Raw genomic sequence first — 288,358 nt, 5'->3', positions numbered from 1 at the left:
TAATTTTCACACCGTAGGGTACTGTCGGGCACAATCGGGACAGCCTATATATATCCAAGTCACTATGGACAGCCTATATATATCCAAGTCACTATGGACAGCCTATATATATCCAAGGCACTATGGACATCCTATATATATATATATCCAAGTCACTATGGACAGCCTATATATATCCAAGTCACTATGGACAGCCTATATATATCCAAGTCACTATGGACATCCTATATATATATATATATCCAAGTCACTATGTGACAGCCGGGGCCCTTCTGTAGGATAGCATGAAGGACGGGGTGTGTAGCCGGCTCGGTATCGGTCATGTGCCAGGTTCGGCAGCAGTCAGCCTCCAGCCGTCCATACAGAAGAAACTGTCCTCTAGGAAGGTCGGTGTCGACTGTCAGCTCTGCAAATGAAAGCAGGTGTCCACTTGCTAACAGTAAACCCGCCTCCGTGAGTGATTGTTCTGTCCATGTTTGCAGGGTTTGCGTTGTGTAGTGATCGCAACCTCTGGGAAGGCCCACTAGCGGCAGAGGGGGGAATAGACTGACCGTGACATCCATTGTATGTGTTTCATGCAGGTTAGCGCCACTGTCACTTGTAACGGACACGTTGACGTGGGTTTGCCCCCTGGTAGCAGCATGCATCGAATCACAGAGGCAGATATTTGCCCAGTGCCTGTGTGGGTCTCCCCTACCGCGCGTCCCGCCGTCCACTGTGACATCCACTGTAATTGAGCTGCTAGGAAGTATGCTTCAAAATAGGGAGCTCACCGTCTGCCCTGGTTCACTGGCTGCTGCAGTTTGGCCAGGGCTACCCGTCTACGACCCTACCCCCATATTAGAGTGCTGAGAAGAGTATCTAGTTACCGGAAGAGGGAGCGGGGAGTGACAACTGGGAGATTAGCAAAGTAGAATAGCAGTCGCGGGACGAGGATCACTTTGGCCACTGCTACTTTCCTGATGGGTGCTAAGGGGAGGGTTTTCGAGAAATTGACCGAGGAACGAATGGCTGTCAGTACTTTCCAGTGGTTATGCTCGTAGATATCATGTGGGGAGTGATACAGGTGCACGGCCAAAGTATCACGTCGCTCGCGTACTCCACACAAAGTCGATTCCTCCAGAATGCACCCGTTCTGAAGGGAGGTCGGCCAACAATGGGTAGATTTAACCAAGCTGACCTTTAGACCAGCTGCAGTCTCAAAGTCTGTCAGGGTGGCAAAGATCGGAGTGAGGTCTGATGTAATATCCTGGACATAGAGGAGCAGATAATCCGCATACAGTGATATACTATGTATGGTTCCTGCCAATGGGATACACCATTGCTTGCCCTCTTTTCGAAGACGGATCTCCAACGGTTCCATTGCCAGGGTGAAAAGCAGCGGGGAGAGCGGGCAGCCCTGCCTTGTGCCTCTCAACACCAAAAATGAGGGTCATACATGCTGCCCGAGCCTAATCCTGGATGTTGGGCTAGTGTATATGAGTTTAATGTATGCTTGTAAACAGGGCCCCACTCCTATCCAACGGAGCACTTCAAATAGGTATGGCCATGATAGTGTATCGAAGGTCTTTTCCAGGTCCAAGACCAGGCACGCAGCGTGAGGGAAACCGCCCCAAACCTGATCCTGCACATGGAACAGCCGCCGGATGTTGTGGAGGTATTTCTTCCCGGAACAAATCCACATTGGTCTGGGTGTATTAGTGTTGGGAGAATTGAGGTGTACTGCTCTGCTAGTATTTTACTGTAGATTTTGTAGTCTTCGGACAGCAGGGCAATGGGCCGGTATGAGCCCAGGTGGTTGGGATCCCGGTCAGGTTTTAGAAAGGAGACAATTAATAATTCCTGCTTGGATTGTAGGAGTGCACCCTGCTCTAGTGCAGCTTTATACAATTCTAGCAGTCGAGGGACAAACAGGGTAGAGAAGGTGCAGAAGAATTCTACTTCTAAGCCATCCAGACCTGGGGCTTTGTGTGTGGCCAGGGTTTGTATAGCTTGTGTCTCTTCTGTTGGGGTAACGTGTTCATCTAGGGTGTTTGATCAGTTGCCCCTATACAGGGTAGTGGGTGTGTATCTAAGAATCTATCCAGTCTATTGTATATAAAATCCACATTTGTTCAGGAGAGTGAAGGAAGCCCCCAGAAGGGCTGGGGCAGAGTCAGGCTTCCGGCAGGGATGGATCCCCTGGTCTGGAGCTGCATTAAATTTTCCGGTAATTACAGACACAGCTTTCTTTGAAAGAGCCATCAGTGACAGCCCCCCACTCCTCCCCCCCACACAGGTTGGATGCTCTCCTTGGAGCCTCCAAGTTACAACGAGCCTCTCTCTCTCCCCTCGATCGTGGGATCAGCAAAGAGCACCCCTGGAGGGTCCCACAGAACGGCCCCTCCCCAGGCTTCCCACGGAGCGGAGGCTGCCACTGCCTCCAGAGGCCTGAGATTGACCAGATGGCTCTTTCCACCCCCCGCCCCCACCCCTCTTCAGACCAGCCCTGCCCCCTTGAAAGGGGTCTGGATGTCTAGATTTCGCTGGCACTTTTGTAAAAATCCTGCCATTTTTAGAAAACTGCAGATTTCGCGGGCACTTTTGTAAAAATCGCGGCATTTTTACAAAAGTGACAATTTCGTTTATTCACACTTTCAAATAAATATAAAGCTTGTTTATCCTGTCCAAGCTAAGGTGTTACCAAATGTATATGACGTACATATTTATTTATAAACAATAAATTCAAACAAGCTTGTCAGGCAAAGAAGCAAATGATTAAGGGAATAGACAACGCTTCATTTAAAGAAAGAATAACCACGTTTTTAACGATCACTTACATAGTATTAACTTCCAAACAAATATGCACACTCCCACAGAACGAATACAAGCCAAGAAATTGTTCAATAGAATGTGTGTTGGGACGGGAAGTCTCCTGCATGTCTCTGGAGAGAGTGCTTCCCCTGCCTTATGCTAATCTCCAGGCAAGTCACTCAAAAGCTACTGTATAGTTTCTAGATCCCTACCTCAGTGAGCATGACAATCATACATGTCCACTGAGGGTCTCCCTGTTTACATGGATTGAGACCCTGGAGCTTGGCTCTGAGGTCGAGGGGGCATGCCTAGTGCACCCCTATTTTTCAGAGAGTGGCTACTGCCCTCTCTATTAAGGCTGTGGTAGACTGACAGTGGTGGCAGCAATAAATCTATAGTCAGGAGGGGTGAGTCCCTAGGCACCCTCCTGACCAAGTCTGTGCAGTTTGCCATGCCTGTGGGCCTGTTGCCTTTGTCTGACTGATGTGTGTTTGAGAGCCCGTGGGTGTACAGGGGAAGAATGGTGATTTGAGCCAGTGTGAGGAATGTGAGCTGTTCTGCTGGACATCCCAGCTCCCCCCGTGCCCCTCCCTATTTCCTTAGAAAGGCCTGGTGGGCTGGGGTAGACACTCTGCTCTTATCTGGGTTTAGCTGCACTAACTTTGTGGAGAGAATCCTCCCCCACAGGTCAGGGCCTCCTGGGCTGGAGTTAATTAAAATTCCTCTCTAGAGGGTTGCACAGCCTGATACCAGAACAGGACCTGCTACATGCTTGACCCATGCATTGAACACGCGGTGAATGGTATGTGATTGGAGGTGTATTCAGAATGCAGAAAGTAGCAGACCCTCTGATTGGATGAGCCTATCAATCAGAGGTGATAAAAGTCTGGCCTGAGTGGTCAGCTGTTGTTCAAGACTGGTCTATGACTGAGGAGGGGGCCACATGAGAGCCCTCTGACGGTAACCAGCTGCGACTCCGTGGTGTGAAGGCAGAAGATAAGACTCTGTTCACTGCGGTCTGGAAGGAAGGACAAGCTGTTTTTGTGAGGTTTGGAGGAGCATTCGCTTTGGACCAAGGAAATTACAGACAGCTGCCCAAGGAAGCTTGCGGCACATCACCCAAGGTGTGGAAAGGAAGCTTACAGCACATCACAGAGGCTGGTGGAAAGAAGCTTGCAGCACAGGACGAGAGCCAGAGAGAGGAGGATGCTTGATTCTAGTCTTTGAAGGTGAGATCAAATCCCCTCTAGGCTCCTCCCTTGCGCTGTGGGAGCCTGTACAAGCAGTAACTGGGAAGAGAGGCCAGTGAAGCAGGCCCCCACCTTTCTTTTTGTGAACTCCGAGGGTATCAGGGTGAACTGGCACTCTGCCCAGCCACTACCCTTCTTCAGCTAGCCAGTGGCTACTGGACTAGTGGGACTCCAGTAAACTGTGCCAAGACATCCGGCACCTTTGATCAGATCCCTGACACCACTAGAGCGGTGTCCTCACTCAGAATGGGAGGGCACTTCTGTTGCTTTGGGTGGGGGGTTATGGGGCTGATCATGAACATTTGACTTCACATCATATGCTGACACTATATCCTTTCAATACAAAGTTTGGTATCAAGGCTCTAGTGAATGAGAACAGCCCTGTGTAACATGATCTGTAATGTGCAATGCTTACTGTGTGTTTTCATGTTAACTGTGTTTTTATAGTGCTTGGCGTCTAGGCGCTATAATACTGTTTGGGGTCAGAGCTCTGCCCCAGAGGGTTGTAGAGGCTTCTGGTTTTCACTGTTTATCCTAGTTTTATGTGTAGTATAATTATCTTATGTGTTTTAAAGTACTTTTCTTTTATAAAAAGTAAAGCACTGACTGGACATTGAGTTTATCAGCTCGTGGTACGGTTTACACTGTATTCTGAATGTCTAACCCCACCTCACCTCCTTGAGTAAGCCTTGGACTGCTCTGTCTCGCTACCCTGAGAGAGTCAAGTGCTGGAGAGGAGTACTTGGTTATCCAGTTTTGGGTCCCTTAGTACTGAGGCCCCAGGACATCAGTGAGGGAACACTCCAGTTGATGCGATTGGAGCGCAGTTACCCCTGAGTGCCCTGGTGCCCAGGAAGCCGGGTCTAACATTGGTGGCAAGCGGTGGGATCACTAGACTTCAGGCTCAGTGGACACTGTGGCCAGTTGATAATTCCAGCAGATATCCATAAGCTTTTTGTAAAATGGCAGATAACATTGGAGACGAATTGGAATTGCAGAACATGACTGTGGAGCAATTAAAGCAAATGTGTGCTGAAAGGGGGTGGAAGGTCCCAAGGTCTAAGGACAGGGAGCACTTGATTAGCCACATGAGAACATGCTTTGAGCAAGAGGTCACTGTTGTGCAAGAGTTGGAGAGCACTGTTACCACAAGCCTGCCAAGTCAGTCAGTGCAGGCTTCTCCTGTACCAGCCCCAAGGCATTCCCCAAGGCTTTCCCCTATGCTTTCCCCTAGGTATTCCCCTAGACCCGCCCCTAGACTTTCACCTCCCCCTATCTCCAGGGCTACCTTTTCCCCTGTCCCAGGAGTCGCCTCCTTAGGAGGGACTGAGCTAGCAGAGACCCTTAAACTTCAGCTGAAACTCCAGGAAGCTAAGGATTTAGCAGAGGAGAAAGCAAGGGAGTTTGAAAGGGAGAAGCTAAGGATGGCCCGCCAGGCAGAGGAGGAGCAGCGAAGGGTCCAACAGGAAGAGTGGGCTTGGAAGGAGAAGGAGAGGGAAAGGGAGATGCGGCAGAAAGAAAGGGAGAGACAGGAAAAAGAGAAGGATAGGGAATTGGAGAAAGAGTTGATAGCCCTAGAGAAAGAGAAGCTCAAGTTAGCAGCTGATAGAGGGCTTAGCTCTGTGGATGGTGCATCCACTTCAAAGTCCCCGGGAAAGGAAAATTCCACCGAGGTACCAAAAGAATTGATACACATGTATGTCCCTGGCACTGATATTCTCAGTTGGATGCGTGCCTTTCATTTAGCATGTAAGGATCAAGGTCTTAATGGTCAGTCCAAAGCAGCGACTTTACTGAGTCGCCTCCCTCGGGAAGAGACTGAAGTGATTGAAAGGATGCCTGAGAAAGACAGTCTGACATATGAGTGCATGAAGGATGCTTTGATTAGGCGGTTTGGGTTGAAACCAGCCCAGTACTTGCAGAGGTTCCGTGAGAACAAGAAGGCAGAGGGGGTCCCTTTTGAGAATTGGGTCCATGACATAGTGAGAGACTGGAATGAGTGGGTGAGAGGGATGGAAGCAAATGATTACCAGTCCCTAAATCAGGTGATGATTGCAGAACGTCTCCGGGAGGAGTGCTCTGTCCCACTCAGACAGTATTTGTCTGACCTTCCTGAGAGGGATCCTGAGAAACTTGCAGTGATGGCAGATACGTGGTTTGCCAACAGAGTGAACAGGGGGCAGGGGCAACCCCTTTCCAAGCCCAAGGGGGAGAAGAACTCCCAGCAGGCTGGCCCTAAACCAGAGGGGAAGGGCCAGAACGGTTCCCAAGGCTCTCAGTCAGGACAAGAGTCTAAGGGGAACGGGGCCTCTAGTCAGCACCAGAAGGGGAAAGGAGGAAAGGGTCCTTTCACTCCGAAGGGGATTAAATGCTATAAGTGCCACCGAGAGGGACACTTAAAGCCCGACTGCCCAGTGAAGGATGTGGTGCCAGTGGCACCCGTGATAGCAAGTGTGCTTTCAGTGCGGGCAGACATGAAGGGAGGCCCAAGTGAGTTTAATTTAGTCACCACGGACATCTGGGAACTTGACTCAGAAGCCCTTAAGCATATTCACCCTAACTCAACAGGGTATATGAGTGTGGCAAGTATCAATGGAAGGAAGGTTCCTGCCATGAGGGATACTGGTGCCCACAGGACTATGGTTGAACGCAAATATCTCAAACCCAAAGAGATCATTCCTGGTTCCAAGGGGTATGGACTTGTAGCTAGTGGTGATGACATGGAGTACCCTCTTGCTAGAGTGAAGGTAGAGGGGAATGGCAGGAAGGCCATGGTCAATGTCGGGGTGCGAGAGAAGCAGGGCGCTGGGTGCTTTCTGGGGAATGATCTTGTTGAACCCGGGATAGTACCAGGCCCTGAGGCCTATATGGCCTGGATTTCATCAGCTGTGCTCACTAGGGCACAGAAGGTAAAACGACTTCCTAGTGAAGTGGGGACAACTCTAGCGGAAGAGATACTAGAGGGGAACAAGCCAGAACAAGAACTAAGGGCAGATTCTGAGAAGGCACCTGTCCTGGTGTCTGCACCGCCTGCTCCAGTTGGAGAGGAGGGTGAGCATCCAGAGGCGGATAAGGTGTTGGAGTCTGGGTCCCTGCCAGAGCTGCATGAGCTGCTTGTGGCAGGAGGACCGTCCCGTGAGGAGTTTTGTAAGGCACATGTTGAGTGTCCTACACTTGTTGGCCTGCGGACGACTGCTCAGGAGCAGGTCTCCACTGGAGTAGTCGGAAAGCACAAGGTGGCTTGGGAAGATGGACTCCTTTACAGTGAGCCTCCTGACCCAGAGCCAGGAACCAGCAAAAGGTTGGTGGTTCCTCAGGTGCACAGGAATTTCCTGCTGCATCTAGCCCATGAAGTACCCCTAGCTGGTCACTTGGGCATCAAAAAGACAAAGGGCAGGTTAGCACCTCTGTTTTACTGGCCAGGAGTAGGTCAGGATGTGGAGAAGTTTTTCCATACCGGTCTGGTCTGTCAGGCCAGCAGCATGTCTGGTGGCCCGATGAAGGCACCCTTGGTTCCCCTACCAGTCGTGGAGGTACACTTAGAGAGGGTGGTGTGTCTTCCCAGGAATGACACGGTTTCTTTACTTGCAATGGCTGAAGAGCCGGAAGAGGAGAGTGAGTCCCTCCCTGACTTATTGCAAGGTGATGAGAAGGATGTTTTACTTGAAGGAGTTAAGCTTGCCTCTGAACTGACACCTGAACAGCAGGTGGAGTGTAAAGAGCTGCTGGGGAGATTGTCCCGTCTCTTTTCACTTACCCCTGGGCTGACGCCTGTCTGTGCGCTTGACACAGACACAGGGGACACCCTGCCTCTAAGAAGCAGCCCAGGAAGGTGATCTGGACTGAAGAGTGTCAGAAGGCATTTGATTAATTGAAGACTGCACTATGCAATGCACCTGTGTTGAAGGCCCCTGATTACAGTCAGACCTTCATTGTGCAGACAGATGCTTCAGACAAGGGAGTTGGGGCAGTTCTTGCCCAGCTCAATGAAAAGGGAAGGGAGCATCCGGTGGCCTTTATCAGCCGCCGACTACTCCCCAGGGAGCAGAACTGGTCTGCAGTTGAAAAAGAATGCTTTGCCATAGTGTGGGCCCTTCGAAGATTCAGGCCTTACTTGTTTGGTGCAAAGTTTGTGGTTCAAACAGATCACAAGCCCCTCAAGTGGCTTATGGCAATGAAAGGTGAGAACCCAAAGTTGCTCAGGTGGTCCATATCTCTGCAGGGACTAGATTTTACAGTGGAACATAAAGCAGGCTTACAGCACGGTAATGCAGATGGACTTTCCCGCCGGTTTATCCAATCAGATGATCGGTCTTCTCCCACTGGGAAGTAAGTACCGGCCATTCTGATCTGGGGCGGGCATATGTTGGGACGGGAAGTCTCCTGCATGTCTCTGGAGAGAGTGCTTCCCCTGCCTTATGCTAATCTCCAGGCAAGTCACTCAAAAGCTACTGTATAGTTTCTAGATCCCTACCTCAGTGAGCATGACAATCATACATGTCCACTGAGGGTCTCCCTGTTTACATGGATTGAGACCCTGGAGCTTGGCTCTGAGGTCGAGGGGGCATGCCTAGTGCACCCCTATTTTTCAGAGAGTGGCTACTGCCCTCTCTATTAAGGCTGTGGTAGACTGACAGTGGTGGCAACAATACATCTATAGTCAGGAGGGGTGAGTCCCTAGGCACCCTCCTGACCAAGTCTGTGCAGTTTGCCATGCCTGTGGGCCTGTTGCCTTTGTCTGACTGATGTGTGTTTGAGAGCCCGTGGGTGTACAGGGGAAGAATGGGGATTTGAGCCAGTGTGAGGAATGCGAGCTGTTCTGCTGGACATCCCAGCTCCCCCGCGCCCCTCCCTATTTCCTTGGAAAGGCCTGGTGGGCTGGGGGAGACACTCAGCTCTTATCTGGGTTTAGCTGCACTAACTTTGTGGAGAGAATCCTCCCCCACAGGTCAGGGCCTCCTGGGCTGGAGTTAATTAAAATTCCTCTCTAGAGGGTTGCACAGCCTGATACCAGAACAGGACCTGCTACATGCTTGACCCATGCATTGAACACGCAGTGAATGGTCTGTGATTGGAGGTGTATTCGGAATGCAGAAAGTAGCAGACCCTCTGATTGGATGAGCCTATCAATCAGAGGTGATAAAAGTCTGGCCTGAGTGGTCAGCTGTTGTTCAAGACTGGTCTATGACTGAGGAGGGGGCCACATGAGAGCCCTCTGACGGTAACCAGCTGTGACCCCGTGGTGTGAAGGCAGAAGATAAGACTCTGTTCACTGCGGTCTGGAAGGAAGGACAAGCTGTTTTTGTGAGGTTTGGAGGAGCATTCGCTTTGGACCAAGGAAATTACAGACAGCTGCCCAAGGAAGCTTGCGGCACATCACCCAAGGTGTGGAAAGGAAGCTTACAGCACATCACAGAGACTGGTGGAAAGAAGCTTGCAGCACAGGACGAGAGCCAGAGAGAGGAGGATGCTTGATTCTAGTCTTTGAAGGTGAGATCAAATCCCCTCTAGGCTCCTCCCTTGCGCTGTGGGAGCCTGTACAAGCAGTAACTGGGAAGAGAGGCCAGTGAAGCAGGCCCCCACCTTTCTTTTTGTGAACTCCGAGGGTATCAGGGTGAACTGGCACTCTGCCCAGCCACTACCCATCTTCAGCTAGCCAGTGGCTACTGGACTAGTGGGACTCCAGTAAACTGTGCCAAGACATCCGGCACCTTTGATCAGATCCCTGACACCACTAGAGCGGTGTCCTCACTCACAATGGGAGGGCACTTCTGTTGCTTTGGGTGGGGGGTTATGGGGCTGATCATGAACATTTGACTTCACATCATATGCTGAAACTATATCCTTTCAATACAAAGTTGGTATCAAGGCTCTAGTGAATGAGAACAGCCCTGTGTAACATGATCTGTAATATGCAATGCTTACTGTGTGTTTTCATGTTAACTGTGTTTTTATAGTGCTTGGCGTCTAGGCGCTATAATACTGTTTGGGGTCAGAGCTCTGCCCCAGAGGGTTGTAGAGGCTTCTGGTTTTCACTGTTTATCCTAGTTTTATGTGTAGTATAATTATCTTATGTGTTTTAAAGTACTTTTCTTTTATAAAAAGTAAAGCACTGACTGGACATTGAGTTTATCAGCTCGTGGTACGGTTTACACTGTATTCTGAATGTCTAACCCCACCTCACCTCCTTGAGTAAGCCTTGGACTGCTCTGTCTCGCTACCCTGAGAGAGTCAAGTGCTGGAGAGGAGTACTTGGTTATCCAGTTTTGGGTCCCTTAGTACTGAGGCCCCAGGACATCAGTGAGGGAACACTCCAGTTGATGCGATTGGAGCGCAGTTACCCCTGAGTGCCCTGGTGCCCAGGAAGCTGGGTCTAACAATGTGATTGTAATGTTCAACAAAGGCAGCCAAAAACAATTTGTGAAGCATAAAAAAACATGATTGTCATCACATTACATTTTGATTAGGACTTTGAAGTGACCTCCTGATCGTAGAAGGACAATACAAAAACAAAAAATAAAATGTGAAAGTGAACATTTAGGTTTCATCTACCTATCACATATCGGATGTTTCTTTTCCAACTCTATTAAGCTAACAGAGCGTAAAATAGCTCAAAGTCACAACATTAAAAAATAAACTGGTGGCAAACATGTTTGGTACATTTCAAACGCACTTTTTATAAATGCTGAAGATGATGCTGAGGTTATTGTATTAGATTAAACATCGCCACACATCACGGCAACATGCATGTCTTACTAGCATCTCTGAAACATGCTATTTCACATCTTGTAATGTTCTTTAAAAAACAGGCGTTCGGGGAGCTTATCTGAACTGTGTCAAACCACTGTGGCACGCAATCGAATGATTGCTGCAAGACACTCAAATGATCACATTAGAACCTGTGCTACAGTTCTACATTGTTGTACAAACAGTGCTCTGCGTGGGGTGTCTCCACAGAGCGGCCCCTCCCCAGGCTTCCCACAGAGCGAGGCAGCCACTGCCTCCAGAGGCCTGAGATTGACCAGATGGCTCTTTCCACATACCCCCCCCGGCCCCCACCCCTCCGCAGACTGGCCCCGCCCCCTTGAAAGGGGTCTGGATGTCTAGATTTTGCGGGTACTTTTGTAAAAATCCCGCCATTTTTACAAAAGTGCTAATTTCGCAGGCACTTTTGTAAAAATTGCGGCATTTTCATAAAAAGGCCGATTTCGCGGCAAACTGCGAAATCCTGGAGGGTCCGATTTGTAAAGTGCACAATCACCCGTAAGGGTCTCTAGGTGCTGGGGGCCGTCGGGAAGATTAAGCAAGCTATTGCCCAGAGTCACATGGTGCTGGGCTAATCTGCCGCCGAGAGTCACATGGTGATGGGCTAATCCACCGCCGGTGCCGGGGATCGAACCGTGATCCCCAGATTCCGGAGTCAGTCACCCTTGCCGCCGCGCAACACCTCTTCCACTGTATATAAGGCTGTATAGTACTTGCGGAATGCATGCATTATGTCTGCCTGGGAGCGGACTGGTATGCTGGCAATGGTGTGTACTTCAGTTATTGAATGCGAGGTCGTGCCTTTTTTACCAGCTATGCTAGCAGTGTGCCAGCTCTGTCCCATTCCCGGTGTGCTCTATCTGCGTGAGCTCTAAACTATATCTCCAGAGGTCTGCAAGTACCTCCGTATATGCAGTTTTGACGTCTGGTACCTGTGCAAGCTTTGTTTTATTTTTATGTGTTGCCTGAGTCAGTGTTGCTAGTTTCGCCACTGTAGGGTTTTGTAGGGTTTTACGCACTCCGGGGATGTGTTGGATATACATCCCTCTAATCACCGCCTTTAATGTGTCCGGCTCTACTGCCCCGGTTGATGTTGTGTTGGTGTTTTCGTGGAAATAGTGCTGGATGTGGGTTTTTTGCTCTTGATTAAACACTTGATCCCCCAGACATTCAAGTGACAGGCACCAGGTGCGGACCAGCGGTATGGGGGATTGCAAGCCAAAGTTGGCATGTGTGCGTCATGATCCAATAGGACCCGACCAAGGTATTCAGTCTCCTGGACCATAGAAATGATGGGAAGAGAGCAAAGGAAATGGTCAAGTCGGACCCTGAGGTCGTGTGGTATAGAGTTGAATGAATATAGTCCGTAATTGGGATCTTTAGCGCACCATGCATCTACCAGTGTCCAGTGCTCCATCCATGCGTACAAGCATTTTGTTTGTGTTACTGCCGGGGAGGCTGGGTGTGGTGGGTGAGATCTGTCTAGGGAGATGTTTTACGTGCAGTCATAGTCTATTCCCAGTATCCAGGGGGTCGCGATATATTGGGCCAGCGTATGGGAAAGGGAGTCCCAGTATTTCCGCTGCTCTGTGTTTGGTGTATAAATACTGCCCAGCAGAATTGGTTGACCATCTAGGAGCCCCTCCAGTGGGGTGTAGCGTACCTCCGCATCCATCAATGTTGACAGTTCCTGGAACGGAACCCCTGGTCGCAGCCAAATGAGCGTTCCTCACACAAACGCAGAGTATGTCGTTGTGCAGAATGTACCTTGCCATAATTTGTGCAATTTATTGAGTTCCCCTGCCACTAAGTGCGCTTCCTGCAGCATTGCAATCTGCACTTCTGTCGTTTTATGTAAGCAAACACTGCATGTTAGAAACGGAGTAGCGTGGTGCGGAGCGGGTAGGCTAAGCTCCGGAGGATTGTGTAAAGCACCTGCGCAGCACACTCTCACCGACGACACACTAGGCACACTATAAAAAAGAGACTCCACACCAGGTTATGAGAAAACAGCATATGTATTATGCAAAACACATTAGAATACCATCACAGGACCCGGGACTTCAGTGGCAGGCTCGCAAGGCTCCGACTCGGCAGGCCCCGCCCACAGGGAGGCGCAGGTGCCTGTCTTCCGTCTTCTCTGCTGCGGTGCTCTCCCTCCGGCTACGAAGTGCGGGGTGGGCTCCTGCTTCAGGTTGGATCAGCCACAGAGCGGCGGCGGCCTCACGCAGGGGGCACAGATCGGCGGGGTGGGTTCACGCTCCGGTTTCTACTTATGGTGTGCACTCACGCGGGGTGGGCACCCGCTCTTCCAATGAATGTAAATGCAGCATAAAGCGGGGTAGGCACCCGCTCTTCTGGGCAACCCGCGGGGTGGGCTCTAGCTCGGGTTTCTTATTAAGCAGTGCAATTATGCAGGGTTGGCACCCACGAAGGGCTGCAACATGCGGGGTAGGCTCCCGCTATATTTTTACAATATGCAGTTTTCCCTGGCAGCACCGCGCTGCAAGATCCAGCTCCTCTCTCTTCGGGGCAGGTGCTGGAGGCAGCGCTCACGAGGCGCTAGATGGCTCACAGTTCCAGGGTCCCACCCGAGAAGCCAGGGTGGGGAAGCAAAAAGTTCTGGGATGACCCTTCTGGCAGGGCCAAGTCCAACACTACCCCCTCACAGCCAAAAGCTGGGGTAGACCAATCAATGCCTTGATGAACTTCCCTGCTTGGGGCGAGAGAACGTGGACGCGGGTCCGCAACAGCAGGGGCACCCGCAGGTTCTCCGCCATTCTGGACCCCGGTGGTTCATTCCGTCAGAGCTCTCAGTACCCCCCGAGCTACCCCACTGGTACTCTCTAGTGGGTTGCAGCCCGGACCGGCACTAGGCCATCCAGATGTCTCTGGTCCTTGCCGTTTCACCGAGTGGGGGGGGAGAAGCCCCAGGCGCATCGTACCCCTTGGCCACTTTACCTCTCCTCCGTGCAGTTCCAAACTGCCACTGGTCCTCCCACCTGGGGTCCGCACCCTCAGGCTGACCAGAAGTCAGGGGAAAGGCTCTCCTCCCCCTGGCTTTCCTTCTGGGGTTCCGCACTCTCCTCCCAGGCAGGACACCCTCAGAACGCCACTCTCCCACCAGTCCCGGACCTTGACCCGGTAACTGACTCACCACCCCAGGGTCCAACCCCTTAGGTAGCACCGGTGCCAGAGGCGAGTCATCCCTCCCTCAGCACCCCCTCCCAGAGTTATGCGCCCTCCCACTTGGAGAAGTACCCCTGGAAGACAAACCAGGGGGGAACACTGATAACAGACGTCCCTCCCTTCAGATCAGGCAGTACCTGAACCTGGCCTCCCATCCCAGGATCTAGACCCTGTGGCTGAGTCGGTGCCCGAGACGAGTCCTCCCTCCCTCTGCACCCCCTCCCAGAGTTCCGCACCCTTCCACCTGGAGTAGTATCCCTGGAAGCCAAACCGGTAGGGACCCTGATTGCAGTTTTCTACTGCACTCGAACTTCAACCTGGACCCCTCTTCCCGGGAACTAGGTACCATCTTCCGGGCTCCCTACACTGGATTCACTCTCGCTGCCACCACTGGATCCCACCCTCACTGGTGAATCCATACCACAGAAACCACACTCGGGGGACAACCTACCCCCCTGAGCTAGTCTCTCCATGTTGAAAGCCCTTTCAGCCTCAGCCATCCTTTCCTGTGCAAGGACATTTTCGGTACCCAGCTTTTTCTCTTGCACCCTCAGCTGTGCTATCTCCTTGGTGTGCTCTGACCTGAGCCTCCCCAAAGACAGCTTGTGCTCTCTTTCTTCCCTCCTATCTACCCACTTTTCTGGGGACAGGGAAAGGGATGGGGCAGGGCCCCCGGGGCTGGACCCAGCACGGGACTCCCTGTCTATGGTGTCCTCATTAGCTACTGACGTCTCCGCCCTGTCATCTCCTTCCTCCTCAGTGTTGCCACCCTCCAGGGTTATGGACTGGGAACCCTCACTCTCAGAGTCCTCCTCACACTTGAGGTCCTCCTCTGGGTCTCCACCAAATCCACTCCTTAAATATGCAGAGGGGTAATCTGAAAGGTCCCCACAGAGCTCTAAGGGTTCTCCCCTTTTAAAAACTTCAAAGAGGAACAATTTTCTGCGGAAGTCACCTTCTATTGGTATCCCCCTTTCTCTGCAGAAATCCATCACTCCTCCTCAGTGTACTCCCAAAGTTCATCCTCATCGTAGAGTAACCCCATCTTGGCGAGATACACAGCCCCCAGTAAACAGGGGAACACAATTCCAAAGTGACACTTTTAGGAGGAAAGGTAATCAAACAAAATAATCCCCAAATCTGTGACTATTCTACGTGCAGAGCTTGTAGTTAAGTTATGTTATGTTAATTGTTTTTATACCGCGCACAGATGCCCCAGCAAAGGGGCGTCCTGGCACAAGTAGTGCAACCAGTTGTCGCTGTGGTACTGCGCAAACACAAGTCCGATCCCACCGTTGAAGACCAGTGTTAGAAACGGGGTAGCGTGGTGCGGAGCGGGTAGACTGAACTCCGAAGGATTGTGTAAAGCACCTGCGTAGCACGCTCTCACCGACGACACACTAGGCACACTACAAAAAAGAGACTTCACATCAGGTTATGTGAAAACAGCGTATGTATAATGCAAAACACATTAGAATACCATCACCGATGTGAACGCCATGCCAACTGGCACCAAATAGCAATATACAGAGGATTATGTACAAGGCAGGGCCAATCGGGCTGCTGCCAGAACCATCGCAAGGCACAAAGGATAAATGAAAGTCCATTAGCAATGACTGTGTAACGGCCAGTACTTACTGGCAAGATCATGGACGTAGCATCAGCATTTTAGCCTGGGGTATAAACACCATAGATTAGGCATAGAATGAACGCATCATAGCATGACATTAGATCAGGCCCATTATGCATACATCATGGCATCACTTAGGGTTGCATCTTCTGCACAAAATCATCAGTGTAAATGCCCCCCCCCCCCCCGATAGGCATAAATCATAATCATTAGGCATAACCATCATTAACATAAATCACGCGAGCAGTAGTATAACCCAAAATTATCATGTCAGAATAGAAACACATTATGCACTATATCAGCATAAGCCACAGTGGGCATAAACACATGAATCATAAAGGCAATATCATTCGGCATAAGTCATGATGCATCTCTCTAGGTGCAAAACGTAATCTGGCATGAACTTAGCACATCACAGCATGATATTAGCATAGGTCACATTAGGCCCAGTCATATGCATTAGGCATCACGAGGCAGATTTGCATTAACCATAGATCATATTAGCAGTAGGCCTAGAATGAAATCATTAGGCATCAAACCTGTGGCATAAAGTATACAGCATAACAGTAGGCCTGCTCATATTCGCATTGACATAGGTCATACACACATGAGGCATAAATCACATTTGCTTAAATCAGAGTCGGCCTAAACATATGCATGTAAATGTAAATGTATTGCGATTTATATGTAAATGTATTGCGATTTATATAGCGCACGTATCACCCGAAGGCATCAAGGCACTTGCCTTGGGAACCTGTCCTGGTATTCCCCTGTGCGATAACCCCAGCAGGGTATCCACAAGGTGAAAGCCAGGCATCCCGCCGCGAGGGGCCGTAGTGGAGATTAAGCAAGCTATTGCCCAGAGTCGCAGAGTGTGAACCCGTGAGTCGAGTTCGCACTGGAACGAGAATTATCGAGTCCGTGGAATTTTTTAGCCCAAGACCCGCCGAGGCGGGGAATTGAACCCTGGTCCAGGCCCGATCTCAGCTTCCGGGTCTGCCGCCTCTAACCCCTGAGCCACACTTCTCCTCCATGTGACATAGCACCTTATGCTGGACACCAACCATGTAGGCATTAGGGGAAAAGAAACCATTAGCATTAGGCATGGACCTGTGAGCATAGTGGCATCATCACTAGACATAAATCACCTTAGGTTAGGCATAGGTAGCACACAACCATAGTATGCAATAAATCACCTGAGGCACTGGGCCTCACAAACATAAACACAGTGCGCCCCAAACTGGGGCACAACACACTGAAACTGCCCACCGGCCTACTGGCCTCTCTCAGGGGCTCGAATGCCCTAAGTGCAGCAAAGTCATGGCTGGCTGCAAGGGCAGCGAAAGCAAGAGGGTGCAAAGTGCTAGGGCAGGGCAGGAGTGTCTCTCACACCTCTTTCTCTTCTCCTGAGGAGTATTATGTCCCCAATATGTTGCAGCAGCCCGCAACTGCGACACCGCTGGGTGTCCCCAACCGAGTACTGGCACCGCTGTGCAGTTGGGAGCCCAACTCCGGGAATCTTGTCATTAACAGCGCCCCTCGCCGTTGCAGCTGCCCGCTGTCAGACGGGACAGCTGTGAAATCAGAGCGGACACCACGGGGCCCTCCGAGCGTTCACAGGAGGGGACGGGCACCGACAATGTGCCCCGACAACTCCCCCTCAACAGCAGGGTCACCACTGAGCCCCACTCACCGGCAGTCCAAGTTGCAGTCACCCAAGGCCTGCGAGGCTCTGGACACCTCCGACTTCTCCTCCGGCGCAGGTCCCAGGCACCAACAGTGTGCCTCGGTGGGACCCGCTCCTCTGTTCTTCCGGGTCGGCTCAGTACGCTGTGCTCCCCTCAGCACCTGGGGATCTCGCCTCAGCAGCACTTCTTCTGGCTTCACCCGTTCCCCTGCTGGGACCCGGGACTTCAGTGGCAGGCTTGCGAGGCTCCAACTCGGCAGGCCCCGCCCACAGAGAGGTGCGGGTGCCTGTCTTCCGTCTTCTCTGCTGCGGCGCTCTCCCTCCGGCTACGAAGTGCGGGGTGGGCTCCTGCTTCAGGTTGGGTCAGCCACAGAGTGGCGGCGGCCTCACGCAGGGGGCACAGACCGGCGGGGTGGGCTCCCGCTCCGGTTTCTACTTACGGTGTGCACTCACGCGGGGTGGGCACCCGCTCTGCCAATGAACGTAAATGCGGCATAAAGCGGGGTAGGCACCCGCTCTTCTGTACAACCCGCGGGGTGGACTCTAGCTCGGGTTTCTTATTAAGCAGTGCAATTATGCGGGGTTGGCACCCGCGAAGGGCTGCAACATGCGGGGTAGGCTCCCGCTATATTTTTACAATATGCAGTTTTCCCTGGTAGCACCGCGCTGCAGGATCCAGCTCCTCTCTCTTCGGGGCAGGTGCTGGAGGCAGTGCTCACGAGGCGCTAGATGGCTCACAGTTCCAGGGTCCCACCCGGGAAGGTAGCGCCCATGCTCCTCACCTCCTTGGAGTGCAGGCAACCAAATGATAGCGCTCACGAGGAGTATGGGCAGGAGAGCAGGCAGGCAATGCTGGCCAAGATCAGCAGGCAGTGGGCACTCATCAAGACAGGACAGCAGTTCCTAGGAACAGTCAACCCCCGTAGTGTGACACTCCTCCTGGTATGGCAGTCTTCACTCCGGCAAAGGGCTCTCCCTGGCCCTGTGGACAGCAGAGGGGTACAGATGGGCAGAGGGGCCAGCACACAGGCCCTTGCGGCGATACCTCCTGGCAGAGTGTCCCCTCTCAATCAAAGTCCCCACATGGAGTCTCAGCTCCTCTATATATGCACCCCTCGCCCCACCTACCAGAAGGGCCAGAACCTTCTAGAAGGCTCTTTGGGGAAACCGGTCCCAACTGTTTTTTGGGGGAGGTGTAGAGCATCCTGTCTGCCAGGCTTCCCTCCAAGAGTTGGGGTTGTGGGAGACAGACACACCCCAGGGGGCGGGGCCAGCCTTGGTCACTTCGTGCACTAGACCGGCAACCCCCTTCAGGCAGGCAAGCACAAGGCACACAGAAATGGTGACTGTTTTAAAAGGAACATTTACACAATGGTACAAATGAATCTGCACCCACCATTGCACAGCATTTATTATTTTCTGTTCAGGCACACCACACATGGCCTATACAGTTTCTACCATGGGGGTTCCTAAAGTGAGCCTGTGTAAGGCAGACAACACACGACCTGTGCACTGCTAACCAGCACTAAAGTGTCCAGAATCCTGACACCACCAACTCCACAACAGCAAAAAGGCTAGGGGGGGAAGCCAAAAGTTCCGGGATGACCCTGCTGGCAGGGCCAAGTCCAACTCTGCATATCTCTTGTGGGCCGTGCGCATGCCTCGCACGTTAAGTGTGAGGATAGTTACATTGCCTTTTCGCACCATGGGGTTTTGTGGTGTTTTGGCTCGGTCGCCTCGAGATGGTGTAGGCCAGGGTTGTTGTATATGCACCTCTTTGAGTTTGGTCTTGATGTCGCCCACTGGGTTATTTCTCTCATCTTTCTTCAAACATACCTTCAGTGTCTTAGTGGGTAATGAAATGGAGGATGTCAACTGGGATGGGAGGTATTCCCAACACTGGGGACCTCCTAACTAGTGCAGTACATCCAAACTCAGCATGTTATGAAACTAATATGTTGTGGGGTCTGGTTGGCCGCGCTTCTACGCCGGCTCTGTGGTTGGCTTTTGTAGGATTATTGTGTACGGAGGAGCCTATCGCTGGCCCAGCTTGCAGCACGCATGGCTTTGGGTCATGTATGGTGTTATAGCACTATTAACTGATGTACAATTGAGATACATGGTCAGCAGTAGCTACAATTCACATCAATGTATTAGCTGTTTGTTGTGTCACCAGTGGTGGGAGCATCGAGCCAGTTTGGGATATAGTCTCTTCATTGCCTTCTTCTGATGTGAAGAGATGGGGACGTCTGTCGACATCTTTGTTGGTGAGGCTGGTCCTATTTCCGCTGCTGCCTGTAGGGCTTTCCTTCGTTCTACAAGCATTTGTTCTAGGTCCGGGGACCCTGTGAGTTGGGTGCAGACCTTAGCTTTGGAATGTTTGCTTTGTCTTTTTTGGGTGACGTTGATTACTCTTCAGTGTTGGAGACGTTTAGTGTTTTTAAAGTTCGAGCTTGGACGATTTTGACAGTTTTGATCCACCCAGTTGTGGGAAGTCTCGGGAACCATGAAGAATGTAGTGGACACATCATGCATGATTTTGAGTCTTGCTGGGAACAGCAGTGAATATTGGATTCCTTCTTGGCAAAGACGTTGTTTCACTTCCAGAAATGAGAATCGCTGGAGCTGACCTGCTCGTGAATAGTCCAGGAAGAGCATTATGCACGGGTTGGAAGGGTAAGGAGATCACAAAGCCTTACTAACCAGTTTAATGAGCTCTCAATCTGTTTATGCTTCCCCCCTCAGCAGGGGGACACCCCTCACCCCCTTGTTTGAGTAGAGAATAGAAGAGTTGTGCTGGGGCATGAAGATTTAAATGTTACTTCTTTAGAGTAATTCCAATCAATCGCGTTAGTTTGTGCAAAGCGTATTTATTGGCACATCAAGTGAACAGCCAACACGTGTTTCACCCCTAAATGGCCAACAGGCCTGGGGCTTCTTCAGGGCAATAGTAATACGATTTTTTGGTCCTGGTTCTTAGTGTAGGATGGGTTAAAGGTTCGATCTATTCGTAATGCCTGGTCTATCCAGCTCCGGTTCAGGTAACTTGCCGAAGAGCACTAGGTTTGTTCTCAATTTGAATGAGATCATGTTGTCTGGCGGCCCGGAGTACAGCACCCCTGTCTCTATAGTAAATTAATTTTGCGAGAAGTGGGCGAGGCGGGGAGCCCGGTGGTGGCCTACGAGCTGGTACCCTATGTGCTCTTTCTAGTGAGAAGAAAGCAGTGAGGTCTGCATACGGTATGAATGAGCAGGTCCAGGTTTCCATATATTCATGGGGATTTGTGCCCTCAATGCCTTCTGGAAGTCCTGGAAAGCGAATATTGAATCTCCTTGACCTTCTTTCAAGGCCGCCTGCGCGTTCCTCCAGGGTAGTCACCCGGCCCAGCAGAGTCTGCAATGTTTCTTGTTGTGTTTTTGACTGATAGTTGCGATTGTCTTCTCTCCGTCTGTCACTCTGTCCGCAAGCTTGTAGTGATCGTCGCGGAGTTGGTTGAGATCCTATTCCAGAGTGCCAAATCTTTCTTCCATCGAGACTCTGAAGTGTTCAATAGCTTCCAAAACCGTAACCAGTTTTTCTGACATGGTCAGTGCAGGGGGCAGGGTCGGTGCCTCCATGTCCTCTTGTACTTTGGTACCTGCAGAGTCGCTTTGTGTTGCGACGGGCAATAGGGAACTGCTGTGGGAGCGAAGCTTCCCCATTCTGTGTGAAGTTAGATCTGTTTCACAGTGGGTCCACCAACTCACTTGCCTATAACTGAACTCTGGCTACCCTTCGTACTTTGGTTGGGCCTTGACGGCAAAGGGATGAGAGGAATTTCCCCCTCTGTGTTAACTTCCCAATTTTGGCCCGCGCTTCCCAGTATTTGTCCGCATATGCGTAGTTTTGAGTGCTGAGTGAGTATCCTTCTCAATGTCACTTCTTTTCACGCTGCATCTGTAGGTTGGGGGGGAGGAGTCTGTGTGTCTATCACTTTTGGTAGATTTTCCTGGATGCTTGCTGTGCTCGCCTGGCGACGATACTCAGCATACTGTGCAGTAATATATTTTTCCGTGGATCAGCGCGTGCCATGTTGCAACCAAGTCTTTTGGGTAATCACTAGTCACTGTGTGACACTGATCCGGCTTTATTTAGCTTTACTCCCGAGATTTATGATTATTTCACACACCACTGTATTCCGCTTTATTTTGGCATGGCATCAGTTTTCTTTTAACACTTGGTGAAGTTTGTGTCCCGTGTTTTGGGGCGGGACACGACTGTTGATGACTGTCTTCTTTACTGCCAATGTTCTTTGCATACTCTGTAGGTCTGTTGCAGTCCCTCTTTGGTCGTTCATACATGTTTTATTGACACAAGGGGTGCTCCTACGGACTTTGTAACCTGGGCGGGTAGGACCTCTCAATTAGTCCAGTGTGTGTGTCTCTGCTCTGTTTTGCGAATCACTTCGGTTGGTGGTGGCGTTACTGCATTTAGTGCTCATTTGTCTCTGCACTCACATAGTAGTAATTATGCTCCTCCTGGGAGCAACGCAGGACTCAGCGGAGTCAGTGGGGGAGGGGGGCTTTCACCTCCCAAGTCTAGTGTCTCTGGGCTATCTGCTTTGGCAGCAACTGATTGTGCGTTGGGTGCCCCCAGTCACTTACCCGATGTCCTTTGCTGCGGCAGCCACTTCGAGCGGTGCAGTCATCTTGTGTTCTCGTGTCCCATGCCACTGCCACTCAGCTCTGGCAGGGCGCACATATAGCTCTGCTGCTCTTGGAGGGGAAGGGTGGGGTTGGGCCATCCTACACCTTGCTTCTACGGCTGCTCTTTCGCCCCCAGGTCACTGCAAACTCTAGTTTGGATATGCTTCAGCCCCCGCTGGTTCAGGGCTGAGGGCGCAGTGAAGCACGTGCGCCAGAGTTTCTCCCCTTACAGCTACTGGGCTCATCTCTGCTCCACGGCGCCGCCATGTTGAAACCGAGCCTCTGCTGGGGAGGGCTCCACAACTCGCAACCCTGTGACCTTGGGGCGACTGCTGCATGCTCAGATATCTCCGCTGGCGTTACCGATCTAGGTGAGCCAGATTGAGGCTCCCCCAGTGCCGGATAACTGGTGAGATTCATGCCGGCTCATGGAGCCTCAGCCAGACATGTGCACCATCCTGGCTAGCTTGGCCATGCCCCCAACACAAGCTGAAGCTCTTGAATGAAGTACGCAACAAATTCTCAAAGAAAGGTGCTGGTCCGAACCTGCTGGAAAAATAGACTGGAGAAGATAGAAGGGTCCGTGAATCCGCCCCTAATCAAGATGACTGAGGACAAGGAGGAGAAGCAGATGACAGCACACTGCGTGCCTTTACATTACTGAGACTTACAGAAAGTGCCCTGGAACAGAGTATCTAAGGGACACTGTAGCAATTTGCATTGCATAGTGCAATGATATTTGTTAGACACTTAATTATGTGTATGCTGCCTGTACCACGAACCACTGGGTGATATCATAGTGCAACAGGAAGCACTGTGTAATGCCATCCAAAGATATGTAACTGTTTATATTTTATTTCTACACTAGTGTGGGATATAAATATCCTGAAGGGGCCATTGATGGATATCCATCGACAAACTTCAACTCTCTCTCTTCTCCCGGTTACATCCTGGGAGCGGCTCAGGCTTCAAATCTGGCCTTGCCTGGACAAGTTTCAACTGCTGTTCAGAACCAACTTAGAGGTCACTTTCCTTGTCCTGACGTCCATGTCAGTTTGCTCATCAGGTTGTTCACTTCTGCTTACGCTATTTGTCTGTATTATAATTGGCACAGTGCCACTCTTGCATTTCTCTGTTGCCCGTATTTGGCACCTTGTCTTTTTACAGTTCTGCTGAAGTTGCATTACTAATTGCACACATGGCCAAGAAACCAGACATGCAGAGAAGAAGCAGACAGGGCACCATTGTGTGCAATGACTTCTTCCTTGCTGGCCAGCAAGCATGAATGGGCACCAACAAATACATTTCATTTTGTTCCCGCACAAACTGCTGTATTGTGTGTTTCTTTCATTGCTCCTGGGAGGATGCTACAGTATTAACCTAACAACTTTGGTTATTCACACTAGCATTGATTCACACCCCACAGATCTGAAAGGCGACTTTGACTTATGCTTTGTCCGTTCTTTGCCGGTCTGTAAACAGAATAACCCCGAAACCCTTAATCAAGGATTGCCCTAATCCACCCATCTAGTCGCACACTACATATCTGGATTTAACCTGTATAGAATCAGCTCATGTGCTCGTCCAAGTGTTTAACACTTCAATGGAGACATAAATATGGTGCTTTTATCCTAGTAGGCAGGTCCAGCACACCCTTCATCATGTACACCTTCAAGTGAAGAAATCACACAAACAGTTTTCTCTAGAAGGAACATGTTTACCTGTAAACATCTGTTGGTTGCCTGTAGTGCTGTAGATTCACATGCTCTATATACTACTGTCATCTAGTGTTGGGCTCGGACTGCTGTAACTTATGTTTTTGTACGAACATTCTTTTGGGTCATGGGGTACCATGTGACTCCTGCCTTAACTAGTAACTCACATGGATACGGACTCCATTCGAATGCTTTCAGTACAGCGGGTGAAAGTTAGTATGGAGTACGGAATAGAACACTATGGTGACCATGTGTGTCGTGTAAATCAGAAACAGAATATTAAGGGTGATGGTATCTGTAGCAAGCACTGGTTCCATGGAAGGTGGGCGGGCAATATGCATCTAGAGTACTATTGCAACAAACAGATACTTACAGGGTAACATATTCTATTTGTAGCATGTCTGGGTGTACATACACATGCTCTGTATTGACTGTAAGCAGTGCTCCCCTGAGCGGTGGTTAGCCAGTGGATGGTGCAGATGTCTGAAACAAAGTCCTTAGGACAGTTTTTCCAACTCTAGCTGGTTGCCTAGCAAGGATGTCCAGGCAATGTTTTGTGAAAGTGTGTGGAGTTGACCATGTGGCAGCTTTACAAATGTCAGCTAGGGCAACATTGGAAAGGAAAGCCATAGTGACGCTCTGTGTATGAGTGTGGCTCAGGAGGAGGCAGGAAGGGCACTCAGGGCTTTGAGGGAGCAGGTTTGGATGCACTGGACGATCCACCCGGCGAGACCTGTTTTCGATAAAGGGCGACCTTAATGAGATTCAGTAAAGGCAACAAACATTTGTGTTTTCCACAAGGGCTTAGTCCTGTTGATGTAGTACATTAGTGCATGCTTGACATCAAGAGTGTGTAGTGTCCTCTCAGCTACTGAGCAAGGCCGGAGGAAGAAGACGACGAGCTCTAGTGTTTGGTTGAGAAGAGAAGATGACAACCTTGGGTAAGAACTTAGGGTTAGTTCTAAAGACGTGGAAGAGAGGCCTCTGCAATGTAAGAGCCTGCACACCTCTTTTATGCCTGAGAGATGGAACAGCTGCTAGAAATGCAGCCTTCCATGAGAGGAACTGTAGAGGTCAAGGATGTAGTGGCTTAACCCCTTGGCTGCGGCATGAATTCCGCCGCGGCGCTGGGGAAGTGGGGGGCGAGTGCAGCTGTTCCACGCTCATGACGGACACCACGCCGCCATGAGCCACGGGCGGCGTGTGCTCATGACGGCGTGGTTCCGTCACGGCCCCGCCCGCTCATTAATTCACCTGCACTGGCGGGGAATCAGTGCCGCGTGGGCGGAGCAGCCTGCTCATGACGGAACGAAGCCGTCATGAGCACATGGCACCCGTGGCTCCTGGTGGCGTGGTTCCGTCATGAGCAGGCAAGGGGTTAAAAGGAGGGCCCATGAGCTTGATAAGGACATTATTACGGTTCAACGCTGGGGCTGGTGGCAAATGCGGTGGGATAACTGGTTGCCAGGAAAGCTTTGATGAGAGGGATTTTAAATTTCAAGCAGTGTTCCCTGTTCTGCATATATGCAGCGATGACCTCTAGATGTAGCCGTATCGCGCTATATGCTAGCCCTGCGTTTTGTAAATATAGAAGGTAGCCAACAGTTTCTTGGACTGCTGGTTTAAGGGGCTCTGTGTAGTTGCAAATGGAGTAGGGAACAATCCTGTTGCACTTAGCAGCCTAACAGGGCTGTGTGTTGGGTCAATGGGCTTCGTTAAGATGTCCATGCATTCTTGAGGTAGATTAAGGTAACCGAACTCTAGGACCTGAGGACCAAGATTGCTAGTTTGAGCTGCCTGCGGTCTGGGTGAGGGAGTCGGCCATGGTTCTCCATGAGAAGGCCCGGCATGTTTTGGAGCTTCGCTGAGGGAGCGATGGACATTTCTAAAAACGGTCAGAACAATGGTTGCCTGGCCCAAGCTGGAGCCACCAAGGTAATGGTGAGGTATGTTTGCCTAGTTTCCTCACTTTGTACAGGAGGAAAAAATCATAGGCAAAGATCCTTGACCAGTTAATCCACAGAGAACTGCCCACAAACTAGAGGTGTAGCGATTTGAAGGTAAAATGTGGCCATTTTGCATTTTCACAAGTGGCGAAGAGATCCATCTCTGGGACACCCTACCAGTAGAAGTACAGGAGAAGGACTTGTGGATGAAGTTCCTACTGACGTACTTGTAGGTGGGACCCACTGAGCAGATCTGCAAATGTATTGTCAACTCCTGGGAGGTATTCAGCTAGGATGTGTATCCAGTGGCAACTGCGCCAGAGCGGACAGCTGTGGCGAATGTGCGCCACCCTGTTTGTAGAGCCAGTACATGGCAGTGATGTTGTGTTTTTACCAGGGCAACTTTGCCTAGAATGTTTTGGAGAAACAGTTTGAGGCCTAGTTGGATGGCAAAATGTTCCAGATGGTGGAAGAAATGAGGTGGCCACAGACCCTATACTGCCATATTTAGGAGGTGCGCCAACCAATCGGAGAGTGATGCGTCTGACGTGATGGCCAGCTGCAGAATGAGATCCATGAAGGGCCTGCCACGCATGTTTACTGCTGTACCACTGCAGCGGGTGATGGGTGCTAGCCCTTATTAACACTCAATCTTCTTGCTCTGCTTGTGACACTCCTGCAGTGGACACATTTGGAGCCTGGCATGGGAGAATTGTTGCGTGCTTATCTAGGTTCCTGATCGATACTGTGACCTTATGCCCCTATTCGGCTATAAATCCATTTATTCCCTATACTGGCATAACCGTTCAAGTGCGATTTTCTGAAAAGTCATCTCTGGCCTCACACGAACAGAGCCACATTCCAGCATGACTCTCTGCTACTTCCTTTGCGACCAATTAGTGCAATGACAGAGCAGCAGTCACTATCTGATATTCCTAGATAACACTCCGAGTTCTTCAACAAGATAAAAACTTAGCAAACCTGGAAATCCCCGCTTGCTATGTTTTGATTAGTAATGGAACTCTAATGAGCAACTGATAACTGTCACTTCCTAGTGACATCTTTAATTGACGTCTTATGTCCAGCAAACTTGCGTCAAACCCGGCACCTGTCAGGTATAAATATTACCAACGTTGCCTTAAGCAATGTGAGTTCGTTGCCTGTTGCTGATGCCAGCTGCCTGCATGACCCTGTGTTGGTAAAAACTAGCACTCTGTCGCTGCAGCCTGCTATCCTGTGGTGGTGAAGCTGCTGATTACCATTATCGCCGCTACAGCGCGAACTATGGTGCAGTACGCTTAAGGAGCTGAACAGCCGTCCTCTGCGAAGACATCCAGCAGATTCCAGCTGCCCGCGGACGCTGTCACCCCTCCTTCCTCGACGCGCTGAAGAGAAGCCGCTGCCTTTCTCGTGCAGAGAAATCCAGTCCCGGCGCTTCCAGTTTACCCTCGCAGGTGACTGGGATATCGAGAGAGACCCCTGAAGGAGATACCAATCCTCCATCATTCTATTCAGAGGTATGGTGTTGACTAAACCCTTAGACGAGAATTCTTGAAACAAACCTTGGCAAAACCAACTTAACTTAAAGCTACTTACTTACTCCCCTTCTCACGTGTTAGGCTTAGGTCAGGCACACTGGGGTAGGCTTAGTTAGAAGCACCAGTTGAGTACGTTAGCCAAATGTATATATGACTGTATATATGTTTTATTACTTTTAAACCATTGTATGGCTAAGAAACCATATCAATGCTTTTACAGTTCTATTTCGCAATACTTATCTTACTGTACGTACTTTTTATAATAACAATTATTGCAATTGTGGCAATACATTTCTCTTGTACGAGAAGAAAGACTGTTCAATAAATGTTAACCCTTTATTGACTAACGCCCGTCTCTCTATTCTCTACATCTTGTGAAAGTAAACTGCACTAGACTGACTGAGTGAAATACATGTCTATTGTTTCACACGACCCTAGAGATTGACTCTTGATCTGAGGAGCAAAGTTGTCATGTTGCACGGTTGTTGGAAAACTGAATCCCTTCTTGTCTGTGCCAAGGAAGCTGATCACTTCCTATGCAGAGAAGAAAGTTTCCAGTGACCTCTGAGCTAGTTGGTAACACAACCCAATTAAGTTTAGCATAGTCAGTGGAGTCCTGGAATATAAGCAGTTCCACGTCGATACTACTGTTTATGTTATTCCAATGCGCAGGGCCTAGTGGGAAACTAGGAACTACACTACATGGCGCCCAAACGTTTGGTAAGGCGATAAACTAACGCAAGACTTATAGAGTAACTCAGTCGTGCATATTTCACACCCCTTTCTCCCGTAAATACTCCAATAGACGTCTGGAGTGGGTGAAAGGTTAAAATCCGCCCGACCTTAGTAGGAAGAGATTCCTATGTAAAGCTCTGGTTTATTCAACGTTGAAGGATACAGTGTTCCAAAATATTGTGCACCTAATCTTTGTCTCCTTGGAGACCTACTCTGCAAAGCCTGCATTTTTTAAATGTCAGACAATGAAGAAGAAAGGGAAGCAGCTAGGCTGGCTTCCATACTAATAGAGGAGGACTCGAGTCTCCTACAGGCAGACCCGGATGCTATTATCATCCCGGTCCACTTAAGAAGATCTATAACCTTAAAACTTATAGAAAACGGACTGACACCTCTAGGTGGTACAGTAATCTTCGTGATAGAGGCTCACGAGTATCGGCAGACAGAGGTATTCTATTCATGGATAAACTTTCCAGCGGTAAACGCAATAACAAAAGAGTTTCACTATTACAAAATAGAGGAACCTCCGGGAGAGTACGCTCCTTTCGAGGAGATTGAAATCCCACTTAAATTTCAAGAGCACCTGCTCTGGTTTAATGGCGCCCTAAAACATAATGATCACATTACTAGGCTCGGTCCACTAGGTAGACCAGGAGCCACGTGGCCGGTTCTAGCCAGCTACACACCACATCCTGACATTGCAAGAATGTCTAGAGAAGAGCTGTTAGCACAGCTAAACACATTAATAAAAATACATAGGCAATTAGTCCAATATGTAATGCGGACTGCAACAGTCCAGCCAGCTGTTAATTCACACCAGCTGACCCCTCACCAGGGGAACACAAATAAAATTACACCACAGAACATACAGTCATGTCTTGGTAAAACACCCGTAAAACGGGAACAAATTCCTTTCTGGTTAGCACAGAAAATCACTCAAATAGAGGCAGTATTTCCTGATACTACCCCTATTGAGAAACACAGAATCTTAACCATCTGCCTTCCTATGGGAATCGCACCACACGTGGAGGACTGCGACACTTGGGGTACAGTCTTTGCTTCCATTTACACAAAAACACACGGTGTTCCGTCTATGGCGGTAATACCAGAAGTGCTAAAACAGATTCAAAATGAATTCGGTCCAGAGCCCGCTTTAAATCTAGGTATGAAATTACTGAAAGACTTCAAGCAGGTCACGGCTATATTATTAGCCAACATAAAGGGAGAAGCAGCATCTGTGGCGATCCGCCAGAAGTTGAGGGAAACAGATATAAAAGATCCTGTTGAGCTTGCAAAAATCATAGAAAAGTGCTATGAAGAATTAGGTAGAGACAGCTTGGGTGGGAAACCAGTTAAGCCCCAACTGCTCGGAAATCCTGAAAAATTATTTATTAAAAATAATTTAAACACTCCTAAAAAGAGCTGGGATGGAAATAAACAATCCACTCCCAAGGAAAAAGTTTTCCAGTCCAGAGGAAGGTCTCCTCGACGGAGGGAGAGAACTCCGACTCGAGAACGCCAGTCTCCCCAACGGGAGCCCTCTGAGAAAAGATATAACCTTAGAAATAGGGATAATATAAAAAAACCTGATAGATATCAAAGTATTGATACACGTCCCTCTCGATCTTCTCCACAGAATTCGGAAAGAAGAGGACGGTCAGACCCAGGAGAGCACACCAAGTCCAAAGACAAGGAACCTGCTCAAAATAAGAAATCTCAATTTCAGAAAAAGAAGGTAGCCAGTATTAGAGTAATCAACCATGCAGAGAATACTGAGGACACAGTTGAAAAACGGGGAGTGGGCATTGAAAATGTTGGACAGTGCAGCAGAAATCAGTATAGCGCGCAAGATCTTGATGAGTCATCTGGAGACAGTGGACACGAATGAATACATTCAAGTTGAAACTGCCGACGCCAGACTTAGCGAGCCCCATAAAATATACGAAATAACATTGCGTATAGAGGGTGATAAGACTAGGAAAATTAAGGGTCTATTTTGGGATAAGCTCTCAAAAGGCTATGATATTCTGTTAGCTGAAAAAGATTGGCCCCCAGAGTTTGTCAGGGAGTGCCCTCGTGGCGAAGAAGTGATTATGCCTGCCTTCTCGAATCACATTCCGATTCACAAAAAATATACATATGCAAGGAAATGGGCAGTGGCCCAGGCACCTGCATTGTATAAAAATCATGTAGGATGGGATGAGGATTCACCGCCTCACAAAATCCAATTGAAAAGTGAACCAACTGCCCAACGGCAGTATCCCATAAAGCAAGAAGCTAAAAAACAAGTCAGGGAGATCTTAGATCAACTTGAGTACCAGGGGGTGATTGAAACATGCACCTCTCAAATGAACAATCCTTTGTTTCCTGTCTCCAAACCAGACAATTCATATCGTCTAGTTTTGGACTACAGACATCTAAATACATGTTGCAAAACTTTTGCAGTACAAAACTCGCATAGTGCAGCCCTAATGAATAACATAGTTAGGAAAAAATACAAAACAACATTAGACATTTCTAATGGTTTCTTTTGTCAAAACATTGCACCAGAAAGCAGATATTTGACCGCTTTCTCTGCATTTGGGTCGCAGAAAAAATTCTGTCGACTCCCACAGGGGTTCAAGAACAGCCCAGGACTATTCTCAGCTAGGGTAACAGAGTTACTACAAATCTATGATGATGAAGCATTGTCTTACGTAGATGATATTTATCTCACAGACGACGACTTGGATACTCACTTGAAAAGAGTGAACACCATTATACTTGGGTTCGCAGCAGAGGGTTACAAATTCAACTTTAAAAAGTCCCGAATTGCCCATCTGACAGTACTGTTCTTAGGGTACGAATTATCAAGTGAAGGGAAAAGCCTAGCGGACAACTTCTTAGAGAAGTGCGCTGTACTCCAAGCTCCAAAAACGCTGAAGTATTTACAATCAATACTAGGTTTTCTGAATTTCGGAAGAACTTACATACTAAATTACGCAGAGAGGGTCAAACCTCTCTACGAACTAATAAAACCTGATTTAAAACAAATCAATTGGACTCAAAAACACACAGAAATTTTGAGATCACTGCAAACAGACATGTTAGCAAAAACAAAATTAGATACACGTAACAACACACGTGATCTTGTAATCCGAGTCATCCCAGGAAGATGCGGATTCACGTACCTAACCTCTAATGAGGGAGAAAAGGTACCAATTTCAATTAAATCTCACTTGTATACACAAGCAGAAAAAGCATTCAGCCACACAGAAAGAACTGTGAAAGCAGTGCAAATCGCATTAGCAAATGAACGAGAACTAGCACACGGCAAACGGATTAATATCCTTACAGCGGAATCCGCCTTCGAGGCGCTATTCAGCCCAGTAAACTTGCCTACAGTGTCACTGGATCCGAAATGGATACAGTGCATAGATTCTCTAGGAGCGGAAGACGTGAAATACTATTTCGCCCCGCAATTTGAAGAACTGAATGATTTAGAATATGAAGAAGAATATCCTCTGCCAATCGAAATTCTGCCTCTCCCACAATATGCCTGTATAATCTATACAGATAGCTTTGTACAGCATTTCAACGTAGAGAGAAAATCCTACGATGCAGCATGTGCGATCATTAAAGGTCGTTGGCTGTGCGGTAAATTCAGACCGAAAGTAACAAAAACCGAATCAGTAAAGTACTGTTCGGCTCAAAGAACTGAAATCAGATCTTTAAAGATGGCGCTCGAAAATGCAGAACGCGAATTCCCCACACTTATAGTGTGCGATTCTCATTTTTGCGTCAACTCTTACAATAACAAACTGCAGAGTTGGATCGAAAACGACTACAAAGATGACACAGGTGCCACAATAAAGCATAAATTGCTCTGGAACGAGGTAGCTCTTTTACACAAAGAACTACAAAAGACTCACGTGATTCACGCACAGAGTCTTCGACGTGATGGCGTTCACGTTGCAGGGAATTCATTGGCTAATACAGCCAAAGCGGAAGCAACTAACCCGGCTTCCGTAGCCACAAAAAAGCGTACAGATAAATACATAGACGGGGAAACCATGCTGGCAGTAAAAACGACCGTAAAAGGCGACTGTGCAGCACTACCCGTAAACTATCCACTCAATTATGCATACATAATCGATGCAAACTCCGTTCCTTTTGCTCGAATCCCTGGAGTGGGGGACAGAGTAATTCCAAACAGGAGCAGGAGGGGCTTCCTCTTACTGGAAGCACACATGGGGTTGGGTCTGAGACACCAAACAATCAAAGCCTCTCTGAAAGAATTACAATCAGAGTACTGGTGGCCAGGAATGAGTATAGATATTCAATGTTTTGCTCAAAAATGTGAAAACTGCAACCGAGATCGCAGAAATGAACAGGCCAGTGTAGTTTCAGGATCCCTTCTAGACAGCATAAGGCGGTCTATCTGCGCAATCAAAGAAGAGAAGCGCGTCCCAGTGTACACAGTTAAGGCGAAAAGCACTTAAAAAATGAGGTCCCCAGCGCTCGGCTGACGCTAGAACGGTTATAAAAGATTTGCGAGTCTTTATCAGCACATACGCAATTACCACGTTCCATTCTGACCAGGGTCCTGCTTTCAGCTCTCGAGCCTATAAGGAGGCCATGGCCAGCATGGGAATTGGGTTGCGGTATTCTTGTCCGTCGCACCCCGAAGGGAATAGTGTGGTAGAAAGAAAAAACCGTGACATAAAGCAATCTATAACAGCGAAGGTATTAGGTTCAGGCGCTGGGTGGGTCAAACATTTAATAAGTGTCCAGACTAGTCTTAACAACATGCCAAGAAATTCTCTAAAAGGTTTCAGCCCATACGAACTATTGTTCGGAATTAGAATGAGCGTTCAGGACCTCGATAGTCAGATGTCAGTGGTACAAGAAAAAACAACAGACTCTGATGTAAAAGACCGTTTGGCTGTTTTACAGGAACTGAATGAAACAAGAAAATCATTAAGCAACATAAAGTTAAAGCAACAGCCAAGTACCACTGACGAGGCACCACCCGCAACAGCCCCAGCAAGGCCTGTCTGGATTCCAAAGATTGGGGATCTAGTCAGAGAAAAGATCGCGGTTAAGAAGGAATTTGGGCCTTCTTACAGAAAAGCAGTACCTGTCTTAGCAGTCACCGGAACAAGATCAGTTGTGCTACCGCCCCTTGCTGGTAAAAAGGAGAACAGAGTCGTGTCTATCGATCTGGTAAAACCACAAGCATGTGGCCTATAATCAACAGTAGGCCCAGTGGACTCCCAAGAAACAACAGAATACCCAAACTTGCAACAATCCAAGAGGTTCAAACTGAAAGACTCATCACATTCGATCAGCCTGCAGTGCACAATGAAGGACTATGCAATAATGCCATGGAACTCGTGCCTCTTGAAACACAGATTGAAACAGTTCGTCAAGAAACAACACCAGTCTACACTAATGTGGCATCAGAAAGTGCTACCGAGAGACAGATTGAAAAAACAATCCCATCAATTGACAGAACTGCCTCTGGTTATTTCATCAACTTCGACAACTTCTCTGAAGATTTTAACGACCCCGAAGTGATGCCAGAAACAAAAAAGTCTTTTAAAGAAAAAGCAACGGAACTCTTTCATCAACTGAAGGAAATCTACTTAATTTCCCCTTGGCTAGAGTTCTGGTTTGGTCTAGGTGTATTTTTCCTCCTGCTTTGGCTCATCATGGTACTGTGTTTGGGAAAATTCATTGAAGGAAAATATATTACAATGGACACAGCAAGTCAGAACATCAACCTAGTCCTGAAACCACATAGATCATCCCACGTGAAGAAAAGAGAACTGTCAACAGTAAATGTCACAGCAATTCCAATACCTGGTGGGGTAGTATGGGAGAAAACAGACTATGAGATCTATGGTCCGGTCGAAATCCTGAAGTATCCTCATCAACTAAAGGTTTCCTTAAGTGACTTTGTGACACCTAGTACATTCTCTGATGATTGGGACTTTAACAGTATTAATGACATGATGTCTGATTTAGTAATGTCAGCTAGATTCACAGATCATGATTATTTACAAGGTTCATCTAGTTATGAACAGTTATTCTGTTACACCCACTATGGGGATCATTACTTGCATAAATCTGCACAGCCTAGAAATGTTTTTATGTATAATCAATGGGAACATTGTGCTACACCACCTAAAAACAGTTCTAAAGCATTTTTTGAGAAATTCAAATACTTCTCAGGGTTTAACACCAGTGATGCAGAAACGTTTTATTATAAACTGTTAGATAAAACAGGAACGAAAACAATGCTGACAAATTCTAAATTGATATATTCAGAAGCATTTTATGACAAAATGATGACATTTGGTTTTGATTATTGGAAAAATAATATTGAAACGAAAACAATTTGGGGTACAAAAGATTGGCAGGTGCAAGGCATAGAAGCACTATTTAGAACCTGCATGATACCAGAACAAATGTTATTTTTAAATGACACTGTACACCAAACATCCTGTCTTGGCCTAGCTAAGATCAAAGACCTTAAAACACCGTCTATTCCAAAGCCAATACCTGAGAATACAACAGCTGATATTGAGTTAGACGTGTCACAAATTTTACATTTCAACAGAACAAATCCTGATTGGAAAAAGTGGTTAATCTGGCCTACAGACACAAATAATTGTCAAGATAGATTCCTGAATAAAACACAGGGGTTAAAAATGACCAGATTAGACCCTAGATATTCCCAGAGACAACATCCAGGGATTATAACAACATACAGTGTAGGGAAACTCTGCCTTGAATGGCTAACTTCATCCACACTGGCTGAAATTAAGCAACACTTGTCTTTACTAAAAGATGGTGCTGATTTGCGCGATTTCATTCTTGGACCACGCAAACAGCGTCAAAAGCGTTTCATAGCGACCAGTATCTATGCTGCTTACAACGAGGCTTGGAAAGTAAAGCAAATTGAAACTGCTGAAAAAATACGAGAAATTGATCGTATTCATTTGGAGAAATCACTTTCTGTGGTAGACAATGGGTTAATGACTCTGTCTTCCAGAATATATTCTTTGGACAATATTGTATCCTCTGCCTTTGATGTGATAGACAGAGATTTGCTAATGTTACAACATGGCCAATCTCAATTACGCTCTATTATAGAATTAGGCTGGACGCTGCAAAATCTTCGTTCAGGCTATGTGCCTTGGCGTTTAATTAACACAACGTCATTATTTTCCAGTTTTAACCTTACTGATAAACAGATCAGTTTGGCACAGAAAGGAGCAGACTATACAATCCTGAGCATCGAAAAACTTGAGAGATTATCATTGACAATGTCAGAGAGTCCTGTCATTGAATGGATAATACACGGAATTATCACAATTCCGATAACAACTTTCCGATTTAAAAAGTGCCTTGAGTACATACCTGCTGGCCAATATGAACAATTGGGTAAGGGATATGTAAAATCCGAATGGAAATTACCATACACTCATTCTTGCTATAGTGACAGTGACAAAAATGTATTTCTTAGTGGTGACAACTGTAAACACTCACTAAGCGGTATACTTTTGTGTCAGGATATTAATTTACACGGAGCATGTGATGGAAATTCAAACAACCTTTCATGCCACCAGCTAGTCACACCTGCAACTCAGATAGAGCCCTTCTTTATGCAACTCGCAAACGGGAGTTACATTCTTAGAACGGATCACAGATGTTGTGGCCTGACGCCAGGGAAAAGTTATCTAATACAAGTAACGTCCATGGTCAAAGGTTGTATGCAAGCATTGTTTCCGAGCGGGCCTCCAGACATAGTGACTCCCCTCTGGCCTCGTCTGAATCTCTATTCTATACGAATTGATACATTAAGCAAAATGAAATCTGTACTTTTACAGACAACAGTGCCTATAACGTCATCTAAAGAGACGTATGATCTTCTAGTCGCAAGGACGGCTACTGAGGTTCATGACCTTTTATCAACAAATTGCCCCGTGCATTTCGTAGAAATGTTCAGCCAACTCCTTAACATGTCTAGTGCAACAAGCATCCCAGGCATATTTAAGACAGTCTTTACGGGACTGCTAACACCCTTCCAGGCAATTTTGGGAATCTTTCCTAATTTTGTGCACTCCATTTTTGGCGGCATACCATTATTTTTGGGACTCGTCGCAGGGATTCTATTTTTGACCCTCCTGCTACGTTATGGCAAGCCTCGGCTCAGACATAGCTCCCATGGGAATGGAAGAGACAATCCTAGCAATGCGCTACAGGGACAGGATAACTAACGTCCTTGGATTGGCCAGGCTGAGAGATCTAAACATGACCTGGTTCCTTTCATTCAGACCGATATGGCAAAATTGCATTTTACCTGTGCTACGGTGTATGCTTTGCGGCGATGAATGCGTGTTGGACATCTGCCTTTCACTTCCATCAGCAGTACCAATGGACGTCGATACTTTGCTCAGTCCAATAACGGCTCACGCATTGTGTTGTCCCCAGCGGCTACCAATCCTGATGACGGCATTTGTGGAGACTCCTGTACTACAGCCAAGTGGTATCAGTGGAGCGAGTGACAAAAGCAACATCATCCAGGTACAACGTTTTGTGAGCATTGCTGGTCCTGCCTTCGATGACAGCAATCATTCTCACACCTGCCAAGTTACAGCGCTATCTAATTTGGTTGAACTATCACCTGAATTTGTAGACCAATTCTTTGAGAGCCTGTCTGATACGATGTTCTCACCCACAGAGAAACAATAACTTTTGAGAAGCTTTCCGACACACAGCGTTCCCATGAACTCTGAATTCGGCCTTCAGTTTTGATCAACAAAAAACTGCCAGGAGCTTTGGAAATCTATTTTCTTTGAATTGGACAATTTTTTTAATATTGACCCTTTTTGGCACGAACAATTCTTTGCTTAACGTAAAAACTATTCTTAGAGAACAGAAGCTTCACACTTCTATTTCTAAACACATCTAGAGACATAACAACATAACACCAGCCTCTAGCACACATGTTATTACAATGCATTTTTATGTGATGATTTATCTCGCCTTTCTTCTGTCAGAGATACTTCATGTGTAATTCCTTTTGCATAATCGTTCATTGACTTCATATGCAATAATTTTTTGAATGATTAATATGCTTTAAAAAACGTACAGTACCTAAATTCCATGTATTACAAGTACGCCTATTTCGAATGCATTTATGTATTTTGGGGTGGGCAATGTTACACATACATCTTATTACTTAGTTTTAGTAATTTTGATGGACATGAAAACGTGGAGTGGGTGTTGCGTGCTTATCTAGGTTCCTGATCGATACTGTGACCTTATGCCCCTATTCGGCTATAAATCCATTTATTCCCTATATTGGCATAACCGTTCAAGTGCGATTTTCTGAAAAGTCATCTCTGGCCTCACACGAACAGAGCCACATTCCAGCATGACTCTCTGCTACTTCCTTTGCGACCAATTAGTGCAATGACAGAGCAGCAGTCACTATCTGATATTCCTAGATAACACTCCGAGTTCTTCAACAAGATAAAAACTTAGCAAACCTGGAAATCCCCGCTTGCTATGTTTTGATTAGTAATGGAACTCTAATGAGCAACTGATAACTGTCACTTCCTAGTGACATCTTTAATTGACGTCTTATGTCCAGCAAACTTGCGTCAAACCCGGCACCTGTCAGGTATAAATATTACCAACGTTGCCTTAAGCAATGTGAGTTCGTTGCCTGTTGCTGATGCCAGCTGCCTGCATGACCCTGTGTTGGTAAAAACTAGCACTCTGTCGCTGCAGCCTGCTATCCTGTGGTGGTGAAGCTGCTGATTACCATTATCGCCGCTACAGCGCGAACTATGGTGCAGTACGCTTAAGGAGCTGAACAGCCGTCCTCTGCGAAGACATCCAGCAGATTCCAGCTGCCCGCGGACGCTGTCACCCCTCCTTCCTCGACGCGCTGGAGAGAAGCCGCTGCCTTTCTCGTGCAGAGAAATCCAGTCCCGGCGCTTCCAGTTTACCCTCGCAGGTGACTGGGATATCGAGAGAGACCCCTGAAGGAGATACCAATCCTCCATCATTCTATTCAGAGGTATGGTGTTGACTAAACCCTTAGACGAGAATTCTTGAAACAAACCTTGGCAAAACCAACTTAACTTAAAGCTACTTACTTACTCCCCTTCTCACGTGTTAGGCTTAGGTCAGGCACACTGGGGTAGGCTTAGTTAGAAGCACCAGTTGAGTACGTTAGCCAAATGTATATATGACTGTATATATGTTTTATTACTTTTAAACCATTGTATGGCTAAGAAACCATATCAATGCTTTTACAGTTCTATTTCGCAATACTTATCTTACTGTACGTACTTTTTATAATAACAATTATTGCAATTGTGGCAATACATTTCTCTTGTACGAGAAGAAAGACTGTTCAATAAATGTTAACCCTTTATTGACTAACGCCCGTCTCTCTATTCTCTACATCTTGTGAAAGTAAACTGCACTAGACTGACTGAGTGAAATACATGTCTATTGTTTCACACGACCCTAGAGATTGACTCTTGATCTGAGGAGCAAAGTTGTCATGTTGCACGGTTGTTGGAAAACTGAATCCCTTCTTGTCTGTGCCAAGGAAGCTGATCACTTCCTATGCAGAGAAGAAAGTTTCCAGTGACCTCTGAGCTAGTTGGTAACACAACCCAATTAAGTTTAGCATAGTCAGTGGAGGCCTGGAATATAAGCAGTTCCACGTCAATACTACTGTTTATGTTATTCCAATGCGCAGGGCCTAGTGGGAAACTAGGAACTACACTACAAATATGGCCAAGAAGTGGAAATAATCACTAGGAGGCACATTACCGTTCTGACTATGGGAGCGCGATGTGGCTGAAAAAGAGGCAATAGCTGGTGAAATGAGCCACCCTTTGGTCGCTTGGATATGCCTCGAAGCTGACTGCATTTAGTAAAGATGCAAAAGAGCCTGAAGGTGGAACCTAAAAGGGTTGGAGGAACTTGGTGGCATTGACTGTAAACACCAGGTTGTGGAGGAGGGAGAGGATAGACTGGGTATAAGATAGGCACTCCTGCCCGCTCATACTCCTGATCAATCGTCTAGACAAGGGACCACGTGAGTACCTCCATCAGAGACTGGCATCGGACTAGGGACCGAGTGAGTACCTCCATCAGAGACGGGCGGCAGACTAGGGAATGTGTGAGTACCTCCATCAGAGACGGGCAGCAGACTAGAGAACGTGTGAGTACCTCCATCAGAGACGGGCGGCAGACTAGGGAACGCGTGAGTACCTCCATCAGAGACAGGCAGCAGACTAGAGAACGCGTGAGTACCTCCATCAGAGACGGGTGGCAGACTAGAGAACGCGTGAGTACCTCCATCAGAGACGGGTGGCAGACTAGGGAACGCGTGAGTACCTCCATCAGAGACGGGCAGCAGACTAGAGAGCGCGTGAGTACCTCCATCAGAGACGGGTGGCAGACTAGGGAACGCGTGAGTACCTCCATCAGAGACGGGCAGCAGACTAGGGAACACGTGAGTACCTCTCTCAGAGACGGGCAGCAGACTAGGGAACGCGTGAGTACCTCCATCAGAGACGGGCGGCAGACTAGGGAACAAGTGAGTACCTCCATCCGAGGCGGGCGGCAGCTGCTGCCAGGCATTTGGTGAAGGTCCTTGGAGTATGGTGACTCTGAAGGGAAGCACTTTGAATTGGTAGTGCTGTCCACTTACCATGAAGCAGAGGTACTGCCGCTGAGCCAGATGAACGGGGATGTGAAAATAGTCGTCCTTCAGATGAAACGTGGTGCTGATGTTGCCTTGCTGCAGCAGGGGAATGACATCCTACAGGGTGGTCATATGGAAATGTTCTGAGAGGATGCATCTGTTGAGAGTGCAATGGTCAAAGATTGGCCTGAGGCAGTCGCCCTTCTTGGAGATTAGGAAGTACAAGGAGTAGACCCTTCTGCTCTAGTGTTCTAGGGGTCTGGCTCTATAGCTCCAATGAGAAGAAACACTTGAACCTACTCCTGCAGTGGGCAGGTTCTGGGCTGAAAGTGTGGGGGTAGGGTGGGATGCTTAGTGGGTTAAAAGGAGTACCAAGCAATACCAGAGCTAAATGAACTGAGGTGAAGGCCTCCCAATGAGGGAGGAGATCCTGAAGCCGCTCTGCTGTCAGTTGTGATTGAGATAATGTAGGAAAAGTCTGGGCCTGGAAGTAGAAGTGCTCTTACCGGGCATGCCTTTGCCTTTATTGCACTGCCACCCTGAAGATGCCCCGCATGTGCCCTTTATCCTCTTGCTGGTAGTAGGCTTGCTGCGGCCTGAGGTATAAGTGGGTCTGGTCAGGAGAGATGGCCTTGAATCCTCCCCTCTACTGTGGCTTCCGAAAGGAGCCCCTAGCAGCTGAGGTCCGGAGAGCACCCATAGCCTTGGTCGTCTGTGTGTCCTTTTTAATTTTATCCAGCATCTCACCAAACCGCAGACTGTTGAACATTAGATTGATGACTGGCTGTGGACTTCTGTCTTGAAGCTGAGCATACAGAGCCAGAAGTGCCATCTGAGTGTAATGGAAGCATTTACTCCCCTGGCTGAGGTGTGAGCTGGGTCAAGGGCAAACTCTATGGTGGCATTAGGGATCTTTATGCACTTTGAGACTATCTCTCCTCCCCTTTCTGAATTGGTTAGGGAGGTGCTGTTGAAATTCCTCCTTCCCCTCCCACTAGGCTCTGTCGTAGCGCCACAGGAGACCGACTGATTTGACGATGCGCCATTAGGTATTGGCCAAAACAACAGTTGATGGACAGAATGCAGAACAATGTCATACATTCGCACCTGTACAGAGATCTGGGCCTAAATCCATCGTTTTTTTGCTCACTATGCCATTTCAGTTTGGACCCAGCCATATGCAAATCAGCCTTGACCTGTCCCCTAATGGTCCCACCCCCTCATCATGGAAAATGGGCAGAAATGGTTGAGGGACGCCAGAAAAATCCAAAAGGAAAGTAAAATGGAAACTTTGTATTTCTGATGTAGAAACAGAGGACAAAATACAATCTTTCCCAGGGAGCATCAGGTGGAAGACTCTACAATCGGAACTGCAGAATTCGGAGAGGTTCCCCCTTGCCTTCCTTCACACCAGTGAACAATAAGGGAAATAACTTCTCAGAGAAAGATCCGCTGAAGGTGTGAAGTGCGCCATCTTGTCTGGGTCGTAGAAGGACACCTGCCCCTTCTCGTAGTCAAAGTAGATGCCCACTCGCTGCGGCTTCTGGTCCAACATGAGTGGTGTTGGTGGGGTGTGAAAGCCCGGTCATCCTCACCATTGCGCACCACCGCCCAGAAGCCATTGTCCGGACACAACATGATCTCTCCCTTGCGGGCCACTGACTCCTTTCTCACACCCAGCCCCCACTCTGACTTCTGGCTGACCATCACCTCCCAGTAGTGTCGGCCTTGGTCGAAGCCAGTAGCGCCCAGCACGCACACGGCAGGGTCGAAGCGCTCAGGCCCTTCCGGCACTGGCCGTGTTTGGTCTCCACAGCGCACATTCACACTGCCCGTGATCACCAGGAATGGGCTGGCCGTGTTCTGTCCAGCTTCATGACTTCTGGAGCTGGCAAGTAAAACATGAGCAAAGACATCTTAGGGAAAACAGACGGATCATCCCTGAAACCAGCCAATGCCTCATAAATGTCCACCTGGAAAGCGATTTGGGGGTGGAGACTATTGCTTCTGAAAGCACGTCTGTAAAAGGAAATGTCTCCTGCTGCTTCCACAATCCTCCCTGCCCAATGCATCCCACTTTACTAGTCGCATCCCGACTACAAGACGGAGTCCACCCCTGGCCCTGCTCATTTCAGAGAAGTTCTGCTCCTCAGGGATTGGGTTTTGCTCTTTTCCAACTTCTCACCAACATCAAGAATTTTCAGCATCTTCTTCCACACCCAGAGCTGCAGGGGGCCAGGGTAGGTCTCCTCCTTAAGCTCCACTGGGGTGCTGTCATCATCCACTGATGGGAGAATGGTTCTGCAGAGGAGGCACAACAAGCCTCTTGTCAGCCACAGTCTGTATGTACAGAATAACTTGCCACCTGCCCCGCATCCTCCTTCACCCCCCCCCCCCCCCAAATAAAATGAAGGTGTGCCTTTTTGGTCCCCCGCATATACTGGCAAACAGAGAAGAGCAGCTCCCTCTCCCACATGCAGGACAAACACACAAACAAAACAGGAGCAAAACAAGAGATGCAATAATATTAGTTGTAGAAGGACCAATTACAAGCACAAGCAGGAGAGGACCACAGACCACCCCCAGCTCACACAGGAAAAGGAGACTTCGAAACAGACAAAAGTCACTTTTTTCTCATTTTAGAATACTCCTTTATAGGCATGAGTGGGACATCATGCTCAGGATTGTCCAGTCGCGTCCTTCTTCCTCATCCCGCTGACGCTCCTCGCAGCTCCTGACCCGTGACACTCTTACCCACAGGTTTCTTGTCCTGTCTCCGAGCACACCTGAATGCCGTAATTCACGTGCTTCCTGCACCCTCAGGTATGCCTTTCTCCACCTCCCTTTTTCTCTTCACCAGCCTCGCGCCCTGCGTCTCCCTACCCATTCCCACCCTGATTTCTCCCTTTCCTTCCCTACACAGCACCTCTACTTGGCAACCCAGTCCTAAGATGATCCTGACTCAATAGGATCGAAACGCAGTCGATCAAACTTTCAGCGCAATTCGCAGGGCATATATTCCTTTATGGTTCACAGAAACTTTTTGAACATGACCAATTAATACAAATAACTTTTTATGTCGAACCATATAACTCTGTATATATTTCTCTTCACATTGTCACCTTGCGCCTTATGCTGTTCTTTTCCACTTGTCACTTGCGCCGTCACTTTTTATGTCACAAGCACTACGTGCACCAAGTTCCTTTGGGTTGCCTTCGCAATTCATGCTCACAGTGCTGATATACCTGTATTGTATGAACTGCTATACCAAATACATGAAGCCATGAGCACTTTTGAACAAAATAACACGAATCTCCCTCTTTCCTTCGTGTAATGTCGTGTACGTACATGTATATTTGCCTTTCCTATTGATACCAGTTGAGACATTGTTGCTAATTTTCGCTAGCTGCAGTGTCAGCGGCATCTAAAGCACACTTAAATGACGAATTAGAGATGAGCTGCCCCTCTTGTATCGCGTCTTGAGCTTTGGATTTATGCTCATTTGGCAGAAATTGGAGCAACTGCTCCATTTAGTCCCAATGCGCTCTATCGTACCTGGCTAAAAGGGCCTGGGTTTTAGCAATACACCAGAAGTTTGCATCTTGGGAGGCTAGTCTTTTGCCGGAAGCGTCTATGAGTTTTGACTCTTTGTCTGGAGGTGGAGCATCCTCTGGCGTTTGTGAATTGGCCCGTTTACGGGCATTAGAAACCACTAGAGAGTCTAAAGGTAACTGGCCTTTAATGTAAACTGGATCTGATGGTGCAGTTTTATATTTTTTATCTATTCTGGAGATGAGAATGCGTGCACGAACAGGGTCTCTAAATATGTCGTCCACATGTCTTAACGTGCCTTTGAGCATAGGAAGTGTGTGAGTTGATCTTTGTGAGTTACTAAGGGTTGCAAAGAGAAAATCCTCCTCTGGATTCCTTATGTAATTGTACCCCATGGTATTCAGCAGCTCTAGTTAACAGCTCTATATAACCTACATTGTCAGCTGGTGGTGAAGGCTTAGTAGGGTAAAGGTCAGGATCAATATCCGTGGGGGAGTCAGTATCATAATCCTCCCAAGGGTCTGTAGGTAACGAATCATTGTCCCCATCCCCATCATCCTGATCATCAGGTGTTTGTGGAAAATTAGCAGGTGAAATTAGTAAAGGCTGAGGTTGTGGGGAAGTAGGTGATGGAGGAGGGGGAGAAGGGTTAGTTCCAACATGCTTCCTTTTCAAAGGAATAAAATAAGTGTCCTCTGACTCAGATTTCTGTGGAATTTTGGTTGAGATATGTCTAGTTTTAGGGTTAATATAGTGTCGTTTTGGGTCTGGTTTTGAACGTGGGACGTCGAAACGGGGCTCCTGTGGTGGTAGCGGAGGATCTTTGTTTTGGTGCCGAGTTTTTCGGTGCTGGTATTTTTGGTGCTGGAGATTTCGGATCTGAAGATTGTTTCGGTATTGACGGAGTTGGATCTGAGACTGGTTTCGGTTTCGAACCCGAAGGTTTGGCACGGTGCCCGAGTGTGACCAACTCGATCCCGAGCCAGTAGGCTTTATTGTGTGTTCGAAGTACCAAGTCGGAAGGTGGGGCATTGGAAACATTTTCTGGGTGCCGACCATGGCCCGAAGGCAGAGGTGGGACCGGAGCCTTTTTCTTGGGCTGAATAGGACTAGGACTTTGGGGAAAGAGAAGATTGGTACTCACAATATGCTGACCTTGCGGAATCTCTTTGTCCAAATTGGAGCCAGAATCTGAGAAGGATATAGGATCTTCCTTGGCCCCTAATGCATCACCGGTCTCTTGCTCTGAATCTTCTCCGAAGAGGTCGGGAATGGATCCGATGTTTTGGCTCTGCATGTCGCGACTTCGAGCCCGACTGTCGGAGAGTGTTTTCTTCGAGCGGAAAGATTTACATGCATCGCAGTCTTGTTCGTTGTGCTCCAGAGAGAAGCACAAGTTGCACACTTTGTGTGAGTCTGTGCACGGAAACTCCGTGTGGCACTGAGGGCAAAATTTAAATGGAGTCCGTTCCATCGAGTGTGAGGTGGACCGAAACGGGTAGGCCCGACGGCCTTTCATAAATTTCCCGATTGAAATAGAGGTTTTTAATGTATCCGACACAATATGCGAAATGGGATATGAGATTGAAAACAATACGATCGAGAGTAAGTGGATTCCACACCGAAGGTAACCTGAGAACGGCTCAGGCTGGAGCACAGCAATTCACGTCCGAACCCAATGGCGAAAAAAAACAATCTTATAATGGAATCGATGCCCACGCGCACTATCACCGAAAGGAGAAGTCACCTACCTCGTGACCGGAAAGACTTCTTCGAAGACAAACAACTTGCAAACATCCGGACCCAACACTAGCTGGCAGGAGTATGCAAAGCATGTGATCTACAGCTCACATGCCTCGAACATGTAACTTACCCTGTAAGCATCTGCTCATAGCATGTATTGCTGCATATTCAAATATGCCCACCCTCCTCCCCAGGAGCCAGTGGCTGCTACAGATTTAGCCTTATTTATACATTTTCACCATGGTCATCAAAATGTCCTACACACTGCTCCATCAATATGCTCACCAGCTAGAAGAAAACAATCTAACAATAGGAACTCATGCACATGCACATTGCAAACAAAATCACCATAACACGTAACTTGAAAGACTTAAAAAACAAGCATTTACAATGCAATGGTCTCGGCATTATTAAAGGTAGAGCTATTGGCATTGCTCATGACATTTTTTTTTTTTAAACATAAATAAATGGTATTGTCATTTACAATGGCAATAGGTGAGCATTAGAGAGTATTCGCGGACACAGAGCGGCGCACACACACAGACAGAGCCACGCACACACACACACAGAGCCACGCACACACACAGACAGATCCACGCACACACACAGACAGATCCACGCACACACACAGACAGATCCACGCACACACAGACAGAGCCACGCACACACACAGACAGAGCCACGCACACACACAGACAGAGCCACGCACACACACAGAGAGAGCCACGCACACACACAGACAGAGCCACGCACACAGACAGAGCCACGCACACACAGACAGAGCCACGCACACATAGACAGCCACGCACACACAGACAGCCAGCCACGCACACACAGACAGACAGCCACGCACACGCAGACAGACAGAGCCCCGCACACAGAGCCCCCCACACACACAGAGACACACACACAGAGCCACACACACACAGCCACACACACAGAGCCACCCCCCACACACAGACACACATACACACAGAGCACCTGCTTCCCATGCCCATAAAACAAGCAGGTGTTGCACACCGCACCTTTTGTTTTTATTAAAATAAAAATCTGTTATTTGTGTAGCGCTTTCACAAAAGTGCTTTTACGTCGAAAGCGGAAAGGAGCATGAGTGGTGCCAATGCACTAGCAACCATGGAACATATGCAACAGGGAGGCTAAGTCTAAGGGGGCGTAAAATGCAAGTTTGTGAGCAGCGTGATCTGCGTTACATAAATTACTCTCTTACAAGGGGCTAGATAAACCCACAAGATAATCCTCTCCACGTGCTTAGTGAATTTTCTTTGAAAACACGGACATTTGAAGCCTATAATTACATAAAACATCCAAGGTTAAAAACCCGGACTGCCCCGGCTAATCGCCTGGCCACCCTGCAGTGATAAAATTAACACAGCCCACAAGACTTGTAAAGCAGATTTGGGAAACCTTTTGTCTGCAGGACGACGCACACATCGACGCAGAGAGCATGGCACTGCCAGCCAGCCGGGTGCAGCCAGGGTAACCTCCATGCCAGCACATGAGTCGCCGATGCCAGGAGGTGGGCGGTGCCCTATGCTAGGAGAGTAGAAGGGGACTAGCATAGGAAGGAGGGCGTCAGAGAGGGTGGGCAGTGCCCAGCTGGCACAGTGGGATCAGAGTTAAGGAGATTTGCAGAAGCACGGTGGCACAGGGCGAGTGGCAGAGACTACCAGCGGTGGCACAGAGGGTGAAAAGAGGCAGACTGCTGCGTGGGGGGACATGGCCTGTGGGTCTGGATGAAACGGCGTGATGAAATGGCAGGAGAAAATTGTCAGGAGCAGGGTGTGCTTGGTGGCACGGGGGAATCAGGGCAGGGAGGAGCATGGTGACAAAGTGGACAGGTGGCATGTGGCAGGCAGCGAGACTGGGCAGTGTTGCAAAGGGACAGCAGGCAGAAAGCGCTGTGTCAAGGTGGCACAGAGGAAACATTGATCAAATAAGGTGTAGTCAAGGCCTATGAAGAAGCAAGAGAGTGCAGGGCCATGGTGGCATAGAGGGTATAGGAGGCATAGAGGATGGGCAGTGCCATGGTGACACAGTTAATTTGGGACATAGGTGGGTGTACTGTAGCATGGTGGCAGAGGCGCCAGGGAGAAGCATGTAGCACAGGGCACACCAGCCAGGGGCAAACATATGCAGGGGCACAGATCAGAATGGACTGATAGGTGCACTGCTTCACCAGTGTAAGTAGGCATGGGCAGGAAAGTACCGTGGCAAGTAAGAAGAAAGGTCATTCTTCTATGCCCTGACTAGGGATACTGGGAAATGGAACACCACCGGCGCCGAGCATAAGGTTATTTGAAATAGTCCACCATCTGAACTGAGGGGATAAAAACAAAAATCAAACGCGCTCCTTTTCTCCCCCCTCCTCGTTTCCCGTCGCACTTGAAAAGAATACAGCTCAGCTGTCTTCCAGTTATCACGGCGACTTTTTCCCCTCATTAGTACCAATTTAACACTGAAGTACAGCATTTGCCTACTGAAAAGTGACTTTTCCTCCTTCTCAAAGAACAATTTGCACTTTACACAAGCAAATGTTGCTGCATTTTTAACATCTTTTAATCCAATTGAGCTAGAAACATTTTTTTTTTAAACGGCTCATCATGTTGCAGATGATTTCATGGGCGTCAATTCACCTAAATTCCAATGGCAGCGGAAGTTATATCACATGCAGCTTGCTTGTCCTCTTTTTACATAACTGCCAAGAAAAATTCAGGCTTAGAACACATCGATTTAAGGTCACAAGATGCCACGGGATCAAAGGGGTTATTAGTCAACATTGTAAAAACATATTTAAAAGCAAATAGAATGGGCGCGCCTTAAGGTTCAGAAACAAGAGAAGGACCTTCTCTGTGAAAAATGAGGAGGGGTTTAGCTTTGATTAATTAAACACAGGGGACCCCTGAAGAAACTGATGCTAGGCAGAAAGGCAGGGGAATCAAAGACACAACCAACGAACAGGACTACTGCCTATATATGATAAATATATAGGCTCATAGAGTCCCAAACTTATGCAATCAGTCAAAAGCTCACTAGAAAAACCAATATCATAACATCAAAAGGACCACGATTAGAAAAAAAGTTTCATTTACTTTTTTACATTATCAATTCAAACATCAGGTTGGGAAATTCTTACATCTACCTAATAAATAATCAGCTCATTCAACCCACGTCTCACACATCCCTTCAGTCAAACCTACTAAAACACACATACGTCAACAAAATTCATTCATCCTTCTCACAACACAGTCAGATTGCCAACTGATGTAGATGACTCAGGTCCCACGGGGTCTCATACACAGTTGAGACCAGATGAAACAGTTATGGGACAATCTTCAAGCGCCAACGCGCGTTTCGGTGTTTGGCCTGGACTTGGGCCACACCTTCATCAGGGCACAATAGGGAAGGGAGGGGGGCAGCAGCACAACTCTGAAACAATTAATAAGAAAAAAAATGTACATAATCAGTTTCATAAATTCGTAATCTCACTTGAACAATTCATATGCAATTCACATGTTATAGAGTTTCCTAATTGGATTAACATGCTCATCTGTTAGTGGGCTTCAGACTTATTAATAACAATAATCCATGAAAATATCAGAAAGTACAAGACAGCAAGGAACCATAGAAACTTGACGCTTTAAGGGGAAAGAAAACAAATAAATAAGAAGCAGCGTGTCAAAGGTGTACGTAACAACAAACAACAAAGGACCACCTCCAAAGATATCGCAATCTATCAGGACCAGATAACCCAGAGACCTACAGGGCCATATAATACATTACCCACTTATTCAGCTGAGCATGTACACAGGATTGGACTACCCGATATGTTACCTACCTAAAATTCCAAACTGAGAGTTTTTTGGTGGAGGATTAAGGGGATCTATCACAATGTTCCTGATACTTTGGCGCAGAATTCGAATAGAAAGCTTTGTGTAGGAGGAGATGCTTGCAGTTAGTGCAATCGAGAATTGCACATCAACGTATTTCGTACAGCACACCTATAAAATAATGGATGAACTCAGATCCTGCATATCTACTTATGAGGCCCCTTCCATTCGACTAACAAAAGGGCCAACGATCGCTGGCAGAAAGCACTTACCTGGGCTTAATAGTTGTTACATTGCAGGGTTGCGAAACCGCAGCCCTAAAGTATGGGTATAACCCAGCGGAGTAGTAGTATATACAGGTTGCCTGTGATGGATCCCAGAAACGTTAGTGTTCTACTCTGTAAAGCAAAAGAGCACATGAGACTGCCATCTGAAATTCAGGTGTGCCTAGAAACATGAGGCTTCTTATACAAACGGGGGGCAGATGGTCCACAGAAATTCTTATTATTTTCGGCGGCAAAAAGTCGTATTTATACCCTTAGCCTCAACACGCGGTCCATAGGAGCTGCCGGGGGCGGAGGATTATGTCATAGGTCCGTCTCCCAAACTCCCCGAAACACGGTTTTTCGTCCACCCTAGCTAGCAGAGATTTAGGGGAAAGCTAGGGGCCCTACACGTCAGAATAGTAATAGGAGGCAGCGCACATCTCTACACCTTTTTTTTGGTTTCTGGGCCCAGGTGGTCCCCGGTCTCCCTTATCAAAGACTTCAAGGAGAGGCCACAATTGCGATTACCTTTAACGCGTCAATTAAAATATCCTGCTGCCAGGACCGACACTGAATAGGGCACACGCTCGAGGCTGTAAACAACAAAAGAAGAGCACTACATCATACTGATGTGCAGAGGTGTATAGGAGAATAACAAGCCCTAATTATACCAGCGTGCGGTACGATATAAATGAAATGAGTCGGTATCGAAAACCATATAAATGCACCCGCGTACGCTCATGTGGATAGATTAAATACACTAATTTTCAACGCGTGCGGTCGAATATAGACAATGTAAACTGGTATAAATAACAGACATCTTTTCATTAACAAGCTCGTCTGGAGAGACGCGCTCACTTGGGCAGTCAAGTAAAAAAAGATATTTTAATCCTGACCCGCATACCTGATGAGTGTCGGCTCAGATGCGTTGGGGGGCAGCTTCCCGACGTCAGGCAGGATAGAGCCAAGGGGTTGCCAAGTTCCATGATGCTGGTCAGCACAGGCCGAGCGGCCACTCCATGCTCCCCTCTCACTGCCTGCAGCCCACGCACAGACCCCGGCAGGGAAGCCGCACACTTGGGCTGGGACAGAGGCAAGGGGCGTGCGGGAGGCTCCAGCCGGGACAGAGCTGGCAAAGAGGAGGCGGCGCGAGCGTTCCACAGGTTCCAGACTGGAGTCCACCGGAGTGAGAAGAGCGCTCTCCGAGGCGGCTCCCCGTTCTCCTCAGTGAACTCCTCCTGCGCGCCGCAGCCCTCGGGGCCAAGAGCACTGTCGGAACCGGGCGGGACACGGACAGCGGGAGGGGGCGGGAAGGTAGATACCAGCTGCGACGCTGAGATCCTGTGCGGGCGGGACACGGACAGCGGGAGGGGGCGGGAAAAGAGACGCCGGGAACCGGGCGGGACATGGACAGCGGGAGGGGGCGGGAAGGTAGATACCAGCTGAGATCCCATGCGGGCGGGACACGGACAGAGGGAGGGGGCGGGAAAAAAGACGGCGGGAACGAGGAAAGCGAGAGAGAGCAGCCTACCTCAACCTTACCAGCAGCAAAATGGCGGCATCAAGCTTCCGGAATTAATCGGATTGGGGGCGGGTTCGGTGTTCTCAGAATGGGCGTGGCCTAAAAGTGGAAAGAAGAACACCGAACACACCTCCAAATCCGAAAAGGACGGAGCCTATTCGGAGCGATAGCTCTCTCCTCCAATGGATGGCCTCCGTTTAGAAAGCCAGCCAATGGGAGAGAGGCAAAAACAGAGGCGGGACAAATAGTCCACACTAAGAAACATTAAATCTCGGTACTTCCGGTTCTGCCTTCGGCAGACCGGATATTACCTCGACCTAAAAACGAAGAGGACAACACAAGCCAAACCCCGCAGCCCAGCAAAGAGGCGGCCAGAGAGGGAACCAGGCACGTAGCCCACCACTCATACCCACACACACGGAGGCCACAATGGAGACGAGCCAGGAACAGAGACCGTCAGGCAACCAGGTCCTCAAGATGCAGCCTCCCAGCCCACAAGCCCAGGGATGCGGAGGTGGACCCCCCCACAAACCCAGTAAAAACAACAGCCAGAGATCCAGAAACCATGTGCAAAGGCCACTAAGGAAAAATAAAACAGACAGCAGAGGAAGTGGCAGCCGGAAAAAAAACGAAGCTCAAGCACAGCAACAGGCGGCCGTGCAGGAAATACAGGGCACACAGCCCTCCAGACTGACACCCATAAACATGGAGGCTGAAAGCGGCCACATCAGAGCCCAACATGCAACCGCCCAGACAGCGAGGAAAAGCGAGAAGCGTAAGCAACTGTGACCAATGCCTCCAACCTCCGATAAAGCAGCCATGTGCAAAGTGGACCGCTGAAAAAGTGAAGTATACACCGGTCGGAGTGAAAGCACTGCAGACTGGCATAAAGCTATGCCCTCCCCAGCGGAGGGAAGCACAGCATACCACCAGCTGGGCATTAATTAAACAACTGATAAATGTGAAAAGGGCAGAACTGTGGGGTCAAAGGCAAAGAACAAACAGTACCCATCAAACAGACGGACACCCCATAGACACAGGTAGAACGGCTGCCCCAGAAAGCAACCAGAGGGTGAAGAAGGACCCCGTGAAGCAAGATGGACGAAGGGGTAACATGAGTGACACACAAACACATGAATCATTACTGGTTGCTGTAAAGTCACGGCGGGCCGTCAGTGATAACAGGCGAAGATCCCGTAATGTCATCACTGTACAGTATGTACACCGCAATCTCATCAGTGGCCAATTGCACACTTGTAACTGCATCATACAATGCGCACATGGAATTACTACAGACACCATGATGCACGCACGTAATGTCATCATAGGGCATGCACGTAATTTCATCACTGCCCATAAGGCACGCTTGCAATTTCATAATGCACATTAGTAATGTCATTACACGGCAACATGGGGCAGGCATCAAAACCCTCCACTGCGTCCACCCAGGTGCACAGTAACCCGTGGGATGCAAAACCTACCTCCGCAGACTGCCCCACTGCAAACAGGCGGGCCGGACTACAGGGAAAATGGCGCCAGAGGAAAGCAGCATGACGACCCGTGGCAGAACGCCACAGAACCCCAGACACCCTTAGACGTGGTAGGCATACAGCAGGAAACACTGACCCAACACAGCCGCACTGCAGAGGCCACAGGAAGCCAGAACGCCGGAAGAGACCCTCACAGCCTCCCCACCCTACAGACACGCCCGTTTACAACCTAAGGCAGCAGCCGAAGACACACACCATTCCTGCCCACCAGGACACGCCCCTAAGCCAGCTGGGGGCAAGCACGGCCACAAGAACACCGGAGCAACAAAAAAATACAAGGACCTGCCGCACTGCAGGCAGAGGAGGCCTCCCCCACTCACCTGTACACCGGCCCCGGAACACCAAAGGCAGCAAGGCATAAAGATCGGGATGGCATTGAACACACCAGCGCCAGGAACACCCAGGAGAGAAGGAAGGGCCAAGATAAACCTCTCTGTGCGACCTCCCTAACTCCACCGGCACCGCACGGCAGGGAAGAGAGCCGCTGGAGCAAACGCACCATGCCAGCCCATAGGAGTGCTTCGAGCACAAACAAGCCGTGAGCGTGCACGCTCCCGAACTTCCAGTTTCGGGATGTACACGCTCACGGCTGTCGTGGGGCGGGACTTCCGTCTTTGCGAGAAGCCCGCGTCCATGTAGTGGATGGCCAAGAGGACCGGTGGCAGCAGAAGTGAGGAGTGGCGGCTCAGGCCGCTGATGCGGTAAGTGGGGCTTGGCACGTGTGTGTGTCTGCGCGTGAGTGTGTGTGTCTGCGTGTGTGTGTGTTTCTGTGTGTGTGTCTGCGCGTGTGTGTATGCGTTTGTCTTCGGCCGGCCTGGAAAGCGCGTCCACAGAGCCTGGTCCGCTCGTGCACCGCTCTATCTCCCTTGAGGAGCAACTCGGCGGCAATAGGTCTCGATGCCGAGACCTAAAAAAGTAGCAAACGTCTGAGCCCAACTCTAGATGGCAGGAGTATGCACAGCACACATATCTAACATTACCACGACCCCTGGTCCACCTGGGTATCGTTACTCTGCGGCATTGTGCCGCTGTATTGCTCTGCTACTTAGAAGAAATTCTGGTGCCTGCACTGCTCGCATTGCTTCCCCAGCTGCTTCTGCCATTATAGCGCTCAATACTCAACTGTTTTTTTTCAGTGTGCTGCTCGCTTTGTTTGACCTTAATTAAATCGCATTGCCTCCGTATTGATTTCCTAGGGCTGTAGAGATTGCCCGCTTTGCATGCAAAGTGTGTAGCCTGATTGTGCCAGTGCCCCTGCCGACAGCGTAACCCTGTCTGTGCCCCGGCCTGTTCCGGTTTCGTTTTGCCAGCCATTTTGTTGTTGTTGTGCATCGGAGCCCGTCCCCTCCACCACGATCCTGCCTCCCAGCTGCCCCTCCCTCGCCCCGCCCCCTCCACTATCCATATATGACAGATGCTATAGCGAGCAGCGTTCACGCGCAGCGGTCGCGCCCCTTGCGCGCCGACCACGCCTGGACCGCGCCCAGCCCCAGACCCCCTGGTCCTCGCATTACCCACTCCACTCGCTTTACGTATGACGCCACTACTCTCCTTGCCCTTAACCCCGGACGGACCCCTCAATGCTGCGTAGCTTCCCCAGGACACACCCACGGATCATTCGCCTGCCACTCCTGCAAGTTCGCCTGCATCAGGACCCATGCCAAACCCTCCCCCTCCAAACACAACTCAGACTCTAACCACCTAAAATGTATCCTGCTGAACACCCGATCCATCCACAAACATGCCACTGAACTCTGGGACCTACTCAACAGTACATCACCTGACGTCGCCTTCCTTACAGAAACCTGGATGAACACCTCATCAGCACCCGACATCGCCATAGCCATCCCGGACACCTACAAGATCATCCGAAAAGACCGCACCAACCAAACAGGAGGAGGCATCGCCATCGTCCATAAGAACACCATCCGGATCACGACCAGCTCCGACGATAACCTCGCGACCGCCGAACACCTTCACTTCCAAATCCACACCGACCCCAGGACCACACTCAGAGGAACCCTCATCTGCAGACCACCAGGAACCCGCACACAATTCAATGAAGACATCACTGACTTCATCAGCCCACATGCCCTCATCTCCGAGAACTACATTCTACTGGGAGACCTCAACTTCCACATGGAAAAAAATAACGACAGCAACACCACCACCCTTCTGGACAACCTGGCAAATCTCGGACTCAAACAACTTGTTGACACCCCCACCCACCTTGCCGGACACACGCTCGACCCCATCTTCACCACCAGCAAACACATCTCCTTCGATCACACCACAGCTCTCCATTGGACGGACCACAGCTGTGTTCACTTCAGCTACAAAAAGACCACAACTCACATCCCACCACAACCTATTCCTCGAAGAAACTGGAACAAAATCACCACCGATCAACTCTTCACATCGCTTAACCAAAACCCCCCTGCCATAGCATCGGACCCACACCAAGCTGCCACCAAACTCACACAATGGATCACCCACTGCGCTGGCGAATTAGCACCCTTGAAAAACCACCAGATCAAACCAGGTAGCAAAAAGGCCCCCTGGTTCAACGATGACCTTAAGAAATCCAAGAAGCTATGTCGTACCCTCGAGAAAACCTGGAGAAAAAACCCAACCACCAACAACCTGACCACCTTCAAGGACGCCACCCGCAAACACCACCAACTGATCCGATCTACCAAGAAATCAGCAATCAAGGATCGACTCGACAACAACGCCCAAAACAGCAAAGAACTATTCAACATCGTCAAAGAATTTACCAACCCCACCGCCGGCACCAACGACATCACTCCCTCCCAAGACCTCTGCGACTCTCTATCATCTTTCTTCCACAACAAAATCGCTGACATTCACAACAGCTTTGATATCCTGTCCGATGAACAACCCACTCCACCCACCTCCGAACTAAAACAGCATTCTCACAACATTTGCGCCTGGAACCCAATCACTACTGAAGACACCATCCGTCTGATGAACTCCATCCACTCCAACTGACCCATGCCCCCACCACATCTTCAACAAAGCAGACTCCATCATCGCACCCCACCTCCGCGATGTCATCAACTGCTCCCTCAACTCCGCTACCTTCCCAGAAAGCAGGAAACATGCCGAACTCAGCGCCCTTCTGAAGAAACCCACAGCGGACGCCTCTGAACTTAAGAGCTACCGCCCCATCTCACTCCTCCCCTTCCCGGCCAAAGTCATCGAGAAAGCCGTCAATAGCCAGCTCGCCGCCTTCCTTGAATCCAACAATTCACACGACCCATCACAGTCCAGCTTTCAAGCCAAACACAGCGCCGCTACGGATGACATCCGAAAGCTACTGGACAACGGAGAATCAGTTGCCCTTATCCTACTTGACCTCCCTGCCGCCTTCGATACAGTCTGTCACAACACCCTCATACAACGCCTCAGCAACGTCGGAATACAAGGAAAAGCATTGGACTGGATCACCTCATTCCTCGCCGGAAGAACACAGAGAGTTCGCCTCCCCCCATTCAAATCAGAGGCCACCGAAGTCATCTGCGGCGTACCACAAGGATCATCACTCAGTCCCACCCTCTTCAACGTGTACATGAGTCCCCTCGCAACCATCGCGCGACAACACGACCTCAACATCATCTCCTACGCTGACGACACCCAGCTGATCCGCTCCCTCACCAAAGACCCAAACACAGCCAAAACCAATCTACACGAAGGAATGAAAGAAGTAGCCGAATGGATGAAGAACAGCCGTTTAAAACTAAACTCGGACAAAACGGAAGTCCTCATCTTAGGATCGTCCCCCTCCGCATGGGACGACTCATGGTGGCCACCGGCTCTGGGCACAGCACCCTACCTACAGATCACGCACGGAACCTGGGCTTCATCCTCGACTCCTCCCTCTCAATGACCAGACAAGTCAACGCCGTTTCATCATCATGCTTCAACATCCTACGCATGCTCAAAAAAATCTTCCGTTGGATCCCCACCGATTCAAGAAAAACAGTCACCCACGCACTAGTCACTAGCCGACTAGATTATGGAAATACCCTTTACGCCGGAACCACAGCCAAAATGCAGAAAAAACTCCAATGCATCCAAAACGCCTCAGCCAGACTCATACTGGACATCCCCCGTCAAGCCCACATTTCCGGTCACCTGAAAAATCTCCACTGGCTTCCCGTCAACAAGAGAGTAACGTTCCGTCTCCTCACCCACGCACACAAAGCCCTCTACGAGCTAGGACCCGAATGCCTCAACAAACAACTGTCCTTCTACACACCCACCCGCCAACTACGGTCATCCAATCAAGCCCTCGCCGCAATCCCGCGCATCAATAAATCCACCATGGGAGAAAGACCTTTCTCCTACTTAGCGGCCAAAAACCTGGAATTCTCTCCCCACTCAACTCCGCCTTACACAGAACCACCTCTCTTTTAGAAAGCAACTAAAAACCTGGCTATTCGATAAGTAATGCACCCACCCTCCCCCAAGCGCCTTGAGACCCTCTGGGTGTGTAGTGCGCTATATAAATTACTGAACTTGAACTTGAACTTGAACTTGATGTTTTTTGCAGTGAGGGTACATTTTACTGAAGGGCTTTTTCCACAATATTACTGTGAAAGATGAAGTAACACATGTGATGCATAATCTCAATATGATCAATGCATGAATAACTAATTGTCGGAAAAACTAAGCATAATAGAACAGGTTGAGTCTGCCCAATGGGCGAGTCCCATTGTCCTGGTCAAGAAACCGGATGGACGATCCCAGAGTGCATTGACCTAAGGAATCTATTAATACAGCAATTTGGGTGGCACAGCAACTGAACATCTGGGAAATGTTATCCACCATTGGAGAAGGAAGTGTGTTTACGACATTGGATTTTCCAGTAGTTTTCCATCAGATTAATTTTCATTCCTCACAGGCACGGCTTGGTACACTCTCAGAGCATGGCCAAGGAATGCAAGGGAAAAGATCTGGCATACCTCGACATGCAATGACAAGTGCCAACCAAAGGCAAGTGATGCCAGGCACCAGCAAGTGGTGACAACCACCGGCAAGGCACAACAAGCAGCAACACGCAGTAAAGAGCGACTACAAGAGCGACTACAAGAGAGAGCAAGTAGGGACGGGTACGTCTCTTTTTCATGTTTACTCTCTGAAGCACATTTTAGCACACGTATGCGCATGCGTGGTGTCTTCCAGGTTCCTGCTTTCCACGGAGCTTGGTTCTCTCCTACACACGGTTACCCGACGCTGATCTTCCTTTTTCCCACTACACTGGTAAGACACTCTTGCTACTATCGCTTCGGATATCTTATGCCTCTTTGGCATTACTTTTGGGTACTATCGGCACGTGGAAATTTAGCACATTTTTCCTTTACCTTTTTACCACTTCTTTAACACTTGGTTTTTCTCTTGTATCTCCGGTGACTTTCATGGATTACTTTCGGTTTACTTACGTTTATGCATCTTGCGTTAATTCGAAACCTCTGACAGATGTCAATTCCCTTTGGTTTTCCTTATTTCTCACTATTTACTTTAGATGTGCACGTGGGGCACCCTCTCGTATCTACTTTTAACACGCCAACCCTCAGCTAGATTATTATTCACCTCTTTAATAGGTTCGTGCACACATGTATTGCCTTGCTCCTGGACATCTGCTAGTGTACCTATTTGTTTCATTTCTATTTACTTATACACCCCCTGAGGAAGCGCACTTTTGTGCGAAATGCATTGGGGATTCTAAATAATGTGGACCATTAACACACTGTTTATGGAGAACTAATTATGGAATACACGTTGTGATCATCCAGTCATATGAATATAATATGATGATTAACAAATAAATTGTTAAAACAATTGCAAACTTTATGGAGTAAAATCTACATTTCATTTTGGATTAAGTGCGTTTAACAACATACAGCATCATTATGCTCAAGAGTACTCCAGGTTATTCTTACTCGCTGTAAGATTTTCTGTACTATTTGTCTATAGCACCTCGGGATCCAGGAGGTGAACACCTGAAGTACCTACAAGATTTGATAATTGGTTTAACCCCTAGTACTATATATACATTTGGAGTGCAGCGGTATTCATTCCTTTGTTACATTTCCCTCTGGCTCACACCATAGGTCTCCATAGGTCTCTTCCCGAAATTATAGCCAAACGACTTATGACCTCCGCTAACTACACGGTCTTAGGGGACCTTAATTTCCATTTTAATTCCCCCTCAGACCATATCGCCAAGGAACTAATCGATGATCTAGGAGCCCTTCAATTTTCCCAGTTGGTTACAGCCCCTACTCATGAGAAGGGCAATCTACTTGATCCAATCTTTAGTAATTGTACCGATTTGACAGTGGAAAAACCCACCCCCCTCCCCTGGTCGGCCCATTTTTTAATCTCTCTCACCTGGCGCACATACAAAACCCCCCTGCCGACTCCCCAAGTCACAACAAGGAGGAATTGGGCTAAACTCCCCATGGAATCCTGGATAAGCAACCTAGACTCCACTCGTCCATCTCCCTGCACAGACCCCAATGTGGCAAACAAAAACTATGAAGGTTGGATCACGAACTCTCTGGACACGGTTCTCCCTTTTCGTAGGTCCACCTCAAAGAGACTGCATAAATCAGCACCCTGGTTCTCAGATTCTCAAAGAGATAAAAAACGCCTCTGTAGGCAACGAGAGAGAGCGTGGCGTCTAGACTTCCTACCGGAAAAAAGGCACAATACAAAAAGGCAATCAAGGCCTACAGAGAAGGGGTCAGGGCGGCCCAGGCCACCTACTTTTCGGACAGAATTATGGAAGCCAAATCCAAGCCCAAGGAAATCTTTCACAAAGTAAAACAATGTACTAAAGTGAACACAGCTCCCCCTTTGACTAAAACTCAGGAACAATGTAATGAGCTTGTGGAATTCTTCCACAATAAAGTCTCTAAAATTTACTCCACCTTCCCAATAGCAGCCACAATTCCTGATGTAACGGATCTACCTTTGTCGAGTCACCCCCCTCCCTCAGACCAGCCAAGCCTTGAGCACTTTCCCCTATTAGACCTTGACACCCTTGGCAAAGTGGCACGCCAAGTCAAATCGGGCTCCCCGCGGGATCCAGCCCCACCGGAAATTCTGATACAAGCAAGCCAAGCTATCTTGCCTGTAATCTTGGAGCTACTAAATTCCTCCATCTCCTCCTGTACAGTACCCACCGCTTGGAAGCAAGCCATGGTGCGGGCGTTACTAAAAAAACCCAACCTGGACCCAGACGATCATTCCAGTTACCGCCCCATCTCACTTCTCCCCTGGGCAAGCAAGGTACTGGAGAAGTACATAAACGCCCAGCTAGTCCAGTTCCTCGAGAACAACTCACTACTGGATACATCCCAGACAGGCTTCAGACCGAAGCACGGTACTGAAACCGCCCTGTTAGCGGTTACCGAAGAGTCACGAAGGATACTAGATCAGGGAGGATCAGTGGCAGTGATCCTCCTTGATCTAAGTGCAGCCTTCGATACGGTCAGCTATGCCACCTTGCTGAACCGTCTATATAACATCGGCGTATCAGGCGAGGCACTGAGGTGGTTCGACTCCTTCCTGACAAATAGATCTTTTCAGATCTTTGACGGGGAAATAGTGTCAGCCAGCAAACCACTAAGTTGTGGAGTGCCGCAGGGCTCCTCCTTGAGCCCTGCGTTGTTCAACGTATACATGAAACCACTGGCTGGGGTCGTCGAACCTTACGGTATCAAAATCATATCGTATGCCGACGATACCCAGCTAGTGGTTTCGCTGGCACAAGAGAGCAACAGGCAAACTCCGGAAGGCCTGCTGAGATGTTTAGAGGATGTCAAGGAGTGGATGACTACCTCCTCCCTTAAACTAAACGGAGATAAAACTGAGCTCATGCTCCTGGGACCAATCTCACCAATGCCTTTCACTTCCTTATGGCCCCCATGTCTGGGTCCCCCTCCCACCCCTAAGGAAAGTGTAAAGAGCCTAGGAGTTTGGCTGGACAAAAGTCTCTCTTTCTCCACCCAGGCCACCAAGTTGTCCGCCACATGTTTTGGCTTACTCAGAACACTGAGGAAAGTCCTCCCGCTTTTACCATTAGAAGCCAAACAAGTGGCAGTCCAAGGCCTGATCCAATCCCGTCTAGATTCGAACAACGCCTTATATGTGGGGGCCCCTGAGATTACTCTTCGGAAGTTGCAGGTGGTACAGAACTGTGCAGCCCATACCCTGCTCCAGATCCCACGTACCCAGTCAGCTAGACCCGGACTAAAAAGTTTACATTGGTTACCAGTTAGGCAGAGAGTGGCATTTAAGGCGCTATGTATCGCCCATAGGGCCTTCTGGCTGACAGGTCCAGCAATCAATGACAAGCTAGTCATTCCGTATCACCCAAACAGAGACCTTCGCTCCACGGAGGCTTTCCTGGCGGTGTTACCCAGAGTAAGGAGAGCTAGGGCCGGAGGCAGGATGTTCTCCCTGAACACCTCGAAGTTGTGGAATGCACTTCCGCTACAACTCCGGTCCAACTCGAACCTGCTCTTATTCCGCAAACAGTTGAAAACCCTACTGTTTGCAAAACCCACCGAGTTCTAATCTCTTCTCATCGTCCATCTCTGTCTATCTACTCAGCGCTTGGACGCCCCTGGGCAGCAACCGAGCTTAACAAATCTATATACAATACAATACAATACAATACAATACAATACACCGCTTTAGCACCCAGAACCATGGCCTATGCTGACATCGCAAGCTTAACCAGCAACAAGGCTGATACCTTCGAATTCAACACCAATGACACCAATAGGATTTATTCATTGATCCAGGAGCCGGAATACATTGCATCAAGTACAGGATCAATACAAGCTAATGTGCGCCAACTACTATTCACAGCTAAACGAGAGATCAACCAACGGCTTCATGCCTCGACACTCATCAGATACCACCGTGTTCAACGCATTCCCAGAGGTTTGCGAATCCCTCTTAAGTCAATATTGTGCAAAAACAACCCCCGTTTTACGGAGAAATGGTATGGTATACTAAACAAATGTTCACTCGACCTGATTCTTCTGATTGTTGAAGAACTTTCCAAGCTTTTAGAGGAACTCGAAAATGAGGTTAAACAACTTAAACAGGAACTTAGCCAAAAAATTACACCAGAGGAGTTCACCACTATCTTAGAGGACATCAACAGCAAATTAGACACATATATAAAAGAAATTAACGAAAGAAAACTGAGAAAGTTTAAACGTGATACGGTTGACTATAAGTTAGGGGAGGTGTACAATTGGGCCGAGATATATGCGGCCAGAAGACAAAACCGTAATCAACCCAACAGATCTACAGACGGTGAGACATCATCTTCAGAGGATTCCACACGTAGGATGCCTCCACGAGGCAGACCACGACAACAACCTTCAACTGAGAATATAAGATCTGAACAACCAACCACCTCTAAAACTGCCACAGAATCAACTACTACTGCTACTGCGGATTCTTTTTTAGATGTTGGTCCCGAACCAATCGACGATCGAGGAGGTCCAAACACCAGAGACAATTTACTTCCACCAGCGAAATCGACCAGAAGTCACAGAATTTAGTAGTTAACATCTCACAAAGTCCTCTAAACCAAGCACAAGAACAAGTTTTACAAAAAGGCATGAACTTCGTTCTCACATATCAAACCAACGAATTGGATATCTCCATTTCATTCTACAAGTTTATGAGAACACTACGGTTAAGACATTTTTTTGATAACATTTGTGTACCTTCCAACACTCAAGACAAAGATACTCTCATGGGTTTACGTCCTCCCAGTAATTTTATGGCTCCCACCAGTCATAAGGTTCTGGATGTATTTGAAAAAGCGGTGCAACAGGATTTGCACTCACTGTTTGACATTCAAAAAAACAACCGAAGTAACCTCATGATCCAAGAGAGACAAGCCATCAAACAACTTGCTAATAACCAGACATTGACCATATGCAAAGCCGACAAGGGTGGTGCCATTGTTGTTCTGGATTCTACTTATTACCAACAAGGTCTTTATGAACATCTTCACAATCCAGACCTATACATGCTGTTGAGTTCAGACCCCACCTTTGCTTTCAAAGAGACCCTCACAAAGATTATCAACAAAGCTGTATCTTCCAATACCATTACTGACAGAGACAAAAGATACCTTATCAAAGATTACCCTCAGGTACCATATATCTACTTAGTACCCAAAATCCACAAGAACTTGAGACAACCACCATTCAGACCAATTGTAAGCACCACCAACTCAATACACGCCCCCACGGGAGCTTACATTGATAAACATTTACAAGCAAGTGTCAAAGGCATGACTACATTCATTCAGGATACCACAGATTTTTTAAACAAATTGCAACAAATTGTGATCCCTAATGACCAACCTATCGTCTTATGTACGATCGATGTCAACGCCTTGTACACCTCAATCCCGCACAACCTGGGGTTGGAAGCATTGGAGACTGCTTTAGTACAAACTGACAAGCCACTGGAACTCCAGGCGTTTATAATGGAATTGATGCAATTCATCTTACACCACAGCTACTTTAAAACTCCTGACAATCAATACTATTTGCAATTGTCCGGAGTAGCAATGGGCAACTGTGCTGCTCCAGCATACGCCAATCTCTTTATGAATGCATTTGAACAACACATACTCCACAATGCACTTTGGCAACCTTTCATGTGTGCATACTATAGATACATTGACGACATCTTTCTTGTTTGGCAAGGTACGGAGACCCAATTTCTCGTTGCAATCAATCACCTCAACACTGTTAACGAACGGATTCAATTCACTCACACCCTAAACAAGTCTGAAATTCCCTTCCTGGATGTACTTGTCAAATTGTGTGATAACCAATTCATAACTTCCATTTACACTAAAGTCACAGATCGCAACAATTATTTACATCACAAAAGTTTCCACCAACCTAGTCTCAAGCAGCACCTACCATACTCTCAGCTATTGAGAGCCAAACGTATTGCTTCCACAGAGGATTTATACAGAACCAACAGCTCAAAAATTGTAAAAAAATTCCACCAACGTGGATACCCCAAAAACATTACAGCCATCGCTGAAAACAGAGTTAATCTCAAGAATCGAGATGAACTACTTAAACCCAAACTGAAAGTTCAACAACAAGACACTCGACCTGTATTTGTATCTAAATACTCCATTCAATCACGTCAAATTAAAGAGGTAATTCGCAAACACTGGCCATTACTACAATCAGAAACTGATTTCAACCAAATTTTTGAAAAGCCCCCCATATTTGCGTACAAACGCACTAAGACCATACAACAGCTGATCAAACAACCAACAATTACCAGTCATACCATTTTCAAAGGAACCATTCCGTGCCACAACTGCAGTCATTGCAACAGTATAATTCTTGGATCTACTATGACTCACCCTACTCAAGGTACTACCATCAACCTTCTTGTCAATGCTACATGCGATACCAACAATGTGGTATACATGATAAAATGCCCATGTGGTCTCCCATATGTGGGTAAAACTGAACGCAAAATCAAAATCAGGCTAAACGAACATCGGAGTAACATCCGCACTAAAAACCTAAAATCCAATATTGCTGCACACTATATCAAACATTCGCACAACCCCAGTCAGATACGATTCCTAATCTTGGAAACAGTTGATAAACAACAGCAATTCTAGAGGATGGAGTTTTTCAAGACGGAGAGACCTGCTAAATCGATGAACTTTGAAACGAGAATGTGCGCAGTGATGGCAAGAATACGATTTGTGATAATATGCATTTTTATGTTGTGTAGTATAATGACGTTTTTTATAGGCTATGCTTTATTCACTTTCCGAGTGTCATTTGCACACACTGCGCAGCCCACACCTCCTTCTCTTGTTTCCCCGCATTCCTTTCACCCTCTGCCTGAACACGAATCTGCCAGAAGATTGGAGTTTGTAAATAATTCATTCGTTCAGCTCCTACACCAACACCAGTTGATAATGAACACAACAAATTGTTGGGTGTGCGGTCTTATGCCACATACAACAGATAAAGGTATCCCATATTTTGAGCTCCAGTCGGACCGCCTTATGACCCTTCAGAACAGGGTCGCGTTAGACGTCATACTTGCAGACAGAGGTGGGGTATGTAAAGTGATCCAATCAAGGTGCTGCATTTTCATCCCAGATAACGCTCCGACAGTATACCAGGCCATCTCCAAACTGCACAAAATCTCTGAATCAATTCATGTGGATAAAGGAGACTAGTCACTGATGGGGTGGTTCTGGGAACTGATATCGGCCTGGGGATGGAAACTCCTGATAGTCATTGGGGTGACCTTAGCCATTCTTTTCCTGCTCTGCCTATGTGTACAGTGCGCTCCTGCAATATGTGGCCACTGTGCCACATCATGTGTAAGGAAACCTGTATCAAGAAACGAGCTAAGTAATAGGATGATGCTACAGCAACATCTCAATGACTTTGTGAACATAGACCTAGACTCAGATTAGCATGAGTATTGGTTGTTTTGCCTATGTAAGGGCAAAAGGAGGGTCTGTGGTACTGAAATCCTGGACCCGTGTCATAAACCTCATCGTATCAGCAGACCCGAAATGACGAGTATACTATGCACAAGCATTTTCGTCACGATCGAGTGACGGAATCACCCTGAAATCAGCATTTCCGTTCCGAACCCTCGGGTTCCATTTTGTGAACGGCATCCATTTTGTGATTGCCCTCACATAGCCAAATGACTAGAAGCCAAAACCCAGTCCAAAGGACACGTACACCTTAGCTGACTCCTCTGTGACCTGGGCAAGCTGACTCCACCGCCCGAAGCCAAACCTGTTCGGCCAGGTCTTTCCCCAGTGGCCGAGCTAGATTCGTATCGAGTCACAACATATCATAAACCTTTCATCGCACGCAAACCACGCCTAATCTTACACACACCTGTCCCTGTTTCTTGCTTTATGACTTACTTTACGAGGAGGAGGTTCCCTGTTTTATTGGGGGTCCGCCGATATCTGATGGAAGTACTGGACCTCGCCGGGTAATTGATCATGGGTTGGAATTACTAGAATGTGGGCTTGTCATCAAGATTCTGTTCTTTCTTTGTAGTAAAATATGTGAATAACCGATTGTAAAATAGGGAATTTGTGCCTAAAGCATAATATTTCGTATAAATAAGAAGACTGGCTTTGTATCTTCGAGCAGTCTCCTGAGAACCTACATGCTGTTGTACTTCTAGGATACCTGTTACTGGTTGCAGCCAATAAATACAATCGTTGACTTCACCTAGAAGACTCGTGTTTCTGTGGTCCGAAACAGGAAGAACTCGGACTTTTCAGGTGTGTCCCCTGGCACCGCCGGGTCCATAAAAACCCGGTACTCCAGTTGGCCCTGATTTTGTATTAAAAACAGAGCTTTGGACGATACCATTTCCCGCTGAAAGGCAATATTTCTCTCCAAGTGTTCTCATACCTGGCGTGTCACGAAGTTTGGTGCTTACTTTCCCTCCATGTTAAAGAACAGTAGATGTTTCAGCACCCAGGCTAATCTGCTGCATAGCTAAATACATATAAGGTCCCAAAGGCGAGACCGATTGCATTGCAAATGCTTGTACGGTCTTGCGACCTGCGTTGCACTGCGCAGCAGTGCACGCGCAGTCGCAAGACCTCTAGTAGGTGAAAAACGGGGTTTTCAAGCTGACCTGGAATCGCACACGCTTGTGCGTGTGTGTTTCCTTTTCAGCTACAAAGGAATGAATACCGCTGCACTCCAAATGTATATATAGTACTAGGGGTTAAACCAATTATCAAATCTTGTAGGTACTTCAGGTGTTCACCTCCTGGATCCCGAGGTGCTATAGACAAATAGTACAGAAAATCTTACAGCGAGTAAGAATAACCTGGAGTACTCTTGAGCATAATGATGCTGTATGTTGTTAAACGCAGTTAATCCAAAATGAAATGTAGATTTTACTCCATAAAGTTTGCAATTGTTTCAACAATTTATTTGTTAATCATCATATTGTATTCATATGACTGGATGATCACAACGTGTATTCCATAATTAGTTCTCCATAAACAGTGTGTTAATGGTCCACATTATTTAGAATCCCCAATGCATTTCGCACAAAAGTGCGCTTCCTCAGGGGGTCTGTAAGTAAATAGAAATGAAACAAATAGGTAAGCTAGCAGATGTCCAGGAGCAAGGCAATACATGTGTGCACGAACCTATTAAAGAGGTGAATAATAATCTAGCTGAGGGTTGGTGTGTTAAAAGTAGATATGAGAGGGTGCCCCACGTGCACATCTAAAGTAAATAGTGAGAAATAAGGAAAACCAAAGGGAATTGGCATCTGTCAGAGGTTTCGAATTAACGCAAGATGCATAAATGTAAGTAAACCGAAAGTAATCCATGAAAGTCACCGGAGATACAAGAGAAAAACCAAGTGTTAAAGTATCAGCGTCGGGTAACCGTGTGTAGGCGAGAACCAGGCTCCGTGGAAAGCAGGAACCCGGAAGACGCCACACATGCGCATACGTGTGCTAAAATGTGCTTCAGAGAGTAAACATGAAAAAGAGACGTACCCGGCGCCCGTGATTTTAAATATAGAACCATAAAGTCAAGACACAGATCTCCTACATCAACAAAGAGTGGAAATGGAAAGTAAACAGAGTATAAAAGAGAGTACTAAATTAAGGAGATGATAAACAATAATAAAAGACCATCACGCAATAAGAGATGAATAATGTAAAGTGATGACAAAAACGGGGTAAAATGAAAACAGAATGTGGAAAAATAAACAGTAGGCAACATTTTCTAAGCCCTCATTTAGAACAAATATGTTATTAAGGATAGTCATAAATCACAACAAGATCACAGCTAAATTGAGAGATATATATGTACAATAAAAATTGTGTCAGATGTCAAAAAATACGTAAATGAATCATAGATAGCAACTAAATTCAAGACGTTCATTAAATCCTTTAGGCTGAACCGCATGTAGTCGATATATCCAGTACAACTCCCGTTGTAGTAAATGTTTGTTGTTGTCCTTGTGTGGTTGTTTATCAACTGTTTCCAAGATTAGGAATCGTATCTGACTGGGGTTGTGCGAATGTTTGATATAGTGTGCAGCAATATTGGATTTTAGGTTTTTAGTGCGGATGTTACTCCGATGTTCGTTTAGCCTGATTTTGATTTTGCGTTCAGTTTTACCCACATATGGGAGACCACATGGGCATTTTATCATGTATACCACATTGTTGGTATCGCATGTAGCATTGACAAGAAGGTTGATGGTAGTACCTTGAGTAGGGTGAGTCATAGTAGATCCAAGAATTATACTGTTGCAATGACTGCAGTTGTGGCACGGAATGGTTCCTTTGAAAATGGTATGACTGGTAATTGTTGGTTGTTTGATCAGCTGTTGTATGGTCTTAGTGCGTTTGTACGCAAATATGGGGGGCTTTTCAAAAATTTGGTTGAAATCAGTTTCTGATTGTAGTAATGGCCAGTGTTTGCGAATTACCTCTTTAATTTGACGTGATTGAATGGAGTATTTAGATACAAATACAGGTCGAGTGTCTTGTTGTTGAACTTTCAGTTTGGGTTTAAGTAGTTCATCTCGATTCTTGAGATTAACTCTGTTTTCAGCGATGGCTGTAATGTTTTTGGGGTATCCACGTTGGTGGAATTTTTTTACAATTTTTGAGCTGTTGGTTCTGTATAAATCCTCTGTGGAAGCAATACGTTTGGCTCTCAATAGCTGAGAGTATGGTAGGTGCTGCTTGAGACTAGGTTGGTGGAAACTTTTGTGATGTAAATAATTGTTGCGATCTGTGACTTTAGTGTAAATGGAAGTTATGAATTGGTTATCACACAATTTGACAAGTACATCCAGGAAGGGAATTTCAGACTTGTTTAGGGTGTGAGTGAATTGAATCCGTTCGTTAACAGTGTTGAGGTGATTGATTGCAACGAGAAATTGGGTCTCCGTACCTTGCCAAACAAGAAAGATGTCGTCAATGTATCTATAGTATGCACACATGAAAGGTTGCCAAAGTGCATTGTGGAGTATGTGTTGTTCAAATGCATTCATAAAGAGATTGGCGTATGCTGGAGCAGCACAGTTGCCCATTGCTACTCCGGACAATTGCAAATAGTATTGATTGTCAGGAGTTTTAAAGTAGCTGTGGTGTAAGATGAATTGCATCAATTCCATTATAAACGCCTGGAGTTCCAGTGGCTTGTCAGTTTGTACTAAAGCAGTCTCCAATGCTTCCAACCCCAGGTTGTGCGGGATTGAGGTGTACAAGGCGTTGACATCGATCGTACATAAGACGATAGGTTGGTCATTAGGGATCACAATTTGTTGCAATTTGTTTAAAAAATCTGTGGTATCCTGAATGAATGTAGTCATGCCTTTGACACTTGCTTGTAAATGTTTAAACAACCACACAAGGACAACAACAAACATTTACTACAACGGGAGTTGTACCGGTGACCGACGGCAATGCACGGCGTAAGCGAGCGGAATAAAGAATCGTGTGGAGCGCACGGTCGCCCATGAGCAACCGTTCCAGGGCATAAGCCGGATCTCCTCTATCACCGTACCACCATTCATTGAGGACCAGCAGGTGGGAAGCCTGGTAGTAAGAGAGGAGGTCCGAGGTGGCCAGGCCACCACTGTACGCGGACAGAAAGCACGTCTTCAACGCCACTCTGGCCACACCACCACCCCACAGGAAGCGGCCCAGCACTGAGTTCACCTGACGGAACCACTCCAGGCCAATGGGGTATGGGAAGTTCTGGATTTGGTACAGGAGCCGTGGAAGCGCCACCATCTTGAAGATGGCCGATCTCCCAAAGATAGTAAGCGGCATTCTAGCCCATGTCTTAACATCAGCCTGAACCCGCTCCCACACCGGCAAGACTCCACGCGCCCAGGCCACGGCCCGCGACTCCGAGAGAAAAACTCCCAGATACTTTAGGCCATCCGAGGCCACTCGCAACTCAGCAGCCCAGGGGTCAGCAACCACGCCACCGCCCAGCACCCACAGGGTCGATTTATTCAGGTTAAGGTGAAGGCCCGAGACCCCGCCAAACTCCCGCATGATTTCCAGAACTCGGGGACCTGATCGCCGTAGATCCGTAAGGAAGAGGAGGACGTCATCCGCATACAGTGCAATCCTATCCACCAGATCCTCACTCCAAATGAAACCGCGTAACCGGTCATCCGCCCGTATCCGCGACGCCAGAGGTTCCATGGCGAGGGCAAACAGGTACGGGGACAGCGGGCAACCCTGCCGAGTACCACGACCCACCGGGAAGCGCCCAGAGGTAGCACCGGCCACGCGGACCGAGGCCGTAACGTTGGTGTAGAGGAGACGAATGTACGACAGGAAGACCGGCCCCAGGTTGAGGCGGGCCAACAGTGTGAACAGATATGCCCAGCTCACCGAATCAAAGGCCCGGTCCATGTCCGCCAGGAGGAGTGCCGCCTGTTCATCTCTAGCACCCATAGCATCCACCGCTGCCTGCGCCCGCCGAATATTATGTCGAGTGGCCCTGCGAGGCATGAATCCAGCCTGATCGGGGTGGACTAGGTCAGCAACGTGGGGCAGGAGGCGGTTCGCCAAGGCCTTAGCCAGAACCTTGGCCTCAATGTTGAGGAGGGAAATCGGCCTGTACGAGTCATGCCGGTCCGGTGCCCTGCCCGGCTTAAAAAAAACCACGATTTCCGCATGTCGCCAATCTGGTGGCAGCTCTCCCCGAGCCCGTGCCTCTTCTAGAGCACTGCGATAGTGGGGCCCCAGCTGGACGTGAAACTTCTTGTAGAATTCACTTGGGTAGCCACTCGGGCCGGGCGCCTTACCCGTATTCAGTTGACCAAGGGCCTCTCCGAGCTCCTCGGCCGTAAGCGGGGCGTCCAGTGCGGTTCTGGTCTCATCGGGAACGGCTTGCGGTAGTAGGTCGTCAAGATACGCGGAAATCTCGCTCGCCTCCAAATGATCCCGGGGAGCGTATTGCGCCTCGTAATAACGGGCAAAGCTAGCCGCCAGCAAGTCCGGGTCGGTCATGACCGAACCGTCGTCCACAGTAAGGCCCGGCAACACTAGGGGCTGGAAGGTCGCCTGGCACAATCTATGCAGCATAGTACAGGACTTGTCGCCCCACTGATATACCCTGCTGCGCGTGGCAAGCCACGCCTGCCGGGCTTCCTCATAAAGAACAGAGGCGTACGCTTGCTGGGCCTGCAAGAGCTGTCTCACAATGCCCTCGTCGCTCCCAAGCCGGCCACGCTGCTCCAGCTCCTCCACGCGGGCCGCGGCGGTCACAATGGCCTCCCGATGTTTTCGTCGAGCAGCCACGCACCAAGCTATATCCACGCCCCGAAGCGTGGGTTTCAGCGCCTCCCACACCACTACCGCACTCACATCTCCAACCAAGTTCTCGCGCCAGAAATGATCAATCGCCTCACGCAGGTGATGCACATACTCAGGCCGCTGCAACTGCCAAGAGGACATCCGCCATCGAAACGGCTGTCTCGTGGAGGGGAGGGTCATGGTAGCCAGGACGGGGGAGTGATCAGACAGGCCTCTGGGGAGTATCATAGCATCCTTGACCCGACTCAGACAGGCACCCGGCACAAACAGATAGTCCAGTCTCGAGAAGGATCCATGCACCGCCGACACATATGTGAATTCACGCACAGCAGGATGAAAGTGCCGCCATACATCAACCCAGCCTAGGCCACTCGCAGTCGCACGCAATTTGGTGGGAGCAATAGTGGGGGGGGGATCCGACACCACAGGCACCCGCCTCAGACGATCCAGGCCTACATCCATAACCTCGTTCCAGTCGCCCCCTACCATGGTTAGGACCTCCGGAATCTCATCCCACAGCGCGAATAGCCGCTCAGACAAAGCCCACTGCAGAGGGGGGGGGGCATATACGCTACCAAAAACCACGTGTTCAGTACCCAACCGGCCTTTGATGAAGATATAGCGGCCCTGAGGATCAATCCACTGCTTGTCATGCACATAAGCCAACCTGCGGTGTACTAAGACAGCCACCCCCCTAGAACCCCTCGTAAAACCTGCATGGTACACCTGCTGAAACCCGAACCTCTGGAGGCTAAGGGCCTTAGAGCCTAGCATGTGAGTCTCTTGAAGCAGCAGCACATCTACCATCTCTCTTTTCCCCCAACGCAGTACAGCCCCACGCTTGATTTTGTCCAGAACACCCCTCACATTCCACGTCACAACACGCAGGGTCTTTTGAGGAGGTACAGTCGCAGTATCAGCCATAATCAAGACAGTGTCCAGCATCCGGCCCCCCGCCCCACCCTGGCGCACCCCACAAAGCAACAAAATCAAAAGCCAAAGACACGTGTGGACCCACCCTCCCAACCCAAACACCCAGTACCCCAAAACCCACCTGGCCACCCCCGGCCCGACCTCCCCAACTCCCAACAATAAGACAACCCCCCCCTGCACCCCACACCCCCCACCCCAATACCTCAGAGAACAGTGAAGTATCTGTCGCGGCATGGAGAGACCTGGGTCCAGAACAGAGAACCCAAGGCCCACCATACCAATGGATCCCAACACCCCCATCAACACTCACTCACCACCCCCCCAACAACACCCACTACTCGTGAGGGTCTAAGGCCCATAGAAGCCGCCACCCGAGCCCCGCAGTGGCTCTACCCAGAGCCTCAGAGAGTTTTAGGAGCATACAGAGAAGCTCAGGCAAAGTCACATGGAACAGTCTCACCAGTCGGTCCATTTCGGGTAACACCAACAGCCAGGCACCACCAGGGTTCAACTGCCAGCATCAGAGTGTTCAGAGTCAATCATGCCGTTCGTCTGCGTCGCACTGGCGGAAGCTGACCGTTTCTTGGATCTGGACCTTCGATGCCGTCCTTTCCGGTTGGTGCGGGCCGTCCGCTCCGGTGATGATCTCTGGGACCCGCCAGGATCCAGCCCCGGCTGGGCATGGGGTCGAAGTCGTACCGTCTCATCGGTCCAACGAAAAACCTCCTCGGGTGTATCGAAGAAGTGTGTCCGGGACTGGTGTACAACCCGCAGGCGGGCCGGGTACAGGAGAGAGTATTGAAGCTTCAGGCCCCGCAACTTAGCCTTGGCGGCCACAAAGGATTGTCGCTGCTGCTGAACCATTTTTGTGTAGTCCGGGAAGATCATTATGGCCTGATTCTCATATGTAAGCGAGCCCTTGGTCCTCGCCTCCCGCAGTATGGCATCGCGGTCATGATAGTTCAGCAGCCGAGCAATGACCGGCCGAGGACGTTCCCCCTCAGGTGGCCGCTGAGTCAGGGCCCTGTGCGCCCGTTCAATCACAAAACACGCCGACAGTGTCCCCTCGGGGACCCAGCTCTCCAACCAGTGAGTCAGGAAACGCTCCATGCCATCCTTCTCGCACCGCTCCGGAAAGCCAATGACGCGGAGGTTATTTCTCCGTGCGCGCCCTTCGGCATCCTCCACGCGGGCCGCAAGCGTCTTCTGGACACACTCCACCTCCGCCATTCGTTTCTTTAGGGCGCCAATGTCTGTTTCGGTCACCGATACCCGAGATTCAGTCTCAGTGATCCTCGCCACTGCGTTTCGGAGGTCCTGGCGAAGCAGTGTAACGTCCGCTCCCACCGCCCCTATTTTGGCGTCCAGCATGTCCCGGGATTGGGTAATGGCCGCCAGGATTGCAGCGTTGTCTGGCCCTGATCCGCCACCTCCGCCAGACGCCCCGGCGCCACCACTGGGCCCGGCAAACTTGTCCATGGGGCCCTGCTTGGGCGGGCCCCCTCCGCCACCCCTGGTCATGGTCGCTCACGGACACAGCGGATCAGCACACTGGACTGGACAGGTAGGTTCAGCAGGCCCGGGGAGTGAGTCCACAACAAGAAGCACGGGGCCACGTTCGGACGGCGGGTCCGATGCCCGCGCAGGAGGGGCGGCGGGTCAATACGACTCCAGTGGCACGACGCACAAGGCTCCAGACCAGACAGGACCTCACGATGCCCACCGGTACCTCCAGGATCCAGAGGGGGCAGGGCACCTTCAGCCGTATCCTCATGCAGTGGTGTCCCCAGGCTGCAGCAGCGCCCTCATGCAACAGTGGCCCAAGAACTCAGCAGTGTCCCCACGCAACGGTGACCCAGGAATGCAGCAGTGTCCCCACTCACCAGTGGTCACCGGGTGAAGTATTCGGCCAAAGTCTGCACTGCTGACGCCACTCGCAGCGGCGCGCCCACTGCCACCTCTCGGCTGTCTCAAAATCGAGGACCCCGGCCCACAGCCAGCTACCAGGCCGCCGACCGCCCTCAGCGCCACAGGGTCCCAGAGGGAATGGAGCCGCTAGAACCCAGCACCGGAGGAATCAGGGTCCACTCACGGACCAACGGCGCCCGCCCGGCACCAACCACGGGCTCAGGGTCCAAGCGCTGCAGGGACGTCCGGGATCCGCACCTCAGATGGCACCCTCTGCCGAGCTCCGACAGCCGCCACACAGCGTCACCAAACTCGAGGTCCCCGGCTCGCGGCCAGCCACCAGGCCACACTCCGCCGTCGGCGCCTCAGGGTCCCGTCGGGGACAGAATCGCGGGATCCCGTCACCGGAGAGAGCAGGACACACTCCGGAGTCAGCACGACTCGCCAGGGATCTTCTGCGGGCTCGGGGGCCAGGATAAGTGTCTAAGGTAAGGTCGGGCCGGCGGGAGCTCTACTAAGCTGCGACCGCCATCATCGCCCGTCAAGCCACGCCCCCCTTCTGTGGCTTCATTTTGAATTGATTTCACACTTTCAATCGTACCTTCACACATTCCTCTATCCGGAACCCATCTCGCCGGTCCCGCAACATACATTCGACTCATCACATCCCTTGCAGTTTCTTTCCCGACTTCATCCGCAAACGCATTTCCACGACCAACATCATCTGTAATCTTTTTGTGTGCACTGCACTTCACGATTGCCACTCGTAACGGCAAGGTCAGTGACTCAAGAAGCTCATTCACCAATTGACCATGCTGAATCTTAGCACCATGTGAAGTCAGAAAACCACGTTCACGCCACAATCGTCCAAAAAATATGAGCAACACCAAAGGCATACTGACTGTCAGTGTACACATTCACTAGTTTTCCTTTCGCCAACACACATGCTCTCGTGAGTGCAATCAACTCTGCTGCTTGCGCAGAATTATGTGGGATACGTTCGGCAATACGTTTCGACAATAGTATACAAAGTCGTAACAGCATATGCCGCAGTCGTATCACCATTCGGCAACTTGAAACACGAACCATCAACCCACAAAGTACCATCACATTCTGTAAGAGGAGTGTCCCTAAGGTCTACTGTTATGTTATGTTATGTTAACACGTTCTTCTATAGCGCATCAGCTACTCCAAAAGGAGTGTCCCGGCGCTTTGGCGAAGAAGTCCTTCGGGGGAAGCAACATAACTGAACAGTAAGGAAAGGCGGGGGCCCTAACTGGTGAAAAGCCAAGTTTTTAAAGCCTTTCTGAAGGACATAAGGCTAGGGAACTGTCTAAGAGAAAGGGGAAGCTCGTTCCAGGCACGAGGAGCCAAGTGGTGGAAAGAGCGGCCGCCCTGTCTGACGCGTTTAATGGTCGGAACTACCATTTTAGACAGAGAGGCGGACCGTAGAGCTCTATTAGGCTTATAAAAAACAAGACGTTTCCTGATATAACTAGGGCCAATGTCATGAAGAGCTTTGAAGGTCAACGTCAGACTTTTAAAAAGGACTCTCTTGGCTATAGGAAGCCAGTGCAGTTCTTTTAACAAGTCAGAGGCACTAGCGCGTCTGGGGAGCCCGTAGATGGCACGGGCAGCTGAATTTTGGACTACTTGAAGTCGCCTCACAAGGTATTTAGGGAGTCCTAGGTAAAGAGCGTTTACGTAGTCTAATCTAGACCCAACAAGTGATTGAACAATGACCCTTCTATGGTTAATTGAAATCAAGGGGAGAAATTTTCTAAGCATCCGAAGGATGCCGAAACATTTCCCCGAGAGGCAAGATATTTGGGGCCCAAAAGCTAAATCATTATCAATGATGATTCCTAAATTTTTAGCTTTAATACTTGCATTTGCAGGTGGAAACAAGTCTTGCGGCCACCAGCTTTTCCAGTTTGGTTCGGTAGTGCAGCCAAAGAAAAGCAGCTCCGACTTGTCGGAGTTGCATTTTAAACTGTGCCTTCTGAACCAACCAAAGACTGCCTCTAAGCAGCTTCTGATGAGAGTCCCATCAAACACCTCATTCTTGTCATATGTAAACAAGAGTTGGGTGTCGTCAGCGTAGGACACGATCTGAGCGCCGAAAGACTCCGCCACCTCTGCAAGGGGGGCCAAAAAGATGTTAAAGAGCAGGGGGCTAAGAATAGACCCCTGAGGGACCCCTACTTCCAGAGGTGCCATAGCGGCGGAGTGTGGGGGCGCCCAGATCGTTTGTCGACGGTCGGCTAGAAAGGATTTAAGCCAGTTCCACACCGTCCCCCGAAGGCCACATTCCCAGAGTTGTGTTAGGAGGGTATCATGGGGAACGGTGTCGAACGCCGCCGACAAGTCCAACATGACCAACATGGCCTTTCCTCCAGCATCCAACACCTCTCTAATAGCGACAGTGACTTCTAGTAACGCGGTCTCCGTGCTGTAATTAGCACGAAAACCAGATTGAGTATTGTGCAACAGATGGTTCTCCTCGATAAAATTAGAGATTGATCTGTGCACATGTCTTTCTGCCACTTTTGCCAGAGCGGGGAGGAGGGAGATTGGCCTGTAGTTGGCATGGACAGTAGGATCTAGGGCAGGTTTTTTTAGAAGTGGAAGAATGAGAACACACTTCCAAGCCCGAGGGACTACACCGGAAGACAGTGAGGAGTTGAGGATGGAGTTGATGAGACCATTTAGGGCTGGGGCTATTTTGTTGAGACATGAAACTGGGCAAGGATCAAGAGGTGAGCCCGACTTCAGCCCAGTCAGATGGTCTAACGAGGAATCAAGGCTCAACTGGGGGAATTCCCAGAGGGTGGGGGCCAATACAGGATTTGAGGAGGAGAGGGCATCTGGTAGATCAACCTTAGTTTGGTTAGAGTAGACAGCAAGGGAGGTTTGGATGGACGTTATCTTATTGACAAAGTAATGCGCCAATTCAGTCAGCCAAGGTTTTGAATGGGACTGGACCGGGGTGCCTAAGGACGGTGAAGTAAAGTCTTTGACAATTTTAAAGATTTCCTTACAAGTGTTTCCCGAATCATCGATGCGGCGTTCAAGATAGGATTTTTTCTCATTCCACAGCAACTTGTGGTAGGATCTAGTCAGATTTTTAAGTTTTACTTTCTCCAAGGGATTGTAATCCTTCCTCCAGACCCTTTCAGCTCTTTTACAATTTTGGCGAGCTTCCCTGAGCTGAGAGGTGAACCAAGGGGCAGAGGGCCGTTTGTTCCCAGATTTAGCTATTTTCTCGGGGACAAGAATCGCCAGTCTTGCCGTAAGCCATTCGGCAAAGTAGGCTAGGTCGTCTTCCACGTTGCCTGACAAAGTACAGGGTACACATTCCATAGCCTGCAGTAGCATCTCATTAGAGAGAAGGTGGAAAGGTCTGGAAGTTCGCTTGGGAGGAATGGTAGGTTTCATTCTAGAAGATGGAGCACAAGAAAGGGAGAAAGTAATTAAATAATGATCCGACCATAGCACCGGCTGCGGAGCTTGAAAGTCAATAGGGATGGTAGAGTAGAATTGGTCCAGGGTGTGACCCTTGTTATGCGTAGGTTCGTGAATGAGCGGTAGCAGTCCTAATGTAGTAGTTATATCCATAAGTTTCATAGTATCTGGATTAGTGGCATCATCCATATGTATATTTAGGTCGCCGAGGAGTAAGCAGTGCTCCGATTTAAGACAAGGGACTGAAAGTGCTACCTGTAATTCGTCCAAGAAAGGGCCTAAAGGGCCGGGGGCTCTGTATAAGAGAATGCCGGTACATGCCTGAGAGGAGGAAAGATGGAGTGTGAAGCCAAGGGCCTCAGTCTCTTGGATGTTATCAACCGGAAAAGTGGTGCAGTGCAGCTGTTTATTAACTATAATGGCCACACCGGCCCCTCGCCCAGATGATCTATCCCTCCTAATGATGGAATAGTTGGGAGGGATGGCATTAACTAAGTCAGGGGCCGAGGAGTCATTAAGCCAGGTTTCTGTCAAAAAAAGACAGGATACGTTAGAGTTGTAAAGCAGGTTCCAAATGTCCAGCGCGTGACAGCCCAAGGAACGTGTGTTAAGAAGTAGGCAGACGACTGGAGCCGGTTGGTTAATCGATATGGGTTTCTCATATTTAGGAAGACGCCAACCGCAGTCTGTACAGCCTTTCCTTAGGGCACGACTAACGGGAAAAACATAATGACAGCAACCTACAGGCGGACGAAGTTTTAAAAGGGTCTCTGATGAGTAGGAAAGCGACATGATCTGAGCAGGTAAGAGTAGGGCACCTACCAGAAATAAGAGCCAGCCAGCCGTCCTGCCCCGTCTGCTGCCGGAACGCTGACGGGCGCAGACGGGCAGGACTCTGGCACGACTCAGGCACAGTGAAGGCGTCACCGCTGCGCTTTGAGAAGGGTGGAGCTTTAAGTAGGCCGGCGTAACATCAAATTCCAGGCGCCAAGACCCGCATCAATATGGCGGCGTCTGGCTTCAGCAGCCTCAACAAATATGGCGCTCCCTTACCACCCCAGACCCGGACCCACAAAGTAGCGGTGCTTTGGTCGATTTTACGTGTGAGTGAGGGGCCAGAGAACGACGCTAATGCAAGCGAGGTAAAATACAATATAATTCTATTCACAGAATAAAGTAAAGTAAAAGCGCTGAAACAGCAGTATTAAAATCACCGCGAGAGCGCGAGCGCGCAGTCCTTAGCAGCGATATGCAGCCTATCCTCTAAGGCAACTTTGCCAGGGAGATCCTAGATTCGGTTCCGCCTTAAGTAAGCCGGCGTAGCATCAAATTCCAGGCGCCAAGACCCGCATCAATATGGCGGCGTCTGGCTTCAGCAGCCTCAACAAATATGGCGCTCCCTCACCACCCCAGACCCGGACCCGCAAAGTAGCGGTGCTTTGGTCGATTTTACGTGTGAGTGAGGGGCCAGAGAACGACGCTAATGCAAGCGAGGTAAAATACAATATAATTCTATTCACAGAATAAAGTAAAGTAAAAGCGCTGAAACAGCAGTATTAAAATCACCGCGAAAGCGCGAGCGCGCAATCCTTAGCAGCGCTATGCAGCCTATCCTCTAAGGCAACTTTTACTGTCTTTTACTGTCCCTTTCGTTTATTCTTCTGACCTAAAGAAACAGTTGTGCTGCTTTTCAGCATCCTCTGTTTCAACTGGGGTTGGCAACAACGTGGCTGGGTTTAGTGTGTTGCATCTTTTAATGTGGACATGACTTGCTAGCAAGGTTAACTCATAACCTGACAATCGAGCACTAGTTAAGTGCTGTGTCCTAGTTCTATTCAACAAAGTGTCTACCGCATGCGGAACCATTACGACCAGCATGTTATTCATCACCAACCCAGCGGACTGTCGTATAGAAACAGCCGCTGCTGCTGTGGCTCTTAAACAACTTGGCAATGCCCTAGCTACCGGATCTAAAGTCAACGAGAAATACGCGCATGGACGTTGCTTGTCCCCAAAAGACTGTGTCAATACTGATAATGCACAACCTTCCTTCTCCTGGACATATAGTGTAAAGGGCTTACTGTAGTCGGGAGTACCCAACACAGGAGCCGAACACAATGCATCACGCAATTCAGAAAAACTTTTCTGACACTCTTCAGACCATGGAATGGGATTCGGTGTATCTTTACGAGTTAATGCCACCAAAGGTTTGGCCAACAATGAGAAATCCGGTATCCATTGCCTACAATATGATGTAATGCCCAAGAAAGCACGCACTTCTCTTTGTGTCCTTGGCACACTCAATTTTGCAATTGCCGGAATTCTTTCTGAGGTCAGTTTCCTTCCCTCCTTCGATAAGAGGTGACCTAAGTAGGTCACTTCTTGTCGACAATATTGCAGCTTAGAGAGAGACACTTTGTGATGGAAATCAGACAAATTACGCAACAACGACAATGTAGTCTCCTTACAAATCTCCTCAGTATCTGCAGCTACAAGCAAATCGTCAACGTACTGAACAAGTGTAGCGCCATGAGGTAAAACAATCGTGTCAAGCTGTCTTTTCAAAGCCTGACTATATATTGATGGACTTTGACAGTAGCCCTGAGGAGCACGCTTGAAGCGGAAACTTCGGCCTCCTAAACTGAAGCCAAAAATATCTCTGCTCTCCTTGGCAATCGGTATGCTGAAGAAAGCATTCTTCAAGTCAATCACCGAGAACCAAGTGGCTGAAGCTGGAATCATTGTCAATAGGGTAGTGATGTCGGGTACAACTCGAAACTGTGGCACAACGATCTTATTCACTTCCCTAAGGTCAATCACGAACCTATAAACAGGTGGCTGAGAAGGATCAGTGCGCTTCAAGACAGGCAGAACCGGACTATTACAAATGTTGCCTCTTGTCTCTTCAATTACATCTTTCTCAATCAAATCGTAAATGATCGCTAACAGTGCTTGTTCACCTTCGCTAGAGATTTTGTATTGGGGAATGCACGGCAATTTACCACTGTCTTTTAATGTCACAACATATGGTGATATTTCCAAAAGACCCACATCATTAGGACCAGTAGCCCAAAGAGTATCCGGAAGAGAAGACAATTCTGTCAGGAATTTATCCTTTGATAGATACATCGGAGAGACCACTCTTTTACCTAGTGTGAGTTGTACTCCTGAAGGAGAACAGTACAAAGTCGCATATAGTCTTTTTAACAGATCCAATCCCAACAAATTTTCACCACAACCTATTGTAAGAATAAGGGGTGCTTCGAATTCACAAAGTCCAACAGAAAGAGACATAGGACTAGAAATCGGATTCCTAACCGGGGCACCAGAAAAACCTACTGAAACATTCACTTCGCCAAACAAAGGTGCACCAGGGAGTTTCGAGTGCATAATAGAACTCTTTGTAGCACCAGTATCCAACAGAAAAGGCTCTGACACACCTGATGTAATCACCTCAACATAAAGTCCATTCTGATCTACTGGAACTGAAACAACTCCCTCTCTTTGTCCGTGGCTGTCTTAGCAATCATTGCCTACCATATTTTCATCCTCTGTATAATAGTCATCAGCATAGTACTGAGTCGTCCTACCGGACGCGTTATTCTGTTGGTCAAAACTGTTCATTGAATTCTGCGGTGGAAACGGACGTGCGTTTTGTGGGAACGCACGGCGTCCCCTACCTTAGGCGCTTGTTGAACACCACGGCCTCGCACGCCAGTAGCACCATTCGTACGTTGTAACAAAACCGGGCAACTATTCTTAAAATGACCTTCCTCTTTACAATACGCACACTGATTGGGACCATACGGTAAACGCTGTTGAGAAAACTCATTTCTTTGCGAGTTCCTCGAATATTGCTGAGGCTGCTGATAATCGCGCTGATTATTAGTGCGGGGTGGATAGGCTGGCTGCAGCAGAACTTTAGTTTTGAACTCTTTAGTCTTTTTATCCGCCCTCTCCAACTCATCTTTGCACCTATTTTCATAGTACTGGGCTGTAGCTAAAATCTGCGCTGACGTTGAGACAGCCCAAGCACTTTTGGAATCCTTCAACTTAGCGCACAACTCCGGAAGTAAATTATGCACAAATTTGTCGACGAACAACCTCTGGCCACCTTCAGTCGCCATGTCCTGGCCACTATGATCTACAAACGTTTCTTCAAATCGTGTGAAGAAATCAGACACCATTTCATCTTTCTTCTGCTTACACGCAGACAACTTGTCCCACTTTACGCGCAATTCAGGCATTAACGTCTTCATGTAAGTAATTATTCTACCAGGGAGTTCTGCAATTAAAGGCTCGGGTTTAGCACCACCAACTTGTCTGTTATCTACAGCGGCAATATTAGCCCATGTGTCACCTAACTCCTGATCGTGATCGGTGTGGCGAATCTTTCCCCATAAAGGCTGTGGAACCACGTTCCCAAACAACATGTCTATATCGGCCAAATTCATAATGCACAAGCTTGCTGTCTGTGACAATTCCTTATAATACCCTGCAGGATTTTTACGGGGATCAGGCAATGTCTGTTTCAGGGCCAAAACTTCAGATCTCTTCCACGAAACATGTACCCATACACGCTGAAAATGCGGTGGTATGGCTGGATTAGCGTTTGCGTCCCCTTCCCTCCAAACCGGTGGAACCTCTCTCATGGGGTACTGTTGCGCCTTTTTCCTACCGGGTGCGTCGTGCTCAGATAGTGATCGAGAAGTGCCCCCTTTACTCCGATACGATAGCAATGTCGCAACCGCTTTCTCAACATCGTCACCCACAATCATACCCTCCGCAAACTTGAATCGCACACGGTATAACTCAGATAAGTCGTGTTCCGGATCATTTCCCTCCAAATCTTCACGGAGAAGTACACACATTTGTTCAAAAACATATCTCTGCTTTGATGCTTCCCATTGACGGAAGACTTCTATGATAGACTCTTCATCATATCTTGCAGTGTCGATAACCCATTTACGCGCTAACATATTCAGTAATTCTCTCTCTTGATAGTCAGGCAGCTGACTCCGTAACTGCCTTCGTTCTGTGTTAGGGGTCGTGTTAGGCGACCCAAAGAAAGGTGAGAAAAGACTGGTAACGGTGTTGGCCACTCTCTGTCGAACAGAAGGAGAAGATGACGGAAGGACAGGAGGAAAGATAGGGTGATGTAATGCAGAAGCGGAGACAGACACAGAAGAAGTATCAGGATAAACCGTCGGAGCAGTAGGCGAAGTCGTAGGGAACACAGATGGAGTGGGTAGCAAAAGCGGCGGCCCTTGAGGGGGCTGCGCCGGAGGAGTAGGAACCAGCTGAAGAGGAGCTGATTGCTGCGTTAGAACCTGTGGTGCGACAATCTGTTGTTGCACAACCAAAGGTTGCTGAGGTGCTGTAGCACTCTGTGCATAAGGAGGTGGTGAACTTAGTAGATGAGACATTAAAGGATCTTGATCAAGTTTCTCCTTTGACTCTTGTTCTTTACGTGGCAGAACTGGGTAACACTTATCTACCGCTAACTTCTTACTTCTAAGTGTTTGTTCGCTCCCTCGCTCTTCCTCATCATCTCTGAACGCAACAGCAGCTTGTACCATTGACATACCTCGTTTATTTTTCTTTGCTGATTTTATTTCTTTCTGTTTGGCTTCCTTGCGCCATATGCGAAAAGAGTCAAACATTGCCGGCCGGGCTTTCTTCTTAAAAAGTTTAACCTCTAGATTATCTAAAATCTCTGTGTCAAAGCTACCATATTGAGGCCATTTTAAAACACCGTCTTTTCTGGTGTATCGGATCCATACTTCATTATATGTGATGGGGCCTACGCCGTGTTTCACATATAGTTCATATGTTGGAGTTCCAATCAGAGGAACCGGGCACGAGTCCTCCAACCGGGAATCCTTATTACAACCAAGACAAAACAAATTTCCAAGTCTGCTAAAACCAGGCACCTTCGCTCTCTAGTCTAGCTTCAAACTTCGAAGGATTATCGAATACGATAGTCTCGTGAATACACGAGTCCTTCGGTTTTAGCACTTGCAAGTTCCAATACAAAATTATCCCGAAGGATACCAAGAACTAAGAATCAAACTAAGGACTGGGAGACGCTCCACTTATACTTAACTGAGGTATCGATGACGTCACCAGAAGACTCGTCTATCGTTTCGCTCTACCAATCATCAAGGGTCCAAAACAGGGCGATAGTCAGGGCAGCAGTCCTTCGTAGCCGTCGGGACGCGGGGAACCTCGCAGCAAAGACCTTCGGACCACGTCGACATACAGGGGTCGCTGAAGTGGCTGGCCGTCCTCCGGAATTTTCACACGAAGCTCCTCACGAACCTCTGGCTTGGACCGGTACCGCTGATCGAGCCCCGTGTTGGGCGCCAAACTGGAGTACAGGGTTTTTATGGACCCGGCGGTGCCAGGGGACACACCTGAAAACTCCGAGTTCTTCCTGTTTCAGACCACAGAAACACGAGTCTTCTAGGTGAAGTCAACGATTGCATTTATTGGCTGCAACCAGTAACAGGTATCCTAGAAGTACAACAGCATGTAGGTTCTCAGGAGACTGCTCGAAGATACAAAGCCAGTCTTCTTATTTATATGAAATATTATGCTTTAGGCACAAATTCCCTATTTTACAATCGGTTATTCACATATTTTACTACAAAGAAAGAACAGAATCATGATGACAAGCCCACATTCTAGTAATTCCAACCCATGATCAATTACCCGGCGAGGTCCAGTACTTTCATCAGATATCGGCGGACCCCCAATAAAACAGGGAGCCTCCTCCTCGTAAAGTAAGTCATAAAGCAAGAAACAGGGACAGGTGTGTGTAAGATTAGGCGTGGTTTGCGTGCGATGAAAGGTTTATGATATGTTGTGCCTTGATACGAATCTAGCTCGGCCACTGGGGAAAGACCTGGCCGAACAGGTTTGGCTTCGGGCGGTGGAGTCAGCTTGCCCAGGTCACAGAGGAGTCAGCTAAGGTGTACGTGTCCTTTGGGTGGGTTTTGGCTTCTAGTCATTTGGCTATGTGAGGGCAATCACAAAATGGATGCCGTTCACAAAATGGAACCCAAGGGTTTGGAACGGAAATGCTGATTTCAGGGTGATTACGTCACTCGATCGTGACGAAATTGCTTGTGCATAGTATACTTGTCATTTCCGGTCTGCTGATACCAAAATCGTTTTGATACGATGAGGTTTATGACACGGGTCCAGGATTTCAATACCACACTTCGGTGGTCATATCACTGAAAATACAAGATTAAAAACAAATATTATTGTCTATGGCTGCTCATGGAAGACAATTTCTATGGCCTGGAATCTAGAGAATGCTAAAGTGATTCTGGTATTTTACTGACCTCTGCTGGTCGTTTTCTATCAAGACAGTAAAACAGAGGCAGTTGGACAGAAAAAAAAGTACCTACAAGTCCTAGGGCTGATCTCCAGAGCCCACAAAGTACATACACATATGAGTATATACTAAAGTATATACAAGATGGTTTCTAATGCTCAACCTGAAAAAAGCCCACATGTGGGTCCGCACAGTCGCAGGCTCAATGAAAGGGTTGACGGGTCCCCTTTCGGTTGCTGTATTGATGTGTTGAACTGGTACTTATGAGATAAACTTGTGCAAACAAGCTTTAGCATGTGTTAAAGTGACAAAATGGCAAACGAAAACTGCTTTAGAATGTGCTGCATTATGCCGCATAATTAAGTGAGCTATGACCTTCCATACCACATAATTGCAGCGGCCATGCCTATTTCCTAGTAACAGGTAAAGCTAGAGCCATATTGTGGGAATAAGTGTGGCCACAACCCTTCCTCTGTTTTAATCCAATGTTGATTATCCTCCCACCACCGTGGCATGACTGCTCTACGCTACAGATGGCTAATCTCCCATTATTCCCACCAGCTCCCTGCCCGAAGAAATGCCTCATTACTGTATCATCGCCATCATTTTTTGCACCTATGTGGTTCTTAGTCAGGGTTTAAGGATTTCATCACGGGCAGATGGCTCTGTGTGATTGTGAAAGGATAATAAGGGTACCAAGATAATTTTCCAAATGTTGTTTATCTAATCTTTTGGTAAGGAACTTTTAATTTGTTAAAGCATGGAAGTGACCCTGAGATCTGGTGGCCAAAACCTGGGGCAGATTTACAGTAAGTGCACCCGCAGTTGAGGCACAGATGTTCCATGCATTTCCTGAGGCTTCCCCTACAAATGGATGCAGTCACTCCACCGCCTGCAATGGAACTCTGCCTCCCACCACACCTTTGAAATGCGGGCCAGGATGCCAACTGCAGTCAAAGCTAGGCCAATAAGTTCAAACAGATTGTCCCTTTTCACTAATGCACTGTTTATAGTGCAGTAGCAAATTCACGCCTGCACTCCATTTAAAAAAACTCTTTTTACTGGTTAGTTGTTGAGAGCAAGTCCTTCCTGGGTCAACATATAATATCAAATCCTTACGACACAGTTTCAGCACAACCAATCAAGAGTATAACAGGAAAATGACAGCCAATGGAACATTTGTTCAGTGTACACACCATCTCTAAGTACAAGTTTCAAGTAACCAAACCTCATTCCCCACCCCTCAGTCTTGCCCCCAATTCCCTCCCAAAGTGATTGCTTCAAATAACACAGTGGTATTCCACAAACATGGTTACATCGAAGCCCTAAATACACATGGCAGAGTGTGCAACCCCCGACTGCCCATAGCTCAACCCGACCCGATGGAACTACATCTCCCCTTGCATCCATCGACCACTGCTCCTGTGTGATAGTATTTTCAGTCCCTTGTGATTGTGTGCCCTGTTCATTACTCCTACCCATCCCCATTTACATGGGCTCCAACTGCGTGGTTCAGGAGTCTAAATCCTCCTGCAATTTTTAATCCCATCGATTAAGTTTCATGTGTGCCTCCTCTGCCAGCACCCACTCAAGTACGTCCATAAAGGAATGGAAGGGGCCCTCATGCTCAACCACCCTATGGCCACTCTTCCCTCAACCAGTACAAATGCCAACTGTAGGAACCTTCAGTGCATTTTATCCCCTTTAGGTTGTTTAACAATACAGAGCAGACACACCTGAGGCTTTTCCTTGATCGGCTGTGCAGTCACTGCCTGTAACTGTGTTATCACAGTTGTCTAATAGGCATGCACGCTCGAGCATGCCCAGGCCATATGCAGAAAGGAAGCTCTCTCTCCACCACATCTAGGACAATCCACACTCACGGTCTCTCATTAGGTCTCGCCTGTCAATGCGCATGCACATTGAGCTTGCGAAACTATAGGGGCTTAAACAGAGTTTAACTAGACTGGCGATTTGATGCTGTGCCCGTGCACTTTTAGGTCAATGCACAAGCGCATTGAGCTAAAATGCGCGTACACATCATCAAATCGCCAGCCATCTGTTCCCCAACTTGGCGCCTCCGCTCCTGCTCTCTCCTGGCTGCTCCTCCCCTAATTATTCACGGCCGGCCGTACTTTCAGTTTCACGGCCGCTAGGCCATGTCTCCTTTTATCCAGCGCATTTCTTTATTTATACCTTGGCTCGTGTTATTGCCTATTCTACCGCGACCAGAGAACAGCAAACCTTCTCATGTGCTGTATGCACAAGAGGCTTAATTTCGTCATTTAAAGGGCTGAGTTGCAAAATTTTAGAATCCCGTTCAATGTTGTAATGCTCCGGTATTGCACAGTGCGTTGGCTTTCACATATTTTGTTTTTTGTAATGACTTAGGGTTTGATAGGCAGGGCTGATCCAGGCAGACAGATATCGACTCTGGTAGCATGCATTTAGAATAAAGGGAAGTGTTGAAACTGCCTCTGCATTTTTTATATTCCACCGTCTGTTCCCCAACTTGGCGCCTCCGCTCCTGCTCTCTCCTGGCTGCTCCTCCCCTAATTATTCACGGCCGGCCGGCCGAACTTTCAGTTTCACGGACGCCAGGCCGTGTCTCCTTTTATCCAGCGCATTTCTTTATTTATACCTTGGCTCGTGTTATTGCCTATTCTACCGCGACTGGAGAACAGCAAACCTTCTCATGTGCTGTATGCACATGAGGCTTAATTTCGTCATTTAAAGGGCTGAGTTGCAATATTTTAGAATCCCGTTCAATGTTGTAATGCTCCGGTATTGCACAGTGCGTTGGCTTTCACATATTTTGTTTTTTGTAATGACTTAGGGTTTGATAGGCAGGGCTGATCCAGGCAGACAGATATCCACTCTGGTAGCATGCATTTAGAAATGTTGTCATTTAATGGGCTGAGTTGCAAAATTTTAGAATCCTGTTCAATGTTGTAATGCTTCGGTATGGCACAGTGCGTTGGCTTTCACATATTTTGTTTTTTGTAATGACTTAGGGTTTGATAGGCAGGGCTGATCCAGGCAGACAGATATCGACTCTGATAGCATGCATTTAGAATAAAGGGAAGTGTTGAAACTGCCTCTGCATTTTTTATATTCCACATCAGGATGTTTGGAGGTAAATGTTTTCTTAGGGGCGTTTAATTTAAGGCACGTAATTTCTTTGACACTTGGGCAACACACAGAAAATTGCATGTTACATGTGCGTCACTCTCAGGTTTGGATTATAGACCCATGAAAACCAAGTACGCATAGGTTTAAATTGTGGTCCTCCTATAACTGCATATTTAGGAATTTCTTCTGTTTGTTGTCTGCTGGTTATGTATTGCGCACTTACTGCCCCCGCCCCCTCACCCCCGGCTCCACTTGATCTGGTCCCAGCAGCCTCTCATTCAGTCTTTATTTACTAAATAACAAGGCCGCATGCGCGAACAGTGCTGCAAGAGGGCACTTTCCGGGTGTGTTTCTTGCATAAGAGGGCTCTGGTGGAGTCGACAACCGCCTGGTTACTAGCAATTAAGTGTTGTAAATATTTAAACAAATTAGAGTAATTAGCCAGCATGAAATGTGTTCACATGTCGCAGGGCAGTGCATTTTCACAAAACTAAACGTTTGTATTTACAAGCCTGTTTCTTTTTATAGTCATGTAAATACAACACATATTACATTACAAATGCTATAGGTGTCACGTTTGGGAAAAGTTAAAACTATTGGCATTGTAAAAGACAAAGCTATTAATTTTGCTATTTTCAAGACCAACACATCAAAACATAATTGTCATTTACAAAACCAATAGCTCCAACTTTTCTAATGCGAGACCTATTGCATTTCTAATGCTTATTTTTAAAGTGCTGCGTACCCGAATTTTTGGAGAAGGCCTTGTTGGATCCACTCAGTCTTGGTAAACGTGAGATCCGGTTCCTAGTCCTTGCACCTTTGCCTTGTAGGTGATGTTCAAACATGGCTATCAACCTGCGATTAAGTAACAAATAACTAATCCCCCTGATTCCGCTTGCATACTGTTCTGTCAGCGACGCTGTTAAACCCTCCAAGGCTCCCCTTGTCACTGAGTAGAAAATAAACTATCAGCGGTGGCGCAGGGCCTGTTGCAGTTGTCTCCAGTCTTAAAACTTTTCTTTGTTTATTGTCTAAGAACGGTCGTGAAACAGAGTCTCTTTCTCTAGGTGAAAGTTTAGTGCCGGTGCAGGAAAGACTTCCTTTGGTCATTCCTGGGTTAATTGCATTTTGGCGTCTGGATTTAGGCGCACTGGTGGGACTCGGGGGTGGTGGCTTCATTTGCTGGCTACAGTACTCGATCTCGCAAGTAGGATAATTGCTTAACAATTTATTAAGCGACATTCATCAAAGGGATTTGCCCTTTCAAGCTGACATATTTTTTTCGTTTAAAAAGAGTTATTTGTTACTGCGGTTTTGGTGTTTAAGTGAACGTAAAAGCGCAGACCGACTGTGGGTGTAGGCAGGTACAGTGCTCTCCTTCCAATCCCACGCTCCTTTAGAGTTACTGTTAAGTGAGCGGGTTCCCTGCGATGTGCACGTGCATGCGCCATCTGAGGTACTTAGTAGTTCTGCAGGGCCTGGTTATTAAGCGCGCAACAGCATTGGTAAATGATAAACTCGGACTTTTACTGTATGCCACGGCCATCCTGTAAACCGCGCAGGCTCCAATCAACATGGTGTGTAGAGGTTAAAACAAAGTACAAACCACAACAAAGCCCAGTGGAATGTTAATGTTATGTTAATGTTAATGTTAATGGGTGACTTATATAGCGCACGGCTACTCCAAGGAGTGTCCCGGCGCTTTCTGACCCATTACTGAAAAAAGGAGAAGAACAACAAAAACATAACAGAATTACTGATTAAAAAGCCAAGTTTTCAGGGCCTTTCTAAAGGCAAACAGATCGGGGATGCGGCGGAGATCAACGGGAAGGGAGTTCCATAGTTTGGGGGCGAGATGTTTAAAGGAACGTCCACCAATTCTGACTTTCTTAATAGGAGGCACCATTGCCAGGCCAAGATTTTCCGACCGGAGAGATCTGGTGGGCTTGTAGAAAGAAAGCCGTTTCTGAATGTAGGAGGCCCCTACGAAATGGAGTGCCTTATGGGCCAGTGTAAGAGCTTTGAATATGATTCGCTTCTTAATCGGAAGCCAGTGCAGGGAGGAAGGCAACTCAGATGATCTGGCTTGCCAGGGTAGGCCGAAGATGGCTCTAGCCGCAGAATTTTGTACAACCTGGAGTTTGTGCAAGAGATAATCCGGCAAACCCAGGTAGAGGATATTTGAATAGTCAAGCCTGGAACAAATCAGAGCTTGTACTGTCAGCTTCCTATGGGCTAAAGGGAGCAAAGGAAGGAATTTACGAATCATTTTTAGCAGACCAAAACAGGTACCCGTGAGACCTGTGATCTCAAAGCAAGGGTGTTATCAATTTTGACCCCAAGGTTTTTAGCGACCAAAGAGGAGGACAAACCGGCCACCATTCCTGCCAGGGCGGTTCTGACTGACAGCCAAAGAAGAGCACCTCAGATTTATCAGGGTTGCACTTGAGGCTGCTTCGCTGAAACCAGTTGAAGACAGCCCCAAGGCAACCACGGATGCTCTCCCAGTCGAACTCCATGCCCTTCTTGCAGGTGAAGAGGAGCTGGGTGTCGTCAGCGTATGATATGATCTGGGCACCCATTGACTCCGCCAGTACCGCCAATGGAGTCATGAAGATGTTAAAAAGGGTCGGGCTCAGCACCGACCCTTGTGGAACTCCGACATCCATAGGCGGCACCTCGGCGGAGTACGGGGGGGCCCAGACCACTTGTCGACGACCCGCTAGGTAAGATCTCAGCCAGCTCAACACCGTCCCTCTGAGACCGATCTCGTGAAGTCTTCTCAAGAGGGCCTCATGCGGGACGGTGTCGAAGGCCGCCGACAGATCCAACATCACCAGCATTGCTCTTCCACCTGCGTCGAGAACTTCCTTAATGGCTTCGTTAACTTCCAAAAGAGCGGTCTCAGTACTCAAGTTGGAGCGGAAGCCAGATTGGGTAGAGTGGAGTAACCCATGATCTTCAAGGAAGGAAGAAAGCACAGAGTGAACGTGCTTCTCGACGATCTTAGCCAAACTGGGCAGGAGAGATATGGGCCTATAGTTAGCATGTATCTCTGGATCAAGGCCTGGTTTTTTTAGAAGGGGAACGACCATTGCCTTCTTCCAGGCTGGCGGAACCATGCCGCAGGACAAAGAAAGGTTCAAAACAGGAGAGATTAAGGAATTCAGAGTCATGGCATTCCTGGCTAAAAAGCTCGCCGGACACGGGTCAAGCGGAGAGCCAGATTTAATCCTGAGTAGAAGATCCAGAGAATTAGATTCCAGTAAAGGAGGAAACTCCAATAGAATGGGGCAGGAATCAGGAGATAAGGACGTCAGATTGGAGTCATGCAATGATGCAATTGGGGCAGGTGGTGGAAAAGATTCTTGAATCAATTTGATTTTAGTATTAAAAAAAAATGACCAGCTCCTTTACCCAAGGTTCGGAGAACTTGTGCTGGACTATGCTAGATTTAGGAGAGATAAACTCTTTGACAATGGTAAAAATTTCTTTACTGGAATTTGACGCAGACTCAATTCTATCTGAAAAATAGTTCTTTTTGGCCTCAAGAATGTCAGAGTGGTAAGATTTAATAGATAGTTTATAGGCAGACTTAGCTTCTTGATCATAATGCTTCCGCCAGAGTCTTTCGGCTACCTTACAGTTACGCCGTGCCAGAGCAAGTGATTTAGAAAACCAAGGGGCCGAGCTACGCTTGACAGATGAAGAGGGTATAGAAAGAGGAGCAAGATCATCAAGCCTTTCAGTTAACCATTCCTGGAAGGTTTCAAGGTCCCTCTCCAGATGGCCGGATAGGATACAGGGATATTCCTGAAGCGCTTGGGCCAGATTCTCAGGAGTAATTTTATGCAGAGGTCTTCTGGGGTGCCTGAGGTGGTCTGAATTAGTATAAGATGTTTTACTTCTGCCCTGAATTAAAAAACTGATCAAAGAGTGGTCAGACCAGAGAACAGGGGTGGGATGGGACATAATAAGGGGAAAGGTGGAGAACACTTGGTCAAGCGTGTGACCCTTGTCATGAGTCGCACTTGAGATGTAAGGAATTAGACCAAGAGGAGCAGTGATGTCCTTGATTTTAACCGTATCACTGTCCAACTCAACGTCCATATGGATGTTAAAATCCCCTAACATTATGCAGTTTTCCACCTTCAAGCAAAGAGCAGTGATAGCAGATTGAAGGTCATCGAAGAAGGAACCCCGCAGACCCGGAGGTCTATAGACAAGAAGCCCGGTAAAAGATTGATGCGGGGAGAGTGCAATGGAAAAGGCGAGGGATTCGCAGCCAGGAATTAGGCAGAGATGGAATAACTGTGCAGGCAAAAGATCTTAGAGCTGCAAGTGCAACACCACCACCTTTTCCCACTGTCCTATCCTGTCTGTAAACAATATAATATGGCGGAAAGGCTGCCGCGATATCAGGATTAGACGACTCGCAGAGCCATGTTTCTGAGAGCAAGAGACAGAGTGGTTTCTCAGAGGTAAGTAGCTCAAAGATGTCCAAAGCGTGCCTATGTAATGAACGGGTGTTAAGCAATAAGCACTTAAACTGCTTGGACGGGAATGGACGGGAACCCTCAGAAGCCCGGTAAATGTTAGGATACCAACCACAACCTGGGCAGCAGCATTTACCTTTAAATCGGCCAGGAAAGACATACCGACAGGTAGCGGTATTAAGGTTAAATGATAGTAGATCCGCTGCAGAGTAAGTAAGCCTATGTCCAGAGCCTGCCGCCGCGCCGTCCGCTGCAGTGTCGCGGACGGGCGCAGACGGGCAGGACTCTGGCACGACTCCGGCGCAGATCCGGCGCGCCTGCTGATCGCGTCCGCTGCGCGGAGTCATCCCTGCCCGTTTTTATGACGCTGCAAATCGCGTCAGGAAGCCCAACCCTACCCAAGATGGCGGCCAAAAACCGGTGCCCTGCCCTCGGCGTCAATACTCAGCCGAGAGCAGGTCCGGTGCAAGAGGGGAGGGGGTGAGAAGGGGACTTGAAGCGCTACAAGCGCTGGGGGGTCAGAGCACAATAATACACAATAATCCCACCTTTTAAGCTCAGGTGAAACGAAGTGCAAAATGCAAGATGCAAAATTTAAAATCAGTTAAAACAAAGAGGAAAGGCAAGAGACCTCCCGGCTTCCGCCTCAGGAGGGGGAAAAGCGTGCAGAATCAGAATTACCTGCACTCGCCCTCTCGTCCCTTTTATGACGCTGCAAATCGCGTCAGGAAGCCCAACCCTACCCAAGATGGCGGCCAAAAACCGGTGCCCTGCCCTCGGCGTCAATACTCAGCCGAGAGCAGGTCCGGTGCAAGAGGGGAGGGGGTGAGAAGGGGACTTGAAGCGCTACAAGCGCTGGGGGGTCAGAGCACAATAATACACAATAATCCCACCTTTTAAGCTCAGGTGAAACGAAGTGCAAAATGCAAGATGCAAAATTTAAAATCAGTTAAAACAAAGAGGAAAGGCAAGAGACCTCCCGGCTTCCGCCTCAGGAGGGGGAAAAGCGTGCAGAATCAGAAATACCTGCACTCGCCCTCTCGTCCCTTTTATGACGCTGCAAATCGCGTCAGGAAGCCCAACCCTACCCAAGATGGCGGCCAAAAACCGGTGCCCTGCCCTCGGCGTCAATACTCAGCCGAGAGCAGGTCCGGTGCAAGAGGGGAGGGGGTGAGAAGGGGACTTGAAGCGCTACAAGCGCTGGGGGGTCAGAGCACAATAATACACAATAATCCCACCTTTTAAACTCAGGTGAAACGAAGTGCAAAATGCAAGATGCAAAATTTAAAATCAGTTAAAACAAAGAGGAAAGGCAAGAGACCTCCCGGCTTCCGCCTCAGGAGGGGGAAAAGCGTGCAGAATCAGAATTACCTGCACTCGCCCTCTCGTCCCTTTTATGACGCTGCAAATCGCGTCAGGAAGCCCAACCCTACCCAAGATGGCGGCCAAAAACCGGTGCCCTGCCCTCGGCGTCAATACTCAGCCGAGAGCAGGTCCGGTGCAAGAGGGGAGGGGGTGAGAAGGGGACTTGAAGCGCTACAAGCGCTGGGGGGTCAGAGCACAATAATACACAATAATCCCACCTTTTAAGCTCAGGTGAAACGAAGTGCAAAATGCAAGATGCAAAATTTAAAATCAGTTAAAACAAAGAGGAAAGGCAAGAGACCTCCCGGCTTCCACCTCAGGAGGGGGAAAAGCGTGCAGAACCAGAATTACCTGCACTCGCCCTCTCGTCCCTTTTATGACGCTGCAAATCGCGTCAGGAAGCCCAACCCTACCCAAGATGGCGGCCAAAAACCGGTGCCCTGCCCTCGGCGTCAATACTCAGCCGAGAGCAGGTCCGGTGCAAGAGGGGAGGGGGTGAGAAGGAGACTTGAAGCGCTACAAGCGCTGGGGGGTCAGAGCACAATATTACACAATAATCCCACCTTTTAAGCTCAGGTGAAACGAAGTGCAAAATGCAAGATGCAAAATTTAAAATCAGTTAAAACAAAGAGGAAAGGCAAGAGACCTCCCGGCTTCCGCCTCAGGAGGGGGAAAAGCGTGCAGAATCAGAATTACCTGCACTCGCCCTCTCGTCCCTTTTATGACGCTGCAAATCGCGTCAGGAAGCCCAACCCTACCCAAGATGGCGGCCAAAAACCGGTGCCCTGCCCTCGGCGTCAATACTCAGCCGAGAGCAGGTCCGGTGCAAGAGGGGAGGGGGTGAGAAAGGGACTTGAAGCGCTACAAGCGCTGGGGGGTCAGAGCACAATAATACACAATAATCCCACCTTTTAAGCTCAGGTGAAACGAAGTGCAAAATGCAAGATGCAAAATTTAAAATCAGTTAAAACAAAGAGGAAAGGCAAGAGACCTCCCGGCTTCCGCCTCAGGAGGGGGAAAAGCGTGCAGAATCAGCGTGCGGAATGAAGAGATTATGCAATAGCTTGTTCGGACATCTGTTGCTATCGCAGTGGGTCTTGCCATTACATTTGTTGATGGTATTATGCAGTAATCTGCTGACATGGTATTGACGTGGAAGGCGAATGTCTTTAATTTTGCTCATAGACCTGGGCTTTTAATTTTTTTGTAGCACTCTTCAAGTGTGAACGTGTGAGGGCACGTGCACGCAGCTGCGATGTTAAGTGTAAGCAGTGTATTTCTATTTTTAATCTATCTGTGGTGTTTATTTAGGTTAAGATACCATTGTTTTTGTTGCTCCTGGTAAGTCAAGTAAATGAAAACAAGCAAACAAATCCCCCCGGCCCTCACTTACCACATGCCGTCTGCAGCACCCAAGCCCGTTGGTACCATGCTGCGGTAAATGGGCCACAGAAACGCTGGAGCACGCACACCGCAAGTCGGCCTGGAGCGCGCCTTGGAAGAGACGCGGGAGGACAGGAGCGTGACACCGTGAGCGTGCACGTTGGCGTTCCCTGCGGCTCGCGCGTTCACAGACCGGTGTCTACTCGTGCACCGGTCTGTACCACTTGGGAGGCCTTCACAACGACAATAAGGCTCGCCAGTGGCAGCGTGCTTCGCGCTGCACCGCAGGCGAGCCCTAAAAACTGCCGGTGCTCAGTGAGACCCAGCCCAATTACAGCCCGGGGTAAGTCACTGTTGTGCAGAGGTGACAGGGGTGAGTGTCAAAAGTGCAGGTAAGTGGCAGAACATGAGCCTCAGGCACGCACCAGAGAGCGCGCCTTCGACGTGGAGGTGAGTGCACACAGACGCATGCCACAACCGCTTGTTCTTGTTCATTTTATTTACTGTCCCAGAAATGCATGTCGTGTTGTATTAATTATTTAAACAGATCGCTGTGTCTCTCTGTTGGGCTTCATCTCTCTGAAGTCTTGTTTTGCATTATCGATCACTGCTTTCTTGAAATGGGATCTTGGTAACTTTTCCCTAAGCTATGAAGTAACAATTTATGATGTGTGCCCCCTTGCAATCTGTTCTGATGAATTCAGACAGCGCACAGTCCCACCATATATCCATCTCGGAGATGAAAATACGTTGGATTGATCTGAATCTTATATGAACAAAATGTATGGAGCAGTCGAGAGCCAAAGCTCTCATTAGCCAGACCCAAGATCGACAAGAGAGAGAGAGAGAGAGCATGTATTTTTGCATCATATTCTTCCACATCAAAAACCTTTGCAGTGCATTTTTTTTACCTTCACTGAGCAAATATAGTTCACCCGTTAAAAAATGTAGGTTTGCATTTAAGGGGTATAAGGGCGTGGGTCAGACCACTATTTACCGATAAAGGGATCTGTCCGCATGAAACAAAAATAATTGCTATGGGGTGAAAATGAGCAGGAGGAGGAGTGCAATGCAATGCTGCTAAAACTCTACGAAAGAAGGTGGTAATCGACATCAACGCTGGCAGGTTTGTGTGAGAATCTGACATTCTTGGCTGGAAAGAATCTAGAATTCCTTTTTAATATATAAACCGCTATATCTTGAGTTTTTCCACATTCGTGTCTGTCCCAGCTCATTTTGGATTCTTTAGGTTTCGCCTGTCGAAAGCTGCGCAAGCAGCGTTTCGCGCAGGCGAAATCTTTTCTTTTGCAGTATGGCTGTTTGTCCCGCCTCTGTTTTCCATTGGCTAGCTCCATAAATGGAGGCTAGCCATTGGAAAACAGAGGCGTCAGTCATTCTGCGAGGCGACTCGTGGGCGTTCCTGAGAATTTTTCTCATCCGGCCCCTTTTAGGACGTCAGTGCGGCGGTGGGCGGGGTTTCTTTTTTTGTTCGTCAAGGTTTCTTTTCGTCATTCCGCGGCCGACCGCCGCCGCCGGCGGAAGTCAAGGTGAGTGCTTTCCGTGTGCCCGTTCGTTCCCGCACCCCCCTCCCGCTGTCCGTCTTCCCGTTCCTGCCCCCCCCCCTCCCGCTGTTCGTGTGCCCATTCCCGCCCCCCCTCCCGCTGTCCGTTCCCGCCCCCCTCCCGCTGTCCGTGTGCCCGTAGGTGCTTGTTCATCCTTGATTTCGTCTCTTGCATTATAGGAATTGTTCGTTTCACATCAATGATGGCTCTTAAATAACAAATTGTAAACGCGCATCCTGGATACTTGTCTAAGGGACACCGATGATCTAATTAATATATGATAGATCAGCTGTCATTGGATTATTTGGGGGGGGCACTCCTGTGCATTTTGTGCGCATAAATATGTTTTTCTTCCCTATGTGTGCATTTTAATGTCGTTTTCGTGCAAAACCAGAAGAGAGTCGCTTTTATTAATTAATTCCATATTCCTGTGTGACCTATGCGTTAGTGTTTTTGATTGTGTCATAGTGCGCGTAATTGCTCACGTCCCTACTGATGTGTTCGTTTGATGTGTTACTGAGCGTGGTTTGTGGTGGGAGCAGTTATTCTCCTTTGGGTAACATCTCTCTGGTGTAACTACCTCACCATGGTGCTTGGATATAGGCAGCGACTCTGATTATGCGGCAGCAACGTTTTCGCATTTATAATTACCATATTTGCCAAATAATCCACCAACTGCTTGATAATTTGCAGATTCCAAACTAAGTGAGGTTTGTAACTCGAACGGAACTAGTGACTTTAATACGCCACAAACGTCGTTCCGTGCAGTGGCACACACCTGTAGGGTTAACTCGCCACATTTCACCTGCTTATTGCCTATATTCAGGCATCAGTGAGGTGGAGCCTCTACACAGATAGTATTAATATGTTATTATTATTATTAAGGGGCATTTATAGAGCGCCTGGTTACGCAGAATGCGTGTCCCCGCGCTGAACTGAAGCACTCTGAAGGAGTAGTAGGGGAGGAGCCCACTTATTTTGAAAAGAGGTGAGTTTTTAGTTTCCTCCGGAAACTAGATTCGGAGGGGTCCAGACGGAGATTGAGAGGTAAAGCATTCCAGCTTTTAGCCGCCAGGTATCGGAAGGATCTTCCTCCCATACGGGCCTTTTTCACCCTAGGGACCTTAAGTAAGCCTCCTTGCGAGGAGCGCAGAGCGCGAGCTGGTGCATACCTGGTGACTAGGTTCTGGAGTGGTGCTGGCGCCTTCTTAGCGAGGATACGATGGCAGGTACAGAGGGATTTAAATTCAACTCTGCTCCTCACTGGCAGCCAGTGGAGTGACTGGAGGGCAGCCTTGGAGTCCGATCTTTTTGGGAGATTTAAAATGAGGCGAGCTGCAGCATTCTGTAGCACCTGAAGTCGATTTATCGCTTTACAGGTAGCTCCCATATAGAGTAGGTTACCAAAGTCCATGCGTGAAGTGACTAGGGCGTGCACCAGCGTTCTGCGGGCGGCCGTAGGAAGGAGAGCTAGGACCTTCCGCAGAATCTTTAAAATGCTGAAGCAGATGCCTGTCACCCTGTTTATCTGTGGTCCGAAAGACAGGTCAGCATCGAGCCAGACCCCGAGATTTCTGACTTCCTTCCGTGGTGTGGGGGCCTCACCTAGGCATGGTGGCCACCATGCCGACGTCCAGACAGATGGGTTCCCTCCCACCACGAGCACCTCAGTCATGTTGCCATTTAATTTCAGGCAATTTGTGGACATCCAGGTTGCTAGATCTTGCATGCAAGCCCTGAAACTGTCCATAGCAAGGCCGGGTGCACGCGAGAGGGAGACAACCAGCTGTGTGTCGTCGGCATTGGATACAATTTGTAGTCCATGTCCCACAACGATTGGAGCCACTGGGGAGACATAAAGATTGAAAAGGGTTGGGCTCAGGGACGATCCCTGCGGAACGCCCTGACCCAGTTCTATGTCTCGGGAATAGTGGTCATCTTGACGGACCTGGAAACTTCTCCCCGTTAGGAAGGATTGGATCCATTGGAGTGCGGCTCCAGATATACCTCCATCATTTAGACACTGTAGCAAGGTGGAATGAGCTACAGTGTTGAATGCCGCACTCAGGTCCAATAGGATAAGGGCCATAGTGTGACCTTCATCCACCCCCTGCCGTAGGGATTCCACAGCCGTCAGTAGTGCCGATTCCGTAGAATATGCAAAAGAAGAAAATGTACCTATGCCTCTATACATATAGTTGTGACATTTAATGTAATCAAAGAGTAAACCACACTGTTAGTCAACTCCGACAATTGATTTATGTCAGTTATTTATCAAAAATCATAAATGATTCATACATTTGTGGCAAGAGAAAAATACATAGTCAACTTGACATTGAACACACAAAGAGAGATTTTTGCAAGGGATAAAGCAAAACAAACAATATATAAACCAAATTTGTGTAGAATGGCGGGGGCGGAAGCCAAATTGGGTGTCGTGCAGTAAGGCAGCTTTGTCTACGAAATCCATAAGTTGGAGATTGACCGTTTTTTCGGCTACCTTGGCCAGATAAGGTAAGAGAGAGATGGGCCGCAGATTGTCTAGTTTATCAAAGCTGATAGTGGGTTTTTTCCTGAGAGGGAGGACCACCGCTTTTTTCCATTCTTTAGGCACTGTCTTTGTATTAAAAGACACGTCCAGTAGATGCCTAATGTAGGGCTCCAAGACCCCCAGGCTATCTCTTAGGCGTTTGGGAGTGGTAGGCGAAATAAGTTAAAATGGCGAAATAAGACTACCGCAGAATGGGCCTTATTAGGCCATGAAGTCTGTCTTCTCTTGCTGCATAATTTAACAAACCCTTAGTATAGGCGGATAAATGTCTGTGCTGAAGAAGTGCGTCGGCTGGTACAATAATTTTAAGATGTGGAAAAAGGGCCACATGGTAGAGTTGGGAAACCTCTGTTTACTGCGGATCTTCCCTATCAAAGTGGCAAATGTTCTTAGAAAATGGATATAGACAATCTTTCACTGAATTGATATAAGCCTGATCAGTGACGTGACAAAGCCTGATGAGTGACATGATTCACACTGCTAGAACAGTGTTTACACTTCTTACATGTTTAAGACCTTTCCATACACTAAATATCCTGTCACCGTAGTGGTGACCAATATTTGATTAAACAATGGACGTCAGTTTTGTTATTTATGCGAACAGAAGGGCTCGGAAAACATCAAAAACGTGATCGTCTATATCAAAAAATATCCTGGTTACTAATTTGTGTTTATTGTCAAATTCGTGCGGTTTGTTAGCTCTACTTTTGAAGCATAAAAGGCTTAATTGGAGTGTAAACCGATGTCTGTAGCAGGTTTGTAAACTAACTAAGTCCTCTTTACTGCCCGCCAGTATCGGACTAAGGAATCGCCAAGTGCCCATTAGGCCCCCTGGTTTCATAATTCAGAGCTAGTATCCCCTTCAAGTCTCTGTTCAACCTTGTCTTACAGTATGAGTAAAATTTATATTTTGCGTATAGTTTTTTTTTAGTTCGTTAAAATTATTGCATGCTTAATTTTTGTCTTGAGAAGTAGTTGTGCTGGAGCGAAGCTATATGTCCCAAGGGTACTTCCTGCTTGACTGATTCTGTCACAACTCTCTCACCCTTCCAGGTGCATGACTCATACTGACATGCCTGTCATTTCAGAGATCTTGACAAGTGAATGGCACTGTGTAGCACAGGGTCTCCAGACTGTTCTGTAATAAGAGAAAGTGTGTGTGTGTATGTGACTGCTCCAGTGTGTGTGTGTATGGCTGCTCCAGTGTGTGTGTGTGTGTATATGTGACTGCTCCAGAGTGTGTGTGTGTGTGACTGCTCCAGTGTGTGTGTGTGTGTGTGTATGTGTGGGTGTGTGTGTGTGTGTGACAGCTCCAGTGTGTGTATGTGTGTGTGTGTGTGACTGCTCCAGAATGTGTGTGTGTGTGACTGCTCCAGTGTGTGTGTGTATGTGACTGATCCCGAGTGCGTGTGTGTGTGTGACTGCTCCAGTGTGTGTGTATGTGACTGCTCCAGTGTGTGTGTGCATGTGACTGCTCCCGAGTGTGTGTGTGTGTGTGTGTGTGTGTGTGTGTGTGTGTGTGTGTGTGTGTGTGTGTGACTGCTCCAGGGTGTGTGTGTGTGTGAGACTGCTCCAGGGTGTGTGTGTGTGTGACTGCTCCAGGGTGTGTGTGTATGTGACTGCTCCAGGGTGTGTGTGTATGTGACTGCTCCAGAGTGTGTGTGTATGTGACTGCCCCAGAGTGTGTATGTGTGTATGTGACTGCTCCAGAATGTGTGTGTGTGTGTATGTGATTGCCCCAGAGTGTGTATGTGTGTATGTGACTGCTCCAGTGTGTGTGTGTGTGTGTGTGTGACTGCTCCAGTGTGTGTGTGTGTGTGTGAGACTGCTCCAGTGGGTGTGTGTATGTGACGGCTCTGGGTGTGTGTGTGTGTGGGGCTCTGGGGGTGTGTGTGGCTGGCTCTGGGTGTGTGTGGCTGGCTCTGGGTGTGTGTGGCTGGCTCTAAGTGTGTGTGTGTGTGGTAGTAATTGCTGTCTGCTGAGCTCGTCCGTAGGGTACAATAGGTCTCACATTTGCGAGAGATTAAGCTATTGGCAATGTAAATGACAATGCCATTTATTTATCTGTTTTCAAAACCAACACATAAATACAAATTTTGTCATTTACAATGCCAATAGCTCTAACTTTTCCAAAGGCGAAACCGTTGCATTGTAAATGCTTGTTTTTACTTTTGTCCCCATCATCTATAACGTGTGTCAGATTTGTGCGTTGAATCCATTTTGTGTGAAAAATGTTATTTCCTCTTCTATCCCTCTGCTACCGTGCTCTATCCAAAGAACTGACTAACATATCCCCCACTCAACTTACTTTCAAATTCCACTATACTAATTCACCACTAATCCTTATGGGTTCCGCAGTAGCGCGCTACTCGCCAAAAAAGCGCTTCAGTACCCCGTCGAGGGTAACAAGCGCTATATAAATCCACAAAGTTGAGCTACTCCCGCAAGGAGCTACTCAGCCTCAGACCCAAGAAAACCAGCGCATGCCACGTCCAGCATGACCCTAACACCCCCTACGTCAGCTGCACCATTTGCAAACCGATGAAGCTACACCTCCCTAAACCCCCGATCCCACCGCCGGTCATCAAAATGGCGACAATCAATTGCAGATCGCTCCCGAAGCATGCCCTTCATATTAATCACCTAATTGAAGACCTAAACCTGGACATACTCTTCATGACTGAAACCTGGATCACGGGCCATTCCAATGCAGATATGGTAGCGGCTCTCCCCCCCGGCTTTACCATCCTGTCCCAACCTCGCCCTTTAGGTAGAGGAGGTGGAATTGCCATCATTTTCAGGGAACACCTATCCGGCCGTATTAACACAATGACAACCCCGGACGCAGAGAGCTGTCTCTTTACCTTTCAGCTCACTCCGACCAGTTCCCTCTCAGGCCTTCTGGTGTACCGGCCTCCTGGCCACTTCGCCCCCTTCGCAGCCTCCCTTCTGGAAATTGTTTCCTCCTCAGCCCACCTCTCATCAAACTTTCTCCTAACTGGGGACCTCAACATTCACTTTGACGACCCGTTGGACACAGGCGCCGTCGACCTCATCAGCGACCTAGCGTCCCACGACATCCTTCTTGCCAACTCAGGTCCTACACATGTCAAAGGACATCTTCTCGACCCTGTGTTCTCAAACATCCCTTCCCTCCAATTCACCAACTCCCACCCTCTCCCTTGGACGGACCATTTTGTGGTTACTTTCAACATTCCTGGAGCTATCAGGAAACCCCAGAAAGCCCCCACCTTCTCCATGAACAGATCGTGGGCCAAACTCTCAACAGGGGACTGGGCTACAGCGCTGGAATCTTCTACCCCGAGCCTTTCAACAGACCCGTCCGAGGCCGACACCCAAGTAAGAGGCTGGCTCCACGCCTCCCTTGATAGCCTCATTCCCCTAAAAAATCGGGAGATCAAAGACAGGCCAATAGGCCATGCTCCGTGGTACACCCCGGAACTCCGTGACCTCCGCAAGGATTGTAAAAAAGCGGAAAGATCGTGGAGGAAAGACTGGCTGCATAGTAAAAAAGACATCTACAACACAGCAGTTAGACGCTATAAATCGGCCATCAAACTAGCCAAGTCCTCCTTTTACGATAATAGAATTAAAAACGCGTCCAACTCCACTAAGGAATCTTTCCTGATAGTCAAGGAACTACTTAACATCCCCTCTGCTCCCGCAGCATCTCCCCCCCCACCGGACAGATGTAAGGACTTAGCCTCATTTTTTGACTCCAAAATCACGCGGATCTTGGAATCCCTCCCCCCAATCAGCCCCCCCATCCCGGGGGAGTTAGACGCCCACTCTACCAGCCCGCGGCTGTCTTCCTTTAGAGAAGTCTCCCTCGATGAGGTTACTAACACGCTGGCCAGAATGAGAAGTGGATCCCCCCTGGACCCAGCACCCGTCAGATTCCTAAAAACTGTGTCTCTCAGCACCTCACCGATCATTAGGGATCTTATAAACACCTCTCTGGCCCAAGGCATAGTTCCTTCCTCCTGGAAGGGCGCAGTCGTCAAAGCCCTGCTGAAAAAACCCAACCTCAACCCGGACGACTTGGCCAATTATAGACCCATTTCGCTCCTTCCCTGTTTCAGCAAGCTGGCGGAGAAACTGGTTAATGTGCGACTCTCCCAATTCCTCGAGTCGAATAAAATACTACGGCAGTCACAAACCGGATTCCGGCCAGGCCACGGCACAGACACCGCTCTCCTCTCCGTCATCGAGGAGGCTAGGTGTATCCTGGATTCAGGAGGATCAGTGGCAGTGATCCTCCTGGACCTCAGTGCTGCATTCGACACGGTGGACCACCGTGTACTGCTCCACCGCCTGGCTAAGGCAGGAGTTGTGGGGACCGCACATGCTTGGATCAAATCCTTCCTCACGGGACGCTCATTTCAGGTGTGGGACGGCAACTCTCGATCAGACCCCCTCCCGCTCACGCGTGGTGTGCCCCAGGGGTCCTCGCTCAGTCCCACCCTGTTTAATGTCTACATGGCCCCGCTGGAGGACGTGGTTACCCGCTATGGGATAAAAATAGTCAATTATGCCGACGACACACAACTCGTCGTCTCCCTGTCCCAGTTAGACAGGAACCCTGAAATCTTGCTTAACTGTCTGCAAGACATACACACCTGGATGTGTGAATCCGCGCTGAAACTGAACGGGACAAAAACAGAAATCATGCTGCTGGGCAACAAATGGTCTTCTGTCCCTCCCTCAGCCTGGCCAGACTCCTTTGGTGACATCCCCACGCCCAAGACTGAAATTAAAACACTGGGCTTCTGGCTGGAGCAGGACCTTTCCTTGAAGACCCAGGCAGTTAAGACCGCGGGCACATGCTTCGGGCTTCTCCGATCAATCCGGAAGATCCTCCCCCTCTTGCCCCCCCTGTCCAGGAAACTTCTGGTCCAAGGGCTCATACTATCACGCCTGGACTACGGCAACGCTGCATATCTCGGTGCTCCGGAAACCACCCTGACCAAACTTCAGCGCGTACAAAATGCCGCGGCGAGACTCATTCTCAAACTTCCCCCCAGAGCCCATATCACACCGGCCCTCAAATCGCTGCACTGGCTACCGGTCCGCCAGCGAGTGGAGTTTAAGGCCTTGTGCATCACGCACAAACTCATTAATGGGGTTGGACCTGCCACCCTCAAAGATATGATCACACCTTACAAAGCCCATAGAAACCTCCGCTCGGACAACGAACATCTGGCCACAGTCCCAAGATTCAAGAAGGCGCGCACCGGTGGACGACGCTTCTCGGTCAAGGCCTCCTACACATGGAACGCACTCCCTCGGCTGCTGCGTGTGGAACCCAGCCACACGCTGTTCCGCAAAAGATTCAAAACCCTCCTCTTCCCAAAATAGTTCCTGGCTCTCGCCCGTCCCGGATTTTACAGTATCATAGCGCGGGGATGCCTTCGGGTCACCAGGCGCTTTACAAATCTCAAAATAATAATAATAATAAATGCAAACCTTTTTCTCTCCTCTATCCCTCTGCTATCCTTCTGAATCCAAATAAATGACTACTATCCACCACTCAAATTACTTTCATATTTCACTATACTAATTCACCACCAATCCTTTATGGGTTCCGGAGTAGCATGCTACTCGCCAAAAAAAGTGCTACAACACCCCATCAGGAGTGCTGTTAGATTTGGGGGTCTCTAGTTGGCAGAGGTAGGTACCTTTGACCAAATAGGGACCCTTGGGTCTAGTCAGGGTAAGGGGCTACACTCCTAAAATAACCCCTGCTCAACCCCTTGGTAGCTCGGCACGAGCAGACAGGCTTATCTTAGAGGCAGTGTGTAATGTATTTGTGAACACATACCGTAATACAGTGACAACACTACAGATGGACACCACACATGTTGCATATCAAAAATAAGTTTTTTTATATAGACTTAACACAAGCTTAGTTCTCTTTAGATGATAAATGCAACACTTTACGTTCAATGTACCTTTGGATGCGAAAAGCTATACAAACCAAAGAGTTGCCGGGAAGGTGATGCATCGGTTCCTTACACGCAAGAACGGTGATGCGTCGGTTCCCTACTGCTGCGTACAGGACGTTGATGCGTCGGTTCTCTCCGCGTGGGGAGGTGATGTGTCGGTTTCTTACTGCGCTTCTGTGACGATGTGACCAGCACTGCCGCGATGCGATGACGAGCGGTGGAATGAAACAAAATGGCATCTCCTTCTTGATGCGACAACGAAGAGGCGATGCCTGCATGTCCGACAACTGTGTGGCGACTGTGAATCTTCTAAGCCGTGACAGGCTCTGCGCCACGCTTCTCTGGTGATGAGATGGCGTCTACTGCGACATCGACACTCTTCTCCAGTGATGCGAGGCGCTTCCGTGATGTGATGCGACAGCGGCAGCACCCTTACTCAGTGATGCGACAACGCCGGCTGTGGCGGCGTCATGCTTCTTCTCCGTGAGTCACGCTTCCAGCTCCCAGCGACACGCAGTCTCTCAGAAGGCCCAGCACAACAACAGGCACTTCAAATTCCTAGCAAGTGAATTATGGGGAGCTGGTTGGTGAAATCTGTTATTCCTTAGACTTCAGCAGGAGGCAAGCTCAATCTTCAAGCCCATGGAGATCCTTTACAAGATGATGAAAGTAGCACAAAGTTCCTTTCTCCTTTCTTTGGCAGTCAGGCAACCACTGCAGGCCAATCCCCAAACAGAACTCAGCTTAGGGATCGTCTCCTCCTTCAGTTTCTCTCTGGTTCCTCTGCTCAGCAAAGGTTCTTCTTGCTTCCCAGAAGTGATTTAAAGTTCTGGGGTCTAGGTCCCCCCTTTCATACACCTATTCTCTTTGTTCTCTGAAGTCCAAACCAGTTCTGGTCAGTCCTGGAGCACTTTGTTTACAGGACTCCTTCCTTCCTTTGACAGTGTGGGCCAGGGATATCAGACGCACCACAGGAGGTGGAGCCAGCATTAATAATAGTCTGATTTGTATTGCGCATGGCTGCCCCAGCGACGGGGCGTCCCAGCGCCACCAAAGACCATGAGCGTGAGCCTAGAGGGAAGAAGATTAAGGAGCTAGACCGGGAAAAGCCAGGTCTTTATGGCTTTGCAAAATTCAAAATGGTTCTGGATCGCTCTGATAGAAACAGGGAGCGAATTCCAAAGTTTTGCAGCAAGACTTCGAGGAATACTGACCAACGCTTGGTCAGCAGATCTTAAGGTGCGCCGCGGCACATAGAACTCTAACAAATTGGCCAGCCGTAAAGGTGCTTGTTGGGTCGAAATCCAGTGCGACATACAAAGTGTTTTGAAATGGATGCGCTTTTCAACAGGCAGCCAGTGTAATTTAGGAAGTACATGGGAAGCAGAGCAAGATTTCGGAAGTGCCACCAGAATGCGTGCTGCTGAGTTCTGTACTCTCTGCAGACGCCTGATACTGGACTTATTAGCGCCAAGATAGAGAGAATTACCATAATCCAGTCTAGATAAGATTGTCGCCTGGACAATGGTTTGATGCACTTTAGGAGGAAAAAAGCCAAGCAGAGGTTTCAAGCTTCGCAGAAGCCCAAGATAAACCCCTGCAACAGCTTTTGATTGAATGTCAAAAGTAAGACCACTGTCGAACCACACGCCCAGGTTCTCCACAGACTCCTTGGGCGATGAAGCTGGTTTAAGACGATCCGGCCAGCACTGCTTGGACCACAACTGCCAATCCTTTCCGAACAATAAAACCTTTGACTTACTGGCGTTCAACTGCAAGCAGTTTGCCGCCATCCAGTCCGCAACCACTAGCAGGTCCTCTTTAAACTTGTCCAGATTAACGCCACATTTCTTAGAGAAGGCGATCACCAGTTGGGTGTCGGCGGCATACGACACCAGTGACAGCCCCCTACCTTTGGCTACCGACGCCAGGAGTCGGACATAAATGTTGAACAGTAAGGGGCTCAGTATTGAGCCCTGCGGTACCCCCTGTTGCAAGGCAATCTCCTGCGAATGAAAAGGTGGCACAGAGACCTGGAAATATCTCCTCTCCAAAAAGGACCGAAGCCAGTCCAAAGCCACACCCCTGATACCAATTTCCTGTAGGCGCTTTAAAAGTATCGCGTGCACTTAAGTCCAAAAGGACTAAGGCGGCCGAATCACCGACATCCAGACTCCCCCGGATTGCTTCCGTCACCGCCAGCAGGGCAGACTCTGTGCTGTGGGGCGCTCTGAAACTGTTCTGCGAAGGGTCCAAGATGGCATTATGCTCAATAAACTCAGAGAGAGTGGAGTTCATATGAGATTCAAGCAATTTAGCCAAAAAACGCAGCTGGGAAATGGGGCGATAATTGCCCAACTCAGAAGGATCCAGAGACGGTTTCTTTAGCAGCGGAATGACTTTGGCGTGTTTCCACGCCACTGGTACAGATGCTGAGGACAGAGAAAGGTTGACCAGATCAATACTCACAGGTGAAATCAGAGCATGAAACTGACAAAAGTGGGCGGGAGTCAGAGGGTCGGCTGGCGAGCCCGATTTGATTTTCAAACAGAGGGACTCAAACTCAGTGGAGGACAGAGGAGGAAAAGATGACAAGTTGTTGCCCACCATGGGTCCAATATCCCCTGGCGCAACCACCGCAGCAGACGAGGCCATGGTCGGCAGGCCAACATATATCTTCTCTACCTTATTTACAAAATAACTGGCCAGATCATTACACTGAAGGTTCGAAGAAATGGGGGAAACCCCAGTTACGCCCGCGCTCTTCGTGCCCTTAAGCAGAGAGAAGATAGTCTTAGAGGGGTTGGTGCTAACCGAAATTTTCTCAGCAACAAACTGCGCTCAAGGTCTCCGAATTACTTTGTGATAATGCTTAATAGCCGCGCGGAATTGACTTTTTGCTGCCACGTCGTAAGAGTGACTCCAGGCACGCTCAAGCTGTTTAGAATATTTTTTGGCTTTAGTTCATGATTCATTAAACCAAGGGTTGGACGGCCCTCGATTATTCCCACCCAGTTCAGCCGGGATGCAACTAACCAGGCCTAGCGTCAACCAGTCCTGGAAATGCGAATTTGCCAACTCCATGTCCGATGGCAACCGAGGCCTGTGGCTGGACAAACAAGCTGAGAAAAGACCGATGTCCAGCTTATGCCAGGGACGTTTTAAAACTGGGACGGTTCAAGGCCGACTTTCCCCACCACCGCAGCGAGAAAGAGACCAAAAAGTGATCTGTCCAGGCCTGCGGAACCGGCAGCCGAACCTTTAGCGAACTTAAATTAGAGAATATGGGGTCCAGTAGGTGCCCTGCCACATGCGTACACTCAAAGACACGCTGAGCCAACTGATAAGCCTCTAGGTCAGCCAAAAAACTGGCAATCTCTACTTTCCCACTATTCTCGAGATGAAGATTTACGTCGCCTAAGATAGTAAAGTTCGCTGCACTGCTTGCGTGTAGCATGACTCTATTCAAGTGGGTGGGTCAACAATTTGGGCTCCGACGCCGGTGCTGCTCCCCCCGCTCCGATGAGATAGGAGCTTGCCTTGGGGGAGTAGTGCTTATATGCCCCCCCCCCCTTTGTCTTCCAGGCCAGGTCGGCCCCTGCCTATTGGGGGGCTCACTACTCGCCTCGGACCCCATTGGCCAGCGCTTCTCCCACGGCCGCTGTGTGAGGGGCGAGGGCGTCTCCTTTGTCCTGCTTATTTTTTGGTGCCCAAAAAACTGGCCCCTACCAGTTGTGTTTGGGGGCACGGCGCTGGTTATGGCGCCGGCTCTCGAGCCCCCTTTGGGGGCAGCCTCTGCGATAACCCCCGCACTCTGCCCCACTCCCACTTGTACAATACCTTCTCTCATATAGTATTCCTTCTCATGCCAAGAAAGCCAACGTACACACTCAACGTACACCCCGTACCCCCCGACTGCAATCTCGCCTACGGACCGCCCCTCTCCTGCCTTTCTTATCCTGGTGGAGTGCCTACGCTCCCGGAAGCAACGTAGGGGGGAGGGGGTGGAAGGGGATGTCCGCTCCTTTCTGCCCGCTGCTGCCCTGGATCTTCCAATTGTCTCCGCTGTCTGCCTCTGACCTCAGGACCTGCGCTGGGTGTCCCTGCATCAATTAGCCTGTGGCGTGTGAGCGAATCTCTGTCAGAGCCTGCTATTTTGGCCTGAAAATCCGATCAGGCCTCCCCGTATTATCACAGCCCAGGTAGTGTGCTCCGTGAGCCAATGCATTGGGTGGGGCCGCCTAACACGTTTCTCCCAGGCGCCTGTGCAAGCTCATGAACTTATGTGCGACTCTGAGATTTATCTGGAACTGTGCACGGGGGGAAATCTTGGCGGGACCTGCCAAGTCCTGACAGAGGATTGTGCCCGTTGCACACAAAATTCCGCTTGTTGTTTAGGCATGTCAAGGAGCTTGCCTGGGGAAGCAGTGGTTATGTGTCCCTCAACTCGCCTTCGCCCCCAGGGAGGCCCTCTTTCCATTGGGGGGTTTGAATCCCCGCCCTGTCCCCTCATTGGCCGGGGGTAATCGTCGCTCTGGCCGCCGCTGTGGGGGGAAGGGAGTGGGGCTTCTTTTGGCCTCTTTGTCCTCTTCGCGCCAAAATGCCGCCCCACCAGTTTGTCCGGGGGGGGAGGGGGCACGGCGCTGGTTATGGCGCCGGCTCTCGAGCCCCCTTTGAGAGCAGCCTCTGCGAGTTCGCTTTTAACTGTCCACATTTAGTCTAATTCAGTTCTCGTTGAATCCCAGATGGGTTCAAACGTTTGTAAATCCCTTTATTCACCTTTAGTTTTAGAAGTCTTGCTTTGGGGTGGGTTTCTGTAAAGTGCGCGGCTTCATGAAGACAGTGTTGCTCATGAGAGCCGTAAAAGGTGATGTGCGTGCCTTGGCGGTAGACCGGTTCCCTCACCCGTAGCGCTTCTCATGGGACAGGGGTATTGGAGAGTGTGAGCCCTTAATCCGGTCGCCCTATTCCCGGTGCAATCATAAATAGCGCAGGCACGCCACTTCGCAAATTGTTACCAGCGCTCGCCTGCCCGGGTGTAAATATACAGCGCTAGCTCCTTTTAGCTTGGCACAGAGGCTTCCTAGTTTATAGCACCCCCTTTACTAGACTGTTTGAATTCCGGCAGAGAGTGCAGCCATGGTCTTCTTGACAACCAGGACTAACTGACTTAACTTATAATGGTATGCTGTGCGCTCTGCCTGGTTCAAGCCCTTTGCAGCAATAATATTAACAATCTGTAACCTGTTAATGTAGAGTTGTGGGGGTCAGACTACTCTGGGCCTTGTAAGACGAATCACCGCTGCTAGAGGCAGAGATAGGGCTCTCAACGCTCATAACTAGTTTTCAACATGAAGAGCAGCGGACGCCAAGTCCATTTTCTTCAATCCCTTTCTTTTCTTTTTTTTTTTTTTTTTTTTATATACGTGGACGGGCCTAAACCTCCGACCTCAACCTTGGAAGCTCTTTCCACTTATCACTTATGGTAACGCAGCATGGTCTATTTAAATAGGTACATGATTGACGGATATCATAAGGCTAACATTCCTATCCTGATTAAAGACGAGTTGCGCTGGTCCTGCCAGGATTTGCCCGTTAATGGATTATTAAACCAAGCTCCAGCTTTCCAAACATTATTTCTGCCATGCCGGGCATTATGAATGGCAGGTACCAAGAACAAATGTACCGGGGAAGTTGTCTCAAATGGCGTCCTCCACGAGCACAATGCAAACCCCGACTGTCCTACTGAACGCATCCTGTTTTGCCTGTTGCCTTTAATTTGCCGAAAGTGAGCATAGCATGAGCATCTGCACGATGGCCTGGGTCATTTTACCGTCTGGGCCACTTCCAATGATTTATTGGAGTACTGTGTGCGCACCGGCACCCAGGCATAAAGCCTAACAAGGCCATCTCATGCTCTGAACCCGCTTAGCCCACGCCCCACACTGTGTCCTAGGGTAATGACCGTCAAGGCGGGGGATATGAATGCCTCCCTGCTCAGGTCCAATCAAACCTTCACTTCCCCGCACCACTTAGTGTCATGCAAAGGGGGGCCCCCCAGCAGCACAATGACATCCTGAGATAGAACTATTTGCAACTAATATGGTTGTTGCACACGAACCTACGACTTAGTACAGCATCCCTCCATTCCGAAATCGGGTTATAAACCAGCCGTTATGACGTCACTCATCCTGTAATCGTGCAGTTCTACAATGGAATTCTGAAAGGCTCTAGCTTTTCTCTGCGCCAGTCATCCCTCGATTCTAGAGCGCAGCCGAGCCCGCAAAACAAGGGGGTTGGACTTTTCGCATATTACACTGTAGCAGTGTGGGGGTGTGGTGCCAGGCGTGTTTCTTGACAACAAAAGTACATTTGAGTTGAGGGGATGGTAGCGCGAGTTTCTAGTCTACATTTTTTAGGAATTAAAGCACCGGGAGGTATACTTTAACATAGTCCTCCGTCCATAATCATCGTTTGGGAGGGAGGGGTGGGGGAGAGTGAGCAGACCAGGAAACCAAAGTAGTGTGAAAAAGGCCGCTTTAATGGAACAGGTGCACATTTACAAAACACATAACCTCGGCAACAGCCTAACAATCTAAAACTTTACCAAATTTGTTTGTATATTTTCAAATCCCCAAACCCCGCCCCCGCCCCTCACCCTCCATCAAACCCGCCCCCACCCGTACATACCCAATCACATAATAAACCATACCAAAATCCCACAACAACATATAACATCAACATTACCCAAACCATAACTCCAAACCCCAATTACAAACCAAAACGATCCAGATCCCCCAACCCATATCTCCGAACACCAACTCAACCTGTACAAAATTCCCCCAACAAAATCCAACTTCAAAACTAACGGGTCCAATCATGGCCCAAAAACTGACAATCCAAAATAATCCGCCACGCACCTGTCCCAAGCGACAAAGAGAACACAGCAAAAAAACCCTATGTCCACCTGTTGCAACCAGCTGCCAAATAAATAATAAATGCAAAAGAAAAGAAGAAGAAAAGAGAACCCAGCAGAAATAAGGGAGGGAGGGAGGGACAAAAACTAGCTGAATAAACAACCGGCCACCAGGTCACCTAAGACCAAAATGGTGCCCGGGAGGAGGAGCCCCGCCCATATATAGGCTGGGCTCCAAAAACAACCAAAAATAGCCCAAAAGAAGCCCAAATGGAAACTGCTCGAAAAAGCACCCCCACCCCAACCTCCCTAACAGCCCGGGGGAGGAGACCTCCCAGGGGTCGGCTGCCCTCCCCCAAGCCCCCCTTGGGAGGGAGGGGTGGGGGAGAGTGAGCAGACCAGGAAACCAAAGGAGTGTGAAAAAGGCCGCTTTAATGAAACAGGTGCACATTTACAAAACACATAACCTCGGCAACAGCCTAACAATCTAAAACTTTACCAAATTTGTTTGTATATTTTCAAATCCCCAAACCCCGCCCCCGCCCCTCACCCTCCATCAAACCCGCCCCCACCCGTACATACCCAATCACATAATAAACCATACCAAAATCCCACAACAACATATAACATCAACATTACCCAAACCATAACTCCAAACCCCAATTACAAACCAAAACGATCCAGATCCCCCAACCCATATCTCCGAACACCAACTCAACCTGTACAAAATTCCCCCAACAAAATCCAACTTCAAAACTAACGGGTGCAATCATGGCCCAAAAACTGACAATCCAAAATAATCCGCCACCCAGAAAGCCGTGGGGGAAAGACCGAAGGGAAAAGACCCCCACCTTTCTGCCCCCCAACAAGAAACCACAGAACCGGGGGTAAACACGGGGGAGGGGGAAGAAGGAATAGAAGCAGCAGAAACACCCATCAAGTATACTATTCACCTAAAAAAATTCTGGATCGTCAAACACCGAGACAAGACTTCGCGCAACTCAAGGAGGTATAAATCCATCCCCATCCTGGACAAATGGACTCCATCGCCTTTAAAAAATTCCACTGCATCGTACCGAATATCACTATGCACAATACGCCCGAAACCAAGATCCCTACAAAACCTAGAAACTTCAAGATTAAGTTTCCTACGGGATTTATCAATGGCCTTCGGCTTCACAGCATTCCTCCAGACCCTCCTAGGAATCAACTCGGTCCACAAAACATGGCATCCTGACCAATGCTGGTGTAACAAAGAAAGAGAATCCTACTACTAGTGTGGGGAGAGAGGAAGGGGAAGCACTCAGTGTTGTGTAGAATACCCCTCACACACCAACAGGCCCCTTGGTGTCATGCTTCATCATCGGGGTCTTCGCACCCCGCTATAGGGATGCGGCACGCTGCGACCTACGACTACGTGGGAGCGTTGACAAGTGTTGACTATGTGTGGTGTGTGTTGACTGTGAGTGATAGGAGGATTAAATGTGAGTGGGAAACGTGGTGAGAGAGTTTAAAAAGTACCTGGCTAGTGGGAAAAAGAAAAAACTTTATTTCGTACCCCTAGCTGGTGCTATTAAAAGGTGTGCAGAAAAAGACGAGGTTGGTTTGTCTTAATTACGGACAAAACCTCTGGTGTGCGTCGACATGTTTCGGTACGTGTGTACCTTCTTCAGGACGGGGCACAACTCCCAACCCTACTCACGTATTTCTAAATAAAAAGAGGTTATATTTAGTAAAAAGTGAAATCACTCTATTTGACTACAATGTGCCTACTGCGGTTCTTCGGGATCATGTATTTACATGTCCTGTAAAAAAGGAAAAAACCATTAAGTTTGGTTACCATAAGGTATCGGCTCAAACAGGTGCAGTCACCTGGAGCCCCAAACAGAGAACAATCTGTAAAGGAAAAGACATACATGACACACAACATATAGGACACACTTAGGTTTTCTTGTACTTATTGTTTTTCAGACATACTCGTAGTCTTTGATGTCTACTGCATCATGAGCAAATCCTGGGCAACAAGGTGGGTAGGTGGATCCACAATCTACAAAGATAGAGAGGTGGACTCAGTGCTGTTGTTTTACTTCTTACCACATCCGTCTACCTGGAAAAGCCTGATTCTGTGTGGGGAGAATACTCACGAAATCCGCCTGTGTTGGCCTCCTTCTACCACCCCGTGCTGCTCCGCTGTGAATGGATAGCGGGCCTGTTTAGTGGTATTTAAGGAGAGGCTTGGTGTACTGCCATTGGTTAATTGCCAGAAGTAACAGGGGCTATACATGAAGATTGTCTGTATACGCCTTCGTACACGTGGTCAAATTAACTTTGACATGTGACCCCATGTTATTGGTTCATTACCGGAATGACCATATACGGTTTTTCCGCTTCCTGGTCAATCATGGGCTGGGACAGGAAGCGCCGTTGTTTACACATCTGTGTTGTCATATGTGCATGCGTACGGGTTGGTGTCTATGCGCATGCGTACAAGCCGAGCGTGGTAGTGTCTATACAAAGATGTGATATGGATCGCTGGCTCATGTAGGCAGATGTCAGCCGTAGTGGTTAAGTGATTTGGCTCCACGGTATGTCATCATTTAGTCCTGTGACGTGGGTGCCCAGGCGGAACACCCAACGTTGTTCCTTCTGAAACAGGCCTGATTCCGAAGGTAGTCGCTCAATGATCGTCCAGCGGAGGTCATTTATGCAGTGCTGTAGTGCCAGGAAATGTGATGCCATTTTGGTTGTTGACTTTTTGCAGCGGATGTTTGATTTATGTTCGCCAATCCTAGTTTTGACTGGTCGGGTGGTCATGCCCACGTATTCCAATCCACATGGACAGGTGATCAAGTACACCACATTTTTAGTGTTACAATTTGAGAATTGGCGCTGTTCCCATGTCGTGCCATTCCCGAAGGTGAGGTTCTTGCTTTTCTGAGTCTGGTGGCAGCAGCTGCAATCACCACACGGGAAGTGGCCTTGTACATTGGTCGGGTTTTGTCTAGCAGTCTGGGTTTCCCGTGGTCTAGTGTGGACCACAATGTCTTTTATGTTCTTGCCCCTCCGGTGCGCATGCATAGGTTTCTCAAAATTGAGGTTTCCACAGTTCAGGATGTTCCAATGTTTTTCGATCACCTTGGAAACCTGGTTCGATATTGTGGAGTAGGTTGTCACACAGATAGGTCTCTTGTTCAGGTCCTTCTCTTTGGGATTTTCCTCTATGAGAGCCTCCCTATGGTTATTCTTGGCACGTTTCATCGCTTTTTCAATGGTCCTCGTTGGGTACTGCCTTTCCACGAGTTTCGTTCTGAGGTCTTTTGCCTGGCGGTTGAATTCACTTAGTTCCGTACAGTTTCTCCGTAATCTCAAGAACTGTCCGTACGGAAGGTTTTCCCTCAGATGCCTGGGGTGAAAGCTGTCATAGCGTAACAGACAGTTCCTGGCGGTGGGTTTAAAGTGGGTGTTACTTTTTAGCCTGCCATCCTCGCTGTAAATGTTCAAATCCAAAAAGACCATCGATTGGTTTGAAACGGTGCTTGTGAATTTTAAGTACTGGTTCTGGTTGTTTAGCCAGGTCAAGAAACTGGTAGCACTGTCGTTATCACCGTTCCAGATGATAAAAATATCATCGATGTACCGTTTCCAGATGCCAATCTTGGAACGGTAGGGATTGGTCTCATGCAGGATTTTTTGTTCTTCAAGGTGGTGGACGTATAGTCCTGCCAGGCTCGGCGCAAACGTGCTTCCCATACTTGTCCCATGGGTTTGTAGATACAGTGTCTCTTTGTACTGGAGAAAATTGTCTTTTAGTGCCATGCTGATGCACTCCAGGACTAGGTTTCTTGGTGTGTGGTACTTCCACGGTCGACTGAAGAGTACCTCCTCGATTATCTCTAGTGTCTCCTCGTGGGGTAAGCTAGTATATAAACTTTCCACATCGAGACTTATTAGGAGCTGTATTGTCGGATCAAAAGGTAGGTCTTCCAAGAGTTGCAGGACCGACTTGGTATCTTTTAAGTATGTGTTTGTGGCTTGTACCATCGGTCTTAGGAAAGCGTCAGAGAATTTTGACAAAGGTTCTAAGATAGACCCTATGCCAGACACAATGGGTCTCCCTGGCGGGTTGTCAAGATTCTTGTGTATCTTGGGGATACAATAGAAATACGGTATCCTGGGATTCGGTTGCTGTAGGAAATCAGCCTCCTTTTTGCTGATCCAATCGTGGGCAAGTCCCTCTTCTACCATGCCTCCGATTCGTGTCCGTAGCCTTTCTGTTGGATCATTATCCAGGTTCTTGTAGTTCCGTGGGTCTGACAGAAGACGTAGACACTCCTTGTCGTATGCTTCAAGTGTTTGCAAAACGATCGCTCCTCCCTTGTCGGCAGGTTTTATGACAAGTTCCCTATTTGCCGTTAGTTCTCGGAGGGCTCTCTGCTCCTCTCCACTTGTGTTGTGGAAGACATTCCTTCCTTGGATGTTTAGTTTGTTGACCTCTGTGACCACCGCCTTCTCGAAGGTTAGAATCTCCACCGGGATGCTTGTATCTGGTGGGGTGAAAGTTGATTTCAATCTAAGACCTGTATCGGTTCTGTCTTCCGGAGGGGGTTTATCCTTGAAAAAGGCCTGCAGTTTTAACTTCCTGAAGAAGTCTTGTAGCTCCACATTGAGTCTGAAGACATCTGGTTTATGTGTGGGGACATAGCCCAAGCCTTTATTCAGGATGTTTTTCTGTGTGGTGGTCAAAATGATCGGAGTAAGGTTCACCACTAAGTCCCTCTCTTGCTGGTCGACGGCTGGTTCGGAAGTGACCCTGTCATGCTCCGGGTTGTTCGGGCGTTGGGCTGTTCCTGATCCTCCCAAGCCACGTTGTTCCCTTTCCGATTCTTTCCGCGTGGATTCTGGCGCGCCCCTAAAAAAGGCTGCTGTTGACCTCCATAGGGTTGTTGTTGTCCGTAGAAACCATCACTATATTCCTGGTTCCACATCGGCCCAAATTGGAACGGGTTGAATTGAGGTGGACCCATGAAAGGTTGGAAATGGTTCGGTGGCTGGAAACCGCGCCATCCTCTTTGTCTAGGGAATTGTTGGCGTCTTTGTCTCCATCCTCCTCTCCGCTGTCTGTTCCCCTTGTTTCCACTCGAGTTTGAACCCGATGAACCGGTATCGGAAGTGTCGCTGTCTGCATCGCTGTAGTTGTTTTTTGCGACATAGTCCACTTTGGTGTATGGGTACGCACTCTCTGGGGTAAATTTAGCTACATCCTTTGTCAGCTTGTTTGTTTTGCTTTGTTTTAGATTGAATTCGAATTCCGTCATCTGTTGGTTCAGTTCTTCGAGTCTGGTTTTCAGTTCCTCTGGTGTGATGTATGTTTGCAACTGGACCTCGATTTTGTTTATCTCAATTTTGAGTTCTTGAGTGATCCTGGCCGCTGTCTTTATTATGAGGACTAACCAATCCCTTGAACAGTGCCAGGAGATTAGGGACCATTCTTTCTTAAAAACCATGTCCTGCTGAAAAATTAGTGGCTCATTTTTTACAATCAGGCCCGGTGGTGCCATTTTGTTGCGGAGGTATTGGGTCATGAACAATCCGTGTAGTGCAGCTTTTATCTGGTTCCTTCTGAGATTCAACAGTTCCTTCCAGTCGTTTGTTTGTGGACCTGTGTCCTGGTTGCATAGTCCCTCGAAAAGGTTACTGTCTGCTAGAATTTTATCGATTTCAGCCTCCGCGAAAGTGAGGCCATGTTCGTCTTCCATTGTGGTGGAACCGCTGGCTTCTTTTTTTACCTAAGTGTGTGTCTGTCTATGTGTGTGAGTTTGTATGTCTGTGGGGGACTCCCGCAGCTGCGCGCTGCCTAGATACTATTTTTAACAAAGAAGGGAGGCAGAGTACCAAGTAGGATTCCTACTCCACGGGCACTGATACATAAACAAGGAGAATCCTACTACTAGTGTGGGGAGAGAGGAAGGGGAAGCACTCAGTGTTGTGTAGAATACCCCTCACACACCAACAGGCCCCTTGGTGTCATGCTTCATCATCGGGGTCTTCGCACCCCGCTATAGGGATGCGGCACGCTGCGACCTACGACTACGTGGGAGCGTTGACAAGTGTTGACTATGTGTGGTGTGTGTTGACTGTGAGTGATAGGAGGATTAAATGTGAGTGGGAAACGTGGTGAGAGAGTTTAAAAAGTACCTGGCTAGTGGGAAAAAGAAAAAACTTTATTTCGTACCCCTAGCTGGTGCTATTAAAAGGTGTGCAGAAAAAGACGAGGTTGGTTTGTCTTAATTACGGACAAAACCTCTGGTGTGCGTCGACATGTTTCGGTACGTGTGTACCTTCTTCAGGACGGGGCACAACTCCCAACCCTACTCACGTATTTCTAAATAAAAAGAGGTTATATTTAGTAAAAAGTGAAATCACTCTATTTGACTACAATGTGCCTACTGCGGTTCTTCGGGATCATGTATTTACATGTCCTGTAAAAAAGGAAAAAACCATTAAGTTTGGTTACCATAAGGTATCGGCTCAAACAGGTGCAGTCACCTGGAGCCCCAAACAGAGAACAATCTGTAAAGGAAAAGACATACATGACACACAACATATAGGACACACTTAGGTTTTCTTGTACTTATTGTTTTTCAGACATACTCGTAGTCTTTGATGTCTACTGCATCATGAGCAAATCCTGGGCAACAAGGTGGGTAGGTGGATCCACAATCTACAAAGATAGAGAGGTGGACTCAGTGCTGTTGTTTTACTTCTTACCACATCCGTCTACCTGGAAAAGCCTGATTCTGTGTGGGGAGAATACTCACGAAATCCGCCTGTGTTGGCCTCCTTCTACCACCCCGTGCTGCTCCGCTGTGAATGGATAGCGGGCCTGTTTAGTGGTATTTAAGGAGAGGCTTGGTGTACTGCCATTGGTTAATTGCCAGAAGTAACAGGGGCTATACATGAAGATTGTCTGTATACGCCTTCATACATGTGGTCAAATTAACTTTGACATGTGACCCCATGTTATTGGTTCATTACCGGAATGACCATATACGGTTTTTCCGCTTCCTGGTCAATCATGGGCTGGGACAGGAAGCGCCGTTGTTTACACATCTGTGTTGTCATATGTGCATGCGTACGGGTTGGTGTCTATGCGCATGCGTACAAGCCGAGCGTGGTAGTGTCTATACAAAGATGTGATATGGATCGCTGGCTCATGTAGGCAGATGTCAGCCGTAGTGGTTAAGTGATTTGGCTCCACGGTATGTCATCATTTAGTCCTGTGACGTGGGTGCCCAGGCGGAACACCCAACGTTGTTCCTTCTGAAACAGGCCTGATTCCGAAGGTAGTCGCTCAATGATCGTCCAGCGGAGGTCATTTATGCAGTGCTGTAGTGCCAGGAAATGTGATGCCATTTTGGTTGTTGACTTTTTGCAGCGGATGTTTGATTTATGTTCGCCAATCCTAGTTTTGACTGGTCGGGTGGTCATGCCCACGTATTCCAATCCACATGGACAGGTGATCAAGTACACCACATTTTTAGTGTTACAATTTGAGAATTGGCGCTGTTCCCATGTCGTGCCATTCCTGAAGGTGAGGTTCTTGCTTTTCTGAGTCTGGTGGCAGCAGCTGCAATCACCACACGGGAAGTGGCCTTGTACATTGGTCGGGTTTTGTCTAGCAGTCTGGGTTTCCCGTGGTCTAGTGTGGACCACAATGTCTTTTATGTTCTTGCCCCTCCGGTGCGCATGCATAGGTTTCTCAAAATTGAGGTTTCCACAGTTCAGGATGTTCCAATGTTTTTCGATCACCTTGGAAACCTGGTTCGATATTGTGGAGTAGGTTGTCACACAGATAGGTCTCTTGTTCAGGTCCTTCTCTTTGGGATTTTCCTCTATGAGAGCCTCCCTATGGTTATTCTTGGCACGTTTCATCGCTTTTTCAATGGTCCTCGTTGGGTACTGCCTTTCCACGAGTTTCGTTCTGAGGTCTTTTGCCTGGCGGTTGAATTCACTTAGTTCCGTACAGTTTCTCCGTAATCTCAAGAACTGTCCATACGGAAGGTTTTCCCTCAGATGCCTGGGGTGAAAGCTGTCATAGCGTAACAGACAGTTCCTGGCGGTGGGTTTAAAGTGGGTGTTACTTTTTAGCCTGCCATCCTCGCTGTAAATGTTCAAATCCAAAAAGACCATCGATTGGTTTGAAACGGTGCTTGTGAATTTTAAGTACTGGTTCTGGTTGTTTAGCCAGGTCAAGAAACTGGTAGCACTGTCGTTATCACCGTTCCAGATGATAAAAATATCATCGATGTACCGTTTCCAGATGCCAATCTTGGAACGGTAGGGATTGGTCTCATGCAGGATTTTTTGTTCTTCAAGGTGGTGGACGTATAGTCCTGCCAGGCTCGGCGCAAACGTGCTTCCCATACTTGTCCCATGGGTTTGTAGATACAGTGTCTCTTTGTACTGGAGAAAATTGTCTTTTAGTGCCATGCTGATGCACTCCAGGACTAGGTTTCTTGGTGTGTGGTACTTCCACGGTCGACTGAAGAGTACCTCCTCGATTATCTCTAGTGTCTCCTCGTGGGGTAAGCTAGTATATAAACTTTCCACATCGAGACTTATTAGGAGCTGTATTGTCGGATCAAAAGGTAGGTCTTCCAAGAGTTGCAGGACCGACTTGGTATCTTTTAAGTATGTGTTTGTGGCTTGTACCATCGGTCTTAGGAAAGCGTCAGAGAATTTTGACAAAGGTTCTAAGATAGACCCTATGCCAGACACAATGGGTCTCCCTAGCGGGTTGTCAAGATTCTTGTGTATCTTGGGGATACAATAGAAATACGGTATCCTGGGATTCGGTTGCTGTAGGAAATCAGCCTCCTTTTTGCTGATCCAATCGTGGGCAAGTCCCTCTTCTACCATGCCTCCGATTCGTGTCCGTAGCCTTTCTGTTGGATCATTATCCAGTTTCTTGTAGTTCCGTGGGTCTGACAGAAGACGTAGACACTCCTTGTCGTATGCTTCAAGTGTTTGCAAAACGATCGCTCCTCCCTTGTCGGCAGGTTTTATGACAAGTTCCCTATTTGCCGTTAGTTCTCGGAGGGCTCTCTGCTCCTCTCCACTTGTGTTGTGGAAGACATTCCTTCCTTGGATGTTTAGTTTGTTGACCTCTGTGACCCATTGTGTCTGGCATAGGGTCTATCTTAGAACCTTTGTCAAAATTCTCTGACGCTTTCCTAAGACCGATGGTACAAGCCACAAACACATACTTAAAAGATACCAAGTCGGTCCTGCAACTCTTGGAAGACCTACCTTTTGATCCGACAATACAGCTCCTAATAAGTCTCGATGTGGAAAGTTTATATACTAGCTTACCCCACGAGGAGACACTAGAGATAATCGAGGAGGTACTCTTCAGTCGACCGTGGAAGTACCACACACCAAGAAACCTAGTCCTGGAGTGCATCAGCATGGCACTAAAAGACAATTTTCTCCAGTACAAAGAGACACTGTATCTACAAACCCATGGGACAAGTATGGGAAGCACGTTTGCGCCGAGCCTGGCAGGACTATACGTCCACCACCTTGAAGAACAAAAAATCCTGCATGAGACCAATCCCTACCGTTCCAAGATTGGCATCTGGAAACGGTACATCGATGATATTTTTATCATCTGGAACGGTGATAACGACAGTGCTACCAGTTTCTTGACCTGGCTAAACAACCAGAACCAGTACTTAAAATTCACAAGCACCGTTTCAAACCAATCGATGGTCTTTTTGGATTTGAACATTTACAGCGAGGATGGCAGGCTAAAAAGTAACACCCACTTTAAACCCACCGCCAGGAACTGTCTGTTACGCTATGACAGCTTTCACCCCAGGCATCTGAGGGAAAACCTTCCGTACGGACAGTTCTTGAGATTACGGAGAAACTGTACGGAACTAAGTGAATTCAACCGCCAGGCAAAAGACCTCAGAACGAAACTCGTGGAAAGGCAGTACCCAACGAGGACCATTGAAAAAGCGATGAAACGTGCCAAGAATAACCATAGGGAGGCTCTCATAGAGGAAAATCCCAAAGAGAAGGACCTGAACAAGAGACCTATCTGTGTGACAACCTACTCCACAATATCGAACCAGGTTTCCAAGGTGATCGAAAAACATTGGAACATCCTGAACTGTGGAAACCTCAATTTTGAGAAACCTATGCATGCGCCCCGGAGGGGCAAGAACATAAAAGACATTGTGGTCCACACTAGACCACGGGAAACCCAGACTGCTAGACAAAACCCGACCAATGTACAAGGCCACTTCCCGTGTGGTGATTGCAGCTGCTGCCACCAGACTCAGAAAAGCAAGAACCTCACCTTCAGGAATGGCACGACATGGGAACAGCGCCAATTCTCAAATTGTAACACTAAAAATGTGGTGTACTTGATCACCTGTCCATGTGGATTGGAATACGTGGGCATGACCACCCGACCAGTCAAAACTAGGATTGGCGAACATAAATCAAACATCCGCTGCAAAAAGTCAACAACCAAAATGGCATCACATTTCCTGGCACTACAGCACTGCATAAATGACCTCCGCTGGACGATCATTGAGCGACTACCTTCGGAATCAGGCCTGTTTCAGAAGGAACAACATTGGGTGTTCCGCCTGGGCACCCACGTCACAGGACTAAATGATGACATACCGTGGAGCCAAATCACTTAACCACTACGGCTGACATCTGCCTACATGAGCCAGCGATCCATATCACATCTTTGTATAGACACTACCACGCTCGGCTTGTACGCATGCGCATAGACACCAACCCGTACGCATGCACATATGACAACACAGATGTGTAAACAACGGCGCTTCCTGTCCCAGCCCATGATTGACCAGGAAGCGGAAAAACCGTATATGGTCATTCCGGTAATGAACCAATAACATGGGGTCACATGTCAAAGTTAATTTGACCACGTGTACGAAGGCGTATACAGACAATCTTCATGTATAGCCCCTGTTACTTCTGGCAATTAACCAATGGCAGTACACCAAGCCTCTCCTTAAATACCACTAAACAGGCCCGCTATCCATTCACAGCGGAGCAGCACGGGGTGGTAGAAGGAGGCCAACACAGGCGGATTTCGTGAGTATTCTCCCCACACAGAATCAGGCTTTTCCAGGTAGACGGATGTGGTAAGAAGTAAAACAACAGCACTGAGTCCACCTCTCTATCTTTGTAGATTGTGGATCCACCTACCCACCTTGTTGCCCAGGATTTGCTCATGATGCAGTAGACATCAAAGACTACGAGTATGTCTGAAAAACAATAAGTACAAGAAAACCTAAGTGTGTCCTATATGTTGTGTGTCATGTATGTCTTTTCCTTTACAGATTGTTCTCTGTTTGGGGCTCCAGGTGACTGCACCTGTTTGAGCCGATACCTTATGGTAACCAAACTTAATGGTTTTTTCCTTTTTTACAGGACATGTAAATACATGATCCCGAAGAACCGCAGTAGGCACATTGTAGTCAAATAGAGTGATTTCACTTTTTACTAAATATAACCTCTTTTTATTTAGAAATACGTGAGTAGGGTTGGGAGTTGTGCCCCGTCCTGAAGAAGGTACACACGTACCGAAACATGTCGACGCACACCAGAGGTTTTGTCCGTAATTAAGACAAACCAACCTCGTCTTTTTCTGCACACCTTTTAATAGCACCAGCTAGGGGTACGAAATAAAGTTTTTTCTTTTTCCCACTAGCCAGGTACTTTTTAAACTCTCTCACCACGTTTCCCACTCACATTTAATCCTCCTATCACTCACAGTCAACACACACCACACATAGTCAACACTTGTCAACGCTCCCACGTAGTCGTAGGTCGCAGCGTGCCGCATCCCTATAGCGGGGTGCGAAGACCCCGATGATGAAGCATGACACCAAGGGGCCTGTTGGTGTGTGAGGGGTATTCTACACAACACTGAGTGCTTCCCCTTCCTCTCTCCCCACACTAGTAGTAGGATTCTCCTTGTTTATGTATCAGTGCCCGTGGAGTAGGAATCCTACTTGGTACTCTGCCTCCCTTCTTTGTTAAAAATAGTATCTAGGCAGCGCGCAGCTGCGGGAGTCCCCCACAGACATACAAACTCACACACATAGACAGACACACACTTAGGTAAAAAAAGAAGCCAGCGGTTCCACCACAATGGAAGACGAACATGGCCTCACTTTCGCGGAGGCTGAAATCGATAAAATTCTAGCAGACAGTAACCTTTTCGAGGGACTATGCAACCAGGACACAGGTCCACAAACAAACGACTGGAATGAACTGTTGAATCTCAGAAGGAACCAGATAAAAGCTGCACTACACGGATTGTTCATGACCCAATACCTCCGCAACAAAATGGCACCACCGGGCCTGATTGTAAAAAATGAGCCACTAATTTTTCAGCAGGACATGGTTTTTAAGAAAGAATGGTCCCTAATCTCCTGGCACTGTTCAAGGGATTGGTTAGTCCTCATAATAAAGACAGCGGCCAGGATCACTCAAGAACTCAAAATTGAGATAAACAAAATCGAGGTCCAGTTGCAAACATACATCACACCAGAGGAACTGAAAACCAGACTCGAAGAACTGAACCAACAGATGACGGAATTCGAATTCAATCTAAAACAAAGCAAAACAAACAAGCTGACAAAGGATGTAGCTAAATTTACCCCAGAGAGTGCGTACCCATACACCAAAGTGGACTATGTCGCAAAAAACAACTACAGCGATGCAGACAGCGACACTTCCGATACCGGTTCATCGGGTTCAAACTCGAGTGGAAACAAGGGGAACAGACAGCGGAGAGGAGGATGGAGACAAAGACGCCAACAATTCCCTAGACAAAGAGGATGGCGCGGTTTCCAGCCACCGAACCATTTCCAACCTTTCATGGGTCCACCTCAATTCAACCCGTTCCAATTTGGGCCGATGTGGAACCAGGAATATAGTGATGGTTTCTACGGACAACAACAACCCTATGGAGGTCAACAGCAGCCTTTTTTAGGGGCGCGCCAGAATCCACGCGGAAAGAATCGGAAAGGGAACAACGTGGCTTGGGAGGATCAGGAACAGCCCAACGCCCGAACAACCCGGAGCATGACAGGGTCACTTCCGAACCAGCCGTCGACCAGCAAGAGAGGGACTTAGTGGTGAACCTTACTCCGATCATTTTGACCACCACACAGAAAAACATCCTGAATAAAGGCTTGGGCTATGTCCCCACACATAAACCAGATGTCTTCAGACTCAATGTGGAGCTACAAGACTTCTTCAGGAAGTTAAAACTGCAGGCCTTTTTCAAGGATAAACCCCCTCCGGAAGACAGAACCGATACAGGTCTTAGATTGAAATCAACTTTCACCCCACCAGATACAAGCATCCCGGTGGAGATTCTAACCTTCGAGAAGGCGGTGGTCACAGAGGTCAACAAACTAAACATCCAAGGAAGGAATGTCTTCCACAACACAAGTGGAGAGGAGCAGAGAGCCCTCCGAGAACTAACGGCAAATAGGGAACTTGTCATAAAACCTGCCGACAAGGGAGGAGCGATCGTTTTGCAAACACTTGAAGCATACGACAAGGAGTGTCTACGTCTTCTGTCAGACCCACGGAACTACAAGAAACTGGATAATGATCCAACAGAAAGGCTACGGACACGAATCGGAGGCATGGTAGAAGAGGGACTTGCCCACGATTGGATCAGCAAAAAGGAGGCTGATTTCCTACAGCAACCGAATCCCAGGATACCGTATTTCTATTGTATCCCCAAGATACACAAGAATCTTGACAACCCGCCAGGGAGACCCATTGTGTCTGGCATAGGGTCTATCTTAGAACCTTTGTCAAAATTCTCTGACGCTTTCCTAAGACCGATGGTACAAGCCACAAACACATACTTAAAAGATACCAAGTCGGTCCTGCAACTCTTGGAAGACCTACCTTTTGATCCGACAATACAGCTCCTAATAAGTCTCGATGTGGAAAGTTTATATACTAGCTTACCCCACGAGGAGACACTAGAGATAATCGAGGAGGTACTCTTCAGTCGACCGTGGAAGTACCACACACCAAGAAACCTAGTCCTGGAGTGCATCAGCATGGCACTAAAAGACAATTTTCTCCAGTACAAAGAGACACTGTATCTACAAACCCATGGGACAAGTATGGGAAGCACGTTTGCGCCGAGCCTGGCAGGACTATACGTCCACCACCTTGAAGAACAAAAAATCCTGCATGAGACCAATCCCTACCGTTCCAAGATTGGCATCTGGAAACGGTACATCGATGATATTTTTATCATCTGGAACGGTGATAACGACAGTGCTACCAGTTTCTTGACCTGGCTAAACAACCAGAACCAGTACTTAAAATTCACAAGCACCGTTTCAAACCAATCGATGGTCTTTTTGGATTTGAACATTTACAGCGAGGATGGCAGGCTAAAAAGTAACACCCACTTTAAACCCACCGCCAGGAACTGTCTGTTACGCTATGACAGCTTTCACCCCAGGCATCTGAGGGAAAACCTTCCGTACGGACAGTTCTTGAGATTACGGAGAAACTGTACGGAACTAAGTGAATTCAACCGCCAGGCAAAAGACCTCAGAACGAAACTCGTGGAAAGGCAGTACCCAACGAGGACCATTGAAAAAGCGATGAAACGTGCCAAGAATAACCATAGGGAGGCTCTCATAGAGGAAAATCCCAAAGAGAAGGACCTGAACAAGAGACCTATCTGTGTGACAACCTACTCCACAATATCGAACCAGGTTTCCAAGGTGATCGAAAAACATTGGAACATCCTGAACTGTGGAAACCTCAATTTTGAGAAACCTATGCATGCGCACCGGAGGGGCAAGAACATAAAAGACATTGTGGTCCACACTAGACCACGGGAAACCCAGACTGCTAGACAAAACCCGACCAATGTACAAGGCCACTTCCCGTGTGGTGATTGCAGCTGCTGCCACCAGACTCAGAAAAGCAAGAACCTCACCTTCAGGAATGGCACGACATGGGAACAGCGCCAATTCTCAAATTGTAACACTAAAAATGTGGTGTACTTGATCACCTGTCCATGTGGATTGGAATACGTGGGCATGACCACCCGACCAGTCAAAACTAGGATTGGCGAACATAAATCAAACATCCGCTGCAAAAAGTCAACAACCAAAATGGCATCACATTTCCTGGCACTACAGCACTGCATAAATGACCTCCGCTGGACGATCATTGAGCGACTACCTTCGGAATCAGGCCTGTTTCAGAAGGAACAACGTTGGGTGTTCCGCCTGGGCACCCACGTCACAGGACTAAATGATGACATACCGTGGAGCCAAATCACTTAACCACTACGGCTGACATCTGCCTACATGAGCCAGCGATCCATATCACATCTTTGTATAGACACTACCACGCTCGGCTTGTACGCATGCGCATAGACACCAACCCGTACGCATGCACATATGACAACACAGATGTGTAAACAACGGCGCTTCCTGTCCCAGCCCATGATTGACCAGGAAGCGGAAAAACCGTATATGGTCATTCCGGTAATGAACCAATAACATGGGGTCACATGTCAAAGTTAATTTGACCACGTGTACGAAGGCGTATACAGACAATCTTCATGTATAGCCCCTGTTACTTCTGGCAATTAACCAATGGCAGTACACCAAGCCTCTCCTTAAATACCACTAAACAGGCCCGCTATCCATTCACAGCGGAGCAGCACGGGGTGGTAGAAGGAGGCCAACACAGGCGGATTTCGTGAGTATTCTCCCCACACAGAATCAGGCTTTTCCAGGTAGACGGATGTGGTAAGAAGTAAAACAACAGCACTGAGTCCACCTCTCTATCTTTGTAGATTGTGGATCCACCTACCCACCTTGTTGCCCAGGATTTGCTCATGATGCAGTAGACATCAAAGACTACGAGTATGTCTGAAAAACAATAAGTACAAGAAAACCTAAGTGTGTCCTATATGTTGTGTGTCATGTATGTCTTTTCCTTTACAGATTGTTCTCTGTTTGGGGCTCCAGGTGACTGCACCTGTTTGAGCCGATACCTTATGGTAACCAAACTTAATGGTTTTTTCCTTTTTTACAGGACATGTAAATACATGATCCCGAAGAACCGCAGTAGGCACATTGTAGTCAAATAGAGTGATTTCACTTTTTACTAAATATAACCTCTTTTTATTTAGAAATACGTGAGTAGGGTTGGGAGTTGTGCCCCGTCCTGAAGAAGGTACACACGTACCGAAACATGTCGACGCACACCAGAGGTTTTGTCCGTAATTAAGACAAACCAACCTCGTCTTTTTCTGCACACCTTTTAATAGCACCAGCTAGGGGTACGAAATAAAGTTTTTTCTTTTTCCCACTAGCCAGGTACTTTTTAAACTCTCTCACCACGTTTCCCACTCACATTTAATCCTCCTATCACTCACAGTCAACACACACCACACATAGTCAACACTTGTCAACGCTCCCACGTAGTCGTAGGTCGCAGCGTGCCGCATCCCTATAGCGGGGTGCGAAGACCCCGATGATGAAGCATGACACCAAGGGGCCTGTTGGTGTGTGAGGGGTATTCTACACAACACTGAGTGCTTCCCCTTCCTCTCTCCCCACACTAGTAGTAGGATTCTCCTTGTTTATGTATCAGTGCCCGTGGAGTAGGAATCCTACTTGGTACTCTGCCTCCCTTCTTTGTTAAAAATAGTAACAAAGAAAGATCCTTCTTCATCGCACGAAGGAGAACCACACCCTTCACCAAACCCAAATCATTCTCACCTAGATGAATAACTAAAACATCTGGACAAACTCCTCCTATCAACCAGGATATAAGGGCTGGGATCAAGTCTTTCCACAACATACCCCCCTTTCCCTTCCAAACAATATTAAATAAACGATCATTAAAACCCAACATTGCGCCAAAATAACTCAGTCGAGCTTGAAGTTGCGCCCGTTTAATGAACGAATGGCCCACGATCCACACAGTTAAGAATGCAGCACGAGGACCAGCCATGGAACCTGAAAAAGAAAACAGTATCAGAGAGGCAAAACAGAAGCAGACGCAAGCGCTCCACTAGATTCCCTTCTGACATAGCGCTGAAAGCAGTTTGAAGTCCAGCGCCCCAAGCCCATAATGTCTTCCCTCGACCAACCCCTGTTAAAGGCCTCAGTGGCCGCCCCAATCCTAAAAGAGTGTGTACCATATAAAGTTTCATCGAGGCCAAGATGACGCAGCGCTTTTCGCAGTACCATGCGCAATTGATAATTTGACACCAAGGAACCATCCAAATGTCGAAAAACCTGATGTTCCAAAACCCCACCCGACAGCTCCCTCCAGCAATGAGCCCACCGTAAAGGGCACGTCTCAGGAGGGGAAACCGCCTCCAGCCAAACACCCTTGCCTGAACTCCTATGGTCCGTCTTGGAATGGGAGAGCCAAATAAGGACTCCCCGGACCGACAACTGAACCTCCCCCCACAAAAGACCTCTCGAAACTTTATTGCCCAACAGCTCAGACACCCGAAACGCACCAAAAAACATCCACACCATCAAAGTGGCAAAAAGACAAGCTTCCACCCGGTCTGTACACACAACAGGCAACACAGCAACAATATTGAACAACTTCTGCCAGGACAAAGGGGACCGAAGAGTCCGAACACAGCCCCGCTCCCGGGACCACCCTTCCAACATTCTCCTACCCAACTCCCCAGCCGACGGAGCATAGCCCCATAACAACTTTCCCATGAAAGAAACACCTGCCAATTTACCAGCAATTGTAACTCTGGATACACCCTTATCCATTAACCGCAAAATGAACTGAACCACATCTTCAGACCTCTGCCCAAGGATCTCCCTCTTACAAGCTCCCAATGCCAAAAACTCATTCCAGGCCAACTCATAAGCCAACTTAGTAGAAGGGGCCAGAGAACCTAAAACCAATTTAACTGTGTTGCCTACCGCCCACAGATGCTCCGGCATGGGAGTCAGCTCCTCGTCTGCCTCCAAAGCAAGCCCACGGAATCTCTCCCACTGTGAGCGAGACAAAGCATCCGCAATGTCATTGTCCACTCCAGGAACATGCAGGGCCCGAAAGCAAATGTCAAATTTAAGACAGCCTAGCACAAAGACTCTGAGGAGTTTAAGGATCTGTGGGTCCTTAGCAGACTGTTTATTGATCACTTGCACCACAGCCATATTGTCAATTCTAAAAAGCACCTTTTTGTGGGCCAAATCCCGACCCCACAAAGTAACAGCCACCACAACTGGGAACAATTCCAAAAATGCAATGCTCCTACCTCCATTCTTCCAACTCTCCGGCCATTGATGAGCACACCATTTCCCCTGCCAGTACAAGCCAAAACCCTCACTGCCAGCTGTGTCAGAAAAAATGTGCACATCCCACAACCAGTCCACCTCCCTACATAAAGGCACACCATTGAAGGAATGTAAGAAAGTGACCCACATACGCAAATCTTCCTTGACCCCCGCCGACAAACGCATTCGATGATGTGGCAAGTAATGACCAGAGAGAGCTCTTCCCAACCTCCTACAGAAAGTCCTGCCCGCCCTGCCCACCCTACATGCAAAGTTAAGGTGACCCAGCAAAACTTGAACCTCCCGCACCAAAACCTTCTCCTTACACAACATTGCACCCACCAAGTCCAGCATTTTCTGTTTCTTGTCGAGTGGTAGACGTGCCTGCATTAACTGTGAATCAAGTTCAATTCCTAAAAAAGACATGGTCGCGCAAGGACCCATGGTCTTTTCAGGAGCCAGTGGTACACCCAAATGAGTCATCAGCGTTTGAAACGTTGTCAGAGCATTATGGCAGTCCAACGAATCTGCCGCACTCACAAAAAAGAAGTCATCCAAGTAATGCGTGACCAACGTATGTCCACTTTATTGAGTAAAGAACCATTGTAGAAACGTACTGAAGGTTTCAAACAATGCACATGACATAGAGCAACCCATTGGCAGTGCCTTGTCCAGGTACCATTTACCAAGGAAATGGATACCCAGAAGACTCCAGTCCTCAGGATGAACTGGAAGTCAAAATGCTGATTTAATATCGCATTTTGCCATTAAAGCAGAAGGGCCTGCAGTTACCACTAATGCCATAGCCACGTCAACAGAAGAGTAAGACACAGAGGCAGCTTCATTGTCAATAAAATCATTCACCGACCCACCCTCTGGCCAGGACAAATGTTGGATGAGCCGAAAATGCCCAGGCTCCTTCTTGGGGACCACTCCGATAGGGGAAACAATCAGATTCTCCAAAGGCCAATCATCAAAAGGACCTGCCATCCTGCTCTCACACACTTCCTTATGCAACTACTCTTGTACCACAGCAGAATGTTCACTTGCCGACTTCAGGTTCTTAGACCAACGCCTCAAACGAGGACCCTCGTAACCCAAATGAAAACCATTCTGGAAACCTGATAACAAAAACGACCGCAGCTCCGCAGGCTCGTAGTCCCGTAAAGCGGCAGCCAGATGAATAACATTAACCGGCGTACGAGCCTTTGGGCCCAGAGCCAGTTGATGATTTCCCTCCCCTGGGAGCTGGAGATGGCTGTGGTGCAACATAAGATCCTGACCCCTGCTGTGGACCCTGGGGACCCCCGGAAGGCCTAGGACCTCAACATCTCGACAAAGGGTGATTTTTTCTGCCACATTGGGAACATTCATGCCTGAACCTGCAATATTCTCTATTGCACGCCCCTTTATTGAAATCCCAACATGTGCCTGAACTGGACTGCGCTGGCGAACTGGCTCCCACCCCTCCCCGGGTGGGCCGCGCCTGAAAGGGGCGATAAACTAAAGGCAAACCACTAGCAGTAAAAATAGTCCTACTAGTAGCGGATGAACCCATGGTATGCTGCCAAAGATCCGTGTCCAACTCCCCCATTTTGCCTCTGGGTCCCAAGCCATGCGCGCCCTAAACTCTTCGTCATACTGCGCCCAAGCAAAATCATTTCTGGTTAACTGCGCTTTCCGAATCACATCCATATATTTAAACAAGGAAACACAGCGCTCAGGGAACTTTTCACAATAGACGCTGGCATAGATTAAAAAGGCCGCCGTCCAATTTTCAATATTCAACTGAACTTTAGAGCGCTTGGCCAACTCGTATTCCTCTTCCTTAGAGCCTTCCTTGGCCCGTACCTCCCTGTGCAATAATTTCAACAATTCCACATACTCACCATTCCATATCCGTTCCTTAGTACTGAGCATTAGATGAGCCCCCAAGGGCTTAGTAACACCCGTATAGGGCAATTTTTTAATTTTCAACTCTTTACTATGCAAAACGTTTTTAGGCGTGTCCAAACCAACCGTGGAGGTACCACTATCTACTTTTGTACTTACTCCTTTATCCTCATCAGCTGTACCCACACTTTGGCCTTTTACCATGCGACCCTTATACAATTTACCGTCAGTTTCACCAGAAACCAAGTCCACCCCAATCCCAATAGACACCATTTTAGGTTGCACAGAATGTTCCACATTCTCACCTGGGCGCAACAAAGGAGGCTGACTTGGCTCCATCCTCCATGCCGTACGTGAACCGTCATCCGCCCTCCGAGGAGCCCTCACCGAGGGGCCGAGCACTCGTGGCCTGGACGACTCTGCATGACTCCGCACCACCGGTGCCTGTAACACACTATGAGAGACATTAGAATGCCCCCCCCAGACACAACTTCCCGCACTTCGCCCTCCTCAGGGCTTTCTTCATCGTAGTCCAAAATTAACGACTCCTCCAACTGGGGGGGAGCAGGCAAAACCACAGTACTTTGAACATTTGCAACCGTTTGAGAACGACCACGGGCCTTACCAGCCCTCAACTGTGACCTTGGTGGGGAGGCCGACTGTACGTGCCGGTACCCTCCTCCACTATTACCACTTACAACCGCTTGACCAACTGGTAAAAACAAAGTAGAATCTCGAAGAACTTGTGGCACAAGAGAAGTCGTGCGTGACCTGCTCTCATGAACAGCGCTGGAATCCCTCGATGAGGCTAGTAAGGTCGCGCTTGACCTGTTTAATCCGCCTGTGTTGACTTCCCTCGTTGGGGCCATCGAGGTCGCGCTGAACCTGCTTGTGTTGGCCACGACGGGATCCCTCGATGGTATGGGACGTGCCGCGCAAGGCTCCACCCGCACTTCACCTTGGCGTGACTGGGCTGCCTGCCGCCCTGCCAAGCCAGCTGCTCCTTGCCGATCTCTAACCTGCAAAGAAAAAGGCCGGACTGATGTGCCGGGTCCCTTAAAACACCAGGAACCGAAGACAAATCACCTACCGCTCTACCGAAACCCTGACCACTCTCCCGAAAAACAACAGAACCAACCGCGCCTTTCCTTTTTAAAGCAGCGCTCAGCCTAGGGGGAGAAGGGGAAGGAGCACATACCTCCTCATCAGAACTAACATCTAACAGAGCCTGAATAAACTCCGAAGCAGGGCCCTGAACTATGGGACCCTGAACCCCTGGCTCCCCCAAGGCAGCCAAGACCCTATCCCTCCTACCCACATGCAAACCTGGAAACTGTAACTCACCAGACACAGCAGGCATAACTCCAACGTTCCCACTCCTCAGCCGAAAATCGGCGTCCCCACGCCCCTCCCCCCAAGAAGGTAATACATCTGAACCTCCCAAAGACCTAAACCTATCTACAGAGTGACCCTCACTAAAGGAATCCCCCACAGGAAAAGACCCTTCCCCTCGCCCAACACCCTCAAAACCCCCCATCTGCGCCCACTCACCCTCACCTAACGAACCACTGCAAACAGAAACTACTGCACCCCTAACAGAAACAGTAGGAGAAAACAATAAGGGGCTAACTTGACCCATGTCCGCAGCACCACTTCCAACATAACCAGACAAATCAGAAATTGAAGGACCAGCAGGTAAAGATATGTGCTGCGTGAGCGAAGGAGTACACACAATGTCATTTTGAACTTCCACAGGCGCCGTAAAATCAGCCTGCCCGATACCACTCTGAGGAGCGAACACTTCAGACACAGTATGAACCTGACCGCCCTGTAACGGTCGCGACGCCACTGCCTCGCACTCCAAAATGGCCTCCTCCCCTCCCCCGCTAATGACGTCAGTAACCGCCACCGCGGAGGCCGAGGCAGAGCGGGGCGTGCAACCACGCTTTCTAGAGGCACGACGACCTCGTAAAACAGGAGCTGAGGCAGCCCTGTCACGTACAACTGCCGCTGATAACTCAACCGGCACCGTCTGAAACTCACCCACCAACCCAGATCCATCAACAGAAAGACCCAAACCACCCGCCGGTTCAGAAGACCCTGAACCACTCCCACGGCGCGCCCTCGCACCCGCTCTCCTAGTTCTGGAGCGGCCCCTTTCACTTACCGCCTCCTGACGCCGACGTTTAGGGGAAAAACAAGCCGCCACGACAGCCGACACCCTTGCCGATGCCACACGCTGGGGACGCGGGGGCTCGGCCTGCTCTCGCTCGCCTATAACCAGATCCAAACGGCCCGCCTCACTAAGCAGACGAATCGCCTCAAGCACTCGGTAATCTTCACTAGCCATCACGAACCTAAATAGATAAGCACTACAAAAGTCGAGACTGAAAAAGACCTACGAATAACACTGACAAAAACTAGCTGAATAAACAACCGGCCACCAGGTCACCTAAGCCCAAAATGGTGCCCGGGAGGAGGAGCCCCCCCCATTTATAGGCTGGGCTCCAAAAACAACCAAAAATAGCCCAAAAGAAGCCCAAATGGAAACTGCTCGAAAAAGCACCCCCACCCCAACCTCCCAAACAGCCCGGGGGAGGAGACCTCCCAGGGGTCGGCTGCCCTCCCCCAAGCCCCCCTTTATTTTCTTCATTTACAGTGAAAATGAATTGGCCAGTAAGGGGATCGAACCCGCGCCATTGGCGTTATTAGCACCTCGCTCTAACCAACTGCTAACCGGCTACAGTGTCCGGTATAACAGGGGTTAACCCGAGGCTCAACACCTAGCCTACCCGCCATAGTTTGTAGCAACAGCGTGAGGTGACATGAGCAACTTGGGGCATCGGCCACGATCGCATTCTCATTCCCCTTTGCCCTCGCGCCACTAGGTGTCCCTGCTGCCAGGCTGCACGTTAACACCCCAGCACATAGCACCATTGCCGCCCGGCCCTCCCGCGAGGGTGCCGCCAGAAGAGCCGCAAAATCGACATCTAGCATACCAAGGATGTTAGGTATCGGGTGCTTTCTATCCTTTCTTTGTTCGTGCTCTAGGGGCTTTGTACATTTTAATAAGCTGGCCATGTCTCTTTTCTGGTACCTTGAAGGGGCATTAAACCATATTCACGCAGCTGCTTCTTACCTCCTTTGATGGCTGCGGGGGCACTGCCGCCCGCCCCGGCCTTTGTCATCTCGGGGGCACCACCGCCCGCACCGACCACCGCCTGGTTCCGGCCTGGCTGCTGTCCCTTAATTGCTCCAGCTGCTTGCGCCCAAGCCTGCCGGCGCCCAGATCGCGCTCTCGTGGGCACCGCCGTTCTGCATTCGGGTAGCCGTTCTGGCACCCTGCTCTGCCTCGATCGCCCTGTCCGACAGCTGGTCGTCGATCCTCGGCCTCCTTGATCCTGGTTCCCGCGAGGTGCCACCTGGATTTCGTCACCCCTCCTTATGTCGTCCTGTTGCTTGCTGCGGTTGCCGGTCCTTCCTCTGTCTTGTGAGGGGGGAGGGGGCACCTACTCTTCTGTCTCTCGCTCGATCTGTTCCACGAGAGTCCCTTTCTCCTTGGTGGCTGCATGGCGAGGTGGGGTACTTCCTCCGATCCTGCTGGGCCGTGGCGGACTCCATTGGCGTCACTCCTCCAGCTCCCTGATGTCCCTGGTGGTGAGACGTGAGCACCCGCCTTCTTCCTGCTCCTTGCCCTAGTTGGTGGCCCTGAGCGGGGAGTTCTGGGCCGTCTTTCTGTCTCTTGCTGGTGGAACAGGGTGGGCACCAAGACGTCCCTGGCAACCCCTTATTCTTGTTGGGCAGCAGCGGCCAGTTCCTCGGTCGTGAAGGGCTTTTGCCTACGAGAAATGGAACCCTCGATCAACAATTTGGGCTCCGACGCCGGTGCTGCTCCCCCGCTCCGATGAGATAGGAGCTTGCCTTGGGGGAGTAGTGCTTATATGCCCCCCCTTTGTCTTCCAGGCCAGGTCGGCCCCTGCCTATTGGGGGGCTCACTTCTCGCCTCGGACCCCATTGGCCAGCGCTTCTCCCGCGGCCGCTGTGTGAGGGGGGAGGGCGTCTCCTTTGTCCTGCTTATTTTTTGGCGCCCAAAAACTGGCCCCTACCAGTTGTGTTTGGGGGCACGGCGCTGGTTATGGCGCCGGCTCTCGAGCCCCCTTTGGGGGCAGCCTCTGCGATATCCAGGCCTAGCGTCAACCAGTCCTGGAAATGCGAATTTGCCAACTCCACGTCCGATGGCAACCGAGGCTGTGGCTGGACAAACAAGCTGAGAAAAGACCGATGTCCAGCTTATGCCAGGGACGTTTTAAAACTGGGACGGTTCCAGGCCGATTTCCCCACCACCGCAGCGAGAAAGAGACCAAAAAGTGATCTGTCCAGGCCTGCGGAACCGGCAGCCGATCCTTTAGCGAACTTAAATTAGAGAATATGGGGTCCAGTAGGTGCCCTGCCACATGCGTACACTCAAAGACACGCTGAGCCAACTGATAAGCCTCTAGGTCAGCCAAAAAACTGGCAATCTCTACTTTCCCACTATTCTCGAGATGAAGATTTAGGTCGCCTAAGATAGTAAAGTTCGCTGCACTGCTTGCGTGTAGCATGACTCTATTCAATAAATCTTCACTAAACACGCTAGAAGGACCATTGTGGAAGGCAGGCACAGACCTATTCAGATCCAGGTTCCACCACTCCCCTCACTCTCTATGCAGTTAGCTCGATTCACTCACCCTGTCTACTGGAATCCCCCAGCCCCTGTCACTCAAAAACCAGACTAGGAATACACAACCTAGCAGAGGCAGGCTTGGATAGTTAGGCAAGAAAATACCTACTTTCTAAAAGTGGTATTTTCAAACACAGAATGTTAAAACCAAACTTCACTAAAATATGTATTTTATCATTCTGAGTTCAGCCATACTAAACTCGAATTTCTACCTAGTTCCCTGAGTCAGACAGGATTTTAAGATGTTATAAACAAACTGCCCATTCCAGCCTATGGGGAACAGGTAGCCTTGCAATAGTGAAAAACGAAGATGGCTGTAATTCACTATCAGTACATGCCACACACAACAGGGGATGTCCTACCTTTTACATACAATGCACCCTGCCCTTGGGCCTACCATAGGGGTGACTAATATGCAGAAAAGGGAAGGTTTAGGGACTGGCAAGTGGGTGCACATGCCCGGTCAAGATGGCAGTACCAGACTGCACACAGGCTCTGCAATGGCAGGCCTGAGACACACCTTACAGGCTGCTTCTGTGGGTGGCACAATCAGTGCTACAAGCCAACCAGCAGCATTTGATTTACCAACCCTGGGCGCACTGTACTAGGGTCTGACAAGTAAACCAAAACAGCCAATCATGGAGTCACTAATCCATACATCAATTTACCATAGGGAGCACTTGCATTGTGGAACTGAATAGCATTGGCACAGTGCCCAAAAGCATCTATAACCAGCAAAAACACATGAGGGACCAGCAAAAAATGGAAGGGAGACCCACACCAATGGTGCCAGGTCTTACAAGCGCTATATAAATTCAAACCTTTTCCCTCTTCTATCCCTCCGCTATCCTTCTGAATCCAAATAACAGGCTAACCTATCCACCACTCAAATTACTTTAATATTTCACTATACTAATTCAACACTAATCCTTTATGGGTTCTGGAGTAGCGTGTTACCTGCTGAAAAAGCGATTCAACGCCTTGTCAGAGGTAGTAAGCGGTATATAAATGAAATTACAATACAATAAGCACCAGGAAGTGCCAACAAGAACCAACAATGAATACAAGCAAGGACACGCAATAACAAGAAGCATAAAGCGACAACAAGCAACAACAAGCCATGAGGAACAGCAAGAGACGCCAACAAGTGATGATGTGATGATGAGTGATAAATATTTGAAACTGAAAAGTACCAACAAATGGCATAATCACTGACCAGAAAAAAAGAAAAACAAGCATTTGCAATGCAATAGGTCTCGCATTTACACGAGTTTAACCCTTTGTATGCTCATGACCGCTCCCGGCCGTCATGCATCACGATAGGCATGTGCGCACGATGCCCGGGAGCCGTCCGAATCCAGCCGTCCGTTTATTTCTCCCGCACAGCACGAGAAATGACAATGCCTATTGTTTTTGTTTTTTAAAACATAAATAAAGTTTTCTCAATTACCATGCCAATAGCTTAAAATCGTGTAAATGCGAGACCTATTGCATTGCAAATGCTTGTCTGATGAAAGTTTTAGTAAAGTGTTTAACTGCACTAATGAGATCAAACCTCCGCTCAGACAAAGATTGTGTGAGATAAAAGTGCACGATATTGAAATAATGCGGTCAGAGATTGTTGTTCCGCCGCATAATTTGCCTCATCTCGATGTATAATTTACTCAACCCTGCGGCAGAAATTGCTCCTCCGATAGCGCGTGATGCCAGTGACCTGATTATGAATTATTACAGGTGAAGGATTGAGAAAGCAGTTACATTTCAGCCTTTCAAACATTAAGTGAAACAGCAAATGCAGGAAGAAATGGTTTAATAATTATTTTCCAGATGTCAGTACAGTTCTAAAACAAATATAAACCGACGCAGAAATTATTGCCACGTTCCAAACCACACAGAGGATTTGACAGAAATCCATATTTAGGGGACCGCTCCCGGCACTAACAGAATCTGAGAATTAAACAAAATGCTGGAAAACCTCGAGTCAGAGCAGAGGCAGCAGAGGAGTCAGTTCTCTGCTCTGGGACAGTAACATGAACCCGGAAGTCCCGGCGCAGCCAGAGAGGGGCAGACGCACAGACACACCCACTGCACACAGAGAAGGACAGACGCACAGACACACCCACTGCACACAGAGAGAGAAACTGAAACTTATCTTTCCTTCCTGCATTTCTGCATCATGGCGGCAGCAGCTCAGCTCGGGAGCCTCCAGGAAGAGGCCACTTGTTCCATCTGTCTGGAATATTTTACTGATCCGGTGTCCATAGAGTGTGGACACAACTTCTGCCGCTCCTGCATCACCCAGAGTTGGGAGGGAAGAGATGGAAACTTCCCCTGTCCACAGTGCAGGGAAATATCTTCTGAGAAAAACCTCCGACCCAGCAGACAACTGAAGAACATGGTGGAAATTGCTAAACTGCTTCATCTGCCCCCCGTGAAGCCCCCGGAGGAGAATCTGTGCGAGAAACATGAGGAGAAACTGAGGCTGTTCTGTGCAGAGGATCAGAGGATGATATGCTGGGTCTGCCGGGAGTCCAAGGAGCATAAAACTCACTCAGCAAGTCCTATAGAGGAGGCTGCAGAGGAGCACAAGGTACGTCTGTGGGTGTTCAGCAGAGGTGCAACTAGAACCACATTTCGGGGGGGGGGGTGGGGGGGAGCTGAATCTTTGAGCAAAATGCAGAGTGGAGCTGCAGGGGCTCTTAAAAGGGTGAAACAACAGCAAGGCCTCATTAACTTGCAAATGGTCTTTAAAAGACATGTGAAGTGCTCGGGTGCGGCTGTGTGTGCCCGGGAAGTGTCTCATCCCGGGCTGCCACACACGACTGGGGATGGGGGGGGTTGAAGCCCTTTCAGTCCAATGGGTGTTGCGCGCCTGGTGTTCAGGGATCACAAAGTCGCTTGGTGAGCCACACCAAGGGGCAGTCGAAGATTATAAGATGTGTCTGTGTGTGAGAGTGTTCAGAGATCACAAGTCACCTTTTCTATAAGGTGGCCAGATGGCTCCATGCCACTTAGACAACACATTTCCATTCCTGGATTTTGCTTTTACATATCATTTTCATCTGGTGAGTTGAAGCAATAGGGTCCAGTAAAATGAACCAAGACTACAACTCCCAGAATGCACTGATATGTTAAATCAAAAGTACAGAAATTGGAATGTTTGTCCCGATGGCATGGAGTCATCTGCTCGCCCTCCCTGTGTATGCCTTTGGGAGGCTGCTGAAGAGAACGGGGTCTGTCTGTGGGTGTTCAGGGAATCAAAAGGCACCCGAGAGTCCATAGAGGAGGCTGCTGAAGAGCACAGGGTGTGTGTGTGGATGTTTATGGATCATAATGCACCCCTGGGCCCCAAAGAGAAGTCTGTGCAAGGAGTGTATGTGGGTGTTCACGATTCACAAGATAAGACGTTCTGTACGTCCTTGGAAGAAGCTGCAGAGGAGCACAAACAACGTGTGTCTGTGGACGATCACGATTCACAATTGAATAAACTTGTTAAGTCTTTAAGAGGATATAATGTATATTTAGGGGTGTAAAGTGTCCTTAGAGAAGGCTGCTGAAAAATACAAGGTATGTTTGTTGGTGTTTAGGGATTGTAAGGGAATACACGCCATGAGGGCTTCATAAGAACCTGCAAACAAGCATTTGCAATGCAATAGGTCTCGTATTAGGAAAGTTAGAGCTATTGGTATTGTAAATGACACATTTTTTATTAAGGTTTTGTTTTTGAAAATAGCGAAATTAACAGCTTTGTCATTTACCATGCCAATAGTATAACTTTCGCAAATGTGACACCTATAGCATTTGTAATGCAATATGTGTTGTATTTACGTGACTTACATGTATTGATATTACAAATAACAATGTTTTTTTTTTTTTTTTAATAATTAATACTTAAATAAAAGTTATTGTAATTTATAATGGCAATAGCTTAAACTTTTGTAAATAACATTTGTGAAGATTATGTTCAGTGTATTTTATTGTGACGAAAATCCAAGAACATATGTCAAATATTAACATCTTTTTGTTACATTTGTAATAAAGCTTGAAACATTGAGATAACATATTTGAACCAGTTGTTGGTGAATGGTTGCACAGATTGATGCTGTGGTAGAGCTCAGTGATGCTGTATGCTATGCTATGTTTTGTTTTGCTATCCTAAGTTTTGTTTTGTTATGCTATGCTGTTTTGTTATGCTATGTTTTGTTATGCTATACCATGCTATGCTATGCTATGTTATGCTATGCTGTGTTTTGTTATGCTATGCTATGCTTTGTTATGCTATGCTATGTTTTGCTCTGCTATGCTTTGTTATGCTATGCTATGTTTTTTTGTGTTTTATTATGATATGCTTTGTTTTGCTATGCTATGTTTTGTCATGCTATGCTATGTTTTGTTGTGTTGGTATGCTATGCTGTGTTTTGCTATGCTATTATGTTTTGTTATGTTTTGTTCAGCCATGCTATGTTTTGTTTTGTTAAGCTATGCTGTTTAGTTGTGTTTTGTTATACTATGTTTTGTTATGTTATGCTATGTTTTGTTATGCTATGCTATGTTTTATTTTGCTATCCCATGCTTTGTTTTGTTATGCTATGTTTAGTTTTACTATCCTATGATTTGTTTTGTTATGCTATGCTATGTTTCGTTGTGTTTTGTTATGCTATGCTATGTTTTGTTGTGTTTTGCTAGGCTATGCTTTGTTATGCTATGCTATGTTTTGTTATGCTATGCTATGTTTTGCTCTGATATGCTTTGTTATGCTATGTTTTGTTATGCTATGCTTTGTTGTGTTTTATTATGCTATGCTTTGTTTTGTTATGCTATGTTTTGTTATGCTATGCTATGTTTTGCTGTGTTTGGTATGCTATGCTGTCTTTTGCTATGCTATTATGTTTTGTTATGTTTTGTTAAGCCATGCTATGTTTTGTTGTGTTTTGTTAAGCTATGCTGTTTTGTTATGTTTTGCTATGCTATGTGTTGTTGTGTTTTGTTATGCTATGTTTTGTTATGTTATGCTATGTTTTGTTATGCTATGCTATGCTATGTTTTGTTATGCTATGCTATGCTTTGTTTTGTTATGCTTTATTTTGTTGTGCTATGCTATGTTTTGTTGTGTTTTGCTATGCTATGTTTTATTATGCTATGCTTTGTTTTGCTATGCTATGTTATGCTATGCTATGTTTTGTTATGCTACGTTTGTTGTGTTTTATTATGCTATGCTTTGTTTTGCTATGCTATGCTTTGTTTTGCTATGCTATGTTTTGTTATGTTATGTTTTGTTATGCTATACTTTCTTATGCTATGTTTTGTTATGCTTTGCTTTGTTTTGTTATGCTATGTTTTGTGATGCTATGCTTTTTTGTGTTTTGTTATGCTTTGTTATGGTTGGTATGGTTAAAAAAGATTGGAACACACTGACTGCTTAAACATCAGTACAGGGGGTACAAAAGGGCCAGTACAAAGGAGTGGCATCCAGTCTCAGTACATCGTCCAGGTGTGGCATAAACACCTAGGGCTCGATTCCGATCCAGTAAAAAAAATCCCCCGTACGAATCGTATTCGTAGCCGAATCCGTACGACTCGTAAACACACTGTACGACTCGGCGAGTACGATCCGGACCGGGTGAACAGGATGCTATTCGTACGGTCCGCGTCAGGTAAGGGCGATTCGTACGGAAAAGCGCTCAATCACATACACACCGTACGCCGCGTACCCCCCATGATCGCCGGGGTACGCGCCGTACCCCTGCGATCATGTGGGGTACGCGCCGTACACCCAGCATACACGGGGTGCGCACCGTACCCCCACCGTACATGGGGTACGGTGCGTACCCCATGTACGCTGGGTGTACGCCACGTACCCCACATGATCGCAGGGGTACGGCTCGTACCCCGGCGATCATGGGGGGTACGTGGCATCCCCGGGGGGGCCTTCTGTACTTGTTTGGGCCCGAACTATGCGTTTACGGCTGTTTCCAGCTCCCGTAAAAAAAAGGGTCGTACGTTGCGTACCCGACATGAATCGTACTTGCTGGGTCGTAAAAACCAGCCGCGAACCGTTGCGACGTCACGTACAGCGGGTTCCGAGTGAGACTCGTACGGACCTTTTAGTCGTACGGAGTCCTGTACGACTCGTACGGTCTTTGGCTCCTGGTACGGATCGTACTTCGTCGTACGTACGGGGACGTGTACGGGTACGATTCGTACGGGGAAAATTGCTCCGTACGACGATTCGGAGCGCATTTTACCGGATCGGAATCGAGCCCCTAGTGTTGTCTTCTTTAACCATACCACTGGAATAAAGAATTTCTTGATGACTGCCTGAATATTCTGTTACAAAAGCCCTCATGAACTAATGAGCAGCAAACAAACAGAAATACTGTTGTTCACCACTTAAGTCACTCCACCCATCATTAGCAAATCAAGAACAAGCTGGTGCCAATGCAGAGGTTACCATGCCCTTTTTCTTCTGCCCCATCAGCGTGCTTCGTGTGGTGTCACGCGCTGGCCTGTTGCGTGCCACACATTTTGATTTGGGTCTCTGAAGGATGCAGCGTGAGGCAATGCGAAAGGGCCCGAATGCAAAATATGTTGCGTGGCCCCCTGGATTCTTGCATACCTGCCCAACCATGCACGTCACATCGCTAAAAAGGTTTAATGGCAGGGTCGTTCTTCTGCCTCGGTGCCAGTGTGTGGGGGGTGGGAGGGCCCTAGTTTCAGCGGCAGGGGAGGTTAGATCTGCAGCCAGAGCTTGACGCCCTGGGGAGGTGCTGCAGAGCGGGGGCCCCCTCAGGGAATGGCCCCTCCGCCTCGATGCTCTGCATAAGGCAACTTTGTGTGCGTCACCTGGTAGTTGTCTTATAACACTCAGCTCTGTAGTACCCATCCTTGTATGACGCTACATGCCTAAGTGCTGGCCTCGGAATTTAAATCATTGGCTTCTGCAATTGAGCAAAACGTTGTGTGATTCTGGGTAAATCACTTTGGCTGCGCCTAAAGCGGTAAAGTGCGCTGTGACGTAAAAAACAACTTCACACTGTGGTGTGTGAGGTTGGCGTAAATACATCATCTCACTGCGATCACCTGTTGATGTCTAAAATCCGGCCTCAACAGGGCCCCACCAGCAATACTGTTCTGTGCTTATCCCCTCGTGTACTCCATGCGCCTGATTGTTTATAAAGCACTGCGTTGCTTCTGGAGCAAGGTTCCCGTCTCGGGAAACATGCCTAAAATAAGTGAAAACCTCGGAATAACGCAGACCTGAGCAGAGCCTATTAGAGGCAGGTTACTGACATTTGTGCAGTAGTAGGTAGTACACGGCGTGGTCGAAACTAGATGTGCCGGCCAGCAGTGAATAATTAGGGGAGAGAGGGGAACAGATGGCCGTGAAGCAGGGGGCAGGGCAGTGGAACCCTTTGAAGTCACGGCCTGCGGCCGTTAATAAGTGACGGCTGGGGACGGGGCAGCGGAAGCAAATGCAAGTGAAATAAGGTAAGGTCCTCCAATAAATATATTTAAATAGTTAGCTTTATTTAAGAAAAGCTCTTAAGATGTCAATATACAAAAAGCCTGGGTCTAACTGTCTCTACTGGAATCTGGGACATCCCGTGTTCCAGATTCCAGCTGTGACATCACCAAGATACCACACATCCCCCTTCGTAACAATTTAATAATGTTAACCAAAATAAAAGAACAGTATAATCAAATATAAATTAACAGAGAACATGAAACGCATAGGAAAAGAAATTACATAGCATTTGTTAGAAACAGACGGTGATCAATAATCCACATTATAATCCTTGAACCATGCAGGACGTTGACAATATCTTTGCACAATTTGATCGGAAGAAGAACCATCACATGTATTGGTGAACTTTCTTCAATTCCTACTGTTATTGACAGATCTGGAGAGCTTGTGAGAAACAGAATCATCAGACTTTACATCAGGCCATAACCATTGTGGAATTTTGACAATTTTGGACATATTCCACACATTACCATCAGATAATTCCACAACCTGACGCCCAACTCGAAGAACTTTCAAAGGATTAGAAAATTTAGATTCACAGGATTTAACAAACCTACCTTTTTTTACTCTAACCCAGTCATTGACATTGATAAGAGAGTTTTTCACATTTCCACTAAGAACAACTCTATCCCTCTTATCCTTCTCCTCAAGAAACAGGTCTTTCATCTAAAATTGATACATGTTGGAAATGCATTTCCTACCTCTCATTTTCTCAAAAGGAGTTAGATCATGCATACTTCTAGGAGTATTTCTGTAGCACCACAATATTTCACTCAAAGTCTGTTTACAATCCTTCCCATGAGACATTGCCAATTGTAAACCTTCTTTAAAAACCCTAATCAACCTTTCAACAATACCATTACTTTGTGGGTAATAAACAGAAGCACGTTTGTGAATTATCCCATGACGTTGAAAAAACTCTTTCATTTCCAAAGAAACAAATTGTACCCCATTATCACTAGTGCTAGATTCAGGAAAACCTTCTTTCTCAAAAATTTCGTTTAAAAATTGTATAACTACCTTAGAAGTTACGTTAGGTACAGTTTTTACTTCAGGCCACTGAGACATCTGATCAACAAGAATGATGGCATAGACCGAATTCTTGTTTAAACACAAAGGACCTGCAATATCCAATGAAATGGATTGCCATGCACGATAAGGCCTTGACACTGGTAGATGCTCATGAGTTATAGTTTTCTGGGATTTATCACTCAGGCAACACTCCATGCAATCTCTAACTTTACGTTCTATTGCTTTATCCATGGCTGGCCACCAAAATTCGCTCCTGATTTTCCTTTTCATACTTGACATTCCCGGATGCCCTTCATGAGCCATTTCTAAAATGACTTGTTGCAAATTACATGGTACTATTAATTGCAACCCCCTAACTAAAAGTTCATTCTTCAGAGATAACTCATGTGCAACCCGAAAGAAAGGAAGCATATCTTCAGTCAAATTAGCCTTCCTAGGCCAAGATGATTTTACATATTCAATCACCTTCTTCAAGATTAAATCATTATCACAAGCCAATCTCCACTCTTTTTCCTGAATGCAATCTTTAGACACCTCACATATTGAAATTACATTATCCAAATCATTATCCTCTTCAACCACATTGTCATCAGGGACTGGTAATCTTGATAAACAGTCTGCTAAAACATTTCTAATCCCCGGAAGATATTCAATTTTAAAATGAAAATCTTGCAACTTATATTGCCATCATGCAATCCAAGATGTAGCTTTACCACACCCCTTTGTCGTGAATAGATCAACCAGGGGGCGATAGTCTGATCTTACCTTGAAAATGGTACCATAAACATATTTTCGGAAATATTCAATACCCCACCAGCATGCAAGTGTTTCCTTTTCTAATGTGGAGTATTTAAATTCTGCTCCCCTTAATGGTCTGGATGCAAAACCAATGTTAACCAAATGACCTTTTTGATCTTGCAATAACACCGCCCCTATGCCTACATTACTAGCATCTGCTACAATTATAGAACTATACGCAGTGTTGAATGTAGCTAACGCAGGAGCAGCAGAAATACACTTTTTGAGTTCACCAAATTCTTTTATACAGTTATCATCCCACAAAAATGATGAGTTTTTTTTCATGAGATTTCTCGTATGTACAGTTTTGTCAGAAAACAAAGGTATAAATTTCGCATAATATTCTGCAAGTCCTAAAAAGAATCTAAGCTGATCCTTGTTCTCAGGATCAGGAGCAGATTCAATGGCCCTAATCAAATTTTGCTTTGGAGAAATGCCATTTTTGTCAATCGAATGCCCCAAATAATCAATAGATGAAACCCCAAATTTACAATTCTCTTTGGTAAGTGTTAAACCATTGTCTTGTAAAATATAAAGAACCTTGTGTAAAATATCTGTGTGCTCAGATGAATCAGCAGCAAAAACCAAGATATCATCTTGAAAATATAGCACATTTTTTAACATCTTTGAATAAATTGTGCATGACTCTTTGGAAAACAGATGATGCAGAAATTAAGCCGAAGGGCATTCTTTTATATCTAAAAGCACCTTCAGACGTAATAAAGGAAGTGAGATGTTTACTTTCTTCATGCAATGCAATCTGATGGTAGGCATTAGATAAGTCAAGGGTCGAAAAAATGTATGCACCTTTTAATTTAGTAAACAACTCATTAATGTTGGGTAATGGATGTCTATCAACCTACACACAGTTGTTCAGATCCCTTAAATCGACACATAACCTAACTTTGCCATTGGGCTTGTGAGCTACTACCACTGGAGATAGAATCTTGGCTATCTCCTCTATGATATCTAAGTCACATAGTCTTTGAAGTTCAGATTTAACAGCTTCGCTAAGATGTAAAGGGACATTCCTTACTTTATGAACTTTGGGAATTACATTTTGCTTGAGAATGATTTTATGCACAACATTTTTTAGTAAACCTAGTTTAGATTATGAAAATACACTAGGAAACCTTTTTTCCCATTCTGCAGCTGGATCACTCTCTATATGCAAAATTAGACCAGAATACCCTAACACTTGGTCTGGATGATTAGGATCCAACTTAATCATTAACCTTCTTTGTGAGGCCAACCTAAAAGACATGAACCATCCTTCGCTACATAGACTTTAGAAGTAATCGTTTTGCCTTTAAAATTCAAAGTGGTAACAAAAAATCCTAAAACATCAATGTTTTTTTTTCCATAACCAAGTAATCTAATGTCAGGAGGCAATAAAGAATTGTTAGAGAACTCTTTTAACCACTCTTCCCCAATGAGAGTATGCGTAGCCCCGGAGTCAGCCATTATTTTTACATCAATGTCACCAATTTTCACGGTACAGTAGGGTGCATCTTTAGGATCAGTAATAATTTCATACACAGTCAAAAGATATTCATCATCATCAGAATTGACTTCTCTTATATTTTCATGGTTACCACTTCTCCGATCAGAATTTGTGTTCTTAAATCTGTTCTTGTTTCTGCACATTCTGGTGTAATGTCCTTTCAATCTACAGTATCTACATACTTGCCCTATAGCAGGACACTTTTTGTCATTTGATAAATGACCAGGAATTCCACATTTGAAACATATATAATCTTTTGACTGAGAGAACTGACTTTTGTACTTTACTTTACTAGTATTAGATTCATCAGCATTGCTTTTTTTTATTGCATTAACTTCAGACACTTTTTGTTCAGCTAATTCTTTCAAACCCAACTTCATGTCTTCAAATTTATGAGCTATATCCAAAGCTTTGTCGAGAGTCAAATCCTCTGCATCCAGTAATTTAGCTTGAAGTTTGATATCAGCCACCTTATGCACCATTTGATCCCGAAGCATTTGATTGTGAAATGTAGAATAGTTACATTTTGATGCAAGAATTCTCAAGTCGTTCATGAATGAATCAATAGACTCGTTGACGAGTTGACCCCTACTGAGAAATTTGTGACGTAAAACAACTTCATTAATTTTTTTTATGTAACGTTTGTCTAATTGTTTAATAGCTTCTAGAAACACATCCAGTTCATCATCGGTTTGATTACCAATTGGTGGAAGGTGCTTCAAAATGTCTCTTCCTTCTGCACCTAGACAATGTTTCAAAATAGCAAGCTTACGCTTGTCTGTATAGTCATCACCACCAATAGCTTCCAAATAAGCAAAGAATCCTTCCTTCCAACGTTTCCATTCTAAAATTGGTTCCCCAGGAGAAGACAGAAAAGCTGCAGGCGCAGTTAAACTCTCCAAATTTGTGTTTGAATGATATACACAACTGTTCGCAGGAATATAAGATCACAGGTTTGAACGGTGAGTAAAGTGAACTTGGCATGGGAAGTATATTTAGAACCAATTTACCATTTAAAACCAATGCTTGACATTGATTTAAGTAAAAGGGTTTAATATACTAAGTTTTTGTTGTGAATGCTGGTTGTTGACAAATTTTTATAAACCATCAAGCAAAGGAAACGATTTGCCAAAGTCTTTTTTTAAAAAGTTCTATTAAAAAAAACAATTTGCCACGTTTTTGTTAAATTTCCGTTAAAAATGGTGATCGTTGAAATAGTTAGCTTTATTTAAGAAAAGCTCTTAAGATGTCAATATACAAAAAGCCTGGGTCTAACTGTCTCTACTGGAATCTGGGACATCCCGTGTTCCAGATTCCAGCTGTGACATCACCAAGATACCACAGCAAGCTCGCATAAACACCTAGTGTTGGCTTTTTTTAACCATACCACTGGATTAAAGAATTTCTTGATGACTGCCTGAATATTCTGTTACAAAAGCCCTCATGAACTAATGAGCAGCAAACAAACAGAAATACTGTTGTTCACCACTTAAGTCACTACACCCATCATTAGCAAATCAAGAACAAGCTGGTGCCAATGCAGAGGTTACCATGCCCTTTTTCTTCTGCCCCATCAGCGTGCTTTGTGTGGTGTCACGCGCTGGCCTGTTGCGTGCCACACATTTTGATTTGGGTCTCTGAAGGATGCAGCGTGAGGCAATGCGAAAGGGCCCGAATGCAAAATATGTTGCTTGGCCCCCTGGATTCTTGCATACCTGCCCAACCATGCACGTCACATCGCTAAAAAGGTTTAATGGCAGGGTCGTTCTTCTGCCTCGGTGCCAGTGTGTGGGGGGTGGGAGGGCCCTAGTTTCAGCGGCAGGGGAGGTTAGATCTGCAGCCAGAGCCTGACGCCCTGGGGAGGTGCTGCAGAGCGGGGGCCCCCTCAGGGAATGGCCTCTCCGCCTCGTTGCTCTGCATAAGGCAGCTTTGTGTGCGTCACCTGGTAGTTGTTTTATAACACTCAGCTCTGTAGTACCCATCCTTGTATGACGCTACATGCCTAAGTGCTGGCCTCGGAATTTAAATCATTGGCTTCTGCAATTGAGCAAAACGTTGTGTGATTCTGGGTAAATCACTTTGGCTGCGCCTAAAGCGGTAAAGTGCGCTGTGACGTAAAAAACAACTTTACACTGTGGTGTGTGAGGTTGGCGTAAATACATCATCTCACTGCGATCATCTGTTGATGTCTAAAATCCGGCCTCAACAGGGCCCCATCCGCAATACTGTTCTGTGCTTATCCCCTCGTGTACTCCATGCGCCTGATTGTTTATAAAGCACTGTGTTGCTTCTGGAGCAAGGTTCCCGTCTCAGAAACATGCCTAAAATAAGTGAAAACCTCGGAACAACGCAGACCTGAGCGGAGCCTATTAGAGGCAGGTTACTGACATTTGTGCAGTAGTAGGTAGTACACGGAGTGGGTCGAAACTAGATGTGCCGGCCAGCAGTGAATAATTAGGAGAGAGAGGGGAACAGATGGCCGTGAAGCAGGGGGCTTGGCAGCGGAACCCTTTGAAGTCACGGCCTGCGGCCGTTAATAAGTGACGGCGGGGGGCGGGGCAGCGGAAGCAAATGCAAGCTCGCATAAACACCTTGTGTTGTCTTCTTTAACCATACCACTGGATTAAAGAATTGCTTGATGACTGCCTGAATATTCTGTTACAAAAGCCCTCATGAACTAATGAGCAGCAAACAAACAGAAATACTGTTGTTCACCACTTAAGTCACTACACCCATCATTAGCAAATCAAGAACAAGCTGGTGCCAATGCAGAGGTTACCATGCCCTTTTTCTTCTGCACCATCAGCGTGCTTCGTGTGGTGTCACGCGCTGGCCTGTTGCGTGCCACACATTTTGATTTGGGTCTCTGAAGGATGCAGTGTGAGGCAATGCGGACGGGCCCGAATGCAAAATATGTTGCGTGGCCCCCTGGATTCTTGCATACCTGCCCAACCATGCACGTCACATCGCTAAAAAGGTTTAATGGCAGGGCCGTTCTTCTGCTTCGGTGCCAGTGTGTGGGGGGTGGGAGGGCCCTAGTTTCAGCGGCAGGGGAGGTTAGATCTGCAGCCAGAGCCTGACGCCCTGGGGAGGTGCTGCGGAGCGGGGGCCCCCTCAGGGAATGGCCCCTCCTCCTCGATGCTCTGCATAAGGCAGCTTTGTGTGCGTCACCTGGTAGTTGTCTTATAACACTCAGCTCTGTAGTACCCATCCTTGTATGACCCTACATGCCTAAGTGCTGGCCTCGGAATTTAAATCATTGGCTTCTGCAATTGAGCAAAACGTTGTGTGATTCTGGGTAAATCACTTTGGCTGCGCCTAAAGCGGTAAAGTGCACGGTGACGTAAAAAACAACTTTACACTGTGGTGTGTGAGGTTGGCGTCAATACATCATCTCACTGCGATCACCTGTTGATGTCTAAAATCCGGCCTCAACAGGGCCCCACCCGCAATACTGTTCTGTGCTTATCCTCTCGTGTACTCCATGCACCTGATTGTTTATAAAGCACTGTGTTGCTTCTGGAGCAAGGCCGTCTCGGGAAACATGCCTAAAATAAGTGAAAACCTCGGAATAACGCAGGCCTGAGCGGAGCCTATTAGAGGCAGGTTACTGACATTTGTGCAGTAGTAGGTAGTACACGGAGTGGGTCGAAACTAGATGTGCCGGCCAGCAGTGAATAATTAGGGGAGAGAGAGGGGAACAGATGGCCGTGAAGCAGGGGGCGGGCAGCGGAACCCTTTGAAGTCACGGCCTGCGGCTGTGAATAAGTGACGGCGGGGGGCGGGGCAGCGGAAGCAAATGCAAGCTCGTGCACGAAGGAGCTTGTGGTCACGTGATTTCACGTGAACTGTTGAGAATCCGGATCGTAAAAAGTCAGCTTTTGGGTTGACAACATTAGGTTCGAGTAAACTCGACCTAAAAAGCACACGGTGTGTCTGTCAGAGCGCTGGGATCATGGGCCGTAGACTGTGAGCCACAGAGGCGGCTGCAGAGGATCAGAAGGGATGTGTGTGGGTGTTTTGGGACCTTGTACCTGGCTCAAAGGATTCCGTGTGGCACTGCAGTGTGAGTTGTCGGTGTCAGAAGACTTGATGCGACAATGCAGGGTGTGGCGCACCGGCTCACATAGACATATACACAGCAGAAGAGCTGCAGCAATCCATTGTGAAGCGCATAGGGTCACCAGGGCATTGGTGCAGGTGACTCCCCAGCAGTGCAGGGTTCTTCAGACACAAAGGGAAGTGCAGGGTCCAGGCGCTAGACTTGCATCGTCATTGAACACAGAGTGAAGATCTCCTGTAGCTTTGGCTGCATGAAGCTCGCTGGCTTTGGGGACCCCTCACAGGATGAATGACCGTCGGGGGGGGGGGGCTGCGATCACAGGCTCCTGGTCTGGGAGAGCTCAGAGCTGTCGACCTCCTCACCTCAAGGTGCTGAGCACTGGACTGGGCTCTGGATGACCAGGACAACCCACCCCCCCACAGGCAGTCCACCGGACTCGGGAAGTAAGCTCAGCGCCGCTTGTTTTAGCCTTTTTGATACCAATACAGAGTGGACGTTTCTGGGCAGCCAGTGGGGACGCGTTTAAGCTCCTTTTCATTGCGTGATCTCCTGGAGTCTTTTAACAATCAATATATAATGCACTGTGCACTTTACCTGCTTGCCGGATCAACTCCCTGGTCCGCCCTGGGTTCTTCCCGTCATGTATGGTGCCTTTCAGGGGTGCTAGGGTGGTGTTGGGGAGACCATTCACCAGGGCCTTGTCCCCACCCCCATGGGAGAGGCCGTGTACTTTTGTTCCGAGGTCGTCTTCCAGGAGAAACCACCTCTTCAAGAGAGGACATTGGAATCAAGCGTTCTTGCCATTCTTTGTAACTTATTGAATGTGGTGCTTGAATGAGAGGTCTGTGTCGAGGGAGGGTGAGGTAGAGACCGATGGGGTTACGTTGGAGACCCAGGCTTAAGTCTGTGGCTGTTCTGAGCTGGTGGCAGACAGCAAGAGTTGAGTCTTTGTGGGGTTTATCTTTAATACATTAGTGGACATCCAAGACTGGATGAGATCAGGGCAGATTTGAGGATGTCATTGGGTGAGGATATTTAAGGTAGAGTTGGGCATCATCTGCATATTGATGGCTCTTGATGCTGCTGTCTGTAAGTATGGATCAGAGAGATCCCATGTAGAGGTTAAAGATGAAGAGAGAAAGGAAGGAGCCCTGAGGTACTCTGCAGGAGACGGGGCATTTCTGTGTTCATGTGGAACCTATTTGCATGAACTGGAGTCAGTTAATGAGGAAGAATGTGATCCATTTCAAGACAGTGTCCTAAAATCCCATCGTGTTTTTGTGCATTGATCAGGGCCAGCTGTTCGCCTGTGTCGTAGGCTGCAGAGAGGTCCAGGAGGTCAGGGGTCATTCTTGTCGTTGAGGAGGAGGGTGTTGTCGACTACTTGGAGTGTGGCTGTGTCAGGGCTGCATCCATGGTTATTGCATTTATAAGACGTGTTTGCTTAGATATTTCCACTTGGTTCTGTGTTGTTTTGGAATGTTTGATACTGTCTCTGGGACAACGTTTCTTCTTTAGTGTCAAGTCTATCTGTTTCCATGCTCTAGGCATAAAGTGTGCACAATGTAAAGTCGCTGTAAGTGCCAGTGGTGAAGCTTGTTTCCATGGACCAGGGATTCTGATCCATCTTGGCAAGAACCAGTACAAAAAAGGGACATCATTGTCTGTGATACTTGGGTCTGGTGCTCACAATCCTGATATGTGTGGCTGGTGCCAGCAATACTAATGTATGACTGGTAGGTACAGTCTGGGCATGTGTGGCAGGCACTGTAGTGGCTTTTTTTTGTAATTAGGACCACACTTTACATATCTACTCTTATTTCTTTCACTCTCATCCCTACAGGTGAAACTTCAAGAGTGGCTGCTTGTCCTGAAGAAACAGGAGGGATATTTTCTGGAGTCTAAACTCAAGGAAGAGGAACAATATAAAACCATGAGGGTGAGTGGCTGCAGTGAGTGCTGTGGGTCTGTATATGTCTGTGCCTATGTCTTTGTGTGGCCTCTTAAAGTTCAAGACACACAGAGGCGGATGAGTCACATTACAGACTGGTTCATGTAAGCAACAAGGAGATTTTCCAAATCAACCAGGGAAATTGGGCGCACACCAGTGTGTCCGCACGGTAGAGAGCACCGTAAAGTGGTGGGTACAGGCAAAAGGGCGGGCGGTAATCTCACAAAACCGCCCAAAGTTGGATCAAGAGGATCCACACAAGTAACATTAACACAACAATGCCCCTGCGCTATACAAGTATATGAAACATTGCAGAAATGACATATATAGCAAAAGAACTTCAGTTAGTATATATCCACACTTTAGGAGTCGCTTTTTGAGAATCAATTACTCCAGGTTCAGGTACAAAAGTTCCGAAAAAGAAAGAGAAATGTTCTGTCCTTGGTGTTAAATCATTGGTTTATTGTTCCTTTGTTAATGCCAACACGTGTTTCATCGCAGGGAACATACTGCGAATCTTCAGGGCTTAGTGAGGAAAGTATGACAACTAATATCAGATTAATGAGGCAAGTCCGTATCAGGACTGAATTCGTGTAAGTTGGTTCGGGGTCTGTAGCACGCTGCCTGCGTGATTAGGGGATCTTATTTAGTTTGGTGTAAGTCAAAACCCGGGAGGAGTTGTTGTGAGTCTACGAGGTGTCTCGGTATGAGACCAGAAATCCTTTGACAGGCGGGTACACCTTGTCAGTGCTGAACTCCCTCTTGAGGTTCCCGTGCCGTTTTACGATGACGTCATCGTAAAACGGCACCGGGAACCTCAAGAGGGAGTTCAGTGCTACAGACCCCGAACCAACTTACACGAATTCAGTCCTGATACGGACTTGCCTCATTAATCTGATATTAGTTGTCATACTTTCCTCACTAAGCCCTGAAGATTCGCAGTATGTTCCCTGCGATGAAACACGTGTTGGCATTAACAAAGGAACAATAAACCAATGATTTAACACCAAGGACAGAACATTTCTCTTTCTTTTTCGGAACTTTTGTACCTGAACCTGGAGTAATTGATTCTCAAAAAGCGACTCCTAAAGTGTGGCTATATACTAACTGAAGTTCTTTTGCTATATATGTCATTTCTGCAATGTTTCATATACTTGTATAGCGCAGGGGCATTGTTGTGTTAACAGACTGGTTCATGGTCCCCACCAAATAAATATACTGTTACAATGAGGGTTTTCACCTGCGCATTCAAATATCAAAATTAAGTAAACCAGGTGTAAGTTCAAAATGACAAATTAAGTTACAGACGTAAATTTCTAATCAGTCACAATTGTATCACAGTATCTTAATGACCATAATTAGCTGGTCAAAGTTGAACAATAGTCATTATTCCTCCAATGCTGGTTTGACACTCCAACGTATCTGGTGTCAAAGTGTAAAATTAATGTCCACAATTATATGTTAGGTCGTGACGTTCTTCTTTATTCATAAATTTTGTTGCTTGGTGAACTTGATGAATCAAAATCCAATAGTCAGTACAGCCGTTGCTTGATGAAACAAAATCCAATACAGTCAATAAAGCCAACACGTGTTTCGTCTGGCCCAATACAAAGGCCAATGACTTCATCACGGCTGTGTTATGAAAATCAAATAAATATGTATCAATATACTATCATTTTTGATAAGCTAACCTTGATATAAATAGGGATAGTCAGCAACCACCTAATAAGTACCAGTGTATTAAGAGGAATAAATAGGAAAAAGAAAGTAACGCCACCAGGGTCATAAGGTCACCCTTGTGCACACCATTATATCTAAGACCCAAAATTGATGTGATGATCGTCACCTCAAAATTGCAAATGAAATAGCGTCTCATAAGATTCATCTCATCTTCTAGACTTTTAAAGTGTCATCATGTCCTCTAAATTAAAAGGAATATAGTCATTAATTCTTCTAGCTGAACTTCACTGCCCCACTTCGCTATCTTTATTCTAAATGGTAATTTCCTTGACTCACCAAAAGTTATTTCATATATTTGTCTAGTCCCACTAATAAATGCTCCAACGTTAATACAGGTTCTGGATTATAAGTACTTCCTAGTTACACATATGGTAACGAAAACCTGCAGTCAAGAGAATCTATATCAGTTATATTCTCGTAATAAATCATCTCAGAATCTAATGAAATATTCCCCGCAGCTCAACCTACAAAGTTTATCATATTATGGCATGTCTCACAATTCGGTAAATAGTTCAATATTTTAGTAGAGTTTTGAGTAGTCTGTATAAAAAATAATAATATGATGTTCATAAGGAAAATAAGCAAAACTTCTAGTATTTAGTATTATGTATCACCAACAGTCTTTCCTCAGGCTAGATCTTTTATCCTAACTGGCCTGGGAGTGATAAAATGAATATAATCAGCTCACGCAAATAAAGCAATTGATTTACTATATAAATATACGTCCCGAAAAGGTACTCGCCCACTATTTTCATATCAGTGGTGGCCCTGTTGGTTGATACCCGGGAATTATTAAGACGGAGGAAAAATAATTAAAGAAAACGTTATAAAAACTTCATTTTCAATCCAATTCACTAGCATTCAAAGTGAGGTTTTAGTAACAATTACATAATCGTCTTCCAGATCGTATCGGTTGTTTAAGAAGTATCATTAAAGTGTATCAAAATTTATGAGTTAAACTAAGAGTTACGAAAAACCCTCAAATGTCGATATTCACTCACCAGCATGACGTGAAGATTCTTCCGTGTACGACAACCGGCGTGTAGCGCAGTCACCATGTTTATTACTCAATTTATACCGTGATGTCTATGGGCGTCATATTGTAATAGGCAATTAAATGGTTTTTTAAATATATTCCCATTCAAATTCAATTATTAAAGATAGCGGTTATAAGGAGCATGTATATTATATGTTCCGGTCTTTGTTAAGGCGTCTGCCCCGCGTGCGACCTCAAGTTCCTATCCTATGAATGCACTCGATATTGTGCTTGTATGAATCCCCTATATAGCCCGCGATTCTCAGAAAGAATTGTTGTAAAATCGGATTCTGTTACATTCTACCTAGGTCTCTATCACAGGGACAGAAACGAAATAAAATAGTCTAAATCTTATAACTAAAAGTAAAAATTGTCGAATAGGTGTATCGAACCCTGAAGTTGAATATCCATTTAACGTCCTCCTATGATGTATGCTACCGGTGAGTGAGATGGACAGAGAGGGAATTATAGTATTAGTATGAAAATATTATGTGAAGTATAGGTCGGTAGAGTCAAGTCTAGAAAGAAAAAAAGGGGTTAAGTTAGAAATGTGTCGGAATATAAAGATAATTAAATAAATAAGTAAAACCCAAATATAAAGGGACCAGATAATTGAGGAATTAGTGACAAAGTGAGAAGTTGTTATTTATATCTTACTATACAATGTGTTAAATTCCCTATAGGTACATAACTGTAATTTACATTTTCAATATATATAGATACATCAACGATCAGTGGTAAATATACACAATCAATCTAAAGCAACTCCACTTATTATGTGCAGATGTCATACAATGTGGGCCCATTTATTACATTAAAAGATCAGTATGATCAACAACCCAAAAAGTATTGTAATACTGAATCCAAGTTGAGACCCTCTTCTACATCTCTAAGCTTCATGATCCACATACATTCTCTACGTCGTAATTGAAGGATTCTGTCACCTCCCCTCTTGCCTGCCTTAACTACATCAATACCATGGTAATGGAACTCATGTTTCATTTTCTCATTTTGAGTCTGAATAAAATGTGCTGCTATAGGATGTCTGGTGTCTCCATTTTTTAGTGCTCTGAAGTGTTCTGTCATCCTATCACGTAGTCTCCTAATAGTACTTCCAACATAGATTTTAGTACAAGAACAAACAATCACATAGATCACATAGGTAGTCTCACAGGTAATGAAGGAGGTGATTTTGAAGGGTCCCATTTGATTGTAATTAAATTCCTTAATCATTTTAGTAGCCCACCTGCACGAATTACAGTTACCGCAATGAAAGAAACCTTGCGGCTGGCGTCCTAGCCAAGAAGGTTGGTGCGGTATACTGTGGTAACTAGGGCAAAGTTTACTGGATAATGTCTTACCCTTCCTATATGTGATATTGGGTTTGTTATTCAACATTCCCTTAATGTCTGTATCACTAAGTAGCAGATGCCAATATTTTTGTAGAATACCATATAGCTTGTAACTACCTTCTCCATAATTTGTTACCAATCTCACCAACTCCTTTTTGTCTTTAGACTTGCTGGTGCTCGGTTTGGATTTCAAAGTATCTAATCGTACCACATTTCTGGCTCTTTTTGATGCTTTATCAATGGCCTTTTCCGAATAACCTCGAGCTCTAAACCTTTTGGTCATGTCCATCAAGTTACTCTCAAAGTCTACAACCTCTGAGCAATTTCTACGTGCTCTCAACATTTCACCATATGGAATAGAATTAATCTGACATGATGGGTGACAACTTTCCGCTGATAATATTGCATTGCAACTAGTAGTTTTACGAAACATCCTGCTGCACAATTGATCATTATTCACAAATAGTTCCACATCAAGAAAAGTCAACTTACTAAGACTGTATTCCATTGTAAATTTCATATGTACTTGATTATCATTTAAGTGGTCAAAAAATTCCTGTAGTTCATCTGTAGTTCCTCTCCAAATCATAAGGCAGTCATCTATGAACCGGCCCCAATAATATATGTGGTCGATCCATTTGCTGCCTTTAGGGCCCCAGATCCACTCCGCCTCAAACCAGCCCATAAATAGGTTGGCAAAAGACGGAGCGAACCTGGAACCCATCGCAGTACCATGTCTCTGTCTATACCACTTATCTTTGTAAAGAAAGTAGTTATTTTCCAAGACCAATCTTGTCATTTCAAGTAACATCACAGTATGATCATATTGTTCTGCTGGTCTCTTTCTCAAAAAGGTTTCAATCGCTGCTATACCCAAATTATGGTCGATGTTGCTATACAGGGAGACAACATCTAATGTCACTAGAATCATACCATTCTCCCACATTACATCGTTCATAAGATTAAGAACATGTCTTGTATCTTCAATATGTGAAGGTAAATTCTGGACCAATGGTCGTAAGTATATATCTATATATTGTGATATTCTTTCAGTTGGTCTATTGATACCTGAAATAATTGGTCTACCTGGAGGTCGGTCTCTGTTTTTATGTATTTTAGGTAAGCAGTACAGACACGGAGAGCGTGGTGATGTAATTTTCAAATACATATATTCATCATAGTCTAGTAGTGATATATCATACCAAGTTTTCAGCTTCTCATTAATCAAATGTGCTATAAAAGCCAGCGGATTAGAGGTCACTGTCTCGTAATATTGTCTGTTATTCAATTGTGAAAAGACTTCATTTTCATAGTCCAAAGTATTCAAGATAACTATATTCCCTCCTTTATCTGCCATTTTAATGACTATATTAGTATCTGAGGTTAAAGTCTTCAGTGCTATTCGTTCTCTAGTTGTCAAATTATTAGCCTTTGGGTATCTATAGTTACGTCTAATGTCATTACTAATCAACCTATCGATATCCAGGTTGACTGCCTTAAAGAAGGCATCAATTACGTTGCCCGAGGATAACTGTGGGGTCCATCGTGATTTATTCTTTAAACCACTCTATAGTAGTCTGATTATTCTCTAAGTCCATCAGTAATTGTGACATCGTTAAAGGGTCTTCCTCACTTTCTGTTAATGACAATAAAAGTTTAGTGTCCTGTACTTCTTGTATTGAGAGATTACTAAGATCCGGTTTATTCACAGTACCAGATAATTTAGGATGATTTGTGAAATGTTTCTTTATTTTCAACATCCTTGCAAATTTGTACAGATCAATTTTAGCTAGATCCCAGTCAATTTTGTTAGAAGGACAAAAACTCCAGCCTTTTTTAAGCAAAGAAATCATATCCAATGTTAAAGTAAGTGAAGAAAGATTAACAATCTCAATTGCATTTGTATCACACAAGTTATTTACTGATTTTTCCAAGACCGAGTCCTCATGCCTTGTCTTATTCTTGTTTCTCCCTTTGCCTCTGGTTCCTCTCCTGGTCTTGTGTTCCCTAGGTCCCGTCTGTTCCCAATTCTTATCCGACGTACCTCCTCTAAAAAATTATTTTTACTCTCTACTGTTGCACCTGTGGTATCCACTAGATCTTCATTTTCGCTTGTAGAAATATTACTAGATGAGGAATTGGGGTCACTAGTGCTCGAGCTCTCTCCCTTCTTCTTAGGTAGCGAAGGCTTACTCATTAAGTGATCAATTCGACGTGCAAACGTGAGTATGCAACCTGTACTGTAATCATTCTCATCCCTTTTAAATTTTTAAGCTTTCCTTCTCTTAATGTCAGTCTGGAGTTCAGCTAAAATTTCATCCAAGACTGCATAGTTTTTCATCGTGGCTTCTGGAGAGTTAAGTGCCTTAATCTCATCTTCAACAGTTTCTATTTCCAAAAGTAATTTCTTAATTTTCCTCTCCGCATTTTCTATTAGAATGTTAATAAGATTCCTCGAGCTGCTAGTTAACTCCTTTTCCCATGTATCAAGTAAATCAGGTTCAAGATCTTCATAAGTGGGCATAATCTGTGACCGTAAGCCCCTGGGGATTCTGTTTAATGTCAAATATTGTTTGAGAGTGGCGGCATCCCACCACTTATTTAATTCTGCTCTCTTGAGCCGTTTCAATTTAACGAACTTGGCTCTCAACCCCTCCTGTTTCTGCTCCTTACTTGCACCCACAGCTGTACCTATGGAAGAGCCTGCGTTTAAATTGGAGAATAGGTCCTGTGCTTCCTTGTCTCTATTCATGATAATGATCCTTGTGGCTGCCCCTATGCTAGACAAATTAAGGCAATAAGCAACTGGTAACCTTGCTGGTAAGGGCGCTCTCTGTATTACCAGGGATTAGTAATGTATAAAGTTATCAGTGGTGCTGCTAGGTGAGAAAAAGGGTGGTTACCAGACTACCCTCAATAGCCACAAAAATTGTGGAGTTTAAACTGTTACAATGGGGGTTCTCACCTGCGCATTCAGATATCAAAATTAAGTAAACCAGGTGTAAGTTCAAAATGACAAATTAAGTTACAGACGTAAATTTCTAATCAGTCACAATTGTATCACTGTATCTTAATGACCATAATTAGCTGGTCAAAGTTGAACAATAGTCATTATTCCTCCAATGCTGGTATGACACTCCAACGTATCTGGTGTCAAAGTGTAAAATTAATGTACACAATTATATGTTAGGTCGTGACGTTCTTCTTTATTCATAAATTTTGCTGCTTGGTGAACTTGATGAATCAAAATCCAATACAGTCAGTACAGCCGTTGCTTGATGAAACAAAATCCAATACAGTCAATACAGCCACACGTGTTTCGTCTGGCCCGATACAAAGGCCAATGACTTCATCAGGGCTGTGTTATGAAAATCAAATAAATATGTATCAATATACTATCATTTTTGATAAGCTAACCTTGATATAAATAGGGATAGTCAGCAACCACCTAATAAGTACCAGTGTATTAAGAGGAATAAATAGGAAGAAGAAAGTAACGCCACCAGGGTCATAAGGTCACCCTTGTGCGCACCATTATATCTAAGACCCAAAATTGATGTGATGATAGTCACCTCAAAATTGCAAATGAAATAGCGTCTCATAAGATTCATCTCATCTTCTAGACTTTTAAAGTGTCATCATGTCCTCTAAATTAAAAGGAATATAGTCATTAATTCTTCTAGCTGAACTTCACTGCCCCACTTCACTATCTTTATTCTAAATGGTAATTTCCTTGACTCACCAAAAGTTATTTCATATATTTGTCTAGTCCCACTAATAAATGCTCCAACGTTAATACAGGTTCTGGATTATAAGTACTTCCTAGTTACACATATGGTAACGAAAACCTGCAGTCAAGAGAATCTATATCAGTTATATTCTCGTAATAAATCATCTCAGAATCTAATTAAATATTCCCCGCAGCTCAACCTACCAAGTTTATCATATTATGGCATGTCCCACAATTCGGTAAATAGTTCAATATTTCAGTAGAGTTTTGAGTAGTCTGTATAAAAAATAATATGATGTTCATAAGGAAAATAAGCAAAACATCTAGTATTTAGTATTATGTATCACCATTTGATTCATAGAACAGTCTTACCTCAGGCTAGATCTTTTATCCTAACTGGCCTGGGAGTGATAAAATGAATATAATCAGCTCACGCAAATAAAGCAATTGATTTACTATATAAATATACGTCCCGAAAAGGTACTCGCCCACTATTTTCATATCAGTGGTGGCCCTGTTGGTTGATACCCGGGAATTATTAAGACGGGGGAAAAATAATTAAAGAAAACGTTATAAAAATACTGACCATAGTCAATGAGCTTGGATATTGGGGCTGAAATCGGCCAAGGGCTCGTCCTAAAAAAACATGAAATCAAGTATTACTCTTCTGACCTCAAGGTAGTACTTGCATACTCACATGGTGTGTGTTGGAGTATGTGTGCAGTGGTGTGGCGTTATCTGGCTGTGAGTAAGTACCAGCATGTGTGGGCATATGTGTGTGTGCATATTCACGCTTAGGTATACTTGTCTAAGTATGTGTTTATATATGGATGGTCCTGCAGTTATCTTTGGGAGTACATGCATGTCTGCTCGTCCCTATATCTCTCTGTTTTTGTGGGCATGGATTACTGCTTGTGTGTGTCTGCATATTCATATATATATTTTGAACCCAAGAGTATACAAATACATGTCCTAATCTTTATGCATGTGTGCTTGAGGGTTGTGTATGCTTCAGTCTGGAATTATTGGCTATGAGTTTGTACCTACGTAAGTGAATGTGTGCCTATGTGTTTGTATATCACAAGGTCTGGTGGCATTTGTGAGTGTGCAAATACATATGTGCATCTGTGAGTTTGTGATGTGTTTGCCTAACTCTGGAGTTATAAATCCGTGAGATTTTATGTGCATCTGTGTGCGAGTATATATGTATGAATGTGTGTCTATGACTCTGTGCAAGCATGAACTGAAGATATCCATCTGTGAGTTTGTACAAGGTTTGTATGTGCCTGCAAATTAATGTGTGCATCTGTATGAGTGTGTACGTCTGTGGATGTGTGTACGTATGGATCTGGAGTTATCTCTCCATCCATCAGACTGAGCAAGCCTAGATAAAGGTTTTAGCAATGTAATCCTGCTACGGTATTGTATATACATCATTAAACCACAGAAAATCCAACAGAGTTCATCTAAGTGATAAAGCAAGCATGGGAGCTCCAACATTGTGTAGATGAGTTTTAACCCACGAATAGTTCATTAAGCCAAATGCCCTCTAATCTTAACACGTTTCGGGACATATACATTCCCTTCTTCAGGACATACGCATTTCTAATTCTAGAGATTACATTGGCACAGCTGAGCATCAGCCACTGACCTTGGGCATTCTCTGTTTTGCTCAATCCTCGCTGCAAGGATTTCCTGCAACAGTCTTACTAATCGTCAATAGGTTGACGTGTCATTTGTATGCCTTCATTAGACCTCTCACAGGTATAGGCCATAACTGACTGAAATGTCCCAGGATGACTAGTGCACATTTAAAAAAATATATTATTTATTGATTTTTCAGAGGTTTGTACATAGATCCTTGACAATAGTGAGTGTACATAATATCTTTCATACAGGTATACATAGAACATTGATGGGGTACAAGTATATAATAACAGCATTACACATACTAAAGAATTGTGGTTCAATGTCAATGTCCCAACGGGAACTCAAGATCATATTAATTGTGCAAATATATCACCATAAGCATTGTTAACATTAACAAAAACAACTGTCTGTAATTTACCATTCATATTTGATGATTATCTATCTTGTGCGCGGGTCTGATCATGATCGGGTGTGTATGCGTACCTAGCGACAAGGTTTAGGTTAAGTCTGCAGTGTGTGTGCCACAGTGTGCGACCTCATGAGTTGGGCCTGGAGATTACTATTACCACACATGTGCTGCACATCCACCGTACCTGCATGCACTGGGCATGCACACGAAGGTTAATGTAAGGGTCTGGGGCTCACACCAAAGCAGCACAGTAGACTGTTCTTTCATCGGACACAAGAAAGAGGTCTGGTCATAAGTAATGAGCCAATAAACTTAATACGCTGCCACCACCACTTTAGCTCGCTAACCCAGGACAAGAGAAGTAGTGTCATCTCGGTTATGAGGGCACGCTTGGCACGCCTTTCCAGGTCACCAAACGGGTACTGTTCTGGGCTTCAGGGAGCTATAACATTACAGTTTTGCACAACACAGGAACGCATTCCTTATTAACACTGGTGATAGAAGGACACAAACCTCTACCAAGGAGAGAGCTAAGAGGTGCAACCCCTGCCAGGACTAGTGACACAATACAAGAGCACAACACTACCAGGACTGGTGTCGCATCACAGGAGCACAACCCCCTACCAGCAGTGGAGACATACCCGACTCCACAAAATGTCTGACTCCAGTCATTTTTGATGATGCAAGAGAAAAACACCGCTCTCCACTGCTGAAAATCTCCTATTCCTACTGGGACGAGGCGTGCCTCACCTGATAACACACAGGCTCCTGTTCTAAGCCACAGTGTGACATACCTCACTTGATAAACAAAACGGGTGATGGACAGAATGTGGATCAATGTCACACATTCACCCCAGTCCGAAGATCTGGGCCCAAATCCATCGTTTTTTTGCACTCCACACCACCCTGGGTTAGACAATGGCGATATGCAAATCAGCTCTGACCCTGTGCCCCATGGGAACAGTCCAGTCCGAACTACAAAAGCCATGTCCTTCCCAGAACGGAATCAAGCATCCGAGGACCGGACCGGTTTCGAGGTAACACCTCTCATCAGCCCGGCTAGCTTGACTCCAGTGGTGTGGAGTGCCTGGGATCCACGTCTGAGCATCCCCAGCGCACTTAGGGCGGAATTTGCAAACAAAACAGGTGATGGACAGAATGTGGATCAATGTCACACATTCACCCCAGTCCGAAGATCTGGGCCCAAATCCATCGTTTTTTTGCACTCCACACCACCCTGTGTTAGACAATGGCGATATGCAAATCAGCTCTGACCCTGTGCCCCATGGGAACAGTCCAGTCCGAACTACAAAAGCCATGGGGATGCTCAGACGTGGGTCCCAGGCACTCCACACCACTGGAGTCAAGCTAGCCGGGCTGATGAGAGGTGTTACCTCGAAACCGGTCCGGTCCTCGGATGCTTGATTCCGTTCTGGGAAGGACATGGCTTTTGTAGTTCGGACTGGACTGTTCCCATGGGGCACAGGGTCAGAGCTGATTTGCATATCGCCATTGTCTAACCCAGGGTGGTGTGGAGTGCAAAAAAACGATGGATTTGGGCCCAGATCTTTGGACTGGGATGAATGTGTGACATTGATCCACATTCGGTCCATCACCTGTTTTGTTTGCAAATTCCGCCATAAGTGCGCTGGGGATGCTCAGACGTGGGTCCCAGGCACTCCACACCACTGGAGTCAAGCTAGCCGGGCTGATGAGAGGTGTTACCTCGAAACCGGTCCGGTCCTCGGATGCTTGATTCCGTTCTGGGAAGGACATGGCTTTTGTAGTTCGGACTGGACTGTTCCCATGGGGCACAGGGTCAGAGCTGATTTGCATATCGCCATTGTGTAACCCAGGGTGGTGTGGAGTGCAAAAAAACGATGGATTTGGGCCCAGATCTTTGGACTGGGATGAATGTGTGACATTGATCCACATTCGGTCCATCACCTGTTTTGTTTGCAAATTCCGCCATAAGTGCGCTGGGGATGCTCAGACGTGGGTCCCAGGCATTCCACACCACTGGAGTCAAGCTAGCCGGGCTGATGAGAGGTGTTACCTCGAAACTGGTCCGGTCCTCGGATGCTTGATTCCGTTCTGGGAAGGACATGGCTTTTGTAGTTCGGACTGGACTGTTCCCATGGGGCACAGGGTCAGAGCTGATTTGCATATCGCCATTGTCTAACCCAGGGTGGTGTGGAGTGCAAAAAAATGATGGATTTGGGCCCAGATCTTTGGACTGGGATGAATGTGTGACATTGATCCACATTCGGTCCATCACCTGTTTTGTTTGCAAATTCCGCCATAAGTGCGCTGGGGATGCTCAGACGTGGGTCCCAAGCACTCCACACCACTGGAGTCAAGCTAGCCGGGCTGAAGAGAGGTGTTACCTCGAAACCGGTCCGGTCCTGGGATGCTTGATTCCGTTCTGGGAAGGACATGGCTTTTGTAGTTCGGACTGGACTGTTACCATGGGGCACAGGGTCAGAGCTGATTTGCATATCGCCATTGTCTAACCCAGGGTGGTGTTGAGTGCAAAAAAACGATGGATTTGGGCCCAGATCTTTGGACTGGGATGAATGTGTGACATTGATCCACATTCGGTCCATCACCCGTTTTGTTTGCAAATTCCGCCATAAGTGCGCTGGGGATGCTCAGACGTGGGTCCCAGGCATTCCACACCACTGGAGTCAAGCTAGCCGGGCTGATGAGAGGTGTTACCTCGAAACTGGTCCGGTCCTCGGATGCTTGATTCCGTTCTGGGAAGGACATGGCTTTTGTAGTTCGGACTGGACTGTTCCCATGGGGCACAGGGTCAGAGCTGATTTGCATATCGCCATTGTCTAACCCAGGGTGGTGTGGAGTGCAAAAAAATGATGGATTTGGGCCCAGATCTTTGGACTGGGATGAATGTGTGACATTGATCCACATTCGGTCCATCACCTGTTTTGTTTGCAAATTCCGCCATAAGTGCGCTGGGGATGTTCAGACGTGGGTCCCAGGCACTCCACACCACTGGAGTCAAGCTAGCCGGGCTGAAGAGAGGTGTTACCTCGAAATCGGTCCGGTCCTGGGATGCTTGATTCCGTTCTGGGAAGGACATGGCTTTTGTAGTTCGGACTGGACTGTTCCCATGGGGCACAGGGTCAGAGCTGATTTGCATATCGCCATTGTCTAACCCAGGGTGGTGTGGAGTGCAAAAAAACGATGGATTTGGGCCCAGATCTTTGGACTGGGATGAATGTGTGACATTGATCCACATTCGGTCCATCGCCTGTTTTGTTTGCAAATTCCGCCATAAGTGCGCTGGGGATGCTCAGACGTGGGTCCCAGGCACTCCACACCACTGGAGTCAAGCTAGCCGGGCTGATGAGAGGTGTTACCTCGAAACCGGTCCGGTCCTCGGATGCTTGATTCCGTTCTGGGAAGGACATGGCTTTTGTAGTTCGGACTGGACTGTTCCCATGGGGCACAGGGTCAGAGCTGATTTGCATATCGCCATTGTGTAACCCAGGGTGGTGTGGAGTGCAAAAAAACGATGGATTTGGGCCCAGATCTTTGGACTGGGATGAATGTGTGACATTGATCCACATTCGGTCCATCACCTGTTTTGTTTGCAAATTCCGCCATAAGTGCGCTGGGGATGCTCAGACGTGGGTCCCAGGCATTCCACACCACTGGAGTCAAGCTAGCCGGGCTGATGAGAGGTGTTACCTCGAAACTGGTCCGGTCCTCGGATGCTTGATTCCGTTCTGGGAAGGACATGGCTTTTGTAGTTCGGACTGGACTGTTCCCATGGGGCACAGGGTCAGAGCTGATTTGCATATCGCCATTGTCTAACCCAGGGTGGTGTGGAGTGCAAAAAAATGATGGATTTGGGCCCAGATCTTTGGACTGGGATGAATGTGTGACATTGATCCACATTCGGTCCATCACCTGTTTTGTTTGCAAATTCCGCCATAAGTGCGCTGGGGATGCTCAGACGTGGGTCCCAGGCACTCCACACCACTGGAGTCAAGCTAGCCGGGCTGAAGAGAGGTGTTACCTCGAAACCGGTCCGGTCCTGGGATGCTTGATTCCGTTCTGGGAAGGACATGGCTTTTGTAGTTCGGACTGGACTGTTACCATGGGGCACAGGGTCAGAGCTGATTTGCATATCGCCATTGTCTAACCCAGGGTGGTGTGGAGTGCAAAAAAACGATGGATTTGGGCCCAGATCTTTGGACTGGGATAAATGTGTGACATTGATCCACATTCGGTCCATCACCCGTTTTGTTTGCAAATTCCGCCATAAGTGCGCTGGGGATGCTCAGACGTGGGTCCCAGGCATTCCACACCACTGGAGTCAAGCTAGCCGGGCTGATGAGAGGTGTTACCTCGAAACTGGTCCGGTCCTCGGATGCTTGATTCCGTTCTGGGAAGGACATGGCTTTTGTAGTTCGGACTGGACTGTTCCCATGGGGCACAGGGTCAGAGCTGATTTGCATATCGCCATTGTCTAACCCAGGGTGGTGTGGAGTGCAAAAAAACGATGGATTTGGGCCCAGATCTTTGGACTGGGATGAATGTGTGACATTGATCCACATTCGGTCCATCACCCGTTTTGTTTGCAAATTCCGGCATAAGTGCGCTGGGGATGCTCAGACGTGGGTCCCAGGCACTCCACACCACTGGAGTAAAGCTAGCCGGGCTGATGAGAGGTGTTACCTCGAAACCGGTCCGGTCCTCGGATGCTTGATTCCGTTCTGGGAAGGACATGGCTTTTTTAGTTCGGACTGGACTGTTCCCATGGGGCACAGGGTCAAAGCTGATTTGCATATCGCCATTGTCTAACCCAGGGTGGTGTGGAGTGCAAAATAACGATGGATTTGGGCCCAGATCTTTGGACTGGGATGAATGTGTGACATTGATCCACATTCGGTCCATCACCTGTTTTGTTTGCAAATACCTCACTTGATAACACACAGGGAACCCGAGGAATCCAGACGCTGTGAGGGAAACGGCTTGAGAGTCACCAGCACCGCCTTAGCCGATCGCGGCGCCATGAGGGGAACGGCCGAAATAGAGCGAAAGATTAAGAACATGTCTTGTATCTTCAATATGTGAAGGTAAATTCTGGACCAATGGTCGTAAGTATATATCTATATATTGTGATATTCTTTCAGTTGGTCCATTGATACCTGAAATAATTGGTCTACCTGGAGGTCGGTCTCTGTTTTTATGTATTTTAGGTAAGCAGTACAGACACGGAGAGCGTGGTGATGTAATTTTCAAATACATATATTCATCATAGTCTAGTAGTGATATATCATACCAAGTTTTCAGCTTCTCATTAATCAAATGTGCTATAAAAGCAAGCGGATTAGAGGTCACTGTCTCGTAATATTGTCTGTTATTTAATTGTGAAAAGACTTCATTTTCATAGTCCAAAGTATTCAAGATAACTATATTCCCTCCTTTATCTGCCATTTTAATGACTATATTAGTATCTGAGGTTAAAGTCTTCAGTGCTATTCGTTCTCTAGTTGTCAAATTATTAGCCTTTGGGTATCTATAGTTATGTCTAATGTCATTACTAATCAACCTATCGATATCCAGGTTGACTGCCTTAAAGAAGGCATCAATTACGTTGCCCGAGGATAACTGGGGGGTCCATCGTGATTTATTCTTTAAACCACTCTATAGTAGTCTGATTATTCTCTAAGTCCATCAGTAATTGTGACATCGTTAAAGGGTCTTCCTCACTTTCTGTTAATGACAATAAAAGTTTAGTGTCCTGTACTTCTTGTATTGAGAGATTACCAAGATCCGGTTTATTCACAGTACCAGATAATTTAGGATGATTTGTGAAATGTTTCTTTATTTTCAACATCCTTGCAAATTTGTACAGATCAATTTTAGCTAGATCCCAGTCAATTTTGTTAGAAGGACAAAAACTCCAGCCTTTTTTAAGCAAAGAAATCATATCCAATGTTAAAGTAAGTGAAGAAAGATTAACAATCTCAATTGCATTTGTATCACACAAGTTATTTACTGATTTTTCCAAGACCGAGTCCTCATGCCTTGTCTTTATCTTGTTTCTCCCTTTGCCTCTGGTTCCTCTCCTGGTCTTGTGTTCCCTAGGTCCCGTCTGTTCCCAATTCTTATCCGACGTACCTCCTCTAAAAAATGATTTTTACTCTCTACTGTTGCACCTGTGGTATCCACTAGATTTCATTTTCGCTTGTAGAAATATTACTAGATGAGGAATTGGGGTCACTAGTGCTCGAGGTCTCTCCCTTCTTCTTAGGTAGCGAAGGCTTACTCATTAAGTGATCAATTCGACGTGCAAACGTGAGTATGCAACCTGTACTGTAATCATTCTCATCCCTTTTCAATTTTTTAGCTTTCCTTCTCTTAATGTCAGTCTGGAGTTCAGCTAAAATTTCATCCAAGACTGCATAGTTTTTCATCGTGGCTTCTGGAGAGTTAAGTGCCTTAATCTCATCTTCAACAGTTTCTATTTCCAAAAGTAATTTCTTAATTTTCCTCTCCGCATTTTCTATTAGAATGTTAATAAGATTCCTCGAGCTGCTAGTTAACTCCTTTTCCCATGTATCAAGTAAATCAGGTTCAAGATCTTCATAAGTGGGCATAATCTGTGACCGTAAGCCCCTGGGGATTCTGTTTAATGTCAAATATTGTTTGAGAGTGGCGGCATCCCACCACTTATTTAATTCTGCTCTCTTGAGCCGTTTCAATTTAACGAACTTGGCTCTCAACCCCTCCTGTTTCTGCTCCTTACTTGCACCCACAGCTGTACCTATGGAAGAGCCTGCGTTTAAATTGGAGAATAGGTCCTGTGCTTCCTTGTCTCTATTCATGATAATGATCCCTGTGGCTGCCCCTATGCTAGACAAATTAAGGCAATAAGCAACATGTAACCTTGCTGGTAAGGGCGCTCTCTGTATTACCAGGGATTAGTAATGTATAAAGTTATCAGTGGTGCTGCTAGGTGAGAAAAAGGGTGGTTACCAGACTACCCTTAATAGCCACAAAAATTGTGGAGTTTAAACTGTTACAATGGGGGTTCTCACCTGCGCATTCAGATATCAAAATTAAGTAAACCAGGTGTAAGTTCAAAATGACAAATTAAGTTACAGACGTAAATTTCTAATCAGTCACAATTGTATCACTGTATCTTAATGACCATAATTAGCTGGTCAAGTTGAACAATAGTCATTATTCCTCCAATGCTGGTATGACACTCCAACGTATCTGGTGTCAAAGTGTAAAATTAATGTACACAATTATATGTTAGGTCGTGACGTTCTTCTTTATTCATAAATTTTGCTGCTTGGTGAACTTGATGAATCAAAATCCAATACAGTCAGTACAGCCGTTGCTTGATGAAACAAAATCCAATACAGTCAATACAGCCACACGTGTTTCGTCTGGCCCGATACAAAGGCCAATGACTTCATCAGGGCTGTGTTATGAAAATCAAATAAATATGTATCAATATACTATCATTTTTGATAAGCTAACCTTGATATAAATAGGGATAGTCAGCAACCACCTAATAAGTACCAGTGTATTAAGAGGAATAAATAGGAAGAAGAAAGTAACGCCACCAGGGTCATAAGGTCACCCTTGTGCGCACCATTATATCTAAGACCCAAAATTGATGTGATGATAGTCACCTCAAAATTGCAAATGAAATAGCGTCTCATAAGATTCATCTCATCTTCTAGACTTTTAAAGTGTCATCATGTCCTCTAAATTAAAAGGAATATAGTCATTAATTCTTCTAGCTGAACTTCACTGCCCCACTTCACTATCTTTATTCTAAATGGTAATTTCCTTGACTCACCAAAAGTTATTTCATATATTTGTCTAGTCCCACTAATAAATGCTCCAACGTTAATACAGGTTCTGGATTATAAGTACTTCCTAGTTACACATATGGTAACGAAAACCTGCAGTCAAGAGAATCTATATCAGTTATATTCTCGTAATAAATCATCTCAGAATCTAATTAAATATTCCCCGCAGCTCAACCTACCAAGTTTATCATATTATGGCATGTCCCACAATTCGGTAAATAGTTCAATATTTCAGTAGAGTTTTGAGTAGTCTGTATAAAAAATAATATGATGTTCATTATAAAAAATAATATGATGTTCATAAGGAAAATAAGCAAAACATCTAGTATTTAGTATTATGTATCACCATTTGATTCATAGAACAGTCTTACCTCAGGCTAGATCTTTTATCCTAACTGGCCTGGGAGTGATAAAATGAATATAATCAGCTCACGCAAATAAAGCAATTGATTTACTATATAAATATACGTCCCGAAAAGGTACTCGCCCACTATTTTCATATCAGTGGTGGCCCTGTTGGTTGATACCCGGGAATTATTAAGACAGGGGAAAAATAATTAAAGAAAACGTTATAAAAATACTGACCAGAGTCAATGAGCTTGGATATTGGGGCTGAAATCGGCCAAGGGCTTGTCCTAAAAAAACATGAAATCAAGTATTACTCTTCTGACCTCAAGGTAGTACTTGCATACTCACATGGTGTGTGTTGGAGTATGTGTGCAGTGGTGTGGCGTTATCTGGCTGTGAGTAAGTACCAGCATGTGTGGGCATATGTGTGTTTGCATGTTCACGCTTAGGTATACTTGTCTAAGTATGTGTTTATATATGGATGGTCCTGCAGTTATCTTTGGGAGTACATGCATGTCTGCTCGTCCCTATATCTGTCTGTTTTTGTGGGCATGGATTACTGCTTGTGTATGTCTGCATATTCATATATATATTTTGAGCCCGAGAGTATACAAATACATGTCCTAATCTTTATGCATGTGTGCTTGAGGGTTGTGTATGCTTCAGTCTGGAATTATTGGCTATGAGTTTGTACCTACGTAAGTGAATGCCTGCCTATGTGTTTGTATATCACAAGGTCTGGTGGCATTTGTGAGTGTGCAAATACATATGTGCATCTGTGAGTTTGTGATGTGTTTGCCTAACTCTGGAGTTATAAATCCGTGAGATTTTATGTTTATCTGTGTGCGAGTATATATGTATGAATGTGTGTCTATGACTGTGCAAGCATGAACTGAAGATATCCATCTGTGAGTTGTGTGGAGTGCCTGGGACCCACGTCTGAGCATCCCCAGCGCACTTAGGGCGGAATTTGCAAACAAAACAGGTGATGGACAGAATGTGGATCAATGTCACACATTCACCCCAGTCCGAAGATCTGGGCCCAAATCCATCGTTTTTTTGCACTCCACACCACCCTGTGTTAGACAATGGCGATATGCAAATCAGCTCTGACCCTGTGCCCCAAGGGAACAGTCCAGTCCGAACTACAAAAGCCATGGGGATGCTCAGACGTGGGTCCCAGGCACTCCACACCACTGGAGTCAAGCTAGCCGGGCTGATGAGAGGTGTTACCTCGAAACCGGTCCGGTCCTCGGATGCTTGATTCCGTTCTGGGAAGGACATGGCTTTTGTAGTTCGGACTGGACCGTACTGTTCCCATGGGGCACAGGGTCAGAGCTGATTTGCATATCGCCATTGTCTAACCCAGGGTGGTGTGGAGTGCAAAAAAAACGATGGATTTGGGCCCAGATCTTTGGACTGGGATGAATGTGTGACATTGATCCACATTCGGTCCATCACCTGTTTTGTTTGCAAATTCCGCCATAAGTGCGCTGGGGATGCTCAGACGTGGGTCCCAGGCATTCCACACCACTGGAGTCAAGCTAGCCGGGCTGATGAGAGGTGTTACCTCGAAACCGGTCCGGTCCTGGGATGCTTGATTCCATTCTGGGAAGGACATGGCTTTTGTAGTTCGGACTGGACTGTTCCCATGGGGCACAGGGTCATAGCTGATTTGCATATCGCCATTGTCTAACCCAGGGTGGTGTGGAGTGCAAAAAAACGATGGATTTGGGCCCAGATCTTTGGACTGGGATGAATGTGTGACATTGATCCACATTCGGTCCATCACCCGTTTTGTTTGCAAATTCCGCCATAAGTGCGCTGGGGATGCTCAGACGTGGGTCCCAGGCACTCCACACCACTGGAGTAAAGCTAGCCGGGCTGATGAGAGGTGTTACCTCGAAACCGGTCCGGTCCTCGGATGCTTGATTCCGTTCTGGGAAGGACATGGCTTTTTTAGTTCGGACTGGACTGTTCCCATGGGGCACAGGGTCAGAGCTGATTTGCATATCGCCATTGTCTAACCCAGGGTGGTGTGGAGTGCAAAATAACGATGGATTTGGGCCCAGATCTTTGGACTGGGATGAATGTGTGACATTGATCCACATTCGGTCCATCACCTGTTTTGTTTGCAAATACCTCACTTGATAACACACTGGGAACCCGAGGAATCCAGACGCTGTGAGGGAAACGGCTTGAGAGTCACCAGCACCGCCTTAGCCGATCGCGGCGCCATGAGGGGAACGGCCGAAATAGAGCGAAAGGGGACTGCAAGTCCCAGGCACCCCAGCAACCACTTCCCGCCCCTGGAGGCGCGATAAGAACACCGGCGGCCTCCTGCAGCCTGGGAAGCCCGAGGAATCTAGACACCGAGAGGGAAACAGCTTGAGATTCCCCAGCTCCGCCATAGCCAATCGCGGCGCCGTGAAGGGAACGTCCGAAACAGCGCTAAAGGGGACTGCAAGTCCCAGGCACCCCTGCGACCACTTCCCGTGCTCGGAGGCGCGATAAGAACACTGGCGGCCTCCCGCAGCGCGGGAAGCCCGAGGAATCCAGAGGTTGTGAAGGAAACTGCTCGAGAGTCACCAGCACCGCCCAAGCCGTTCGCTGCCCCATTAGTGGAACAGCAGAAACAGAACGAAAGGAGACTGCAAGTTCCAGGCACCCCTGCGACCACTTCCCGCGCACGGAGGCGCAATAAGAACACTGGCGCCTCACACATCGCGGAATGCGCGCGGGTGTGCCCGGGCAAATCCCCGATCAAGGGCGGGCCGGTCAACGCCCGTCAGAGGCCAGGCCGGGCCATCCCCCCCGAGTGATGCTGCCGAAGTTGCAGTGTTGCGGGAGTGAGGTGAGTGCTAATCAGATACTGTGATATGGGGAAACGCACCACCACACCAGGCTCCCTTCTCACCACTACCACCACCATAGACAGTATGTTAGAAAGAGCAGTCAGCATTGTTTCAACAGAGATCGAGTTGACAGAAAGGCGACTATCTTTGGGACTGTTGACACACCAACCTACCTTGATGGAAGAAGAGGAGCAGGAGGTTCGCACTGGCCCTCCCCTGACACCAAACGTAATAGTTAACACCATCAGACAGTCACCAACTCAGAAAGGCAGTTACGAGCTGGCAAACAATGAGGGTAACAAGGTCAATGTAGGCCTTACGGATAGTCAAGCTTCGACCCACGCAAAAGACATTGTCCCAAATAAAGACGTCTCCCCAGACCCCAAAACCACAGGTGCTAAAAGAAAAAGAACTTTGGCGAAACATATCAGTACTAAGAGGAAACCACCACCTCGCTTAAAACCACAATGCACAACCCTGAGCTCATGGATACAAGGCATGGCTGCCCCGGCGATCATAGTAAACACGGAGCCCACCAACACTACAATTGATACCACCATCAATCTGACCTCATCAGAAGCCGTAACCCACTCTATTCATACACAAACTGAGCATACAATAGCCCTGATGACTCGCATTAGACCCCGTGACATTTCAATTGACACCATAGTGGACTCAGTTTATGAACGTATGACAAACTTGGTTGATAACATTTTCTATGCCCTTTTGAAACGTTTAAATCACTTGGAGGCTTTGATAAATAAATCAAATACACATATAAGTATACCCAAAGTCCCAAGCAAAACCAGGGGCGTTCAGAATACAAAGTCCTCTAGCGTAGCGAACACAAATACGCAACAGCAAACTGCAAATCCCATACCTTTCTTTCCAATAATGCTAGTGTAATGTGCGGCAAACAAAAAGATAGTTTACTCATCAAATCTATCCCCAGTGAGAATCCTTTAACACGCACCATGTGCACTAATAACAGCAATTGTTTATATTACAACACCTATTCAGCTAACCCTTTTGTTACCCACAACCCCACAACTCTGGCCCCCTTGCAATCCAACACCCCGAGTGCCACCTTAATCTCAGACAACCATGACATGGGGCCGTCCTTAGAGAGAAGGATTGATTTTCTCAACCTACCACCTGCTGCATGGCCCTATGTCCTAGTCTTAGCAGGCGTTCCCTCTTTAAGGAAAAACCAAACCGAGACTTGGGACCAACTCCGGAATAAAAGCGCCGACTGGCTAGTTAAACATAAAGGCCTAAGGTTGGCAAATGTCAGTGAGATATGGGCGCAGGGTGGGCTGGGTAGGACCCTCACAAAAGAATATTAAAGGGGACTGCATCGTTAATAACTTTAGATGACCCCCACTGGTAAAACTGTTACTGTCAGTACAGGAATTCAATAACAATTTCCCAACCCTCATTTGGTCGTTGCCCTTAGGTTTTTTCTATAAACCAACCCTGGACCCAAATACTTTTGTTATCCCCCCTCACACCATGCATAACAGGTTCTCTGCTCAGTCTAGCTTTGAAAGCCTGGATTGACTGTCTTCCCGTTGACCACCTGCTGCATCTGTTATCAATGGACTCTCCCCAGACCTTCTCGTCGATGCTACCTCTGAACCAGACGATTCAAATCTACCTGTGCTTAGTTGGGACGTTGCAGGGCTAGCCTCTAAGCTACACTCTAAAGACGAGGTCAATATAGTCCAAACATACGACATCCTAATGTTCCAAGAAACAAAGGAACTATTCTTAGAAGACTTTGTATGCCTTAACAGTACTGTACCTAGCCCTAAAGCAGGCCGTCCATCAGGTGGACTCTCAACCTGGATCAATATCCTCGCAGGCGGGAGCATAAAGTCTCTTGTGACAAATAACGATAACTTCCAAGCAATGATTTACACACGAGGGGCGTCAATTTGTGTTATCATCTTTTATAATAACGATTTGGTAACATTACCAAATATGCTAATTTACAAAATCAGAATGTGTATGACAAATTGGCTGGATTGTGTCTGAGTGGAGATTTTAACGCTAGACTTCCTAAGGACAACGGCCCAACCCCTATTTCCTTGGCCTCTGAGCCTCCATGTAAAAGAGCGATGGAACTACTAGATCACCTATCAATTTGCAATTTAATTACCATGATGCAAATAGCTGACGTACATCAAAACAAAAATTTCCTAATACCCAATTATAGGGGTCGTGGCTGTTTCTCTACAATCGATTACCTTTTCATATCAGCCTCATTGGAGGACCTTTTAGTAAACGCAGAGGTCTTGTGTACCACGCATGGGGACCATAATCCAATTTTAACACCAATCAGATTCTCTCCCAGACCCAGTCTCGTTAAAGAGCCCGGGGCAAATAATTTAGTGGTCTCAACTGACAAAATAAGAGTAATTTGGAAGGGCATTGATAATGAAGCTCTATTTGCCAATATTATAAAATTACACCCACTGCTCATTGAAACTTGTTTTCAAAATTAGGGATCCTAACCTAGAGATTATTGAGGCATTTAGTAGCCTATGCGCTGGTATCAAACAAATGATCTCTTGACTAGCGTTAAACACCAGTGAGAAACCTAGATGGTTCAATAGTACCTGCTCGCGAGCAAATAGAGAACTGCGTGTAGCATTAGCGGCTACACCCAGGGATGTAACTGTGGTAAATAAAATTACCTGGTACTTAATTTCTATGCAGTAAAGTTCAATAAAATAGCTTAATCAAAATAAGAGACACAGAGTCCGTGGCATCTGAGTTTTAAGGGGTTTTATTCCATAAAATGGAATTGTATGGTCCGGACCAGGATATCATGTTCCTTTCACCACTGGGGTTCAGGAAGGGACAGAGCAATGCTTTATTAACAAGGTACAATATTTATAGTTCATTCATGCAGAAGGCGTAACAGCTGAGAGAAGCGAGATAGGAAACATGTGCGTAGCAATACGTAATCAGAAGGCGTGCACTAGGGCGTACACGGAGGTGGGTACTAGAAACGTCACATAAAAGTGTCACAAGTGGGTGGATACATAATGAAATCTTGCAGTGTCAGCAGGAATCTGTAGCAAGGATGCGTGCGCAGCAGCATGACATGTGACTGACGTGGGACTGACGTGGGACTGGAGGGTGCAGGGGACTTGACATTTAGCCTTAGAGGGGAGAGACAGAAGTCTGGTGGGTCAGATCAACTTGTTCCTAAATCATATCTGGTATCTTGTGTTTGGAGTACATGTTGCTGGAAACTAAAGGCTATCGGGACAGAGGTTACTTGTCACTAAGGCTAGGAGATGCATATATTTCTTTAAGTAACTGGAGTTTTCTATGGAAATTGGTACAGTAATACACTTGCATGGAGACGGAAAGACTGGACTGTATCTATTGCAGGCAGGATATGTTTATCCTACTTGTTTGCTAGGAATGTGGATTCACGGAGCAGAACTGATAACATAAAGGCAAAATACCATCTTGGCAGGCAGGCCGGACTGAGCCAGGCCCCGCGCTGCTTGGCAGGAAGGAAGGCAGAGTTCAGAGATGCAGGTGGGGGCTGCCGTTTTCAGAGGCAGAAAACAGAAATGAGCTTGATGGCAGAAATCAGGAAAAGGCTCGATGGCAGGCCTTCGCCAGAGCCATGAAAACATGAAAGTGCACCATGTAAAGACGGTGGCACGGCATACTTAGGAACTGAATTAGTGATCCATTCATGGCGGATCTGAAAGAGGACATGTTAACGTTGGACGCAAATGTATTTGCGTCTTCATAGCTGGCACAGGAGGGAAGTTACATGCACTTTAACTCGTACATGGAGACGTTGGGGTACGTAGTAGGGGACACAATTGAGCATAAAAATTTATATTACCTCATTCCCTCCTTGTCCCCTACGGACCCTTCATGATATATCAATCTTCATTAATCCATCTATTTGATCGTGTAACATCATTTGTTCTTCTTTCTTTAACCGGGAACTAGAACGTGAACTTGGACTAGAACGTGGAATACAGGATGTGGCGCACAATCCGCAAATCGATGGCCCACATTGTAAACATAGGCAACTACTGAATACTATGAGCAATATGATACCTAGAAATGACAGTACTTTCCATCCCCATGCAGACATTACATTTCAGAACCAACCGGACCATGTCCAGGAGCCTGGATTCTGATGTATCAGATGAACTATTTCGTGAAGCCTAGTGATGGCTTTGTAAACCGATGGTGCGTTGTCTGGAATGAAAACGCAACATCTCGAGTGGATGACGGTACAAGCCCCGCCCCTATCGGCCAGGATGACGTCAAGGACAGGACGATTTTGAAGAACTACGAGTCTCATAGCAGACTGTTCCTCTGTTACGTTACCTAGGGCAGAGGTAGTTTCATTCACTACAGCTTCAAGAGTTCTGGTCAATCTACGTATCAGCTTACTATTCGAGACAGTACCTAAGTAAGGAAAGAAACCTTTATTGAAATCTGTATATTGTTCCCATGCCGTTTCAGTATAATCGGGAGTTCTCTCTTGGGTCCAGTATATACTAGGTGGGAGTTCCTATGATAATCAGGTGGGGCTAGAAAAACAGGTGGCAGAAGGAATGCAATGTAACAGGTGCCATCCCAATCTAGAGGTAAGCGTATATATGCAGTATGACCACAAACGAAGTAGGAATGACGTGAAGCTTTAAAGGTAGACTTGCCCTTATCACTGAATTCGATAACAGTAGTACATTCACTATGTCCTAGGTGTACTGAACCATTCTTTCTGACACATAATTCACCCTTAACTGGTAATACTGACATAAAGGGCAGGACTGATTCGGCTTCGGACTGAACATTCAGAATCATGAGGTTAAGTGTAATTACCGGTTCCTATTCTAGTGGGGAGACCCGCCTTGTCAGGGAAACATACTTTGTGCAGAACAGTGTTCATATTTCCCCATACCCAATTGCCTTGGTAAACTATGGAATCAGAATCTACGGAATTAATTAGACTAAACCATGCACCACAGGTGCCATTGTGTGTGAACGGGTACAGAAAGAGGGGCAGAACTCCCTTGTACTTCTGATAGGGAGGGAGTCGGCCACATATCCAACAATTGATAGCATTGCTGGTCTGATGGGAATGGTGTAACATACTAATGAATGTATTGTTGCGCAGCGCAAGTCTGTAGGAGAGTTCATGTGGAGGTAACTCGCTAAAAGTGTGTTCAGCAGAAACATTGTAAGCAGATTGTTCACGCTTGAAAATAGGGTAATATATAGGGAGAAGTACACTTGCAACTATTATCAGAAGACTTAGGAAAAACATTATTAACAATGTCACTATACAGTGACTACGCAGTGATTTGCAGTATGTACGTTTCTTGAACTCTTTCTTTCTATCTCTCTCTCTATTGGGGTCTAACGGGTACATGTCAGAATCAGGTTTAACCGATTCACCTAGGGGAGGACTTAAACAATTAAACTGTCTGACTTGCTAGACCGTAATTTGGATTAATACTCCTGATGCAGAGTTTTTCTCGAAAAGGGGGTTTTGAGTCACTAGTTTCAAGGCAGTCTTTTGGGTGTTATCAAAGATTTAGGCAGAGAGAAAGTTCCAAATTGTCCATAGAATTTCCTTTTCGTCTTTCGAGCCGGATAGCAGTCCTTGTGGTGTGTAGCACAGGCTTCGGCGTCCTCCAATGCGGCTTAAGGGGGCTTGATCGGTCAAAAGTTCCGCTCATAGATAACATCTCCAGGGACTATGGCAGGCTCCTGGACTTGGGTGTTGTCAGGGAGGGCGGAGGCAACCTGTGAATGAAGAGAGAGTAGTGCAGATATCAAGGAAGCTAGGTAATCTGTCAGCATGTTATTGTCAACATCAGATATTTTATTTTAGGCATAGGCGTACCCCTAATTTCGTTTTAAGTGTCTGATTATGGCTTTCTACAAGGCTTGCTGTAGTATAATCTGGGACTGGGTACGCTTCTGTCCATCTGGTTAGTGCACACACTACTAAAACATACTTATAACCTTTACATCTGTCCATTTGGATATAATCCATCTGGAGGACTTCAAAATGATGGTCAGGAGGATGAAATCCACCTTGCTCTACGGGAATGCCTTTACCTGGGTTGAACTGACAACAGATCAGGCAAGTACGCACTTTCTGTTTTGCTGCTGCTCGTAAATGTTTATTGAACCAAAGGTTTTGAATACTGTCTAACATGGCTTTTCTCCTAAATGTGCAGGACTATGTGCTGTGGTAATAATAACTTGAACCATAGAGTCGGGGAGAAACCATGTGGCTTTTCCCTTCGTCATCCATCCCTATTCTGTCTGGATCCCTCCTAGTTCAGTCCATTTCCTGATTTCGTCTGGTGCAGCATGTGTCTGTATGTCAATTACACCTAGGGCGGGATCCTTAACTGTCATGCAATGAGTTGGCGTCGGGACTATTGTCTTTGTCAAGTCAGGTGTGTGAGTCTGTGCTGTAAGCTTGGCTGTTCGGTCTGCCAGGTCGTTGCCCTGGGAAATGTTGTCAGTGACTTTAATATGTGCTTTACACTTCATAATGGCTATTGCTGTAGGCAAATGTATTGCTTCTAACAGAGCTTGAATGAGGGGACCGTGCTGGATCTTGGCCCCATGTGAGGTCAGGAAACCTCTTTCTTGTCAGAGTACACCGAAGTCTTGTACGACTCCAAATGCATAACGGGAATCTGTATATATGTTAACTTTCTTGTTCTTGGCTAGAATACAGGCTTGGGTCAGAGCAATGAGCTCTGCTGCTTGGGCTGACAGGGTGTCAATATGATGTGTTTCTATGACATCAGTTTCTGTTGTTACTGCATATGCAGCCACTAACTCTCCTGTACTTGTTCTCATACATGAACCATCCACATAAAGTGTCAGGTCTGGATCTGGTAACGCGGTGTCTGTCAAGTCTTGTCTGGGTTTCGTCGTGATGGTAATGACTTCAACACAATCATGTGCCAAAGGGTCTGTCATATTTAATGGCAAAAGTGTAGCTGGATTTAATGTGTTACAGCGTCTGATTTCTATGTGTGGCTGAAATAATGTCAATTCATAACCTGTCAATCGTGCTATAGTCAAGTGTTGTGTCTGGGTTCTGTTTAAAAGAACTTCCACTGAGTGTGGAACTTGTACTGCCAGAGGGTGTCCTAACACTATGGAATCACTCTGTCTGATTGCTAAAGCTGTAGCTGCCACTGATTTTAAACACGCAGGCAAGGCCTGTGCTACTGGATCCAATGTACTTGAAAAATAGGCACACGGTTTGTGTGACCCTGCTTGGTCTTGAGTGAGGACTGATAATGCAGTTCCCTCACGTTCTGTGACAAAAAGTGTAAAAGGTTTGCTGTAACATGGTGTCGCTAAAACTGGTCCTTGACATAAAGCTTTCCTTAATTCGTCAAAAGCCTGTGTATGTTCCTGAGTCCAAGGGAGGACAGTCGATGACGCTGCCTCCTGTGTTGTCAACTGTAAAAGTGGCTTGGCTAGAAATGCATACTGACGGATCCATTGTCTGCAGTAAGAAGTGAGGCCTATAAAAGCTTGTACCTCCTTCTGTGTTCTGGGCTGTGACAGGCTAGTAATGAGCTGTATGATTCTTGTGTTAGCTGTCTACCGTGTTAGCTGTATACCCTCCTTGGAAAGCAAGTGTTGTACACCACTTGCTTTACACAGAAAGTGCAAGACTGTCAGAGATGCAATGTCACAGTCTGGTTCTGATCCTGCTGTAATTAGAATGACGTTTATGTTGGTAGGCATGTAAACACCGTCTAGCTGTCTGTAGTGTCTGACTGTAAATGCTAGGGATCACCGTCATAAATCCAGCAAAAATAATTATGTTAACATAAATAAATAAATAAAAATGACTTCTCAATTCAAAAGCACTATTTTATATTGGGGAACCTCTTTCCAAAACCTCTGCAAATTTACAATAAATCCTACTCTAGATCTTGTATGACCATACTACCTACAATACGCTCTCTAAATGTATTTGAATAAACCCAAACTAAACTTGTCATAGACAGAAGGCTGGAGCCTCGATACTCCTTTGAGAAACAGCCCCTCCCTCTAGAATTATGTTCGCGCTCGGAGCTTGAATCTGATCCAAGCATAATCAAGTAGCAGCCGAGCTTCATTGCGATCTAAAATTGAATGACTGCCAAATGTTGATCTCATGGCAGGAGCAAAGCTTCTGCCAATTATCCTGTTTACACTACTGAGGGAAAAACTATTCATTTGCAAGCATGCTCTTATCTGGAGTCAATGAAGCTTTTAGTACTGACTGTGAGGAAGAGCAACTTGACCCCTCCCTTACATAAACATAGAGAAAAAATGCTGCCTGGCTCAGCTGGAGAACAGCCAATAATTGTCCGCGGAAGAGAATTGGAGGATGGCCAAGACAGGCACTGGGAACCAGGCCATCTCGGTCTCGGTCTCGGACGGACTGTCTCAAGGTTAAAAAACACATTCCTTGTACGTCATAACATATCTCTTCCCAGGCCAGAGCTTTTCTAACTTTAACTGAAGCAAACCTTTAAAACGTGTTAAAAAGTAAATTAATAAAGACATATATTTTTCTGTATCTGAGTGACATGCTAGCATTTTAAAAATAATTCTGTACTGCTACTAGCTGCAAGGGAAACAAAACATTCATGGCATGGAAACACACCATATTTTACTCTCTTTTTTTTTTGTTGAAAATAACATGTCGAACTCCTTAATTCTGCATTGCATAACCAATATTTTCATAAGTAAGTGTGCAAACTTATCTATTCTACCTATTAAGAGGGCCAGGATTCATACTTTTTCAAAAGGCCATGTTTTCTAATTTTAGTGGGGACTGTTCTCTGCACACATCAATTGAAGCAGCCTGTCAAAGTACATAGGTCAGTCTTAAAACTAAATGCAATTTAAACTAATGTAGGGGACACATTGGGAAAAAATATTCTGTAGAAACATTCCTATTTAAAAAACACACTGTTCATTTACACTAATAAAAACGCATTCTATGAAGGGTCTGATTTATATTTTCTTGTCAACCCTAAAAAACATCTAAGCACCCTCTGTGCAAAACCCTTATCTCAATTCGACTGGTCTATTTACAACTTTACCGTCTTCTGAGCTAAACACATTATATCAAGTATTCCAAGACAAAACCCTTCACAAAAACACTCCTTTACCCTCCATGCAACATTTTACCATTCAATCTGCAAACTGAATACGCCCATTGGATAACATGGCAAATCGCACCCCCGCACAAAACATGCTTTTTCCACCACTTCCACAGCTCGGATCCTTTTCAAACTTTGCATCACAGTAGTCCAAGCTATTCCCTAAATCCTCACCAAAAAGCAACCAAATCCCTCCACTGGAACGGGTACGAATTTCCGCTCAAAAACACGCCCCCCCCCGCAAACACCAAAAATCGCTAAAATTCCTCAACACCTTGTCAAAACAAATACTGCCTTCTCAATCCAAGAAATTAACCCGTATTCAAAACATTTTCTCCAAGCACTTGAAAGAGATCCAGCTCTCTCCGGACTGACGTAATGATAACATGCTCTGTACAAGCCATATCCACATGGCGCTATTCACAAGCCATATTTACAAGAAAGTCAACAAGTCCAAAAATGACATGCTCTTCACAAGGCATATTTACAAGGCGAAATGCACAAGGAACACAACAAGTCTAAATGAGAATATGCTCCTCACAAGCCATATTACAAGGAGCTATTTACAAGAAACTACACAAATCTTCCTAGTCTTAGTGAAATCACGAGCATTGAGCCCTTTCCTGGTTCTGGATCGTATATACAGTGGGGAATTGCTTCTTTCTACATACTCTAAAGGGTACAGGTGGTGGCGCTCGTGACCTACGGGGTGTTTCTGAGGGGGTCACTTTAGCTAGTTCTTCTGAGAGGACCAGTAACAACGGCATTTCTTTCTATCAGCCTGTTCTGCCTTGACCTTGTCTAGTTCTCTCTGTTTGATGAATTTCTTTCTCTGTTCTCCTATGTGACTCTTTGCGCCATAACTCAATGGCATCTTTCTGTGAGGGTCTTGATTTCTTTCTCCATAGAGCTTCTTCTACTCTCATGATGCACTCGGCATCCCATGTTCCTGAAACAGGCCATCTATATTTCTCTTCTAACTCCTTGGTGTAGTCCACCCACAAGTCTAAGTACAGTATGGCATCTAAGCCATGTTTGTGGTACATAAAGTGCCCTGGAGTGTCCCTAGGTGGAACAGGCACTGCTTCTTCTAGAATCCCTTTTCTAGTTCCTATCTGTCTTAATTTACTGAACAGTGGCATCGTAATATTTTTGACTAGACTTTTACTTGAATTTTGAACACAATTATTACATAAAAGAACACAGTAACATATATCAAACAGTCACTCATACCACGACATTAATCACAAAAATCCTATACATATATTGACTATACTTGATTTCTATAACGAAAATACTCACTAAAATACTTCTTGATATACTGCTAAACAGTACAGATACACCGCTAAACAGTGCAGATACACTGCTAAAACAGTGCAGACTGGAATTCTTGATGCACTGCTAAACAGTACAGATACACTGCTAAACAGTGCAGACTGGATCTGTGTACCCAAACCCATCTTTACCGGATGCATAGTAACACACCCGTCTAGATACTCCCTCAGCAACGGTACTCACCGGGAAGCACAGAAAACGGAAGGCCTCAGAAACTGGACTGGACTGGACTGAACCCTGGACTGGACTGGACTCGCGACGTAGATACTTCGGAACTTCGGAACTGGTGGGCCTCAAGACACCTCGGACCTTGCACTCTCGGCTGGACTCGGGTTGGGATCCTCCGCACTCCTCACCGCCTCGTCTGGGTGTCGATCGCAGTCTCAGTCACCTCCGTTGGCCTGAGGGAGATACAGGAAATCCTGCAGATGCGCATGAGTGTCCGTCCGGCTGTGGCAGGGGACTAGGCCTGCAACGCACCGCCGGCGAGTAAGGTGGGGGAGGGTCCCATCTGGGGTGCCAATTTATGTGGTAAATAAAATTACCTGGTACTTAATTTCTATGCAGTAAAGTTCAATAAAATAGCTTAATCAAAATAAGAGACACAGAGTCCGTGGCATCTGAGTTTTAAGGGGTTTTATTCCATAAAATGGAATTGTATGGTCCGGACCAGGATATCATGTTCCTTTCACCACTGGGGTTCAGGAAGGGACAGAGCAATGCTTTATTAACAAGGTACAATATTTATAGTTCATTCATGCAGAAGGCGTAACAGCTGAGAGAAGCGAGATAGGAAACATGTGCGTAGCAATACGTAATCAGAAGGCGTGCACTAGGGCGTACACGGAGGTGGGTACTAGAAACGTCACATAAAAGTGTCACAAGTGGGTGGATACATAATGAAATCTTGCAGTGTCAGCAGGAATCTGTAGCAAGGATGCGTGCGCAGCAGCATGACATGTGACTGACGTGGGACTGACGTGGGACTGGAGGGTGCAGGGGACTTGACATTTAGCCTTAGAGGGGAGAGACAGAAGTCTGGTGGGTCAGATCAACTTGTTCCTAAATCATATCTGGTATCTTGTGTTTGGAGTACATGTTGCTGGAAACTAAAGGCTATCGGGACAGAGGTTACTTGTCACTAAGGCTAGGAGATGCATATATTTCTTTAAGTAACTGGAGTTTTCTATGGAAATTGGTACAGTAATACACTTGCATGGAGACGGAAAGACTGGACTGTATCTATTGCAGGCAGGATATGTTTATCCTACTTGTTAGCTAGGAATGTGGATTCACGGAGCAGAACTGATAACATAAAGGCAAAATACCATCTTGGCAGGCAGGCCGGACTGAGCCAGGCCCCGCGCTGCTTGGCAGGAAGGAAGGCAGAGTTCAGAGATGCAGGTGGGGGCTGCCGTTTTCAGAGGCAGAAAACAGAAATGAGCTTGATGGCAGAAATCAGGAAAAGGCTCGATGGCAGGCCTTCGCCAGAGCCATGAAAACATGAAAGTGCACCATGTAAAGACGGTGGCACGGCATACTTAGGAACTGAATTAGTGATCCATTCATGGCGGATCTGAAAGAGGACATGTTAACGTTGGACGCAAATGTATTTGCGTCTTCATAGCTGGCACAGGAGGGAAGTTACATGCACTTTAACTCGTACATGGAGACGTTGGGGTACGTAGTAGGGGACACAATTGAGCATAAAAATTTATATTACCTCATAACTCTCATTAGATTATTACAATCTTGTTACAAAGAAGCAGCCAGGCTACGAAAAGACGAGCTTTTAAAAGAACGTTGGGTCAACCTAGCCTGTGCCGCTACACTTCATGACGGAAACCGTTTCTGGGCAGCAGTTAAACTATGAGATCCTTGGGCCTCACCGTTACTCCCCTAAGCTGCAACATAACCATTGAAGCAAGGGAAGCACATTTTGCTAGGATTTACAGAGCCCCGCCCAAGACGATGAACACGTCAATTAGTCCTTCTGTCACTAGGGTATTTATATCGGTGTCAGAAGTTGAGGATGCCATACACCAAAGCGCAGGCAATAAAGCCCCAGTGCTGGACGGGATTTCTATCTATCTCATTAAACATGAACCGGATTTCTGGGCAATCCTTTTATGTAATGTTTTTAACAACTTAACAAAAACCTTTATTCCAAGCACCTGGTCTACCAGCATTATTGTGCCTATTTTTAAACAAGCGTTTACAATGCAATGGTCTTGTCCTTGTTAAAGTTAGAGCTATTGGCATTGCTCATGACATTATTTTAGTTTTTAAAACATAGAAATAAATGGCATTGTCATTTACAATGCCAATAGCACGCACCCACACACAGAGCCGCACGCACCCACACACAGAGCCACACACAGCCATACGCACCCACACGCACCCACACACGCACCCCCACACAGAGCCACACACACAGAGCCACACACACACACAGAGTCACACACACAGAGAGCCACACTGCCACACACACACAGCCACACACACACAGAGCCACACACACACAGAGCCACACACATACACACAGAGCCACACACACACACAGAGCCACACACACACACACACAGAGCCACACACACACACAGAGCCACACACACACCCACACACACAGAGCCACAGCGAGGGGGCAGGAGAGCAAGCACAGCGCCGGGGGCAGGAGAGCAAGCACAGCACCGGGGGCAGGAGAGCAAGCACAGTGCCGGGGGCAGGAGAGCAAGCACACTGCCGGGGCAGGAGAGCAAGCACAGCGCCGGGGGCAGGAGAGCAAGCACAGCGCCGGGGGCAGGAGAGCAAGCACAGCACCGGGGGCAGGAGAGCAAGCACAGTGCCAGGGAATTGTAAAAGAGAGGTGTTGCTGCTACAGAGTGTGAGGTGAGGTGGGGTGGGAGGGGGATTCTGTGTGGGTTGCAGTGCAGATGATAAAAGACAGAACGGGTGGGCGGATGCGCGGGGCAGCTGGCGGGCGGGGGTTTGCTGGGGCTGCAAGTTCGGAAAGGGGCCCAAGGAGGGGGGGGGTCGTCTTGATTGTGGAAATAATTGCATGGAATAAGTAGATGGATGGGATGCGGGCAGAGGGGAGAAGGCTGGGGCAGGGACTCAGCAAATGGTAAAGAGTGTGGAGGGTGGGTATTCACCAGAAGCGGCGCAGGATGGCATAACAAGGCCAAATACCGTTAAGGAGACCCCCATCCCTGCGCAGCATTCAGCAGACAATAACGTGTGTGGGAGCCTCACGCGGAAATTGTGGTTGTGGCTTCCGTACACCGCAATGGGTGCGAACCTGTTGCAGAGTGCTGGGGGGGCACGTGATGTGAAGGTGATCAGTGTACCCTTGGCAAGCAACAATGTGCACAAAAAAGTGTGGACGGAGTCCTTTGTTAGAAGTGCGGGATGGACTCTTTGTACAAGGTGCTACACCTGTTGGTAGAAGTGCTGGGTGTGGTTGTGCAGTCGTAGTGCAACATGGTGGGTGGTGACAATTTTGCAGGGTGCAGGTCCAGTCTGCGTGCTCTTGGCCTTTCGTCCGACTGAGGCAGGGAGGGGTCAAGGGCAGTGCTGGGTCAGATGAGGTGCTTGCGGCCACTTGGGGCGGAAAGAATAGGGCATGTTGGGGCAGTCTGTGTGGGTCGGGCATGGCGATGAGATAGTGCGGGGAGATGGCGGCTTGGGCGGCACGGATAGAGGACTCGCATTGCTCAGAAGGGGGTTTGGCGCACACGCTTCCTCGTTGGGGAGTGGGTGGGTTTGGACAGGCAAAGCCGGGCCCTGGCCTGCTAATGGCTGTGGCGTTTTACATTTTGGGGGGGCTCAGTCGTGTCCCGTTTGTTGACCTGGTTGGTGTGGCAGAGGGGCGTGTCCAGGTGATTTTTTGGGAGGCGGCAATGAACATGGAGCATCGCTGGTTATGCCAGGGTCGGAGCCCACGGGGTGCCAGGCGGCTGCGCATGCAGGGCATGGTCTTGAGTAAAAGTGGGGCATTTATAAAGCCCTTCGCCCGCTCTACACTTCATGTAAGGTAGTCATTAAATGCCCCCAGTGTAACTTAAATGCCGGAATCGACTTGCCCACATCACCCTTGACTGCCGTAGGTGGTGATGGGCATCGAAAGTGCCTAGCAAGGCAGCTCCAAAGGGCTGTAATTGAGGTCCTGGTAGAGTGTACAGAGCCTTGAAGAACAGAGGCACTGTCCCGTTGAATTGTACTTTGGGTTTGGGGCAGAGCACTTGTACAAGAGGCCCTTCCACACAGTTTGCAATTCGGGGTGGGCATGCTGGGCACGGAGGGACATGAGGACACAGAGGGATAGATGTGTGGAGAGGTGCGCAGCCTGTGGCGGGGTGAAAGGGGGGCGCTTGTGAATGGTTAGAGGCTTGTTTTGGGGTGCGGATACGGAGCTTTGGCTCAGGAGCAGAAGATGTGGCGTAACAAGACGGGGGAGGGCTATACTTGGAGCTGGGGCTCAGACATCTGAGGGATGCGGGGGGGCACAGGAAGAGGCTGAAGGGAGATGGGTGCAGGGTGGGTGCTGGTGAGGGGAGGGTGCCCCGGACTGCGGGGGTTCAAGGAAAGTGAAGGAGTGGGGGGGAGGGGTGGAGCACGTTTCGGTGGAAGGATGCAAAGGTGCAAAGATAGCGAAAAGCGCGCTAGGGGCACTAATTAGGGACCATGGCACAGGCAGCGTCGGGTCGGATGGCAGCGTAAAGGAGGGAGGCACCGGGTTTGGAGGGAGGCGGCCGTTTAGGAGAAGGAATGCATAGAGATAAGGCTATAGTAGGAGATATCGGAGCGGGCGAGGGATGACCAGCCAAACGGTGTAGGAGCGGGGGTAGGGGACGGTCGTCGGGGGGAGATCCGGGGAGTGCGTGCGCCGTGGAGTGCCCGCTCGGCTTTGTGTGCCGTCACGATGGTCTGCCCAGTTCCGCAGTACTCGCGCCCTGTTTGGGACTATCTGCAGGATGGTCCAGTGGTCCCTCCCTCGCACCGTTATATAGCGCAGACTTTACCCGAAGGTGTCGAGCACGTCACAATGGGAACAGGAGGATACATGGAAAAATTACAAGTGAACAAAGTACAAAAGGAAAGGTTGGGTTGCATGGGGCAAAGGTGACAATTGTGAGCGAATAAAAATACAAGCGGTCGGTTGGCGTGGGGGGATTGCGGGGCGAAAGGAGGAGTGAGAATGGAGAAGTGCCGCCAGGGAGTTGGGACCCTCCTCCCACCCACTGTGGAAGTTAAAAAAGGTGGCAAGTGTCAAGACAACAGGGATTCGATCAGGACTGCCAGGGTGCCTAGCAGAACTTAACTAGTGGCAGTGAGGGGGGGCATGCAGGGGGGATTTAAGCATAGAGCGGCCGACGCGGTTCGGAGGCGACTGTGCGCAGGAGCAGAGGTTGAGGGAGGGGACTGGTGCGTGAGTTGGACGTGCGTCAGGCACGGGCCTTTCATCCTTCAGGGGCCGATTTGGATGGGGGTTTACTGCCGCGGGCGCTGGGGTGACAATGCGGGGGTTCGGGCGCTGCCGGGAAAGGTGATTGCAGTAGAGGATGTGGGGATGGCCGAGGGCGATGGGGGCGGGGGGTGCCGCACAGACAAGGGTGACAGTGTGAGCGAGCGGAATACATGAGGTAGCAATCGGTGCAATACAGGAGGAAGAGTGACATGTGTGCAGGTAACGAGAGAAAAACAAAAAGTACAATTAGAGGTATAATACTGCAATATATGGCAGACACTCAAGAACAAGAAAGTGGCGTGTGCAGGTTACAAAAGAGTACCAAAAGACAACAGGGAATACCTGCCCACCTGACAAAACGACGAAAACAAGAAACGAGGCAGAGTCTGCTCACGCTGCCTACACGCGCCAGTTGGCCCTCTGATTGGTGAATAAGGAACACCAATCAGAAGGCCGACTGGCGCGTGTAGGCAGCGTGATGAGGGGCGTGCTCTCTCCCGATGACGTCAGGGAGAGAAAGAACACAAAAAACACACCCCTCAGTCCCAAAAAGACTAAGCTTAAATGGAGTGACGCCCCTCTATTCCAATGGCTGGCCTCGATTTAGGAAGCCAGCCAATGGAGAAGAGGGGCGGGTTCAAGCCCCCATACACTGTTTACATTAAATCTCAGCTGCGCGAACACTGCTGCGCAGTGTAATGCTAGGCCGAGACCTAAAAAGGAGATCGATCTAATCCTAGCTGCTATAGACCGATCTCTCTGATTGACAACACCTTAAAAATCCTAGGGAGGGTCGTGTTTAACAAAATTAGGACATGGGCCGAAAAGGAACAAATTTGAAATCGGTGCCAGCTGGGTTTTAGAAGCAAACTGGGAACAATCCAACAGTGTCTTAATTTAAATCTTATTATTGGCAAGTATACGATAGCACAGAAGTCACCTATTTATTTGGCCTTCATGGACCTTACCTCAGCGTTCGATTTTGTCAACAGGTCACCCTTGTGTTCGGTCCTTTTAAACTATGGTTTGGACGAGGCTCTGGTTTACTTTTTGGCACATTTGCAGAGGGATTTGAAGGCGTGGGTAAGGATCAGTAATGATGGGGAGGTCTCAGGTGACATCATTATTGGTAGAGGGGTCAGACTGGGATGTGTACTGGCCCCTCTCCTATTCGTTCTTTACATAAACAAATTACATAATGCCATGTCAGAACTCCCTAATGACGTACCAAGAATCAATGGAAATGTACTTCCTGCGCTCTTATATGCGGATGATGCGGTCCTTATGGGCCGCACTCCGAATGCCTTATGCACTTTAGTTGGGGGTTTCGTGTCCTTTATGGCAGACCTAGACCTCTGCACCAATTTTAAGAAATCCTTTATAATGACTTGTTGCCCAAAAAAACAATGTATCAAATCAGTAACCTCAGGTCATGAACGCCTACTACGCACCCGCACTTTTCCCTATTTGGGTTTAGTATTTTCTGACACTGGATCTTGGGCACCCCATGCTGCCCATAGTAGAAGTACGTTTTTAAAAGCAACTAACTCTATTCTAAGTCTCCCTCAACCAAAACAGGCAGAGGTAGTTGTACCCTTATTGAAGATCTACAAATCGCAGTGTATCCCCACCGCCACATATAGCGCTGAAGTCTGGGGTTTTATAAATTGCAGTGGGATCTAAAGAGAGTAAAATTTATTTTGCAGGAAACTTCTAGGGGCGCAACTTTCCTCCCCGAATTATGTAGGTCATAAGGTACTCAAATTGTATTATATAGAAGATTTTATCAGGTCACGCCCAGCTATATTTTGGATAAAAATCTGGCTAACCCAGCAGCCACTTTAACAAGGGAGATCATTGTAGACTGCCTTAATTGCAACAAGGGAGGATCCATACCCTGGCTTTTCGCTGTTAGAAAAAGCCTAACCAGCGTGAACCTTGAACATATCTTCTTAAACCCATTAGCACTAGAGGGTATGAATAAAAGAGTCCTTAAGGGAGCATTGTATGAATCTTATAACATCGAAAGACACGCCTCAGAGCACCTGATACCTTCAGTCGGTAGGTATACGTCCCTACTGGAGTTAAATAGCCTTCAAACGCATATGCCATCTAAATACCCTCTGAAGAGTATTGGACGTTGGGGGAGGAGCCTGATTTTTTGCCTTATGCATGGCACTTTAAAATACTCACTTTGCTTCCCTTTGGGATTTAACATTAATCTTGAGCAAATGCCCTGCCCGTGTGGCACCGGCAGCAATCAAACGGTAGTACATTTTTTATTTTTCTGTAACTTTTACGGAAAGTACACAAAACAATACTTGATTCCGTATTTTAAGGCATTTGCTAATATTGATTACAGAACAGCGCACCTTGAGATTCTTAGACTTGAAAGTGACGATCTGATTTTCCGTGTCAGCTCGTTTTTGAGAGCGGCATTCCGCTCACGTATTTCTATGATCAATCTTTAATGTATTAAGGGCACTCGAACACATAGCATTGTTCTTTTGTATGCAGTTACTTCTATCTTCTTAGTTGAATACCAATTAAAGCGCTACTTGTAGGCCGGATAATCTTGAAAGCCAAAAAAATTAATTGCACTTAAGCTATTCTGCTAATATTGTTAATAACCAATTGCACTTTATTTCAACATGATGTTGCTGCTACATGGTGTCTGTCCATCTCCCTTTTAATGTGCTAACATTTTAACGCCGTTATTTGCTTATCAACTTATGCCCTTTTTAATGTTGTACACAATTGTAGTCTTTTTATATTGAAAGTTCCTTTTAACCAAAGCTTCTTTGTACCGTGCTTTTTAACAAAGAATTGTATTACTGTTGATGTTGTTTGAACTGTGCTTTTATGAATATTTGTATCCGAATAAATAAAATTGAATTGAATTGAACACACAGGCTCCTGCTCTAAGCCACAGTGTGACATACCTCACCTGATAACACACAGGCTCCTGCTCTAAGCTACAGTGTGACATACCTCACCTGATAACACACAGGCTCCTGCTCTAAGCCACAGTGTGACATACCTCACCCGATAACACACAGGCTCCTGCTCTAAGCCACAGTGTGACATACCTCACCTGATAACACACAGGCTCCTGCTCTAAGCCACAGTGTGACATACCTCACCCGATAACACACAGGCTCCTGCTCTAAGCCACAGTGTGACATACCTCACCCGATAACACACAGGCTCCTGCTCTAAGCTACAGTGTGACATACCTCACCTGATAACACACAGGCTCCTGCTCTAAGCCACAGTGTGACATACCTCACCTGATAACTCACAGCCTCTTATCTTAGAATAGGACAAGATGTCTAACCAATCTCCTCACTCATCTTCTACAGAAATCGCTGAATTACCTTCAGAAACATTGATTTATCTGGTAATTCTGCATTTTGTAACAGAATGCACATACATTATTGTTGTATATTGTATACTGCCCACATTGTTATCTGTGACCACGAGATGGCACGTGGCTGTGGCTTTGCCTGTGACATCTCGTGGCTGTCTCTGGCTGTTGTGCACATGCCTTGTGGAGCATCTTTTGAATGTACTTTCTGAGTTCTGTAGTTTGGAATTGTGGCATTATGAACTGATACGCTGGACTTAACAGGACGTATCTCCAATAAACTCCTGCTACAACTCATCTCCTCGTGTCCTCCAGTCTTTCCTACACTGGCGACGAGGGTGAAAGGTCGTTCTCATCACCTTATTTGAAATTTCGTCAATTTTTTAAAAAAAAGGGAAGGAAGGGAATTTTCAACAAATACGTCCCTGGCCTACCCGTTCTGAAGATCTTTGCAGCGACGCAAGCGGCTCTTCGCAGCTACTCCGACGACTCGCCGCAGCTACTCCGACGACTCGCCTCTCTGTTTGGAGGTATTTAAACGCATTTTTAGCGTTTCTCAGGCTCTGGGGTTGTCTCTTAGCGCGAGTTTCCAGCGCGTGCATCTGCCGGCATCACTAGCCTTTGACTTCACGCGCGCATGCGCGCACTACGCGAAGGCGCCCTCACGTCACACGCTGCCAAGACAAGGGCAATCTTCCTTAAAGAGAAAGCGATTTCTACGGCGGCCATCTTAAGTTGGTAACCATCATCGGACTGTTCTTTCTTCACCGTTTTTTTTTCATTGTCAAGTCGTTCTGTCTCCTGAAATACATTCAAATCGATCGTCTTTCAACTCGACTCCATACAAAGGTATTTTCCTGATATTAAAAGTACTTTTGATTAGACTTTCAGATTAGACTTTCAGAACATAATTTTTTTTAACACATCAAAGTAATTGTTTTACATCAACAATTCTGACATGAGTGGAATTGTTCCTCCTCCTGCGTTTTTGGCTAATAAAGGTGATCCCCCCATGGAGTGGGAAATATGGGAACCTGTTTTTCTAGCCTATGTTGAGGTTATGGATGGCACTGAATGTGAACCTGAGAGGAAATTATCTCTTTTAAAACATTGCCTAGGTGGAATTGGACTAAAAGAATTTGTCACTCTTCCAGCCTTAACTAATCCTGGAGAAAAAGATGTGTATGAATGTGCAGCAGAACAACTAAAAATTAGATTTGGAAAGAAAAAGAACGTCGTTATGGAGAGATTTATTTTCTATTCTCGCAAACAATCTGCAGATGAGCCAATTGATGACTTTGTATCATCTCTCAGGTCTCTTGCTGTAACATGTGATTTTGAACATATAACTTACGAACAGGTACTAAGAGACCAAATACTGATGAGAACAAATAATAAGAAAGTCCAGGAAAGACTTTGGACAACCTCGGATATGTCTCTAAATGCAGCCATAGACATTGCAAGGTCGATTGAACATTCCGAGAAGTTTGTAAAGGAGATAAGAGGGAATGAAAAGGGAGATGTCTTTAGCGTTTCCAAAGATGGAGAGAAATTCAGGAAACCATTTACCTCTAGAAGTGATTTCGCTAGTAATAAGAGTGACTCAAAATTTAAGTTTACTAAAAGTGATAAGAAGAGCAACACTCAGTGGATTTGCTTCAGATGTGGAAGTCCAAACCATTTAGCAAATTCTAAAGTTTGCCCTGCCCTTGATAAAGTGTGTATGAAATGCAATAAGAAGGGGCATTTAACAAAGTTTTGTAAATCCACTACGAAAAAAGTTAACATAGTTCAAGACTTTGATGAATACGATTCTAATGAAAATGATATTAATACAGTTATTAATATTTGTGGTAGTGAAGGTGTAAGTAAATTTCCATCCTGTGATGTGATCATAGAGGGGAGAACAATTAATATTTTTGTGGACACCTGTGCATGGTACACATTATTGGGTTTAGATGTTGTAAAAAAAAATTGGCCCAACAAAATTTTACTTGAGTCTGACATCTCTCCAGGGGGTTACACCGGACACAGGATTGAATTGGTAGGTTATTTTTGGGGGAAAATCACCTTCTCAGGGGAATCCACATACGGTAAAATATACGTCGCTAAGTCTGGCCAGCCCTTGTTAGGATGGCCACATCAAGATCAATTGGGCATTAAGATAGACCCTAGAGCTAACCCCCCTGTTTATTCTGTTACTAACACCAACGATCCAGATCGTGAACTCATGGTTGATAACTTAAAGTCTGAGTTAAACAACTCCATTTGGGTGGATGCTCATCCCTTGCCAAATTTGCATGAGATGGTTTCAACATTGGGAGGTGCTGTGATTTTTTCATGTATAGATTTGGCAAGCGCCTATCATCAAGTCGTCCTAGATGATGATTCCAAAAATTTGACGGCTTTTATTACGCCAGAAGGCCTCTTTAGATACAAACGCATGCCTTTTGGGTTGGCTAGTGCTGCCTCCGTCTTCCAAAGACTTATGAAAGAGACACTTGAAGGGTTGACAGGGGCAATCGCCTTTCAAGATGATATTCTTGTATTTGGGAAAAATGTAGAGGAGCATGATATTAATTTAAGGAATGTCATTTCTGCCTTGTCTTCTAAAGGTCTCACTCTTCGTCTTGATAAGTGTAAAATAAGAGAAAGAGAAGTTGAATATTTGGGACATTCCATAAGTGGCTCTGGGATCAGACCTAAGCAAAAACACATAGAGAGCATCATTAAAGCTCCTGTGCCCGTCTCAAAGGAACAATTGGTAGCTTTTTTAGGATTAATAGAATTCTATGCCAAATTTATTCCAAATTTCTCTTCCAAAGTTGATTCCTTTAGACCACTTCTAAAGAAGAACGCAAGGTTCTTATGGTCTGATGTTATGACAGAGGCATTTCAGAATCTTAAAGGGTATGTTGTGAATGCACCTTGTTTAAGTCCTTTCGTCATTGGGAAAAAGTGTACCATCATGGTAGATGCAAGTAGCACAGGGCTAGGAGCCGTGCTTATGCAGAATGACTGTGGAAAAGAATGGGTGATCGCCTATGCTTCAAGGGCTTTGAGGGACGCTGAAAAACACTATTCAGTTATCGAAAGAGAACTATTGGCGTCAGTTTGGGCAGCCGAACATTTTAAAACATTTTTGTGGGGAACAAAATTCGTTATCAAGACGGACCATAAACCTCTCATTTACATGATGGCACCGGGTGGAGGTCGAACTTTATCTGCTCGCTTAGCCAGATTGGCATCTAGGATACAGTCTTTTCATTTTGAGATGGTGTATGTAAAGGGGAAAACCAACATTCATGCTGATTGTATGTCTAGGTTGCACACACCCTGCGACCTCCCACCTGACAATGACGAGTGTGAGGTTGCGTTCACTTCGCAGGACATCATGCTAGTGTTTGGGGAGAAGTGTGATTTGAGTAAAGAATCCTGGGCAAGAGAAATGGAGAAGAGTGTTGAATTGACTCAGGTTAAGAATTACATTCTACAAGGATGGCCTGAACAAAGGAAGTTTTCTGGCGACATGATGAGTTATGCCAAAATTAAAGATGAGTTAGCGGTTGAAAATGGGGTTCTAATGCGAGGTGACAAATTCATTCCTCCTTTTGCTTTAAGAAATACTATTATTAGTATTGCCCATGAAGGGCACTTAGGAATTTCTTTTACCAGGAGACGCGTAAAGGATTTCTTTTGGTGGCCAGGAGTGGATGGTTGTGTGGAACACTATGTCCAGAAATGTCCAGAATGTGTCAACAGTGACAAGTCTGCTGTCCCTCTGCGTCCTGAACCTTGTCCTGTAGAATATCCTCTTGGTCCTTGGCAGAAATTAGGTCTTGATTTCATCGGTCCATTTTCTGTTCTACCTGAGCGTGAGAGATTTGGAATGGTCTTAATAGATTACTTCTCAAAGTGGCCAGAGGTAAAGATGGTTAAAGAGATAACAACCAAGAACGTAGTGGAGTTCTTGGACGATGTATTTTGCAGGGAAGGAATTCCAGAAGAGATAGTGACGGACAATGGACCACAGTTTATTAGTAAGGATTTTCAAGGCTTTATCACCAAATGTGGGATTTCGCACAATAGGATTGCTGTGTTCCATCCTGAAGCCAATGGCCAAGTTGAAAGATTCAACAGAGTTGTAAAGGAGGCAATCCAGCTTTCCGTTAAGGGTCAATTAAATTGGCGTAATGCCCTTCAGTCTATGTTACTGTCTTATAGGACATCCCCTAACTCTGTCACTTTGGTAAGTCCATTTGAACTTTTAAGGGGTCGTAAACCCAGTACTCGTTTAACTCCATGGTGGTTAAAGAAAAGTTTAGGTGAGAATGGAGTTTCTTCAAGAGTAGATTATGAGTTGGTTCGAAATAGAGTCAGTGCATATAAGGATAAGATGAAGGAAAGGATGGAAGCCAAGCAGGGATCTATCAGTAAACATATTATTTCAGTTGGAGATCTTGTCCGTATTAAAAGAAGGGAAGGTGTTCCGAAAGGGGGTCAAATTTGGTCCGATCCCATGGAAGTTATTGAAGTTTTCAAGCATGCTGTCAGAATTGAGGATGGAAGTGTTTGGAACTTGAACAGAGTCTCTGTGTTTAAAGGTCATGGTATGCTGAGTGGAGGTGTCGTGTCAAGCGATGACAGCAATGTTTTTCTTGATTTTGAATCTGGCAATGCGGGAACATCTTCAGGATGTCGTTTGAATGAGAATGCGGATCCTGAGGGTGTAAGGTCTTTTCCTCCCACTGTAGTTTCAAAGAAATGTCTTAGGTCTCACCGTCTCCCTGAGAGATACAAGGATTTTGTCATGAATTAAAATTTTAGGATTGCTTAAGTTATTATTTTCCTTTCTTGTTCACTACTAGAATTTTGTCATGTGTTAAAATTTACTACTGCATAGTTTTTTTTTTTTTTTTTTTGTTTTTTTTTATTTACAGGAAGGGAGGTGTGTTGTATATTGTATACTGCCCACATTGTTATCTGTGACCACGAGATGGCACGTGGCTGTGGCTTTGCCTGTGACATCTCGTGGCTGTCTCTGGCTGTTGTGCACATGCCTTGTGGAGCATCTTTTGAATGTACTTTCTGAGTTCTGTAGTTTGGAATTGTGGCATTATGAACTGATACGCTGGACTTAACAGGACGTATCTCCAATAAACTCCTGCTACAACTCATCTCCTCGTGTCCTCCAGTCTTTCCTACAATTATTGTAACAAATTGAAGTCTTTAAGTCCAGTATATGAAACAGATTAGGTTTATTGAAGATAAGATTCAGGTCATGTAGATAAAACAGAATAAAGTATATCCAATAATAGAAACCCCACCAGGAGCAGATGGACTCCAGCTCAGCCTCAGATGTAACTGTCCCAGCTTTCAAGCATACACAATTGGAACACTATGTGACATCATAGATGCCTGCTGAGCAAGTAATGACAAACACTAAAGAAGGACAGAGAAGAAATGAAAGCAGGATGCTACACATCTCCCCCCTTGACAAAATAAAACAAGATAAGAAAACAAAAGAGAGAAGAAAAATTGATAATAGAACATACAACATATACACAGTAGAAATACTGGTAAAGTAAAAGAAAGAGATAGAACATAAAATGGTGAAAGTACGAAAGAAAATACAGTCACCCACAAGGTACAAAATCCACAAGAATGGAAATGAGTGGATTTGACCTATGAAATGTGAATTTCTCTAAAACATTAGAGCATATAAATAATTCATATCAATGAGCAATCACGGCTCTTTAAACACCCAACAATTTGAACACCTCTAAACCTTAGATCACTTTGTGGTTCAATAAATAGATAAAAGATAGCGAACACGAATGGTTCTACAAATGAGCAACCTGAGGCTCTCTAAGCATAAAAGATAGCGAACCCCTGTGGTTCTACAAATGAGCAACCTGCGGCTCTCTAAACATAAAAGATAGCAAACCCCTGTGGTTCTACAAATGAAACATAGCGAACACCTGTAGTTCTACAAATCAAACATAGCGAACACATCCAACAAACTGACCTCCTCTAAAAACATTAGAGCACATAAGTGGTCCAGAAAATCACTAAACTCTACAAAACATTGAAATTTGTAAAACAAGGTTCATCATTAGATGCAAACCGTAAACATATAAAACCGAGAAGCACCTAGAACTCCTCACAACGTACACATTCAATAAGTCCCCTGTTATATTCTGGTCTTCTCCTTCTCTGCTGCTCAGCCTGTGTGTGTGATGTCATTGGAACGTTCGTGTATGCATGGTTTGAATGTGTGATCAGTTTGAGTGAGTGGGGCTGAGCAGCTAGATGCTGCTCCCGGTGGGGCCTTCCTTACTACCAACTATGTCTAATAAACCAACTTAAGAATACCTACTATTATTGGATTTACTTATTTTACAATGTACATTTAACATTGTAACATCCCCTGAACAACTAAATGAATGTTACTGCAAACACACATCTTGAATTGAAAACTGAGCACCTCAACCTTAGTTGAGCATATGAATGGCTCATTCCATTAAAGAAACTAACTCACCAGAAATTTGAATTAAAAACAACAGAGAACCACAACCAACGTTGAGCATAAAAATGGCTCCCTCCATTAAAGATACTATCTCACTGTAGTATTATCAGCTCCAATACACACATTGTAGTGGTTACTTACTTACTCGTGCTCATTGCGCGATGTGCACGCATTCAATATGTTATTGTTTGATTATGCATCCACGCGCGATGTTGCCGCATGCAATGTGTTATTGTTTGATTATGCATCCACGCGCGATGTGGCCGTTCGGTGGTTGCCTTCAATGTGTGGTCAGTCACCATTGAGGTTTGCCTCTGGACAGAAGCATCGCGCATCGGGTGAAGTTTATGACTTTATGGAATAAACCTTTCTTCAATTGAATTTGAATTTAAAACATTTGTAAAGCGCAGCGTTCACCCTGCGGTTTCTTGGCGCTACTCAACTACTCTACGTTTTCCTGTGGATTCTTCCATGCTACATTTGGCGACGATCAGGATTTAAACTTCACCCATACCCACGCAAGAATTTTTCACCAAATCCTTGATGTTTAATTAAGGACGTACCTGACCAGTTCTATCGTTGGTTTCACTCCGTGAAACATTCCGGTGAGACTTCCAATTCTTTTCACCGAGGAACAAGGTATGTCGAATAACTTTCTTCAGTATGCACGATTGGCTTAAAGCTTTATCTCACAATCGTGAGGATTGGCCATAAAAGACTGAGATCGTCTATTGGCCAGTTTACTGCCTGTGACTCAGCTGTGATTTGCCCGTTGGATATATTTAATTGTTATTGGTTCCTGTTCTTCACGAAGGTTTTCTGGGCGTCACAAGCATTGTTTGAGATGTCAATTTGATGGACATCAGTGCGTTGCTACAGCAACGCACACGCTTTCTCATTTATATCCTTGTCAAATTTTTGGATTGAATTTGTCACGGGTGCGTTGTCACAGCGACACGCACGCTTTATGGATTTCCATTTAAATCACTTATTCCAGCGCGTTTTCACAGCAACGCGCACGCTTTCAATGATTCATTTATTGTGATTACCAGTGCGTTGCTACAGCGACGCGCACGCTTTCTGTCATTCAATTATTATAATTACCAGCGCGTTGCTACAGCGACGCGCACGCTTTCCAAATCATATTTTTTTTCAACTACAGCGACGCGCACGCTTTGGGGAAGATTTGTTCTTTCATCCTTGAATTTATTTCCGCGTATTAATTATTTTAATTTTTTTGCCACTCAATTTTCATTACTGTTTGTATTGGTGATTATTACTACATTTAAAGGGGGTGCTTTTAATACAAAAGGGGGTGCTTTGTACTGTTTATTTTATTATGGCTAATTTACATTTACAACAAATCACCCAACCCCCTCCTTTTTTGAGTAAACCTGGAAGCCCTGAAATAATTTGGAAAGAGTGGTTTGCTTTGTTTGAAAATCATCTTATTGCTATAGATGCTATGGATTTTTCCTCTGAACGCAAATTCGCAATCCTTTTTGGGTGTCTTGGCCAGGCAGCACAATGTATTTTTTAAAGTATTCCTCCAATCCATCCACCTGCTCAAAGCGGTGACCGTCATTGGAATGTATATCTTGAGGCAGTGGCTCGCTTAAAGAAACAATTTGCTGAAGAGCCGAATATTATGTTAGAAAGACACAATTTTTATGCTAGGAAACACAGAGAAGATGAAAAGGTCGAAGAATACATTTCTGCTCTTAGAGTTTTGGCAACCACATGTGATTTTGGTCCTCTTTGCGATAACTATATCAGGGACCAGTTTGTCTTCAACTGTTCTTCACGGAAGATCAAAGAGAGGATTCTAGGTTGCAAAAACCCATCTCTGAATGAAGTAATCAATCTTTCCTTAAGCATTGAGCGTTCTACGCTTACGAGTAAAGTGATGGCTGACGCTTCAAAAGGTGGAGTCAATTCAGTTAACGTTGCTGACCCATGCCAAGACAGTTCTTTGTGTTCTGTGAACGTTAAAAGCAAAAATGTGAAATTTGTTCAGAAGAAACAATCTAATTTTTGTTACAGATGTGGATCAAAGAACCACTTTGGGAACTTTCAGGGGTGTCCTGCTATTAACAGGCGTTGTGTCATTTGCAAAAAGATGGGCCATTTTCAAGGTGTTTGTAGAAATTTGAAGAAAACACCTACAGTTAACTATGTAGAATCTGATGTTGAATATTGTACCAACACTTTTAATAATATTGTTGTCACATTAGATTATAATGGTCAAGTTAGTGACATAAAGGGTCCTTTATGCTCTGCAATAATTGATGGCATTCCTTTACAGGTAATGGCGGACTCTTGTTCCCCTTTCACTATTTTGAGAGATTCTACCTTCTATGATTTATGGGAAAAAAGGTGGAATTGTTGCGTTCAGATGTAAACCCGAAAGCCTTTGGGGAAAAGGACATCAATATGATTGGGTATTTTGAGGGTTTAGTACAATGTTTAGGTAGAGAAACTGTTACCAAAATTTATGTTGCTGAGAAAGGCAAAAATATAGTTGGTTGGAAGGATCTTGCCCTTATGGGTTTATATTTGGTTCCCGGGGATGACAATCCAATTAAGGTTGGGGATCTTCCTCTGTCAAGTGTGGAGTGCATGTCTGATGGTCAAACTTTTGATTCAAAACAGATTATGGAGGAGTTTAAACCTGTGTTCAGTGACAAAGTAGGGAGTGTAGAGGGTTTTGAACATAGGATAAGATTGGTTCCAGGAGCTCAACCTGTAGCTCATAAAGTTCGATCTGTTCCTTAGAGTGTACGTGCAGAGTTAGAAAGTTCTTTAAAAGAATTGTGTGAGCAAGGGATCATTCAGCCGGTTGGTTCTTCACAGTGGGTGGCTCCAATCGTGGTCGCTCGCAAAAAGACCGGCAAAATTAGGCTCTGTGCGGATTTACGCGCTTTAAACAAAAATATTATTGTCGATTGCCACCCTCTACCAAAGATCCATGAACTACTTGCTAATCTTGGTGGGGCTAGGTGGTTCTCATTGATCGACTTAACGCGACCTGATGATAAGCCGATTTTATCAAAAGATTCTCAGGAGTTGACTACTTTGATCACCCCGTTCGGAGCGTTTAAATTTTTACGTCTTCCTTTTGGTTTAGCTTCGGCTGGAAGTGTCTTCCAGAAGCTCATGGATTCTCTTTTCAGTGAGGTGCTTGGAGTTCAAGCATACCTGGATGACATTTTGATTTATGCTAAGTCTTTAGAAGAGCATAATGCAATTTTGAGACGTGTTGTCACCATTTTAATGTCTAAAAAGATGACTGTACGCGGGGACAAGTGTAAATTTGCTGTTAAAGAGCTAGATTATTTGGGTCATACCGTATCCCGTGAGGGGATTAAACCAAAGTTCTCAGTGATTAGAGCCATCGAAGATGCCAAACCTCCATCTGATAAGGATTCTCTCAGGTCTTTTCTCGGTCTGGCAGAGTATTACGCTAGATTCGTACCTGCTTATTCTCAATTAGTTGAACCCCTTCGCGGCTTATTGAGGAAAGGTTGCAACTTTGCTTGGTCCCCTGATTTGGATAGAGTTTTTAGTGAAGTTAAAAAATTTATCGTATCCGCTAAAGCTCTTCACGCTTTCAGGGATGATTGTCTTTCTGTCATAACAGTTGATGCTAGTATTACTGGCTTGGGTGCAGTGTTAACTCAGAAAGTAGGAGGCAACGAACAGACAGTGGCTTTTGCTTCGCGTTCACTTAAGACGTTCGAGACTAGGTATAGTACCATTGAAAGGGAGGCTTTGGCTTGTGTATGGGCAGTTCAGAAGTTTAGAACGTATATTTATTTTATTTATTTATTTAAAATATTTATAAAGCGCGACTGTCACCTGGCAGGTATCCTGGCGCTGGTGGCTACTCTTGTGGTTTATTGACGGGGGGTGAACTGGGATTTGGGGTCGGAAATTTGAGCTAGTTACCGACCATAAGCCCCTTATCTATATTTTTAATAAGGTCAATTCTTCATGTATGTCAGCTAGATTGATGAGGTTGGATTCTAAGTTACAGGAATTTCATTTTGATGTCAAACACATTAGTGGTGGTAAAAATTTTAGGGCCGACTGTCTTTCGAGACTTTCCATGGCGAAGGATGATGATGAGGATATCTCTGCTGAGGATATCGAATGTGTCACCATGGTGGATGCTGTTTGTGAGTTAACCCCTGTTTTATCTGAGAATGATTGGAAGTCTGCATGTGAGGGTGATCCTGTGCTTCAAAAGGTTATCCACTATTCAACTCTTAGGTGGCCGGAGCCTAGGTGTTTGGAGGGAGAGTTACGTAGGTTTTCGCAGGTTTCTGATGAGCTCTCAGTTGAGAATAATATTGTTCGCAGATGTGACAAATGTATTCCTCCATTCAAATTACGCCCTTTGATCATAGGTGAAGCCCACAAAGGTCATTTAGGGATTACCAAGACCATTATGAGGATTAAGGAACACTACTGGTGGCCCTCTTTGGATGAACAGGTCAGGAAATTAATTGATTCTTGTCCAGAGTGCCTTGTCTCTGATAAGCATTGACATACAATGAAAGTTCCCTTATCTCCAACTGAATTTCCACATGTAACGTGGGAAAAAGTTGGCATTGATTTTTCAGGTCTGTTTTAGACCAGGAGTGCAAATATGTTATTTTATTGGTTGATTATTATTCTAAGTGGATGTATCATGAATTTGTTAAAATGCCCGATTCTGATTCTACTATTTCATTTTTGAAAATAATTTTTGATGTGGAAGGTGCTCCTAAGGTGCTTGTTAGCGACAATGGCACTCATTTCGTTTCTGATAAGATGAGGAAGTTTCTTAGTGATTTGGACATTAAACAACTTAAGGTTGCTTTATATTCCCCATCTTCTAATGGTTTAGTAGAAAGAGGGAATAAAGTGATTAAGGAGGGCATTCAAACGGCGTTGTCTTGCGGAATGAATGTGAATAATTTCATCAGAGAAAAGGTATGGCATTATAACACTTCTCCACACTGTACTACTGGAGTCTCTCCTTTTACTTTGTTGAGGAACAGAGGTTCTCATTCTAATTTGTTTCCTTCCTGGCTTCAGGATTTATCCGGGGACAAGGAAATTGATCTGGGCGCTATTCGCAAAAGAGTGGATGCCAAACGAATGCATATGAGAAAGAGTTTTGATTCAAAGTGTAATTCTGTTCCTGTTGATATTTTTATGGGTGACTGGGTTTTGATCAAAAAGCCTGTCAAGGTTAAAAAAGGGGAGTCTAAGTTCTTTCAACCCTTAAAGGTTCTTAAAGTTAGTAAGGGTGCTGCTTTCATCGATGGTAAGGGTTGGTGGAACAAACGTCATCTTGTAAAAGTTTCTCATCATCAAGTGAACATCATTAGAGACAAGAGGAATGAACCTGTGAACGAAACTGTTGATACTCATGTTCAACCTTCCAATGTTTGTGTTCAGTCTTCCAATGCTTCCTCTTCACAAGTTATTTCTTCTCATGGCAGAGCCATCAGAGCACCTAGGAGGTTCGATGGTTTTGTCAGATAATGAAGTTTGATGGTCCTTTCTGATGTAGATCATTTGTATTTATATTTCTTTTCTTTTTCTATTTGCTGTTATAAGGGGGAAGGTGGTGTAGTGGTTACTTACTCGTGCTCATCGCGCGGTGTGTCGCGCGATGTGCACGCATTCAATATGTTATTGTTTGATTATGCATCCACGCGCGATGTGGCCGCATGCAATGTGTTATTGTTTGATTATGCATCCACGCGGGATGTGGCCGTTCGGTGGTTGCCTTCAACGTGTGGTCAGTCACCGTTGAGGTTTGCCTCTGGACAGAAGCATCGCGCATCGGGTGAAGTTTATGACTTTATGGAATAAACCTTTCTTCAACTACTCTACGTTTTCCTGTGGATTCTTCCATGCTACACACATGCAAAATTAAAACGACTAAACACCTCAACCATTAAAGATACTATCTCACTGTAGTATTATCAGTTCCAGTACACACATGCAACCAATATAAACATGTGCACTCCTTCCCAAAGAACACCAATATGAAACTCCACCACTTATTTCATAAAACTAAATACAATAAAATGTTAATATTCCTTTAAGCAATAAAATGAGTAAACAAACTCCGGTGAGCGATCTCTCACCCGAGGTCTCTGTCTTTGAATAAAATGAACATAAATACCATAATTTCGTATATGTGACATAATATAGAAGAATCTCCGGTCCGAAATGTTGATCCGATGCCTTGCAGAGGTGTTGTCATGGTGATATTATCTAAAATGGCCGCAGACGTCGTAATTGCCTCCTTTTTACAGGAAGTTGGACTTGTAGAAGCATCATGAATGACGAAAAGCAAGCATTGTTTTCATTGGGGGATCAAACACAGTCATTGGCGTAAGACTTAGCTCGAGATCGCTCCAAGTAACAGTTCGCTCAAGCCCAGTTCTGAAGGTAACGGTAACTTGGCTTACTTCAATTTTGTGACATCCAATGAGGATTGAAATATTGTTTAAATAGTTATTAAAACGCTGTAATCACACTGCCAGACATCTCAACTGACTTTGAAAACAAAGATGATCAAAATCTCCCTATACTCGTAGGAAGGCAGGAAACTAAGCACCCAAACAGTTCCACTAGATAGCGCTTGATCCTCACACAGTCACACATTACTTGCAGATGACAAATTTGAAAAGACAGTTTCCTTTCCAGCTTCAGTGTAAATATTGCCACTTGCTCCTCACGCTGTCATCACAGTTTAAATATAGATCAATAAACGATCTCTTATACTTGTAGTAAGGCAGGAGGCTTCAGTGCGAATATTACTGGTTGCACATGCCAAGTGACACAATCACAATTATGGTAATTGTTAACCATTGAACACACTGATTTTTACTTCACCTCTTCTTAACGGTGCTTTGCTATGCTAACAAAGTCATTAGTCTGTGTTCATAAACTTGTGACAGTCTCTGATAGCAGTTGAAACGCTGAACTCACAGTTTGCCTTGCTCTGCCTTTCATTAACAATTAAACACGCAGCGATGTATCAGGCACTTCCTTAATTACAGCATCATTTTTCTTGACAAGTTTTCTTCTTGTCAGGCTGCACATCGTTTTGCCAACAACTACGTGTGTAAAAGTGCTCAAATCCTCTGCCTTCTCTCTGGCAAGGTTGCTTTCTCACTTGTAATATCTAATAATATACAAATACTGCACATCCACTTCCTCACACTTGATGTCTAGTTCTCAGGTCAATAATGTCCAAATCATGCAGTTAGAACTCCAACACCCTGGCTGTCCAGATCACAAAGGACGCTGGTGGGGTTAACCAGGGTGTTATGTTGTGATTTCACTTTAGTTCATGTGTATTGCTTTAAGGCTCGTGTTAGAGCGAGCCACTCTGTAGAATGCTTTACTCCTTGTAAGTTCGTATTCTATGTAGGGCAGTTGAAGCCTTCCTGAGCTACTGTGCAGCTGTGCTTCCTGGCTCCACCTGTTTTATCCTTCAATCTTAAATAAACCATAAGAGATCAAACCTGCCTCCACCTCTACTTTACAATTGGCGACGATCGGGATCGACACCCTACAACCTACAACTTCATGAAGATTTTTTTTTTTCTCTCTTCCTTCCTTTCACTACTTTCAAAATAGAAGAAACGAGAATCGTTTTGTGGACCATCTTCAGAACTACATTTCAACATCTGTCAAGATCGCCTGGTTCGTATCCTTTTTATTATTAAAACGAAGACTTACTGACTTTGAGGCTTCGGTTAGTTGCGCATGCCAGCATCTTACAATTCTAAGCCGTATTCTATGCACGATCCTTTGACGCGCGACCACGGAACGTCAGTCACGCATGCTTTCTTTGATCGCGTGATGACACAATCGCGCTAGATCACGTTGCGTGACCCTGCGTGGCGGCCATTTTGGATTGGTCGTGAGGTTCTCGGTGGTTCCTCAGTCACCGAGGCAGATATTTAAAAAAAAAAAAAAAGAGGAAAACGAACATAAACGAACCAGCGCTGACTCGGCCTCTGGCTCATACTATGGAGTGACGTTTGTTTCAAGTAAGGAGGGTGAAGATAAACAGGTGAGACTGTCGGGGCACTTGATTTTTTTTTTTTTTTTTACAAATTACTTTATATTGAAAATGAGGTGCTTTTGAAAAGCCTTTTTACGTGCTATATATATATATATGGATTCTGGGGATCAATCCCAAAGTGAAAGCGTTTCTGAAGAAGTAATGGCTCAACAAAGTTTTGTTATTAGTCCCCCACAACCCTTTTGGGCTACTGGTTCACAGCCAGACATGAAGTGGGTGGAATGGAAAGAATATTTTAATAATTACATTTGTGCAATTGATGAGGATGCTAAAATGAAACCGGAACAAAAGAAAAGAATACTTCTACATTCTCTAGGTCCTAAAGGATTAAAAACATATTCACGCATGCAGAAGTTAGCTGATGCTGATTCAAGTGAATTTGACAACGCCATTGCTGATATGGACAGATATTTCGCACCTAAAGTGTGTATAGGTGTAGTGAGGCACAAATTCTTCCAAAGAAAACAGAAAAAGGATGAATTGGTTGATGAATGGGTTGATGACCTTAAAAAACTTGCTATTGACTGTAAGTTTGGAGACTTGCATGATGATCTTATCCGAGACCAACTGGTTATGCACAATGACTATTCTCCGATTCAAGATCGCCTTTGGGTAAATGGCGATGCACCTCTTGACGATGTACTTGCGATAATGAGGAAATCAGAAATGTCGGGGAGATGCGCCACTGTAATTAAAGATACTGTTAAGGATTCAGACAAAGCATCATCTGCTGTCTTCAAAATCCAAGGAACACCAAAATATCAGAATAAGCAAGTTCAAAACAAGAACTTTGGTCAACCTTTCAGGAATCAAGGAATTGATAACAAGATGGAAGATAAAAGGTGTTACCGTTGTGGTAGCAAAGAACATATGGCCTACTACAAGTCATGCCCTGCCTTACGGAAAAAGTGTAGTGTTTGTGGTCTTATAGGCCACTTTAGCAAAATGTGCCGCAGGCGTACTAATGTCAAATGTATCTGGAATGAGGATGTGTGTGTTAATGAAAGTAGTGAAGATGAGGATGGTTGTGTTAAGAATGTAAGAGGCAATTACATGTTGAACATTACTGAGGAAGGCAATTACATGTTGAACATTACTAATGAAGCCATGGAGGGCAAACCTATCTGTGAAGTCTCTTTAGGTGGTGTTAAGGTTACGGTATATGCAGATTCGGGATCTCCATATACGATTGTCAACGAAGAGATATGGAAAAAAAACTTCACACAGAAAATAGATGACAAGTTAAATGCCTCAGATGTTAGTCCGGTGAGTTATACAGGTGGGAAAATTGACCTTTTAGGTTTCAGATGGCTCACTTTCATTTTTAAGGGTAGGGTGACCAGGGGCAAGTTATACATAGCCAAAAAGGGACCTTCTGTTCTGGGGTGGTATGACCAGAAGAATCTCCACATCATATTAGACCCTAATAGCAAGGAGAAAGTACTAGTCGTAGATGAGTGCAGCAAGGTGGAAGATATATTGAAAAGTAAATTTGCCAGCGTTGTAAGTGGACAATTAGGCAAGCTTAAGGGTTTTGAGCATAGAATCATGCTCAAAGGGAATGCACAACCCAAAGTGCATAAGGTTAGACCTATTCCCTTGTTGATAAGAGATGAAGTCAAAAAAGAAATTCAGGGTCTATTAACTAAGGGTGTTATAGAAGAGGTAGTCTCTTCGGAGTGGATTAGTCCAATAGTCGTAGCGAGGAAGCCCAACGGCAAAATCCGTTTATGTATTGATTTACGCCATCTAAATCAAAATATTGTGATTGAACGATTCCCCTTGCCCAAAATTAACGAGATGGTTTCCTCCTTAAGGGGAGCGACTTGGTTTTCCACAATAGACCTTTCTGCTGCCTACCACCAGGTAGTCTTAGAACCTGAGTCAAGGCATCTAACAGCCTTCATCACACCATTTGGTTGTTTTCAATTTATAAGGATGCCATTCGGCCTTGCATCAGCCGCGGCAGTGTTTCAACGCTTAATGCACAAATTGTTTGGAGATATGGATGGCATTTGTTTTTTCCAGGATGACGTTCTAATTGCTGGCACTGACAAAGAAGATCATGACGCGAAGCTGTGGAAAGTTTTTAACACACTGAGTTCTGCTGGTTTGACTGTTGAATTGTCTAAATGCAAATTTGGGGAAAGAAGTGTTTCATATCTTGGCCATATAATTAGTGAGGAGGGCGTCAGACCAAAAGCTTCACTAATAGAAAGTATTGTTACCTCACCTGCACCTGATTCTAAAGAAGGAATCAAATCCTTTTTGGGTATGGCTGAGTATTGTGCCAAGTTCATCAAGGACTTTGCTTCAAAGGTATATAACATTAGATCCTTGCTAAAGAAAAATGTGAAATTTGAATGGACTAAAGAGTGTGAGAAAGAGTTTTCCGAAATCAAGTGGGAGTTGCAGAAAGTGAGCGCCTTGTCTAGTTTTGACCCTAATTTGGATTGTTCTCTGACAACTGATGCAAGTGACAAAGGTTTGGGCGCGGTCTTGTCACAAGTGGATGAGAATGGTAAAGAAAGAATCATCTTATTTGCATCCAGGGCTTTGTCACCAGCTGAAAGCAGATACCCTATTATAGAGAGGGAAGCCTTAGCTTGCGCTTGGGCCTTAGAACACTTTCGTGCATTTGTTTGGGGAAAAATGGTTCACATCAGGACTGACCACAAACCGTTAGTCCACATTTTATCCACTGATGGCACTGCAACTGCTTCTGCTAGGTTAGCAAGGATCTCTATGCGCATGAAAGAATACATTTACAATATCACATATGTACCGGGAAAAGACAATGTTGTTGCTGATTGTCTGTCAAGACTCCCTTCCCCTCTGGAAGAATGTGTTGATGATCCTTGGGGGAACGTTAGTGTGGCATTTATACACGATTCTGGGTTCCCAGCCATTAGCAGGGAGGATTGGTTAAAAGAACATAATGCTGATAAGGAATTAGTAGAGGTCTCAAAGTTTATTTGTCATGGTTGGCCAAAAGAAAAATCCTTATCTGGCACTGTGAAGCCATTTTGGGAAGTACGATCTGAGTTATCATTTGAGAAAGAGGTTTTATTGAGAGGGGACAGGATCGTTCCACCTTCTGGTTTAAGGAAGAAGATCCTACAGTTATGTCATGAGGGGCATTTTGGTATAGTAAGGACTAAGTTATCTGTTAAAAGTTTGTTTTGGTGGCCAAAAGTCGACAGTGAAATAGAGACTTTTGTCAGAGGTTGTCCTGTTTGCAGTTCCGCAGACAAATCCTTGAGGACTTTGAGACCAGCTATGAGTGATGGACTCATTCCTAGCATGCCTTGGGAAACCATCGCTGTGGACATATTTGGTCCTGTAGGGGACCCGAAGGAATATGGTTTGGTTGCCATTGATCTGTTTACCAAGTGGCCTGTAGTTAAATTTGTGGATAAAGTGGATACTCAAGCTGTGTTAAAGTTTTTAGATAAGATTTTTATAGTTGAAGGTTTACCCGTGAATGTCTTAACGGACAATGGAGTACAATTTCTATCCAAGGTTGCTAAAGATTATTTTGGGAAGTGCGGTATTACACACAAAACGACTTCATTGTACAACCCTAGCGGGAATGGAACTGTAGAACATTTCAATAGAGTGATTAAAGGCATTTTGCAAGCTGCCAATTACAAAGGGTTGGATTGGAAATTGGAAATACAAAAAGCTGTGTGGTCTTACAAAGTGACGTTGAATAATTGCACAGGAGTTTCCCCTTTTGTAATGATGAGAGGTAGACAACCCAGGTGCAAGTTCAACCCTAGCTGGTTATTTAAAGACAGTGTCCAACAATGGTCACCTGTAGAAGTCAAGAAAAATTTGGAATTGGTGCATGACAGAAGTAAGGCTTATTATGATCAGCGCCATTGTGTAAAAGATGTGATTGTAAAAACTGGAGATTGGGTTAGGATTAAGAAACCTTACAAGGTTTTGAAAGGTGAGAATAAATTTGATTCACCTAAACAGGTTCTTGAGGTTCTTAGGAACTCAGTCAGGTTAAGTGATGGAAAAGTTTGGAACCTGAAAAATGTGGCTTTAGATATTTGTCAGAATCATGATGAGAGCAAGATCGTGAGGGGCAAACTTACTGATTTTGATTGGGTTGAAGACTATTTGCATGGTAGCGAGTTGCAGTCCCAACTTGCGCCTAGTGTTTCTCTTCCTCAATTAAGGGAGGGGGAAGAGGTAACCAGTTCTCCTGACTGTCAAATCAATGAGTCCTCACATAAATCTTGCCATTCTGAACATGAGTCCAGCTCTGTCGACACCAGTTGTAAGTCTGATAATGTGACTTCCTTCCCCAATGTGAGTTCTTCTTCTTTTAGTAGTGACACAGTTTCAGCACCCAAATTACCTGCTGTTAAGGTTTCCAATAGGACAAGAGTATTGCCTTGTTGGCTAAAGGATTACGTTAGGTAGTTTATTAATTTTTACCTTGTTTCTCTTTCCTCTTCCTTATTTTCCTTGTCACCTTCCTTGGGGTTTCTTTTGTTTTTATTATTGTAAGGGGGGGGATGTGTTATGTTGTGATTTCACTTTAGTTCATGTGTATTGCTTTAAGGCTCGTGTGAGAGCGAGCCACTCTGTAGAATGCTTTACTCCTTGTAAGTTCGTATTCTATGTAGGGCAGTTGAAGCCTTCCTGAGCTACTGTGCAGCTGTGCTTCCTGGCTCCACCTGTTTTATCCTTCAATCTTAAATAAACCATAAGAGATCAAACCTGCCTCCACCTCTACTTTACACAGCGTGCTCTCATTAAATGCCTTTTCCTCTTTGGTTTCAAAAAGTTATCCAGTTGCAGTATTCTCAAATTCTTAGTTGCAGTAATCCAGTCTTTTCTTCACGCATAGGCTCTGTACCTCGTCGCCAAAATTGTAACAAATTGAAGTCTTTAAGTCCAGTATATGAAACAGATTAGGTTTATTGAAGATAAGATTCCGGTCATGTAGATAACATAGAATAAAGTAGATCCAATAATAGAAACCCCACCAGGAGCAGATGGACTCCAGCTCAGCCTCAGATGTAACTGTCCCTGCTTTCAAGCATACACAATTAGAACACTATGTGACATCATAGATGCCTGCTGAGCAAGTAATGACAAACACTGAAGAAGGACAGAGAAGAAATGAAAGCAGGATACTACAATTATTATAATTTTTTTTTTTGTTCAATAAGTTTATTAAATTTTAAGAAGGATAATAAATAATTGAATGCAATATACAGTGATACAATCAATTAAAAGATCCATAGGTACAGTATTATGTGTGATCCAATGACCAATAAATCCCGTAAAGAATACATAGGTGAAATATAAGAAAGCCATACGGGATATGTCCATGAATCAAAATGTTCGTGAATAGTATCACTTCTTATGAATGGAAGAAATAAAAAGAGAGAAGAAAGGAAAGTAAAAAGAAGAAAAAGAGAAGGAAGGAAAACAGGAAGAAAAGGGAAAGGAAGGGAAAGAAAAGAGGATCCACTGCAGTACTACAAAAACACCCCACACAAATAAGAAACAGCAATCAAGTAGATGACACAAAAGGATACTGGTCAACCAAACCTTTTGAGGCCAAGTCCATATATGCGTCCAGAGCTTTCCAAACATTACTAGAAATAGTAGGGGTAAGATGAGCCACATTAACTGAAATGTGTGCACTTCGTAGAAAAGAAACCCATGCCCACCATGTATGATATGATACGGAAGAAAAAGACTTCCACTCCATAAGAATTACCTTAGCAGCAACTGCCAAAAAAAGATCCAACAATTGCACATCTAAGGTATCTAATGGTAAACGCACTGATTTTGAATATGAAATTCCCACATCAGTGATTCCCCTTCACTCTGAATGAGGGCCATTGTAGGACATCCCATCAGCGCCTCCTTCTGGGCAAACATCCATTGTGTTGGCAGGACAGGGGCAGTCCGCACTCCCCAAATCTTGTGTCTCCCATCCCAAAGAGCTGAAACTTCATGGCACCACTTCTTTTACATCATCTTTTGACTTCAGCCTGTCTCTGGGTGTTTGACGGTATCTGCCTGCGGGGGATCTCTTCCTTGCACTCGCTCCATGGATCGAGCGTCCATGCCCACAGTGGGTTCTCTTTCTTGCACTCGCTCCATGGATCGAGCGGCCATGCCCACAGTGGGTTCTCTTCCTTGCACTCGCTCCATGGATCGAGCGTCCATGCCCACAGTGGGTTCTCTTCCTTGCACTCGCTCCATGGATAGAGCTTCCATGCCCACATTTGGGTTCTCTTCCTTGCACTCGCTCCATGGATAGAGCGTCCATGCCCACAGTGGGTTCTCTTCCTTGCACTCGCTCCATGGATCGAGCGTCCCTGCCCCCAGTAGGTTCTCTTCCTTGCACTCGGGCCATGGATTGAGCTTCTCTGCCTGCAGTGGATTCTCTTCCTTGCACTCACTCCATGGATTGAGTGTCTCTGCCTGCGGAGGGTCTCTTCCTTGCACTCGCTCCATGGATCGAGCGTCCCTGCCTGCAGTGGGTTCTCTTCTTGCCCTCACTCCATGGATCGAGCGTCTCTGCCTGCAGTGGGTTCTCTTCCTTGCTCTTGCTCCATGGATCGAGGGTCCCTGCCTGCAGTGGGTTCTCATCCTTGCACTTGTTCCATGGATTGAGTGTCTCTGCCTGCGGTGGGTTGTCTTCCTTGCACTCTCTCCATGGATCAGGCTTGTCTGCAGCTTCACATATTCTGACCTCTCTACAGTTCATGAGGTGTATGAGGGAAGGGGGAGGGCAGGAACGTGAGAAGGATGAAAGACGATAGAAGGGAAGGTATTAAGCGATTGCAGTTCCGAAATTATGAAAAGCACATTAGTGGTCTGATTTTGAAGGAACTATCAACCCTACCATCCTCCTCCTCAACTTAGACTCTAAGGACGGCTTGTAGAAAGCTTTTTAATATCTAAACAACTTTTCTTTGCTTCTGACAGAACAAGCTAAGAACTGAGAAGAATAGAATTGAATCAGAGTTTGAAAATCTGCGGCAGCTCCTGAAAGAAAATGATCAAGCACTGCACAGAAGACTGGAGGAGATGGAGAAGAAAATGACCATGATAGAAAATGCAAATATTACCAAACTATCCAATCAAATCGCCTCTCTCAAGGCCCTGATAATGGAGATAGAAAAAAAGTCTGAGGCGCCGGCGTGGGAACTCCTGAAGGTGAGATACTGTTTGGGAAATAAAACAGAAGGAAGTATTCATATTTTGTTTGCATTATTAAATGTCTGAGTGGAACACATATGATCTCCTGGCAGGGTCAATGCACAGTGACCCCACGCACTCGGAGAGCCGCACACAATATACAGACATGGATAATTTACATTGTCCCACTTAATGCTGTGAGTCCAACTCAATATACAAACTGTGAAATGTACAGTGAGCGTTTACAGTGTGATATACAAGCTAATAACACATCTATATACAAACTATTTATGTATTTTATCTATTAGGGAGAAAGAAACACACCAAGCAATTCCTCTGACAGTAAATAATATATGAAAACCAATGAGCAAAATGTGTTAAAAGATAGAAATGGAAAGCTTAATGAGCGACAACACCTGAGAGAATTGGGAAAAAGCCAAATTTCTCCTTTTCTAAGAAATTTGAAAACATTTCTGTTCTAATGCGGTTACTTTTCTCCTGATGTAGGTGGTCACCAAACCTCTTGTTAGGGTGAAAAGCTATATAACTAGGAATCTGGAATAGGTAATGGCAAGCTCACTGTTTTTTTTCACTCCAGATAAAGATAGAGATTGCCACAGAAAACTCTTTAGTTTGAAGACTAGTGACAATTTAATATGACGGGTAACCCTTGGTTATATTAAGGAGTGTGCAAAAGGAATGTCTGCAAATTGCTGCCCGGCAGCAACAGAAATTTGATTTATGACTGTATTATCTTGACACCCTGAACGGCAACCAAATTCCTTACCAATATGGCTTAGGGTCGGATTAGAGGTATAAACGTCCTTTATTGTGGTCATACGCTGTCACTTTAACAGTGATGCTCTGCTCAAATAGGTTGATTAGTTTACAGCCAGGAAGCTTCCCGAGAAGTACCTCAATGTAAAGGGCATCCCTCTGAGGGTGACGAGGAGCGTCCCTCTGAGGGTGACGGGGAGCATCCCTCTGAGGGGTGACCGAGAGCGTCCCTCTGAGGGTGACGGAGAGCGTCCCTCTGAGGGTGACGTGGAGCATCCCTCTGAGGGTGACGGGGAGCATCCCTCTGAGGGTGACGGAGAGCGTCCCTCTGAGGGTGACGGAGAGCGTCCCTCTGAGGGTGACGGGGAGCGTCCCTCTGAGGGTGACGGGGAGCGTCCCTCTGAGGGTGACGGAGAGCGTCCCTCTGAGGGTGACGGGGAGCATCCCTCTGAGGGTGACGGGGAGCATCCCTCTGAGGGTGACGGAGAGCGTCCCTCTGAAGGTGACGGGGAGCGTCCCTCTGAGGGTGACGGGGAGCGTCCCTCTGAGGGTGACGGGGAGCATCCCTCAGAGGGAGACAAGGAGCATCCATCGGAGGGTGAAAGAGAGCATCCCTCCCAGGGTGACAGCATCCCTCCAAGTGTAACAGAGAGCATTACTCTTAGTGTGACAGAGAGCATCCCTGTGACGGCGAAAAAGGGCATCCCTCGGAGTGTGGCAGGGAGCATCCCTCCGATGGTGACAGAGAGCATCCCTCCAAGATTGAAAGAGAGCATCCCTCTCTGGTTCGTACAAACGTGTAATTTGCCAGTCAGTCTAAACACATGCTCAAATGCCATTTCTGCTTCTAGGAAAATGATAGATAATAAACTTATGTTTCCCTGGGTGACCAATTTGGGAATCAAGCCCACCATCACCAATGCAGATAAAGTTTGGACCATAGTTTTGTGTCAGTGAAGAGATATGAAATGAGACTAGTGAGACCCACAGTCCAGGAGAGGCTCATCCTTCTTACAAGAGAGGACCACTCTTGCCTCCTGCTATGATGATGGACCCTGACACGTTGATATGACCTCGTGACTCATTTTAAGATGCTCTCCCATGACCTTTTGGAGTAACCTCTCTTGTAATGACAGGAAGGTGAATCCTGACCTGTTGATAAACCTCTTGTGTCATCAAGGACGATGGCCCATGACCCCTTGATGACCTGTTTGGTTTATCTGATAATAATGACCCTCTGCTTGCTACCACCCACTAAGTCTGTTACTCTACTTACTTCTGATTGGAATAGACCAGGCTTCTCCAACGAGGAGCTTGTGAGCTACTGGTAGCTCTCCAGATACCTGCAAGTATCTCTCGTGTGTAGCCCAGGCTACTAAATTAGAAATTTTTGCTTGGTTGAATTAATATATGTTCACTAAAATTCTGAAGCCTGTATTTGAGATAAATATGTATTTAGTTTTAGAACTCATGAACTGATCTTTTGAGGAAAAATTGATTTCTAAAATATATTTAAAGCTGTTATTTGAGTGATAAATCGTGCAGCTTTGGAGAGACGTATTATTAATATTAACACCATGGGCTGGGTTCATTGCACCTATGGCCGTCCTGTATTACTCATGCAGAGGCATTCCAAATTGCTGGTAATCGTGCACGGTACGACCACTACTGTAATCTTGTCTGACGTGGTCACTTTTACAACACAAATAATAGTATCTCGGGAGCTTTTCTTTGATCATAAGTGGCTCTTATTTCAGAAAAGGTTGAAGACCCCAGCAATCAACAATACACAGATGTGGGGAGCAGTGCCTTCAAAGATGGTAGAATGTCAGAGAAACATGTAAATAGAAACAATATATTGTTTTTATATATCAAAAATTCAATGTTTACTAGAAAGATGTTTTCTTTGACACATTCTGAATCATATTGAACGTAAAACACCATTTACATCATAGATGGTCATAAATTACTATAGTAGTCCTATTTTCAGCTCTTCCTAAAAGCTCTGATGTCACAGAGTATTATCACGAACGCTGGTCCTCTGAGAGTGGTCATCAAGGCGCAGTCATTTGCTGTGAATCAATGAACCACTACAACGCACACAAGTTTCACAGTTGTAAATATTGATCTGAAAGTGCTTCACAATTATTTCTTTAATAGTTTATATTCTCTCTTAGAGTTATTCTCTATATCTGATGAGGACACTTTCCATTCACCAGCTGTGAACCTGGCGTCACCCTCTAAACAGTGCGTTTGAGTCCTTATACTGACATTAACTTTAGCCACGTTGCATGCAGGTCATAGACAACTTGTCATCAAAAGTCCAATATTCCAAATCCTTTGCTCTTGCCTGGTTCTTCTTTAAACGTTAATAGAGGGTCTCCCATCTCCGCCTCTTCATTCCTGAGGCTCACCCCATTCTGGGATGAATTAATCCAGTAACTGGCGGGAGCTTCACACAAGCAGACCCTTTAAAAAAACAGAACAGCACAAGAGTTTGTCACAGTTCTTTGTTCTTCCTGGGCAGCTGTGATCTCATTCCTAGATGGCTGCCACTTACATGCACTCCTCTAGTACTCCTTCTGCCTTTACCTCCTCATGCAGGGCACTCTTCTAGTACCCTTTCCTTGTACCTCCTCCTGCAGGGCACTGTTCTATCCCTTCAGCTTTTAACTACTCTTTCATGGCACTCTTTTAGTAATGCTTCTGTTCGCACCTTACTCTTCTGAAGAACACTCTTCTAGTATCCCTGCTGTTTATACTTCCTCCTGCAACGCCTGTTACCTGTAATACTCTTAGTATAATAAAACATGGCACACCAGGAACTACAACAAGGACTTCTGGCAGATTATTCACTGTTAATGTAATAAAACATGGCACACCAGGAACTACAACAAGGACTTCTGGCAGATTATTCACTGTTAATGTAGTAAAAAAGTGGCAAAAAACGAAGGTGAAGCACAATTTTTATAAGGGCGAGCTGCCTCTGTCTTCTTGGCACTGAATTTACTACCTCTGTATCCAGGTGTCGCACAAGCAGTGCCATGGGTCACAAGGGGCAATCCAGGAGTCGCAGCTGCGACCCCTGGCAAGCCCTAAATGATGCCCATGCATGTAACCCTGTTGAGAACATCATACAATGAGTCAAGTGACTCCATTCAGAATATCAGAATGTGCTGTGTTTTGTGACTCCATTCAGAATGACACTGTGCTGTGGCATTACCATTCAGAATATCAGTTTCTGCTATGTCATTTGATGTCATTCAGAATGTCACACTCTGTGCTGGGTCATGCGTTGCCACAGAATGTGCTTTGTCATGTGACCGCAGCCACTGTTTTCTAATCGTAGATAGATCGAAGTGTTTCACTTCTAAAAATACTGCCATAACTTTAACGTCTTCTCTGGAAACTAATTTCACTTTGATTGTTTTTCTGTTTTGCAGGATGTCAGAAGCACCCTAAGCAGGTAAGGCTGGTTTATTATCCTCCCCTCAGTCTGTAAGTAGCAGGTCTCATTGCCGCAGTGTGCAAATGCCACTACAGAGCTCACACAAAGTGCTAGGAAACTTTCAGATCCTCATGAAATCACGTTGTATCCTCAAAAAAACCCTTAAGCCCCCAGATAATATCCTTGATTCCTCTGAAAACTCAAGTCCTCTGAATACCCCCTTGTATCATCAGGAAGCTCTCTTAAATTTTCCTAAATCCCTGCGAGTCATCAGAAAACTCCTTTGAGTCTTAAAAATAATTTCTACATAAAAGAGCTGCTGTCCTCACAAAACATATCTGTATCTTTAAAACTAGACTAAAGTCTTAAGAAAAGTACCCTGAACACACAGAAAACTCAAGCACATTCTGGAAACTTCGCCTCCGGTTTTCCTCAATTAGGAGTTGTGCAAAAACTCATTCAAAGTTTCCAAACTACAATGCCAGTCTTCAAAACATTCCCTTCTGTGTTCCAAACGTCATTGAAATGTAGTTAAAGCCATGTTCAGGCCTCATTCTTTAGTAAATTCCCTCCAATCAGAAGAGGTCTCGTCCATTTCTCATAAACTTCACTGTAATCCTCAGATCTGTTCCTAGTCCTAAGAAATCTCTCTCCAGTCTGCAGTGACCTTCCTCCAATCCGTAGCATCCTCTTGAGGCTTTAGAAGCCTCATTTCAATCCTCAAATTTCTGGCCTGGCACCAAATCCTTCTTCAAGTCCTTGAGACCTCCTTGTGTGTCTTCCAAAGCCTCATTTCAATCATCCTTTTCTTTTAAGGTCTTTATGTATCACTTTTGGTAGCAATAGAAATTCAAACAATTAACATCAGCGGCTCAGCGTCCTGTCGTATTTCATTGAAAACATGAGGTGTGGTTCGGGGCATCAGATCATTGTCATTTTTCATTTCTGAAATAAGATAAAGAGGCATTTGTTTACAACTATAGCACTGCGGTCACACCATTGGCGAGACCGTCTGTCCACACATGTCTCCGTTCCTGTTGGATGAGGGGGAGGGGCTGACTCCAGCCCTCCCAGCCACCTCCCCTCACCTGCAGAGACTGCCCCCCATTGTCTCCATTCCTGAGGGATCCTTCCACGGGCCTCATTTCAATCCTTAAACCTGTAAATAAGTTTCCAACCCTTCACCCTGAGGTGACACACACAAATGTGCTGCTTGTTTCCTGGCTGGTCTTGTAACTCATTATTAACAGAGCTTAATGAGACATTGTACTTCTCAATGATGTATTCTGTTGTGTAGCTAACAAAGCAGTTTCCTTAAAGCCTGTACGGATACATGTCTTCTGGATCACTTAATGAAACAATTAAAAATGGCCGTGATCACATAAAATAATTGCACATGTTTTCAACAAGGAATGTGCGGCCTGGCTGTTTGTCTTTTGTGACCCAAAAAGGTGCAAGGTGAGGAAGATTAAGCGGCATGTGACGAATTAACTGTTTACTGCAGGCCAAAATGTATATGTGAACAAGATTTAAAATATAGAATGAGTGTGTTCATAACTTAGTAGGGAAGTGTTAGACCTGGCACCAGTGGTGTGGAAATTGCAAAAAACACAGTTGATGGACAGAATGTAGAACAATGTCATACATTCACCCCAGTACAAGGATCTGGGCCTAAATCCATCGTTTTTTTTTTTTGTGTGGGTCACCCTTCCATTTTTAGGTCTCGATGTGCGCAAGCGCATCGAGCGGAGCGAGAATTCATGTGGCGAAAACATCTTCAAACCAAAGGGCTTTCAGCCCCGCGGTTTTCATGAAGTTCACGTGAACATGCAAGCGCATCGCATGCAAGCCCAGCCTCTCCCGCCCCCATCCAGCATCAGGCTTCTCCTCCCCTAGCAGCACTCCTCCCACACCAGCAACTCCCCCCTCCCACACCAGCACCTCCCCTCTCTCTCCACGCAATCACAGCCTCCCCCTCCCACACCAGCACCTCCCCCCTCCCACACCAGCACCTCCCCTCTCTTTCCACGCAATCACAGCCTCCCCCTCCCACACCAGCACCTCCCCCCTCCCACACCAGCACCTCCCCTCTCTCTCCACGCAATCACAGCCTCCCCCTCCCACACCAGCACCTACCCTCTCTCTCCACGCAATCACAGCCATGCCGCACTGCCGAGCCTGGCCTTTTCCAGCTCTTCCCTCCCACTCTCTCACTCTCCCGCCTCAACCCGACTTGTTCTTGTTTTAACTTACTCACAAAACACGTACTTGCGCCGGTGGCACTGTAACAGCATCTCGCTCAGACATATTTTAAAAAAAAACACTTTATAGCACAGCCGCATAATGTTCTGTACCGTTCACAACTATATCCAACAACATGGTGCAATAGCAGTAAAAATAAACATGTATTTCAATGTAATCTCCGGGAAGGCTAGATTATTTGTTTGTTAAAAATCACTACATAATCTATCCGTCTACCCCAATACGGCGCTCTATTTTTTATGTAAACTCAATTTCAGTGTACAAGCCAAAGAAAAACATAGCCACAACATCTCCAGCTGGAGGTAACACTCCTGCCACACAGACAGCATCACAAACTGTAAGTAGCAAAACTACTTATCACAGTGCGCCAATTAATACTGGAGATTCATAACAAAACTAAAAACACTCTCTCTCACACACACTATCTCACACACTCGCAGACACACTCACAAAGCATGTTCTCACAAACTGTATCGCAGTCAGCGCACCAAAAATGTACACACAAATCATAAACAACCACACACATTGCCTCATCCAAATCTTAAAAAGCTACCTACACTTTACACAACTACTCTAACAAACAAGGCAACACTAACAATAGGCAACGGCGTAATACCTCTACTTTACTCCCCCCAAAAAAGCTTTACTCACCTGCTCTTCCTCTCCGTAAATCCTCTCCACGACACCAGCACTTCTCTCACAGGGTTTCCCTACACTCACTCCAACATATTCCCCCTCCGCCGTCTCTACTCTTCACCGGGGCCCCCTCCTCGGACCCGGGACTTCGCCAATTTTCCCGCCACCGCAGGGCTTTCCGTTCAAAATGGCGCCCTATCGTAACCACGTTACAGACGTCACGTACGCTTACGTCCACAACCCCCACTCACTTCCAGGCGGCATGTTAAAGTTTGAAGTTTAAGAAGAGGCAACATTTGGACAAGTACATGCTGCTTGTTAATCGCATGCCTTTTGTTCGCTTTTCTTCAGCACTTGCGACTAAAAATGACATATAAAAAAATGTGCAATAATATCCCTGACACAAGCCTATACAGCATAAATGCCCACCTTATTAGAACAGGCTTGCAGGCATCAACCTTCATGAATTCAAGTCCAATACATGAAACGGAGATATCCTCACGAATACACAATGTTTCCTGACACCCCGTCCCTTAACAACCCCAGACTTTGCAACAATTCCCCAGAACAAATCAACTCCCTTTCCGCTGTAACCTCATCTTTCATCTTCCAATCACAGTCCTTACCTTGCATTACCCGATCTCTCTCTCACACATCCGACCAATTATCTCTAATACGAACTCCCTTTTTCCAAACACTCCTCTTGTCCCCTCAGAGGACCCCCTCCTCCTGAGGGGTGACTCCATTACCAACAAAAAAGCGCCCCTTTAAAACTACAACCTATCCTATAGTAACTATATCAACTCATACGAAGTAAGCCATATCTATAACAATAATAAAAGGTACATTTTTATAGGTTGGATGGGTGGGGCTAACTGCAATCTCTGCTCTGCTCCCAAGCTCCCAAAATGGAGTCCTCAATAAGACAGGACCTCCCCTAAATGCCACCTATATATTCCTAAACTAAAAACCCTGCCCCTTAAACAAGCACTGGCGTTGCCAATAGTTCTCGCAGTAGGAAAGTTGGAGCTATTGGTTTTGTAAATGACATTGTATATTTATATATTGTTATTGACAATGCCAATAACAATATATAAATATAAAATCTCATCTACAAAACCAATAGCTCCAACTCTCCTACTGCGAGACCTATTGGCAACGCCAGTGCTTGTTTTGCTGTTGCCTCCTCGGTTTTTTATATGTTTTGCTGGTCTAGATGCTTTGGGCACTTTGCCACTGCTATTCAGTGCCACAGTGCAAGTGCCCCCTATGTTAAATTGATGTAATGGATTAGTGACTCCATGATTGGCTTATTTGGTTTACTTGTCAGACCCTAGTCTAGTGCACTGAGTGTGCCCAGGGATGGTAAATCAAATGCTGCTGGTGGGCCTGCAGCACTGATTGTGCCACCCACCGGAGCAGCTTGTAACCTATGGCTCAGGCCTGCCATTGCAGAGCCTGTGTGCAGCATGGGGCTGCCATGTCGACTTGGCCAGTGCACCCACTTGCCAGTCCCTAAACCTAACCTTTTCTACATGTTAGTCACCCCTAAGGTAGGCCTAGCGCAGGATGCATTGTATGTAAAAGGTAGGACATGCCCCGATGTGTGTGGCATGTCCCGATAGTGAATTGCAGCCAATTTCTTTTTTCACTATTGTAAGACTAGCCGTTCCCATAGGCCAAAATGGGCAGTTTGATTATAACATCTTATAACGTCTATTCAGCCTTGTGCTGACTCACCCTATCTGCATGAGGTTTGGTGGGAGGAGTAGCACCTGGGCCTGAATATGGCTGTACCTGCCTTCCACAATGCCGGCTCCACCTCCTGTGGTGTGGCTGAGGATCTTGGCCCACCCTGACAAAGGAAAGAAGGAGTCCCGTAAACAAAGTGCTTCAGGACTGCACAGAACTGGTTTGACTAGTTACAGACACTCTCTGCCTTCAGAGTCAAAGGATTTTGCAGTATAAATATAGATCACTTCTGGGAATCAAGACAAACCTTTGCTGAGGAGAAGCGCCAGAGAAACTGAAGGAGGAGACTACCCCTGTGATGTGTGCTGTTTGGGGGTTAGCCTGCAGTGGTTGCTTCATTGTCAAAGAAAGGAGAAAAAGGACTGAGTGTGCTTTCATCATCTTGAAGAATCTCCAAGGGCTTGAACTGTGCTTGCCTCCTGCCTGAAGTCTAAGGGATACAAGACTTAACCAACAGCTCCCCCCCGGAATTCCCTTGCTGAGAATTTAAGTGCCTGCTGTTGTGCTGGGCCTTCCAAGACGATGTGTGTCGCCGCCGCAGCAGCTGTCGTTGCATCGCCGAGTAAGAGTGCCGCCGCTGCTGCCATCGTATCACCGAAGCATGTCGCTTCACCGGAGAAGTGTGCCACTGCTGCAGAGGTCGCTGTCGCATCACCAGAGAAGCGTGTTGCATGGTCTGTCGTGGCTCAGAAGTTCTCTGAGTCGATGCACGGCCGTCTGGCGTGCACGTATTGCATCTACGTTGTCACACAATAACCAAGACGGCATTTTGTCACATCGCACCGGAGCGTCATCGCATCGGATCGCAGTAAGAGGCCGGCGCGTCAACTCACCACCCAGTAAGGAAGCGAGCCTCAGCTCCCCTGCGCAGCAGTAAGGAACCGACGCAATCCACTCCCCTGAGTGTAAGGAACAGCGCGTCACCTTCCCTGCGACCCTTTTGTTTGTTTTGCGTCACGCATCCCAGGTACTTTGAGAGTAAAGTGTTGCATTTACAATCTAAAGTAAACAAGCTATTTCTACCATTTTAAAGACTTGTTTGGATCACAGTATAGTGGATATTTTGTTGTTTGGTCTTGTGTTAAGTCCAGTAAAGATTACTTATTTGTCTAAACTGGTGTGGTGTCCATTTGTAGTGTTTTCACTGCATTATTGTATGTGTTCACAAATGCTTTACACACTGCCTCTGAGATAAGCCTGTCTGCTCGTGCCAAGATACCAAGGGGGTGAGCTGGGGTTATTTTAGGAGTGTAGCCATTTACCATTTGGACAAAGGTGTATACCATTGTCAACTAGAGACTCCCAGTTCTAACCGGAAGCGAGAGTCTAAGTCTTGATGCTCTGATGCAATTTTATTCCCCTATGAGAGCCTTGCACTCAGCAGACTTGAATCTGGCCAGAATGGACCGAGGTACTTTTTTTTGTCCTTGCCGCAGCCTTATGGAACTTTGCTAAGAAAGACTCAAAACCACTTCTGGTTACAGCTGTGCACATAAGACATCTTTTTAACATCATATAACATTCCTGAGCGCGAGTGTAAGTGCACGGCCACATGGCACACTTTTCTCCTGTGGAGCGCAACAGCTTTGGGATGCTGCAGTGAGCCTGTACTACTTGCAACCATGCAGGGCATTTTACGCACATCTGGTGCAACAATTTAGAGAGACACATAGCTTGCTCTGAACACTGCAGAGAAGTCTAGTGGATGTTGTTTTGTGGCACTGAATTTAAAAGTTTAAAAGAACCAGTTTTGCAGGCCTACGCAGTTTTTATTTGATCAATGATGTCATCCCAAACTGAACGAAGGGGCCCAGATCCAAGGGTGATCTCTGGCTTCTGAAATGGCCTGAACCATGGGACTGCGCATGCGCTTTAGCGCCATGAGTATTAGATTCCTACAAAACTTTAACAACAAACAGAAACACCAGTCCAGCATAGACTGGCTATAGTTTCAAACAGTCTATTGCTCATGGTCTACGTAGCCTGAGAGGGGGTGGAATTCAACCGGAAATGGTGCCTGTGTTGATCAGATCTCCTCTGGGAGGGGCCCACCTTACTATTCAGGTCCATTTCCCTCACTTCTCCTCTGTTCTCAGGTGCCTGAACTCTGTCAGTCAGGGGACTTCCTGGCTGGGACATAGGATTCATGTGTTCACCACTTCGTGGAGACCTCACAAACCGGTTGCTAACATGGAAATCCTCGTCCCCTTCCCGGAGCCCAGACTCGGGGAGGTAAAAGAGCTTTGAAACATACAAAAGTAAGACATGTTTCTTGTTCAGCCAGTCCATATTTTTGCGTCATCATAGTCCCTTAACTAGGATGATTGGCTGCTCAGAGGGTGGTAGTGTGTGCTCGGCAGGGACCTGCCTGCACGGTCACCCATCCTGCATATTGCGGTCTGTTTATAAAATAGTTTTTAAGATTGATATCCTTCACTGACCTGTGGGAACTAGAGCGGTGACTCAGCTCCTCATAACGATCCTCTCCCAACCGGCGGGGTCCGTCCGTGCGCGCGGACCCGCCATTTTGATGATAGTGTGTTTTACATTTTAGTCTTTTGAGGACACACGCTCAGGGCTCCATAAATTCCCCGATGGTGCGAGCACGCATAACCTGATTGGCTGCTCAAAGGGTGGTAGTGTTTGCTCGGCAGGGCCCTGCCAGCACGGTCACGCATCCTGCATATTGTGGTCTGTTTTTAAAATAGTTTTTAAGATTGATATCCTTCACTGAACTGTGGGGACTGGAGCGGTGACTCAGCTCCTCATAACGATCTTCTCCCAACCGGCGGGGGTCCGTCCGTGCGAGCGGTACCGCCATTTTGAAGGTAGTGTGTTTTACGTTCTAGTCTTTGAGGACACACGCTCAGGACTCCATAAAATCGCAGCGGGCATGCCAGCGGCGCACCGAAGGCAAGCCCGTCCGCACCCGTCTGTGCCAAGGAAGAGCTCAGCGCCAGCCATGCTGCCCATTCGGGCATTAGTGGGGACTCTACTGGGGAAATTGGTCACATAAGATACTCCAGGGAGACACTCCTTTATTTAGGTGAGTCTCACGCTGATAAGGCAACTCCTTGGTTCGCTGAGTCGGCGTCTCCGCCAGGAGATTTACTTGATAAAGGTCTGCTAGCGTGCGGGCTCCTCAATGTGAGGTCCTTGCCAAAGCATAGTGTAGAAATTCAGCTGCAGAAGGAATAACACCAGCTCGATGTTCTGTTTATGACAGAAACCTGGACCTGCCCTGACTGTGAGGTTGACCCTGGCTGGGCCTGTCCGCCTGGGTATAAAATCCATCACCAACCCAGGTTAAATGGGCGGGGAGGTGGGGTTGGAGTAATTTACAAAGACACCTGGAAGATAGGGACTATTGATATTGATGTGGTTAATGGATTGGAACTACTCGGCACAACCATAAAAAATTACTCTGGTCTTATTTTCACAGGGGTTATATGCTACAGACCTGGGGCTTTCAGTGCTCAGCAGCAACAATCACTATTAGATACCCTCACTAATATGGCAGCCACACATCATAAACTAGTAATTTTGGGGGACTTTAACTTGTGGCTAAACGGTTCTCTGGTTTCTACAACTTACTCCACTCATGTGAAGGCCTCGGCCTGTCCCAGCAGGTCTCTAAGGCCGCTCATAAGGCTGGGCATCTCCTTGACTTAATCTTTTCCGAATTCCATCTTCTGCATATTGGTGAAATTCTGCCTACGGAATGGACGGATCATTCTTGGATTACATTTTTTGTTAAATTTAGGACCCCTCAGACTCTGGTGTCTCGTCCTACGCCTCAGCAGAGATTGGAAGGCTCTCACACGTTTGAGGAGCTCTGATTCTGTGTTTAACCCCTTCGACGCTAATGACAAAGCCAGCTCGTCATGGGTGTTACCTGCCCTGCGCTTATGACGAGCTGGCTTTGTCATGAAGAGTGGGAATCAGAGCATTTCAGCACCCAGCGGGAAAACCCCTAGCAGCCAAGGTGTTAAAGTCGGGGATTGTTTCTCTCTAGACAAGTTGAGGAGAATTATGCCTCACTGTATCTAAAGATCACCTCAGCCTTGGACTCTTGTGCCCCCCTGAAAAAACACAGATGTAAGGGCAGAACTTCTGCCCCTTGGTTTAACGAGACACTAAAAGATCTGAAACTAGCGTGTAAACAGGCTGAGAGAAGATGGAGGCGAGGCTACAAGGATACAGCTAGGCTCTTGTGGAAACACAAAATCTTGGATTATAAGAATGAGATTAGAAGGTCTAAAGCCAACCATTTCTCTTTCCTAATCTGCAATGCTTCTAACAGTTCCTGAAGCATTTTTAATATCCTGAACAGTCTCACCAGCCCTGATTGCTCTAAAATATGATATCACCCTCTCAAGAACTCTGTGAGAACCTGGCTAGGTTCTTCCAGGAAAAGATCCAGCTGATTATTAACGACCTTGAGAGTGGCCAGCAAGCAGCTAGGAGTATAGTCTCTGAGGCTTAGAATGCTGTTGCTCCTGTGTTGAGTGATTCGGACGGTGTGGATATTGGCCCCGTTGTCAGGTCTCTGAACAACTATCTGAGTTTGTGACTTTAACGGCGGAGGATTTTAGCAGACTGGCACAGGGTATCTCCTCTGGCTCACCCCTGGACCCGGTTCCTCACAAGATCTGGAAGGAGTATGAGGAAGAATTGTTCCCTACTCTTCGCCTGATCTGTAACCAGTCGTTAGCTAGTGGTGTGGTCCCCTCCCAATGGAAGCAGGCCTTGGTGTCACCTTTGTTGAAGAAGCCATTTTTGGATCCTGAGTGCTCCAAAAACTATAGGCTTATTTCTTTGCTGTGTAAATAAGAAGAGAGGGGCTCTTAATTACCCAGAGGGAAATGGAGCGCCAATGTACTATTAAGTAAAACAAAAGGTTTTCCCACTGGGAAGTATTATAACCTGTTACTAGATCAGGATTCAAACTCACAATCATAAATCACACCATTCATTTTGTGGAAAAACACTTACCAAGAAGGAACATATACAAACAAATTATAAGAAAGGTACAATTTATTAAAAATATATCAGTTACAAAATTTGTCGACGAAATAATCAATTAAAAACATATATAGCACAAAGGTACCACAAAATTGTACAAAATATAAAAACACAGTCAGAGCCACCTAACGTGGACTTGGAGAAATTTTAAAAAAAAGACACTATTATCTGTCTTTATCATTTCATTTCGGACATGTGGTTTGCCAACAAGGGAAGGAATGTTGTTCCTTTGAACCAGGATTGTTGTTGGCAACGCCGAATATGAATTTTGGGTTATGGCGTCGACGCGTTTCGGAAGCTTCAACTTGATAACTGCTTCCTTCCTCAGGACCAAGTTATATTTTTGTTCTCCACAACGTGAAAGAGTTAATCCTAATGCACACAAGTATATACAAAACGGTGTAATTGTTATACTAACATGTATTACATGTAGATCTTTTTTCTGTACTTTGTTTATTGCTGATTTACCCCTTTCATTTTTCATTCCCCATTCTCACGGTATATCTCCAAGGATTTATTCAATTTCTCTATTCCAACAGATTTTATTCAAGAGATTTGTTCAAACTCTGCTGCTGACTCTTAGGGAGAGGTTTCTAATAGACCCATACATACTAGCCCGACCACATTTTGTACATTTGTCACTCTCTTTTTTTGTATATATAAAAAAACTGACAGTGCACATTTTTCTACATAAAACTCAAAAATTTCTAAAAGGCCCTATATATTACACAGTGGTCTATTGCCTTTACCATTTCAACAATAATCAAATGTAACCTTCTGGTTTGTGTTGTCCACATGTTTTTATCCCATGCATAACCACACACCCATGTCTTTCATACCAATAAATTTATATTGAGCACTGACCGGAATGGTTCTGTTGCTCATGGAAAGCTACCCACGGTGTAGCTCCTTGTGGCTTGTGAAGTCATCAAGCTTTTGTGCTCAAATCTGGAATTCGGAGGAAGTTTACGTTAAGTGAGGCGTGCCCAAACCTTTTGTTTTACTTATTTCTTTGCTGCCATTCACAGCTAAAATTCTGGAACGTACTGTTAGTATTACTCTTTCTAGGCACCTGGAACAAAATGATTTGCTAGAAGAGGTACAGTTTGGATTTCGGCCGGCTCATGGGACCGAGACAACCCTGGTGACCGTCATGGATGAACTTCAGAAGCGGGCGGACAGACAGGGGACAGGCAGCAGGGCTGATCCTGCCCCACCTTTCTGCTGCCTTTGATACGGTCAATCATGAGATCCTGCTGAGAAGATTGAGTGAGGCCAGGGGTGAAAGGCTGTGCCTTACGATGGTTTCAATCTTTTCCACAGGATAGACAGCAGGCGGTGTCCCTCTCCCCTTCCAATCTGTCTTCTCCAACGTACCGCATGGTGTACCTCAGGGCTCGGCAATTAGTCCTATTTTATTTAACATTTATTTAAAACCTCTGATTGCGGTCATCAAAGCACATAATATTGACATCATAAATTATGTGGATGACACACAGTTGATCCTCTCCTTTGAGGGAGAGGACTCGACATCAGTGGAGGTGTTTCACAACTGTTTGCAGGACACGGCTCGCTGGCTGCAGGACAACTGTCTACAATTTAATGCAGGAAAGACAGAGGTGGTCTTCTGTGCTACAAACGGGACCCCTCATTTCCTTCCATGCAATTTTTGGCCCCCTGGAACTTCGACCGCAGTTCGGCCTGTAAAAACTGTTCGTAATCTGGGCATTATGCTTAACAACCAGCTTACTATGGAAGCTCAGGTTACAAAAACGACAGGCTGTTGTTTTGTGATCATTAGGTCCCTACACATTTTTTTCCGTTATTACCTTCTCATGCGTGCGCCCAAGTGGCAAGGTGTACGATTCTCAGTAGGCTTGACTACTGTAACGGCCTTCTGCTCGACTCCCTTAACTTCCTGCTGGACAGACTACAGAGGATCCAGTCACAGCAGCCAAGTTCGTCTTGGGGCTGCCTAGAAGATCATCTGCGTCTGCGGCTTTGGCTGAACTCCACTGGCTCCGTCTGAGACAGAGAGTGCACTTCAAATCTCTCTGCCTTGTTTTCAAAGCCCTTCAAGGGATAGGACCTGTGCTCATGCGGAACACATTGACTGGTACACCCCTACAAGAATGCTTCGCTCTTCATCGGCGAGACTAGTGAAGGTACTAAGGTTTAGGAAAGTAAGGTCAGGGGGTAGATCTTTTGAGGTGGCAGCTGCAAAACTGTGGAATAGACTCCCTTGGGAGATTAGACAAATTAGGAAGCTCCTTCCCTTCAGAAAAAGTGTAAAAACCTGGCTGTTCCCCAAGTTTTGGTTGCCTGACCATTTATTTGACACACCCTCCCCACCTTTGAGGCGCTTAGCGCCAGGATGCCTGCAAGGTGACAGTGCGCGATATAAGCTGAATAAATAAATAAATAAGTTCATCGAGGAGTCGAAACTTGCTCCTCAGGATGACAGTCCTTGAATAGCATCAGATCGTTCACACACTGATCAGAGTGACTGACGCTATGTTTCAATGGGCTTCATTTTTGTCCTTGATTCTCGTAGCCATGATGGCATCATCCTCTGCTGGGGTTGGTGTCCCCCTTGGATGGTGGGGAATGATGTTGGTCACTCAGCCCCCCATGTGCAGCTGGGTTGGAGCTTGTTCCGTCATGGTTTGGGGCATCAGCAAGTAAACCCGCAAGAATGAGTAGATTCTGTGATCAATGTTGTGATGTTCTGCGAGAGCAATTTGCAATACTTACTTGAGTGCACGCATAACCCTTTTAGCCTCTCTATTTGCCTGGACATCGAGGTGTCCCTGTTATATTTTTTATTTGAAACAAATTCAGGTAATCAGCCATTTATTGTCCTTGAAATGACGGCCCATAGTCTGTTCACTAGAGATGATGAGGACTGCCAATTATTTCTGAAGCTTTGGTATTCTTTTTCTGCTACGATGGCTCTGTCCATTGAAATTCTGGACATTTTGAGTAATCGTTTAGGATTAACAGTGCGCAGCACCTGTCATGTAAAATCTCAAAATCTGCACTCCCTCAGACCTAAGGACCATTCAGGATGTCTTCAGTGATAGTGGGCAGTGAGGGCTCCGGCCTGTTCGATGCTCGGCAGAGTGAGCATTCTTTCACTGTGTCTTCCACAAGGTCATCCAAATGCAGGAACCATGCCTCTGTGCAGTCTATTGTTTGTTTTCACAATCTCTGTGTTTCCTGGCTTTGAGTTGTGCAGGATTTTTTTTTTGTTTATGTTGAAACCCAAGTGTTCTAGCAGTTTTATTGTGAGGTCTGTGTGAAGAACCACTTGCTCTTTGGATCGGGCCATTATAAGAATGTCGTCTAGATATATAATCAGTCTTATTCCCCTTGATCTGAGCCAACCTGCTACGGGACAGAGAACTTTGGTGAAACGCCAAGGGGCTGAGGACCGCCCGAATGGGAGGCTGCAAAACTGCCAAAGTTTCCCACCCCAGGTGAATTGAAGGAATTGTAGGAATTGTTGATGAGGAGGCCAAATTGGGATTGTAAGGTAGGCATCTTTGAGATCTAGACGGGTTAGCCAGTCCCTTTTCCTTAACACATCCCTTAAAAGATGTATTCCCTCCATTTTGAAGTGGTTGTAGACCACCCATTTGTTTAGTTCTTTTAGGTTTATCGCAGGTCTTAGTCCTTTGTCTTTCTTTTCTACTAAAAAGATATTGCTTACGAAACCACATTTTGTCCTTTCTTGTATTGCACCTTTGTCCAATAGATCTTTTACCTCTTGTGATGCTAGGGTTGAGTCCTTGTGGGAAAATATCATTTCTTGGGGTAGGCTTCTTTGTACTGGGGTGCCTTTGAAATCTATTATGTATCCCCTCACTGTTTCTAAGATCCAAGGGTCTACTATCCCCATATTCCAGTTCCCAGAGAATTGAGCTAACCCCCCCCCCTTTAGAAGGGTCTGTGAAGGGTCTTTGGTAAGTCCTACCTGCTGAGAAAGTTCTCGGCCTCCTTTTCTCCTCTGAATCCTCTACCATGAGCTCTCTGCTTTTGCGGATAGAAGGATGAGTACGAGCTGAAGTTTGAATGGAATCTTTGACCCCGTCCATAAAAGGGCCTTGAAGTACCTTGTCCATGGCAGGGGAACCAACCCTGTGTTCTCCCATCCCTGTCAAAAACTCTATCCTAGAAAACTCTTTTAATAATTTTCTGTAATTTTTGAATGGAGCTGAAAGCCCTCACATGATGTGCCATGTCTCGTATGAAATCATACCCAAAGAGGGGCCCTCCGGCAGAAGCTCCACCTTCTTTGGAAGCTCATTCTACGGGTTTTGGGTTGATTGTTAGCAGGACGCTCTTCCTTCTCTCGTTTTAGAGCACCGTATTGGCATTTCCTAGGATGCAGATTGCTCTCTGTGCCCATTGCCATAACTCTATTGCATCGATGAGGGAGTCATCCACGTAGGCCTCCATGGCCATTTCAAAATGTTGGTCAGTGGACCAGATAGATCGAGTAGTCGATCTTGGCATGATTTAAGGCCTCTGTCAATGTCTTTTCTTGGGTCTTTACCCCCTTTTTTGATAAACGCTAGAACTTTGGAGTCAAGTTGCGGAGTTGCAGTTATTTCGCCTGGTAGGAAAGGACGTGGACATTCAGATCTCATATGCGATCTGACATCCTTAGGTATCTCTTTGCTGAGCCAAAAGGAGAGTTAGTCCGCAATGTGCTGGATAGGGGTCCACTCTAGTGATAGGGGATGTTTAATTAAGAGAGGGTCAAACATATTTTTTCCAAATGGGTCCATAATTCCCATCTTAGACCCAGAGGCCCATTGAGCTACATCATTGACTTCAGTGTCCTCTTCTTCAATATCTTGAATGTCCGAATCTAGGTCGGAGGAGCAGGACAGCTCTGTCATCTCCCATCTCATTTTCACTGTTGATGGGAATAAGAGATGGGCCTTTTGCTTGCCCATCAGAAGTTCCCGGGGAACTGCCAAGTTCACAGCCAGTGCGTGAATTCGAAGGGATTGAGTGTTTTTATTAGTTTTTTTTAACCTTTTGAAGTATTCTCCCCAGTACTCCTTTTCCTTGGGGCCTTATTTACCCCGTCTTCCCCATCAGGGTGTCTTCAGGCTGCTATTGGCCAGCCTGTTTGGGAGAGGGCTTCCAGTGGAGAAGTGTGGCTCAATGATTAGAGCGGCAGACCCTGATGCAGAGGTCTAGCCCGGGACCAGGGTTCAATTCGCCACCTCTGCGGGCCTTGGGCTCAAAATTCCACGGACCTGATAATTCTCGCCTCGGTGCCTATTCCAATCATGGAGTCCCACTCTGGGCAATAGCTTGCTTAATCTCCACAACGGCCCCCACAACGCTAAGGATGCCTGGCCTCCACCTTGGGGGTGCCCAGGAGTGGACGCCTCACAGGGAAAGCCAGAATGGGTTCCACAGCGGTATTCGTACAAGCGCCTTGAGACCCTTGCGGGTGAGTGCTGGGCTATACAAGTATCAATTTACATTTTACATTTTTACAATTGTTTATTTATAGTATCATCTAGAGACCCAGTGACTTTATTGATGGCTTTGTTATAAGTCCTTCAATTCTTTCCTCCATACTACTTACTGAGGCTTCGAGAGACATACTAGCAGGTAGGTAGCTGTCAGCGTTGCTTGAGGGGGTAGTTGTGGCAGTTGGTTAGCCTACAACGGCCAGAATTCATTTAATCTCCCATATTAACCCAATGGTGGACATATGTTAATAGTATCAGCCCAATTATATAAAATGCTACAGGGTGTTCCCTATTATCTTTCCTCTAAAGTCCTACCTTTGTTTCTTTGAAAAATCTGTCATCCCCCTTTTTTTTTTCTTGTATAATCAAGCACTATTTCTGCCTCTTCTTAGTAGGTAAGTTTCGTTTTGTTAAAATTGTTTATTTTTCCCTGGTTACTCTTTATTTTAAAATATGTGGGAGTTATTTTTTGTTTATTTAGTAACTTGATACTTATTTAGGAATGCCGACCAAGTGCTCGTCCGTGTTACTAACTATGCCCTTCTGCCAGCAAGACGCTGCTTGACAACGCGTATTCGCCGGCTTAAAAATAGACAATTTGGTTTTGACCGGTGAGACGCTGCTACAATGCGCTCGCCCGTCACAGAAAGTTATGTTTCGAGCCGGTCTCCCGTCGGGTTCGGCCCGCATTTGGGGGCAGCGCCTGTCTTAGAGCGAGGCTGGTTCACCGACAAACAATGCCTCCCACATCAGGGCGGTCCTGTTGTTATGGCAGCAGGAGCATCCTGAGTTTACATTTGAAGCCGAGGGCACAACTCAAATGGTGAGCGAGGTCGGACCCAAGTAAGGTTCACCCCGTTTAAGGAATAGCCTAATTTTTGGCCTGAAACGACCGAAAGAAATTAGAAAGGTTCCTCGGGGTGGGGGAAAGAAACGCTGCGCCCCGGGGAAAACGAAATAAAGCTAGTAATAAAAAAAAACCTCTACCACCAACCCATAATAATTCCTCCTGATAAAGAGACCCAGTAAAGGATGCAAATCAGCATTTTAAAGGGTTAGGGAAGGTGTAGGGATTAGTAGAGGGTTGGTGGGGTATTAATAAAGCCCTTAATTAACAGATAAGACAGTATTAAGACAAACTGAAGATAAAGCAAAATATAGTGTACTTATCTGTGAGCAGCAGCAACAAAGAAGGGAGAATGCTTCTTGCTGATGGACTTTATATGTTACTAGAATGTTATTGAAATTCCCTTAATTAATGTGTACTCTAGACCCGTGAACAACAGACTGGAATCTGGCATCATAGATCACTTGGGGCGTTATATACTAACCCTGGATCCAGCGATCTTGTTGATCGTAGGTGATGACTTCAATTGTTAATTTGAGCCACTTACTGATCCAAATCTCTCTGCGCCCACAGAAGAAGATCTGAAAAGGTGGATACCTGACCCACAGATTACACCGATTAAAGTATGGCCACCACTGCCACTGGCACTGCAACTTCACTCACTTACTCTGGCCCTCTCATTGAGGGCATGTAACGGGAGGACTACAGGGCTCGAAAAATCCGAACAATTGAACTAGTCCTGCAGGTCTAGTACCTTGGAAAATCCCCTCGACCTGACTGCAACTTACTTGACCTCAGTCGCTGTAAACGGAGCAAAAGTGACAAGATAACAAGATTTAAAGGAATCTTTATTGCTCATTCCCTTTGTCAGCAATAAAAATGCCTTTAAATCTTATCTTGTCACATTTGCTCCGTTTTCAAAGACAGTGGACAACAGTTAGTTTGTCTTCCTACTCGCTAGAAAGGGCGAGTAGGACCTAAAAATAGCTCGTCCTCATCAATTCTTCCTCGCAAATGTGAGCGGGCGAGTGGATTTGTTGAGCCCAGGACTAAATCAGACCAGCCGGGCCAATTTACATTTAACAGAGAAGGGCAGACCTCTTTGCTTGACTACATCCTGGTGGAAGCCAGATCCTGGGAAAATGTCTCTGACTTCTATGTCCAGCGGAGACAGGACAGTGACCACAACGCCCTGATAGTGATCCTGAAAACAGGGAACATGGGCATGTCCAACCCGCCACCCCCTACTACAACTGAGACCAACGCATTAAGGTTGTCTAATAACAGAAGGAGAGTTAGCCACATCCAGCACTTTCCCTCAAAGCTGGCTAAAGCTTACCAGCTAGCATTAGCTTTGTTACTGAAATGTGGGAGGTAACATAGGCGGAGGTTCATACATGGGGTCAAGACAAGGCAAGCAAAATACACAAGGAGTGAACTGCAAAACTGATGTTTTCTACCCAGTGTCCTAACCGAGGGAATACAAATGACCCAAATGCTCTTGGTTCAACACCAATTGCCGTAAAGCCAAACAGGATCTACTGGATGCCGTGAAGGCGAAGGACAGCCCACAAATTAAACTTGCCAGGGCCAGGTATAAAGGGACCATCCAGCCGGAAGAGAAATACTGTGAATTAGATTGGTGGGAAGCCTTAGGACAGCCCTGAACGACAAAGATCTGAATCGTTCTGGGCAATAGTAAGTTCAGGGGACATGGAAGGATGATCTGCCATAGAGAGCATACCATAGTGCACAAAGTCTAGGAGACGCATTTTGGGTCATTGTATGATGGGGAGGAGGGCGTAGGTGTTACCATTGGCTCTCAGAGCGCATCCTTGGAGTTCCAACTGGAGGGGACGTGGGAGATTACCATGACTGAAGTTGGGAGTTCCATCAACAATCTGCACTGTAATTAAGCGCCAGGTGTAGATAAACCCCCTATCTGTGTGCCCTATTTAATGCTATCATGAAGGTATGGATCCCCCAGCCACCTGGCGCGGGGCAGAGATAGTTCCCATATTTAAAAAAGGTTGCCCTCTCCTACCCTTAAATTATAGACCAATCTGTCTAATTGACATCTCCCCAAAACTGCTGGGTCGGGTCCTTTTGGACCACTTACAGGGGTGGATAGAGGAGGAGGAAATCCTAAGTCCCTACCAGGCCGGCTTCAGAACAAATATTTCAATGGTTGACCAGATTTTCAGATGACAACTACTCTTCTGGAAAACCGTGACCATAGAGGGTGGCAGCCTCTATCTTATTTTTGTTGATCTGAAGTCGGTCTTCGATCTTGTTCCCAGGGAAAAATGCTGGAAAGTACTAAGTGACCGTAGGATTCCACTCTACCTCCTCAATGTGCTCGTGAGGCTTCATTCAGGGAACTATGCACAAGTAAGATGTGGAAAACAGGGGGAACTTTCTGCATGTTTCCCCGTCAAAAAGGGGGTAAGCCAAGGATGCGTTCCCGCCCCTACTCTTTTCTGTCTCTACATTAACGGGCTCATAGACCACCTTAATAACATCAAGGATAATGTCGTATGTCTTCGTGATAATGGGCAGTGAGGGCTCCGACCTGTTCGATGCTCAGCAGAGTAAGCTTTCGTTCACTACGTCCTCCACAAGGTCATCCAAATGCAGGAACCATACTTCTGTGCAGTCTATTGTTTGTTTTCACAATCCCTTGATGACCCACATGGGCCAGGTTTACCAATTGTATCGCCAATGCAGGATCACAGTTTGATTGCCTAAAATGGAGTCACCCTTCTGATGATGAGATCAGGTCACTCCTGACGTTATATAGTGATGTTAATGTGTGACGAGTGGTTGTGAGATTATCACTCAGTTTCGTTTATTCGCTTGTTGGGATGGCTTGGATTTCTAGTTGGAGGTAATATTTAGTATTTATGGCAGTCACAATGTCTTCCAGGGACAATGGGAAGAGACATGGTCAATCCATCACCATCATGTCCTACTCCTCCGTATCAAAAGCACATGCCTCTTCTTCACTGGTTGCCATCATGGCTGTCTCGCCTGCTAATCTGCAGGGTTGTTGGATCTTTGTGGGAAAGCATCCTCCCGTAGCTGGTGGATCCACATTTATATCCTGGGGAGAGGCTTGGAGGCCGACTCCTGAAACCATGAAGCTAGAGATTTATATGTGAGAAGTTGGCCTGGTATGTGATGTTCACTATTCTAGTGAGCACCTTGCACCAGTCCAAACGACCTTTGTGGTGATTGGTTGTAAGTCAACCTTATAGACCAGCTATCCTATTGGTAGCATGGACAAAAGCAGTCTTAGGCTAAACTCAAGAGGGCATTTGAAGCCAGCTGTTTTCCCATATGTAATCCTTTTAATACCAAACTAGCAGCCCGTCCCGACCTTGTCCGGGAGCAATCAGGCTTCCTGAACCCCCGCCTGCCCCGACATTGTGCAGCAGCAGCCCGGCCCCCTGCCCACCCCGACATTGTCAAGCAGCCTGGGCCCCCGCCCGCCCCCGTCCCCCGCCTGCCCCGTCCCCCGCCTGCCCCGACCCCCGCCTGCCCCGACCCCCGCCTGCCCGGAGCCTTACCTCAGCCACCTCTCCTCCCCCGCGCTCCTCATTTCACCGCTCCGCCGCTCCTCGCCCCTTACCGCTCCTCCCGCCTGTCCGCCGGTCCTCACCGCCATTCCGCCGTTCGTCACCGCTCCTCCCCCGCGCCATGTCCGCCGCTCCTCCTCGCGTTCCTGGACGCCGCTCCTCCCCGCGCTCCTGACGTCAGCACGCAGGTCGCGGCCGGCGCTACTTTGAAGGGACTGCTTTTTTTTTTATGTTAATGTTAGACGGGGACCCGGAGGGTCGGCCGAGTACAGGGGGAGAGGCCTCCGGTGGGGGCCGTCTCCGACGATCGTACAGACAAGTAACTTCCCCCCCCACAGATGGACACCACACAAGGATGAGTTCTGCACACTTTTCTGCAGGCTACGAAGATGGATCGAGGTGGTGAGGGCCGCGGCAGCGCCAGCAGGCTATGAAGATGGTTCACGACGAGGAAGGCCGCGGCAGCGCCAGCAGGCTACGAAGATGGTTCACGACGAGGAAGGCCTGGGCATCGCCAGCAGGCCAAGACGATGGTTCACGTTGAAGAGGGCCGCGGCAGCGCCAGCAGGCTTCGAAGATGGTTCACAAGAAAGGGCCGCGGCAGCGCCAGCAGGCCAAGACGATGGTTCACGTTGAAGAGGGCACCGGCAGCGCCAGCAGGCTTTGAAGATGGTTCACAAGAAAGGGCCGCGGCAGCGCCAGCAGGCCTCCAAGGATGAGTTTGTCTCGGTGTCTCTCGACTCCAGGATACAACTGCCTTCCTGCTCTGGAGCTGCCCCAGTTATAGGTCTGGTCTCCTTTGATGTCCGGACCCTCGCACTTGGAGGTCGGGAGGTCCGGGATGAGGGAGTCCAGACACCCAGCAGGGGGGTGGAGCCAGCGCCCGGGGAGGCCGGGGGCGATCGACACCTGGCGGAGGGGAGCCATTGACACTCCTTCTCCCTTTGACCTGCCAAGTGGTCTCTTCACCTCCTGGGTGGATGGTGGTGCCTCGATGTCGGGGCCTGGCCAGGCCCAGGGTTGGGGTCGAGCCGAAGCCACGCGGCCTTGTTCCGTAGTTTCCAAAGATGGCGGCTGGGCCGGGGCAGTGGTGCTGATGGGGGCCCGGGCCAGCCGATACTGGGGTGTTCGGGAGCTGGAGTCCCGTTGTGGACGGGTCGTGGGTTGCCCCGGTGGGGTGCCGGGAGGGTTCTTGTCGGGGATACAGGGCGAGCAGGGGTCCGGGCCCCGTCATGCGGGGAGGGAGCGGGCCTTCCACGAGGCCTGTCCAACATGCGTCCCCCGCAGCTGAAGGCAGGGAGAGTCACCCATCCTCTTGGGTACTCTCCTCGCCGAGGCGGAAGAAGCGTGACAGGCCGTCTGCGTTGGCGTGGTCCTGGCCTGGACTATGCTCCACAGTGAAGTCCATCCCCTGCAGGGAGATGGACCATCGCAACAGTTTTGGGTTCTCTCCCCGCATCTGCATCAGCCATTGCAGGGGTCGGTGGTCTGTTTGCACCCGGAAATGGGTACCGAAGAGATAGGGCCGGAGCTTCTTGAGGGCCCACACCACGGCGAAGGCATCCCTCTCGATGGTGCTCCAGCGCTGTTCTCGGGCCAGCAGGCGTCGGCTGATGAAGGCCACTGGCTGATCGACTCCCTCTGTGTTGAGTTGAGAGAGGACAGCCCCAATGCCATGATCTGAGGCGTCCGTCTGCACTATGAATTCCCGGCTGTAGTCGGGGGCCTGGAGCACCGGGGCGGTGCACATGGCGGCCTTCAATTTCTCAAAGGCCGCTTGACAGTCCGGAGTCCAGTTGACTGTTTTGGGGTTTTTCTTGGATGTGAGGGCCCCACAATGCTGCCATAGTCCTTTACAAACCGCCGGTAGTACCCGGTGAGCCCTAGGAAGGCTCGGACCTCGGTTTGGGTGACGGGGGGCTGCCAGGCCTGGATGGCAGCGATCTTGAGCTGGAGAGGGGCCACCAGACCGCTCCCCACTTGGTGTCCGAGGTAGGTCACGGACCCTTGGCCGATCTGGCATTTGCTGGCTTTGATGGTGAGCCCGGCCTGCCGGAGGGCATTCAGGACCTCCCGAAGGTGGTGGAGGTGGTCTGCCCAGTGGCGACTGTATACAGCAATGTCGTCTAGATAGGCAGCGCTGAATTCTTCGAGGCCCGCCAGTACCTTGTTCACAAGTCTCTGGAAGGTAGCTGGAGCGTTTTTCATGCCGAATGGCATCACCTTGAAGTGGTAGTGGCCATCCGGGGTAGAGAAGGCGGACCGCTCTTGGGCCCCGGGGTGAGGCTGATCTGCCAGTAGCCGGCTGTTAGATCGAAGATGCTTAGGTAGCGGGTGGCCCCCATGCGGTCAATCAGCTCATCCGCCCGGGGGATGGGGTGAGCGTCGGTTCTGGTAATGGCGTTCAGGCCCCTGTAGTCCACACAGAACCGGAGCTCGGGGGCGACGCCCGGGGCGGCAGCCTTGGGGACCAGCACGACTGGGCTGGCCCAGGGGCTGTCAGATGGCTCGATCACTCCCAGAGCCAGCATTTTGGAGACTTCGTTCTGGATGCAGGCGCACACCCGATCCGGCACTCGGTACGCCCTGTGTCGAATAGGGGGACTATCCCCGGTATCCACATCGTGAAGGCACCAGGGGGTGAACCCGGGGATGAGGGAAAACAGGTCGGCGAATTGGAGCAGCAGGTCTCGGCAGTCTTGGCGTTGCTCTGAGGATAAGGCATCGGAGAGTCTGACCCCTTCCACGGAGCCGTCCTTCTCGAGCGTCCTCAGCAGGTCAGGAAGGGGCTCGGAGTCTTCTTCCGTCCCACTATCGGTAGCCATCAGGAGGCTGAGTTCTGAACGTACAAAGTGGGGTTTGAGCCTGTTGGCGTGGAGGACCCATAGGGGGTTCCGGGGGGACTCCATGTCGATCATGTAGGTGACGGGACCCTTGCGCTCTACCACCTTGAAGGGCCCCGTCCATTTGTCCTGTAGGGCGCAGGGTTCAACCGGGGACATCACCCAGACCTGTTGTCCCGGCTCGAACTCGATGGAGGAGGCATGCTGATCATACCATCTCTTCATGTCCTCCTGACTGGCTGCGAGGTTGGCCTTGGCGAGTTCCCTGAATCGCCGGGTCTGGTTGCGGAGGGTCAGGAGATACTTATATACATCCGGAGGAGTCTTCTGGGGGGGGACCTCCCACCCTTCTTTGACCAGGCTGAGGGGACCCCGGACCGGGTGCCCATACAGGAGTGCGAAGGGGCTGAAGCCCAGGGATTTCTGGGGGACTTCTCGGTATGCGAACAGGAGGCACGGGAGCAACACATCCCATTGGCGACGTAGGGGTTCTTCCAGGCCCATGATCATCCCCTTGAGGATGCGGTTTAAGCGCTCGACCAGTCCATTTCCTTGCGGGTGATAGGGGGTCGTGAATTTGTAGGTGACCCCGCACTGTTGCCAGAGGGACTTCATGTATTTCGAGATAAAGTTCGTGCCCCTGTCGCTGACGACTTCCCGGGGAAAGCCCACCCGAGAGAAGATCCCCATCAGGGCTCGGCCTACCACGGGCGCCGTCACGGTCCGGAGAGGAATGGCCTCGGGATAGCGGGTGGCATGGTCCACCAGGACCAGGATGAACCGGTGTCCTTGTGCTGTTCGGGGCTCCAGGGGTCCCACAATGTCTATCCCCACCCGTTCAAACGGGGTGGTGACGATGGGAAAAGGCTGCAAGGGTGCTTTGATTTTTCGGCCGCTCTTCCCGCTGGCCTGGCAGGTTGGGCAGGCCCGGCAGTGGTTGGTCACATCATTTCGCATCTTGGGCCAGTAGAAGTGGGTCACCAGGCGGCTGTACGTTTTGTCTTGCCCCAGGTGTCCGGCAAGAGGCACATCGTATGCCAGGTTCAGGAGGACGTCTCTGAAGCGGAGGGGGACCACCAGCACCCGGCTGGCCCCTAGCTCAGCAATCTTTTGCTCACTGTAGAGCAGGTCATTGTCCCAATAAATCCAGTGGGCCCCCAAGGTGTCTCCTGTGGTCTGGGCGAGGGCTTGCTGCCGGAGTCCCTCGAGGGAGGGACATGTTCTCTGTTCCTGTCGGAATTGTTCCTGAGTGGGGCCACCCTCTTGACGCCACTGGGCCAGTTCGGGAATGTCCCGGAGCCGATCGAGTCCTTCTTCGCTGTGCTCCAGAGAACTGGTTTCCAGGGTGGCTCCTTCTTGGACGATCGGGGGAGGGGGCTCTTGCCATTCGGGTTCTTCGGGACTGGGGATGGCGCGGGCGGCCATGGACCGGGTCGTTACGCAGACCCATTCAGGGATGCCCAGCATCCCCAGGTGCTCTCTTCTCTCGACGGCTGACCAGGGAGAACTTTTCTAGATCGTTCCCCAGGAGGCAGTCCACGGGGGCATCGTCGCGGACAGTTACTTTCAGCATTATGGATACTCCTCCCCACTCGAAGGGGACGCAGGCCATCCGACACAGGCTTTCGGAGTTGTCGGCCGACCGTACTGGGCAAAGGATATTTGGTAGGATCTGGTCCGGGGTCACCAGATGGCAGCGGACTGCGGTCACGCTGGCCCCGGTGTTGCGGAGGGCTTCAGCCCGGTGTCCATTAATGGTGACCCACTGGCTGTACTTCTGCGTGTTGGCGGGAAGGGGTGCCCGCGGGATCAGGTCTCTTTCCCCTAGGCAGACCAGGGACATGGCAGCTGGTTCCCACTCGGGCTGGTCTGACTCGTACTCTTCAGGGTCTTCTTGGGTTTGCTCTTCTCCCAGGGCGGCGGCAGCGACCTGGCGGGGCATAGGGCTCTGGTTTTTCATGCAGTTGGGATCATTGGCGTAGTGGCCGGGTCGTTTGGCATCGATGGCAGGTAACGTTGGAGCGGAAACCTGGTCGCGTCGGGGGGCTCCCTCTTCCGGCCGGGGGTGGGGTGTTGCTGGTGGGAGCCACCGGGATGGTGTCTCTGCCCCGACCCTGGCCTCCTCCTCCCCCTCGGGGGCGATGGGGCCCCTGGGAGGCTCGGTTCTGTTCGCTGGGCCAGTTTCGGGGAACTCGGGTGCTCTCCCATCGGTCTGCCTCGATGGCGAGTTGCCGAGGTTCAGTCAGTTTACTGTCCAGGAGGTGCTGCCTGAGCTCAACGAAGCAGTTGGTAGAGAGGTGCTCCCATACAATAAGGTCAAAGAGCTGCTCGTACGTGGTCACCTTGCTGCCCTTGATCCACCCCTCGAAGGCTCGGCTAAAGAAGTTCACGTACTTCTCCCAAGTCGTACCTGGGATCCGTTTGCAGTCGCAGAACCTCTGGCGGTACATCTCGGGTGTGAGCCCGTATCGAGTGAGGAGGGCAGCTTTCATGTGGTCGTAGGACGTCCTCTGGTGGTCCGGGCGTTGCAGCAGGGCGTCTCGCCCTTCGTTGACAAACCTCCCCCATAACCCGGCTCCCCAGTCGCTCCGCGGGATCCGGTGGGAGGTCATGGCTACTTCGTAGGCTTTGAACCATTGCTGGATATCATCGTTCCGGTAATATTCTCTGACGACATCCTTGGGGATGTGGACCTTGGGGTCCGTGGTGACAGGGGGGCTCGGGTGCCCGGGGACCCCGAGATCTTTGTTCTGTCTCCGAATCTCTAGTTCTTTCAAGTTTCGCTCATGCTCGTAGGCTAGTTTTTTCTCCTCTAGCTCCCTCTGCCTTTGTTTCTCTTCCCGCTCCTCTCGGAGCCGTAAGTGTTCTAAAGTTATTTTTTGTTCCGCCAATTTGAGTTCTCCATCTAAGCGAAGTCGAGCCAGTTCCAATTTGTGGAGCCGGCTCTTCTCCCGTTCTCGGGCCTCCTCTGGTGAGAGGCTCGGTCTTCTTTCTTCCGTAGGAGCGGTGCTTGTTTCGGTGGTCTCGAGGCTTTGGTCTTGAGGTACGGCCGTACCCGTCTCCGCCCAAGATTCCAAGGCGCGTTTGAAGTCATCTTTCGTGCTCAGTCCTGTGGTAGCAATGCCCAGTTCGATGCAGAATTGTTTTAGTTCTTTGTGGCTGTATTCTTCTAGTTTTTCCATCAGGAATTTTTCCTTTGTTCCGCTCTCTTTTGTCGTCATGGTGGCTGTATGTCGTGGGGTGAGTTACTTTCTGTACGATTATGCGTTGGCTCGGATCCCGCCGCTGCCACCAATGTTAGACGGGGACCCGGAGGGTCGGCCGAGTACAGGGGGAGAGGCCTCCGGTGGGGGCCGTCTCCGGCGATCGTACAGACAAGTAACTTCCCCCCCACAGATGGACACCACACAAGGATGAGTTCTGCACACTTTATATAAGAATCTTGAAGCAAGGTGATAAACGATACAGCGGGGTCAGGACACGAGGATCCTGCCAATTCTAGTCTCTGTAGGGAAAAGGGGTAGCGGGACAGTCTTAGTACCGGTCCGGTACGGGAGCAGCAGGAGGGAAGCTCACAATCCTCGAGCTTGGGGGTCCGTACAGATGGGCCGCGGCAGCGCCAGCAGGCTACGAAGATGGTTCGAGGTGATGAGGGCCGCGGCAGCGCCAGCAGGCTACGAAGATGGATCGAGGTGGTGAGGGCCGCGGCAGCGCCAGCAGGCTACGAAGATGGTTCACGACGAGGAAGGCCGCGGCAGCGCCAGCAGGCTACGAAGATGGTTCACGACGAGGAAGGCCGCGGCAGCGCCAGCACGCCAAGACGATGGTTTACGTTGAAGAGGGCCACGGCAGCGCCAGCAGGCTTCGAAGATGGTTCACAAGAAAGGGCCGCGGCAGCGCCAGCAGGCCAAGACGACGGTTCACATTGAAGAGGGCCGCGGCAGCGCCAGCAGGCTTCGAAGATGGTTCACAAGAAAGGGCCGCAGCAGCGCCAGCAGGCTTCCAAGGATGAGTTTGTCTCTGTGTCTCTCGACTCCAGGATACAACTGCCTTCCTGCTCTGGAGCTGCCCCAGTTATAGGTCTGGTCTCCTTTGATGTCCGGACCCTCGCACTTGGAGGTCGGGAGGTCCGGGATGAGGGAGTCCAGACACCCAGCAGGGGGGTGGAGCCAGCGCCCGGGGAGGCCGGGGGCGATCGACACCTGGCGGAGGGGAGCCATTGACACTCCTTCTCCCATTGACCTGCCAAGTGGTCTCTTCACCTCCTGGGTGGATGGTGGTGCCTCGATGTCGGGGCCTGGCCAGGCCCAGGGTTGGGGTCGAGCCGAGGCCACTCGGCCTTGTTCCGTAGTGTCCAAAGATGGCGGCTGGGCCGGGGCAGTGGTGCTGATGGGGGCCCGGGCCAGCCGATACTGGGGTGTTCGGGAGCTGGAGTCCCGTTGTGGACGGGTCGTGGGTTGCCCCGGTGGGGTGCCGGGAGGGTTCTTGTCGGGGATACAGGGCGAGCAGGGGTCCGGGCCCCGTCATGTGGGGAGGGAGCGGGCCTTCCACGAGGCCTGTCAAACAGTTATCTTTTTAAATAACGCATATTTTTATACTTTATATAGCCTATGTCCATCTGCACACCCTGACAATTACAATGATGTATTGGGTGTGTGGATTGGCACTGTGGTTCCCGAGTTTACCCGCCTCAAAGGTGCAAAGTTCTTCCTTTATAATAGTAGTATAGATATAGATATAGATTTTATACAATAAAGACGTATTCATTCAACACCTCCTGTGCTGTGTTGAGGCCGGGTGTGGTAGACGGTCAGGTTCAGTGCTATGTGATGGTGGGCAGGATCCAGAGGGTAAAGTTGTCAGGCTGCACACTGCATCCCCACAAAGTCTGGCTAGTTTTATCCTCCCTGTAACTACCTCCTTCTGTGCACACGCCATGCATTACATCTTTTTACCACGAGAGGGCGCACGAGTACTGCAGACGGAGCTCACATCTACACCTTTCAATGTGGTTGTCTTCCAGGTTTGTCTCCTTGCTGTTCCTGTGTTACAAAGCACTTCACTTCACCCTCTTGTGTGGGAGTATAAAGTGCCGTGCCGTCTTGTACGTCTACACCATGGATTAAAACATTCCTCTGCGTTCCTCAGTCACCAGTGTGCTAAAGCATTATTTCTTGTTCTTCTACCTCTGGTATTTTAAAGCACTGTCCGAAGGCAGGGCCGGGGGTGCGACTCCTTGAGAGACTGGGCGCCCGGGGAGCAGCAGCACCTCAAACTCGCTCAAGATGAGTCCGGGAGGCGCTGTCTGCTGTGAGGGGTTGTGTGTGTGCAGGGGGCACTACACAACGGCACCCCCCAGCAGCCCCCGACCTCTCATGTTCCTGGAATTCAGTTGGCATCATGCCCCTTACGACCCCTGGCCTGCCCTCTGCGGCCCCCAGACTCCGAGATTACAAGGGCAGACGCAAGAACAGAAGGGAGACGGGGCTCAGATGAGCACTGATTGCTTTGTTTTGCTTGGCCTGGACTGGAACATTGGCGCATGCATCACACACAATGGGTTTATTTTGCAGGTAGATTCAGTGCATTGAAATGTCTCTTTCTGATGATGGATTACGAACAAACTGGGTTCATTTAGCAGCAGATTTTTTCACTCCCTCTTCTGCTGCTGAAAGCCCGATTCACCCGTCCAGCGCCCGCTCTCTCCCCTCTGCCCGCCCTGGAAAGCAGAGACGAAACCAAACTCGGGCGAACAGCAGGCCGTGAAGTGCTTGGCTTGCCTGGGACCGGGTACGGAGTCGCAAACCTGCCAACAGTCCGTGACCAAAAAGACTTTGGACATTTCCAGTTTTAAATCCACTAATTCGCAGAAAAGAAACCAAATAACTTGTAACCCAAGATGAACTTACTGGAAATCGGCCTATACGACATGTAGCCCTAATCAATAACCATGTCCGCCCGGTCTGCTGCTCCTCACCGGCCGCTCGTCACCGCTCCTCCCCCGCACCATGTCCGCCGCTCCTCCTCGCGCTCCTGACAGGAGCACGCAGGTCGCGGCTGGCTCTACTTCTCAGGGACTATTTTTTTTTTATGTAATTTTTTTTAAATAGAACTTATTTTTTTACTTTATATAGCCTATGTCCATCTGCACACCCTGAGGATTACAAAGATGTATCGGGTGTGTGGATTGGCGCTGTGGTTCCCGAGTTTACCCGCCTCAAAGCCTAAAAGTTCTTCCTTTATAATAGTAGTATAGATGAAAGGACACCACACAAGTTATATATTATAAAATATATGTATTTATTACTAGAATAATCCTCTGTACTCTTTATGAGGGCAGAAGCACAAGCGTTAAACAAGGAACTTCATATAACATACAAAAGTTGCACAAATATGGATAGGCCCTGGTGGCCCCTCAAACCAGATACTAAAATAGTGGTATAAGAACCACGCCACGAACAATGGTAAGGCCTAGGGCCTTGAGAATGGCTGGGGCTACACTGGACTAACAGAAGTTAGGACGGGGGAGGCCCACAGGATGCGGGTGCAGTGTCTATAGGCACACGGGTGCACCAATAGAAGTCAATGGTGCGTAAAAGTTAGAAAGTTACAGATTTGGAAGTCTTCCGACTGGACTAGAACTTAACCACTTAAAACTAGGACACTAGGGATGTAAATCTCTACAGGGGCACCAGAGTACCCTCGTTACCTCACCCACAGGAAGCGGGTGCATAGGTGTCAAAGTGCGTCGGGTTTCGTCGTGGAGTTCTATGGAGCCTTGGTGGAAAGATGCTGCAGGCGACCGGGAGAGAAGAGTCCGGTAGGATCCAAGGGTGGATCGAAGATGTAGAGTACCTGAAAGCAGAGGGGACAGAGTCTGGGTCACTAGCCAGTGACCAGGAAGGAACCAGGCGATGTCGGGTTGCGATCAGGTGCTGTCGTGAAGTTTGTCTCAGCTGCCACGTGGACCAGGAAGTATCGACGACGACCAGGAGGGGGACACGGGCTGTCCCTCGAAGGCTCTCGCTGTCGGCGGTGTCGGTTCTCGAATCGGAGTCAACAGGCCTTGGCAAATGCAACCCACGCAGGAATCTGAGATGGGTTCTGGATCAGACCAGCAAGGTCTGATGGGCTGCTCCTTTTCAGGGAAGCAAGGGCCAGTCTGGAGCAACCAGACCAGGAGTGAAAATTCTTAGGTTCGTCGTCACAGAGGCCACTAGCCAACGGGCAAGTGACCCGACAGACGCGTCGAGCAGGAAAATGCAAAAGGGCCCCACGCAGCACTCGGTGAGTGTGGAAAGGTGATCTTCGGTGCAAAAGCTGCTCGGGGCTGGGGCTTCTCAATCCCCAATGCACAGCTTCGAGGGTGCCTCAGGAGCTGCACAGGAAGCACTTCGCTGGCTTTCCAAGATGGCCGGTCCCATGTCTCACGTCGCCTCCACAGGTCTCAGCTTTGCTGGGGCTGTGGATCGGGCTGTTGGATGTCTGGGAGTCCGGTTCTTGTCGGTCTCTGTCGTTCGAGCTCCGGCGGGAGCAACAACAAAGAAAACCTTTGAGCGCTGATGGTGCCTGCTTGTGCAGGGTGGTCACTCCTTGACCACAAGGGATATTCTTCAGTCTTCTACTTCGAGTAGGATGTCGAAGGGTCCAGAGTTTCGTATCAAAGTTTCAGTTAGGATGATCTAAAGTCTAAAGGCACAGCTCCTACCTTTATTCCAAATCAAGGGGCTGGATCACCTGCTAGGTCCCTCCTACGGGTAGGACCCAGGAAGGGGGTGGTTACACCCCTTTCCCTTTGTCCTGTTTCGCGCCAGAGCTGGGGCTGGAGTGCCCCAGCACCGGTTTGAACTGGGCCATGCATGGCACACCTTGTGTGCCCCAGGCAGTGTCTAGTTTCATTCAGCCCTCCCTGCCCCAATCCACTATCTCCTGTATGGGGTGGTGCTAGCACCTCCCTGTGACAGGAAACCTTTTGTCCAGGCCTCCCCTGCCGGAGTTTCGGTCAGCAGCAGGAGGCCAGACTTGTGTCTGTGACAGCAGCATCCATTTTGTGATTCTGAGGCTTTGGTTGATTTTAACCACGTTTAAGGAAAGTAACATGTCTTCTCCCTCTAGAAGGGTGGAAAACTACCCCCGTCACCAGGACTGGCGAGGGGGTAGTATTCCAAAGCGTTTGACACCTTACACGACATGTTTTGATAAAGCCAAACCATAGATAGCATTTAACCGCGAGGTTCATAATGCACTTAAGAGTATATGGTATGGCAATATCCTAGAACAGCTATAAGGACATGGTTCCGAAAGCTGCAGACAGGCTTAGCTCATGCTAGAGCACCATCTTACATAAAACCAATCACTCTGCCTCCAGGATTGTTAAGGCCTGCCATAGGAGTGAACTATAGGTGTATATGTGTCTAGATAATGGTTAGATATAGGTATACTATATCTAAGCAAGGGGTGATTACACCACCTTGCCCCAGCTGAGTGATCAGCCAGTTGTGTCAATTTGGGTGGCCATCCAGGGGTGGCACAATGCATGCTGCAGCCCCTGGTAGGCCTTGGATGCACCTATGCCCTGGGTACCTATAGTACACTGTACAGGGGCTCATAAGGTGACCCAGTATCCAATTGGAGATGTACCTAGGGTACATGGAGTCCATTTTAAAGAGAGAGCAGATAGCTGGGGCCCTGATTAGCAGGATCCCAGGCCAACTAAGTCGAAAACCAGCTAAATACTAGGCAAAAAATCTGGTGTAACCATAGTCAGGTATCCACCTTCCTACATTATAGTCCATGCAGACAGAGAATGTCTGCATCCCCAATGGATGGTGATGGCCTCCCGGTCCATCTGAGAGTAGCATTGGTTCATGTCTGTCAAAGCTCTGCTGGTACAGCCCCCCGGAGCCCACACCCCACATCCACCCCAGCTCTGAGTCTATGGCAGGGTAGAAGTAGGGTTACGTCCTGTGGCAGTGGATGCCGAGGATGAGGCGTGTAGAGGCGTTCTGTATGCGTTGGAAGTCTCTTCTGGAGTTTGGCTGTGGTTCCCGCGTAGAGGGCGTTGCCGTAGTCCAGCTTGCTGGTGATGAGGGCCTGGGTGACCGTTCTTCTGGTTCAGGTGGGGATCCATCTGTAAATCTTGCGAAGCATGCGGAGGGTGTTAAAGCAGGAGGAAGAGACGGCATTGATTTGTTGGGTCATTGACCGAGAGGAGTCGTCTTGTATTGCTAGTCAGAGAGAGGATGAGCTGAGTGTTGTTGGCGTAGGAGATGAGTTGATTCTGTGGCCTGTGACAAAGTTGGCCAGGGGGGTCATGTATGAGTTGAAGAGGGTTGGGCTGAGGGATGAGCCTTGAGGTACCCCACAGGTGATGGTCTTAGGGAGCGAGGAGTAGGGAGGGAGGATGATTTTCTGAGCTCTTCCAGTGAGGTATGAGGTGATCCACTTGAGGGCTGCTCCTTGGATTCTGATCTGGTGGAACCTGTTGGTCAGTGTGTGGTGGGATACTTTGTCGAAAACTGCCAAGAGTTCGAGGAGGAGGAGAGCCACTGTTTCCGCCTGGTCTAGTATAATTCGGATACCATCTGTGGCTGCGACTAGAGTGGTCTCTGTGCCGTGGTTTGTTCTGAACTCAGATTGGTAGGGGTCCAGGAGGTCATGGTTCTCCAGAAGTCTGGTGAGCTGGATGTTGATTGCCTTCTTAATGACCTTGGCTGGGAACGTGAACAAAGAGATGGAACAGTAGTTCTTCAATTCTACTGGGTCTGTGGATGGCAAAGGCTCCATGTCCGTGTGCTTCCACTTCTGGGGGAAGTGGGCTGTGGTGATCGAGGAGTTGAGGATCTTGGTGAGTTATTTGCTGATGAGTTGATTGCCGAGGTTAAAGGTGTGGTGGGGGTAGGGGTCTGCTGGGGCTCCGAAATGGATGGATCTCATAATTGTCATTGTATTCTTCTCGGTGAGGGGATTCCACGATGTAAGCTGGTGTGGGTGGGCATCAGGCGGCATGAGGAAGTTGATGCTGCTGCAGTGTTGGGGTACAAAGTCTTGGTAGATGGTATTCATTTAGTTGTGGGAAAAGTCAGCCAGGGCATCGCAGAGATCTTGTCAGGGTGTGATGTTGTTTTCTGTTGCTGAAGGGGTGGTCCATTCCTTGACTATGTTGAAAAGTTCCTTGCAGTTGGAGCTGTCATTGATGTGGGTGGCTAGGGCGGTCTTCCCTGTTTTTGTCAGACAGTGGGGGTAGCGACTGAGGGCATCTTTGAAGCGTATTCGGACCTTGAGGGTCTTACAGGTGCAACATCTTCTTTTTGTCTTTCTGCAGTTGAGTTTCTGGGTTTTTTGTTCTTCTGTGAACCAGTTGGGGTGTTGTCTTCATTTCTTGGGGTTGGTAGGATTCATCAAGGTGACTTCATCGGCGCTTGCTGTGATCCAGTTAGTGAAGTTATCCACTGCTTATTCCGTGTCCATATGGAGGTGGGTAGGTGGAAGTTGAGGGTGTTGATCCAGTGTTGTTCTGATAGTTTGGACCAGCTGCGACATGTTTAGCTGGCAGTGGAGGTGGGGGTGTTGAGGGGCTCTGAGACGATGAAGTGGATGCAGTGGTGGTTAGTCCAGGTGAGCTCTTCAGTGTGGGTGTATTTTACTTTGTTTCTGGCTGCAACAATAGGTTCAAGTGTGGCTCCTGCGATGTGAGTGGGGTCAATGACCAGTTGCTTGAGCTCGGGGTTGGCCATACTTTCTAGGATGTCAGCTGTGTTGGTGTCATCAGTGTTTTCAAGGTGAAAGTTGAGGATTCCTAGGAAGATAGATTCACCTCAGTTGTTATAGGAGAGATCAAGTTGGAGAGGGGGTTGCAGAAGGGAGGGCGGAGTCCCGGAGGTCTGTAGTCGAGGGTGTCTCCGATTGTGGTTTTGCTGTTCATTTGGAGTTGGAAGTTAAGGTGCTCCATGAAGTGGGTGGTGTTGTCTGTGGTGGTTGCGCATTTGAGAGTCTCTTTGTGGATTATGGCTGTGCTACTGCTGTTTCTATTGGTCCCTTCTCGGTGCATGATCTTGTATCCTTTTGGGATGGCTGTGGCAATACTGGGTGTTGATGCAAGGTTCAGCCAGGTCTCTGTGATGAAAACGGTGTCTGGGGTGGTGATGGTTTTCCAGATTTCTGTGGCGTCTTTTCCAAGAGAGCGTGCGTTGTTCAACAGGCAGTTGATCTCTCTGAAGGGGTTGGCCACGGCCCTGCTGTTGAGTGTGAGTGACTTGCAGTGGCTGATAAACGTGGTGTCAGTTGTTTCTCTTCTGGTACGGGTAAATCGGCAGTTCCGGCAGGAGAAAGGGCCATCTGTGGTCCTGGGTGACGCCTGGGCGCAGCAGTTGTTCTGCCATCCGGAGTCCAGGGCTCTAAGTTTGTCTGATGTGAAGCACAGGCAGTCCGTGGAGGGTGGAGACCTAGAGTCCATGCACGGCATACCCACCTTGCGCGTCTGCTGCGTAAGTGCGCTGTGGTATCCATGCCAGAGGACTGGGTTACTGGTAGGAGGGTGCCCATGGTGCCCATAGGGGGAGACAGCAGGCACGACGGGGAGCGACGCGGGAGGCGAGGTGTAGGGAGCCACAGGGCTGCAGGCAGCTGAAGTCCCAGCAGAGCAGGGGGCAAGGGGAAGGTCAGGCAGGCAGGGAGAGAAGGAAGGGGAAGAAGCCAGACTGCAAGGTCAACTGCAGCTGGCCCAGGCTCCCAGGATCAAGAGGGGTGCAGCTGGACAGTAACTACTGGGAGTCTGGTGTAGGTTGGGCTGAGGGGAGAGAACCTGGCACGGTGTCAGGGAGGCAAGGCCACATAGCACTTTAACTGAAACTGTGGGCGTAAGAGGGGTAGCCCAGCCTCCTCCTGTTTCTGACAGGCATGGACGGGCTCACCCTTTGCCTAGGCTTTGCTCGGGCACTGCCCGCACAGCTCCCGCGAGGCGGGAGCCGCTGAAGGAATTAATCTGCTGCGGAGGTGCGAAAACGGGCCAGGCCCGCCTCCTGGAGGTTGCTGGGAACTTTAGTTCCCTGAGGCTGATGGGGATTCTGCTCTGGCTCCCGAGTGGAGCTGGGAGAGTCGTGAGGCAGGAGTTCGGGGTCTGGAGAAGCAGGTGAGGGAGCAGCAGATACTGCGGTACCCCATCCTTGGCCTTTTGAAACTCTATCTACCCTCTATGACCATTGCTTGACATCAGTCTTTGTAAGTGCCTGGGTTAGATCCGTAAAGTATGTCAAATTCTTTGCGAACCTACCACAGTATGTCATCATTCCTAGGAAACGTCTTACTCCTGTCATGAAAGTTGGTGTGAGTGCAGATTTCTTGTTTTTGACTTTGTTGGGATTCGGAGTCACCATTTCCGCTGAAAATCTCTGTTCCAGGAAACTGATGTGTTGCTTTAGAAAGTCACACTTACAGGGTTTAGCCTGAGGCCACTTGAAGGCACTGTAGGACTTTTTGGACACAATAACGACTGTTACATTGTGTGCCTGCACCAAGATGTCATCACAGATGTTAATTATTCCAGTCAAGCCATACAGAACTTTCTGGATGGTGTTCTCAAAAACATCAGCGGCACTGGAGATTCTGAAGTTCAATCTTGTGTATAGTCTCAGACCCAGGTGTGTGGAGAAGGTCGTGATATATCAAAAAGTGGGGTCGAGCATCAGCAGGTGATACCCTGACTTAAGATCTGTTTTGGAGAACAAGCTAGCTCCTTTGATCTCATTTATTGGTCCATCCTCTAGGCGTGATATGTTGTTGTCTTTGGCATGCCTGATTCAGGAGGTGCATGGCCACACACAGCCACACGTCTCCTGGCTTTGGGCTTCCGGGTGATAACAGTTGTGGAAACCCAAAGAGTGGCCCATAATCTCACCCGATGACGTCAGCCTCTTCCAGCCTTCATAGCTCCTCTTCCACTTTTTTGCCTGGCGATGAATCGCCCCTCAGTGATGTCAATAGATTGATCGATCTGCAGATGCACAGTCTTTCCTTTCAAACACCCAAGGCCACAAAACAGGCTGTTGCATTCCAGGAGAAGATTGTCCAGCTCAGCAGTGGAAGCAAAGTGGATCAGCTGAAGACTTGTGGCTGCCTGGCAGCTTAGGAGCATTCCTGCACTCTTTGGTAATGTGCACCTCTGCCCTGACTGCTTGTTTCTCATGAGCGAGTTCCACTTTGAAGACTCCTGTTAAGGGTAATGGGTTTGGATGTCCTTATCTTCTTTGTTTGATTATGGATTGAGCTCTCATCAGTTAACGTGCACACACTGGCCAGGACTTTTAACCAGGCATAAAACTCATCCATTGATCCATCAAGTTTTTATCTCCTTTGACAGAGTATGAAATCTTCATAGTTAGGGTGTACCAGGGGTGCAAAATATATGTACTCACCATGGAGTGTGAAGCAGACTGGACCGAAAAGGTTGTGTGAGAATCTGGAGCTCTCTCTTCCTCTCCTCCAAAACACCATTGATTGCAAAGTACATTTATGTTCTGTCCAGGCACACCTTCCATGTAGGTGCCTGTGGAGAGGATGACCAAGAGATCACGAATGGACTGATGGCGAGGATGGAAGACATCTTGGGTGGTCTGGATGTGTGCACGCAGAGTGGAGCAGGCGGGTAGTCAGTCACACCTTGAGGCTGATGCCTACGGTGGCGATACTGCAGGGAGAACACATCTGCAGCAGCCAGGAGTGGTGACCTGCGTTGCAGTGATGTCAAGAGCTGAGGCAGCTGGGGTTTGCATGTAATAAAAAAAAAAAAAGCTTCCAAAATGTAAATTACCCTTCTTTCCAAAAAGATGGGGATGCTTTAGTACACAAGGGAAAACCAAATAGGATGATGGACGGAGTGTTGAACATTGCAAGAACTCACCCCCAGTCAACTGATCTGGGTTTAATCCATCATCATTCTTTAGCTCACTCCGCCACCCCAGTTCAGACATGGCCGTATGCAAATCAGTCTGACCCTTTGCCTCATGGAAACAGTCCAGCCCGAACTGCCAAGCCATTTCTTCCCTGGACCGGAAACAAGCATCCTGGGACTGGTTTCTGGCTAATCAGCCGTCATCAGCCAGTCTAGCTTCAATTGAGTGGCAAAGTGAGGAAGGGACCCACGTCTGGGCATACCCTGCCAACTTAGGGCGAAGAAAGCAAAACCAAAGGGGATGATGGACGGAATGTTGAACATTGCAAGCACTCACCCCCAGTCAACTGATCTGGGTTTAATCCATTGTTAGAATTGGGGGTCTCTGGTTGGCGCAAGTATTCACTTGTGACAAGCAGGGACCCTCTCCTCTAAATCAGGGCGAAGGATGACCCCTTAGAATTACCCTTGCTCACCCTCTAGGTGCGTGGCGTGAGCAGCCAAGGCTATTCTCCAGGCGTTTCTGAGTTAAGCATTTGTAATAACACACACAGTAAATACACCAATCCCCCCACAAATGGACACCAGGCTGGGGTTAAATAAAAATACGTTCTCTTTATGTAAAAATATATATGCAGGCAAGTATTTATCACAAAACCATCAGTAACGCTTTTCTTAGCCGCAAGATTGAAAAATAGTTCTCTTTGTTGCAATTCAAATATAGTTGAGTTCTTTGTAGAGGCCACAGTTCTCTAAATGCACCCTTTTGGGCACCTTCACTCAGTTCTCATCTGTTTGTGCGCTTCCTAGCGCTCCTGTCCGCTTCCGACTCGAGATACGGGCCCGACCTGCCAAAGCTCACGCTTCCCGCGTATGGCACGGCTGGGTCTGGCAGAGAGTACGAGTTGTACCGCTGTGTGCGACTCGCACGGGAGGGAGCGTAGGCTACAGAGCTACCAGGGGCCCAGGTGACAAGGAGCGGTGCGAGCCTTGGTGGAAGTGCGGCTCGTACCGCGGCTCGAGGCACACACTGCGGGGCTCACTGAGGAACTGTAGCTGGTCACAGAGCGGTGCGAGCCTAGCTGGAAGGGCGGCTCGTACCGCGGTTGGCTTTACAGTACCTTAGAGATCCCTAGTGAAGGCGGAGAAATAAGAACGTGGCGGGCCCCGAGACCGGTGAAGAGGTCTCGGTGGCGGTTTTCGGCGAAGGCAGATGCGAGGCGCCCAGCGGCTCTCGATCAGAGCGAGGCTGGCGCCCGAGGCGTCCTGGCTTCAGCGGTCTGTCCTCTGGGTCTGTGGGGTCCGGTAAGGACGTCAGGCGGGAGCGTGGGGGGTGCACCAGCGAGCCTCCAACAGCGGTGATTCAGCGACTTCCCTCAGCGGAGGAGAGCGGCTTGGCGGAGCGGGGCTCTCCCTCGGCGGGGACGGGGGAAGCACAGTTTGGTCACGGCCTCGAGGAGGGGCTAGGGGGCACCACACAGGTCACGGCAGCGAGCCTCCCAAGGCGGGGTGACACAGCGATTTCCCTCAGCGGGGGGAGACTGGCTCGACGGAGCGGGGCTCTTCCTCGGCGGGGACGGGGAAACACGGTTGGGTCACGGCCTCACAGAGGGGCTGGGGTTACCAAAGATCACGGCTCTGGCGGGGCAGAAGTCCTCGTAATTACCGGCAGACGGGCAGAGAGCATGTTGAGCCAGATGGTCCTGTGGCTCAGGTCAGGGGGCAAGCTCAGACAAGCCCTTGAAGAAAGTTTCTAGCACAAATCAGCAAAGTCTTTTCAGCAAGTTTTTTCCTCTCCTTCCTCAGCAAGGCAAGCAGCAGGCCAGTCCTTCCAGCATCTTCTTCTCCTTCTAGTTGGGCAGAGGTTCCTTGTGGGAAACAGGATTCTGATTTACAAGGAGCAGGGCTCCTACTTTTATACAGCATTTCTTTTGTCTTCTCAAGCCAGGGGGGCCTTTGCATAACTGCTTTCAGTCTCTGAGTACTTGTTGGGTGTACTTCTGGCTTCTGCTTTCAGTGTGAGGGGCAGGCACATCAGACGCTCCACAGGAGGTGGAGCCAGCATTGTGTGGACAGGGGCAGCCAGGAGTACCTTGATGACAGTGCTTCGCCCTTCCTGGGCCAGATGCCGGCAGAGTCATCAGTTGCTCCCCAGGGGGCGGAGCCAGCATTGTGGTGGCAGAGCACAGCCCTATTCAGAGTCCAGGGGTACTCCCACCTCCCACTAAGGTGTAATCCTTGCATACACCACCTGTCATCCCCCAGCCCTGTCACTCACATATCCCAGACAGTCAGATACACATACTAGCAGAGGCGGGCTGAAATGGTTAGGCAAGCAAATGCTAGCTTTATAAAAGTAGCATTTGCAAACACAGGATATTAAAATAAACTTTACTAAAAGAAGTATTTTATTATTCTGAGTTCAGGCATCCTAAAATTGACTTTCTACCATGTTCCCTGAGCCTGCTGGGTTTATAGAGTGTAATAATTCCAGCAGCCCATCTGGCCTAAGAGAACAGGTAGCCTTACAATAGTGAAAAACGAATTTGGCTGTAATTCAATATTTGGACAAGCCACACACATCAGAGCATGTCCTACCTTACACTTACAATGCACCCTGCCCTTGGGCCTACCAGAGGGGTGACTAATATGAAGCAAAGGGAAGGTTTAGGGGCTGACAAGTGTGTGCACTTGCCCAGCCAGCATGACAGTACCAGACTGCACGCAGGTTCTGCAATGACAGACCCTAGGCACATTTTACAAGGCTGCTTCTGTGGGTGGCGCAACCAGCGCTGCAGGCCCACTAGCAGTATTGGCATTTACAAGCCCTGGCACTCCTGGTGCACTTTACTGGGGACTGACAGTAAATCCAGTGAACCAATCATGAATATCAATCACAGTTACACTGTACATAGGGAGCACTTGCACTGCGGCACGGATTGGCCGTGGCACAGTGCCCTGAGCAGCGGACACCAGCAAAAACAGCTGAGGCACATCAGCAAAAAGTGGAAGGGAAACTCACGCCAAGGTGCCAGGTCTAACATCCATCATCATTCTTTAGCTCACTCCGCCACCCCAGTTCGACATAGCCATATGCAAATCAGTCTGACCCTGTGCCTCATGGGAACAGTCCGCCTGAACTGCCAAGCCATGTCTTCCCTGGACCGGAAACAAGCAGCCTGGGACCGGTTTCTGGCTAATCAGCCGTCATCAGCCAGGCTAGCTTGAAGCCAGTGGCAAAGTGAGCAAGGGACCCATGTGTGGGTATACCCTGCCAACTTAGGGCGAACAAGGCAAAACCAAAAGGGGATGATGGACGGAGTGTTGAACATTGCAAGGGGGCAGAAAGACCTTTGGGTCACATTGGAGGAGGAGGCTAGGCACGATGTGTGGGCAGGTAACCCCCACACCTAGTAGCAGTATAAAAGCTCCCTGGTGTCTAGTGGGCTTTCTGCCCTTTCCACTGGAGCAGATTGGGTTAAAGGTCTCATCTGTCCCCCGGGTTGGACAGAAAGACTGTTGTGGTTCATTTAAGGGGTTGGGTTAGGTCCAATGCCTGGGTCGGCCAATCCCACCCATTTCTCCCCCCAGAAATCATCCCTGGTGTCTACAGTGCCCCCCCCCCCCTCCTTCCAGCAGCTAAACAAAATAAAAATAAAATGATAATAAACCATGGTTTATTATCATTTTATCTGGTATGACCTATCAGTGCGCGAGACAGTTTGGCCGGCCGTCTCAGGCATGCCAAACCATCAAGCGCACTTTGGATGTTCTCCACGCAGGCTGCATTACAGCCTGGATCGAGAACATGCCCACGCACCAGGCCCTGTCTGAGCGCCGAACCACGACACTCAGACCAATCACAACTCTTCACGGCAGCGTTATGATTGGCTCAGGGGAGCCTTTGGTTGCTTCCTGCTTCTGGCCAGAGCAGGGCAATGACAAGGAGGGACGATGAGATGTGGTGGAAGTAAGGTGAGTTACATTTTAAAAAAAAAACGTTTTACTACCCTTATCCGTGCCAACCGCCACTGGGTGTCTAGTGGGTAAAAGCTGCCAATATACCCCCATGGGAGTAGAAAGACTTTTGGGCCTGTGGGTAGGGGGGTGCATTACCCATTGCCTGAAGGGGGTGCCCTCCCCTCCAAATATAATCCCTAGTAGTCTAATGGGCTTTCTGCTGCCTGCTGGGGGGAAGAGTGGAGGAAAGACCTCCTATCTACGACTGATGAGTGGGTACGGGCTAGGACCAGGGCCTCAGAGGTCAGCTCGCACCCATTTTGCCAAGAGACCCGAGACCAAACGCTGCTTGTGGGGCCACCTCCGTCAGGGCATGACTGCTTGATGCTGCAAGATATCATGGCCAGGGGATAAAGTCCTCGCTGAAAATACTTATGGACTTGGCCACGAATGAGGTATCCCTAATGAGGGCGGATCTGCGGAACATGAACTCACGAGTGAAGGAAATAGAAGACACTACCACCTCTCTCGGCCTAGACACTGAGACCCTCAAAAGCCAAGTTCACGATCTACGAAAGGCTAATACTCCAATGGAGGCCTGACTGGAGGACTTTGAACGTAGAGTGCGACACAACAACATGTGCAATGCTCTTCCCAGCTAAATTACGAGTGGTTTACATGGTTTTTCATATCCCCAGAAGAGGGCTGGGAGTGGTTGGATGGTTGGAGTACTGTCAGCAAGCAGGGGGCTACGAACCGGCTTGGATGACGATGATGCCGTTCTGGAGATTCATCAGAGACACTCACCCCCAGTCCCAGATCTGGGCTGAATCCATCATCATTCTTTAGCTCACTTGGCCACCTCGGTTCAGACCCAGCTATATGAAAATTAGTCTTGACCCTGTGCCTCATGGGAACAGTCCAGCCCGAATTACCAAGCCAGGTCTTCCCTGAACCAGAAACAAGCATCCTGGGACCGGTTTCTGGATAACACCTTCATCAGACAGGCTAGCTTGAATTCAGTGGCAAAGTGAGCAAAAGACCCACGTCTTGGCATACCCTGCCAACTTAGGGCGATTAAAGCAAACACAAGGAGATGATGGACGGAGCGCCAAAACTTTTCAGACACTCACCCCCAGTCACAGATCTGGGTTGAATCCATCATAATTCTTTAGCTCACTTCGCCACCTCAGTTCAGACCCAGCTATATGTAAATCATTCTTGACCCTGTACCTCATGGGAACAGTCCAACCCACATTGCCAAGTCAGGTCTTCCCAGAACCGGAAAAAAGCATTCTTCAACCCGTTTCTGGGTAGCACCCTTCATCAGCCAGGCTAGCTTGAATTCAGTGGCAAAGTAAGCAAGGGACCCACGTCTGGGCATACCCTGCCAACTTAGGGTGAACAAAGCAAACACAAGGAGATGATGTATGGAGTGCCAAAACGTTTCAGACACTCACCCCCAGTCACAGATCTGGGTTGAATCCATCATAATTTTTTAGCTCGCTTCGCAACCTCAGTTCAGACCCAGCTATATGCAAATCAGTCTTGACTCTGTGCCTTATGGGAAAAGTCCAGCCCGAATTGCCAAGCCAGGTCTTCCCTGAACCGGAATCAAGCATCCTGGGACCGGTTTCTGGGGAACACCCTTCATCAGTCAGGCTAGTTTGAATTCAGTGGCAAAGTGAGCAAGGGACCCACGTCTGGGAAAAGGCGATTCAATGGGTTACCGGGATCTCTCAGGGCACCAGGTTGTTTCTTACAGATCCCCAAAATATTGCGAATGCCTTCTCAGATTACTTCAAGCACCTATACTCCCCAGTCGAGGCTACGAATATGTGACATTCCCACGACTTTCTCTGTTATTTACGACTTCCTACACTCCCTACTGAAGACAGAGCCTTCATGGAAAGTGATCCTACAGAGGACACAATTACCCAAGCGATTTCGCAATATCGCATCAGGCAAAGCAATGTGTCAGAACGTGCTCTCGATATAGTTATACAAGATTACTATGACTCTTATTGCACCGCAATTACTTTAAATGTACTTGGGGAGTCGGGAAAAGGGGGTGCTCTCCAGAGACCAAAGGCTCGCTTCCATTGTGGTCCTTCATAAGGAGGGTAAGCCAGCTGAGGACTGCTCCTCCTGCAGACCCATTTCCCTCCTCAACGCTGAGATCAAAATTTTGGTGAAACTATTAGCCCTTAGATGAAGACAAATTATTACCAAATTGGTGCATCCACACCAGTCCTGTTTCACGCCAGGTAGAAACACGACCTTCAATCTGCGATGTCTCCACGGAATGTTGGGGCTCGCCCTTTCTATACAAGAAGACGCAACTATTTTGTCCCTTAAAGCTCGTATGGCGTTCGACACTGTGGAATGGCTATACCTTTTTGCTGTGCTCGAACGGATGAGCTTCGACCCAAAGTTCTTCTTCTGGGTACGATTATTATACACCAATTCCGTGGCCTGGGTAGTCATTAATGCGAAAACCTCTAGATGATTCCCCTTGAGGTGTGAGACCACAACAGGGTTGCCCTCTTTCGCCTCTCTTGTTTGCCCTAGTTCTAGAACCACTGACGACCTGTGAATTCTCTGACCCTTTGATACGTGGCCTACACTGGATGGAGGAGTGGGAATACATCATTTCTCTGTACGCTGACAATATATTATTGTATATAGCAGCTCCCGCTTCTCCCTGAGTCCTATACTGGAAATATTCACAACCTTCGGTAGATACTTGGGATACACCATTAAGTGGTCTAAATGGACGCTATTTGTTCTCTGTGGGTACTCTTCGTGACAAGATAGGGGATGTGTAGCAAGGGTAGTTTCTGATAGCTTCCGATATTTGGTATCTATGTCACCACCGATTCCGACTCATTCTATGACAATAATCTCCAGGGTCCCCTACAGAATCTCAGGAGAGACGTTTGCCACTGGAGGGCCCTGCCCTTGTCCCTTCTTGGACGAGCTGCTTTGTCCAAGATGATGGCACTGCAGCGGTTTCTTTACTTGTGCAAAATGCACCATTCTCAGTCCCCGATACCTACTTCCGGACTATAGAGACTGAATTAAGGACCTTGTTGTGGGACGGGGTGCCCCTCATATAGCCCTCAGAAAACTGACACATGACTCGTATGACGGTGGTATTACGTTGCCCGACATCCACAGATATTACCAGGCAGCACAGCTCACCACTGTTAACCAATGGGTACATCGGCCTGCAGCCAATACGGCGTTTCATACGGACTGTTATGTGTTACGGCAACTTGAATACACACGATCACTGTACACCTCCCCATGTTATATGATCCTCACAGGACCCACAGCTCTTCCGGTCCAACTGTGGCACACAACTCTTAAAACACTGGACTGGGAGGGTAGGATCACCCAGACAACACCACTATGGGACTCAGGAATACTGGGCACATTAGGCCGAAGACCCGCTTTGATAAATGGGACCTGATAGGTTTCTCCAGGGAGGGAGATCTATGGAGGGGTGGAACAGTTTTGCTGTTTCCGAATTTACAGCAGGAATATTACCTCGTCGACCCAGAAACCTTCTGATACCTTCATGTCCACCACACTTTATGGCAGCCACAGATATATACCCATCGGTAGGCTAATTCCTTATTTGGATGTAACACAATACAAGTAGGTTTGAGTGAGAATAGTTCTTTTTTTTGTCACATGATTTGAGTCCATTTCACTAATTATAATTTTTTCATAGAAAACGTTGTAAAAGAAAGAGAACAGCTGACGCTCACAGCCCTTTCTCTACTTGTCCTTTTGAGTCTGAAAAGGCCCAGGGCTTTGAGCAAAATTCCTCCATTACATAGGGATTCATTTCCAGATTCAGGATCTCTGGACCGTTCTTGTTTACCCTAAACTTTAATGGTAGCGGTCCCTAAAGGGGAGGTCCTACCTGAAGCATCCCTGTTAGAAAACAGAATATTAGATGACTACATGGTATGCAAAGCAATCTCTTTAACATATAAAAAACGTATTAACAGTGCATCCGACACATTGCTTCAGCTCCAGCAACGTTGGGTACTGACATAGGAGACATGGAGGATGAGGACTGGCTGGTAGCCCTAGCCTCTCCCAAAGAGATGGCGATCCGATCACGGTTTCGTCTGGTGCAACTCAAGATACCACACAGGGCGTATGTCGTTTGCAATACATTGGTCAAAATGGGAAGGAGCCCTGAATCAGCTTCCGTGCGGGGGTGTGGGGGAGAAGGCACCTCTTACCCTATACTCTGGCACTGTTCATCAATACAGACTTATTGGACCTCAGTGGTGGCCTGTATAAACAGTGTCAGAGGTGGGGGCTCGTCTCCCTCAGCGAAGTGCTGCCTCCTGAATGTGTGGGAGGCCACGGATCTGGGCCGCATGGAGCAAATATGAGTCACTTTAGGCCTCATGGTCCCCAAAAGGAACATAGCAAGATTGTGGAGAGCAGAATCACCACCACAGCTCAAGGATTGGAGGCGTGATATGGACTGATGATGGTGGCGGAGAAGGTGATCTATGAGGGTCGCGGTTGCCCCCGTAAGTGGGAAAAGAGTTGGGGGTCACTGGAATGAACTTCTGCTCTGCTTCAGGAATGAGGTCCTCTTTAATGGCCATGGGCGGGAATGTAGTCACAAATGTATGTAGTGATGTAGACTTATGATAACGTCGAGTTCCAACTTGTGTGAAGTGGGGGATCCTGTCTCTATTATGTATATCTACAAAGCCTGATGATATTGATTGGATTTTCCTGTTGTCTTATATTCAATAAAAAGATGTGATAAAGAAAAAGAGTCTACACTCTGTAAGCCTGAACCATGTCAAGATCCAAGCCTCGTGCTAGAGGGGGTCTACACTCTGTACACCTATACCCTGTGATGGTCCAGGTGACGTGTTGCAAGAGTCTCCATTGTAACGCTATACCATCTCAGGAGCCAGGCATCTTATCACATGAGTCTACACTCTGTAAGCCTAAAAAATGTCAGGATCCAGGCATTGCATTACTGGTCTGCACTTTGTACACCTATCCCATGTCAGGAGCCAGGCGACATATTACAAGAGTCTACAGCCTGTGCCATGTCAGGAATCGGCATCGTATTACAGGGACCTACACTCCGTACGCCTATACCACGTTGTGGTCCAGATGTTGTAGTACAGGAGTCTACAATCTGTAAGCCTGTAACTTGCCAGAAACCAGGCATCCTATTACAAGTGTCTACACTGTGTACGCCTTTACCATGTAAGCATCTATGCATCGTAATACAGGGGTGTACACTCTGTAAAGTTACACCATGTCAGGAGCCAGGTGTCATATTACAGGACGCTATACTTTGTAAGGATACATCATGTCATCAGCTAGGCGTCATATTACAGGACACTATACTTTGTAAGGATACATCATGTCATCAGCCTGGCGTCATATTACAGGACACTATACTTTGTAAGGATACATCATGTCATCAGCTAGGCGTCATATTACAAGAGTCAACGCTCTGTAAGGCTTTACCATATCCGGATCCCTGCGTTGTATCTCAAGAGTGCACAGTCTATAATGCCTACAGGCCAACAACAGGTTCGGGCAGGTCCAGGCAAGTCAAGTTGGTACTGGTCAGCAGGGCAATTGCAGGGAGGTCTCTAGAAGCTTGTGGTGTCAATGTCGCTCACACAGGAGGTCAGTCGACTAACCCTTTGAGTCACTCTGGGTAGCCTGTGACCTAGGCAAGCAGGTCCAACCCTTCCTCTTCAGACAGCAATGCAGTCCTTCTAGCAGCAGGGCAGTCCTTCCAGTAGCAGGGCAGTCCTTCCAGCAGCAGGGCAGTCCTTCCAGCAGCAGGGCAGTCCTTCCAGCAGCAGGGCAATCCTTGCAGCAGCAGGGCAGTCCTTGCAGCAGCAGGGCAGTCCTTCTAGCAGCAGGGCAGTCCTTCCAGCAGCAGGACAGTCCTTCCAGCAGCAGGGCAGTCCTTCCAGCAGCAGGGCAGTCCTTCCAGCAGCAGGGCAATCCTTGCAGCAGCAGGGCAGTCCTTCCAGCAGCAGGGCAGTCCTTCCAGCAGCAGGGCGGTCCTTCCCGCAGCAGGGTGGTCCTTCCAGCAGCAGGGCGGTCCTTCCCGCAGCAGGGCAGTCCTTCCAGCAGCAGGGCGGTCCTTCCCGCAGCAGGGCGGTCCTTCCAGCAGCAGGGCGGTCCTTCCCGCAGCAGGGCGGTCCTTCCAGCAGCAGGGCAGTCCTTCCAGCAGCAGGGCAGTCCTTCCAGCAGCAGGCCAGTCCTTCCAGCAGCAGGTCAGTCCTTCCAGCAGCAGGGCAGTCCTTCCAGCAGCAGTGCAGTCCTTCCAGCAGCAGGGCAGTCCTTCCAGCAGCAGGGCAGTCTTTCCAGCAGCAGGGCAGTCCTTCTTCTGAATCTTCCACATGTCCAGGAGTGTTATGTTATGTTATGTTATGTTAAATGAATTTATTGAGCGCGGCTAACACCATTAGGTTTCTTGGCGTTCTGATGGAATGTTCTGAAGGTCCTCATTTCATACTAGTGTCAGCTTTTTGTGGGGAAATTCCCCAACCAACCCCAAAACTGGTTCTGGTCAGTTCTTCCCAATCCCCTGGTCTTGTCTCTAAACTGTCCAGAGTGACGAAGGCAAGGCCAGGCCTGATGTCAGTTTCCTTGTGTGAATCTTTAGAAGTGTAATTAGGGTGGGGTCCAGCTTCTCCCCAGCCATCCAATCAGGAAGGCCCTTCCCCCTTACATCCTTTGCTCAGTGTCTGGAAGGGTGTACACCAACGCCAATATGTTTTTAAGGGAGAATCAGTCGGAGCTGGGAGGCTTTGACTGCAGCATTCATTGCATCCCACATTTGACCCATTAAAGGTCATCTGATGGATGCATTGTAGGCGTAAATTACATCAGACTGGGATTGAATAAAGGGCTTTGGATGCACATCCTCGTGCACGTGGGGGCTTCCAGTGCACAGTGGGTTCCTATTTAAGACATCTCGTTCTACACAGCTGTATACACAAAGAAGGAGTCAAGACGGTAATATTATATATCAATAATTAAATGACTGCCCATTCCGACCCTATGGATCCCCCATAGGATAAATCACAGATAGATCCTATGGATGCCACAGACAAGTTCAGCTAAAGATGAAGGAAGAATCCTTAGAAGTAACAGTGCCTCGAGGTTGCAGCGTATAGTGACCTGAACTCGCCTCTCTCCAGAGGTAGTATCCTGCGCTAATCCCATTAAAAGTTCTAGAGCAGGGAAGACGGGGTTTACAGTGGCCGGGATTGTGTGTTTATTGATCCAAGGTTCTAGAGCAGCGATGAAGGGGTTTAAAGTTGAAGGTATTGCGTGTTAACCCCACCAAGGTTCTAGAGCAGTGATGATGGTGGTTACACTTGCAGGGATTATGTGCCTGTCACCCTCTGAAGTGAGGGTATGTGGGCAGAGAACTGTGGGCAGAGATCTCTGGGCAGAGATCTCTGGACAGAGATCTCCCAAAGTACTGGAGCTTATAAGCATTCATCATTGCTGATAACAATATTTCCATTACCCACTGTGTGCAGCGTAACAACCTGAGAAGGATGAAAGGTGAGTGCTGGATTTCACAGGTATGTCTTACAGGTCAGACAGATGCTGGCAGTGAGCACTTACCTCACTGAGCCATCTTGTAAACTTGAGGATATATTTTTAGAGGAGTTTGTGCTCTAAAGTTCTTTCTGTACTGGTCTCTTTACCAGTCCATTGCCTAAGCATTAAAATGTATAAACTCTGAATATTAGTGACTATTCTATTCACCTTTTCCTACCCATCACGAGCACACGGATTCTTCTCCCGTTCCTTGAGCAACCTTTGTACCTTCTTTTTGTCTAAATTAACTTTTGATCTGTTTCAAGTTTATAAAATTAAATATACTGGACTTAAACAATTCTTTGACGCTTTCGTGTTTTACATTGACTGTACGTTTTGAAAAATGCTATCTTAGATAGCAGGGTATGTTGTTGTGTTCATTGTTGGTATGTCTTACCAGTGTTTGACTTAATTAAGCAACACAGACATGATAAATCATAAATTACTCTTCTCTAAAGCAGTCGTGGACCACTTGTTCATTACCTGATTGGCTATATGTTCCTAACTAATGTGGCATCTGAATTTGTAGTGTTTTAGTAGCACACGTAACCCCTCCAGCCATGCGTGCACTATTGGGGCCAATCTCCGGCTGTGCGTACTTTATATACACAAGACTCCACCAGAAGCAGATGTAACCTGTTAGTCAGCCCCCCTCTCACTGAGCTGACCACCGCTCATAGACGACCCAATCTAAAGCACTCCGTGGACTCACATGAAGCACACTGGTCTCACTGAGCTATCTGCCTTAGAACACCCACATCCTGTCATAAGATGTTAAAGGTACTTTTGGATATCGTTCGAGCTTTGACTGTTGTGTATGAACAGTCACTCACACTGAGCTCTAGTCCATAGGCGCTGCTCTTTATACTGAATCTTATTTCAAATACAGGTCTTATGTGATGTTCATCCTTTGTTCCTGTAGTCGTCATTGCTCTTTAATACAAAAGATGATGTGTGTGTTATTTATTACAGGTGTAAAAATGTGAAGATTCAGAGCCCAGAGATGGTGGTGAAGAGTTATAAAGGTAAATATCATTGTGACGATTAGCTCTGTATGTTATGGTTCATGAAAATGATGTGGTATGGTATGGTTTTGTGTGGTATGGTATAGAATGTTATGTTCGTATGGTATGGGATAGGAAGGGATGAGATTGTGTATGGTAAGGTATTGTATGATTTGGAACATTACGAGTGGATGGTGTGGTGTGGTGTGCTATGGGATGGTATCATGGTGTAATATGGTATGGTGGGATGGTGTGGTGTGGATTGGTGTGGTGTGCTATGGAATGGTATGGCATGGAATGTTATGGTGGTATGGGATGGGGTAGGAAGGGATTAGATGCGATTGGATGGTGTGGATTGGAGTTTTATGGAATGGTATGGTATGGCGGTATGGTATGGAACGTTATAATGGGATGGTGTGATGTGATATGGGCTGGGATCATAGTAAAATATGGGATGGCATGGAATTGCACCTCAGAATTTGGCATGTACTGCATAACTCATTCTGTATTCCAGAGTTCTAGCTCCAACAGTGACCTAACACATGCTTCTACAATGACCCAGCACATACTGACCTAGGGCATGCACCTACACTGACCCAGCGCATGCACCTACACTGACCTAGCGCATGCACCTACACGGACCTACAGCACATGCACCTACACTGATCTAACGTATGCACCTATAGTGACGTAGTGTATGAACCTACACTGACCTAGCACATGCACCCACGCTGGCCTAGCGCATATTTCTACTCTAATGTAGTGCATCCATCTACAATGCAGTGTAGTGTATGACTGGAACTGTATACCTTGGAGTAGATCTGTCATTCTGTACCATCAAATGCAGTGTTCTGACTGGTACTGTATACCTTCGAGTAGCTCTCTTGCTCTGTATCATCTAATTATAGAGTACTAACTAATACAGTATGTCTTAGATAAATCCTGTTTTCTGTACCATCTAATGCACTGTACTGGCTAGTACTGTATACCTTGGAGTAGTTTGCCATCTTATGCGGATTACTAGCTTCTACTCTATGCCTTTGGGGTAGCTCTGTCACTCTTCACCATCTAATGCAGTGTTCTGACTAGTACTGTATACTTTCTAATAACTCTCTCGCTCTGTCCCATGTAACGCAGTGTACTGACTAGCACTGTATACCTTCTAATAACTATGTACCATGTAATGCAGTGTACTGACTAGTACTGTATACTTTCTAATAACTCTGTACCATGTAATGCAGTGTACTGACTAGTACTGTATACTTTCTAATAACTCTCTCGCTCTGTCCCATGTAACGCAGTGTACTGACTAGCACTGTATACCTTCTAATAACTCTGTACCATGTAATGCAGTGTACTGACTAGTACTGTATACTGTCTAAGAACTCTCTCGCTCTGTCCCATGTAAAGCAGTGTACTGACTAGCACTGTATACCTTCTAATAACTCTGTACCATGTAATGCAGTGTACTGTTTAGTACTGTATACTTTCTAATAACTCTCTCGCTCTGTCCCATGTAACACAGTGTACTGACTAGCACTGTATACCTTCTAATAACTCTCTCACTCTGTACCACGTAATGCAGTGTACTGACTAGTACTGTATACCTTCTAATAACTCTCTTACTCTGTACCATCTAACGCAGTGTACTGACTAGTACTGTATACCTCTAGTACCTTTCCTTCCCTGCAGCATCCATTGCGGTGTACTGATTACTACTGTATACCTTTGAAGTATTTGAAGTAGCTTTGTCACTCTGTACTGACTAGTAAAGATCACCTTCTAGCACCTCTGAGATGCACCCCAGCTGCAGAACATTTGCCCCAAGATTTCTCATCCTTTTCTACCTGAAGGACAGCTGTCGAAGCCTGATTTATTTTTGAGAAGCAGCTTCACCACTTGTGAGCCTTTTCTTTCCTCGTAGTTCTTGCTTCTGCACTAACTTTGCTGCTTTGACTCTTATTTTCCAGTAGTGGGGAAACTTCCAGTAGTAAGGTTGGATCTAATTGTAATAAGGGTTTGCTTATCATGTCACTATTTATTCGACTGGTGTCCTTTTTAGGTCTCGCGACCTATCAATGCGCGCAAGCGCATTGAGCGGAGCGAGAATTCAAGTGCTCAAAATCCTTGTGAAACCACGGGCTTTTTGCTGCGGTTTTCTTCGAGTTCACGTGGCCACAGGCACGCGCTTTTGGGCCATAAACTTGCATTTCTCCTCCCCCTCCCCAGCCAGCTTCCCCCAGGCCGTAGCAGCACTCCTCCCACACCTTTGAAGTGAAGCTTAGCTTCACTTCAAAAGCCCCTGCTGCTTCACACCGGGTCGCATTTCTCCTCCCCCCTCCCCTTCTCTGCCTTCCCTCCGTCTTGTTTTTTTTGCTGTTTCCATTTAACCGGCTCTACATGCCGAGCTGTGCCCGCAATCTTTTACCCAGAGTAGATGCTATGCAGGAATGTCAGTAGAGTGGTTATTCTAATCAAAGCACATAGTTACCTTTTGTAGAACCTTCAGTACCGTCTCACTGTTTTTGTGCTCACTGTACTCTGATATAGCAGAAATTCGCTGTGTTGACCCGAACATTCAAAAGAATAAATATGGATTTTAACTTCTTAGCTGCATAAGTGAGTTTGTTTCAAGCGCTATGCAAAACTTCAAAATCAAACCTTTTACATGTAGTGTGTCTCAAGTACTCTCTTTTACACAGTGTTACTTGGATGTTCCCCATTCCAAAGACTCATGGTTTTCATGTAAACTTTTATTTTTAATGTGCAGCAAAATGTGTAGCTGCACCTAGCATATACATCGGATTACCGTATTCCACAGTGGAGGTGTAGCTGCACCTAGCATGCACATCTGATTACCGTATTCCACAGTGGAGGTGTAGCTGCACCTAGCATGCACATCTGATTACCGTATTCCACAGTGGCGGCGTAGCTGCACCTAGCATGCACATCTGATTACCGTATTCCACAGTGGTGGCGTAGCTGCACCTAGCATGCACATCTGATTACCGTATTCCACAGTGGCGGCGTAGCTACACCTGGCATGCACATCTGATTACCGTATTCCAAAATGGTGATGTAGCTACACCTAGCATGCACATCTGATTACCGTATTCCAAAATGGCAATGTAGCTACACCTAGCACGCACATCTGATTACCGTATTCCAAAATGGCGATGTAGCTACACCTAGCATGCACATCTGATTACCGTATTCCGAAATGGCGATGTAGCTACACCTAGCATGCACATCTGATTACCATATTCCACAATGGCCGCATTGTGACTTTTTTTCTGCTCGTGCTTTGCAATGAGGTTATATTGCAAAATTATTTTCTAGACAACGATTGAGTGTGATTGGTGCAAGTGTTACAATTTTATTGTCCTCTCATGCAGAAGTAAGAGACATGAACTATATTTTAAGAGGGAGCGTTTTTTCTTAAAACCGAAATATCCTTATAATTACTGAATCAGATCGATTATCTCTTTAGAGAGATGTTTTGCCCCCTGCGGTTCAGACGCAATGGTTGTAATATTTTACTTATTGTATGGTTCAAGCATAAGGTTTATTTTCACCTCTCATTAGAATGAGTGCCTGAGGTACATGAATCAGAGCAATAGTATATTTTGAATTATTGATTGTTGACTTGTCCTGCCAGAAGCTTTCCACCTATTATTAGCCATTTAGAAAATAAAACAAAAAAAGCGTTGTTTTGTACTGCAATGTGATGTACTGCGGGGTGATGTTCGGGCCAATGGGAAGCAACACAATCACAATGCAAAAGGCTGCGATGTGTTTCTTCACGATCTAATGGACGGGGCGACGTCATAGACGCGGTGTTACAGCGCGCGATCAGTGTGACCGCGATGTATCGTCATACATCCTTAAGGAAGCCGCTCCTTGCTCCTACACCAGTTACTTTGTTGTAACATTAATGATTTCGGTATGATAATTAGTTGAGAGTATGTGGGGAGCAAATCGTGGATGGAGTGACAAACATATTGTTAGGATGTGGGTACTTACTCTCGGGTACTAGAGCGACCATGCAGTTCTTTTGCTTGCTGCGTCATCGCACAGCGGCACCAGCCATACCACTCACCATGGGACGCCAGCTTACTCAGCACAACTTACTCCCTCTTGCCGGTCATCACAACAGAGGCTGCAGGGCCTTCATTTTCCGGGCGCCGCCAGCCTCGCTTCTCATCCCCCACCGCACTTTACTTTTTTGTCTGTCACAGGTGCTGGATGGGGGTCCGCCACCCAGTGGGCTTCTGGGGTGATCTCTTCACTTCACGCAGGCACTTCTGACAGCCCAACTGCTTACTGTTCAGACCGTTGGGCTCATCTCTCACCCGTTGGGTCACTGGGTCGCCTCCAGGTCTGCCACTGCTTCTTGCTATAGGTGGGGGTGCTTTTCGGTGCAGCAAACGCCCCCGCCCAAGCAGCATAACGTGGCTCCCGCCCACCTGCATACGGGTCCGTTCTGACTCAACGCCAATGAAATGTTGTGGGGCCATAGGCCCCCATGAATTAAATGTAACAACAATGACGCAGTATTATAGTAGGTAGAACTGGCCCTGGAAACTTGTGCACGGCCCCTTTTATTAACATGGTTTCCTCAGGAGGTGGAGGCTTCTACCACCATGATTTGTGGTAGGGTGTTGGGTGTCCCCTGGGGCAGGGAAATGGAGGTGAGCAATGGTCATGTTCACAGAAGGCCCTGCATAGCGTAAGCTGCTTCTCTGCCTTTGCGCCAGCTTCCATAATACATCAGAGGCAAGTTGTTTCCTTCATTTGCATGGGGCTCCATGCAAATGAGGGGATGCCCCATTAGAATAGTGCCTGCACTATATGTACGCCGGCATTACTTGTGTTACAGAAGGCACTGCACAATTGTCTGTGGCCCCTTCTGTAACAGTACAGTGCGATGCATGCCTGAAACAAGCACTGGCATTGCCAATAGGTATCGCATTTGGAAAGTTGGAGCTATTGGTTTTGTAAATGACATTTTATATTTATATATTGTTATTGACAATGCCAATAACGATATATAAATATAAAATGTCATTTACAAAACCAATAGCTCCAACTTTCCTACTGCGAGACCTATTGGCAACGCCAGTGCTTGTTGATCACTGTGAGTATCTGCCGCCTGAATTCGGTCCAGCTCCTCTCCCAGCGTGTTAACTGATTCTGTTCTGTTAGCGGCTATTTTTTAGGTCTCGCCTCGGCAGCTCGCGTGTGCTGCCCTAGGAGGGCCTTTAACCATCGGTCTTAACTTTTCAAGCGCTGCACTCGGGCTTGTGGCGGCATTCACCTTGTGGGATCGAGCAGCGACGTGCCACAAGCACAAGTGCAGTGCTTGAAAAGTGAAGAATGCGCGAGCACGCACGCACAACTCCCGGGCTTGTTCTGTTAGTTGCTTTCCCCTTTAAGCAGAGAAAAGTGTGTGTATAGATTTACCACATGGCAGCGTGAGCAAGCGGAGAGCGGCTTGGAAACATGAGGCGGCATACCCAATCACCTCCAGCCTCTGACGGCGTGTTGCTGGGCTACCGAGTACATCGCCTGCACTCCCAGGTGAAACATTTGCACCCTTGCTTGTGTTGTGTGTGAGCATTTGAAGAGTAGCGGTGCTGTCCCACATCATCCTGACCAAGTATACAATGGCGTTGTACTACTTTGGCAGAGTTTGGGACTATTTTGGAATGTATTTATGAGCGCTTTTCACAAGCGCAACTGTTTATCGTAAAGTCACTTTTCACAACCACTACTGTGCGCCCGCCCACTTTTTGTGCATGCCGCTCTGCATCTTTCCTCCCTCCTCTTGTGCTACGTGTCCCTTCGTCTAATTACCGCCCCCGCTTTTTGCTCCTCTTATGTTGTTCATCCCTTCTGCCATTAGCGTACCTTCCCCTTTCCTGTGGCCGTAGCGGATCTGCCAAACAGGCTTGGTCAGGGAGGCCTTTTCAAGTTGAATACAATATAGACCCCCGCAGACGCACCAACCAAGATACGAGATGTCCATTAACTTGATTAGGATTCTCTAATTGTGACTGATTGGCATATGCAGCGGTAGTGCTGTGGACTTCAGGCAATATTTATATATGTGATTTTCTTTTTGCTTGTGTCACGGCGCAAGGTATTAAACAGTTATTACGTTCATGTACCAGACCGAGGTCAAGACAAAGAGTCACTGTACATGATGCACAGCTTCTTGTTTATTGTCTCCGTTTCTGGGACACTTTAGCATCCAAGTCGGGAGCTTCTTGACAGGATGGTTGTTCTGAATGGACAGATGACGTGATACTCCCTTAAGTGCGGAAGTCACTTTGCAGCAATTTCCACAGCTTTATTAGTTTCCAAGATAGACTGATTCATTTTACCACACACAAGTGACCCCTGAGTGCCTGCGAAAGTTGGTTTAGGGATCATAATGAAAGACTTATTCACAAGGGGTAAAGGTTCGAATCCCTGCAGTCCATTCTGTTGATCAATAGCTTTGATTGCAACGATTTGACTACCAGGCATTGGCACCTTTTGCAAGTTATGCAAGCTCATACTGACCTGTTGCTGTTCACAGATTCGGCTATGGGCAGAATCATAGACATCAATACACCAAAATGGAAGGTGTACCGGAAGTGACATCACACATCCTTTGACCTTAATGACATCACATTAGGGGACGTATATGACTACTACTGACTCCAAGCCATATTGAATAGTGGCACGGCTCATGGTCCTCCATGCTAATTCAGCATCATGTCAAGGGAAACAGTGATGTGGCAGTCTCCAGCTGTGATAATTGAGAACACGAAAATGGTGAAAGGACAAAAAAAACACAGAGTACTCTTTCAAGGAACTTGGTTCCTTTGTTCATGCAGTACATAATGCAGGAAATTGACATGCAACCCATCTCTATGTGTGGGTGTGCAACTCTGATCATGCCAATGTCCACAATTCTTCATTCTTCAGGAAGTGGCTTAGTCAAACGAAGGTGTACTCCAGCCTTCCTGCTCCATCGAAGTATAGGTGATTTCACACAAGATGCATACACTTGGCGTTCCATTGGTTTCTGGAGGGAGGGAGGATGAGAGATAGGAGAGCAGTAGAGGAAACAGGTAGGAAAAGGACAGATATCAGTTCTGACTACTAGTAAACCCTGCTGATAACTGTAGGGTCTAAATAAATACAGGACTCCTCCCAACATGGGTGTGCTCCTCCCATCATATAATTAAGATCTACTCACACATACATTTGGTACTAGTTAGGCTAGCCATGATAAACCACATGGATTAACACAGGAAAAGCTGGTAATCGTTCTCTGCATGGTTTGATCAGCTGCTACTAGTCGTTGTCTTGGCCGATTCATGGGGCTGGTCGTCGTTTTGAGTGTATCCTACCACACATCAGTGAGACACCTTCCGAATCATGTACAGCACCCATCAGGAGACTTGTTACCCGGATCTCTTGCCCAAGAAAATGTGTGGAGTCGTTCAATTGAAAGAGGGATCTACTGAGCGGTGACCCTGGGCCCAGAGCCCTGCTCAAGGCCTCACGCATGGTCACAGATGATCTTAATGGTGATATTACATCACTATTGACATTTTTGATGATTTCACTAAAATCATGTTTGCTGACAGTGGGAATATTGCTGTTTAATTGAGTGACCATTGCAGGGACATCTACATGTTGTGGTAGTGCAACCTTCTCGCTCATTTTAATGTCTGATTATGTGTATTGGTGGAGTTTCAAAGACATCAAGCATTATCTTTAATCAGTCAAGATATTGGTTATGAGTGACTTATTGACGAGTGTAAAACAGACTTTTTTGCTCAGGCTTTATTGTTAACTGCAGCAATACATTGTTTTGATTGTTTTCCAAGCTGCCTTAAACACTGATCTTGAATAAGGGAATAAACAGGGCATTTTCTAGTCAGCCTAAGACTTGCTACCGATCGTGTTTTCACACAACTGCCCCATGTGTAACAACACTGAAGGGAACATTTTCTGTTGAGGTACAGTTTTTACTGTTCATCACTGTATTTGTGTTTGAAAGAAAAGATATTAAAATAAAAGTAAATATCCCATCATTCAACAAAAAATGCCATTCCACATAATTACACTCATAACACACAATCTCACTCCACATAGTTCCAGTACACTCAATACCACATAATTACTATCTGCATAATTCCACTGCACGCCATGCCACATAATTCCACTACACAAATCCACTCGACACAATTCTGCAACTAAAAATTACAATCCAACCCACATTATTCCACTACACAGCACATGCATACACGCACATAAAATGTGTTTTACACAGGTAAAGCACATTGCCATTTACAATGCCATAAGCTCTAACCCAAACAAACGCGAGACCTATTGCATTTCCAATGCTTGTATTTGGTTTTCCCTGTAAGATGAATGAATGAATATACAGCTACATAACAAGAGCAGCTTTGTTTTCATTAAATCATTAATGCTCGAAATATTTGTGCAAAAATGAACCCCTTTGTGGTCGATGCTAAAACAAATTCAGTTTGGGATGGATCCCTAAAGACATTTACTAATTCAGTGACAGCTCGGCTTGTAATGCGGGTTTACCCAGCGTGAATTTAAAGCCCAAACAGCAATCTTTTTTATTTTGATATCTCTATCGGTATTTCATATAAATAATATAACAGCAGTGACACGATGTCACACAAGGCCCTTTTCTGTTTCTCGATAGCGCATGGTATATTCCCCTAATGGGAGCTTCTTTGTTATTCACATGCAAGGGACTTAAAGCTTGAGTATATCATCACTGCCATTTGCTTTCACGCACACAAAGCAAACGCCGGACCAGCCTACCCTAACAGCAGACTCGGCTTCTACACCCCCACGTGCCAGCTCAGTTCCGCCAGCCTCGCCCTCGCCGCTATCCCCCGCATCCAACGAATGACCTCCGGCGGCAGATTCTTCTCCTACCTCGCCGCCAAGACCTGGCACACCCTCCCTACCCACATACGGCAGACCCAAGACCTACTCGCCTTCAGAAGACTCCTCAAGGCCTGGCTCTTCGAGCAGGAGGAGCCCCCCTCCCCCTTCAGCGCCTTGAGACCCTCACAGGTAAGTACCGTGCTCTACAAGTACTCTGAATGATTTCAAGGTGCCTCAGCACTGACAAAAGTGCACATAACCCGGAAACATCCCACAAGGTTCGTCTTCATAGTAGACATGTGTTGCAGCATTTTTTATGTCATTTCTTTTTTAATACAGATGTTCAATTATACATAATATAATCCTAATTATATATAAGCTAACAGAAATGGCAATAGCTCTTGCTAAACACTTATAAGGTCCCAAAGGCGAGACCTATTGGCTATTCCAATGCTTGTTTTTAAAATTGGGTAGACTTGACCAGACTGACTAGCATGCGATCCACTCTTTCCCAAAATGTGACTTTTTGCTATGTGCTTTCATAAGCCCCTTACGCTGTCTTTTAGTCGGTTGTGTGATGTCTTCAAGTGGGTTGCACCTTAATAAAGTATGGATAATATGGGTTACTGGTTCTCCCAGATCTATACTAGTTTTGTGAGGTGGACAAAGCAGAGAGACACCACAGCTTTCAGTTCTTCTGTGGCAGCTGCTAGTTAACGACCTTTCGGTTCCACCTCGCTGCTGTTCCGAAATTACTTCACTTGGCTCCTCTGTAACCTTTCCTAATTGTGTTGTTTTTTTGGGAAGGAACTTTATTATTTGGAGCACAATTGTCGGAATTGGTTGGTGTGGTAACATCCACTGTTCTTGGAGATGTCTTTAACTGCAGCTTAATGTCGTCCAAAACAGAGTCTACTAATCCAGGGAGCGATGCCAGTTTATCTAAAACTGGACTGCAGACACAAGCAGGAACATATTGTGTGTCAACTTGTGCCCTCTGGAATGTAGAGAGCTTTTGTATTGAATAAGTCCACCTAGATGTCTGACTTACTAGACTGGTACGGTAAGGCTTCGATGACAGTTTGAAATGAACTAAGCAAAATATCCCACGTATTGTTGTCGTTTCCTCTCCGACAAGGGGAGTGGCGGTCCAGTACTTCAGCTTGTCGGGAGATGTCTGGAGACAGTGATAAGGGGGGGGCAGCCAGAGGTATTCCTTCTCCCTGTATCAACACAGGCTTTGCCTGTGGCTCCACCTGCGAGTGGAAAGGTCTCATCCAATTGAGTCTTCCTCCAGAACTCGAATGGAATTCGACAGCCCTATTAGAGAAATACCATTAATAATTTACTGTTTTGTTCCCTGGACAGGATCCTTGCCGTCCAAGCCTGAAAGTTGAGGCTTAAAGCTGTTATCGTTGGAATTAAATGGTTGGTGCACCTCAACTATCACTTGCCTAACCTTGCCCTTTGTCAGGACAGTGTTTGGCTCTATTACACATTTAGCCGCCAGTGGCCATTGGAATTAAGAACCAATCGCTCAGGAACTGTATCCAGCTCAGACGGCAAAATCCCTAAGTCATTCTGGCTTTTCAATGAGCTCAACACCTGAGTTTACCATCTCTCCATGGCTCGGAAGCTCCTTTTTGCTCAGTCCTCCCAGTGGAAGGCAGATTTTTTAGTTTTAATTTCTGCGGAGGGAACAGATTTTAAAGATATCTTCGGAGTTTTGGGTGTTATTTCGGAAAAACCAGGTTAAAATGCACTTAGCAGGCTTGTAATCCACTTGCCTTGTTGTGATATGTAAGTAAAGCAGTCGCTGGATTCTTTAAAAAAAACAAATTTCGTCTCCATTTCCCTCTTTACTATTTTGCTGGTAGTTTGAACCTCTGCTATAATTGAAGAAAATCCCCTTCTTGTTCAATCAATCAAATAAACTTTATTCGGTTTCACAAAAGTAAACCATAAGCGGTACCCCCTTCTTGTTTTGTTGTAGCCTCTGCTTGCGTGGGTTTCATTTTTTTTAATATCAACCGATTGGAACACTTTTGTCTACGCCGAGCAGCTATTGGCCTGTTCTTTCTGAGCTCATAGTGGGCCTATCAATCTCGCTATACTGAGTATCTAAATTTACGCAGTAAATATAATAGCCGTCATGTGGTGAGTACCTTTGCGGGTTTTCCACTTTATGCGCTGTCAGGAACTATATCCAACTCAGACTGCAAAATCCCGGAGTCATTCTGACTTCAATGAGCTCAACACCTGAGTTTACCTTCTCTCCATGGCTCGAAAGCTCCTTTTCGTCCAGTCCTCCCACGGGAAGGCAGGTTTTTTAGTTTTAATTTCTGCGGAGGTAACAGATTTTAAAGATATCTTCTGAGTTTTGGGTGTTATTTCGGAAAAAACAGGTTAAAATGCACGTAGCAGGCTTGTAATCCACTTGCCTTGTTGTGATATGTAAGTAAAGCAGTCACTGGATTCTTTAAAAAAAAAAGAATTTCGTCTTGATTTCCCCCTTTACTATTTTGCTGGTAGTTTGAACCTCTGCTATAATTGAAGAAAATCCCCTTCTTGTTCAATCAATCAATCAATCAATCGATCAAATAAACTTTATTCGGTTTCACAAAAGTAAACCATAAGCGGTACCCCCCTTCTTGTTCTGTTGTAGCCTCTGCTTGCATGGGTTTCATTTTATTTAATATCAACCGATTGGAACACTTTTGTCTACGCCGAGCAGTTATTGGCCTGTTCTTTCTGAGCTCATAGTGGGCCTATCAATCTCGCTATACTGAGTATCTAAATTTACGCAGTAAATATAATAGCCGTCATGTGGTGAGTACCTTTGCGGGTTTTCCACTTTATGCGCTGTCATGGACTTAAAGATTACACTGCGCACCCCACATAACCACAAGATGGTTACTTCAACACGCAAAGTCAGACACAAGTCTTTGCCCCAGCAAGGCTATTAGTGGGAGTTTTTTTTTTCACTGGGCCACTGGCGTGTTGGACCGTCACCTACAGGTGCAGACATCCGAAGGAGCATGCGGCACCGGCCTTGTGCGGAGATTACTGCAGCACTGGCCAGACCTGCAACCAGTGGCGTAACGAAAGTTGAGGGTGCCTCCCTGCAAGTTACATGGAGGGGACACATTCTGCATTTAATCCGGAGCTCTCAGGCCTGAGTACTGTGCTGAGGGGCCCCCTGAAGCCCAGGTTCCCCCTGCACCATGGGGGCTGCGTGGGCCTTTGTTATGCCACTGCCTGCAACCACCTGCCTCCTGGGTTCTTAAGTATAATCCCCAGCTCTAGTTGCTTCCAGTGTCACTTCCTTCTTCTTGCCCCTGTGTCCTCGCCGGTTCACCAGCCACACTTCTGGGACTATCCTGAATATCCCAGCCGCAAAGGGGCCGAAGCTGAACGGAGCGAGCCTGAGCTTGGTAAATGTCCCACGCAGGGCCACACTACCGCTACTGCTGCCCACGCCAATGTCTTGCTGCTGGAGCCCTTCTGCTGAGACCTCTCTGCCAAGGGACCGCTAGGACCGCACAGGGAACTTCCTCTTCGGAGCGGAGTCGTGGGGGTGCCAGTGCACGCTGGTACAAGCTCTGAGCTCTAGCAATGCACCCAGACCGGAGCAAGGGCCGGAGGCCCACAGGAGCTGAGCCTCTCCGATCCGCTCCTGGGATTGCGGTGCATCCTTGTATCACTCGTGTCACTCATTACCATCTAATACAGTGCACTGACTAGTACTGTATACCTTCTAGTAGCTCTCCTACTCTGTACCATATATTATATAGCACTGACTAGTACAGTACACTTCGGAGTAGGTCTCACACTCTGTGCCATCTAATTTAATGTACTGACTACAACAGTTTACCTTCTAATCGCTCTGTCACTCTAACATTTTTATGCTGTGTACTGACTAGTACAGTCCACCTTCTAGTAGCTCTCTTACTCTATCATCCGATGCAGTGTACTAACTAGTACCGTTTACCGAAGTAGCTCTGTTGCTCTATACCATATATTATATATTACTGACTAGTACAGTACGCCTTGGAATAGCTCTGTCACAACTAATCCAGTGTGCTGACTAGTACTGTCTACCTTGGAGTAGCTCTGTTGCTCTGTACCAACTAATCTGGTGTACTGGCTAGTACAGTTTACTTTCCGGTAGCTCTCCTACTCTGTACCATATATTATATAGTACTGACTAGTACAGTACGCCTTGGAATAACTCTGTCACAACTAATGCAGTGTGCTAACTATTACTGTCTACCTTGGAGTAGCTCGGTTGCTCTGTACCAACTAATCTGGTGTACTGGGTAGTACAGTTTACCTTTCAGTAGCTCTGTCACTCAATACCATCTAATGCAGTGCGCTGACTAGTACAGTACACCTTCGAGTAGATCTGTCACTGTGTACCCTCAAATGTACTGTACTGACTAGTACTGTATACCTTCTAGTAGCTCTCCCACTCTATACCATATATTATATACTACCATCGAAGGCAGTGTAATGTGTAGTACTGTAGACCTTGGAGTGTGTATTTCATTCTTGGCCATCCAATGCAGTGTACTGACTAGTACAGTGTACCTTCCAAAAGCTCTATCAGTCAGTACCATCCAGTGCAGTTTACTGATTAGTACTGGGTATCCTGGAGTAGCTCTGTTACTCTGTGCCAGGTAACACAGTGTACTGACTAGTACTGTATGCCTTGGAGTAGCATTGTCACACTGACCATCCAGTGCAGTGTACTGCCTTGTGCAGTACACTTTTAGTACCTCTGTTACTAAGTGCGATCTAATGCAGTGTACTGACTAGTACTCTATACCTCCTAGAGGCTCTCTCACTCGGCGCCATCTAATATAGTGTTATGACTAGTACTGTATTCCTTCTAGTAGCTCTCTTCCTCTGTACCGTGTAATATAGAGTACTGACTAGTACAGTACTCTTCTTGTATATGTTACTGTGTGGTAGTGTGGTGTAGTATGTGCTGAGAGGTGCAGTGTAGGGTGTAGTTGAATGCATTGTCTATGTAGTGCAGTTTGCTGTTCGGTGTAGTGTGTGCTCTAGATGAATGTGCGCTTTAGTGTAGTGAGCGGTCTAGTGCTGCGCGCTTTAGTGTGTGCTCTAGATGAATGTGCGCTTTAGTGTAGTGAGCGGTCTAGTGCTGCGCGCTTTAGTGTGTGCTCTAGATGAATGTGCGCTTTAGTGTAGTGAGCGGTCTAGTGCTGCGCGCTTTAGTGTAGTGAGCAGTCCAGTGCTGCGCTCTCTAGCGCCGCGGGGTCCTTCCAGATGTGGTTTAAATTAATCATATGTAAAACAGAAGCAGTAATTGCAGCCTTTATTTGCGTCATTAAATCTCTAATTGTGAATCTCTTCTCTGCAGTGATGGTGACTCTGGATCCTGACACGGCTCATCCTCGGCTCCTCCTGTCTGAGGGAGGGAGACGTGTGAGAGAGACGGACACAGCACAGCGCCTGCCGGACACCCCCAAGAGATTCACCACCTACTACTGTGTGCTGGGGAGCGAGGGGTTCACCTCCGGCAAACATTACTGGGAGGTGCAGCTGCTGCAGGAGGGGGGAGCGTGGCATGTGGGGGTCGCAGCGGAGTCTGTGAACAGGAAGGGCTTCTTCACATGGTCACCTGAGAGGGGAGTCTGGGCTGTGCGGGGGTCGGGGGGTCAGTACGAGGCTCTCACCTCCCCTGAGACCCCTCTGTCCCCACGTGAGAAGCCCCTGAAGCTGGGGGTGTATCTGGACTACGAGGGGGGGCGGCTGTCCCTGTACAATGCTGTCTCCATGGAGCTTCTCTACACCTTCCCGCAGGCCCCCTTCACACAGGGGCTCTTCCCGTACTTCTATCTCTATGGAGGAGCGGAGCTGAGGCTGGTGTGAGAGTGACTCCTCCCCCCCCCCCCCCCCTTCCTCTCCCCAACTGTCATCTACAGTTCAAAGAATCTTCAAACACCAACATTCCAAAGAATCTTCAAACACCAACATTCCAAAGAATCTTCTTCACAACGACCCTCCCACATGTTGCCATGACACCCAGAAGCCTCATGTGAAACTGACTGCTACATATCTCTTATCCTTGTACATTTTTTAAAACAAGGGCAGGAAATGTTTGCCGTGTGAATTATGCAGCAGACATCATGTAACATATGATAAAGTCTCTTTAAACTTCAAAAATGTGTATTTCTTTCACACATGGAGCTTTGACATTAATATACACATTATAGCGCTGCGCTGAGAAGGACTTATTGAAAGTGATTGTTTTTAACCATGAACTTAGAAACCAGTCATGCCCCGCCCAACAACAGTGCTAATATTAGTGACCTCAGAGGCAAGACAGTTGTCACGTGAACCCTGTATGTAACCCAGATTCAGGGCAGCTTTAGGACAGTGCGACCGGTGCAGCCGCACCTGCCCTAATCTGGGAGCAGTGATGTGTGCAGAAATAACTTTAGGTTTTAAAAGCACCTGCTGCTTCCTTGTGTGTCCAGCAGGTTTCAGGCAACAATAAAAATGTCAAGATGACACAGGTGAATAATGTTCCTGCTGGAGAGAGATCGAAGTTTGGTCTTGTCACAGTTTCAACTCATCCTTAAGTAGCGCAGAGGGTTAATATGCCGGCTGCAAAGAACGTGTACATGCAGAACACAGAACGTTAATCCTCATTGGTTTGTGCAACATTTCCTATAGACTGATTTACACATATAAGATTCATTGCCTCCGTTAATGTGTGTGTTGGTGTAAAGTGCTCTGACACCTACGAGTTGGCATGAGTAGCGCTATAAAACAAAAGACATGCGTATGAGAGAGGGACGCTACAGAGATGGGTGCCACTGTTGAAAGGTGGGGGTGAGGGAATATTTGGAAATGGTGTCATGGGCGGAGGGGCACAAATAAATATTGTCACACCTGGCGCCTCTAACTCTAAAGCCGGCTCTGCCCAGATTCTTTTAGATCCATTAATTCAAACGCAATCGTTTTTTGTAGCGCTGCTATTCTAAACTCACGGTTTTGAAGGTGCTTTCATATGGGATAAGGAAGAAAATGGACCATCAGTGAAATCAAATATTTTTCCAGGATCACAAAATTTGGTTACGCTGTGAAGCCGCAATTAATCCAGGTGTTCTAGTTTCCCTTCGGACAAATTACCTATTAAGTGGGTATCTATTTGTCTCTCCTTTTTACCTTAAATGTTAATGCATTTGTTATACACCTGTGAATTAAGCTGATATTTATTTGCAAGGGTTTAAAACTTCTTTCTGAGGACAGTGTTTTTGTAACGTGAGCATGACGAGGCCAGTGAAGATATATCACAATACAGAACTATTTTTAAATATTGCAGTTCCTAAACTGCAAAGATTCCATCACAATTACAGACCATCATGTACAAGTTGTTTTCTTGTGCAACATCTGCCCTGCTGCACGAGCCACTATTGTAATTTATGAAATGTGTATGTAGCAAAGACATGCAGATTCTGTGAACAATGTGCAATAATGTTATTCCAGCAGCACAAATACAACACAATAGCCTCCTGCGGGGCTTTCATGACTCCACAAACATTCCAGGTCCTGCAAACATATTAGGTAGAATTAACTTGTCTCCAACATTTTTTCCAGACGTTATTGTGTATTTACAGGCCATCCTGTATTAAAAGTAGAATCTATTTTTGTCATGAAACTTAAAGAATATCAACTAGATGTGTGACACTGAGAAGCAAATCTGCCTTTCAAGCCGACGCCAGTGCATGCTGGGACTGAGATAACGAGGATCTTAATAGAAAACATCAAACTACAAGTCCCAAAATGCACAGCGGTGTTGATCCAAACTGTCAGAGGTTGGAGGGGTCACGTAGAGTGAGATTTTGACACCAGTTCAAGCAAAGCAAAATGATTTTGCTCTGAGTTATAAATGCTGCAGGATTATTGTGCAATACTCGTCACCTCTTCCTCCTTTTAGGGGTTTCTGCTTCTTAATATCCTCGTATTTGCTTCATGGAGATTGGATGTAATTCTTGTCTCTTGAGTAAGACATGGGCTGAGTATGTTCTCTTTCAGCGTTAGTGTCATGACGTCCTTTTATAGGGTAGCTCAGTAGGTTGAGGCACATCTGCGAGACTCATGCTCTAGACATCACAGGTTACACTCCTGGCAGGGGCTTCTCCGACTTTCTAATGATTGTACTGTATTGTATCATTTATATAAACCTTCATGCTGCCACCAATGGCTGCAGCTGACCCCTGCCCGCCCCGGTTAAAGTATGGTTTACTTCAATACAAATATTAACAACTAGCAGCCCGTCCCGACCTTGTCCGGGAGCAATCAGGCTTCCCCAACCCCCGCCCACCCCAACATTGTGCAGCAGCCCGGCCCCCGCCCGCCCCGACATTGTCAAGCAGGCCGGGCCCCCACCCACCCTGTCCCCCGCCTGCCCCGACCCCCGCCTGCCCGGAGCCTTACCTTAGTCGCCGCTCCTCCCCCGAGCTCCTCACTTCACCGAACATTGTGCAGCAGCCCGGCCCACTGCCCGCCCCGACATTGTCAAGCAGCCCGGGCCCCCGCCCCCCGCCCGACCCCCGTCTGCCCGGAGCCTTACCTCAGCCGCCGCTCCTCCCCCGCTCTCCTCATTTCACCGCTCCTCGCCGCTTACCGCTCCTCCCGCCTGTCCGCCAGTCCTCACCGCCATTCCGCCGTTTATCACAGCTCCTCCCCCCCTGCCATGTCCGCAGCTCCTCCTCGCGTTCCTAGGCGCCGCTCCTCCCCGCGCAGCTGACGTCACTGAGAAATGGACCTCCAAGCCTTAGACATTCATTTAAGATCATTATGAATACTGGGGGTGTAGTTTTGGTTTACTTCAATACAAATATTAACAACTAGCAGCCCGTCCCGACCTTGTCCGGGAGCAATCAGGCGTCCCCAACCCCCGCCCACCCCAACATTGTGCAGCAGCCCGGCCCCTCGCCCGCCCCTACATTGTCAAGCAGGCCTGGCCCCCGCCCGCCCCGACCCCCGCCTGCCCCGACCCCCGCCCGCCCCGACCCCCGTCTGCCCGGAGCCTTACCTCAACCGCCGTTCCTCCCCCGCTCCCCTTATTTCACCACTCCTCGCCGCTTACCGCTCCTCCCGCCTGTCCGCCGGTCCTCACCGCCATTCCGCAGTTTGTCACCGTTCCTCCCCCCGCCATGTCCGCAGCTCCTCCTCGCGTTCCTAGACCCCGCTCCTCCCCGCGCTCCTGACGTCAGCACGCAGGTCGCGGCTGGCACTACTTCGAAGGGACTACTTTTTTTTTTAATAACGCATATTTTTATACTTTATATATCCTATGTCCATCTGCACACCCTGATGATTACAATGATGTATCGGGTGTGTGGATTGGCGCTGTGGTTCCCGAGTTTACCCGCCTCAAAAGGTGCAAAGTTCTTCCTTTATATTAGTAGTATAGAAATAGATATAGATAGATATAGATTAAAATGCATTTAATTTTTTAATAATTACATGTATGGTTGCATAGTTTTAAATTCAAAATAGGTGATTAAAATATTTTATAGTTAAATCTTAAAAATACACTATTTTTAAATCTATTTAAAATAAGAATTGTATTTATTTATTTTTAATTTGCAGTATTAACTGGTTTTAAGTCCCTACATCCCTTATTTTCTATGGGAGGGTGTTGTAATATCACTGAATGCACTGCTGAACTTACTACTTTGAACACTAAAACGTAGTAAGCTTACTCATAAGTGTCTGTTACTTTTGTGAATCCGGCCCGGTGCCTAGAGCGTTCTCCGCTCTCAGAACACCCTTCAGAGCGTTATAGCTCATTCCTCAGAAAACATTCAGTTCTCCTTGCATGCCGATGGTGATATTACCCCTAACTGAGGGCCAATACCTTATCAGCGCTGGAGGCAGGCCTCGGAGCGCTATCAGCACCCCCTGCAGGTGTCAGAGAGTTTAGCGATGCCTCACAATAGACCATCAGTGTGACAGCATTTAGTTCCGGCCCGGAGCGCTATCCATCTACAGTGAAAGTAGCACCTCGGAGCGCTTTCCTCCCATCGCACCTCGGGGCGCTATCCTTCTATCGCACCTCGGAGCGCTATCCTCCCATCGCACCTCGGAGCGCTATCCTTCCATCGCACCTCGGAGTGCTATCTGTCCAGGGTGCAGGCAGCTGTGGCCTCGAAGTGCTATTCGTCCAGGGTGCAGGCAGCAGTCCCCCTCCCTCCTGCTCCGGCGACAAGGCTCTCGTTGTGGCTCTTGCGGCGCTGAAAGGCCTTTTGTGCTCACCGCACCCCTCCATTAGGGCCCATCAGGGGATGAGACAGGGCCGGGCGCCCCGCTCCGGAGGCCGCACAACAGAGGCTCTGTGACTGCAGCCTGGCACCGGCCCTGCCCGCCCCTCACCTGGGCCACTCTCGTCGCCCCTTGGCCGCTTTGTACTGCCATTACCCGTGCCCTGCATTTGGCCTCGTCAGTGCACCTGACCCCGGCCCGCCAGGGATGCGTGACTGAGCGGGTCTGGATCCGTCCCCGGCTGTGGGCGGAGTGTTGCCCCTCGCCCGCAGAGTGCCCTCTAAACTGCAGTCTGTAGTCACAGCAGTGTGCAGAACCATGCCTGGAACACCTGGAACTACAACAGTACTCAGGTCG

At 47.1% G+C, this 288,358-nt stretch overlaps 1 protein-coding gene across 1 annotated transcript; it reads left to right on the top strand.

Moving 5' to 3' along the window:
* The first annotated feature begins 138,682 nt into the window (after positions 1-138,682).
* On the top strand, positions 138,683-283,883 carry LOC147710146 (E3 ubiquitin-protein ligase TRIM39-like). Its single transcript, XM_086920842.1, has 6 exons — positions 138,683-139,172; positions 153,348-153,443; positions 215,400-215,630; positions 219,833-219,855; positions 268,737-268,789; positions 283,083-283,883. Exons 1-6 carry the CDS (start codon positions 138,759-138,761, stop codon positions 283,592-283,594), a joined length of 1,329 nt encoding a protein of 442 aa, XP_086776968.1. The 5' UTR covers positions 138,683-138,758; the 3' UTR covers positions 283,595-283,883.
* Positions 283,884-288,358: the final 4,475 nt, after the last annotated feature.

The sequence above is a fragment of the Lissotriton vulgaris genome, chromosome 5 (genome assembly GCF_964263255.1).
Source record: "Lissotriton vulgaris chromosome 5, aLisVul1.2, whole genome shotgun sequence".
In the NCBI taxonomy this organism is placed as follows: domain Eukaryota; kingdom Metazoa; phylum Chordata; class Amphibia; order Caudata; family Salamandridae; genus Lissotriton; species Lissotriton vulgaris.
This window is presented reverse-complemented; position numbering and strand designations above follow the sequence as displayed.

Bases quoted from the DNA above. Each gene is read 5' to 3' on its own strand.
- LOC147710146 (XM_086920842.1), top strand. From the start codon at position 138,759: ATGGCGGCAGCAGCTCAGCTCGGGAGCCTCCAGGAAGAGGCCACTTGT. The intron at 153,444-215,399 runs GTGAGTGGCTGC...TGCTTCTGACAG, and splicing joins AACAATATAAAACCATGAGG to AACAAGCTAAGAACTGAGAA. The intron at 219,856-268,736 runs GTAAGGCTGGTT...TATTTATTACAG, and splicing joins GTCAGAAGCACCCTAAGCAG to GTGTAAAAATGTGAAGATTC.